Source organism: Lithobates pipiens, unplaced genomic scaffold (genome assembly GCF_037356315.1).
Source record: "Lithobates pipiens isolate NorthernLeopardFrog02 unplaced genomic scaffold, aLitPip1_a1.2 Scaffold_27, whole genome shotgun sequence".
In the NCBI taxonomy this organism is placed as follows: Eukaryota; Metazoa; Chordata; class Amphibia; order Anura; family Ranidae; genus Lithobates; species Lithobates pipiens.
Window position 1 is genome coordinate 119780743 of NW_027507788.1, and position 288358 is coordinate 120069100.

Below are 288358 nucleotides of genomic sequence, written 5' to 3' on the forward strand. Positions count from 1 at the left end.
CGTGTGCACCGGTGTACAGGGATGGGACACGTGTGCAGTGATGGGACATGTGTGCAGGGATGTGCAGTGATGGGACATTTGTGCAGGGATGGGACATGTGTGCAGAGATGTGCAGTGATGGAACATGTGTGCAGGGATGGGACATTTGTGCAGGGATGGGACATGTGTGCAGGGATGGGCAGGGATGTGACATGTGTGCAGAGATGTACAGGGATGGGACATGTGTGCAGTGATGGAACATGTGTGCAGGGATGGGACATTTGTGCAGAGATGTGCAGTGATAGGACATGTGTGCAGGGATGTGCAGAGATGGGACATGTGTGCAGAGATGGGACATGTGTGCAGAGATGTACAGGATTGGGACATGTGTGCAGGGATGGGACATGTGTGCAGAGATGTGCAGGGATGGGACATGTGTGCAGAGATGTACAGGGATGGGACATGTGTGCACAGATGTGCAGGGATGGGACATGTGTGCAGGGATGGGACGTGTGCACAGATGTGCAGGGATGGGACATGTGTGCACAGGTGTGCAGGGATGGGACACGTGTGCACAGGTGTGCAGGGATGGGACACGTGTGCACAGGTGTGCAGGGATGGGACACGTGTGCACAGGTGTGCAGAGATGGGACACGTGTGCACAGGTGTGCAGAGATGGGGCATGTGTGCAGAGATGTGCAGGGATGGGACATGTGTGCAGGGATGGGACATGTGTGCAGAGATGTGCAGGGATTGGGCATGTGTGCAGGGATGTGCAGGGATGGGACGTGTGTGCAGAGATGTGCAGGGATGGAACGTGTGTGCAGAGATGTGCAGGGATGGGACGTGTGTGCAGAGATGTGCAGGGATGGGACATGTGTGCAGAGATGTGCAGGGATGGGACGTGTGTGCAGAGATGTGCAGGGATGGGACGTGTGTGCAGAGATGTGCAGGGATGGGACGTGTGTGCAGAGATGTGACGTGTGTGCAGAGGTGTGCAGGGATGGGACATGTGTGCATCGATGGGACACGTGTGCACAGATGTACATGGATTAGGGTTGGCACCTGTCTGTTTTTGACCTGGACAGTCCGGGTTTTGACATATGTGCCCAGGTTTCCGCTTGCTTCAAACCCAGACACACATTCCACCGTCCTGTGGCCAGTGGCAGCTGGCGTCTTGTCAAATAACGTCCTCCATCGGATAGTGTCCGCTGTGTACTGCGCAGTACACAGCAACACAGATTCCGAAAATTGCCGAGGATGAACGCCGCCTGCGCCGTGAGTCCAGGTTCTATCCCCACCATCCAAGTGGACATAGAGCAGGAATAAAAAAAGAGCAGAGCGCAGTGAGGCCGAGCCCGAAGCGTTGCGAGCAAAGCTTGCCCGCGAGGGGCCCTCTAATATTCACAACCCTATGTCCGCTTGGATGGTGGGGCTCAGCTTCGGAAATTTTCCGAAGCTTCGTCTGCTCCGTACTGCGCAGTACGGTCCGGACACTATTTGATGGCCGGACACTATACGGCAGAACACTGGATCTCTATCCCCGGCCACAACATCTAGAGGGGCTGCACGTATGATCCCATGCCCGCTATCACTGTCACACAGCGGTGCACTCTGAGCCGGTGGGTGCCCTGTGATTGGCCAAACGGGCCATATGTGGGGCGGGCTGGGTGGCAGACATGGGGGTCTGTGAATGGCCCTGCGGAGATGGTGCTGGTCATGTGTGGAGGCGGGGGAGGGGCTGGACTGTGCATTTCATCATCGCGCCTTCTTGCTCCCGGAGTCCTGCCTCACGATGTGTGTTTCCTAATCCTGAGGGCTCATCTGCTCTGTCAGCTCCTCAGTGTCACCCATCCTCAGTGTCACCCCCTACTCTGTGTCAGCCCCCCTCCATAGTTGGCAAGTGTCCCGAATTTCCTGGGACATTCCCGGGATTTAGACCCACTTCCCAAATTTTTTGTGTCCCGGGAAATCCGTTTTTTACCTGTTACCCGCCACTAGAGGTCTGCAGCCAGTGGAGACAATGTCTCTGCAGGCCGCCATTTTTAAGAAGACCAGTCCCTCAGCTTATCTCCCGAGGGTTCCTCTCTCCCCCTCCCCCCTGATACCTCTAGAAGTTTTTAGGGGAGACTCTCAGGTCCAGGCTCTGCAACCACCGGAGCACATCTCTGGGCACGGCGGTTCTTTGTGGGGCTTCGGGGTATGAGGACCTGAGATGGCGGACCTGGACAATCACACTCCAGCTGAGCCGAGCTGCGTTCCCCGCTGCCATAGCAACCGCTGCCACGCTAACAGAGCAGGAAGCGCTAGGACCAATGATAGTGCAGCTCGATCGTTCTGCCCCGCCCCCTTTCACTTGTGGTTTGTAAGGAGCTGATTCCTGGTCATGTGACTGATGATGTCCAGTAATATCCTCCGCCTGTAGTATGAGAGACAACAGGGAGGCGTGGCCTGTGTATGAGCACCCGCTAAGCTCTCAGTGTCCCCTCATACCTGCCAAAAAAACCCTCACTTTATAATACAAATGATAGTGCAGTCACGGGGGCCCATTGCAGACAAAGTGGGCTTCATTTCAATGTCATCCTTCAGAGGAAAGCATGTCTTCCATGGAGCCTGTTCCAAAAATAGCTTTCTGATGGGTGCTACCCTGCCTATAGTATAGGAAGTATGGTAGGTTTTAGTATTGATATCAACGTGTGGCTACAATAGAAATTAAGTATGCTGCTGCGACTGGGGACACCTGATGTTAGGAGTGGCTCCGCTGTTGGCACCTGATGTATGGAGGGGCTCCGCTGGGGGCACCTGATGTAAGGAGGGGCTCCGCTGGGGGCACCTGATGTAAGGAGGGGCTCCGCTGGGGGCACCTGATGTAAGGAGGGGCTCCGCTGGGGGCACCTGATGTATGGAAGTGCTATGCTGGGGGCATCTGATGTATGGAAGTGCTCTGCTGGGGGCACCTGATGTATGGAAGGGCTCCGCTGGGGGCACCTGATGTAAGGAGGGGCTCCGCTGGGGGCACCTGATGTATGCAGGGGCTCCGCTGGGGACACCTGATGTATGGAAGGGCTCCGCTGGGGACACCTGATGTATGGAAGGGCTCCGCTGGGGGCACCTGATGTAAGGAGGGGCTCCGCTGGGGGCACCTGATGTATGGAGGGGCTCCGCTGGGGGCACCTGATGTATGGAGGGGCTCTGCTGGGGGCACCTGATGTATGGAGGGGCTCCGCTGGGGGCACCTGATGTAAGGAGGGGCTCCGCTGGGGGAAACCTGATGTAAGGAGGGGCTCCGCTGGGGGAAACCTGATGTAAGGAGGGGCTCCGCTGGGGGGCACCTGATGTAAGGAGGGGCTCCGCTGGGGGGCACCTGATGTAAGGAGGGGCTCCGCTGGGGGGCACCTGTTGTAAGGAGGGGCTCCGCTGGGGGGCACCTGATGTAAGGAGGGGCTCCGCTGGGGGGCACCTGATGTAAGGAGAGGCTCCGCTGGGGGGCACCTGATGTATGGAGGGGCTCCGCTGGGGGGCACCTGATGTATGGAGGGGCTCCGCTGGGGGGCACCTGATGTATGGAGGGGCTCCGCTGGGGACAACACCTGATGTATGGAGGGGCTCCTCTGGGGACAACACCTGATTTAAGGAGGGGCTCCGCTGGGGGGACCTTATTTAACCGATTCCCGACCAGCGTACACCGGTGTTCGTCGGCAGAATGGCACGGGCAGGCAAATGGGCGTACCTGTATGTCCTTTTAAATTTGCCGCCCTGCCGGCGGTGCTGGTCCGGACCCCCGTGAGACTGGTCGTGAGTCCCGCGGACTCGATCGCCGTGGGTATATCCCACAGACTCGATCGCCGCGGGTATACCTGCAATCGTCTCACGGGGCGACTGAACGAGGAAATGCCATTGTAAACAGCATCTCCCCATTCTGCCTAGCAACTAGTGACGCTGATCTCTGCTCCATGTGATTGGAGCAGAGATCAGTGTTCATTAAATTAAAGCCCAGCCCCCAAGAGTTAGTAACACGCCCCTAGGAACACTTAACCCCTACACTGCCACCCACTGGTTAACCCCTTGACTGCCAGTGTCATTTATACAGGAATCGCTGCATTTATATAGCAGTGATTGCTGTATAAATGACAATGGTCCCAAAAATGTCCGATGTGTCCGCCATAATGTCGCAGTCACAATAAAAATCGCTGATCGCCGCCATCACTAGTAAAAAAAAAATTATTAATAAAAATGCCATAAAACTATCCCCTATTTTGTAAACGCTATAACTTTTGCGCAAGCCAATCAATCACTTATCGCGATTTATTTATTTATTTATTTTTATTTTTTTACCAAAAATATGTAGAAGAATACGTATCGGCCTAAACTGAGGGAAAAAAATGTTTTTTTAATATATTTTTGGGGGATATTTATTATAACAAAAAGTTAAAAATAATGCATTTTTTTTAAAATTGTCGCTCTATTTTTGTGTATAGCACAAAATAAAAACCGCAGGGGTGATCAAATACCACCAAAAGAAAAATGGTCCGGGGCTGAAGTGGTTAAGGAGGGGCTCCGCTGGGGACACCTGATGCAAGAAGGGGCTCTGCTGGGGACATTTAATGTAAGGAGGATCTCCGCTGGGGACACCTAATGTAAGGAGGGGCTCCACTGGGGACACCCGAAGTAAGGAGGGGCTCCGCTGGGAACACCTGATGGCATCTGGTAGCAGACGACATGCTCAGGGCTCCCACTGATTCTGCATTATGGTGAGTTGAATGATTTAATTTTATATTACAATCTAATAACATAAATAATACACTTCAATCATCCTGACACCATAACAACCATGGTGCCGGGATGAATGAAGCGCTAACACCAAGTGTTTGGAGTATCTTTATCTGCTGATTGTTAAACATTCTGGAATACACATATTTCTATTGTGCGCACAATTTTAAAGAAGTGCTGGTTTTACCCCTCCGCAGCGTAGGGATAGACAACACCTCGCTGTCCTCCTTTTTCTTTTATAACGCAAGAATGCGCTATCAGACAGGAGAAATACTTTAGGGCTTATAGCCCAAATTCAGACACACAGCAAACCCACCCTTCCTCACCTTCCCCCCAAATACACACACAGCAAACCCGAACTCCCTCACCTCCCCTCCCCAAATCCACACACATTGACACAGCAAATCCACACCCCACCTTCTCAATTCCAAACACGATTCAAGTATAGATCTGGAAATGTCCTACCTTTCAAAGAGGATCAACTTCTTCCTTGCTTGTGCAGAGAAGATTCTTCTAGCTGTAGCACCCTGGTGTTTAGGCCGGATTGCTCTTAAATTTACCTGCCAGGTATAAGCCTGGCCTTAACTAATTGTTGAGGATCAATTGATTTCACTCTAAGTCTGTAATTGCTGCTCTTCTCTCTTTTGCTGTTAGGTGGGCGGGTACCCGGTGGTAATAGATAGGAGAAGGGCACTGCAAGGTCAGATTATGGGTATATGGGGTATCTCAGCCCATGGGCAGGGATTTTCTTAAATCCCTTGGCCTGCTGGGAGAACCTATATATTTGGGTGGAATCAGGTGATGGGTGTTCTGTGCCACCTGGACAGTTGTCTGGGTGGACATGTGCCCTATCCCGGGCACATCCAGTTGCTTGGATGTCTGATGCAAACCTACCCTCCCCCCCCCCCCAATTCACACACAATGTCACAGCAAATCCACACCCCCACTTTCCCAAATTAAAAAATAACCCAAATATGTATCTGAAAAGGTCCTACCTTTCAAAGAGGATCGCCTTCTTCCTTGCTTGGGCAGAGAAGATTTATCAAGCTCTTCTGAGGGGAAAACCTCACCTTCTCCAGGCTCTGATGAAGGGGTCCGTGCAACACTTCTCTCACTTTCTGTCTTTTTACCTGTGTGTTCACATCAGACGGGACCAATAGTTTACAGTTTAAGGCCCGAGACATTGGTTGCCCAGCTGACACGTTCAGCTGGCCAGTGCTGCGCACAATTATAATGATTTGCTGCACAACACTTCTCTACACCTTTTCTTTTTTTTTTTTTCACTAGCACAAAATTACACACACAGCAACCCCCCCCCCCCCGTATTCCTGAGGTGGAGAGTCCCTCAGTCTGCAGGGCTATGGCAAAGAAGGGGCCCCTGAGAGTATACGGTCTTCCACCCCCATGTTGATGCCTCTCTTTTGTTAGACTTGAAGTCTAAGAGCTCTCATAATGAGTGCTACTGGATGGGGAGGCTTATCCTTTAATTCTCAAAAAGAGGGGCCCCTAACAGTATACAGTGTGGGCAACACTTTACCCTCCAAACCTTTTTGTAGTTTTGGGAAGGGTTAACACCTCTATCAGAAATTTCACTTCCTGTCCCATAGATACAACAGGAAGTGAGAGGAATCCCCCCATTATACAGAGCAGGTGCACCCAGCTCTGAGTCTGCTGGGGCTTCTAACATCATATCCAAGATAAAGTATGCCCCTTTGCTTCTCTCTGGCTGCTACATAAAAGTTTATGCAGGGAGTGAAGGGAATGGCGGAGGAGCTGGGCCACATCAAATTAAAGTGAATAAATAAATGATAAACTCCATTACAGACCTGAAACAACACTAATCGGTTATGAAAAAAGGTTGACAACTATTTTCATAAATCGATTAATCGGCCAGCGATTAATTGGCCTGTGGTTGGGGGGGCAGAATCTGGGCTGCAGCAGGTCAGTACGATTCCGCGAGCCGTCATAGCTATACGACGGCTCTTCTAAGCGGGAAATCAGGCACGCGCACGATGCATTGCAGGGGTGTCAATGCTCGTGACCAGCAGTCGCGATGACCGCCGGCCATGAGCGCCCGCGGGCACGAAAGTCAGAACAGGAACATGTTCTGAGAGGAGATGCACATTGTGAGTTCCTAATAGCTAGGAACCATGAGCTGTCCTCTCTATAGTCAGTCCCCTCCCCCTACAGTTAGAACACACAATCAGGGAACACAGTTAACCCATTGATCGCCCCCTAGTGTTAACCCCTTCCCTGCCAGTGACATTTTTATAGCACTGAATGCCGTATAATTGTCATTCATCCCAAAAATGTGTCAGAAGTGTCCAATGTGTCCGCCAAAATAATAATAATAATGCCATAAATGTATCCCCTATTTTTAGATGCTATAAATTTTGCACAAACCAATCAGTATACACTTGTGATTTTTTTATTACCAAAATATGTATAAGAATACTTATTGGCCTACACTGAGAAAAAAAATTGGCTTAAAAAAAAAAGCTCTATTTGTGGGGGAAAAAAGGACGTCAATTTTGATTGGGTACAGCATCGCACGACTGCGCAATTTTCAGTTAAAGCGTCGCAGTGCCGTATCGCAAAAAATGTCCTGGTCGTTGAGCAGCCAAATCTTCCAGGGCTGAAGTGGTTAAAGTAATCTTATACAAGTATTGTGCATTGTATTCCATGAAAAATGGATATCCCCCCCCCCCCCCCGCCACACTCTATATAGCTTCATGTCTGACTCCTAGTTAATGCCCATATATCCTACTTCTGGGTGTATTTATTATATATAATATAATATATATATATATATATATATATATATATATATATATATATATATATATATATATATATATATATATATTATTAATTTCACTATTTCACATTATAAATGAACCCCTTATAGTAGCGATTATCTTCTCTTATTGTACTATAAAGGGCTCATTTTAGTTTTTTTAACCCCATTATGACAGGTGAAACAAAAAAAAAAAAGCATACTGCCGCTACTAAACATCTTAGGCCTGGTTCAAACCTATGCGTTTTTTGGTGCTTTTTGCAGAAACACACTACAGTTCATTTAACGTGGTTCCTTGTGGGACACGTTCACATCTGTGCTTTTTTCAGCTGCTACGTATTTGGAAATGCTCCTTGGAATTTTCCCATCACTGTGGTCGAAAACGAACGTCGCTTTGACCCCACTAACGATTAGAAAATCGAACGTTTTTGAATTAAAATTTTATTTGAAGGAAGACATTGTTTATGTATGGCCAGCATATAATATATTACAGTTCTGTCTGAAAATTGGCAAAACAGTCTTTAGTCTGATGATATTTACCAGATTCAACCTCTACAGTATATCTCTTCTGTCTGTTATTCTCAGAGTGGATTAGAGATTTTGCTCCCTAACCATATAATTGGTTATTTTAATTAAACTACATAGAGATATTTAAGAATAAATTGCTCTTTTTTTACTTTACATATTAACTAAATTATACACCACACTTTTTTTATTTTTTTATAGGTTATTATCCGATTAATCGAAACAATAATCAGCCAACTAATCGATTATGAAAATAATCGGTAGTTGCAGCCCTAAAATCCAATGCGACAAATCCCAACACCAAAGTTTCTTTCAGCGTCAATTTCCTGTAATCTTCACCAGTTGTGCCCAGAGTGTGGATGTACACTCACCAGAGATGTTTGACCCCTGTTTACAGGTAGGTCAAAAAACACTTTTCCCATCAAAGGATGCAATTCCCCTGGTGTAAGGCTCCGATTTAGTCCTCCGGTTATTAATAATTGTCATATATAGAAAGGGACCCAACAAGACGCAGGATGAAAGATCTCATAGTGTAGTAAAAAAATTATTTAAAATACAAGAAATGGTATTGTAATCGCATGTATAAGACCCCTTTCACACCACACCGCCCATAGCATCGGCGGTAAAACGGCGCTATTTTTTGCGGCGTTTTACCGCCCGGATTTGCGGCGCATTTCGGCCGCTAACGGGGACGCTTTTACCCCCGCTAGCGGCCGAGAAAGGGTTAGGTATTACAGCGCTGCCCCATTGTTTTCAATAGGGAGCAGCGGTGGAGGAGCGGTAAACACACCGCTCCTTCACTGCTCCAAAGAAGCTGCTGGCTGGACTTTTCCTGACGTCCTGCCAGCGCACCGCTGAGGTGTGAAAGCCCTCAGGCTTTCACACTACAGACAATGGTGCAGCAGTTTTAGGGCGGATTGCAGGAGCTATTTTTAACGCTATAGCACCTGCAAAACGCCCTTGGTCTGAAAGGGGTCTAAGTGCCTAAATATGTACAGCGTTGGCATTGACATGGGTTGGCATACGTTCCAATCCTTGCTCTGGATTCCAGCCCAGAAGTAACGAACTCCCCGCTTCAGCTTTTCAGGTGCTTGTATGTTGCTATGCCTCATAACATACATGTGATAGCAGCTTCAACATACTATTAATTATATGCTTGCATGTGTATATATATATATCTGGCACAAGGGTAAGTGTGCCAGGATGGGCCATCTGTGAATGCATGCCTACATCCCGAATATCGGTAAAGAAGAGAGAGGATTGTGGGACTTTAAATGAGATCTATGACATATACGTCAGAGTAACCTCCATCCCTAATTCTGATAACTAAGAGGTTGGGACTTTAAATGAAGCATGCGATTCAAATGAGTCAATTTCTGTAAAGAGTTTATTACATGTATAAATTGATAAAAACAAAAACGCACAACTCTGTGAGTCTGATATTATTTTTATATATATACATACATAGTAAATACATATATGGATAAAACAAACACACACATGAATGCAGGGGCACAATACTACATGGTAGTACAATGTAAGTAGCTAAAATAATAACATAATAATAAAAGATAGGTGTCTAGTCATTCAATCAGGTATAGTTGTTGCACATATCTTGCTGTTGCTATGAATAAGGGACACATTGGTATAGCATCAGTAGCTCAACGCCTTTCATGGTTAATTACCACTCATCAGGAGCAATTGTAACCAGGATGTCTAAAGGGTATAAACAGTAGATCAGACGGGGGTGCAAGAATGTAACATTATTAATAATTTAAGGGGAAGTATTGTAACATCCGCCCATACTCACAAAACCAGACATGGGTCTCGGGTGTGGCAACATAACCAACGTTGGGTGCGGGCCAACATCTAGCATGGGAGATGAGGTGGCACATAAAGGCAAAGCATCAGGGAACAGAGAATAGTGTGCTGGTGAGGTGTGTTTGGACAATCACCAGAGAATCCATGGTGAGGTGGGATCGGTCCCCCCCAACATCTAGGAATAAACATGAAATAGGTATATTAGTATTAAATAGTTGATTTGGAAATCTGATCAGATAGTCCATGGTGTAGTGTGGAGATAGTCGTCACAAACATCATGATATTTAGGTGGTGATATAAAGATAAGTATATCAAAGCCCATTTGGTGAGCGAAGCCAATGGTTTGGCTGGGGTGAAATATTGTACAGTGTGTTAATAGGAAGGTTTGTGCAGTTGCAGCTAATAAGAAGGTGTAAAAAAAGAGGATAGAAAAGTCAGTTCAAAGGCAGGGCAGACCACCAACAAAGATACCTGTAGTCTCGGTATGAAAAACTTTTGTGTGGTTGTTGATCGGTGCCAGACAAGAAAGCAAAATCTGTGCCCATCATGAGGAGTTAAATACTTCACTCCAGCCAATGATATGCCGCCAACGTCACACAGACTAGTGGGAGGGGGAGAGAAGTACGCGCTTCCCGGTGTTGTGTCAAAACTTTTTTTAAAATTTTTTAAAACTACACGGTAAAATGACAAAGTAACTTTACTGTATTTAAAGATTTGTACAATACACATTTAATATACACATTTTCCATACCATATTGAAATCATAGAATACATTGGCAAACCAAAATTTCCATCTACAGTAGTTGAATTATGCCGCTCCTCTGGCTGGCCAGTAAGGATGAGCTCAGGCGTGTTCGCATGGATGCAGAGCTCGCCAGGAAGTCGGTGCAGCGCTGCGCTAATCACAGGCAGTAAGACATTGCCCAATCTCTGCAGCTGCATATCGGGGCAATGTCTCACTGCCTGTGGTTAGTGCAGCAGTGCGCCAACTTCCTGGCGGGCTCTGCACGTGGTCCATACGAACACGCCTAAGTTCATCCCTACTGGTCAGCTACCGAATAAGGTTCCTTTAATGTAACAAGCTCATTTATTATATTTACCCCCATTTATGATGGCCGACTTGGCCTCAGTAATCCCCCCCTATTGCTGTCTCTGCACTGGACACTTTGCTATACAAACATATAAGGGGTGGATCATTTCCATGCAAACTCATCAGCCAATGGATGGGCTTCTCTGGCTGACCAGCATCATACTGCGGCTCTGAGTGACAGTGGCCAGAGCAGGCCCCGCCCCCTCAGGTCTGTGTTTAGCATGTGCAGGCCCCACCCCCTCGGTTTTTTTGCATCCCCATTGGATGTAAAATATATAAGAATAGTTTGTCATGTAATCTCCGTCTGATGTGTAGAATGTGATAACGTGGGGGTCTGTTCTACCAGATTACCACTACCCATCAGATAATCTGATAGAACGCTTCCCAACTGCGGACGCGTTGCTATGGAAACACAGGGTGGGCGTGTCCTGACAGCCTTGAAGCTCCCCCACCCCATCATGTAATATCAGTCGCCCATAGAAGAACACGATTACATGATTGTTGTCTGCATTTCTAGTGTACCTCTCCTACTATCCCATATCTAAAATGGCCGATTTGGCCTCGGTAACGTTCCCGCCCCTTCCGTGACTCACCTCTAGAGTGACGCTGTAAACACTGTGCGTGTTTCTATGTAAGCAGACCATCCAGTGTGCTGAGCTTCTTTCCCTGGCCACCTCCCCGTGGTGCCTTTGAGGGAATGACGCACTTCCATGGTGATCTACAATGCTCTGCCCTAACGTCAGCAGTGGAGGCCACGCCTCCTCCGTCCTATGCTCAGCCTGTCACAGTGCAGGCCACGCTCCCTCCTATGTTCAGCATGTCACCAGAACAGGCCCCGCCCCCCCTCCAATGTTCAGCCCGTCACCAGAGCAGGCCCCGCCCCCGAAGTTTTCCCCATTACTTTGGTATGTACATTCCCAGGGCTTTCCTTCTTTCGGCCACCTCTGGCCGCCCTGTCCTCTCCCTCTTGTCAGTAACACAGAAAAGTAAAGGACTCCCTTCCTCCACCAGCGTCTGTGTAGTAGTGTTTACAGATAGATGTCCTGGGTCTCAATCACCCACATTGATTGTAAATATGGGGCTTGGAGAGGTGGCTTCTTTCTCCACCTGCAGCCTGTTACAACTGTGTGTAGCACAGACAGGGCTGGACTTACCATTGGGCTTGACTGGGCTCAAGCCCATGGGCCCCGCCGAGATACATAGCCGAGTGTAAACGGCTCGGCTCTGCTCACAGTCATGCCCAGTCCTACCCAATGGTAAGTCCAGCCCTGCTGGATGGACATAACACAGGAACTGGGCGTGACTGTGAGCCGAGCTGAGTACACTCGGCATCTCTCAGGTCCGCTCGGGACTTCGAGAGGATCCAAGTGCTGCGAGATACACAGGACTCTGGATCTCAGCGGTGCCATTTTTAAACTTTAAGACTGCAAATGACACTGGGGCAAGGCTGCAAATGACAAGGCTACACTGACAAGGCTGCAAATGACACTGACAAGGCTGCAGATGGACACTGATAAGGCTGCATTGATAGACATTTAAATTAAAGTTTTTTTCTTAAACTTCCCTCCTAAAAGTTATTTTCTTTATAATTCCATCCTAAACTTGGGGTGTGTGTTATACGCTGATAAATACGGTAATGTATAGAAGGTAGGGCCCGAAAGTGACTCAAGCCCAGGGGCCCCCACCACCCTAAGGCTGCTTTCACACTGGGGCGGTATTCAGGCGTTACAGCGCTAAAAATAGCGCCTGTGTAACGCCTGAAAAAAACCAGCCCCTTTAACTCCAGTGTGAAAGCCGGAGGGCTTTCACACTGGAGCGAAGCGCTGGCAGGACGGTGAAAAAAGTCCTGCTAGCCGCATCTTTGCAGCGGTGAAGGAGCGGTGTATTCACCGCTCCTAAACCGCTCCTACCCATTGAAATCAATGGGACACCGCGGCAATACCGCCGGCAAAGCGCCGCTGCAGCGGCGCTTTGCGGGCGGGTTTAACCCCTTTTCGGCCGCTAGCGGGGGTTAAAACCACCCCGCTAGCGCCCGCAAACCGCCGCTAAAACGACGGTAAAGCGCCGCTAAAAATAGCGGCACTTTACCGCCGACGCCGCTCCCGCTGCAGTGTGAAAGCAGCCTAAGTCCTGCCCTGAGCACAGAGAGGAGCAAAGTGTGAAACTCCTCCCCTGCTCTGTGCTGCATTGCTAATAGGCAGAGCTGCAGGGAGGTCACTGCGTAGAAAATAAAGCCCGGGCACAACTAACCGAGCCTTGATGGCTGCATTCTGCAAGAGGTGACAGAGAGCTGTGGGGGAGGGGGGCAATCTGTGACAGGTGAGAGAGTTTTGTGTGTGGGGGTGGGAGGATTTGTGAGAGAGCTGGGAGTAGGGGGAGCTGGAAAAAGGTGAGAGATTTGTGCAAATGGCAGAGCTGGAAAAGGGGGATTTGTGCAGAGGGGAAAGCTGTAGGTGAGGGTGCTGAGGTGAGTTGTGGACTGGGGGTGTAATCTGTGGATGGAGGGGTGCAGATGTGAGATGTTAATGGGGTGCTAAGGTGAACTATGGAAAAAGTGCAGAGTTGAACTGTGGATGGGGCAGAAGAGGTGTGTATGTGTACTGTGGATGGGTAGGTGGGCTGTGGATGGTGGGGTGTGTAGGTGTACTGTGGATGGGGAGGTGTGTAGGTGGGCTGTGGGTGGGTAGGTGTGCTGCGGACAGGGAGGTGTGTGTGGGTGTGCTGCGGACGGGGAGGTGTGTGTGGGTGTGCTGGGGAGGGGTGTGTGGGTGTGCTGGGGAGGGGTGTGTGGGTGTGCTGCGGATGGGGAGGGGTGTGTGGGTGTGCTGCGGATGGGGAGGGGTGTGGGTGTTGCGGAGGTGTATAGGTGTTCTGAGGACGGGGAGGTGTGTAGGTGGGCTGTGAACGGGGAGGTGTGTAGGTGGGCTGTGGAGGTGGGTAGGTGTGCTGTGGACGGGGAGGTGGGTAGGTGTGCTGTGGACGGGGAGGTGGGTAGGTGGGCTGTGGACGGGGAGGTGTGTAGGTGTGCTGTGGACGGGAGTTGGCTGTGGATGTGGAGGTAGAAGTGGGCTGTGGACGGGGAGGTAGGTAGGTGGGTTGTCGACGGGGAGGTGTGTCGGTGGGCTGTGAACGGGGAGGTGTGTAGGTGGGCTGTGGAGGTGGGTAGGTGTGCTGTGGACGGGGAGGTGGGTAGGTGTGCTGTGGACGGGGAGGTGGGTAGGTGGGCTGTGGACGGGGAGGTGTGTAGGTGTGCTGTGGACAGGAGTTGGCTGTGGATGTGGAGGTAGAAGTGGGCTGTGGACGGGGAGGTAGGTAGGTGGGTTGTCGACGGGGAGGTGTGTCGGTGGGCTGTGAACGAGGAGGTGGGTAGGTGGGCTGTGGACGGGGAGGTGTGTAGGTGTGCTGTGGATGGGAGGTGGAAGTGGGTAGGTGTGCTGTGGATGGGGAGGTGGGTAGGTGTGCTGTGGACGGGGAGGTGTGTAGGTGGGCTGTGGACAAGGAGGTGTGTAGGTGGGCTGTGGACGGGGAGATGTGTAGGTGGGCTGTGGATGGGAGGTGGAAGTGGGTAGGTGGGCTGTGGACGGCGAGGTGTGTAGGTGTGCTGTGGACGGGGAGGTGTGTAGGTGGGCTGTGGACAGGGAGGTGTGTAGGTGGGCTGTGGACAGGAGGTGGGCTGTGGACGGGGAGGTGTGTAGGTGGGCTGTGGACGGGAGGTGGGATGTGGATGTGTGTAGGTGTGCTGTGGATGGGGAGGTGGGTAGGTGGGCTGTGGATGGGAAGATGAAAGCAAAGAGGTGTGCAGAGGTAAGTAATTGATGGTTACTTTGAGGGGTGGAGGATTTTTGCCTGGACAGGACAAGTGTAAAGGCTGGCCGGAGTCCTGTATTTGTGGGAGGAGTCAGAGAGGCTATTTAATCCTCCTCCTCTGTCAGGGCCAGTGTTGGTGTTTTCTGGGTCGGAGCGACGGTCGGCCACGGCAATGGCCCCCCCAGTCATCCCTGGCTTTCACCGGCTTGTGGAGGCCGCCCTGCCTTCTGCCCTTGCAGCAAATGTTCCAGCAGCTTGGGGGGGCAACTGCCAGCTTCTCCCAGCGTTCATGCCGGGTGGTGGGGGGCAGTCCATCCATCCTCCACTAAACACAGCTCCCTCTGGATAGCATGCTGCCCGCCCGCGCTCATGTCGGAGGGAGCGGGGGTACGTACGTCATTCCATATTTCACATCATCACCCTCCCTGCCCGCCCACTCCCCATGCTTCTAACTCCACGAGGGAGCCGAGCGCCCGCCAGCTCCTCTCTCCCCAGGCTCTTGTTCGCTCCACGTGGCGGCCGCTGCCCGATTCTCCCAGTGTGTGGGGGGGGGGGGTGATCGACCGCCGCCGGCTCCGCTCCCCATACACATCTATCGCCAGAGGGAGCCGTCCGCCTGGTGATCGGCCACCCGCCAGATCCTCTCTCCCCTTGTTTCATGTGGCGGCGGGAGGGGGGGGAATCGGCTGGTGTTCTGTCCATAAATGTACATATCTATCCCCACGAGGGAGCTGCACGCCTGATGGGTTTCGGTGCTCACGGAGGGCAGTCACACGCCCGTCGCTCCTTTCCTCCCCACAACTGGCATCTCTGCAGCAGTGACAGAGGATATCAGTCCACCCAGGTTGCTGCTTTTATTTGTTATTTTCTTTGGTCAGTGTTTCTATTGCAGCCAGCGTTCTGCCCAGCATTTTCTGTCATAGCGTTCTGCCGGCCTTTTCTGTCATAGCGTTCTGCCGGCCTTTTCTGTCATAGCGTTCTGCCGGCCTTTTCTGTCATAGCGTTCTCCCGGCCTTTTCTGTCATAGCATTCTGCCCAGCATTTTTTGTCATATCGTTCTGCCCATCACTTTCTGTCTTAGCGTTCTGCGATACATTTTCTGTCTTAGCGTTCTGTCCCAGCTTTTTCTGTCTTAGCGTTCGGTCCAGCAGTTCTGTCTTAGCGTTCGGTCCAGCAGTTCTGTCTTAGCGTTCGGTCCAGCAGTTCTGTCTTAGCGTTCGGTCCAGCAGTTCTGTCTTAGCGTTCGGTCCAGCAGTTCTGTCTTAGTGTTCGGTCCAGCAGTTCTGTCTTAGCGTTCGGCCCAGCAGTTCTGTTAGCGTTCGGTCCAGCATTTCAGTCATAGCGTTCTGTCCAGCAGTTCTTTCTTAGGGTTTCTGCCCCTGGATTTCTGTCGTAGCTTTTCTGCCCCTAGATTTCTGTCGTAGCGTTTCTTCCCCTGGATTTCTGTCGTAGCGTTTCTTCCCCTGGATTTCTGTCGTAGCGTTTCTGCCCCTGGATTTCTGTCGTAGCGTTTCTGCCCCTGGATTTCTGTCGTAGTGTTTCTGCCCCTGGATTTCTGTCGTAGCGTTTCTGCCCCTGGATTTCTGTCGTAGCGTTTCTGCCCCTGGATTTCTGTCGTAGCGTTTCTGCCCCTGGATTTCTGTCGTAGCGTTTCTGCCCCTGGATTTCTGTCGTAGCGTTTCTGCCCCTGGATTTCTGTCGTAGCGTTTCTGCCCCTGGATTTCTGTCGTAGCGTTTCTGCCCCTGGATTTCTGTCGTAGCGTTTCTGCCCCTGGATTTCTGACGTAGCGTTTCTGCCCCTGGATTTCTGTCCCTGGATTTCTGTCATTGCATCATGCCCCGGCATTTTGTCATAGCATTTCCTGCCCCAGCGTTTCTGGCTCAGCATTCTGCCCCGGCGTTTCTGGCTCAGCGTTCTGCCCCGGCGTTTCTGGCTCAGCGTTCTGCCCCGGCATTTCTGGCTCAGCGTTCTGCCCCGGCATTTCTGGCTCAGCGTTCTGCCCCGGCATTTCTGGCTCAGCGTTCTGCCCAGCGTTTTTGGCTCAGTGTTCAGTCTCAGCATTTCTGTCATGGCATTGCTGCCTCAGCGTTTCTGCCCCAGGATTTCTGTCATTGCATTTCTGCCTCAATGTTCAGTCTCGGTGTGTTTCTGTCATTTGCGTTTCTGCCCAGGATTTCTGTCATGGCATTTCTGCCTTAGCGTTCTGTCCTAATGTTCTGCCCCAGGATTTCTGTCGTAGCATTTCTACCTCAGTGTTTCTGCCCAGGATTTCTGTCATTGTATTTCTGCCTCAGGGTTCTGTCATTGCGTTTCTGCCCCTGGATTTCTGTTATGTTTCTGCCTCAGCATTCAGTTTCCTTCTCTTTTGTCATGGCGTTTCTGCCCCAGGATTTATGTCATTTTGTTTCTGCCTCAGCATTCAATTTCAGCAGTTCTGTCACAGCGTTGTCATAGTGTTGCTGTCCTTGCATTTCTGTCATAGCATTTTCATCCTCGGTGTTCAGACTCAGCATTTCTCAGAGGGGTGTTGTTGTTCACTCATGGGTACTACGGTACCTGTTTTCATCTTCGTTAGTTGTCATGTCTCATCGTGTCTGTGTTCATGTTTGTACCTGGGGTAGTTAGCTAGGGCTCACATGTCAGAATCTGTCACATCTACAGATCCATACAGGCTGAGGTTTCGTTTGTTATTGATTGTTGACCACAATCTTTTTGCCCGTATACCATACGTCATACGATGCATGTTCATTCACCACACCTGTATGACTATTCACCACGGTATGTGGGTACACTAGCCCTGAGTTTTTCTGTTAATTACCTGTCTCTGTACTGCTGATTACTCAGGCTCACTCACTACTTACACAAGGGGGGGGGGGGGGGGGCGCGTCATCAGGTTTATTTACGTGCAGTGGTCTTGACATTTCTCATTCTTAGGTAGGCAGAGGGACGTTGTTATTCTCATGTCTGGTTGTCTGTCATTTCTCTAGTTGTGTTCTCAGGTTGGGCAGTCTTGGCATCCATGCCTGCACTCACTTCCATTAGCCCTGCCCATTGGGGCTAATTGATTGGTGTAGATGTCGTTTCGCCACTGGGCTCACCTTTGGGTCAGAAGCAGTCGTCAATTTTCTTCAGTTGACGTCCTGTTGCATAGAGGCCCTGGGATTTATACTCTCTCAGGGTGTGTCCTAAGCCACGGTCCTTAGGTGGTAGGTTTGGGCAACATCATCATGATTCTGGATTCCCCTCTCAGCTCTGATCTCTTGTCTAGGAGGTTGCCTGGAGTACTGCTCAGGGACGTCATCTTTGCCAATCCCCAGTCTGTTCCAGGTGGGGGGGGGGGGGGGCTTCAGTCACTTTGCGTATGTCTGTATAATGCCATGGGACTTATTTCCCTGGGATGGAGTCTGACTCTCCTTCCTCGGTTCAGGATTCAGTCTTGTTTGGTAGGTCTCAGGCTGAAGCATGACCTGATCGTATTGGGGGAACCAGTGTTCTGTGTTTGGCATGGTTTCTCCATGTTTGACGATGCTCATTACCATGGCGCCTACTCCATCACATCCACCAGGCATCCAGCATTTTGCACTCCTGCCAGTGGTCTTTTTGCACTCACCCTCTCACTTCCTCATACCAAGTATGGGTAGGCCAGGGGTTGGGGGGCATGTCACTGAGCTACTTCACTGGTGTCCTTCCCTTTTTGACCTAAACTTGTGTCTTTTTGCCCTCTTTTCAGGCATAATGACCAGCTAGGCCATGGCACACCTCAGGTCTTGGTTCTTAGGAATATTGCATTTCCTACTTGAAGACTCTGACTACAAGTATAAAGATTGGCCGGAGGCTATTTAATCCTCCTCCTCGGTCAGGGCCAGTGTTGTTGTTTTCTGGGTTCCCACCCACCCTTTCCCCCAGCCTTTCATACATACTCCTAGTATTTTCTTATTCTTACATTCAGGGTATGCCCTCTTTTCAGGCATACTGACCAGCTAGGCCATGGCACACCTCAGGCCTTGGTTCTTAGGAATATCGCATTTTCCATTTGAAGACTCTGACTACAAGGGAACTTTGCTGGGGGGGCAGCAAAGTATACAGAGTTCAATAACCAAGAGTATGCCATGTATAGTAGGGTATGCAGGGTGCAACAGTGGTCAGAAGTATGTAAAAGCCTAGTATAAAGAGAACAGGGGTCATGATTATGTAATGTATAGCACAGTATACAGTAGTAGTTGTTAGGAGTGTGTATCATTTTCCTCAGATTATGCATGTACAGTGTACATTACATGCTCCTGATCATAGTCTCTATTCTGTGCTGTATGGTACATACTGTACCTTTTCATGTATACGGTACATGTTTATGGCTACTGCACCCTGTATGATATGCACTTCTCTGCACTGTACAATACATACTCCTGAGTCCTGTACTCTGTGTTTCACTTTTCTGAACCTTGCGCCTTCTGCGATACACAGTTCTGAGCCTCCATCACACCCACTATTTGGCAACTGTATAATTTTGTGGGTGTGGTTGGCTGGGGAGGGCAAGTTCCAGCACCTATTTAGTGAGGAAAAAAAGCCCTGTACATTCCAATCTATAAGAATAATGTGTAATGTAATCACTGTGTGATATAAGGTAGCACAATAAGGTGTGTGTTGTTGGCGGGGGTGGACTGACCATACGGCCATATGAGAGGCTCATGGGAGGACAGGGTGGGATGGATGGAGAAGAGAGCCGGGGGAGGAGGAGAACACTTCCCGGAGCAGTGAGAAAACTCAGAGCACGGCTTGTCTTCAGTTCAGCACCACCGATGGCAAGTAGTCTGCATGTGTGACTAGTTCACATTCTACTCATCATATCCCTTGTGTCAGTGAGGAGAACAGCACCGCCCAACTCTCTCCTACACTGCTATCTACATCCCAGCAGGAGGCAGGAGGGCACCCGAATACAGATGGAAGCCGATTGGTCTGCTGCCCTGTCACTCACAGCTGCCACTCCCTCCTGAAGTTCAGCCTGTGTGGGAAATACAATATGTGAAGCCTGGAGATTTAATGTCTGCCTGAGCAAGGCTGATCAGAGCCAGTGGTCCTCTTGTTCTAGTTGTACACTGAACCCTGTTTACCAACATGTGTGCAGAGATGGGACATGTGTGCAGAGATGTACAAGGATGGGACATGTGTGCACAGATGTACAGGGATGCGCAGGGCCGGTGCTCCCACTAGGCGGACTAGGCAACCGCCTAGGGCGCACTGCCGCCTAGGGCGCAGCCAGGACCGCTGGTTTCCCTACTTTGCGCTGGGAGCTTGTCAGTGCCTCGTTCTCCATAGTCCAGCATGCAGAGGGCGCGCACAATGACAGCACACTAGCAAAGCCGGCCGCGTCAGCTCCACTCACACACACAGAGAGCGGCATGTTTGTGGGCGCTCCGCTCCCCCTCCCGTCTGCCTTCTCTTCAGGCCGTTTCTCATTGTTTACTGAATGGGAGGAGCGTGAGAAGTGTGGGAATCCCATCCCAATAACGGGGAAGGCCGTCCAGTCCCGCCCCGGGGCAGGAACCCTTAACAAGTGACAATACATTCGCCGCCACCCTCCTGCCTCTACTCGACGCTGACTTGAGCCCTGGGACAGAAAAGTACACTGGTAGCTATTGGCCACGCCCACCACCACACGGAACGCCTGCCCCTGCTATCCATTGGTCGTGTATCCACAAGCATATGACTCCATGATTGGCTGCTCTGACGGGCTGTTTATTGCTGAGCTAGGATTCCATGCAACGCGACTGCCTCTTGATGTTAAGGAATCCAATGTCAAACTGTGAATTAGGGCAGTTTGAAAGAAGACTTGCGGATGTGGCAGTCTTGCGTCTATGAATGTTCTGCTCGGGAAAGCTTTCCTGAGGGTTTATCTCAAACTGTGAATTAGGGCAGTTTGAAAGAAGGCTAGCTGGAATTTGGCAGTCTTGTGACTCAGGTGAGCTTTTCCCGAGAGCTATCTTTGCAGTTCAAAGAGTGTCAGGTGTCATGTCCTGTGTGTATTTGTCCATTACTGTTTGATATACACGAAGAGGGTTGGAGAGAAGGTGGCTACCTGGAGATTCAGTTGGGCCATAAGCCACTGCTCCACACCACCTCTGACGTGCTAGTTTTGACCCTCGAAGAGATAGAATAGTCAGGAGTGTGCTAGGAGACAGATCTCTCGCAGGGATGCGAGCCCCCACCCTAGGAATTCTTTGATAAGACAGCAGTCAGAGGAGTATTAACCACTTTGTTGCCTGTATTCTCCTCTTAAGCCGTCCGGGAGAGAGAGAGAGAGAGAGAGAGAGAGAGAGAGAGAGAGAGAGAGAGAGAGAATGCTAGAATGTGATATTAGAAGAGGATAGTGCAGATACAAGAAGCTTACTCAGCTGCCTGGAGAGACTTGATCAGCCTATGCCAAATTAAAGAAGGACATGTCTTTTGGCCAGTTATGCAGGCGGCCCTACTATGATGCCTGCCTGGCAAGTGCCACTTCTTATACCTCAGGCTTGGAGTTCTGTGCACAACTCCGCGACTGGGCAAAGGAGAAATTGGCAGATCAGACCACCACAATCCAAGATATTGCCCAAGATAAAGGGGAGTCTGTGGAGAAGTATCATGCTAGACTCATACAGGCCTTTGAACATCTGGGCTTCTCCCTCTATGAAAAGACACACACACACGTGTTATCATCTGCTTTTGTCTCAGGACTCAGAGAGGATATCAGGAAAAAGCCTGATGGTGGCCCGCCCTGAATATCGCTCAATGAAAATGTCCAATTTACTGTTGGTGGCCAGAGGGATAGAAAACCAAAAAAAAAAAAAAAAAAAACAACGCCCCTCATGGTAACACAAGACGAAGATCCTGCCTACACTCGTCCACCACCACTGCCCAATACCAGGGAAAAGATCATCTGTTACAACTGTGGGAAGCGGGGTCACATCAGAAGAGTATGCAGAGCCCCAAGACATCTGAGACATGACAGGGATCCCCGCGAAGGGCAACGTGGACATGGACCTTCACCACCACGCCCCAACTCATGCTAGGAAATGAGAAAACCCGTGTCACCCCTTATGACAGTGTCCTCAAATGAGACTGGGGGACCCCTAGAAAAGGTCACGTTACCTATACAAGGAAAACCTACCACTTTTCTCATTGACATGAGTGCAGCCAGGAGTGTGTTGAGGGCTGAGGACCTGCCTGATAATTCTTTCCTTTCCACTATTGATGTTCCCTGCGTGGGAGTGGATGGGGTGCCCCGCTCCAGTCCACTCACTGAGCCTCTCCAAGTGAGGACATTTCCTGATTTGCTTACCAGATTTGTGGTGTCCTCTACATGTCCCTTGAATCTACAAGGAGCTGATGTGCTGTCCAGACTACAGGCGTCAATCATTTTCACACCTATGGGGGGGGGGGTGAAGTTACATACTCCCCTATCCTTGGAAGACTCATCTGCTTTGTATTCTCTGCCTCTCCTGATGACACTTCATGAAGCAATAACTCCAAGTTCAATACAAAAAGAAGTACTTGACAGAATTCCTGCGTGTCTATGGTCCACAGGCCCGGAAGACATTGGTCACTTAAAAGTGCCACCAGTTTCAGTCAAGCTCAAAGAGGGCGCATCATTGCCCCGGAAACCACAATACCCACTTAAGTTGGCGCAATCAGAAGCTATCTCGAAACATGTAGCTGCCTTGATCCAGAATGGGGCCTTGATCCCCTGTACCTCACCATGTAATACACCTCTTTTTCCTGTCAAGAAGAAAACACCTAAGGGAGAACCTGACAGATACAGGATGGTGCAGGATCTGCGAGCAATTAACGAAGTCACAGTGTTGGACACCCCAATTGTGCCAAATCCACATACCTTATTATCAGCTGTACCTCCAATGGCTGAGTACTTCACTGTGGTGGACCTGGCAAATGCATTCTACAGTGTACCCCTGCATCCTTCCTGCAGGTACCTCTTTGCCTTCTCCCACGAAAAGAAGCAGCAACGTACCCAGACAGTTATGCCAAAAAGGGGCACAGAACTCTCCAAGCTAGTTTGCAAATGCTACGGCTATCATCCTTGACATATAACAAGAGGATCACCTGGAAGTGATTCTCCTCCAATATGTTGATGACCTTCTCCACTGTGCAGCCGACTTACCCACTGTTGAAGTCACCTCAGAAAGCCAGTTGGGCTATCTTGCCACACAGGGTTGCGAAGCCTCAAAGCCCAAATTGCAGTGGTGCTCAACATCTGTAATTGTTCTTGGACACTGTCTTGTCCCATGGGACAAGACACCTCACTGAAGACAGGGTGAAAGCAATCTCTGACATCCCACTGCCACAAGGCCAGAAGCCCCTTCATTCCTTCCTTGGACTAATTTCGTATTGCAGAGCATGGATTCCAGAAGGCTCCCTACTGATGCAAGCTTTGTATGATGCCCTGAAAGCAGACCCCTTCCAGATGTTTCCTGAAGCAATATCCAACTTTGAGGCCTTCAAGCACACCATCTCTGGCGCTAGGGCTCCCAGACTACGACAAAACGTTCAAGCCCTTTGTATCCGAACATCTGGGACATGCTACAGGTGTACTCGCCCAATCACACGGCATCTGCCTACGCCCTATAGGATATTATTCCTGTCGGCTGGATGCGATAGCAAGAGGAGGCCCATCGTGTCTGTGAGCTGTCTTTGCTGCACAAGCCTTGTTTGACAAAACTTTGGACTTGGCTCTCGGACTCTGCCTCGTTCTGCTTGCTCCCATGACATTGCTCCCATACTCCACCAAGATCCAGCCGAAACATCTGTCCATTGCCAGACACTTGAGACTCCTGTGTTTCTACCTTCTAGACAGCATTACTCTATTACGTTGTCAAACACCGAAACCTACCACCCTACTTCCACTTCTCGAGGGGGGAAAGGAGGAGGAGTCGAGTCTTGACTTGTCACCCCATAACTGCATCGAACGAATGCGGCTGGAAACCACGCATCTCCCCACCGTGAGTGAAATACCCCTGCAGGATCCAGGTCACCACTGAAAACTCGGTTCTCCAAACTGAAACCTTACCGCCGGTGATGTCTGCACAGGTGGCAGAGCTGCAAGCACTTACTACAGCATGTAAATTGGCAGAGGGAAAAAGAGCCAACATTCATACGGACTCAAGATATGCTTTCAGCGTTGCCCATGATTTTGGTGTTATCTGGAAGGACAGAGGGTTCCTGATGGCTGCAGGAACACCTGTGAAACATAGCTCAGCCATCAAGGACTTGGACGCCCTGCTTCTCCCAACCCAAGTGACTATTCTAAAGTAAAGCACACGACAAACTAAACTCGAAGGAAGCTCGAGGCAATCTAGCCGATTCAGCTGCCAAACAGACAGGCAGTGTTCCACGGGAAGTGGACAGCAGGGTGGTAGAAGAAGACCACCCTGTGCTTATCCTACAGACTCTCCCAGTGGACAGAGTTTATCTGAAATAATTACAGGAAGTAGCAAGTCCGGATGAGAAGAAAAGCTGGAAAACGGAGAGGAGGAACTCTCAGAGATGGACTATTCGAGTGCAACAAGAAGCCTTGTCTACCCAGGAGTATGTACCCAGCCATGGTGCAATGGGCAAATGGAACTGCCCACTTGACAAAGACTCTTATGAACTTATGAGTTACTTCATTGACCAACAACTTCTGCAGATCATGCACTATCTGCAACAAATGTAACCCAGAATGTACAGAAAAGGCACAGAAGAAGCACCTGGCAAAAGCTCCATACCCCTTACAGAGGATACAAATTGATCACTCCCAAATGCCAAAGGAGTGACAGATTCGAATACGCCCCCTAGTGGAGGTGGACATGACTGCCAGGACCACAGCTAAGGAACTACTGAATGAGATAGTATGTAGATTTGATGTCCCAGAGGTGATAGAGAGCGATCAAGCCCAGCCTTCACAGCAACCCTTACAAAAGATTAGGGCAGCACTGGGGGTTCAGTTGGCTCTACACACCCCTTACCACCCTCAAAGTAGCAGGAAGGTAGAAAGGATGAAAGGGACACTAGAAAAACAGGATGTTAGAAGATGGCCCAAAAGACTAACATGAGTCGGCCAGACAGTTTGCTCATTGCCCTGTTCAGTGTCAGACACACACCCCGGGAGAAATATGCCCTATCCCCTTACGAAATTTAGTTTGGTTCAGCCCCAGACTTGGCTGTCACTTTCCACAACAGTTACAGTTGCAATCTGATGTGTTGACTAATTATGTAACCGCATTATCACGAGAATTAACCCAAATGCATGTCCAGGTGTTTTCTTCCATTCCAGATCCTGAATTAGATACAGGAATACACCAACTACTGCCTGGAGATTGGGGGCTGGTAAAGAAATTTGTGAGAAAACATTCTCTTGAACCCAGATATGATGGTCCATTCCAAGTTTTGCTCACCACAGCCACCTCAGTGGAATTGGCCGGGAAGAATACCTGAATACACGCTTCCCACTGCAAGAAAGCTCCACCCCCGAGGACAAGATCCCGCCCACTTCATGACGACCATGCTGCATATCCTTTTTCTGTTTGGTCTAGAGGGGAGGCCCAGGAGGTGGTCATCACAAAAAATTATAACATAATTACATTTTGGTACAACTCTTCAGGTACACATGTGACCACCTTTACCTTTGATTACTGTGACATAGTACCTTGTCTGTTTGACTCTTTCATGGCAATGCCATTGGTACAGTGACATCCCTGATGGTAAGGATATACATGTGTGTTTTACAGACAGTTACTGGGGCCAGAATTGTGGTTCCTGGGAGGGACAGTGGGTTGGAACATAGGACCAGATTAGAGGGTATCTGGACCGGTGAATGTGCCCTGAAAAGGTGATTACGCCCCTCCATATCCTAGCAGAAGATACCCCTGATACATACACTGACCCAGCACACAGTCAGAGGAGGAAGCGAGCAGCTCTCTCCGGAAGCTTTGACCCTCATGTGTACATAGATGCTATAGGGGTCCCAAGGGGGGTCCCTGATGAATTCAAAGCCAGGGAATTGCTGGCCAGTTACCCCCCACTTCCTACATGACATTCCAGAACCGGATGGCCTTAGACATGCTGTTAGCTGAGAAAGGAAGTGTCTGTAAAAATAGAAAAAACGGGAACCTGTTGCACCTACATTCCTGATAATACCGGCCCAAATGGTAAAGTAACTTTAGCTATAAAGAAATTAGAGGATCTGTCATTGGAGTTGAAGAAGAACTCCAGTATTACAGACCCGTGGGATCAATATTTTAGCTGGATGAGTGGGTGGCAGAAGGTGCTCGCCCAGATAGGGGTAACGGTACTAATAATCCTGGTTCTTTTACCCCCCGATTGTATGCTGTATTCCACCTTTCGTAAAGAAGTTAATGAGCAAGGCTGTAGACAACAGCCCACCTACATTTCTCCACCAAGAAGAAGAGGACCCTCTTATGATGGAGGATGACAAACCCTTCACTCCTCTACAGTCACTCTCTGTCCAAAATCTCACAATCCTCTAGGGTTATAGGGGTAGATAGCACCTGATTGCCCTTCTCCAGCTGTATCGAGGGGGGTAGTGAACTAGTTGCTGCCCAACTCTATATACAGCCTAAAAGAGTTGCTGAGGAGAATGAGCCAGGTGAGTAGGACCTTTTAGATGAGGGACAGAAGAAAATAGCCATTTTAGGGGGGACTGTTAAGGAATCCAATGTACATAATGATAATCAGAAAATGTCTATTTGCTTATGTATATACATGTTCCTTACTTATTATGTAATATACAGATTGACTTTCTGTTCGGAGCCAAGATGGCGTCTACCCCCCACATCCCCCGCGTTAGAGGAATGCATTCGAGATAAGGGAACCAGCTTCAACCAAACTTCAAGCATCAAGTTTCTTCATTTCTCTTGTATTGTAACCAATAAGATGTACCAATTAGACTGACATAGTAATGACGTATCTTTCTGTATAAAATATTAACACCACCCACGAATAAATCAGTATTTAGAAGTAGCCGAGCTGAACATGTCTCAGAGAGTGTTTACTTCTAGTGTGCATGCACATTTATACTTTTTAATTAGGAATAGCAGCAGATAACCAAGAACTAATTTATAGTTCTTATCCATTTCATTGAGAAGCTGACACTAAAATCCAATACAGTGAGTGAAGTTCTTGTACCTGTCACACTGCCCTCCACCATCACCTGTCACACTGCCCTCCACCATCACCTGTCACACTGGCCACCATCACCTGTCACACTGCCCCCCACCATCACCTGTCACACTGCCCTCCACCATCACCTGTCACACTGCCCTCCACCATCACCTGTCACACTGCCCTCCACCATCACCTGTCACACTGCCCTCCACCACCACCTGTCACACTGCCCTCCACCATCACCTGTCACACTGCCCCCCACCATCACCTGTCACACTGCCCCCCACCATCACCTGTCACACTGCCCCCCACCATCACCTGTCACACGAACCCCCCCCCCCCCACCACCTGTCACACGGCCCCCCCCACCACCTGTCACATGAGCCCCCCCCACCACCTGTCACATGAGCCCCCCCCACCACCTGTCACATGAGCCCCCCCCCCACCACCTGTCACACAGGCCCCCCACCATTGGGCTGTCTGAATGAAAAAAAGTAGCAGTTTTATATTTAGATGTTTTAATATTTTCTACTGGAATACTTTTGATGGTTCAGCGTCACACAACACCTAACAAAGATGGCACCACATCCCTGAAAATTTGAAACATTAATCAAAGAACAGGAAGGGAGATTTAGGGATTTTGGCGGTGCTGATTAACAGAGTACAGTTAATTGAAGTACAAATTTTGTAGTACAAGCACACATAGTCCCAATATGTTATAGGGATTATAGGGACTATGTGTGCTTGACGAGAACAACCACTGTATTGTATTATCTTGTACTTTTTAAGCATTTATTGCTACTGATTTTAACTTCAAACTCAATAAATTTTTGTACTACAAAATTTGTACTTCAATTAACTGTACTCTGTTAATCAGCACAGCCAAAATCCCTAAATCTCCCTTCCTGTTCTTTGATTAATGTTTCAATATTTTCTACTGTTTTTAAAATTGTAGTTTTCATTTTTATTTTTTATTTTTGGAGTGTGTGGGGGGGGGACGCAAGTAGCTGGTCTTGCCTAGGGTGCAAAATAGCCCAGCACCGGCCCTGGGGATGCGACCCGTGTACAGGGATGGAACATGTGTGCAGTGACCGAACATGTGTATAGGTTTGGAATGTGTGCAGAGATGGAACATGTGGTGCAGTGATAGTACATGTGTTCAGAGATGTACAGGGATGGAACATGTGTGCAGAGATGTACAGGGCTAGAACATGTATGCAGTGATGGAACAGGGCCGGTGTCTTGCCGAAAAAGGTCCCCCAGCAGATAATGTCCCCCCTGTACTGGGCAGGCGCAGCGCTTGCACAGTACAAACCACTCAAAATAGCTGAAGCTTAACACCTGTGAGTCACCTCTAACACGGCGCCTGCGCACTTACTACATTCTGCCCTGAGTCCAGGTTCAAGCTCCACCATCCAAGTGGACATACAGTTAGAATAAAAAATAGGCGAGCGGCCCTGTTACAAATTGGTGTCTTACTACAATCGTGGAACGCAGGCGCTGTGTAAAGCTGACTCACAGGTGTTCAGCTTTGGCTATTTTTGGCAGTTCGTACTGCTCAATAAATGCGCCTGCGTAGTACAGGGGGGACATTATCCGCCGAGGGGACCTTTCTCTGCAGAACACCGGTGCTCCCACTAAGCAGCTGCCTAGGGCCTACTGCCACCTAGGGGTGCATTGCTGCCTAGTCCAGCCAGGAGGGTGCAGGCCATCCCTGATGGATCAGTTTGCCGCAGATTAGCTGGAATAGTGCTGCCTTAGTGTGTATCCTGTCTGTTTCCTGCTGATGGTCCAAATCTGGAGTGTCACTCGCTGTGTGCTTCTTCCCTGTGTAACATTTCTGCTGTGCAGGGCACGATTCAGATTGGTGCGTGAATCTCCTCCCCAAATTCAAACACATATTAACGCTCATGAATGCGTTATCAGACTGAAGTAAAACTTTGAGGTTTATAGCCCAAAATCAGACACACAGCAAACCCACCCTTCCTCACCTTCCCCCAAATACACACACACAGCAAACCCAAACTCCCTCACCTCCCCTCCCCAAATCCACACACATTGACACAGCAAATCCACACGCCACCTTCTCAATTCCAAACACAACCCAAGTATAGATCTGGAAATGTCCTACCTTTCGAAGAGGATCAACTTCTTCTTTGCTTGTGCAGAGAAGTTTCTTCTAGATCTTCTGAGGGAGCATCTCAACTTCTCATCCATCCTCTGATGAAGGGGTCTGTGCAACACTTTTCTCGTGTTCTTTCTTTTTGCTTGTGTGTGAACACATCTGATGGTCCGGATAGTTCAGAGCTTAATGTCTGAGCCATTGATCAGCCACCACATTCAGTTGGTCAGCGTTGCGCACAATTTTAAGGAAGTGCTGGCTTCACCCCTAAGCAGAGTAGGGGTACACAACACTTCCCTTTCCTCCTTTTTCTTTTATCTCTCATGAATGCGCTATCAGACAGGAGTAAAACTTTCAGGGTTATAGCCCAAAATCAGACACACCACAGCAAACCCACCCTTCCTCACCTTCCTCCCAAATACACACACACACACACACAGCAAACCCAAACTCCCAAACCTCCCCTCCCCAAATCCACACACATTGACACAGCAAATCCACACCCCACCTTCTCAATTCCAAACACAACCCAAGTATAGATCTGGAAATGTCCTACCTTTCGAAGAGGATCAACTTCTTCCTTGCTTGGGCAGAGAAGATTTTTCTAGCTCTTCTGAGGGAAAATCTCAACTTCTCCTCCATGCTCTGATGAAGCGGTCTGTGCAACACTTTTCTCGTTTTCTGTCTTTTTGCTCATGTGTGCACATATGATGGTCCTGATAGTTCAGAGCTTAATGTCTGAGCCATTAGTCAGCCGCCACATTCAGTTGGCCAGCTATGCGCACAATTTTAATGAAGTGCTCGCTTCACCCCTAAGCATATTAGGGGTACATAACACTTCCCTGTCCTCCTTTTTCTTTTAAAGTGCATGAATGTGCTATTAGATAGGAGCAATACTTTGGGGCTTATAGCCCAAAATCAGACACACAGCAAATCCACCCTTCCTTACCTCCCCTCCAAATACAAACACACAGCAAATCCAACCTCCCTCACCTATCCTTCCCCAAATCCGCACATAATGACACAGCAAATCCAAATCTCACATTTTCAAATCCAAACACAACCCAAGTATAGATCTGGAAATGTCCTACCTTTCGAAGAGGATCAACTTCTTCCTTGCTTGTGCAGAGAAGTTTCTTCAAGATCTTCTGAGGGAACATCTCAACTTCTCATGCACGCTCTGATGAAGGGGTTTGTGCAACACTTTTCACATGTTTGTTCTTTTTGCTTGTGTGTGCACATCTGATGGTCCGGAAAGTTCAGAGCTTAATGCCTGAGCCATTGGTCAGCCACCACATTCATTTGGCCAGCGATGCGCACAATTTTAAGGAAGTGCTGGCTTCACCCCTAAGCAGAGAAGGGGTACACAACACTTCCCTTTCCTCCTTTTCTTTTATCGCTCATGAATGCGCTATCAGACAGGAGTAACACTTTGAGGGTTATAGCCCAAAATTAGACACACAGCAAACCCACCCTTCCTCAACTTCCCCCCCAAATGCGCACACACACAACAAGCCCAAACTCCCTAACCTCCCCTCCCCAAATCCACAAACTTTGACACAGCAAATCCACACCCCACCTTCTCAATTCCAAACACAACCCAAGTATAGATCTGGAAATGCCCTACCTTTCCAAGAGGATCAATTTCTTCCTTGCTTGTGCAGAGAAGGTTCTTCTAGATCTTCTGAGAGAACATCTCAACTTCTCCTCCATGCTCTGATGAAAGGGTCTGTGCAACACTTTTCTCATGTTTTTTCTTTTTGCTTGTGTGTGCACGTCTGATGGTCCAGATAGTTCGGAGCTTAATGTCTGAGCCCATTGGTCAGCCACCAGATTCAGTTGGCCAGCGATGCGCACAATTTTAATCAAGTGCTGGCTTCACCCCTAAGCAGAGTAGGGGGTGCACAACACTTCCCTGTCCTCCTTTTTCTTTTCTGTCACATGAACGCACTATTAGATAGGAGCAATACTTTGGGGCTTATAGCCCAAAATCAGACACACAGCAAATCCACTCTTCCTTACCTCCCCTCCAAATACACACACACACACAGCAAACCCAACCTCCCTCACCTAACCTTCCCCAAATCCATACACATTGACACAGCAAATCCACATCTCACATTTTCAAATCCAAACATAACCCAAGTATAGATCTGGAAATGTCCTACCTTTCGAAGAGGATCAACTTCTTCCTTGCTTCTGCAGAGAAGTTTCTTCAAGATCTTCTGAGGGAACATCTCAACTTCTCATCCATGCTCTGATGAAGGGGTCTGTGCAACATTTTTCTCGTTTTCTGTCTTTTTGCTCGTGTGTGCACATATGATGGTCATGATAGTTCAGAGTTTAATGTCTGAGCCATTGGGCAGCCACCACATTCAGTTGGCCAGTGATGCGCACAATTTTAATGAAGTGCTGTCTTTACCCCTAAGCAGAGTAGGGGTACACAACACTTCCATTTCCTCCTTCTTTTTTTTTTTATTGCTCATGAATGCGCTAACAGACAGGAGTAAAACTTTGAGGGTTATAGCCCAAAATCAGACACACAGCAAACCCACCCTTCCTTGCCTTCCCCCCCAAATACACACACACGGCAAACCCAAACTCCCTCACCTCCCCTCCCCAAATCCACACACATTGACACAGCAATCCACATCTCACATTTTGAAATCCAAACACAACCCAAGTATAGATCTGGAAATGTCCTACCATTTGAAGAGGATCAACTTCTTCCTTGCTTGTGCAGAGAAGTTTCTTCTAGCTCTTCTGATGGAACATCTCAACTTCTCCTCCATGCTTCGATGAAGGGGTCTGTGCAACACTTTTTTCTCGTTATCTGTCTTTTTGCTTGTTTGTGCACCTCTGATGGTCTTTATAGTTCAGAGCTTAATGTCTGAGCCTTTGGTCAGCCGCCACATTCAATTTTCCAGTGATGCGCACAATTTTAATAAAGTGCTGGCTTCACCCCTAAGCAGAGTAGGGGTACACAACACTTCCATGTCCTCCTTTTTATTTTATAGCGCATGAATGTACTATCAGACAGGAGCAATACTTTGGGGCTTATAGCCTAAAATCAGACACACAGTAAATCCACCCTTCCTTACCTTCCCCCCCAAATACACACACACAGCAATCCCAACCTCCCTCACCTAACCTTCCCCAAATCCACACACATTGACACAGCAAATTCACACCGCACATTCTCAAATCCAAACACATCCAAAGTATAGATCTGCAAAGGTCCTACCTTTCGAAGAGGATCATCTTCTTCCTTGCTTATGCAGAGAAGTTTCCTCTAGCTCTTCTGAGGGAAATTCTCAACTTCTTCTCCAATCTCTGATGAAGGGGTCTGTGCAACACTTTTCTCGTTCTCTGTCTTTTTGCTCATGTGTGTACATCAGATGACCCCCGATAGTTCAAAGCTTAATATCTGAGGCATTGATCACTCAGCCGTCACATTCAAATGGACAGCGATGTGTACAATTTTAATGAAGTGCTGGCTTTATCCCTTAGCAGAGTAGGGGTACACAACACTTCCCTGTCCTCCTTTTTCTTTTATAGCTCATGAATGCGTTTGTCACGTACCTGGTGGTTGAGCCCACGGATGCTGGGAGCGGCTACTCGTATTCCTCCGGCTCAGGAACTCCTGGTAGAGGAGACAGAGGTTCAAGAGCGCGGAAGGGGCACAAGTGCCAAGCAGGACACAGGTGTCTAGCTCCGGGTACTGGAGAGGAGCAGATGCAGCAGGAACAGCGACCAGCAGGAGGTGAGAGCAGCGGAAGATGCACATGCTGAAGCAGCGGGGAAGGTGTTCTGTAGTACGGCTTCTCACGGCAGACCCGTAGGCAGGTAAGGCAGGATACTGGAAGACTGGCACCGTAGAGGGACAGCAGACTGGACGAAGTCGTGGACAAGCCTGGTCAGGAACAGGCAGGCAGATAGGTACCGAATCAGCAGGCAGAAGAATCGTCAGACAAGCCGAGGTCATGGGCAGGCAGCAACAAGTAGTCGTCAGGGTAAGCCGGGTCACAGGAGTAATAAGTAATCAAGCAGGAGCAGAGGGGTCACAACAGGAACGCTGTAGACCGGACAGCAAGGAGGCAAGGCAAAAGGTCCCTTTAAGTAACCCCTTTGGCGCCAAGAGCCGTCACGGCGCGCTCCCACTCCCACGTGCACGCAAGCGCGCGCGCTCACGCACCTGCGTGCGCTCAACAACACCAGCGCGCACCCGCGTGCGCCCACCTGCGTCAACGCGCACCCGCGTGCGCCCAATAGCGTTAACGCGCACCCGCGTGCGCCCATCAGGACATCTGCGCACCCGCGTGCACCCGGCTACGTTAGCGCGCACCCGCGTGCGCCCACCTGCGTTAGCGCGCACCCACGTGCGCCCACAAACACTCACAACAGGGGCTTTGCGGCCCGAACCTTCAGGAGCAGTCGGATGACTGGGCTGACCTTCTTGACATTGCCCTCCCCCCAAGGGGCAGCCCCCGGATGCCCAACTGGGCCAGCTTAGCTGGGTGCGCTCTCTTGAAGGCCCGAATCAGCATTTCAGCATGAATGTTACTTTCCGGCTCCCAAGAATTATATTCAGGACCGCATCCCTTCCATTTCACCAGGTACTGAACCTGTCCCCGTCTCCTCCTGCAGTCCAGAATCGACTCTACTTCAAATTCGACTTCTCCGTCGATCAGGACAGGTTCAGGCGGACCAACGTCTCTGCCAACGAAGGGATCTGTGACAGCAGGTTTGAGAAGAGCCACATGGAAGACCGGGTGGATCCGGAAAGACTCTGGTAGTTGCAACTCGTACGCCACGCTGTTGATCTTCCTCTTAACCGGAAAAGGACCAATAAATTTTGGACCCAGTTTCCTGGAGGGACATGCCAGTTTTAGATTCAGGGTTGACAGCCAAACTTGATCCCCAGGCTCCAGGCTAAGTTCCCCTCTCCTCTTTCTATCAAAGATCCGTTTATAATATTCCTGAGTTCTGGACATTGTTTCCTGAAGAAGCTTGTTGTTGCTGAAGAAGGTCAAAGTTTCCTGAGCGGCAGGCACTGAACATTCCGGAAGATTATTTGTTAGAAACAGGGGGTGAAATCCGTAATTCACAAAGAAAGGGGTTTGCTTGGTGGCAGAGTGGACAGAATTGTTGTAGGCAAACTCAGCGAGTGGTAAGAGGGAGACCCAATCATCTTGAGAGAAAGATGAGAAGCAACGTAAGTACTGTTCCAGAGTTTGATTTGTTCTTTCCGTCTGGCCATTAGTCTGCGGATGATAAGCAGCGGAAAAGGAAAGGTTGATCTCCAGGGAACCACATAACGCCCTCCAGAACCTTGAAGTAAACTGTACCCCCCGATCAGAGACAATGTCCACAGGAATCCCATGAAGCTTCACAATTTCTCTAACAAATACCTTAGCAGTCTCAGCAGCGGAGGGGGTACCTTTCATGGGAAGGAAGTGCGCCATCTTTGAGAGCCTGTCCACAACTACGAAGATGGTAGAATGGTCTTCAGAAAGAGGCAGCTCAACAATAAAATCCATGGAAATCATCCTCCATGGTCTTTCAGGGACGGGCAGAGGTTTCAGCAGACCCCAGACCTTGGATCTGCTGCCCTTGTTCCTCGAGCAGACCGTGCAGGATTCCACATAATTCTTGCAGTCCTTCGCCAGCTGTGGCCACCAAAAGGTCCGCTGAAGGAGTTCAAGTGATTTGAGCACCCCGAAATGACCGGCCAACTTATGGTCATGGCAGGCACTGAGAACAGCTACCCGTACCCCCTGGGGTACAAAGATCTTGTCCAGATGCCACAAAAGATTGTCTCTTGCCTGCAGAGTGACACCAGGAGGAGGAGAGACATGGAGTGAGGCCCGTTTGATTTGATCCAGCAGGTTTTCCTGGAGTAAAAGGAAATTCCCGGAAGATAGAATGGTATCCGGGGAAGAAGAGGCCTCAGATCCGCAAAACATCCTCGAGAGGGCATCCGGCTTGGTATTCTTCGACCCAGGTCTGTAGGTTATGTGAAAAGAAAATCGAGTAAAAAAGAGTGCCCACCTGGCCTGACGTGGTTTTAGCCTCTTAGCGACCTTCAGATACTCGAGATTCTTGTGATCAGTAAAAATGAGAATGGGGTGTGCTGCTCCCTCCAGAAGGTACCTCCATTCCTCGAGTGCCGATTTGATGGCCAACAGCTCCCGATCTCCCACATCATAATTCCTTTCAGCTTCCGAAAGCTTACGGGAGAAGAACGCCACCGGAAGCAGAAGGGCCTTGGAACCTTGTCTCTGTGAAAGAACAGCCCCAACCGCAATTTTCAGAAGCGTCGACCTCTAAGATGTAAGGCAGAGCTGGATCAGGGTGCTTCAGGATTGATGCCGAGGTGAACAGCTTCTTGAGGGCCACAAAAGCTTCCTGGGCTTCGGAAGTCCAGTGGAAACGACAGCCCTGCTTCGTGAGCTTCGTGATGGGGGAGATGATGGTAGAGAACCCCCTGATGAATTTCCGGTAAAAGTTGGCGAAGCCAACGAAACGCTGAACGCCCTTCTTATCGGAGGGAGCAGGCCAGTCCAGAATGGCGGAAACCTTCTGTGGGTCCATTTGAATGCCTTCCACATTGATGATCAAGCCCAGAAACTGAATACTCTGCTGCTCAAACACACATTTCTCTGGTTTCGCGTACAGGCCATGACAACGTAGTCTGGTAAAAAAAACTTTTTGACGTGCTCACGGTGCTCGGGCAGAGAAGGGGAAAAGATCAAGATGTCATCAAGGTAAATTATAACAAACAGGTCAAGATAGTCCCTGAAGATGTCATTCACGAAGTGCTGGAATTTAGCAGGTGCATTGCATAGTCCAAAGGGCATGACCAGGTACTTGAAATGCCCGAACCGAGTGCGAAAAGCCGTCTTCCACTCGTCGCCGCTTCGGATGCAAACCAAGTTATAGGCCACATGAAGATCCAGCTTAGTAAATACCGCCGCCGTCCCTAGTCTCTGGAACAGTTCGGGTACCAGAGGTAGAGGATACCGGTTCTTGATAGTTATTTTATTCAGTTCCCGGTAGTCAACACAGGGGCGCAGCGAGTGGTCTTTCTTCTCCACAAAAAAGATTCCGGCTCCCACAGGGGAGGTAGAAGGTCGGATGAATCCCCTTTCCAAATTCTCATCAATATACGTCTTCAAGGTGCCCAACTCCAGCTCAGTTAGAGGAAAGATCCTTCCGAAGGGAATTTCGGCTCCAGGAAGGAGCTCAATCGGACAATCGTAAGGCCTATGTGGCGGGAGAGTTTCGGCACCTTTTTTGTTGAAAACGTCCAAGAACTCGTGATAGGCCTCAGGGACAGATTGGTGAATCTCCTCGTCAGCTTCCAAGCACAACAAAGAAGGGGAAATATCGGTAGACTTAATTAAGCAATGCTGGTTACAATAGGAAGAGGAGAAGTTAATCTTCCCGGTGCGCCAGTCCACCTGAGAGTTTTGGGCCTTCAGCCAGGGCATGCCAAGGATGATTGGGAATAAAGGAGAATCAATAATGTCCAGGCATAAAAGTTCTTGATGATTCTCAGAGATGGTGGTCAACAGGGGTCTTGTTTCCTGTGTAACTGGCCCGGACTTAAGAACAGATCCGTCGGCCAAGTGTACTGAGAGTCCCTTCGCTCGAGGTCGCAGGGGAACGTGATTTTTGATGGCAAAGGTCAAGTCCATGAAGCCACTGCAAGCTCCAGAATCAATAATTGCGGTGGCCCGAATACTCCTTCCTGGAAGCTGTAAGGCCGCGTACACACGCGGGGACTGTTCGCTCAACTTTGTTCGTCAAACAGTTTCAGCGGACAGTCCGCTCAAAATTAGCATGGACGGACTTGCCCACACACGACGAACGAACAGTCCGCTGAAACCGTGCGCGATGACGTGAACGGCACGTACGACGGGACTAGAAAACGACGTCCTATACACTGCAATGCAACCTTCGGCGTGTAAATTCTTTCTGAGCATGCGCGAGACTTAGTTTGACGAACAAGCCTACACACGGGCAGACTGTCCGCTCAAACCAAGTTTCAGCGGACAGTTTTTCGGAATTTCCGAAAAACTTTGTTCGTCAGACTGTCCGCTGAAACTGTCCGCTGAAGCCCACACACGAGCGGACTGTCCGCCGAAACACTGTTCAGCGGACAAAGTTGAGCGAACAGTCCACGCGTGTGTACGCGGCCTAAGAGAGCGGAAACAGCCAGATGAGAAGCATAGTCAGGTAAGGTGGATACAGGAACAGTAGTAGCGGCTTGGCACTTACGGAGCTTGGCTGGGCAGGTCCTTACATAGTGTCCGGGTTCCCCGCAGTACAGGCACAGATTATTAGTCCTCCTACGCAGACGTTCTTCTGGTGTGAGAGAGGGCCGCAGGAGACCAAGTTGCATGGGTTCGGAGGAATCGGAGGAGGAAGACACCGGAGCAGAAGAAGCTGGCTGAGGGTAACTGGTGACTCGTGGAAGCATCCAAACTGGACGGGAAGGACCGGCAGAGCGTTCTGATCTCCGTTCTCTTAACCTCCTGTCGATCTGTATGGAGAGGTTAATGAGAGCTTCTAAAGTCTCTGGGATACCCACTCGGGCCAGCTCGTCCTTCAAGTTTTCAGAGAGACCTGCACGAAATTGGTACCGCCTGAACTCAGTTACATAGTCCTCTACAGGTCTGTGGCCCTGCTGTAAGGAGTGCAAGGCCGCCTCCGCGGTAGCTGTCAATTGAGGGTCCTCATAAAGCTGGGACATCGCCTGGAAGGAGTCCAAGTTGTCAAGGGAGGCATGCTTCTGCTCGAGAAGACGGTGGGCCCAAGACTGTGGTTCCCCCAGTAACAGGGAAATGACGAACCCCACCTTAGTGGATTCAAGTGAAAGTCTGAGGTTGCAGGGCAAAGAATAAACTGCAGGCATTACGGAAAGCCCTGAATTTGCTTCGATCCCCTGAGAACCTCTCAGGCGTGGGGACCCTTGGTTCGGGTGGCATCATTACCACGGACGGAGTGGGAGCTGGACCTGATGAAGGAGGTGAAGATGCCGACAAAGCCTGAACTTGACCCTCCAGACGGTTGTACCCTTCTTGTAGGTCCTTCACAGCCTGAGTGAGACCAGCAAGGTGGCGGCAGAGTTCATCCATCGGGGAGGCTCCCGACGTGGGCTCGGACATGGCTGTCCGGTACTGTCACGTACCTGGTGGTTGAGCCCACGGATGCTGGGAGCGTCTACTCGTATTCCTCCGGCTCAGGAACTCCTGGTAGAGGAGACAGAGGTTCAAGAGCGCGGAATGGGCACAAGTGCCAAGCAGGACACAGGTGTCTAGCTCCGGGTACTGGAGAGGAGCAGATGCAGCAGGAACAGCGACCAGCAGGAGGTGAGAGCAGCGGAAGATGCACACGCTGAAGCAGCGGGGAAGGTGTTCTGTAGTACGGCTTCTCACGGCAGACCCGTAGGCAGGTAAGGCAGGATACTGGAAGACTGGCACCGTAGAGGGACAGCAGACTGGACGAAGTCGTGGACAAGCCGGGTCAGGAACAGGCAGGCAGATAGGTACCGAATCAGCAGGCGGAAGAATCGTCAGACAAGCCGAGGTCGTGGGCAGGCAGCAACAAGTAGTCGTCAGGGTAAGCCGGGTCACAGGAGTAATAAGTAATCAAGCAGGAGCAGAGGGGTCACGACAGGAACGCTGTAGACCGGACAGCAAGGAGGCAAGGCAACAGGTCCCTTTAAGTAACCCCTTTGGCGCCAAGAGCCGTCACGGCGCGCTCCCGCATGCATGCGCGCCTGCGTGCGCTCCCGCATGCATGCGCGCCTGCGTGCGCTCAACAACACCAGCGCGCACCCGCGTGCGCCCACCTGCGTCAACTCGCACCCGCGTGCGCCCATCAGGACATCTGCGCACCCGCGTGCACCCGGCTACGTTAGCGCGCACCCGCGTGCGCCCACCTGCGTTAACGCACACCTGCGTTAACGCACACCCGCGTGCGCCCACCTGCGTTAGCGCTCACCCGCGTGCGCCCACAAACACTCACAACAGGGGCTTTGCGGCCCGAACCTTCAGGAGCAGTCGGATGACTGGGCTGACCTTCTTGACAGCGTTATCAGACAAGAGTAATACTTTGGGGCTTATAGCCCAAAATCAGACACACAGCAAATCCACCCTTCCTTACCTTCCCCCCCCCCCCAAATACACAGATTTAGCAAACCCAAACTCCCTCACCTAACCTTCCCCAAATCCACACACATTGACACAGCAAATCCACATCCCACCTTCTCAAATCCAAACACAACCCAAGTATAGATCTGCAAAGGTCCTACCTTTCGAAGAAGATCAACTTCTTCCTTGCTTGTGCAGAGAAGATTCTTCTAGATCTTCTGAGGGAAAATCTCAACTTCTTCTCCATGCTCTGATAAAGGAGTCTGTGCAAATCCCGTTTTCATGTTCTGTCTTTTCGCTTGTGTGTGCACATCTGATGGTCCTGATAGTTCAGAGCTTAATGTCTGAGCCATTGGTCGGCCGCCACATTCAGTTGGCCAGTGATGCGCACAATTTTAATGAAGTACTGGCTTCACCACTAAGCAGAGTAGGGGCACACAACACCTTCCTGTACTCCTTTTTCCTATGAGATAGGAGCAATACTTTGGGGATTATAGCCCAAAATCAGACACACTGCAAATCCACCCTTCCTTACCACCCCCCCCCCCCCCCAAATACACGCACACACACACAGCAACCCAAACTCCCTCACCTAACCTTCCCGAAATCCACACCCCACATTCTCAAATCCAAACACAACCCAAGTATAGATCTGGAAAGATCCTACCTTTCGAAGAGGATCAACTTCTTCCTTGCTTGTGCAGAGAAGTTGCTTCTAGCTCTTCTGAGGGAAATTCTCAACTTCTCCTCCATGCTCTGATGAAGGGGTCTGTGCAGCACTTTTCTCATTTTCTGTCTTTTTGCTCGTGTGTGCACATGTGATGGCGCCGATAGTTCAATGCTTAATGTCTGAGCCATTGGTTACTCAGCTGCCACATTCAGCTGAACAGTGATGCGCACAATTTTAATGAAGTGCTGTCTTTATCCCTTGGCAAAGTAAGGGTACACAACACTTCCCCGTACTCCTTTTTTTTATAGCACATGAATGAGCTATCAGACAGGAGTAATACTTTGAGGCTTATAGCCCAAAATCAGACATATACAAAACCCACCCTTCCTCCCCTTCCCCCTAAATACACAAACACAGCAAACCCAAATTCCCTTATCTCCCCTCCCCAAATTTACACACATTGACACAGCAAATCCACACCCCACCTTCTCAATTCCAAACCCAACCCAAGTATAGATCTGGAAAGGTCCTACCTTTCGAAGAGGATCAACTTCTTCCTTTTGCAGAGAAGATTCTTCTAGCTCTTCTGAGGGAAATTCTCAACTTCTCCTCCTGGCTTCACCCCTAAGCAGAGCTTAGGCTTCACTTTCCTGCCCTTCTTTTTCTTTTATAGCGCATAAATGTGCTATTAGATAGGGGCAATACTTTGGGGCTTATGGCCCAAAAATCAAACACACAGCAAATCCACCCTTCCTTACCTTTCCCGCAAATATACACACACACAGTAAACCCAAACTCCCTCCCCTCCCCAAATCCACACACATTGACACAGCATATCCACACCCCACCTTCTCAAATCCAAACATAACCCAAGTATAGATCTGGAAAGAGGATTTCGAAGATCAACTTCTTCCTTGCTTGTGCAGAGAAGATTCTTCTAGCTCTTCTGAGTGAAAAGCTCCACTTCTCCTCCAACTATGATGAAGGGGTCTGTGCAAAACTTTTCTCATGTTCTGTCTTTTTGCTCGTGTGCGCACATCTGATGGTCCTGATAGTTCAGAGCTTAATGTCTGAGCCATTGGTCAACCGCCACATTTAGCTGACCAGTGATACGCACAATTTTAAATAAGTGCTGGCTTCACCCCTCCGCAGAGTGGGGGTACGCAACACTTCCCTGTCCTCCTCTTTCTTTTATAGTGCAAAAATGCGCTATCATACAGGAGAAATACTTTGGGGCCATCTTACTTGAGAGATTCTATGCAAGTGATCAGTTTATTGGAGGATGTCTAATGGAAAGACACCTTCATATTTGCAACAGCAGATGTTTCATCCCTGTATACCATAATTTCCCACCAGCATGGTATGGAGGCTGTTGATTATTTTTTACAGCAAGATTCCCTTCATTTCTAGCAAAGATCATTTATTATGAGACTTCTTGACTATGCTATGGAACTAAATTATTTTTGGTATAATGGCTCTTACTATGTCCAGAAAAGGGGGGTTGCCATGGGGGCTAAGTTTGCCCCAAGCATGGCAAACCTGTTCATGGCAAAATGGGAGGAGGATGTCATCTATCGGGAGGCCAGACCCGAGCTGGTTTTCTGGAGGCGATATATAGACGACATCCTCCTCCTGTTGGATGGTAGCTTGGAATCGTTGAATGGTTTCATCCAGGACTTGATCACGAATGATAGAGGTATTCTTTTAACACATGAGGCCAGTAGTCAAGAGATTCACTTCCTAGACCTAAGGATTAGGGCTGGGGATGGGAAGGTTGTTACATCAACTTATTTCAAGGAAACCGATCGAAATGGTCTCATTAGTGTTGGGAGTTGTCATCATAAAGCCTGGTTAGAATCTATTCCTAAAAGCCAATTTTTGCGATTGAGGCGCAATTGCACCAATATAGATGACTTTTATAGTGAGTCAGTTATGTTGAGAGTACGTTTCCTTGAAAAAGGATACCATACTGAGACACTATACAATGCTTTTTCTTTGGCTTTGGAAAGGAACAGAGGTGACTTGTTAGTTGTTAAACCTGAAAAGGATGACAATTCCTTTAAGTTTTCCTTTGTTACAGGCTATTCTAGCCAACATTATGATATAAAAAACATAATGGAGAAGCATTGGAAAGTTCTTAGAGGTGACCGTGTTTTAAGTTCCATCTTACCGGAAGGACCGAAAGTCGTATAACGAGGGGTTCCCCCTTTGATATTGAAAGTTGCCCCTAACATAGTTAATCCACCAAAACAAGTATCTTTTTTTCAAAGCATGGGGGGTTTATACTCATGTAGAAGATGCCCAGTTTGTAAATTGAATGCTAACACCAACAGAAGGACTGATTCGTTTCAATCCACTTCCACTCAGGAAACATTTGGAATTAAGCCTTTCATCACATGCTCCACTAAATATGTGGTGTATGTGATAAGATGTCCATGTTTAAAACAATATATTGGTAGGACCAAACGGATGCTTCACGTAAGGCTAGCAGAACATGTAGCTAATATTAGACATAGCCTATCTAAACATTACGCTTTAAAGCACAATCGAAACCCAGAAGGAACAACCTTCCTGAGTATTGACAAATTTTGCGGCCATTGGAGGGACAGCAATATGGTACTCAAGGTTTCACAATTGGAGACCAAATGGATATAACAGGTTCGGAGTAATACCTCCTAATGGGATATTAACGCCTTTATTAATAATAGCTGAGAATATATTGTTATTGACCATTTGGTGCCATTTTTTAGTGATTGGGGAAGTATATGTTGTATAATTTTAAAATGTTTATGATATGTTTTATTATTATTTTGTTGTAAAAAAGTTTTTTTTTGGTGTGATTATTGTGATAGAAAACTTTTTTACTTTTATTTATTTAAAAAAAAAAAAAATGTTTTATTCATATGGTCTGTAGGTGACCATTAGGGAATGCCACTTACGATATCCGGATGCACTCACTGCCCTCTCCCTGATTTTCAATACAAGAAGACCCGTAAGTGGGTTGTATTGTATTATGAAAGGTTGAGCCAGATAAACTTTATTTGGCTTAACCTTATGTAAAATAATTTTTGTTTTTTGTCGATGTTCATGAGTGAGTTTTACTTTCTTTCTTTTCTTTTCATTTATGAGAAGACATTTCTAGTGAACGCTGTATATAATTTATTTGCGTCTCACTGCCCGGAAGTAAGACTAAACCATTAGCTAATACCTGTTTTTGCCTTAGCATATGTAATTTCCGCCAGATGTGAGGTGGTAATACATCCACTTCCGGTTTTTTTTGCGCTCCGGAAATGGGGTTAGCATCATTTCCGATTATTGGAACGAAGGCCAGCCGCGGCGCATACGGAAGCCCTTTCACGACATTTCCGGGTAATGGAGCGCACGCGGGGCACGACGGTTGCGATCCAGGTGGTAGGATGTTTCCTTCACATGGAAAATTTCACTCGTTTTGGTAATTATCGTTCAATACATTCCCTATATAAAGATCTAATTTGCATGTCATAGCCACGCCCCTGAAGATGCACAATGGTGACGAAACGTTGGGTGTATGAGAGATTAGTGACATGCTGAGGAGTTCAGGGGTTACTTCTGCTTTGGTGGTATGAAGTGCTGGTTACTCACTTACCTATATGCTTGCAAACTTTACCTAAAATGTGAGTGTATTTTTATGGGATTTTTTGGAATAAAATGTCTTGTTTTTTTATGGTATTATATTTTCTTCATCCCTGCATATGGCCATTAAATTATCACTTGGGAATATATCTGTTGGAGTGTGGTGGAGCTAAGATCTATACACGTGCCATTTGACGATATATTGTGGATTGGATCTCTGAGTCAGGAGGAGGAGATAGGGGAGTTTGATTGTCCAGGAATGTACCCTATGTGTGTGAATAACATGCACTTATGGTAAGAGTCAGTGTTGGGTGCTGGTGATGGTCTCTTTTTCTCACTTCTTTGGACTGACCCAGATGAACTTTTTCTTCATTTGAAGATTATACCATATAACAACATCTATGAACTCTGTATTTTATAGTGGGTTTAAGTGCTACACTGAAACGTTTTAATACTTTGTATTGTGTCCAGTAATATTGTGTTAGCTGCTGCCTTGTTCTTTTGCTATACAGCGCAACAAATCTTTTCTTTTTTATTTTGCAAATTTTAATGAAGTGCTGGCTTCACCCCTCCGCAGAGTAGGGGTACACAACACTTCCCTGTCCTTCTTTTTCTTTTATAGCACATGAATGAGCTATCAGACAGAGAGTAATGCTTTCAGACTCATAGCCCAAAATCAGACACACAGCAAACCCACCCTTCCTCACCTTCCCCCCAAATACACACACACAGCAAACCCAAACTCCCTCACTTTCCCAAATCATCAACCCAACTTCTCAAATCCAAATACAACCCAAGTATAGATCTGGACAGTTCCTACCTTTTCGAAGAGGATCAACTTCTTCCTTGCTTGTGCTGGGAAGATTCTTCTAGCTCTTTTGAGGGAAAATCTGAACTTCTCCTCCAGGCTCTGAAGAAGGGGCCTGTGGGACACTTTTCCCACTTACTGTCTTTTTGCCTGTGTGTGCACATCAGATGGGACCAATTGTTCACAGTTTAAGGCCTGAGACATTGGTCGCCCAGGTGACACGTTCAGCTGGCCAGTGCTGTGCACAATTATAATGTTATAATTATAAGCTTCCAGGCTTCACAGCTGGTTTCCTACTACACATGCGAGATTCGCGCAGCTCTTTGTAAATAATCCTGCAGTGTGTGTGTGTGTGTATGTATGTATGTGTCCCAGAAGACTGCGGAGGGAATAAGAGGGACAGAAATACTCATAGATCGCTGTGGCAGTAATTCTAGGATACCTTAAAGAGACCCTGTTACCAGACCGTTCATTTCAACAGAAATCTTCCCATAAGATAATACGTGCATTTTACCATATATTATGCAAGTCATTTACCAGTAAAAACCTCCCTGTTGTAGAAAGCCAAAAGCCCTGAGACTAATCCTGGGTGTCCACATCTTGGATCTGATGTTAAAAGCCCCAGCAGACTATCACTCAAATGACACTCTAAAGTAGTGGTGGTCAACTTTTTTGATATAGGGGGCCTCAGGTGTGACCCTCAACATCACCAAAAAGGCTGAGCTCATCCTCTCAGTCTGCTGCAAACAGAGTGTGCCAGCTTGTATTTAAACTGGGCGTTCTGTATGTAGCTTCTGAGAGGCTGCACAAGGAGCCCCGTATCTCTAGAAACATAGATAATCGGGGCCCCAAATTTTGACCAGTGGTTGAGTAGGTCTTCAGCTACCTACCCCCCCCCCCCCCCACCTCCAATTTGGGCTCTATGTGACCCCTGGTCACCGAGCCACGACCATCAAAGTCCATAGATTTTTTTTGGGGGGGGGAGGGGGGGTTGTGTTTTTTAATGGGCCTATCTTAAAGAGGAAGTAAACCCTGATGGGTTTACTTCCTCTTTTTTTCCCTGCAAAGGTAAAGCATAATGGACTACTATGCATCGCATAGTAGCTCATTATGTGTCACTTACCTGACACAGGAGCCAGCGAAGTCGCCGCTGATCCCTGTAGTCCGCCGCATCCATCTTGCTGGTGGCGTCTCGCAGCTCCGACCAATGACAGCGGCGAAGCCGCGATGACGTCACTCCCGCGCATGCGCACGGAAGTCGCGTCTCGCAGCTCCGCCGCTGCCATTCGGCGAAGCCGCGATGACGTCACTCCCGCGCATGCGCACGGGAGTCGACAAATTAGGCAAATCCATTCTTGGACTTGCCGCATTTAGTGCGCCTGCGCGCCGCTGTCTACGGCGCATGCGCCGTAGACAGCGGTGCCCATTTTCGGGCAAATATCTCCTAAACCATATAGGTTTAGGAGATATTGCTTGGACCTACAGGTAAGCCTTAATCTAGGCTTACCTGTAGGTCAAAGTGGTTTGAAGGGGTTTACTTCCTCTTTAAGGTAAGTGGCCTGGAGCTGCAGCTCCAATAGCCCCTATGTTAATCCGACCCTTTGTGTTATCACCATGTGCCATAGAATAACACAATGAGGGATATTTATAAAAAATGGTGCAGCCAGAATCTGGTGCAGCTGTGCATGGTAGCCAATCAGCTTCTAACTTCAGCATATTAGATTAAGCTTTGACCATAAAATCTGGAAGTTGATTGGCCCTACTGGGGACAGTGGCTGCAATGGGGACACAGGCTGCACTACTGGGGTACCATATCCCCAATCTCTGACCATCTCCTGTACCATATCCCCAGTCTCTGACCATCTCCTGTACCATGTCCGCAGTCTCTGACCATCTCCTGTACCATCTCTGCAGTCTCTGACCATCTCCTCAGTCACTGACCATGTCCTCGGTCTCTGCCCATCTCCTGTACCATGTCCCCAGTCTCTGGCCATCTCCTGTACCATGTCCCCAGTCTCTGACCATCTCCTGTACCATGTCCACAGTCTCTGACCATCTCTGCAGTCTCTGACCATCTCCTGTACCATGTCCACAGTCTCTGACCATCTCCTGTAACATTTCCCCAGTCTCTGACCATCTCTGCAGTCTCTGACCATCTCCTGTACCATGTCCCCAGTCGCTGACCATCTCCTGTATAAAAATATATTTTTTTTAAATACGTTTCGGTATTGGTCGTTTTCAGCCTAGTGTATTTTCCATTTTCGGCACCAAAATTTCCATTCCGTGCACCTCTGCCAAAGGAGTGAGTGAGTGAGAGTGATAACACCAAATTTAAAAAAACCTGCTCCCCATTCATACCTGAGACCTTGTAAAACTAATGTGTCATATGACAACAGGGGAGGGAAAATGGCTAATTGGGCCCAATTTGGACATTTTCACTTAGCGGTGTACTCACTTTTGTTGCCAGCGGTTAAGACATTATTGGCTGTGTGTTGAGATATTTTGAGGGTACAGCAAATTTATGCTGTTATAGAAGCTGTAGACTCAATACATTACAATGCAGAAAAGTGTTGATTCTTCAATGTTGTCACATGAACTGATAGAATAAAATATTTCCAAAAATGTGAGGGATGTACTCACTTTTGTGAGATACTGTTTATATATAAATATTTTGCCATACATCAAGGCCTATCACATGTTTCTGCTCCTCACATACTCCTGAAGAAGTAGGAGACCACAAAACATGAGGAGCACAAAGATCTCCCTTTTTGGTTATCACCTTGGCTCCTTATTACAATGGCTGATCTTGTACAGTATATACAAGGGAGTTCTTCCTTCCATAAGTTATGTGAAGTTAAAATTCCTTCAGATTCTGTTTTATTTTTGTGATTGGCATTCAATCAAACCTGTATGTTATTGTGATCCTTGGGGTGCTTATAAAGTCCAGTTATTCTACATATAAATAGCTTCAATAATCAGGATGTGGCACCCCCTATTTTTCATAATATTGGGTCTCTGTTTCCACCCAGTAGGGACGTATTCTGGGTTTTGGTTTGATATCATATATAAAATGAGCGCCACGGCCTTGGCAAGGGGCCGCCCCCTCCTCAGACTCCCATAGCAACCATCTCCGCTCTCCTATGTCCAAGCGGCCGGTGTTTCTCCTTACCCGCCGTTTTCTCAAAACAGCAAACCGTTTGTGTGCCGGAGTGTACACGCTTCCCATGTCAAAACAGGAACTCGTCGCAGTCTCCAATTACTGATGGTTTACAGTAACCGGAAGTGACGTGATTGGAGAGCTCGATGAATTGGCTATTTTTACACAACACCAGATGCATTTCCTGTATAAATACATTTGTAGGAAGCATGATTTAATTCCTTGCAGGCAGAGTAGCTTATTTAAAAAAAAAAAACAACTTTATTTAAACATCAAAATTACATACAAAGTACCATTACTTTATTTAAAGATTTGTACAATACACATTTGATATACACATTTTCCATACCATGCTGAAATCATATAATACATTGGCAAGCCAAAATTTCCATCTACAGTAGTTGAACTATGCCGCTCCTCTGGCTGACCAGCTACCAAATAAGGTTCCTTTAATGTAACAAGCTCATTTATTATATAATCCCCTATTTATAATGGCTGACTTGGCCTCAGCAAGGTTCCCGCCCCTTCCTTGAATCCTCCCTATTACTGTCTCTGCACACTGGACCCTTTGCTATACAAACATATTAGGGGTGGGCGTGGATTATTTCCATTCAAACTCCTCAGCCAATGGGATGCGCTCCTCTGGCTGGCCAGCACCCTACTGCGGCTCGGAGTGACAGTGGGCAGAGCAGGCTCTGCCCGCTCAGTTGTAAGTGTTCAGCTCGTGCGGGCGTGTGGTCCAACCTCTCACCAGAGCAGGCCCCGCCCCCTTGTTTTTTTGTTTCCCATTGGATGTAAAATATATAAGAATAGTTTGTCATGTTATCTCCGTCTGATATGGAGAATGTGATAATGTGGGGGTCTGTTCTATCAGATTACCACTACCCATCAGATAATCCGATGGAACGCTTCCCAGCTGCAGAATACCGGCGGACGTGTTGCTATGGAAAAAAAAAAAATGGGCGTGGCCTGACATCCGTAAAGCCTCTCCCTCCGTCATGCAGGGGCGTCGGGAGGAGGTGGCTAGGGGGGCTTAAGCCCCAAATGTGACCCCCTAAAGCCCCAAGTGTCAGCTCTGCATTGTCTTCATTGTTAGCCCCGAGTGCCGCGGTGAGCGCCGGGACCAATCTGATCCCGAGTGCGGCCAAGTGCCAGAGCAGGTCCCGCCTTCTGGAGGACGTCCCACTGGTCCAATGCTGTGACCATGGGCTGTCCATCATAGGCACTGTTGGCTCCAGAAGGCGGGAATTACAACCAGCTGAGGCTCCACATCCCCGCTTGGCGCTCGGGCGAGCCGCTCTCCTCTCCTCCTCCTCTGAGGACTGGCTGCTGTGACACCACGGCTGAGACAGGTCAGTGTAGGTAGGTCAGTGTGTATTAATGTCAGTGTAGGTAGGTCAGTGTGTATTAATGTCAGTGTAGGTAGGTCAGTGAGTGTTAATGTCAGTGTAGGTAGGTCAGTGAGTGTTAATGTCAGTGTAGGTAGGTCAGTGTGTGTGTTTAATGTCAGTGTAGGTAGGTCAGTGTGTGTGTTTAATGTCAGTGTAGGTAGGTCAGTGTGTGTGTTAATGTCAGTGTAGGTAGGTCAGTGTACGTGTTTAATGTCAGTGTAGGTAGGTCAGTCAGTGTAGGTAGGTAGGTCACTACCGTTAGTGTATGTAGGTCAGTGTATGTATATAAAAAGGGGTGAGGAGAAATAGACTTGGTGCTATACCCTTTTCCCAGGTATAGCGCCAAGTCTATTTCTCCTCACCCCTTTTTAGTATCTCTCCACCTGTCAAGGTGGAAACAAATAGAGGCTGCTCTTACCTATTTTTCCACATTACATGTTTTTTATTTTTCATATTTCTTGTATATTTTTCATATTTATAATTGTCATAACCTACATACTTTCCACATCATAAATTCAATATCTTTTAAAGCAAGTGGTCCATAGCGCAATCTAACCCCCCTCTCCTCAGTGTATGTATATGTCCAGTGTATGTAGGTCAGGCAGGTGAGTGTAGGTAGGTCACTATCGTCAGTGTAGGTAGGTTAGCGTATGTAAGTCACTACCGTCAGTGTCACGGTCCAGCCCAAAAAAAAACATTGCGTACAACACCCCCCCCCCCTTTCAGACCTTGGACTCTGGGCTGAAGCCCCTGGTCCTTTTACCACCTAGAAACGCCCCTGCCGTCATGTACTGTCAGTCTCCCATAGAAGGACACGATGACATGATTGTTGTCTAGATTTCTAGTGTACCTGTCCTACAATCCCTACGATCAATGCGATGAGCTCCTCTCGCTGGCCAGTGCAGGCCACGTCCCCTCCGTCCTCTGTGTTTAGGGCGCACGGCTCAGCCTGTCATTAGAGCAGGCTCCACCCCCTCCCATGTTCAGCCTGTCACCAGAACAGGCCCGCCCCCTCATATGGTCAGCCTGTCACCAGAACAGGCCGCGCCCCCCTCCTATGTTCAGCCTGTCACCAGAACAGCCCCAGCCCCGAAGTTTTCCCCATTACTTTGGCATGTACCGTACATTCCCAGGGCTTTCCTTCTTTCGGCCACCTCTGGCAGCCCTGTCCTCTCCCTCTGGTCAGTAACACAGAAAAGTAAAGGACTCCCTTCCTCCACCAGCGTCTGTGTAGTAGTGTCGGCACTGCATCCAGGGCACATGATGCTGGATGTTTACCGATAGATGTCCCGGGTCTCAATCACCCACATCATAGTTGCTAACATTGTAAAAAAAAATTCGGGACACTTTTTTGGCAGTAGGTCGTGGTATAAATAGGGGGCGGGGCATGCGTTTGTGTGCTGCGTCGAAATATGGGCGTGGTTTACGGGGAATAGTGGGCGTGGCTTACATGGGGCGTGGCTCAAAGGGGTGTGGTTAGAGTCTGAGATGAATGCGGGATGGAGAGGTAAAGGAGGGGGGGTAGAGGGAAAGGAAGGACAACAGCCCCCCGATCCTACACCACAATAGCAATATGTGTTTTCCAGAGTTTGACAATCAGCAGATAAAGATACTCCAAATACATGATTGTTATGGTGTCAGGATGATTGAAGCGCATTATTTCTATTATTACATTGTAATATGAAATGAAATCATTCAACTCCCCATAATGCAGAATCAGTGGGAGCCATGAGCGCGTCACTAGCCACATTGCCTGCCACCAGATGCCATCAGGTGTCCCAAGCGGAGTCTGTCCTTACATCAGGTGCCTCCTCACATCAGGTGCCTCCTTACATCAGGTGCCCCATCAGAGGTACCTTCCTCACATCTGTGCCCCTCCTTACATCTGGTGCCCCTCTGACATCCACAGACCGCCCCCCATACTCCACAGACCGCCCCCCACATCTCCAGACTGGCCCGCGACATACCACTGGCCCCCACATCCACAGACTGGCCCCCAACATACCACTGGCCCCGACATCCACAGACTGGCCCCCGACATCCACAGACTGGCCCCCAACATACCACTGGCCCCCCACATCCACAGACTGGCCCCCGACATACCATTGGCCCCCGACATCCACAGACTGGCCCCCGACATCCACAGACTGGCACCCGACATACCACTGGCCCCCGACATCTATAGACTGGCCCCTGACATACCACTGGCCCCCGACATCCACAGACTGGCCCCCGACATACCACTGGCCCCCACATTCACAGACTGGCCCCCGACATTATCATACCATGACTGGCCCCGCCCCAACATCCACAGTGACAGACTGGCCCCCGACATGCTGCCGTTGCCGCGCGGAGAGTCATTTAACTGTGGCGCCGCCCACTGCACTTTACACACACACACACACACACACACACACACACACACACACACACACACTGGCAACGGGGGTGGGCGGCGCCACAGGTACTCTATTGTAGACCAACTTCTGGTCTTCTTAAAAATGCCGGCCAGCGGAGACATTATCTCCGCCGGCCACGGACCTCTAGCGGCCGGCGGCAAAAAAACGGAAAGTTCAATTTCCCGGGACAAATGTCCTAATCCCGGGAATGTCCCGGGAAATTCGGGACAGTTGGCAACTATGCCACATTGATTGTAAATATGGGGCTTGGAGAGGAGGCTTCTTTCTCCACCTACAGCCTGTTACAACTGTGTGTAGCACAGAGGAGCGAAGTGTGAAACTCCTCCCCTGCTCTGTGCTGCATTGCTAATAGGCAGAGCTGCAGGGAGGTCACTGTGTAGAAAATAAAGCCCGGGCACAACTAACCGAGTGATGGCTGCATTCTGCAAGAGGTGACAGAGAGCTGTGGGGGAGGGGGGGCAATCTGTTAGGCTCGGTTCACACAGGCGCGACTTGTCCAGGCGACTTCGCCGCCTGACAAGTCGCCCCCCGTTCTGTACTACGGAACCGTTCTAATAGGAGTGACTCAAGTCGCTCCGACTTAGAAAAAAGGTTCCTGTACTACTTTTGGCATGACTTCGGGCGACTTGCATTGACTTCTATACAGAAGTCATTTTGCAAGTCACCGCTGAGGTTGCGGCAGGTCGCAGCGCTGCAAGTGTGTGAACCGAGCCTTACACTCACACAGATCCTCTGTGTCTGGGAGCTGTCTGGGGGAGGGGCGCTGATGTTGTCCTAACCAGCAGGTGTCTGGGAGGAAGGACATCTCCCATGCTGTTGACATAAGGTTAGTAAATTTGTTAGGGAGTTGTGTAATTATTGTGCTAGGGAACACACTGCTGCTTCCTCCCATGTAATGTGCTCTCTTGAGCACAGTGCCCCCCATGTAATATGCTCTCTTGTACCCAGTGGCCACCATGTCACATGCTCTCTTGTGCCCCCATGTAATGTGCTCTCTTGTGCCCAGTGCCCATTATGTCATGTGCTGTGCATTGCAGTGCCCATCATGCAATGTGCTATGCCCACCATGTCATGTGCTGTGTAATGCAGTGCCCACTGTGTAATGTGCAGTGCCCACTATGTCGTGCTGTGCCTTGCAGTGTCCACCATGTCATGTGCATTGCAGTGCCCCCATGTAATGTGCTGTGCCCAGTATGTCATTTGCTGTGCATTGCAGTGCTCACTATGTAATGTGCAGTGCCCACCATGTCATGTGCTGTACATTGCAGTGCCCTCTATGTAATGTCCTGTGCATTGCATTGCTCTTCATGTGATGTGCAGTGCCCACTATGTTGGGCTGTACCTTGCAGTACCCACCATGTAATGTGCAGTGCCCACCATGTCATTTGCGGTTCCCACCATGTCATGTGCTGTTCCCACCATGTAATGTGCAGTGCCCACCATGTCATATGATGTGCCATGCAGTGCCTGCCATGTCATGTACTGTGCTATGCAGTGCCTGCCATGTAATGTGCAGTACCCACCATGTCATGTGCAATGCCCACCATGTCATATGCTGTGCCATTCAGTGCCCACCATGTCATATGCTGTGCCTTGGAATGCCCACTATATAATTTGCTGTGTCCACCATGTCATGTGCTGTGCCATGTAGTGATCCCACATGTAATGTGCAGTGCCCAACATGTAATGTGCTGTTCCATGCAGTACCCACCATGTCATGTGCAGTTCCCACCATGTAATGTGCTGATCTGTGCCCACCCTGCCATGTGTTGTGCTCAGTATGTAGTGTGTTGTGTAATTTTGCTTTTGGACTGTTCTAAACACGGGAAACATGTGCCACTTTACAGGCATACTATAGACACCCCCCAGGTATGAAATTTAAAGGAATATTTCACTTGTATCATTTTGCGTTAAGCATTATTAAAATCACTGCTCCTGAAAAAATTGCAATTTTTAAAACTTTTTTTCTTGATCATACATCACGGGACACAGGAGCTTCATTACATAGTGGGTTATATAGGCACCTCTGGTGATTGGACACTGGTTAACCCTCAATTAAGGAGAATTCCTCCCCTATATAACCCCTCCCATATGGGAGGCACCTCAGTTTTTTCGCCAGTGTCTAAGGTGGTTGGTCATGTAAAACATGTGCTATGAAGAAAGCTCTGTGCAGGTCCATGTGGGGGCCTAAGGGCTACAATAACTGGATCCATATCTTGGGCCGATATCCTGACTCCCAAGATGGTATGGTACCCGGGCCTCGTCATCCGAAGATATGAGGTTTTGCCTGTAAGTCCTCTCCTATTGGAAGACTGGGCTCTGGGAAAACCAGACTTGTGTAGGTGTACTATTTACATAGTGGCACGAAAGTTTCTGGCAGAGTCTTTTACAAGGTCCAGGTAAGAGGTTCCTCTGAGAAGGAACCCAAAAAATCCTGAAGGTTGGCACAACTCTGCCCGCCGTGATGGGTGAAGGCTGGAATCTGTCTGTTTTCAGCAATTCCTGCAGCGAGGACAGGTAAGGGAAGTTAATCCTATATAAATTATATATTATGGATTTCTTCATTGAGTAGTTGTATGTCTTACCTGGTTTCCACCACTAGAGGGAGTAGGAGCAGCCTGATGCATACTTACATGCCTTTCAGATGCACACGCTCAGTGAAGCCTGGTTCTTCTAGATGACTCACGTCTCCACTGCAATCTCTGCCACAATGAAGGTAATACAGGGGTCCCACGTAGTCTAGGGGTCCCGCGCAGCTCCGATGGTGATCCCCCTTCCCCCCTGGACGTCCGGCGGTCCTCGTGCACGCGTGCTGAGCGCACTCCCATGCTAATGGAGGGGGGGTGTGGTTGCGAGCCGTGCACGGCGCTGTACTGCACAGGCGCCAGGCGGCAATTTTAAAAAGCCCAGAGCGCCAGGGGGCTGTAAGTGGATAACACAGGAACTGTGGGCAGTAAGCATCCTAAGGGATTGGATCCAGGCAAACCTAAGACACCTACTCAGCATCAGGTTGTGCAGTTTAAGCATATATATTTATTGTGAGACTTTGAGCACAACAGTGATTGCACTTTGTACTAGTACCTCTGCTTTATAGCTTAGGACTATGTCTCCTCGTAAGAGGGTCTCAGGGGGAGGTAACAAAGGCACTGGTAAATCACCACCTAGGTCTAGGGGTTCTAAAAATGCCTGTAGGTTACCACCCCCCGCAAGACTGGAGCCAGCCTCACAGGATGAGTCAGTGCCCCTGTCAGGTTTTGCAGCCTCTCCTAATATTTCAGCCCTGGTATATGTCACTGAAGACTCCGTTAGGGCTACATTGGAGGGTTTTAAAGGGAAAATCATGAATTTTATTTCAGCTTCCCTAAAAGATAGCAGGAAAAGGGGTAGATCCCCTCCCTCTGCTGAGATTCCTCTTTCAGATGACACCTCTGACAATGAGAAGAGATCCCTATCTTGGGACAAGGATCATAATCAGTCGGATGAATCAGAGGAAGAGGAGAGAGTCCCCTCCTCCCAGGCGCTCAGAAAACAGGTGCAATATTATACTGAGTTGGTGCGTACCACATTCAGAATGCCCGCTGCTGAGGTCGCTATGTCCTCTGTTTCTTCCCTGGGGGTCAGGAAAATCCCACAGACTGCCTTTTCCTTTCCAATTCATCCCTTAATAGATAAATTGTTGGAGGATTGGGGACATCTCGATAAACTGTTTGCTCCTCCTAAAAGGTTTTCTATGCTTTATCCTCTGGAGGAAAGTGTCACCAAGAAATGAGGGTCCCATCTGTCGATGCGGCTGTTTCTTGGGTGAATAGAAACCTGACCTGTCCTTTGGATAATGCTCAGGTATTTAAGGATCCAACTGATAAGAAGCTGGAAACCTTATTGAAAGCCTCCTTTTCCATGACTGGCGCTGTAGTGCAACCTACAGTCGCAGCCGTGGGGTTGTGTCAGTTCCTCAAGGATCAAGTTAAGCAGATGCTTGGCCTCCTTCCCAGTGAGGAAGTGGAGAATTATGCAGAAATACCTCAAATTCTGTGTTTTATGATTGATGCGATTTTGGATTCTGTCCAACAAGCATCTCGTTTGTCTCTCCTGTTGGTACACATGCGAAGGGCCCTATGGCTAAAAAATTGGGCAGCTGAGCTATCATGCAAGAAGCATTTGATTGGGTTCCCGTTTAAAGGGGGACGTTTATTTGGAGAAGAATTAGACAAATTCGTCCAAAAAATTTCAGGGGGTAAATCTACTCTCCTTCCACTCAAAACGAGCAAACTTCCATCATTTAAGCGTTCTCTCTCTCCCGGAGCATCAAGCTCTAAGCAGTGGCGATGGCCTTCCCAACCTCCCTCTACAGGAAAGGCTCAAGGCCGGGCCCAGGGGCAGAAGAAGACTTGGGGACGAAAGCCTGCCAAGCAGAGCCCAAAAGCTTCCTTGTGAAGGGGCGCCCCCGCTCGGCCAAGTGGGGGGAAGGCTCCTGCAGTTTGCAGAAACCTGGCGGGAAGAGATTTCCGGGACAAGTGGGTAGTCTCCTCGGTATCTCTGGGCTACAAGGTAGAGTTTCAGGAGATTCCACCTTCTCGCTTCCTAAGGTCAAGGATCCCCAGGGACCCAGTAAAGCAAAGACCGCTATTTCTGGCCTTAGATCACTTACTATCCCAGGGGGTGATAGTGGAAGTGGACCCAAAAGAACAGGGTTCAGGGTTTTACTCGAATCTCTTCACCGTTCCAAAGCCAAATTATGGTGTCAGACCTATCCTGGATCTGAAGGATCTGAACCGGTTTTTACGCATCCGGTCCTTCCGAATGCAGTCAATTCGCGCTGTGGTCTCCTCCCTGCAAGGGGGTGAGTTTATGGCATCAATAGATATCAAGGATGCATATCTTCATGTGCCGATTTTTTCCACACACCAAAAGTATCTAAGGTTCGCGGTAGAGCAGCACCATTTTCAATTTGTGGGCTTGCCGTTCAGGCTCGCTACGGCTCCTCGAGTCTTCACAAAGATTCTAGACCCTCTCTTGGAAAACCTAAGAGCTCAGGGTATAGCCTTCATGGCTTATCTAGACGATTTGCTTCTCATAGAGAAAACAGTAGCGCTCCTGAACCACAGTGTTACCAGAACACTAGAACACCTGGAACGCCTAGGTTGGATTATAAACCTAGAAAAATCGTCCCTACAGCCTGCTACCAGGTTGGAATACCTGGGTATGGTCATCGACACCGCTCAGGGCAAGGTATTTCTACCAAGGCCAAAAGCCTTGGCCATTGGGGGTCTGGTGCGCCTAATTCTGGGCAGAAGATCTTCCCCCGTTCGGTTGTGCATGAGACTATTAGGGAAAATGGTCGCCTCCTTCGAGGCCGTTCCATTCGCCCAGTTCCACTCAAGGCCTCTGCAAAGATGCATCCTTGCGGCTTGGAACAGGAAGCCCCAGGCCTTGGATCTTCCTATTTGTCTATCCCCAGGGACACGCAAGAGTCTCGTTTGGTGGTTACAAACCGAGAATTTGCTGAAAGGCAAAACTTTTCTTCCCCTTCCATGGAAGATTATTACTACAGATGCCAGCCTGACAGGCTGGGGAGCAGTGTTGGAGGAGACGTGCTCGCAGGGGAAATGGTCTGCGATCGAGAAGCTATTGCCCATAAATGTCTTGGAGATCCGGGCAGTCTATATGGCTCTCATAAACTTGTCTTACAGACCACGGGGTCTCCCTGTTCGGGTTCAGTCCGACAATGCCACAGCAGTGGCCTATATCAATCACAAGGGTGGTACCAGGAGTCTGGTCGCACAAAAAGAGGTGAATCGCATACTTGTCTGGGCAGAAAGGCATGTTCCATGCCTTTCTGCAGTCTTCATTACAGGAGTGGAAAATTGGCAGGCGGATTTTCTGAGCCGCCAGCAGTTGTGCCCATGAGAATGGACTCTGCACTCAGACGTGTTTCGGAACATATGTCGCAGGTGGGGTACTCCAGACGTAGATCTGTTTGCGTCCAGGTTCAACAGAAAGCTGGACAAATTCGTGTCAAGGACAAGAGATGCACTCGCTCAGGGGTCGGATGCTCTGACAGTTCCCTGGGATCAGTACAATTTGATTTATGCCTTCCCCCCCATGTCCGCTTCTGTCGCGGTTCCTGGGAAGAGTCAAGAGGGAAACAAAGTCGGTTCTTTTGGTAGCCCCGGCTTGGCCCAGGCGACCGTGGTACGCAGAGATCATGAAATTGGCAGTGGGCAGGCCATGGATCCTCCCTCTCTGGCCAGATCTACTCTCACAAGGTCCAATTTACCATCCTGCTTTACACAGTCTGAATTTGACGGTTTGGCTGCTGAGACCCACATTCTGAGAGATCGTGGGCTTTCAGGGTCAGTCCTTTCTACTCTGGTCAATGCCAGAAAGCCGGCCTCCAGGCTTATTTACTATAAAATCTGGAAGGCATATGTTTCCTGATGTGAACCCAGGGGATGGCATCCTAGAAAGTATGTCACTAGCAGGATCTTGGCCTTCCTCCAGTCAGGCCTAGAAATGAATTTGGCCGTAAGCACTATCAAGGTGCAGATTTCAGCCTTGTCAGTGTTTTTCCAGAAGCCACTTGCATCACATTCCCTGGTGCGGGCTTTCATCCAGGGGGCTATGCGGATAAGGCCGCCAGTCAAACCTCCGGTATGCCCATGGGATCTGAATTTGGTTCTCTCAGCTTTGCAGGGGCAACCATTTGAACCTTTGCATCTGGTTTCATTAGTTCTTTTGACTAAAAAATTGGTCTTCTTGGTAGCCATATCCTCCGCTAGAAGAGTGTCAGAACTAGCAGCTCTCTCCAGCAAGGAACCGTATCTAATTATTCATAAGGACCGGGTGGTAATGCGTCCCAACAGGTCCTTTCTGCCTAAGGTGGTTTCAGGATTCCATTTGAATCAAGATCTAATCCTACCATCCTTTTTTCCGGACCCACAGTCTGCAGAAAAAGAATCTTTGCACACTTTAGATGTGGTTAGAGCAATCAGTATCTATCTTCAGGCAATTGCTCAGATAAGGAAAACTGATTGCTTATTTATTTTGCCGGAAGGCCCTAGGAAGGGCCAGGCGGCATCAAAATCCACTCTCTCAAGGTGGATTAGGCAGGTTATTTCTCAGGCCTATAGTGTAAAGGGGAAGATCCCTCCTTTTCAAGTGAAAGCGCACTCGACGAGGGCTATTACTTCTTGGGCAGTGCATCACAAGGCCTCCCTGGCTCAGATCTGTAAGGCTGCTACTTGGTCATCAGTCCACACATTCACTAGATTTTATCAGGTAGATGTCGGAGGGCAAGAGGATATCGCCTTTGGGCGCAGTGTACTGCAGGCTGCAGTTTAGATCATCCGGTCCATGGCGGTCTATAATTCTGATCTGTGTCTCCCTCCCCTCAAACTGAGCATTGCTTTGGGACATCCCACTATGTAATGAAGCTCCTGTGTCCCGTGATGTATGATCGAGAAAATAGGATTTTTATATACAGCTTACCTGTAAAATCCTTTTCTTGAGAAGTACATCACGGGACACAGGGCTCCCGCCCCTCTTGGGTTTTACGTGGTTTATTATTGCTTTGCTACAAAACTGAGGTGCCTCCCATATGGGAGGAGTTATATAGGGGAGGAATTCTCCTTAATTGAGGGTTAACCAGTGTCCAATCACCAGTGGTGCCTATATAACCCACTATGTAATGAAGCTCCTGTGTCCCGTGATGTACTTCTCAAGAAAAGGATTTTACAGGTAAGCTGTATATAAAAATCCTATTTTTGCATTGACAAATGTCCCCTGGGGCAGGACCCAGGTCCCCAAACACTTTTTTTATGACAATATTATGCATATAAGCCTTTAAAATGATCACATTTGATTTCTCCCATAGACTTTTAAAAGGTGTTCCGCGGCTTTCGAATTTGTCGTGAACACCCCAAATTTTTCACTATTCAGCGAACAGCCAATGTTCGAGTCGAACTCATAGCATTGACTAAATATTATTATATTATTATTATTATACAGGATTTATGTAGCGCCAACAGTTTGCACAGTGCTAACGTGTTTGTATATTGAAACAGTATTGCACATTTTGCTGTTTTTTTTTTTACTTGCCTAAATACATTGGCAGTATAGCGACTCTATCATTAACCACTTGCCGTCTGCCATATAGCAGAAAGAAAGACGTCAGCAAAGTGGTTTCAATATCCTGACTGGGGGTCATATTACGTCCTCAGGATATTAAGCCGTTGCGCGCAACCGGGGGCGTGCATTGCGATTATCGTTGTTGCGGGGTGTCAGTCTTACACCCCGCAACACCGATCTAGGAAAAGAGTCTCTGACGGAGACTCTTTACCACGTGATCAGCTGTGTCCAATCACGGCTGATCACGATGTAAATAGGAAGAGCCAGTGATCGGCTTTGCCTCATTTGCGTCTGACAGATCAGTGGCTCTCCTGATGGGGGGTCTGTGCTGATTGTTTGAGCACAGCCCCCCCTCGGATGGCGCCCAGGACCACCATCATGCCGCCCAGGACCACCAGGATGGCCCCCCTAGACCCCCAGGGAAATGCACATCTGTGCCCAGGCATCTACCAACCAGTGCCCACTGACAATGCCTACCACTGCCAGCTCCACCAGGGATGCCCATCAGTGCCTCATATCGGTGCCATGTATCAGTGCCCCACCAGTGCCACGTATCAATGCCCAGCAGTGCCGCCTATCAGTGCCACACCTAAGTACCCAACTTTTCAGCCTCTCAGTGCCCATCGGTGTCGTCTATCAGTGCCTGCCTGTGCCACCCATGAGTGCCCACCAGTGCTGCCTATCAATGCCCATCAGTGCTGCAAATCAGTGCTACCCATCAGTGCCACCTACCAGTGCTCATCAGTGCTGCATATCAGTGCCCATCATCGGTGGCCGTCAATGCCCGCTCATTGGTGCCACCTCATTGGTGCTGCCTTATCAGTGTCTGTCAGTGCCCTCTTATTAGTGCCCATCAGTGAAAGAGAAAACTTATTTACAAAATTTTATAACAGAAACAAAAGCAAAACTTTTATTTTTTTCTAAATTGTCCTGTGTTTTTTTTATTTGTTTGGCAAAAAATAAAAACTGCCGAGGTGATCAAATACCACCAAAAAAAAAGCTCTGTTTGTGGGAACAAAATGATAAAAATCTTGTTTATGTACAGTGTAGCATGACAATGCAATTGTCATTCAAAGTGCGACAGCACTGAAAGCTCGAAATTGTCCTGGGCAGGAAGGTGTATAAGTGCCCTGTATTGAAGTGGTTATTAAAAAAAGATTTTTTTTTAATCCTACTTGAAGTGGTGTTCCAGCTGCAATTCTTTTTTTAAAAAAAGTCAACAGCTACAAACACTGTAGCTTCTGACTCTTAATAAGGACACTTACCTGCCCAGCGAGCCCGCGATGTCGGCTGCCGGAGGCCGATCCCTCCACCGGATCGGGTGTCGGCACCACCATCTTAACGAAGGGAAACAGGCTTCACTGCCCATTTCCTACTGCGCATGCACGAGTCGTGCTCTGTTTTGTGAATGGCCTCCATTGTTTTCTGGGACACACGTGTCCCAGAAGACAACGGGACATGCTCGCCGAAGAGGAGGAAGCGCCGTGGAATAGGACGAGGCAGATTAGGAAGACTGCCTAGCAACAGGGGTTTCTGGTAAGTAAAAAAACATTTTTTCAAATGTTTTGTTTTTTTGTGAATGTTTATGTAATGCACTTTAAAACACATTGACCCTCAAACTGACACTAACCTTGATTATACACTGATTTCACTATTTTATCTTTATTTGTTGTTAGCTGTATTATTATTTTTTGTTGTTGTTTACATTCTTCTCTGTCTAGGGGAAAAACATACAGGTATGCATGACAACCAAACTTATATCTTCAGCTTGTTCAATTAAAATAGTTGTAAACCTCAGACATTAAATAAGAACAAAGCACATCCCTCTCTAGTGTGGACTTGTCTCAAATAAAAGCACTAAGTGTCATTTCTGTCTGTTGCTTTGTTCCTTTACTATCAACATGAATCACTCATGACAGTTTTTCCTGACACCAAGAGAAAAATGGTGACTGAGGAGGGAGCTCCAGCAGATTGACAGCCTCAGCCCTGTTCCTGTGAGCTGTGTGAAGGGGGGAGGGTGTCTCTTCCCTCCAATCAACTCTCAAAGCTCTCCTCACTGAGCTCTGCAGTGTGTAACTTCAGCTCTCCACTCCCCTTTTTCACTGTGTGGTGAGCTGCATTCTTTGTATGTGTGAGGGGGAGGTCTGTACATTTATTTACTATTGTGGGATGACATCACTCCATTATTTGCATTAGTGTTCCCTGATAAAATCCCTGGGGCTCAGTAAAGTTCTAGTGCCAATTTCATAGGTTTCTTCTGTTGCAGTATATTGATTTGCTAAAGGATATTTAATGTTTGTGAATTCAGATCTATCATCAAATCATGTGTATGAAAATTCCTAAAAGAGGTCCACCATAGTGTAGTAGTGTAGTATTTTAAATTGGGGATAAAAACTTTTATTCACATCTATTAAAAACACTCACATTTTCAAGTGGTTACAGCAGCGTTGTAAAAACGAGCGCCGAGCTCGTGTCACAGTCTGAGCGTTCGTTCCGGTATCTGAATAGCCTCGGGTCCTACGCGTTACGTCACACACGTGACTTCAACAGGGATCCCTGTTGAAGTCACGTGTGTGACGTAACGCGTAGGACTCGAGGCTATTCAGATACCGGAACGAACGCTCAGACTGTGACACGAGCTCGGCGCTCGTTTTTACAACGCTGCTGTAACCACTTGAAAATGTGAGTGTTTTTAATAGATGTGAATAAAAGTTTTTATCCCAATTTAAAATACTACACTATGGTGGACCTCTTTTATCTTTTTAATGTATATTGAGAACCACACCATCTGAAGCACCCAGTGGAAAGAGAGGAAGATAAGGATTACCCCTACCTCCCTCCCCCTCCTCCCCTGTCTGCACTTAAAAGTGAAAACGGACATCCAGGAAAAGATCAAGTTGAAGGGAGCTTCCCCCTCCTCCTTTATCTGCTATACGCTGTTTACCTTACAGCAGTAAAGTAACCATTTACTTTTACCACGGGTGTCAGTGACGCTGAAGATTCTTTCTTGTATTTGCACTTAAAGGCACAGTGTCACCTTAAAAGCCAAAGACAGCGATACACAGTGTTCCAGCGAAACACTTTGCACGTTTGCACTTATATTGCACATTGGACCAAGGATTTTAAAGTCCAATACCGCACTGAACATTGGCTTAGCTAGACGATTTAAATCATTCTTCTGTTAGTTTTCATAATTTTAAATCTTACTGTCAATTTGTTTTATATATTTCCATACCAGTCACCTAGTAATTATTTTACTTATTTTGTTATTTGCACAAGTGTTTTAATCACTACAATTTTATCATATATTTATTAATGAATTTTGTTTTGCACTTTATCTACTATTGCGTTATATACTAGGTGGATAATTTGCACTATTTTGTTGGCAACGTGTTAACACATCACAAAAACATATCAAATAGGAGCGCAACACCACCCCTCTTCTACACTTCACACAAATTTGGACACGAGTTTTGTCCATATGGTGTATGCAGCACCTGTTATTTAAATATATTTACAAACCCATTTTAGCGCAGGAGTACCCACTTTGCACTTATATGCAAGTTATTGTCCTAAAAAGTGTTTGGGGACCTGGGTCCTGCCCTAGGGCACATGTATCAATGCAAAAAAAGTTTTAAAAACTGAAGTTTTTTCGGGAGCAGTGATTTTAATAATGCTTAAAGTGACACAATAAAAGTGTAATATTCCTTTTAAATTTCATACCTGGGGGGTGTGTAAAGTATGCCTGTAAAGGGGCACATGTTTTCCGTGCTTAGAACTGTCCCTGCACAAAGTGTAATTTCTGCAGGAAAAAAGGTCATTTAAAAGCACTCGTGGCTATAATGAATTGTCAGCTCCCTGTAATACAGAGAACAGTCATTGAAAGTCATTGATAAAAAAAAAGCATGGGGTTCCCCCAAATTCAATTACCAGGCCCTTCAGGTCTGGTATGGATATTAAGGGGAACCCCATGTCAAATTTAAAATTAAATGCGGTTCCCCCCAAATATCCATACCAGACCCTTCAGGTCTGATGTGGATTTTAAGGGGAACTGCACGCCAAATTAAAAAAAAAATGGCATTGAGTTCCCCCCAAAAATTAATACCAGACCCTTTATCCGAGCACGCAACCTGGCAGGCTGCAGAAAAAGAGGGGGGGGGGGACGAGAGAGCACCCCCCTCCTGAACCGTACCAGGCCACATGCCCTCAACATTGGCAGGATGCTTTGGGGTCCCCCCCAAAGCACCTTGTCCCCATGTTGATGAGAACAAGGGCCTCATCCCCACAACCCTGGCTGGTGGTTGTGGGGGTCTGCGGGCAGGGGGCTTATCAGAATCTGGAAGCCCTCTTTAACAAGGGGGCCCCCAGATCCCGGCCCCCCCATTTGAAATGGTAAGGGGGTACAAAAGTACCCCTACCATTTCACAAAGAAAGTGTAAAAAAATGTTAAAACACACACACACACACACCTTTGAAAAAAGTCCTTTATTAAAAATAAAAAAAAGATTTCAGCGGTGGTAATCCACTCTTGCTATCCAGCGATGGATGATCATCTCCCTGGGGTCCAGCGATGGGTGATCTGATCCAGCGATGGGGGATATCTCCCTCCAGCGCAGCGCATCTATCCTGTCTCCACCGCAGACACTGCGGGAATCCCGGAAGCCTGACACTTCTTAACTGAGGAGGGCGGGGCCACCCGTCACCTGACCCCACCCCCCTCTGACGCAAGGGGAAACCTGGGCTTCCCCAGTGACGTACGGGTGACCCCGCCCCGTTCTCTTTTATTGTTCAGTGAAATAAATCTTGACAAACAGAGAAAAACGTTGTCAAATCCTCCCCCTTGCTGTGAGTGACAGGTGATTTACATATCTCGTGCACTAGCCTAAGAGACGTGCATTATTGTTTAATTCCCTCCCACTCCTTTCTTCTGCTGCTCTGCAAGGATTGGCTGTTCCACATCTCAGAATGATTTGGAACGCTGAAGTCATGTGGGGACTTTTCTGGGTTTTGACCGAATGTTAGTGATCATAGCAGAAGTTCAGTGTAAGAAATACACAGGAGAAAATGCATGTTGATAAAGGGAGTGTAGAGGTTGGCGGGGAGTCTACTGACATCATGAACAAACAGCAGCATTATCTTATGTGTAGGATTGGTAAGATCTCGTGGTTTTATGATTTGCACCTCTCCTGTATATATTCAATGAATTTACCTCTTGATAATTATATGTCTATTGTCTAATTCTTTTTTAGTTTTGTTTTATAATAATAATAAAAATATTGTTTATTTTTATATGGGTATTCTCTTTGATTCCACTTGGGTACCGTTTAACCACTTACAGACCGGACCATTTTGCTGGTCAAAGACCAGACCACTTTTTGCGATTCGGCACTGCGTCGCTTTAACTGACAATTGCGTGGTCGTGTGACGTGGCTCCCAAACAAAATTGACGTCCTTTTTTTTCCCACAAATAGAGCTTTCTTTTGGTGGTATTTGATCACCCCTGCGGTTTTTATTTTTTGCGCTATAAACAAAAATAGAGCAACAATTTTGAAAAAAATGCATTATTTTTTCCTTTTTGTTATAATAAATATCCCCCAAACATATATAAAAAAACATATTTTTTTCCTCAGTTTAGGCCGATACGTATTCTTCTACATATTTTTGGTTTAAAAAATCGCAATAAGTGATCATTGATTGGTTTGCGCAAAAGTTATAGCGTTTACAAAATAGGGATAGTTTTATGGCATTTTTATTAATAATTTTTTTTTTTTTTACTAGTAATGGCGGCAATCAGCGATTTCTCCATTCAGCCGTCCTGTGAGACAATCGCGGGTATGCGGGTAATCGAGTCTGCGGGACCCGCGACCGGACTCACGGGGGTCCCGACCAGCACGCGAGTGCACAGGCGGCGGCGCGCTCGCGATGGCAGGGTGGCATTGAAGATTGAACGTACCTGTACGCCAATATGCCTGCCCGTGCCATTCTGCCGACGTACATCGGCGTGCGCTGGTTGGGAACCGGTTAAAAGTCCCAGGGGTTGGTTACCCTTCAGTCCCATTCTGCTCCCCCCCCCCCTCTTTTCCTCATTTTTTGTTATATACTGACATCAGGACTTCGCCCATTGAGCCCTGGAAAACAGACCCACCCACAAAATCTGCTGTTTTTCGGGTCTCCTAGCAGACAGAGGGGAGACATTTCACAGATAAGTATACATGCAGGAGGCATGTATATTTTTCTAGATAACCAGTATTGCAGTAGTTTAGAAGGGATGAGAGTGGTTTTACATCCACTTTAACCACTTCCCACCCGGCCAATGCACATATACGGCTGGGTGGGAGCTGCCTCCTTCTGATAGGACGTTGAGGAACGTCCTTCAGAAGGAGCGGGATCGCGCAGCGGCGCGATCCTGATGTGCTTGTGTCACCCGGACACGGCACATCTCAGATCGGCAGGAGGGCTCTGTGATTGGCCCTCCTGATCACATGACGGCCGTGTCCAATCACGGCCGTCATGTGATGTAAACAAACAGCCGGTTGCTAGGCAATCGGCTCCTCCTCTCCTCACACAGAAGTCATCGCTGAGGAGAGGAGAGCAGATCGCTGCAGCCGGCTGATGATCAGTGAGTATGAGCTGTTTTTACAGCTTTTTACTCACTGATCACCAGTCTAGTGTAAACACACAACACACCACACAGTATAAACACAGTCCCCACATATGTCCCCAAAACACACATGTCCCCAAAACATACATGTCCCCAAATAATAAAACACATGTCCCTAATAATAAAAACACATGTCCCCCACATATGTCCCACTAAAATCACATGTCCCAATGATTATCTGCACACATGTAGATGATCACCTGCACACATATGTACATGATCATTTGCGTACATATGTCTGTGATCACACAAACCAATTATTATACACTTAACGGTTTTTTTTTTACCAAAAACATATAGCAGAATAAATTTTGGCTTAAATTTATGACAAAATTCGATTTGATTGGATTTCTTTTAAAATAGAAAAAAGAAAATATTTTTTTTTCCAAATTTCTGCTTTTTTTGCGCTTATATCGCAAAAAATAAAAAACGGAGTCGTGAATAAATACCACCAAAATAAAGCTCTATTTGTGCGAACAAAATAAAAATTTTATTTGGGGTACAGTGTAGCATGACCGCGCAATTGTCACTGAAAGCGCTAGAGCGATGAAAGCTGAAAATTGGGCTGGGAAGGAAGGGGGCGAAAGTGCCCTGTATGAATGAATGAATGAATGAAATACTTGTATAGCGCACAATGCGAACTGAATCGCCTCTAGGCGCTGTGGCGAGCTTTGATCATCTGCTAAAAGAGGAAGGTCTTGAGTTTTTTCCTAAAAGCCAGGTGATTTTCTTCCAGGCGGATGTTGATTGGTAGAGCATTCCATAGCCGAGGCCCTTGGACAGCGAATCTCCGATCACCCTTGGATTTATACCGGGCTTTGGGCACGAGGAGGAGGTTTTTGTTGGCTGATCGAAGACTGCGGTTTGGTGTGTAATGATTTATTTTCTCCATTAGGTATTGCGGAGCTTCTCTATGCACGCATTTGTGGGTGAGGCAAAGGGTCTTGAACGTGATCCGATTTTTTACGGTTAGCCAATGTAAGCTCCTCAGTGAAGGAGAAATGGATTCCCAGGGTTTTTTTCCTGTTATCAGCCTTGCCGCCGTGTTTTGGATCAGTTGTAATCGCGCAAGTTGATATTGTGGTAATCCTATGTAAAGCGAGTTTGCGTAGTCCAGTAGTGAATTAATGATTGTTCCAACTACCACTGCTTTGTCATTCTTTGGGATAAAAGGGATGAGTCTGCGAAGCATGCGCAGCAGATGGTGAGATCGACTGACTACAGATCCTATTTGCGCATCCATTGACATTTGTGCGTCTAAAATAACCCCGAGACTCTTCGCTTTGGTCTTTGGGGAGATAGTCTGCCCAAAGATGGTTGGTGGAGACCAGGAGGTTTTGGTTGCGGGCTTATGATTTGGGTGTAAGATAAGAAGCTCTGTCTTTGATTGGTTCAGCTGGAGGGAGTTGGTGGTCATCCAGTCCTCTATTGATTTGAGGCAGTTTCGTATTGTAGTGGTTAAGCAAGAGAAATTAGTTCTGACACATAAAATAAATGTGATCTTTCAAGTGAAGAGATTAGATTTGAGCACCATTTTGTCAGAGCATATATGAATATAATTTTTTTTTTTTATATTTTATCATTCACTATCATTTTGATCTATGAGACAGATTTAAATTCAAGTGTTACTAAACCCACAAAAGTAAAATCAGCCTGTATACAGTTGCAAAAAAGTATGTGAACCCTTTTGGAATGATATGGATTTCTGCACAAATTGGTCATAAAATGTGATCTGATCTTCATCTAAGTCACAACAATAGACAATCACAGTCTGCTTAAACTAATAACACACAAAGAATTAAATGTTACCATGTTTTTATTGAACACACCATGTAAATATTCACAGTGCAGGTGGAAAAATTATGTGAACCCCTAGAATAATGAAATCTCCAAGAGCTAATTGGAGTGAGGTGTCAGCCAACTGGAGTCCAATCAATGAGATTAGAGTAAAGGTGTTGGTTACAGCTGCCCTGCCCTATAAAAATAAACACACATCAGTGTCTGGAAGCATTGGCTGATGTAAATGATGCCTTGCATAAAAGAGCTCTCAGAAGACCTATGATTCGAGAATCGTTGACTTGCATAAAGCTGGAAAGGGTTATAAAAGTATCTCCAAAAGCCTTGCTGTTCATCAGTCCACAGTAAGACAAATTGTCTATAAATGGAAAAAGTTCAGCACCGCTGCTACTCTCCCTAGGAGTGGGCGTCCTGTAAAGAAGACTGCAAGAGCACAGCGCAGACTGCTCAATGAGGTGAAGAAAAATCCTAGAGTGTCAGCTAAAGACTTACAAAAGTCTCTGGCATATGCTAACATCCGTGTTAGAAAATCTACGATTTGGAAAACACTAAACAAGAATGGATTTTATGGGAGGATACCACAGAGGAAGCCACTGCTGTCCAAAAAAATTGCTGCACGTTTACAGTTTGCACAAGTGCACCTGGATGTTCCACAGCAGTACTGGCAAAATATTCATGAAACCAAAGTTGAGTTGTTTGGAAGAAACACACAACACAATGTGTGGAGAAAAAGAGGTACATCAAAACCTCGTCCCAACTGTGAAGTATGGTGGTGGGGGCATCATGGTTCGGGGTTGCTTTGCTGCATCAGGGCCTGGACAAATTGCTATCATCGAAGGAAAAATTAAGGAAAGGAAAAATGAATTCCCAAGTTTATCAAGACATATTGCAGGAGAACTTAAGGCCATCTGTCCACCAGCTGAAGCTCAACAAAAGATGGTTGTTGCAACAGGACAACGACCCAAAGCATAGAAGTAAATCAACAACAGAATGGCTTAAACAGAAGAAAATATGCCTTCTGGAGTGGCCCAGTCAGAGTCCTGACCTCAACCCGATTGAGATGCTGTGGCATTACCTCAAGAAAGCGATTCACACAAGACATCCCAAGAATATTGCTGAACTGAAACAGTTCTGAAAGAGAAATGGTGAAGAATTACTCCTGACCGTTGTGCATGTCTGATCTGCAACTACAGGAAATGTTTGGTTGAAGTTATTGTTTCCAAAGGAGGTTCAACCAGTTATTAACCTCCCTGGCGGTATGATTCAGTCTGGAATTAGATGCTGAAAGCGGTACAATTATTTTGCATGGAAATTTGGCATTTTATTTTGTAGTCCTGTAATTCTTAGGAATAACTCTCTTAAATCTCTTCAAACCAGAGTCTAGCAGACATCCCGGGTATGATAAAGTTTATAATATAATAAAAAATAATAAAAATTATTCAATAATGTAATCAAATCCTAAAACACTGATAAAGGGACACGTTTTGGTTGCTATGGACAATCTCCAAATTCCAGGCAGAAAAAACTGTATTTATAATATAAAAGTGCATGCAGGGCATTGCACAGACCACTAGGGATAAAGGGGGTGTATATTTTTTAATACAGCACTGTAATCTGTAAGATTACAGTGCTGTGTGTGTTTTGTGTCTTTTTACTTTTTTTGCTGCCATTCTCCGCTCCCGTGTGCCGTAACGCCGCAGGGAACGGAGCTCAGTGGCATTCGGCACTGTGAATCGAGCGGAGGACAGCTCCATCACACAGTGTGGCGGACATCGCTGGATCCAGGGGACAAGGTAAGTAAGTCTCACTACGTCCTCCCCTGCATCCAGCGAAGCGATCCCGAGTCTGGCTCGGGGTTACCGCTCCTGCTAGTAAATTCCCAAACTGAGCCAGACTTGGGATTACCGACAGGGAGGTTAAATCCAAGGGTTCACATAGTTTTTCTGACTGCACTTTCAATAAAAACATGGTAACATTTAATTCTTTGTGTGTTATTAGTTTAAGCAGCCTGTGATTGTCTATTGTTGTGACTTAGATGAAGATCAGATCACAATTTGTGCAGAAATCCATATCATACCAAAAGGGTTCACATACTTTTTTTGCAACTGTATGCAGTAAAACATGCTTATAATACTCACTGTGGAACCTAGGGAGTTAATCCTCTGCATTATGTAAAAAGGCTGCTTTATCCTGTCTTCTCTGATCCCTCCCTTCTTTTACTGTCCTCAATTCATCTGCTGATAGTACAGAGGCTTGCAGGCACTCTGCACATGCTCAGTTTGGTGTGTATTGCTAGAGGCTGCATGTGATTAGCACTGTCCAGATGGGGGTCAGGGGTCATACAGCCTCATAGGACTAGCAGAGGAGAATGAAAACTCCTCTTACAAGCTTTAACCAGTGCTCTGTCAGACACTGAGAGAATTCACAAGACTACTATATACTGCAGATGAGAAAAGATAATTAGCATTTTATATTTACTAAAATAATTGCATTTTCATGTTCTGTGTACTGTGGGAGACGGATATAGTGAATGCAGGCTCCTGGGTTTAGTAACACTTTAAGCACATAGACAAATGTCACATCAACGTATAACGTTCCCAAGAGGAGGAAACTGAATCAATTAGGTCTGCAGACATAGGTTTTCTTGCATATGGAACAAATTGTATGGATAATGTTTTTTTTTCTATCAACAAACACACCTGAAGCCCAGAAGAAAGTCTTCTTATTACCCTAAAAGTGTTTGACAAGCCTTGGACTCAGCAAACATAGACCAACATTCTATGGGGAGATACACAGACTATCCATCTTTCTATTGTACAAATTAACAGGGCAAACAAACCTTCCGTACATAGCTGGCTATTGTTCCTAAAGTTGAGCGGTTTCTGTAAGAACTTTAACCAAAAGTCAATATGGAAAGGCTTCTATATTCCAATGCTATGAGAAAAAAATATATATAATTCAAAACATCAAGGAAGTTAGTACAACTGTTAACTTTAATAACATGTGGACACTTTTCAATGTATATGGATACATACAAGACTCAGTCATGATTATTATGTTTACAGCCCTGTTTCCAGGATGAGGAGGACTGTCATTGGCCACTGCTAAAGCCAATCACAGTTCTGCTAGCCCCGTCCACCATCTGGAGGACGATGACTCGCTTGGTTGCCACTACCAATCTCAGAAAGAAGGGATTTCACTGTGATTGAGAAAACCACAATCAGGTGACAGTTTGTGGAATTACTGTTGAGCTTCTGGGGAATTTTGTTGAAATTATTCCTGAACCTTTGCATCACTTACTACTGAACCCCTGCACTTTGTGCCACAGCCAGTAATCAGCACAATGAAATCACACCCAACTTTTGCTGTGGCGATTCGCACCACACTTTTCCTTAGCTGCAGGGGCCCAACTTATGATCCTGTACACAGGCCCACTGCTTTCAGAAAATGCCCGTGACCTGAGCTCATTATTGCTCGTCCGTTCCAGATGCATGTATGTGACATCACATACATCACACACAAGCACGTGGGCTGGATGCGAGAGGTGGATCAGCAGGATGAGTGTGCCACGAAAGGTATATGTGTCTCATTTCACCACTCTGCATATCATGTATATCATAGGTGAGAAGCGTGTACAGTAGTGGAGCAGATGGGCAGGAGGGTACAGCAGTTGGGGAAATGAGCAGGAGGGGTTCAGAGGTGGGACAGAAGAGCAGGAGGGTACAGTGTTGGGGCAGATGTGCAGGAGGTACAGTGGTGGAAGAGATGAGAAGGGGGTTCAGCAGTGAAACAGAAGAGCAGGGGGATAAAGTGATGGGCAGATGAGAAGAGGTTTAGTGGTGGGATAGAAAAGCAGGGGGTAGAGCAGTGGGGCAGATGTGAAAGAAGATGTATTGGTGGGACAGATGAGCAGGGGGTTAGAGTGGTGGGGAAGATGAGAAAGTGGGTTACAGTGGTGGGGCAGATGAGCAGATGGGTTCAGTGTTAGGGCAGATAAGAAGGTGATTCAGTAGTGAGACAAGAGCAAGAGTAAGTAAGAGTAAGAGTAAGAGCATGGGGATACAGCAGTGGAGTAGATGTGCAGGGTGGTACAGTGGTGGGGCAAAGGATAAGGGGGTTCAGCGGTGGGACGGAAGAGCAAGGGGGTACAGCAGTGGGGCAGATGTGAAAGGAAATGCATTGGTGGGTCAGATGAGCAGGGGGTTACAATGTTTGGGCAGAAGAGCAGGGGGTTACAGCGGTGGGGCAGAGGAGCAGGGAGGTACAAAAGTGGGGCAGATGTGCAGAGGCGTGCAGAGGAGAAAGGAGGTGCATCGGTGAAACACATGAGCAGGGGGTTACAGTGGTGGGGCAGATGAGAAAGGGGGTTACAGTGGTGGGGCAGATGAGCAGATAAGGTCAGTGTTAGGACAGATGAGAAGATGGTTCAGCAGTGAGACAGAAGAACATGGGGGTACATCAGTGGAGCAGATGCGCGGGGAGGTACAGTGGTGGGGCAGATGAGAAAGAGGGAACATTGGTGGGGCAGATGAGCAGGGGCTTACAGTGGTGGGACAGAAAAACAGGGGGGGTACAGTGGTGGGGCAGGTGTACAGGGCGTTACAGTGGTGGGACAGATGAGCAGGGGGCACAGTGATTGGGCAGATGAGCAGGGTAGTACAGTGGTGGGGCAAATGTGCAGGGGTTACAGTGATGGGGAAGATGTGCATGGGGTGACAGTGGTGGGGCAGATGAGAAAGGGGGTACATTGGTGGGGCAGATGAGCAGTGGGTTACAGTGGTGGGGCAGATTAGAAAGGGGGTACATTGGTGGGGCAGATGAGCAGGGGGTTACAGTGGTCGAACAGAAGAGCAGGGTGGTACAGTGGTGTGGCAGATGTACAGGGGGTTACAGTGGTGGGACAGATGAGCAGGGGGTACAGTAGTGGGGCAGATGTGCAGGTTAGTACAGAGGTGGGCAGGGGGTTACAGTCGTGGGGCAGATGTGCAGGGGGGTATAGTTGTGGGACAGATGAGCAGGTGAATTGGGGCTGATCTGAGGTGTGAAGGTGCATGATGTTAATTTCTCACTACTAAAGTAGTTTACAGCATTTACTTTATAAAAAAATCCTTTTCGTGATTGAGAGTGTGAAGTTGACATTTTTTCTTATAAAATCGTCACGCTCAGTTTCTTTGAAAACATTTTTTGGCACACTGTGCTAAAAAAAAGTTGCCTACCTCTAATTTACAGTATATATGATTGCAACCTTTATATTGATTGGATGAAACTTTTGACACTGTTAGGGCTCATTTCATTTTGGTAAAAAGCTACAAAAAGCAACATCACTGTCTCTCTCTCTCTCTCTCTCTCTCTATATATATATATAAAATACTTTACAAAAAGATGTGATTAGGACACAACATATGAGATTATCTCAGATGGGTTCAATCATAATATTATGATATGTTTGATTATTTATAATCATTAGTGTTAGAAATAAATGTGAGTGTTATGACATAACCATATTCAAATAGTTTAAAGTGTACAAATTATTTTTATGTTTTTTAATCACTGTCTGAATTTACTCCTCTGTGTAGTGAAAGTTTCCCAATTAATGTTGCTACACCCAAAGAGTTAAAGCTGCCAGATCCTCAAAGGCATTGTATGTTTTCAGGCCAACTAACATATTTATAGAAAACTATATTAATTTATCGTATAAAAGCTGAGTTAATACAAGGATTAGGTGTTATAGAAAAAAAATTCTCCCTAAAAATCTGAGTACTGTATGGATATTTCTAGTCTTGGAGTGCCACCCGGTGGCCAAGGGAGCTAATACTTATATAAACACATAATTGATCTAATTGTAAAAAAGGTTACACCTTCTGAACTAGGTTTCTGGAGTATTATGAGTGTATTTTTGCCACTCTATAAAAATAGCAAGTCACGTGAGGGGGGCACACATCGGGTTTATCCATCATGATCACATCTCATCATTTGAAGGGTGACACACTTCACTGAAACGAGAACACACAGCTCCAACATAGCTGGACGCCATTTTTGGGAAGATAAACTTCACCCATTAATCAGCAGCCATGTTTGGGTCTGGTCATCAGCCATTTAAAAGTTTACCTCGCATCCTTGGAGGGTAACTATAATATATATTTTCCTGGTGATTGTTGTTTGCTTAAAGGGATAAGCATGATAGCCTTTGTTGCAATACTTCTCTCACGAAAAATATAACCTATATCATTATATTATTATTTTTTTAAAATATATTTTTCTTTGCTTTTTTTTGGGGGCTATATTGGTGCTACTTTTATATATATCGACACTTATTCTTTCTACAGGAGAATAACAGTAGGAAACCATAGAATTCAGATTATTATCTGCCTGGTAGTTATCAATAATTATGCTGTCTATGAGGGGAAATAGATTATTTAAATGTAATCCAACATACATACCAAAATTTTAGCAGAATATTTTAAGCAATTCATTGTGAAAATCATTTAGTGTCTGTGTCAACCTCTTAATCTGACTGTTAATGGTGTTTTAAAGTGAATTATTGTAAATAAATATTAATTTATTTTTCAGTCTCAGTCTGTACTTACACCAATCTTATTGGGTTATTAAAAGAATTTCTGCAAGGCAAATAACTTAGGAATAATTAATTAAGGCCGCTTGATTCATTTTTATAAATAATTTTTGTAGTGAGGGCACTGTTGTCCATTGATCAATTATACAATCGATGTAGCTTACTAAATTAATCATTCAGACATTTCCTGGCAATTTGTTATCATAACTATTCACTAGGAAAAAATAACAGTGACAGAAGCACCTGGTAAAATATTCTGTTGAATGCTATGCAAGTCCAGTCTTAGTTCTGCTGCAAAGCTACAGGCACCACTAGTATTTTGGGTGTATCAGATAGTTTGCCCCTGCTGCATGCTACGGTTACAGATTGCTGCATCACCACAGCACACCTCCCAACTTTTTGAGATGGGAATGAGGGACATCTATCAGCAAAAGTATCCAGGCATAGGACACACCCCTTGCCACACCCCCTTAAAGGAGAATTGTACAAACAATCAAGATTGGTTAAACACATAAGTGCTTTTTTTACCAATACTCTTCCTTTATATTGGCTTTTGGAGTTTACAAATATAGCAATTTAGAAATCAGATGAAAGGTTTAGCACTGGAAACACTTTTTGATATATAAAAAATGCATTTTATATACATCTATATAGATCAGACCAAAATGAGGGACAAATGAGGAGGAGTGAGGGACAGAGGGACATTGCTCCAAATCAGGGACAGTCCCTTGAAATCAGGGACAGTTGTGAGCTTTGCTACTGTGCTCTGTAATGGCATAGCAACCATTGGTAGTTCTCGTAGAGCTACGAGTGCCGCTGGTATCTCCCCAGCAGTAATTTTGAGGCTGTGCAATGGTCCTATGGATCCACTCAATGTCCGTAATGTCACTACATCGCATAATAGGGATGAAGCAGCTTGCAAGTGAAACCACAACATGTAACAGAGGGACACACAAAAGCGTCAGATGTAGTTCTACAAAATGTAGAGAGTGGCCACATAAGCATTCATAGTTTTCTCTTACAGGTGTTCCTATTATAACTTTTGACAATAGGTTCAGTTTAAAATAATTTAATCAGACAAGAAAACATGACCTGGCTTCAGGTAATTATTCTGACATCATCAGTTTGAAAGGCTTGGTAAAATTATTATTAAACACGTTGTGGTTCATATTTTTATTAACAAATTTAAGGTGTACAGTTATCTTATTAAAACATTATGTGATGAATATATGAGCTGCCTTTGGTGTTTTAAGACACATTCGCATTGTCCCTTCAGTACATTATCAGAAGTATATTATAACTAGAGCAAGAAAATATTTTGTATAGTCTCTTAAATCAGTATGAACCCCCAGTTATCCGGGGTTACTATGGCATTTCCAGCATTCACAAGGGGTTTTTTGTCAGCTAAGCGTGTCCTTTCAACTTGAAATGCAAGAAGAATAGCATCTTTGTATTTACTCCACCGGGACTGTTTTCAGTTGTGCATAGCACTAAGTTCACCAATCACCCATTTAACTTACCAGTTGTATGTATACATAATGGTCTCCGTTTAAAGTATAGTGAATGTTATTAAAGGCAAGTTGCAATCTGCATTCATGTTAAACCAACACATTATAGTGATACCAGAGGGGGAGGAAGATGTCCACTTGGTATGAATGTGGGTCAATAGTATTGTAGTCTTCCATGTCTTGCTGTATTGGTCCATGGTCTAGGCAAAGAAGTCATTGACACTCCATGGGCTAACTGTCCTTGTAGCCTTATAGGTGTCCCAGTTGTTGGGCTCTGAAAAGGAGTACTATTGGAAGACTCTCTGTTTCTGTGCTCTTCAGGCGGAAAAGCTCTTTGCCTCATTAGTAACATCGCTGGAGTATCCTTTGTTGTCCACCGTTTGCCCTGCTGGAAAAAATAAAATTCACATATTACCCAAATTGTTGATGAATTTCTACCTTAAAAGCTAATTATCCTATAGGAATATAATATAATGTTCAGGAATGTGGCTGGAAACAATGCTACAACTGCAGTGTTTTCAGTTTGGATATTCATCCACTCACACATCCACTTCACACTCACGCCTTACTCAAAATCTTCACCTTCTACTCATATGTGCACCTACCCCTAAAGACAAGTTTGTCCCTGTGAAATGAGTATTAGGCCCTACTGTACTGACTCCTACTATACCCACCCAGTCTCACTTTCCCTCTAGTCCTCCCACAGCTTCCAAGTTATCGGTCTACCTTCTTCCCCCTAGCCATCTCTACCACCACCAACCCATCCTTACAGCACATTCCATACTTGACCACTTCACCCTTCTAACAACATCCCACCTTTAGCTTACCCACCCCCACTTCCAACAACCTGCATTTACCCCCTGCCCACTCACAGTGCATCTTTCCTAACAATCTGCATTCATCATCCCCACTTGCCAACCTGCATTCATAAGTATGATTGGCTTTTCTTTCATAAATTTAAAGTGTCTGTTACTCCAACATTTCCACCCCATACTTCTGATATGTGCCTGTTGTACCAGGTACTTGTATGAAAATGTATCCTGTTCTCTTTGTGTTGCTTTCTCTTGCTCTCTTCTGTTGCTGGTGTTCCTGCCAGCCCCCTTGATTTCCTTGCATTTCTATTAAAAACTGACCACACTCAGCAGGAGAGCACATCATGGTCAGTTCTCTAGCTATGCTGGGAACTCAGCCTGCTCTCCTCCAATGATCGCATTTGTCCTGACATGCCCCCTCTGCACAGGCTTTTACTGGGAAGCTCAGTGTACTGCTGTTTCCCCCAGCTCTCATGCAGCTGAGTACAGATTGAACAGAGAGAATGTGATTACTGATAAGAAAGGGAAAAAAGGATATTTATGTTTTGTTTTTGTTTTTTTATATCTATACACAAATGTTTTGCCCTCCATTTCTATTTTAAACTAAAAAAGGGTGTTTTACAAGGTGATTGTTTAAAAACACTTTAAGGGCTCATTTACACCTGCTTCGGCTTCAACACACATTAATGGCTAGTTTACACTTGCTTCAAAACAAGGCTTCAGACAGTCATTGTTAAAGCTCTCTGGCACTAAATAAAATGGTTAGCTTACAGTCCTGTTCACACTTTGCTTTTGCTTTGCTTTGGCTGTGCTTCAAAAATGATTCCCCATGTAGCTTTAGTGGTCCTTCAAAGCCTCCATAGAAGTCTATGGGAAAGCTCGCTTGAAGACCAACTAAAGCCCTACCGAAGCCTCATCGAAACCTCATCATAGCCTCACCGAAGCCCCACTGAAGTCTTAACGAAGCCTCACCGAAGCCCCATCGAAGCACCAAGCAAAATCAACGTGTAAGAAGAGCAGGCACTATGCGTTTTTCAAAGTTAAACTTTACCTAAACTGCAGTTTGGCTTTGGGTTTATTCGTCTAAATTGGACTTCAGCATCAGTCTGACTGGACTGTGAAATGTTCAGCCTGGCAACAAGGGGCACTGTCTCTTCTGGCAGGTGTGGAACTATGGGCTGGTCAGGTGCTTAAATGACTCTCTTTCAGAGCCAGGTCAGTGGGAGTGGCCCTCTCGCTGTGCCCTCTGGGAGAGGGTATTTAAGATGCAGACGTCAAATGGTTCGGGGTTCAGGTCCAGTATGAAGTGCTGATTACATGGTCTTGGTTCTCTTGATCAGCCCCCAGGAAGGCTATGGCCTGGGGTGGGGATCCACCCGACTTTAATGTCTCGAAGCTTGCTAGCCCGAGGCAAGGAAGCTAAAGGAGGATTCCGAGGTGGTTGGGTGCTGTCTCCAGTTCGGGAGAGACCCATTTTTTAAAGCATTTGCTTTTATATCATTTCCAGGGATAACAGACACATTTACAAATATATCCCATTTATGTCCGCCTTTTCTCTTTCTGTGCTGTCATCACAGGTCCAGACCAGTATAAATATTGCAAGTGAGAAAAAAGAACATTTATGCTCTATTTACTTGTTGAATTCAAGGTTTTCACTGTCAGGGTCATAGGTGATTTCTATACTGCAATGCACTTATGTAAATACTGGAGATCAGAAGCTGTTAAAAGCAGGCAACAGCTGAAAGCAAATAGACCTTCATAAATTCTATAAGTAATTTGCTTTCCACAATTATCTGTATCAATAGTTATCAGCTATTGCACAGCGGACGGACAGAGCTTGGCTACATTTATACAGTGGCTGTCTTAGCCGCAGTGATTGTGTAAATGCATCTCGGCAAATATGCTTTCTGAAAGTGAAGATATTAAACATGCAGCATTGTGAAGCAGATATCTTCCCTATGTTCACTCCTTGTCTTTAAAGCCATGTCTACATCACCCAGGCCCATGACAATGCTTAAAGATATTTTATTTATATATATATTTATGGTCCAAGCCCTCCGCTGTAAGAGATATGAAAGAACACATAAACACGTCACAAGACTAACAACATAAAATAGACCTGAATTGTGCCCTTGGTCTACTGTAAGGTAAGCCCTGGTCTGCTGGGTGATATGCCAAGAGAAGGCCGCAAAAGATTTGGTTTAGGGAGGTAATTATTAATTTATGTACAACAAGACACTACGGGGCAAAGTTGCTGAAGGCTCAGGACATTTCCACTTGTGGATTGGAGATGTATCGAGTAAAGCAGGTGGATTCTCGCCTGCCCATCTTTGATCGGACTGGGACCCCGTTTCGTGAGGCTGCTGATGCTGCTCCAATGCGAAAGAATGTCCAAGAAAATGACTAAGGTCCTGGCCTAAATTGCTCAAGGAACCTGACGTGACTAATGAACTGGTTGCTGCCTGGGGTACTAATCGGGAACGGTAGTAATGGGCTGTCCTGCGAGGGATCAAACATATGGGCCAAAAATTGATCTAGGATGGACACGGGGCACCAGGCTTTGAGAGTTTGGAAAGGTTTGATGTCAACCCCTGGACCGGACTATTGTGTTTTGGACACCCTGAGGAGCAAGATGAAGTAAGTCTGATGGCGTGTGAGGTGGCGTCTACGTAACACTTTACAACTGAGATGGTGACAGTATTCACTGGGGCGTAAGAAGCTGTAGAAAGCCAGGTAGATGGCTGCTTGAACGACCAGGCTGAATTTAGCCAAAGGGGAATGTGACAGGATGAAAGACACGTCTCGGAATATGGCGCTGGTGACGGGTAGCCGTTTGATACTGATTTGGGGTTATTGCCTGTGAATACCACACAACATGGTCTTGACCGTATGGGCGGCAAACAAGACGGTTTGTTAGGATCTCATAAGGGGATGAAATACTGGATGTCAGCTGAGTGGGGTCTAAGGTATTGTGTGACAATGCCAACCGTGTGTGGTGGCATAATATGAAGACCAGGATGTGATGGAGAACTCTTGGTATTGCTCTGGGGTTTGAGGCTAGTAACCTGACATAGAACCTCTAGGCTGCACGGTAGGCCTTCAGGGTGTTGTGAGATAGTGAAAGATTAATAAGGCAGGTAGCGTCGTGAAAGTGTTGTTTGAATCCGAAGTTAGCTACGACCAGTGTGGGATAAGAGACATGGTTGGGTCGGTTCCAGGTTCCTGCAAAACAACGAAGCAAAGTTGTCTGGGATGTGGACACATAGGACGTTAGATTGGTGCTGTGGGGATAGTGGCACCAGCCTGCGCAGGAAGGCCACGATGGCCAGCTACTAGGACCTCCTTTATTCATAATACTGGCTGTGGCTTGGTTGTCTGTGGCGAACGTCACTGTTTGTCCTGCCCAGTGGTTGCACCAGACTTGAGCTGCTGCGACAATGGGGTAGAGGTCGAACAAAGAGGAGGACTAACTGAACCCAGGAATCAAGAGGATTTCTGACGGCCATGGCCCTATCAACCCAATTTGGCCAAAATTGAGGCGAGGACCTGTGGAGGCTGTGGTGACCATGACTACCTGAGATGAAGAGAGAGATGCTGAGGGAATACACATTGGCATGCCATTCCAATTTGTGAGAAATTCGACTCCCATCGGCAGATCTGCTATAGCTGGCACATCTTAATTTAAGGATTTAGTCAGGGTCTTTACCTGGAAGAGAAACACTAAAAGATGGGAGGTAAAGGATCCCCTTGAGTCTGGCTGCTGCCTTGGCTGAAAATGAGCGGTGATAGTCAAAGGATGGACACACTGCGTACTTGTGACCTGCTGCATGCAGATACGGGTCCAATTCTACCCTCCTGTTGGGGTTGCTCTGCCTAGCATGTCTCTGACTGTCCCCAAGGCCAGCACAAACTCTGTGACAGTGAGCTTGCGATTAAGTAAAGGGTCTCTGGCCTTCAGGATGACGGAGACATCTCCCTGCGAATATGATTTGTTCTAGGCCAAGTTGTGTACTGCTATGAGGAGGGATGCTAAGTTAACGTCGTTGTCATCCAAGATGTCCTCCTAGGACAAGGTGTGCAGGGAAGACGATGGTGCAGAAGTTGGGTGTATCTGTAAGTGAAGGTACGAGAATGACGGTGGTGACTGGAGCTGGTAGGGGCACGGCTGGGCGTACCTCCAGGGCTGTCACTCTGCTTGGACTTCGGCGACTGCTGTTGACAGTGTGGTTACCCAGGAGTGCAGCTGAGTAGACGCAAAGAAGATAGACTGAAGTGGTGCCTGGAAGGGCTGCCACTAGCGGTGGAAACAGTAGCCTAAAGGCTTGGTTTCCTGGCTGCGGCAGGGTAGGATTTACTCCTGCGACACAGTTCTGCTATGAAATTTTTTTTTTTTTTATTGGTCCAAGCTCTTGTGAGACTGTAAACCGCCGCTTGCTGAGCCCGTAAAGGGTGATGGCAGGGCTGAGGCAAAGTCCTCACTGTCTGCCTGCGACATGGCATCAACTAAAAGCAAGGGGGGGGGGGGGGGTGCGTATGTTTGAGGTAAGTTGCAAAGGTAGGAGGGGATAGTTGCATTTGGGTAGATAAGATGAAAGGTGGAAGGAAACAAGAAGAATAGGACAAGGAACGACAGCCATAGTGACAGTTGGTTTGCGTTCGAGCGCTGTTGAGTGTGACTTTAGAAAACTCAAAAGAATGAGTGACAACCGAGGTGAGCCAGGAGGTGACTGGCTAGGTAACCGATAGCTCGGGTGTCAGTCTGTGCTCGGCACAGACTAATGAACCAGAGCGCCCCAGGGTGGACTGGGGTGGGTAGCTGAAGTCTGGTATACTAAGTAGGAATGTTGCGATCTGTAGTTAATTTACGTGGGTTCGGTCTACTAATGCTTGCACTGCCAGCAAGTATGGAGATTAGGCGATCTTGTCTGCGTATTGAAGGCTTGTGCTTCGAAAACAGAGTGAAGTGCACAGAAGTATGTGACAGTTGCTAACGCCTCAGGAGCAGGTCAAATTCTGTATGTGAAGTATACATATGTAGTGAAAGAGTGTTTAAGAGAAAGGGGGAATCCCATTGAACTAAACACCTGACTTTATGCCCTAGTTGTGAAGTCGACTGGTTGGGGGTCGAGAACTGAGTTGACATGAGAATTTTGTTTTGACAAGGGGGATTGCAAAGAGTTGTTTGGGGCAAAGATGGCCCCCTGGTGAAGATGCAAGCCCTCGACAATGGTTTTTTTTTTTTTTTTTTTTGGGAGATACTGTCCAAACCTGGTGCAGGGTGGACTAACTGGTGTTCTAACTGGCCTAAAAAGGGGAAAGCGACAGAGAAAATGATGAGCAGCCATGTTGCTACTGGAGACGATGAGTGGCAGTTTGAGCCACTTGCTGAAATGCTTGCAGCGATTTGAATTATGAGGTGAGGATGAATGAGGTGAGCAGCTGTGTTGGTACTGGAGATGAGTGGCCATATTAAGCTATTGCAGAGATGCTTGCAGCGATTGCAAGAAAGCAGCTTTATTTGAATCTATAAATTAAATTATAAGTGTGTAGGAATGAGGAGAGCAGCCGTGTTGCTACTGGAGATGAGTGGCCGTATTGAGCCATTGCATTGATGCTTGCAGCGATTGCAAGGAGCTTTGTTGAAAGTCGAAAGAAAAGGTTATAGAGGAAATGTGATTATGTAGGAATGACCGTGCACAACACTGAGCAAATTGGTGGAGAAAATTGTGTATGATCATGTATGGATAGACTGAGAAAGTCAAACGTAAGTACTGCTGAATTCGTACTGTTGATGTGACTAGTTTGAACAGGGTTATAGCTATGGAATAGTCTGCAAAGATTTGACTTATTTGAGTCGGTGATGCAACAGGATTCGGCTTGGTTGTTAAAGTTGCGTTTGGCAAGGACTGGAATCGTTGCGCCGATGCTGCGACTTAGACTCGAATCCTCCGTAGATGCGACTGAGAGGCTCGTATATGCGATCCGACCGTGTTGCTGAGGATATGGCTGGGTTCGGATTGATTGAATTGTGATGGTGGTTGAAGGGGCTGGTGATTGCCAATGATCCGAAACATAGAATCGAAATTGCGACTAGATTCGAATCGGCCGTAGATGTGAGGTGACTACAGGGCTCGTATAACAGATCTGCCCTTATTGCCGATGATATGGCTGGGTTCGAATCAACTAAATGGTGATGGTGGTTGAAGGGGCTTTGTGATTGCCGAGGATCCGAAACATAGAAGCAAAGTTGCGACTAGATTCGAATCGGCCATAGGTGTGAGGTGACTACGGGGCTCGTATGACAGATCTGACCGTATTGCCGATGATATGGCTGGGTTCGAATCAACTAAATGGTGATGGCGGTTGAAGGGGCTTTGTGATTGCCGAGGATCTGAAACATAGAAGCGAAAATGCGACTAGATTCGAATCGGCCGTAGACGCAAGGTGAGCAAGGGGCTTGAATGTCGGATTTGACCGCATCGCCGTGAAGTGAACGGCTCGAGTAACCCGCGTTGGGTAGAAAGCATGAAATACATGAAAGATGACATAGAAAGACTTACGGTGGCGTAAGTGCGACTTTTTGCAAAACGAACATGCTAAACGAACATGATAACGTAACTACTAGAGTTTAGAAGAGCGGTAACAACAAAGTCCTACCTGTGACAGCGAGTGTGTAGTGGTCCGAGCGTGGGACAATCGATGAAGATATACGACCGATCTCGAAAGTACAACTACGTGGACACGCAGTGAGTTGGCAGAGTCAGCCTGTGCGATGCATTTGACACGAATCAGCTTAAAAAATGTATGAGATGAATCTGATATAAATTGGCAGTAAGGAGTATCTGATACGAATTGGTTTTAGAGTGTATGCCATTCCTTACTGTGAAACCAAACACCTATCAACCACCCATCCCCCCAGGCTAGTCAAGTGCAGGAAAAACATCAGGTGGGTTTAATTACACCTCAATTAGCCACAGAAACCCATACAAACAATACCTGTTTATCTCAAAAAAGGATGAGAACAGTGAATCTTATAACCAGTGAAGCCTATGGCGAGTGATAACGACCGACAGCGACTTGGAGGCTTGGATCTATGAATGAATCGTATGTTTGGTAGAAGGAATTTACGAATGTACTATGCCTGTGCCGAAAGATGTCGGGACATGAGTGTCAACAACTCAGAGGTAGGTTTTGCGAAAGGGGTGCAGGGTAGTAAGCATGATAAGCCGCAAGTTTGCACATGATATGAAAAGATTCGGATACTACTTATCTGCGACCATGAGCGGGAACCGCCGACGAAGACCACAAATGAAGAAGCCGAAGTGCACCTGCGATTGGACGCACAGATAGTCGACCGAGAGGGAGCTGAGAAGAGTCGGCCCCTTGATGTGCAGTACCTTGCACTGGAACCGACACAGACCGTTGTGGGTGGTCTGATTATATACCCTCCGGGCTCCTCCCATAATTACGGGCCACCATACTGGCCCTCTTATTTATATATATATATATATATATATATATATATATAGTTTGAAAAGTTGATTTGCACAGCTAAATATATTGAAAGAACTAGGGAGTTTAAAAGTACAATTACATACCTTCCAACTTTCTAAAATGGTAAAGAGGGGCATTTTTAAGTACACAGTATGTAGGCAAAGAACACATCCCTACCACGGTTTCAGTTACATGGACCACAAAGGTCTAATATGCAGACAATGATTGGATAAACCACACAATGCTTTTTACATCAATTTTTCTTTTATATTTACTTTGACAAATGCAGTAATATAGAGATTGGTTAAACATTTTAGTGCATCATAATACTTTGGGTAGTAAAAGTACACATTTTGTATAGAGATGTACACATCAGACCAAAAAAAGGGACAACTGAGGCTGCATGAGGAACGGAGGGATTTGGTTTAAAAAAAGGGGGACAGTTCCTATATATGAGGGGGAGTTGGGGGCTATGCAACTATATTAGAACTTTGAACAGATAAATGTTTGGCATAAAATGGTAGCAAGTGTACAAACCAAAACCAGCCCTTCACGGCTGATGATTTGGCTGAAATTTTAGCCATGGATGGGCTTGTCGGCACCACAAAGCTCAACAAAAGTCACTGTTTGGATTTTCGGGCAGCTACAATGCTGCAGCTGTCTGTATGTAGTAACCCGGAATACAGATTCCTCCACCCACTAATATTGGCATGGATGGGGAAATCAATTGAATGTACACTAACCTTTATACATGCACCTACTCAGACACAAGTTTAGATACATGTACCCTTTGCTCTGCTATATACTGTAAAAAAAAAGGATTAGACATTTTGCCAAATTGTCTGTAACTCCTGTAGTTGGTAAATTTCTACTCACTGCCTGTGTATTTTATGGGTGTTAGATCGAACATGATATGTTCGAAAATCTCACCAATGGGGACACAGGCATCAAAAGAAAAATAATACTGAGCACAAACCATTTTCAGGAGTTCTTAGAATTCCTGGCATTTAAGTCTAGCTGAAGTTTGTTGGAACAGTTAAAGATAAAAATGCAGCATGCAACCACAAGAGACATCAGTAAATGGTTGACATATCAGTCATCATGGCACAGCAGGATCTTACTTATGTCTCTGAGCCAAATGCTATTATATACTACTACATTTATTATGCTTGCAGAAGGCAAAGCTCTAGTGTGGATACAGAATTGCCTCAAAATCAGCTGTATTGCTTTATAGTAACTAACCAGCAGGTGGTGCCATTGCACTGCTTGGTCTCTTAATTTCTGGTTCAGTAAAGTTCTGGTAAAAGCACATTTGCTCTGCATTAAAGCGGAATTAACACATAAAAAATACACAACACATAAAAAATAAGAAAGTGTTAGAAAGTGGAGATTTTTTTTGATAGAAGAGATGTGCAAAAATCTGTTCTGACAAACAATTGCTGCTCCTGATATTTTAATTTACATGTACACTATGGGGGTTATTTACTAAAGGAAAATCTACTTTGCACTGCAAGTGCACTTGGAAGTAAAGTCACTGTAGATCCGAGGGGGACATACAAGGAGAATAAAAAACAGCTTGCCATGATTGGATGATAAATTCAGCAGAGCTTCCACTCATTTCAGATCTACCCTTTAGATTTAGAGTGCCTGCACTTCCAAGTGCACTTTCAGTGCAAAGTGGATTTGCCTTTCGTAAATAACGCCGTACACTCTTGCATCTTCCTAGCATCTGTAAAAGTCGGGTTTTGGAGACAATGTAACCTGTGCTCATGCACAGGCGTTACACAGTCAGAGGCCACTCAATGGCCAAGGAGGACTCCGTCAGAGGCTCTTTACCGAGATGGGTGTAGCAGTGTGTCAGACTGACACACCACAGCAATGATCACCACAATGAGTGCCCCCTCAGCAAGAGCGGTCATTATGGAGGGCCGTCATATGACCCAGAACGAGAGCCGTGCCGCCCAGCCGCCATTTGACGGCCAGAGGGCAGGCGGGAAGAGGTTAATGTATCAAAATATCTAATTGCTGGCCAAAATTTTAAGAGCTTTCAAATAAAATTAGTTGACTCAATAATGGCAAGAATGTTCTGACAACCAATTTCTATATGAACATTCCAACGTAATTCTACTCAGGCGTACCTGGCTTAAAGCGGATCTTCACTGTATCTGAGCACCACAAACCATAAACATGATTTAATTCATTTTTAATATTTAAAGCAAACTCATCCATACATCCATCTCTTCATGCTTTATTTTGTTGAGAAATCACTTTGAAAAACACCCCCTACTATTCCTGGTTGTGGCCATCTTGAGTAAGGGCAAATGATTCATGTAGCATTTATGTCCAGTAGTCCATCTGCCCTTAGCTCAAGCATGCATGCAGGAGAGTGTGCTTAGCTGAGAAAAACCCTTCTCTTGAAGAAATCCCTCTCCCGAAGACTCCAGGGATGTATGACATCATTTGCCTAGGCAAGAAGCCAGGAAATAACTAAAGAAATGTGAAAAAGTTTAAAACATGCAAATGTGATATACTTTCCTATCTATTTACTAATGCTGGCAGCATGAGGATAGAACAATTATCAATGTTGATTGGGAGAATGAAGTTAAGCAATATGAAAACCTTAGTTTAACCACTTGCCGACCGGCTCACGCCGATATACTGCAAGTCGACAAAGTGGCACAGGTGCGCAAAACAACGTACCCGTACGTTGCTGCGTCACGGTGAACATCGAGTCCGATGATGTATCGAGTCAAAGTGGCACCTCCAGCAGGTCCCGCAGACTCGATGTTCGCCAGTGGCCCGTGATCGTGGCAAAGAGAGGCAGAACAGGAGAGGCCTATGTAAACAAGGCATTTCCCTGTGCTGCCTAGCAACATGACAGGGATCTACTGCTCCCAGTGATCTCTGTCATGTTCTAGTGAGCCCATCCCCCCTACAGTTAGAACATGCTGTTAACCCCTTGATCGTCCCCTAGTGTTTAACCCCTTCCCTGACAGTGACATTTACACAGTAATCAGTGCATTTTTATAGCACTGATCACTGTATAAATGCCAATAGTGTCAAAAGTGTCCGATCTGACTGTCGCAATCATGATAAAAATCCCAGATCGCTGCCATTACTGTTAAAATTTTTTTATAAAAATACCATAAATCTATCCCCTATTTTGTAGACACAATAACTTTTGCGCAAACAAATCAATATACGCTTATGGCATTTTTGTTTAACCAAAAATATGTAGAAGAATACATATTGGCCTAAATTGTAGAAGAATTTCCTTTTTTATATATATTTTTTGGGGATTTATTATAGTAAAAAATATTGTTTTTTTTTTCAAAACTGTCGCTAAAAAAATAAAAAAATAAAAACTGCAGAGGTGATCAGATACCACCAAAAGAAAGCTCTATTTGTAGGAAAAAAAGGACGTCAATTTTGTTTGGGTACAACGTTGCAAGACCGCGCAATTGTGAGTTAAAGCAACGCCCTGCCATACCGCAAAAAATGGCCTGGTCAGGAAGGGGGTAAATCCTTCTGGGACTGAAGTGGTTAAAAAAAATGACAAACATATTATACTAACTGCTCTGTGCAATGGTTTTGCTTCCCTTTTTCCTTTTCCGTTACTTTGGGGACGGATATCGTTGTTATGGCAGCAGCTAGCTGCCAGAACCCTGGTATCCCCGTGTTCAGCCAGCAGTCCGGTACAAGATAAAAGTGGTCTCTGCATCGGATTAGCCACAAGATCACTTTTATCTATGGCGGAAGAGGGGCCCCCGTTATCTGGTGCCCTCCGCTGCTTACCGGAGCCGTCGGCAGCGGCGGAGGCGATCGCTTCTGTCCCCTGGGCTGACATGGAGACGAGTGAGGGGAAGATGGCACCCACCCGTCTCCATGACGCTGCAGGGCGGAAGCGACGTCATAACGTCACTTCCACCCATAGCTCTTAAAGGGGCATTTTATTTATTTATTTATTTTTAAATGACAATTTTTTTTTATTGCATTTTAGTGTAAATATGAGAGTCTTTTTGACCCCAGATCTCATATTTAAAAGGTCCTGTCATGCTTTTTTTTTATATTACAAGGGATGTTTACATTCTTTGTAATAGGAATAAAAGTGACAGTTTTTTTTTTTTTAAACCGTGCAAAAATAAAAAGGTAAAATAAATAATTAAACGCGCCCCGTCCTGCCAAGCTCGGGTGCAGAAGCGAACGCATATGTGAGTAGCGCCCGCATATAAAAATGGTGTTCAAACCACACATCTGAGGTATCACTGCGAGAGCAATAATTCTAGACCTCTGCAGTGCAAAACATGCAACCGGTGGAATTTTTTAAATGTCGCTTATGGAGATTTTTAAGGGTAAAAGTTTGTCGCCATTCCATGAGCAGGGGCAATTTTGAAGCGTGACATGTTGGGTATCAATTTACTCGGTGTAACATCATCTTTCACAATATAAAAAAAATGGGCTAACTTTATTGCTGTCTTATTTTTTAATTAAAAAAAGTGTATTTTTTTTTTTTTTTAAAGTGCGCTTGTAAGACCGCTGCGCAAATACGGTGTGACAGAAAGTATTGCAACGACCGCCATTTTATTCTCTAGGATGTTAGAAAAAAATGTATAATGTTTGGGGGTTCTAAGCAATTTTATAGCAAAAAAACAGTTTTTAACTTGTAAACACCGAGTCTGAAAAAGAGGCCCGGTCTTAAAGTGGTTAACATAAATCCTTTTCCCTGCTTACATTATTTCAAACCTCAGCCAAATATCAGTAGGTGATTTTAAATAAGGAAAACAAAGCAACATGGTAACAAAATAATCATTAGGGCGTAGCTGGAATGTGGGTCAGATGGATGTGGTGCCATGCCTGGCACTTAGCCTAGATTCTCTATTCAGTCATAACAACAGTAGTAGCCCTTATCATTGGCGTAAATAATACAAGTGTGTACAAAAGCTTATGGCCAACCAGGATTCTGCTATTTGTCAAACAATGGCCACGGAAATGTGGGTGTAACCAACAAGCCAATGGAAATCTTATTATACGGCTGTATAAACTGGCATAAACTACAAGATAGTGGCAGCGTTTGAAAGAAAGGACCTTAACTCTACCACACCCTAAACAACTGTTCACAAATAAAAGGGTACGTCTTCATTTTTAATGTTAGTCTGGTAGCATTTCCCAAGCCTCTTATAAAACAATAGCTCAGAAAATCCATTGTTATGGATTGAAAGCATTGCCATACTTAAAAGATCTTTCCATTGAAGCAGTTACTGTAAATACACAGAGTAAGTACATAAATAGGAACTATGTCACCTGTCGAGTGATTTATAGTTTGGGCAGCCAATTTTATGATCTGGGCTAACCCGGCCAGTCAGCAAAGCATGAAGCAAAGCAAAACACTCTCAGCATGTGATTGGACAATATAGGAGCAGCTGCATGCTGATGCTCTGCTCTCTCCTCCTGCCCGTATATGTGTACTATAGCAGTCTAAACAGCACAGAGTGCTTTCCTTTGTTTTCCCAGCCTAAGTACTAAAGGAGGCTGCTCGTAAGACAGGTTTAGGTACTTACAATGGATGCATTTAATGTGTTATTGAATATATACTGTATAACTGCATTCATTAATGTTTGTTATATATGGCTGTGGATCACCTTTTATACTATAGCTTAAAGCGGGAGTAAACCCAGTTTAAAAAAACACTTACATTCCTGGCATGCTGGAAATGCTAACTTTCACATTGGTTGTGCTCTCAACCAAACTTTCAAACCATCCAATGGCTGGTGTCATAACTGATCACATGTGCAGCATTATGGCACTTGAATTATTATTAGAGGCCAAGATGGCAGCTTCCTTGACTGAAAACGATAGAAGGGTTTACTTCCACTTTAATAAGACTATATAGCAGCCTTTCTCAACCTTTTCAATACAGAGGAACCCTTGACATAATTCTCCGGTCTCGAGGAACCCCAGCTAAAAATTAGAAATCTACCGCTCATGATACATTAGTGTGATGGTCAGTAGGAAGAATGTTCCTTACACTTGTGGTCATTGGGAAAAATTACCTCCTTACAGATAGCTAAAAAGATCAATGGTATCAGTGGGAATTTATCTGAGAGGCAGAAATTGCCCAATGCTGAAGGAACCCCTAGCAAACTCTGGAGGAACGCTGGTTGAGTATCACTGCTATATAGTAAAGCAGTAGTGACCATTGTTAAAGATGGACTCCTGAATCATGTATACATGGGCAACTTAAATATATGTTTAGCCATTTTCTTTAGGATGGAGTAGGGAAAGGTTAAACCCAGTCAGTTTAGAGCAGTGTTTCCCAACTCCAGCCCCCAAGGTGCCCCAACAGGTCATGTTTTCCAGATTTCCCTCAGATGAAACAGCTGTGGTAATTACTAAGGAAGTGAAACTGATCAAATCAGCTGTGCAAAATAATGAAAGGACTGAAAACATGACCTGTTGGGGCACCTTGAGGACCAGAGAAAACCTGGTTTAGAGTATACAGTGCCTTGAAAAAAAATTCATACCCCTTGAAAATGTTCAAATTTTGTCATGTTACAACCAAAAGCCTAAATGTATTTTATTGGAATTTTAAGTGATAGACCAACACAAAGTGGCACATAATTGAAGTGAATGTCTGAAAAATTGTGAATTTGTGAAATTTGTGAATAAATGTCTGAAAAAGTGTGGCGTGCATGTGTATTCAGCCCCTTTACTAAAATCTAGTGGGACCATTTGCCTTTAGAAGTCACTAAATTAGTATAAATACAGCTGTTCTGTGAAGCTCTCAGAGGTTTATGAGAGAACCTTAGTGAACGAACAGCATCATGAAGGCCAAGGAACACACCAGACAGGTCAGGGATAAAGTCGTGGAGAAGTTTAACCCTTTCATGACTAAGCCTATTTTTGACATTTGGTGTTTACAAGTTAAAATCCGTATTTTTTGCTAGAAAATTACTTAGAACCCCCAAACATTATACATATTTTTTTAGCAGAGAATCTAGAGAATAAAATGCCGTTTGTTGCAATGTGTCACGCGGTATTTGTGCAGCGGTGTTTTAAACACAACTTTTTGGCAACAGTGACACTTTCATGAATTTTAAAAAAAGAAAACAAAAAGTTAGCCCAATTTTTTTGTATAATGTGAAAGATGATATTACGCTGAGTAAATAGATATGAAACATGTCACGCTTTATAATTGAACGCACTCGTGGAATGACGGTACCTAAAGATCTCCATAGGCGACGCTTTAAATTTTTTTTACGGTTACCAGGTTAGAGTTACAGAGGAGGTCTAGTGTTAGAATTATTGCTCTCGATCTGAAGATCGTGGCGATACCTCACATGTGTGATTTGAACACCGTCTACATATGCGGGCGCGACTTCCGTATGCGTTTTCTTTGCTGCGCAAGCTCGTGGCGACGAGGGCGCTTTAAAAAATGTTTTTCTTATTTATTTTAAAATTAATAAATTGTTTTAAAAAAAAATATTTTGATCACTTTTATTGCTGTCATAAGGAATGTAAACATCCCTTGTGACAGTAAATAGGTGGTGACAGGTACTCTTTATAGAGGGAAAAGAAAGACTGCTAATAGACCCCCGATCCCTCCTGCACTTCAAAGTATTCAGATTGCCATTTTCAGCGATTCTGAATACTATATACTTTTTTAAAACCGGCGCCATTGGAAGCCAAGTAAACGGGAAGTCACATCATGACGTCGCTTCTGTGTTTATGATCAGGACACTGGAATGAAGCCGCTTACGGCTTCAAGCCAGTCTCTCCCTAGCCGCCAGAAGCGGCCGGTTGTTGATCGAGGCACCCGATGGAATGGGAGCCCCGGTAAGAGCGGCGGGAGGTGCTGGGAGGGGGGTCGTCCCCTTCCACTCCTCCGGTATAACAGCCGAGCAGCTTTTAGCTGCATCGGTTGTTATAGCTGGAAAGCCGATCGCCAGCTCTAAAAAAAAAGTACCAGGATGATGCCTGCAGGTGCGGGGCATCATCCCGGTATGACCCCCGAAAGCCGAGTACGCACATCTGCGTACGCTTGGCAGCAAGGGGTTAAAGCAGGGTTAGGTTATAAAAACATATCCCAAGCTTTGAACATCTGATGGAGCATTATTCAATCCATCATCCGAAAATGGAAATAGTATGACACGATTACAAACCTACCAAGACATGGCCGTTCACCTAAACTGACAGGCCGGGCAAGGAAGCATCCAAGAGGCCCATGGTAACTCTGGAGGAACTGCAAAGATCCACAGCTCAGGTGAGAGAATCTGTCCACAGGACAACTATTAGTTGTGCACTCCACAAATCTGGCCTTTATGGAAGAGTGTCAAGAAGAAAACCATTGTTAAAAGAAAGCCATAAGAAGTCCTGTTTGCAGTTTGTGAAAACCATGTAGGGCACGCAGCAAACACGTGGAAGAAGGTGCTCTGGTCAGATGAGACCAAAATTGAACTTTTTGGCCTAAAAGCAAAACGCTATGTGTGGTGGAAAAACGAACACTGCACATCATCCTGAACACACCATCCCCACCGTGAAACATGGTGGTGGCAGCATCATGTTGTGGGGATGCTTTTCTTCAGCAGGGACAGGGAAGCTGGTCGGAGTTGATGGGAAGATGGATGGAGCCAAATACAGGGCAATCGTATCAGAAAACCTGTTAGAGTCTGCAAAAGTCTTGAGACTGGGGCGGAGGTTCACCTTCCAGCAGGACAACGACCCTAAACATACAGCCAGAGCTACAATAGAGTGGATTAGATCAAAGCATATGCATGTGTTAAAATGGCTCAGTCGAAGTCGAGACCTAAATCCAATTGAGAATCTTTGGCAAGACTTGATTGAAAATTGCTGTTCACAGACGCTCTCCATCCAATCTGACAGAGCTTGAGCTATTTTGCAAAGACGAATGGGCAAAAATTTTACTCTCTAGATGTTTAAAGCAGGGTAGAGACATGCAGCAAAAGGTGGTTCTACAAAGTATTGACTCATTTTGAAAACCATTTATCCTTTTCCTTCCACTTCACAATTATGTGCCACTTTCTGTTGGTCTATCACATAAAATCCCAATAAAATACATTTACGTTTTTGGTTGTAACATGACAAAATGTGGAAAACCTCAATGGGTATGAATACTTTTTCAAGGCACTGTAATTCACTCTATTTCCTGTCCACACTCCTTTTTATTGATATTAACTCTGCAGTGTCACATATTTGGCTCATTAACCTGTGTAAACTATATGTAAGGCTGGGTTCACTTTTTTAACCACATTTTCACGTTTTTTAATGAGACCAGCTTTCAATGGAGCCGATTCACACATGTCCAGGGCGGCCATGGTGCAGTTTTAAAAAAGGTCCTGTGTGTTTTTGGGTCTGGTTCAGGTGCAAATTTAGGTAAAAACTTGCACCTGAATCGCATCTGAACCGGTGAACAGAAACGCAAACCACAGCCACATATGCGTGAACCCAGCCTTAGTATAATCCAGTGGATAAGGCTGAATTAAAATGAATCTGTTGCTTTGCCCTGTATTGGCAAATCACTGTTTCACATTACCCTTTTTTTTTTTTAAGAGGTCCACACTAATATTAAATAATAGTTCATCTTTAAAATTGTCTCTTCATTTCTTTTCTGAGTTTCCAAGCCACCAAGACAGGTACAGGGGAAAAAGGTACAATTTAAACAATATGCTTTTTTCAAATTTTGATTCTTGCCTGGGTTTAGACTTGAGGCCCGGGCATAGCTTTATGTAACTGTGCGAAAAACATAATTTAGAGAATGTATTTTTTTTTAAATCTGCTCAACAGCAGAGCAGTGGATTATGAAGCAATTGTCGGGTGAGTTCCTCAGTTTTAGTGCCTGCGTTGATGGGCCCCAGACTGGTTTGGAATTCCTAAAAAAGTATATGGAAGAGCAAAACCTGCTTGCAGTAGGTCAAAGTTTAGAAAGGGGACAACTTCCTGTCAAAATACACCTATCAATGAATTCTAAATGGTCTTACAAGCTTCTCCAACTGATGTCATACTGATGCCACTGACAAAAAGGCCATCAACACAGTCTCTAATGATACTAAACTTTTCCTATTCCAGCCTGTACATGGTAAACCTCATATCCAAAGACAGTAAAGCGACATTTCTCAAACATTTAAATTGCATGATGCTATAACTGATACCCACTTAAAGTTTATACTTGGTGATGTGGAACTCGATTGAACTATAAGGTTCAGCTTTCTCTGTAAGCTTTAAAGTATAATAGTAACCCGGCCATCCACTGTATCATTGATTTATTCAACTTTGGGTTTTCTTTATAATTGCTTTCAATTACATACTCTAAAGCTCCCATTTTCTACCAGGGATTCAGTGGAATCCTAGGATTCCTCCAGGCTTTGATAGGGGTTCTTTAAACTGTTTACCTAATTAATAAAAAATCCTCAACCGGTCTCTTTTCCTACAAACATAGAAAAATTATATATGACTTTTTTTTAACTTTTTTTTTACTATAGCCACCGGGGGGGGAGTTGTCGTCATATAAACATCAATGAATCACAACAATTGTAGCAACCGGACTTTGACTACCAACTTCTTAATTTCTCCAAGCAAAAATGAAGTTAGAAATTAAATAATTAATTATTAATAATTTCTTTGGCAGAATTTTTTACCTCATGCTTTTTATAATATGTTATTAAAGGTAAATATATTTTAATTTCTAAATGAATTTGTCATATGGACTTTTTTTTCTTTCTTAGAGAAATGAAGGGGTTGGTAGTCAAAGACTGGTTGTTATTATGGTGGGTCTTTGAGCTGTGGCTGGTTGACCTCCCATTTGATGGTGCCTGCACAGTACCGGGCACAAGCAGAGGCATGACGTCAATGATCCTTTTAACTATCTGTGAGGGGGCATTCTTCCCAATGCCAATCAATATAAATTTAATTTTTCTCACTGACCCCCAATTAATTGGTTTTAGCAGGGTTCCCCAAGATCTGAAAGTTATTTTAAGGGTTCCTTAGGTGAAAAAAGGTTGTGTATGGCTGTTCTAAAGTATCTAGCAAAGGGTTGTAGAATTGTTGGTCTGATTCCTGAGGAGTAGACCGGGCAGACAGATCGCTGAACACAAAGATTGCCAAGGTCAAGATTTTGTGCTTGCACTCGGGGCTGAATTATATAGAAGCCAACCATAAGACATTTAATAGTTTTGTTTTTTCTGCAGCTTCAATTTAAACAAATACTTTTACTAAAACTACAATTGGGCTTCAAACAAAACAAAGTTAACAGTGTCAACTAATATCTGACAGCATACAAGTTGGGCAGCTGATGCTCTGCTTTGTGTTAGCCCCCTTGTCTTGATGCATCAAACAGTGGGGGAGAGTTAGGCCGCGTACACACGCGCGGACTGTTCGCCCAACTTTGTCCGTCCAACAGTTTCGGCAAACAGTCCGCTCAAACTTAGCATGGACGGACATGGCCACACACGACGGACGAACAGTTTGCTGAAACCGTGCGCGATGACGTGAACGGCACGTACGACGGGACGAAAAATACGACGTCCTATACACTGCATTATAGCTTTCGGCGTGAAAATCCTTTCTGAGCATGCGCGCAACTTTGTTTGACGAACAAGCCTACACACGAGCGGACTGTTCGCTGAAACAAGGTTTCAGCGGACAGTTTTACGGAATTTCCGAAAAACCTTGTCCGTCCAACTGTCCGCTGAAACTGTCCGCTGAAAGCCCACACACGAGCGGACTGTCCGCCCAAACACTGTTCAGCGGACAAAGTTGGGCGAACAGTCCGCGCGTGTGTACGCGGCCTTACTAAAACTGGGGCACAGAATCTGTTGTAGCTGTGCATAGTAACCAATTGGCTTATAACTTCAGCTTGTTTAATTAAGCTTTAGTATGATCTCTCATAGATTGGTTTATTCTTCCAGTGTTTGTGGGAAATCCTTTCCACAATCCAAAAATATAATGGTGGTTCATCGCCATACACCCAAGCATAGGAACAGAATACTGGAACCTACTTTTAGGGGAAGTGGCCAATGCAAATCAGTCTCTATAATATCTGTGTACCATATAAATATGAGAAGTGCTATCTGCACTTCCTTACTTCCTCATTGCATGCTATACATACAGTTACCTATGAACATCTTTGTTTGCATAAATAATGGTCTTCAACCAAAATGAAAGTAAAGTGCTTGCTGATAGGTAGCCACCGGGCATTGTACTGTGAGTTATGCTGTGTACACACAACCAGACTTTTCGATGGACTAGGTCTGACATTCTTCCCGACGGACTTTCGGTGGAGTTCCGGCAGACTTTCGGAATGAACGGACTTGGACACACACAATCACACCAAAGTCCGATGGATTTGAACTAGAATAAGGAAGTTCATAGCCAGTAGCCAATAGCTGCCCTAGCGTCGTTTTTTGTCCATCGGACTAGCATAACGAATTTCTCGGTCTATGTTCTATTTCTAAAGTCCGCTGGATTTTTGGCAAGCAAAGGTCCGATGGAGCCCACACACGATCAAATTGTCAGATGGACTAGTTCCGTCAGACCTTTGCTGTCAAAAAGTCCGGTCGTGTGTACGCAGCATTAGAGACTGCCAAGGACTGTGTCTAGTCTAAACCAATGGAGAAGGGTTAGGTAGTTCTGCCACAATAAGTATCAGCTTACACTGTCCTCTATATTAATATGGATTTTACATACTACTCTATGGGTTTGCTAATTTTCAATGACGGCAGAGCAATCCTGATGGAAGACATTCCTTGTGCCTGGAGTAGTGTGGGCAAGGGAGTTTAACAAGTGATATTGACCATTTGTATTTCAATGGTACATAATATCCAGTAAGAGGCCACCCAAACGTTGTCACTTGGTGGTGGAAGCACATTCCCTTTCACAAGAAATATAGGTGTGAGGACACCTCTAGCACTCTATAGACTGTGCAAAGGACTTATGGGTGATTTTAATTGTGTTTCACCCTTTTGAATCCTAATGCCTCGTATACACGATCCGACTTTCCGCCAACAAAACCGTGGAATTTTGTCCAAAGGTCGTTGGCTCAAATTTGTCTTGCATACACACGGCCACACAAATGTTAGCCAACAATTCTGAACGTAGTGGCGTACTATACGTACTACGTGTTTTTTCAGCTCTTTAGCGCCACCCTTTGTTCTCCTTCTGCTAATTTCTTGTTAGTAGAAGTTTGGTGAGTGTTGATTCGCGCTTTTCTTTTTTGTGTTTTTCAGTAAGCGATTTTCAGTTTGCGCTTTTCATTTTGTGCTTTTCAGTTTGTTTCTGAATGGCCATTCGTCAACCAGACATGTTGCGGAATCAGAGCAGATAAAGTGTTATTTATTATTGGCCTTGGAGTTATTGCTTTAACATTATTTTTTTGGTTGAATAATGATTTGATTTGGTAAATGTTCTACATTTGGGATGCAGAGAATGCACTTTTTGGTTAAGTTCTATTGGCAGATAGCATGTCTAATTATTTTTTTTTTAATGCACAATAAAAAAATTGTGTAGAACAATACTTGGCTGTGTGGTTTACTTCAAATGACAGTTTGGGAGTAGGCAGTTACAATTTAAAAAATACAATGTAAAATAACAAGGGACACCAACATAGTTGTATCTTTGATCTTAAAAACTACGGGATAGTGGTGTTGTGGTGACGTTTGTCTAACAGACTTGTGTACACACGATTGGAAAATCCAACAACACACATTTGTTGGCGGAAAATTTGAAGACATGCTAGCTAACATTTTTGGCAGAAAGTCTGACAACAATTGTCCGATGGAGCGTACACATGGTTGGATTTTCCACCAACAGTCTGTCATCGAACATTTCCTGTCGGAAAGTCCGATCATGTGTACGGGGCTTTAGAAAACTGTCCTCTATATTCTCTGTGTGAATTTCGGAAGTTTGGAGTTTAGTTGAACAGCCAAACTAATGCAGTGTTCAGCTGAGTGGCCTCCTGGTTATAATGGAGCTGCAGCCACCAGCTTCCTAACATCTATGACTCTTCCTCCCCAACCATTCTGATATTGACCAAAGATGGTCATGTTCACATTTGGTCAGTGACATCAGAAACTATCGTTGCCCCGTTGTTGACATTTCAGCTGTAAGCAGGAACACTGTCACTGGGCGAGTGTAGCATCGAGGAACGGATGGGTCTCATGGGTCACAGCATGTTTTTGTTTTGGCAGATGTTGAGTATTCTTCATGATTGACAAGGATCTGCATCACTGGATGGCTTGGATGGATGTTTTCCCCCTTTTCTAGCTTGCCAGGATGCATGCTTGGAAAAAGGTCTTATATAGATTTTTGAAAAGGTGTGCACACTTTTTTGTTTTTTGCATGGGATTCCCCCTTAAAATCAAATAACAATTGGTAAGGCGCTAGGCTGTTTCTTTGTGTGGGCTCCCCCATAGCAGACCCTCATCAAGGAGAATCTTTTGGTGGAACCCCATGCACTTTTTTTGTGTGATGGTCCTTCATTAACATCTATACCTGACCCTCATCTGGGATAAGGGTCTGGTATGGATGAGGGAAAACCTGGCTGCTTTCTTTTTACAAACAGAATGAAACAGGCGGTAGCTGTTATTTATTTTTGATTTGAACTCCATTTTGTTTCCTTGTAAATTAATTTTTCTGTAGTAGGTTTTATACATTGTAAAGATGCGCCATTTCACAGGCATGTTAAGTGCATCCCTTGGCATGTTATTTAACCGCTTGCCGACTGTCTCACACCGGTATACGTTGGCAGAAGGAACGGTTTGCGGGTGCGTGCGTGCCGACAGCGCCGCAAGCTCCGTGAGTGTAATCGCGGGTGCTGCGGACTCGATGTCCACAGGGATGTCGCTGAGCAAGCGGATATCCACGGGGCGGATCAGCACTGATCTGCCCCGTGTGAAAGGACCCTAAGACTTCTATTATATCCTGCAGGTGTGATGCACTTTCTGAAAGCTCACCACACCTACAGGTAAGAACAGAACTCGATTGCTCAGTGCAGGTAACCCACAGGTGTTCTGCGCTGCACCTGTGGATCAGTTTGAAAGCAGCCCAGTAACCACTGCAGAAAAGATATGCCCATATATACACTGTGATTTTAGTAATAAACTTACCTTTAACAACAGTCTTAAATTCAGGTATTGCCGGCTGTTCATGTCCCAGGCAGAGTGCATTTGGTATCACTACGTTGGTAACAGGAGGCGGCTCTATACAGGAAGCATCTGTTTATGCAGCTCTGTAGCCACTTGCTTTCTCTACCGCCGGCTTCATTAAAAACACTGATTCTCTGGGATGGCGGGGCAGCAACCCACAATCTGGGCTTGCCAACCCGCCATCAGACAGCAAGAGGTTGAGGGCCACATCAGGGGGCTCCGTGGGCCACATGTGGCCCCTGGGCCACTGGTTGGGCACCCCTGCCCTATGGGATAACTGTGTACTGGTGGAAAAAAAGACTACCAGTCAAATTTCTCTATGGAGATAATGTCTGGCTAATTAGGATGGACATGTATTTTGTGTATATTGGAAACTGTGCCAACAATACCATGTTTTACAGAATTGTCCAACTTTTCAGTGCTTCTCCATTTTTGAGAAATGCAGACCTTGGCAGCATTAGCAGGTGAATCGGGAGGGATTTGAAAAGAGAATTTTTAGTTCATTAACTAAGCTAAGGGAATATTTCCTTTTGAACAGCCTACTTGCCTTTAGTATATCAACCTCATTGTCTCTTTAAAGAGGAAGTAAACCCTGATGGGTTTACTTCCTCTTTCATTCCCTGCAAAGGTAAAGCATAATGGACTATGATGCATCACATAGTAGTCCATTATGTGTCAATTACCTGACACAGGAGCCAGCGATGTCACCGCTGTCTCCTGTAGTCCGGCGCATCCATCTTCTTGGTGGGTCTCGCTGCTCCGCCGCTGTCATTCGGCGAAGCCGCGATGATGTCACACCCGCGCATGTGCATGGGAGCCGCCACGCACGGCATATCGCCGTTGACGGGTGCCGCGCTCAGTGCGCCTGCGCGCTGCTGTCTACGGCGCATGCGCCGTAGACAGCGGTGCCTGTCTTTCGGCAAATATCTCCTAAACCGTGTAGGTTTAGGAGATATTTCTTGGACCTACAGGTAAGCCTTAATCTAGGCTTACCTGTAGGTCAAAGTGTGTTGTAAGGGTTTACAACCACTTTAATGCAATAATCGTAATGATAGAAACTTTGCATTGGTAACTATAAAACATTGTAGGACATCTAAGTTATTAAAGTCTAATGACTTGTTTTCAGCTCGTCTTAGATCTTCATTTGGAATTTGCTTTGATGCAATATTTAGAATATGCTAATCTACAAAGTATCCTGACCTACATTAATGATCGGTAAAAGATTCATGACATAAGTCATCTTTTGGAGTCTAATCCAGCGTCACAGAGATGGTTAGTTTATGAAACAGCTTCAGTAGATCAGCTGTGTTTTATATTGTTTTATTGCATGCTGCTGACAGCATGATAAAAGAAAGTTTAACATTCAAAAGTTATATAGTCACACTGACAAATCTACTGGACCTGAAGAGTAAATATTGAAATAAGGTGGAGAAAATATTAGACAAGGGAGGAAACCACATAGCATAAAACACCATGAAAAGTGCGCTGCTGCACAGGACGAAGGAATTGCTGTAGGTCCCGGTCAGACCTGTACCAGGGTTTACTGTAAAATATCATGTTACAGTACATTCTTATTTTTTGAGGGATTCAGACTTTTGACCTCTCCAGGTTGCAACATAGCTGAATCCCCACTACCTGCATTTCCATCATGCCTTCAAACAGATATCAAAATCTAAGCAATACAGTTGCTGTATTTTTAAACACAACTAATATAGGTATAAGTAGGTCTTATCATCAGCTTCCCATAAGCTTCTGCACAGCAGAACTAAGCCTAGGAAAGAAGGAAAAAGTACTAGGAGGCCATCTACCTTTACTGAAATAGACAAGAGTTGACACTGATCATACCCTGTTTCCTCGAAAATAAGACCTAGAGTGATTGTCGGTGATGGCTGCAATATAAGCCCTACCCCCCCAAATAAGCCCTACACTGTTTCCCCAAAAATAAGCCCTACCCTGAAAGTACACAAGAGAATCCCCCTTAATGAGACTTTAAATCAGGGGTGCCCAACCTTTTGAAGAGCGAGGGCCACAATGAGTGGAGCAGAAGGATGACAGTTCCATGTCCACTGTGCATATGCAGAGCGGACACGGATACAACCCACTCTACTCTATGGGCCTTGGATCCCATCTACCCAGATAGAAGGGGACGGAACAGAGTGGAGGTAAGTGGGGTGTAAACGGCCACAAGTCCGTTTACATCTGTGGCTTGATGGAGGTGAATGGAGGGTCAGACCATTGGTGTCAATGGGGCCTAAGGCTGTTTTCACACTGATGCGCTGTTGTTTACCCACACAGATGGTGCAGGCAAGTTCACCTGTGGTTTTCCTGCAGGTTAGCTGTACTTTGCCATAGACTTCTATTATATCCTGCGGGTGTGGTGCACTTTCAGAAAGTGCACTAAACTCGCAGGTAATAACAGAAGTCTATGCCTCAGTGTGGATAAGTCGCAGGTGTTCTGTGCTGCACCTGCGGGTCCGTTTGAAAGCAGCCCAGTAACCACCGCAGAACAGATATGCCCGTATACACTGTGATTTACGTAATAAACTTACCTTTAATATCAATTTTCCATTCAGGTATTGCTGGTTGTTGTCTCAGGCAGATCGCATTTGGTGTCACTCCACCTGTGATAGGAGTTGGTGCCATACAGGAAGTATCGGTCTATGCGGCTCTGCAGCCACTTACTTCCTCTACCAGTGGCTTTTTTTTTTTTAACAGAGGCTGCATCAGTGGATTTGTTCACAACACTGATGCTCTGGGATGGCAGGTTGGCAACCCACAATCTAGACTCACCAACCCGGCATCCCAGAGCAGGAGGTCGCGGGCCACATCAGAGGGCTCCGTGGGCCACTGGTTGGGCACCACTGCTTTAAATGGACCACCAATACCACCAAAATTAAAGATAAAACTTGTATTTTTAATTCATATTACAGAAAATATAAAAAAGACATCCAGACACATAGTATCTCTGATAAAATACAATCAAACAAATATATATGGAAAAAACATGTATACAACAACTCTCATTGGTGTCCCAAACCCGATGCGTTTCTAGTCTCTGCTACTGCAGAACCTTCATCAGGGATAGAGAGCAAAAGAAGAATATCAGGGCAGTTCTTGTTGAAAGTGCTCCTCCATAAGTGTAAGGCAAGAAAACTGAACGACGCCTGAGGCGTATGGCCACATTTTTAAAGAAATTATAATGGGATGGTGCCACCCGATACAAGTCTTCCAAAAATATTCTGAAACGGGAGGTGTACCGCGTGCATTACTTCCCTAGAACCAAGGGGCAATCAATGGGGTTTGTTGTAATAAACAACCCCCTAACAAGTTGTTAGAGGGCCCCAATATGGGGTTTCCCCGATCGCTTAAGGATATGAGTACCTGAGAAGATAAAGATGTATCCAGCAATGTCCGCTTAGACTGAAAGTAAGACCTACAAGGACTTTAACTAGGGCTTATTTCAGGGGTAGGGCTTATATTGCAGCCATCACCGACAATCACACTAGGTCTTTTCGGGGGAAACAAGATACTGATAGGAGGAGAGAGCAGAGAGTCTACCTTATCACTGTGCTGATGCTCCCCCAGTGTCCATTCAGCTGACTTGGATGTGTTCTTAAAAAAAGCCGTGCTGTTATTGCTGCTCTGAATTGTAAAGGATTTGGGGTGCCAGAATCACAAAATTTGCTGCACAAGATTACTCAATAATTGTCTAAAAAATGTGTCAATAACTGCACTAACATGTGTATTAACCCCACTTGTGCCGAAGGGTAAAACAAATATTAATGCCTAAGCCTAACTGTGCCACTTTGACATGTGTTAGTAAAACCGTACATATCATCACAAGTAGTTTGTGTATCCGGGGGATTATACTTTGTTTTTTTCCAGGATGAATTGGGCTTTCATTTGGTGGTAAAGATAATGGATATCTCTTGACTTTTTTTATTATCTAAGGAAAACTGGCCCAAAATAGTAAAAAATATTTTTTTTTGAAATGTAACTGTATATTTCTTGCTACTACCATAATCTACCACCAAAGAACAACCCAAAATAAATTCTCTTGCTCCTGACAATCGCAGCGATACCATGTATGTGTGTTAGTTGTTGTCTGTAACCTTAGTAAGGCCCAGAAACAATAGTGCGCATTTTGCTTTTTTTTTTTTTTTATCCTACCTAAAACACACTGACACTAATTAAAAAAAAAATACTGACCCTGACCTTGACCCAAACACTAGCTCTCAGGCTGACCTAGATCAAACCTTAATCTACGTATTTTTTTATTTTTAATTATTATTATTTGATTTTTTCTACACACGCTTTTTTTTTCTTTCTATCTCTGCAAGGACAGAGAGACATGCAAGGTAGGTTATTTACGAAAGGCAAATCCACTTTGCACTGCAAGTGCACTTGGAAGTATAGTCGCTGTAAATCTGAGGGGTAGATCTGAAATGAGGGGAAGCTCTGCTGATTTTTTATCCAATTATGTGCAAGCTAATATGCTGTTTTTTTATTTTCCTTGCATGTCCCCCTCGAATTTACAGCGACTTTACTTCCAAGTGTGCTTGTAATGCAAAGTGGAGTTTCCTTTCGTAAATAACCCCCAATGCATCTGTTTCTTCCAATCACAGAGGCAGAAAACATGGGGGGGCAGGCTTCACAGTGACTGATCACTGTGATAGCCAATCAGTGGCTATCACAGTGATGAGGTGACCCGGAATCGGATGTTCTAGTTTCTGATCATTAGAACGGGGCCTGGGGATCTTGATGAGCCCCCAATCTCTGTGCTGGGAGCGCACAGTGCCGCAAATATGCGACCCCACGGAAAAAAAGCCCAGTCCAGTAGGGCCACATATTTGCATACGGTTAGCGTGAAGGGGTACGCTGTAATAGCCACATTAGGCAAACTTGCCCCTTAGTTTCAATGGAGAAAGGAGTGCTTTGGTGACACTCCCAAGGAAAAACAGCAATTGGTCTTAAAAATATGATTTGCTCTGTGCCCAAGAAGGTTTTTCCAGCAAGTGCAATAAATACGTCTAGTATTTGTGTGCGACGTCAAATTTGTTTAGTTTCGTTCCGTATTAGAATTAATTCGTAATTTGTGTCCGAAATTTCATACGAAAGACACATTTACGTTAGGTTTGTTAACTTTTTGTAACAATTACGAATGTTCGTTATGATAAATTTATCAATATGAGGGGCTCCCACCATCCCTGTGCTGTGCTGACTTACTGGGTTTTTAACTTTTAGGTTAACTTTTCCTAACAATTATGGATGTTCGTTAGGAATTCGGATCCGAAATTCGTAAACGAAATTTCGTATTTCGTACAGAATTCGGAAGCAAAGCAATTTGTATTTCAGATCCTCCTGAATGTACACATTTACGGAAATTTGTATGAATTTTTGATTCGTACGGAACGAATTGCACATGTCTAATACATACCCAGAAATAACATATTAAAATCATCAAATTTGCTACAGTATAGTTGTGGGGCTGCTTATGCCTGATGTTCTTATTTAAAGCGCTGGGACTTAAAAACGTAAAAACTTCCCAGCTAACTTACCAAATATTGGTAAAAAACGACTAATTACTAAATATACTGCGAACATTATAAACTCACCTTTGAATCTTCTCCAAGATCCAGTGGGTTCTGTCTGACTCCTGGTTCACCACTGCAACCCGACAGCTGGGACAGTTGACTAAGATCCCAAAGGGACTTGCTGGGTCTTCCCCCTGTTGTCTTTGCAGCTGACATTCTATTCCGCTGTACATTCTTTAAAATGTCACTTAAGGCGCTGTGAGACTCTTGTGCATTTCGAAAGTTTAAAGTAGGTCCTTCAAAGTTGCGACAGACTGAAAGTCGATGGCGAATTGAGTAATCAGGGACACTCACTGGATCTTTGGTAACTGAAGGGTCCTGCAATGCCAATGATTTTCTTTTATATCCACTATCTATGGGGGGCTTTCCTGTTACCGGCATTACTGTCCTGCGTTCTGCTATGTTATTAACACTTTTAGTCAACTGTGTGGGTCCTGCTGGAATCATATAAGGTGATAGGAGGCCATCAGTTGGCTGCAGTGCTCCATTGGTGCTAAACCTTTGTGGAGAGGAAAATCCATTTATGTAAGGCTCTGGCACAACAGGTACAACCTGGGCATTGAAACTGACACTTTCTGGCTCTGTAGACACCAATATTGTTGCAGAGGGTATTGAAAGTTTATTGTGAATCTCTTTGGTAGGGTCTTTGGCAAAATGATATCTCTGCAGGGGACGGGAAGCTGCAAACAGTGTTCGAAATTCATTGTCAAACAAGTCTGTAATTTCACCTGTTAGATGTGTGATAAGATTCCTGTCCAGGCGCGAATCACTCCATGTGAAACTGCAAAAGAAAATAATTCATGTATAAAATGGGCATACAATTGGGCTATGTTGATAAACTTTCTAATGCAAAAGTGTCCTAGCTATAGTCCACTTAAAGCTAATGACTCATTTTTGAATGAATATATATATATATATATATATATATATATATATATATATATATATATATATAGTGGATATAAAAAGTCTACACGCCCATTAAAATGTCAGGTTTCTGTGATGTAAAACAAAATGAGACAAAGATAAATAATTTCAGAATTTTTTCCACCTTTAATGTGACCTATAAACTGTACAACTCAGTTGAAAAACAAACTGAAATCTTTTAGGGAGAGAAAGTAAAAATAAAAAACTAAAATAAGGTGGTTGCATAAGTGTGCACACCCTCTTATAACTAGTGATGTAGCTGTGTTGAGAATTAAGCAATCACGTTCAAACTCATGTTAAATAGGAGTCAGTACACACCTGCCATCATTTAGAGTCCCTTCAATTAACCCCAAATAAATTTCAGCTGTTCTAGTAGGTCTTTCCTGACTTTTTCTTAGTCCCATCCTACAGCAAAAGCCATGGTCTGCAGAGAGCTTCCAAAGCATCAGAGGGATCTCATTTTTCAAAGGTATCAGTCAGGAGAAGGGTACAAAAGAATTTCCAAGGCAAATAGATATACCATGGAACACAGTGAAGACAGTCATCATCAAGTGGAGAAAATATGGCACAACAGTGACATTACCAAGAACTGGACGTCCCTCCAAAATCGATGAAAAAATAAGAAGAAAACTGGTCAGGGAGGCTGCCAACAGGCCTACAGCAATGTGAAAGGAGGGGGGTGGTGTTGCGCTACCTCTAGTATATTTTTTGGTATATTACCACAGTATTGCCAAAATATTAGTTGTATATCTAGCAATAAACAATATAGTGCATTAAAGTGCAACAATCAGTGAATAATCTTAAATTAATTAATTCAATAAATTAAATCGGTATGTCTAAAACGCATAATAGTTTTAAAACAACGAGAGGTACAATAAACAATCTCTAAACCACAAAAACAAAAAAATAAATATATATAAAATTATAACTAATAGGTGACTGTATCACTTGTGCAATAAATATGAGGTATAGGTAAATGGTTCAAAAAATGATGATAGATTGCGAACAAATAAAGCAAAATTAACTAAAGATATATATGTGCCATATAAGGTAAAAATATAAGGTAAGCCTCGGGTCCTACACGTTACGTCACGGCACGTGAATTCAACAGGGATGATGTAACGCGTAGGACCCGAGGCTTACGAAGACACCAAAACAGACGCTCAGGCATTGAGATACGAGCTCGGCGCTCGTTTATACAACGCTTGCTTATACTACAGAAATGTGAGTGTTTTTAATATTTAACTAAAAATACCTTTTCCATTCAAAATACTACACTATGGTGGGCCTGTTTATCTCTTTTAAATACATATCGTGAATGATATAATCCGAGGCACCCAGTGAAGGAAAGGAAGAAAAGGAGTACTACCACCCCTCTCTCCCCCCTCATCCCCCTGGCTCCACTTAAAAGTGAATGAAAGTCCAGGATTGAACCGAGCTGAAGGGACTCTCCCCTCCTCTTAAAGATTACTCTGCTATACGCTGTATACCTTACAGCAGTAAGGTAATCACCCATTTTTTCCACGGGTGTCTAGGACACTGAAGATTTGATTTAATTTCTGCACTTAAAGGCACAGTGTCACTATAATACCAAGATAGCTATATATAGTATTCCAGCGAAGCACCTTTGCACGTTTGCACCAATATTTGCACACTGGATTAAGGACTAAAAATTCAATATCGCACTTTATATTTATGTAGCCAGTTGGAATATTTGTATACACGTTACCTATATATCTTGAGTCATTTTTACCTTATATGGCACATATATATCTTTAGTTAATTTTGCTTTATTTGTTCGCAATCTATCATCATTTTTTGAACCATTTACCTATACCTCATATTTATTGCACAAGTGATACAGTCACCTATTAGTTATAATTTTATATATATTTATTTTTTTGTTTTTGTGGTTTAGAGATTGTTTATTGTACCTCTCGTTGTTTTAAAACTATTATGCGTTTTAGACATACCGATTTAATTTATTGAATTAATTAATTTAAGATTATTCACTGATTGTTGCACTTTAATGCACTATATTGTTTATTGCTAGATATACAACTAATATTTTGGCAATACTGTGGTAATATACCAAAAAATATACTAGAGGTAGCGCAACACCACCCCCCTCCTTTCACAAACTACACAAATTTGGACACGAGTTTGGTTCATACGGTGTATGCAGCACCCATTACTTTGTATACATCACAAATTCCTTTTAGCGCAGGAGTACCCACCCTACACAGGCCTACATCAATATTAACCACTTCTGGACCGTCCATCATCGTTATAGGTCGGCATTGAAAGAGGATATCGTTGTTATGGCAACAGCTAGCTGCCATAACCCCGGGATACTCACTTTCAGCGGGTGGTCCGGTTTAAGATAAAAGTGGTCTCTGCAGTGGATTCACCGTGAGATCACTTTTATTGGTAACAGGAGAGGACCCCCCTCCCGCCACGAACCAGTGCCCTCTGCCGCTTACCGGAGCCGTCGGCTGCAGTGGAGGCGATTGCATCTGTCCCCTGCCTGGGTATGGAGATGAGTGAGGGGAAGATGGCCCCCACCTGTCTCCATATTACTGTGGGGTGGAAGCGATGTCAAAACATCACTTCTGCCCATAGCTCTTAAAGGGACATTTTTTTTTTTATGACAAAATGTATTTTTTTATTACATTTTAATGTAAATATGAGATCTGAGGTCTTTTTGACCCCAGATCTCATATTTAAGAGGTCGTATCATGTTTTTTTCTATTACAGGGATGTTTACACATTTTTTTTTGAAAACAGTGTAAAAATGTAAAAAAAAAGATAAAATAAATCTAAAAAAAAAAAATTTAAACTCGCTCCTTCCCGACAAGATCACATGCAGAAGCCAATGCATATGTGACTAGAGCCTGCATATGAAAACGGTGTTCAAGCCAGTGACGACCTGTGAAGCTCTGGTGAACTCCATGCCCAAGAGGGTTGAGGCAGTGCTAGAAAATAATGGTGGCCACACAAAATATTGACACTTTGCACCCAATTTGGACATTTTCACTTGGGGTGTACTCACTTTTGTTGCCAGCGGTTTAGACATTAATGGCTGTGTGTTGTGTTATTTTGAGGGGACAGCAAATTTACACTGTTATACAAGCTGTACACTCACTACTTTACATTGTAGCAAAGTGTCATTTCTTCAGTGTTGTCACATGTACCTATATTTATGTATATATATATATATATATATATATATATACACACAGCCAATGAATAACAAAAAAGCAAAAAAAATTGAAAATGTGAAATAAATGTATTTCTTCTCACGATTTTGACTACTATATAACACAGAAGAATGCATTCTGTATGTTTTACCCTCTAGTTTGTAGACCATTAATATAATAACAGTCCCTTATCCTTTTATGATGTATGGACAGTATTCCAGTTCCACCTGTCTGGAGCTGCTCCACTGCCCTCCAGCTGTTATTCACATCAGCTTTAGCTATGGGTCAAACAATTCGCTATGCAGAATACTATGTGCTCATGGCCTGAAGCATAGGGCTAATGGGATGGTGCAAATCTTTAACATGTCTTAAATATTTGACATTGCATGTACAGAGCACCTTTGCCTGCCAGGCTTGTTTAAAGTATAGATCAATTTACCAGCTTTAGTTAATATCATATTAACAGAAGGATATTGAAAAACAGGATTTTAACTGTTTAAGGCTGAGAGGCATCTGTCTTCCAAAAATGAAATATCAGGGCTGAGTCTAGGCTAGCGTGTCAAAAAACATACTGACTCATCTATGGGTTGCCTAACTTTAACACTATCCCTAACTTTATTGATAATCCTAAATGTAATGCTAACTCTAACATTACTGGCCAGGCTCGGGCTGTGGTTTTCGGTGTGGCCTTCTGGTGTCAAAATGAATGACAGCTTCTTGATTAGAAAGTGATGGCTGTTTATAAGTTGTAATTGTGACCTACCACATCATTGATGATATTCTGCTTCATTTTACACCCCTAAAAAAAAAATCTATTTCTGAAACGCATGCAGTGATTTTTTATTGATTGGTCCAATAGAGGCTACTAACACGAATTGTGGAATACCATCTTATTTGTATATTGCAATCTTGGTGTGAGATGTTACACAATAATTGACACAGACATTATTCTTTTAATACTTAAAGAGGAATTGCAGTCTGCTCACATAATTTGTAGTAAAAACATCTTTGCCATTGTGAAGTTTCCCTCCAACCACTTTGCATATTATTTTATATATACTGTGATTCTGTACTTGCCAAATATGCTGCAGAAATCTCCCTCCACTAAGTCTGGCGGCAGCCATTTTAACTGTGGGCAGCTAAAGCTGCTGCTGTTCAACTTCCTGGATTTACACAGACACACAGAGGCACTCCTCCAGCTCTGCAGCTCTCATTGGCCATCTTATGACTCGTCCCCCCTCCCTTCCTGGCAAATTCTCCCAAGAGTGAGAGACGAGCTGTGTATGATGTTATAAGCCTAGGCTAATGACCAGACAAGAAGCAGGAAGTGGTCTGTATAAGGTATTTACTGGCAGAAAAAATGCTTTACTATTCAAAGTTAAAACAACAAGGGCAGAAGATTTAATAGATGAAAAGTTGAAAAAATGACGGAAGGTCCGCTTTAATTTAAAGTGATGCTAGACACACTGTTTAATTTACACTGTCCCTTCTATTTCTGTATGTAGATGATGGTAGAGTAATTGGCTTAATACGGGAAAAAAAATTGATATACAGTTGTCACATGACCCAGCTCTTTCTCAGCCTGTCTGCAGGGAAACATAAACAGGAGGAACTTCTAGTCCTCTGCTGCTGGTCACATATTTAAAAAACAAACAGCCTTTGGAATACAAAGTAAAAATAAATAATTTATATTAATTAACTATTTTAAATTGTCATTGACAAATATAATGCATATTTGAAATCAAATTTGTAATATTTTTTCACAATAGCATGGTGTGGGCAAATTTCTGCCAGTCACTGGCTGTGTCACGCCCCTCCAGCCTGTGTCTTTAAATAACAGGAAGGTGAAGTCTACATTATTCTACATGTAATATCCAGCCCCCATTGTGTTTAGTTGATTAGTGGGCATGGAGGAGGAGGGAGGGAGTGGACTGTCATTTACCACTGTGTATACGCCCACATGCGTAATTACTAAGGCAGTGAAACTGATCAAATCACCTGTGCCAAATAATGAAAAGCCTGAAAACATGACCTGTTGGTTCGCCATGAGGACTGGAATTGAGAAACACTGCTTTAAAGGATAAGTTCACCCTTCGTAACATGTTACATCTTACACCCATATTAAAGGTGTAACATGTTACTAACGGACCGACCCCCACCCCTTCCCAATCTGACATCAAGCAGGGATCCCCCCCCCCAAAAATGTGGCTGAGCGTGGCTCCAGCCGCCTGGTCATGTCACTCATTCACTCATGTCCTGTGACTAAAAAGTTACAAGGTTCAGCATCCTTTGCGGATTGTAGTTTCCAATGAACTACCGTGGCGCGCTGTGGTAGTTCATTCTCTATTCCTTTGAGATTGTATCTGCTTGTCCGTATGGGATGTACAGGCACACAGATACACTGGCAAATCTGCTGGAGACTTGCATGGCAACAGCAATCTGCTGATCATTGATGCAATGCTTTATATACTCCAAAAAAACGAATGCATAAAATACATTTTTTTTTCACAAGAAGATAAAACAAATTTTTACCTGCAAAAAATTTATATTTAATATTTTTTTTCTACAAAGTGAACTCATCCTTTATTAGTTCGTGAGAAATAAAGTTTGTACGTTTGTCATGCATACTTCTGTGATTTTATGGCCTAAAAAGTCCCATGGGGGTATTACATACTGTGTATATAAATGAATTGGGGATTAGAAAAAAAAATGGATCCTGTTCCTCTAAAGCATGTTATATAGCACAGTGCTTGTGCTGTCTAATTTCGCCCCCTTTATCACCTAAAAAACCTGGCTGAACCTGCCAGTTTCTGCCTTTCCCTCTGTAAACTAACCACGGTTTATCATGGCTGCTGAGCCCTGACATTGTGGTCAGTTTACGTGCCTCCATCATCTGCTGTGTCATCTCTCTCCCCTGATCTCCCTCCCTGCCTGTCAGCTTCATCCACCACATGTTCCTCCCTTCCAGCTTGTAAAATAATACTGTTAAGTCTCTACAATCCCCTCCTGTTAGATAATAACATGTGCCTCACTGTATGTCCTTTATAAAAAGAAAAGCCGATATCTACCTTTTTTCAGAGTGTCTCCTGGCACTCACATGACTCCTCGGCTCTCTCTCCTCCTCCTGACTGACATCAGTGGGAGTTCTCGGCCCCTCCCACTGTATCTGTCAGACGGGGAGTAGAGATCCAAGGAGTCATGTGAGTGCTGGGAGGCGTTCCGATATAGGGTATACATCGTCTTTTTTTTTAATAAAGGACATACAGTAGGGCACATGTTATTATCTAACAGAGGAGATTGGAGAGACTTAACAAGTGGATTTATAACCACTTTAAAGGTAAATAGAATACGGGGGGGGGGGGTTGTTTGCCCCCCCCCCAAGTGGAATTGGCAGAGTTTAGGTTCATGAAATTAAATTTCAACCTTACTTTGCTAAAAATATTTGTAGCTTATCGACTGGTATTGTACCAAAAAGAAACGTTTCCAGCATACCCTCTAATTGGCTCAATGGTGAAAGGCCAATACCTATTTGCTGACCCCCGTATAGCCAGGGCTTATGGTGCCTACAGACGCTAGACATTATTAAAAATGAGGAAAGAAAAAAACAATCCACTTCATCATGGAGACCTACAGACAAGTCAACATTATCATATCTGTCTTAAAACAGCCAAAGAGGAAACATTTTTTTGCATCTTTGGTATGCCCAAAATATTAGTTGTTTTCTTTAAATTATTTGGTAATGTGTGTTGCATTAAATAAGCTAATGTAGAATGGCTTGTCAATACATGACAATAGAAGAAAAAATACACTGCTCTTCTTTGGAACCCAGCATGCCCCGCATGTGGTGGGCTGCATTGAAGGTCCATCGGTACCTACTGTATATGCATATGGAGGTGCCATTCTAAATGAATGGCACCTCACACCATACAGAATCCATACGTTACAGTGCATTAAAATATTTGATGGTGAAATACACATTTTTCTATGAATTATTGCAACACATAAATATAAGGGTAGAATTCACACCTCCCCTGAATTAGCTGTGGGAGGCAGACCCTTTGAAAGCAATGGGAAGCTCTACAGCCTTTGGCAAGTAATCACTTATGCAGATACAAACTCTGTGGGCTTGATTACCTAAAGGCAAATAGACTGTGTACTTTGCAAAGTGCAGTTACTCAAAAGCTTAGTAGATGTGGTAAAGCTTCACTTTGCAAAGAATACCCAATCACATGCAAGGGAAAAAAAAAAATTTTTGCTTGCACATTATTGGATGATAGAATTCAACAGGGCTTCTGCTCATTCACCAAGTTCTGGCGCAACTGCACTTGCAGAGTGCAACTTCACTTTGCAAAGTGCACAATCTATTTGCCTTAATATTGCCTGCTGGATGGGAGATTACATGTGAGTGGCCACGATTATCTGCAGAAGCCAGCCTCTCCTACACTAGCTGCCTCCTTCAGCTAATCGTGGAAACCCTCACCGGGGTTCTCACTAGGGATGAGCCGAAAGCCCCCCCCCCCACCTCGGTTCGTAGCAGAACATGTGAACAGGCAAAAAATTTGTTCGAACACCGTTAAAGTCTATGGGATATGAACATGAATAATCAAAAGTGCTAATTTTAAAGGCTTATATGCAAGTTATGGTCATAAAAAGTGTTTGGGGACCTGGGTCCTGCCCCAGGGGACATGTAACAATGCTAAAAGTATCAAAAATGTATCAATGCAAAGTTTTAAAAATGTCCGCTCGTACCTAGAGGGTGTCTATAGTATGCCTGTAAAGTGGCGCATGTTTCCAGTGTTTACAACAGTCCGAGAGAAAAATTGAATTTCTAAAGGAAAAAAAGTAATTTAAATGTACTCACGGCTATAATGAATTGTCGGTCCAGCAATACACATAAAAGTAATTGAAGAAAACGGCATGGGATTCCCCCACAGTCCATTACCTGGCCCTTTGGGTCTGGTATCTGGTATGAATATTAAGGGGAACCCCCGAACCAAAATTAAAAAAAATAAATTGCATGCGAGTCCATCCAAATTCCATACCAGGCCCTTCAGATCTGGTATGGATATTAAGGGGAACCCCACTGCAATTTTTTTTTAAAAATGGGGTTTGGTCCCCCTCAAAATCCATACCAGACCTGAGTTTAAGGGGAACCCAGTGTCAAATTTTTTTAAATCCTTACCAGACCCTTATCCGAGCAAGCAACCTGGCAGGAAAAGAGAGAGGATGAGAGACCGGTGCCCCCTCCTGAACCGTACCAGGCCACATGCCCTCAACATGGGGAGGGTGCTTTGGGGTAGCCACCCAAAGCACCGTGTCTCCATGTTGATGGGGACAAGGGCCTCATCCCCACAATCCTTGCCCGGTGCTTGTGGGGGTCTGGGTTGCGGGAAGCTTATCAGAATCTGGAAGCCCCCTTTAACAAGTAGACCCCCAGATCCCGCCCCCCATGTGAAATAGTAAAGGGTACAAATGTACCCCTACCATTTCACAAAAAAGTGTGAAATTGGTAAAAATTACATGATGCGGCTTGGGGCAAGTCCTTTATTAAAAAAATTTAAAATAAAAATGTCCCACAGCACGGGAAACATGCGCCACTTTACAGGCATACTATAGACACCCCCCAGGTATGAAATTTAAAATAATGTTTCACTTTAAGCATTATTAAAATCACTGCTCCTAAAAAAAAACACCCATTTTTTTTTTTTTTGCATTGATACATGTCCCCTGGGGCAGGACCCAGGTCCCCAAACACTTTTTATGGCAATACCATGCATATAAGCCTTTAAAATTAGCACTTTTGATCTCTCCCATAGACTTTTAAAGGGTGTCCTGCGGCTTTTGAATTTGCCGCGAACACCCCAAATTGTTCGGTATTTGGCGAACACCCGATGTTCGAGTCGAACTTACGTTCAACTTGAACATCGGGCTCATCCCTAGTTCTCACATCTAAATGAAGTGTGGTTGCATCTGCAGAAGTGAATGCAGAAGTGAATGCACCCTTTCTTATCTAGGCCACAGTATCACCTGTGTTTGGTGTGCAAACATTCCTAGCTTTTCTCTGTGTATAATGGGACACACAAAGTAGAATAATTCATCTCCTATCAGTTAGCATCCACACCCAGGGGATGAAATAGACACCTACTTTGTTTCGGTAACAAAACTCAGAGAGCCTTTAATATACTTTTCCGTTAGCAAATAGCTAAACAGAACTGGAAAAAACAGGTAATAGTTTGTAAAAGCTCAAATCCTAGGTGTATGTTTCCTTTAGATTAGCTTAATATTGTCTATCAAAAGAAAAAAAGCAACAGAGCTGAATCTGGAAGCTTATTGATATACATACCTATAGGATCCTGTGATTACAGAGTTACCATCAATTAGGAGAAATTTCTCTTTTAGCTTTCCTGTTACTTGTTTCAGTTGTCTTGTACTAAAGGTACATCCCGTTATAATCCTTACTCGCATGTTCTGGTAAAATGGAGAGGCAGAAGTTATGGTAAAAACTATATATATTGTATTCTCAGTATAAAATACATGTATTTTCATCTGGGGTTACATGCTATCAGTCTCAGAAGTAAATTCCCTGTACATGTGGTGTATCTAATTCTATATAATGCATGCATAAAGTTCAAGGAGAACTTTGCTTAATACAAATATTTAATATCAGAATCAGAATACTTTATTAATCCCAATGGGGAATTATTATATTATATAATAGGTAAGACCAACTCTGTATTTTTTTGGTTTAAGGGTGAACTACAGGAGTTCTGGTACTGGTATTATAGCATCAATATCTCCAGTTCCGGGCTCCTGTACTGGTTAGCAGTGGCGTCACTAGGGGGTGGCTTCTGGGGCTATAGCCCCGAATCTGGGGCCCATAGCCCCGAGTCTCTTACAGGGGCTGATTCAGGGGGGAGGGGCAACAGGGCAATTGCCCCCCCCCCAGAGAAATTAGCAGGCGGGCAGATAAGTGAGTGGGCCTGGCGGGTGAGCGGATAGGCATAATGGTGAGTGGGCCCAGTTGGTGAGTGGATAGGCAGGATGGTGACAGGCCTGGCGGGTGGTCAATCCAGTGAGCAGGTGAGTATAGACATCATGAGTATTCCCGCCCAAGCATTTGACTTTCTTTACTTCTCTGCTATGGGCTCTAGCACCATATCTTTTGTAGACCTAGCAATGCCCTTGCTGGTTAGTATCATTGAATAAGATGGGTCTGCATTTGATTCAGGTCACATTGTCTGCTCTGGTTAGCATGGACATGCCTACACAGAGAAGACAACGAAAAAAGGTATGTACAATGATTACAGGGTTAAATAGATTAGTCTTAGAATATGGCTGCCAGTAGATTTAGTTAGGCTGAATTTCTACTTTAATTACTTTCAAGGATGTATCTTTGTAAAACAGATACATTTGAGTGACACCTGTTTATTTTCAGCATTGATGGCATTCCAGTACTAAGATTGTTACATTTGTAACTTCCAGTCTCAGGATGTTACAAGGAGGAGGTAGGAGGACAGGACTTCTCAGTACAAGCACATTACATCCTCCCAATTGAATGTAGCACAGAGTTTAAACAGCCATGTACTAGAGCAGTCTTTTCCAACTTTTTTGACACTGAGGAACCCCTTTAAAGGAGAAGTACAGCCAAAGGCCGTTGGCTGTACTTCTTCTGTGGATCACAGGATTGCAGTTCATTCTGCACTCCTGTGACCTGTTTTCAGCAGAGAGCGGCTGATGTTCTGGCACACGGACTGGCACCCAGCTCACCCGGAGAGCCGCTCCTGCCATGGCCCAACGATCCAGTGAGCATGTGTGTGTGTGTGTGTGTGTGTGTGTGTGTGTGAGGGGGGGGGGGGGGGGGCAGAGCAGAGAGCTCTGAGTACTGATCGAATGGCGGTAATTGATCACTCGGGTCTCAGTGTTAGAGCCAGCAGGGGACAAATGCAGCATTGGTTCCCCAGCTAGGCAAGCATGAATCTGAAAAAAAAAAAAAAAACCCATACTTCTCTTTCAAATACATTTCTGGTCTCAGAGAACCCCTGCTAATAACCACTTTAGCTACTGCTCCCACAGTACATTAATGTGATTGTTAGTGGGAAGATTGCTCCTTAACCACTTCCCGACCAGCGCACGACGATGTACGTCGACAGAATGGCACGGGCAGGCATATTGGCGTACATGTACGTCCAATATACAATGCCGCCCTGCCTTTGGGAGCGCGCCGCCGGCGGCGCGCTCCCGCGCTCCCGCGCTGGTCGGGACCCCCGTGAGTCCGGTCGCGGGACCCGCGGACTCGATCGCCGCGGGCATCCCCGCGATCGTCTCACGGAGCGGCCGAATGGAGGAAATGCTGTATAAACAACATTTTTCCATTCTGCCTAGCAACTAGTGACGCTGATCTCTGCTCCATGTGATTGGAGCAGAGATCAGTGTACACTAAATGAAAGCCCAACCCCCCCACAGTTAATAACACACCCCTAGGAACACTTAACCCCTACACTGCCACCCACTGGTTAACCCTTTCACTGCCAGTGTCATTTACACAGGAATCACTGCATTTATATAGCAGTGATTACTGTATAAATGACAATGGTCCCAAAAATGTGTCAAAAATGTCCGATGGGTCCCCGACAATGTCGCAGTCACAATAAAAATCGCAGATCGCCGCCATTACTAGTAAAAAAAAAATAATAAAAAATTATTAATAAAAATGCTATAAAACTATCCCTATTTTGTAAACGCTATAACTTTTGCGCAAACCAATCAATAATCGCTTATTGCGATTTTTTTTACCAAAAATATGTAGAAGAATACGTATCGGCCTAAATTGAGGGAAAAAAATGTTTTTTTATATATTTTTGGGGGATATTTATTATAACAAAAAGTAAAAAATAATGCGTTTTTTTCAAAATTGTCGCTCTATTTTTGTTTATAGCGCAAAAAATAAAAACCGCAGGGGTGATCAAATACCACCAAAAGAAAGCTCTATTTGTGGGAAAAAAAGGACGTCAATTTTGTTTGGGAGCCACGTCGCACGACCACGCAATTGTCAGTTAAATCGACGCAGTGCCGAATCGCAAAAAGTGGTCTGGTCTTTGACCAGCAAATTGGTCCGGTCTGAAAGTGGTTAAACATATCAAAATCACCTATTTTACAGATATCTAAAATAATCATTGTTTTCAGTGGCTATGTTTCTAAACCCCCATACACACTATCAGATTTCTGCTGATTTTTTACTTCAGATTTACCAAAACCAAAAAACATGAGGTCAAACCTTAGGAGTTTCAATGTGTATGCAATCAGGAAGGTCCTTGCACTACATGGTTTTGGTAAATCTGAAGACAAAAATCAGCAGAAACTCTGATAGTGTGTATAGGGCTTAAAAGGCAGGAATTGTTCATGGCTTAATTAACCCCTAGCTCCTGGTCGAGAAAAGCCTACCTACTTTTATAATAAATGAAAGCAGTACACTGCATAAAATGTCAGATGTCCAACTATCACTGCCCCCCTGCTGCCAGTAGGCCCACATGGCCTGGGCACATCCTAATCACCCTGTGCAGCACAGATTTCCCCTGCTGCTGCTTCTTGAGATTTCCCCTGCTGCCCAGCCCTTATCTCCCGCAGGCTGCTCCCCTGCTTGTCCCTTCCCTCCTCTCCCGCTAGCTGCTGAGGGGGATCGTTTCAGGATGGAGAGTGGACCCCTTCCTTTTTTAAATTAACACAGTCAGCGATCAGTACTGATCACTGACTGTGTTCATTGATAACTGAAGCATAGTGTTTTCAGTTTCTAAATTAACAGGAAGCTGCTCAGCAGTTAATTCACCAAATTCAAACGTGAGACATCAAGAGGCAGTTTAGACCCCTGGTATTTCATCAAAGCACCCCCTCCCCCAATGGGGCTCCTAAAAAAAAACTGTAAAATAAATAGTAATAAAATACAATTTTAAAAAATATTTAAAAAAATAATAGAAATAAAAAACTACTGACACAATCCACTGCTATACTGAGACCAATCTCTGTGCCCTACACACACTGTCCACTGCTCTATTAACTGACACCATCCACTGTCCTGCTGACACCAACCTCTGTCTTACTGACATCGTCCCCTGCTCTACTGACACTGTCCACTGTTTTGACACCATCTACTGCTCTACTGACACCATTCACTGCCCAACATACACCGCCCACTGCTCTACTAACTGACACCATCCACTGTCCTGCTGACACCAACCTCTGTCTTACTGACACTGTCCTCTGCTCTACTGATACCATCCACTGCTCTACTGACACCATCCACTGCTTTACTGACACCATCCACTGCTTTACTGACACCACACGGAATACTAGAAAAGCTGGGAAGGAGACTGTGCAAAGTAGTCTTTACTTGTTCCAAGGGTTTTACTGGCCTCAATTACAAGACACTGAAAAATATTGAATCCCTAAAGAAAAACTAATAGGTCTTTCAAGGTACCACACCAGAAAAAAATAAAAAATAAAACATACATTTTACAAACCTTAAAAAAGTTTACAATACATAGTTTAAAACTTTTGGGGACCGATATTCCCCTTTTTACAAATAATCAGTATCGGTCAGAAACTTACCGATAGTGATCAGACTTCCTCCTCCTGTCCCCGCGTGGTGCTCCCTGCAGCCTCTGCCAATCTCGGTGCGGTGGTAGCAGAAAGATGACATCATCCCTCACTGCCTCACCACTGTTCTGCCCGCCCGCATGTGGAAGTTTACCTGCTCATATGCCACTGAGGAGAGGCTGCCAGAAGTGGTGTAAGTAGTGGCAAGCTCCATTTGGGTGGCAGATGATGGTGGCATCTGACACGCTGCATCTGGTGGCAAGTGACATACTGCATTTGGGTGGCAGGTGACAGTAGCAAGTGACACACTGCATCTGGTGGCAGGAGATGGTGGCAAGTGACATACTGCATTTGGGTGGCAGGTGACAGTAGCAAGTGACACACTGCATCTGGTGGCAGGAGATGGTGGCAAGTGACATGCTGCATTTTGGTGGCAGGTGACAGTGGCAAGTGACATGCTGCATCGGGTGGCAGGAGATGGTGGCAAGTGACATGCCGCATTTTGGTGGCAGGTGGCAAGTGACATGCTGCATCTGGGTGTATCAGGTAATAGTGGCAAGTGACATGCTACATCTGGTGGCAGAAGACAGAGGCAAGTTACATGCCGCATCTGGGTGGCAGGTGACAGTGGCATATGACATGCTGCATCTGGCGGCAGGTGAGGGTGATGTACAGAACATTGTTATCCACTATCATCCTAAAAGGCAGCCCAAAATCGGTATCAATATCAGCCCTGAAAAAAGGATATCAGTCAACCCCTAGTTGATAGCCATATCCCCAGATGGTCATAAGAGATATCTCAAATAGACTAACTGATGCATTTCCCAGGACAATGCCCGCTACCTGCTATGAATGCTAAGATTGCATACAACTTGTCCCCAGGATTAAGGAACCATGATCACTGCACATGAAAGGGACCCAGCTATACAGGAGACGGAAGACATACTGTATATTATATTAAAAGGAGCATATACTGTATTAGCTCTATAGAAAATAAATAAAAGGGAAAAAATTATCAATATGTAAAAATAAGTGGGACCTCCAAAACCAGAATCCCTACATGCATCCTAATCCCATAAAAACAAAAAACAAAAAAAAACAAAAAAAAACAGGAACCCATAAGATGTTTCAGAAGAGAAGCTAAATCAAAAATGCATTCACATGGGCTATAAAATGCGAACAAAATAGCATAGACAACCGCCTCTACATATCTAATAATGACCATAACACACACAGATCTCCGATCTACACACCTGCTCCCCATAATATGTAACAGGCAATATCCCTTATGGGCTATATATAACATTTGTAATACTAAACTAATATCCACCAAGGTGCTAAAGTGTAACATGCAAATAGCCAACATATAGCTCCATTAAATATGTAAGTGCTTCCCATACATCCAATGTAAATATACTAGGGCCAAACAACAAAAAAAGCATACCCTCAATAAGCTGTAAAAGGAGAAAGAGGAGTATGTAAAAACAATCACAGAAACTTCTTATGTGCCCTGTCTCAGTCCTTAACAGTCTCCTGGATTCCATAGGTATACTGACAAATCAAATTTCCACTGTATATAGGGCTCTAACAGGGTTTATATAATTGAAAATGGCAACAAAAATTGCATTCTGGATGTATTGGGCATGCGTGTGAGGACATCATCGCGCATGCTGGCAGTCGTGATGCTTCCGCCATCTTAGTACTACATTTAATTCGAGAAAAAATGGAGAAGCATACATCGGACACCGTCGCCATCTTGGTACTTCTCAATAGGGAAGTGAAGGACTCATATTAAATCCTCATAGTTAAACTTTAGTAAGTACACTAAATTAGCCAAAAAGCCTCAAAGGCACGGGTCCCTGCATTACAGCTGCCATGATTCACCAGGGTTAACTCTGTCTAAAACAACCACAAATAGCACCCAGTCTATTATTACATTGTCTATAGAAATACGCAAACATCAATTCATTCATTTTATATCATTAAAGGACAGTCCAAACATACAAAATAATTCCAAAACATAGAATTGGTATGTACAACCTCTCCCACGGTTATGTTAATCATCCAACTAGGTATTGTGTGAATAATGACACTGCTTCCTAACAGATTGCAGAGCACTACGGTGTCACTTAAAGGCAGGGACGTGCAGTGAGGTCAGTGTCTGGTGAGGCACTTGCTATTATCAGATCTAGGGTGTCTGCTAAAATGATATATATAATGTTTGGGGGTTCTGAGTAATTTTCTAGCAAAAAAATTATGATTATTACATATAGGAAAGAGGTGTCAGAATTGGCCTGGGTGGCAAGGGGTTATTTACTATAAGTAATATACAAAAAAAATATTATATATTGTTTTTAAGGTAATTTATTATATTTTCAAAATCTGTCTTCAAGCAGGTGGCTTAACGGACAAATTACTAAAGTTTGAAATTATAACTTCAAATCAGTAATTTCACAGTAAATAGATAATAAATGATCTGATAGCATATAATAATAATATATGATTTAGCTTGATTATAACAGTCCCTTTTCAACAGCAGCAGATTCTCATTCTCCTTCTTAACTGTATGAGAAAAACATGGGATTGTGGGCAATTTTTTTTCCTTGTAGATAAGGGAGGGAAGGGAGCATTTGTCTTTTAGACACATGTCCCTTCTATGACACTGCAGTGAGAGGCATGCCTCAACTGCAGAATTTTTATTTGACAGCTGGGGCTAATGATACTTTACCATTGGTCCAAGACTCCAAGCTGTCCATTGAGCTCAGTGCCTCTGACAAGAAGTGAGGAGAGGCACTGTGATCTCAACCTCTCAGTCTGCTGCAAACAGCGCGTGCCAGCTTGTATTTAAACTGGCCGCTCTATATGTAGCTTCCGACAGGCTGCACAAGGAGTCTAGTATGCCCGGAACCATTGGTCGTAGAAGCCTCAGTGGCGTAGGACTTAGACTATATACCCCCCAAATTTGTAGTCTCTGTGACCCCAGGTCGCCAAGCAAGGACCCTCAAAGCTCGATTTTTAAAGCGGACATTTTGTTACACTCACCGGAGTTTTGCATTTTACACGTATTTATAACAGTAAAGTCAGTTTATATAGTGAAATACAGGACTTAGAACTCCGTCTGATTACTTAGATCTTGAATTTTAAAAGCAGCGGCAACCCTGCTCATCTCACAGGTTTGCTAATCTGACAGAAGTTCGCTGTTTTTAAAATTCAACATCTAAGTAGTAAGACGGAGTTGTGAGTACTGTATTTCACTAAATACTAACTTTAATGTTATAAATACATCTAAAATTCAAAACTCCGGTGGGTGTAACAACATGTCCACTTTACCCCTTCTTAGTGTATCCTTACTGTGGACGAGTGTGGGGTGTAGCAAGATGGTGGTGACGGAATGTCACTTCCATAGCAAACTGCGATGGGGCTCCCAATATGTTATTACAGCGGCTCTCGGGTCCTCTCACAGTCCCGAGCGGAGCCGAGAGTTGCCAAGTGTAGTCGGTTCGGCTCACCGTCACGCCCAGTCCCTGTGTTATGTCCATCATAGGGCGGGACTGGGTGTGACTGTGAGCGGAGCGGAGCCGAGTACACTCGGCTATGTATCTCGGCGGGGCCCCCTTTTGGGTGTGGCCCATGTGCTTGAGCCCAATGGTAAGTACGGCCCTGCCTTTTCTACTGAACTGGCTGTGTACCAACACATCCCTAATTGATCTATTATGGCAATACACAATCTCAGATTTGTCCCTAACACGGGTAGCCAATACAGGGTCAACCCGAAGAAGGTACCAATATTTATTAATGACATGGCAAATTTGTTGTTGTTGCTTGTTATATCACATAATAAGTTTTGTAGTGACACCAGAATCCTGTTTAGGACGTGAGGTCTGCAAAATCAGATTGATATGAGATTGTTGGTTGGCTCGTTATCCGTCTTTATTTATTTTCTATAGGGCTAATATATGCTCCTTTTACTATAATTAGGGATGAGCCGAACATCCCCCGGTTTGGTTCGCACAGAACATGCAAACAGGCAAAAAATTAGTGCGAACGCGCAAACACCGTTAAAGTCTATGGTACACGAACATGAAAAAGTGCTAATTTTAAAGGCTTATATGCAAGTTATTGCCATAAAAAGTGTATGGGGACCTAAGTACTGCCCTAGTGGACATGTATCAATGCAAAAAAAAGTTTAAAAACTGAATTTTTTTCAGGAGCAGTGATTTTAATAATGCTTAAAATTAAACAATAAAAATGAAATATTCCTTTACATATTGTGAAAAATATCCCAGTCCATTAAGGGGAATATTCCATGGATATTAAGGGGAACCCCGTACCAAAATAAAAAAATAGCATAGGGGCCCCCCCCCAAATCCATACCAAGTCTTTAAGGTCTGGTATGGATATTAAGGGGAACCCCATGACAAAATAAAAAAAAGCCGTGGGGGTCCCCCAAAATCCATACCAGACCCTTATCCGAGAACTCAGGCTACAGGAAAATGGAGGGGAAACAAGAGAGCACCCCCTCCTGAACCGTACCAGGCCACATGCCCTCAACATGAGGAAGGTTCTTTGGGATCCCCCCCAAGCACCCTGTCCCCATGTTGATGCGTACAAGGGCATCCCCACAACCCTTGCCCGGTGGTTGTGTGGGTCTGCGGGTGGGGGCTTATCAGAATCTGGAAGCCCCCTTTAACAAGATTCTGGAAGCCCCCTATGTGAATAAGTATGGGGTACCCCTACTCATTCACCCAAAAAACTGTCAAAAAATGTCAGGAGACAGTTTTTGACAATTTCTTTATAAAAAAAAAAAAAGTGTCCCACAAAGTCCATCCATCCTTAATCACAGCGCCGATGGACTGAAAAAAAAAAACAGAAAAACTCAGTGACTACCGTCTTTTTGCTTTGATAGCTCTTATATAGGCAAGTGCGGGGCCACCCGCTGACATAACCGGGTGATCCCGTCCCCTTCTGATATCATGTGATGTCAGAGGGGGCGGGGTCACCCGTTTTCATCACCACGCCCTGTGCTATATAACAGCTGTCACCGCGAAAAGATAGCAGTCGGTGGTACGTCTCCCATGGAGGTGAAGTTTTTCCATTTTTTTTCTTTTTCCGGGCCTTCGCCGCTGTAATTGAAGATGGATGGACATCTCTGAACACTTTTTTTTAAATAAAGGAATTGTCAAAAACTGCTGTAATTTTTCATTTTTTTTACATTTTATTCTGCTGAATGAGTAGGGGTACAATGTACCTGATACCCATTCACATAGGGGGCTTCCATATTCTGATATGCCCCATGCCAGCAGACCCTCACAACCACCGGCCAAGGGTTGTGGGGATGAAGCCCTTGTCCCTCCCCATGTTGAGGGCATGTGGCCTGTTACAGTTCGGGGGGCGCTCTCTCATCCCCCTCATTTTTCTACGGCCTGCCAGGTTGCGTGCTCGGATAAGGGTCTAGTATGGATTTTGGGGGGACCCCCACGCCATTATTTTTTTACATTTTGGTGTGGGGTTCCCCTTAAAATCCATACCAGAGCTGAAGGGCCTGGTATGGATTTTGGGGGGCCCCTATGCCATTTTTTCTTTACATTTTGGAGCGAGGTTCCACTTAATATCCATACCAGACCTGAAGGGCCCTCACGCCTTTTTTTTTGGTGCGGGGCGAACACCGAATATGGGCTCATCCCTAAATATCCCTAAATATGATACACGTCTTCAGTCTCCTGTATGGCTAGGTCTCTTTCACATATAGCGATCATGGTTCCTTAATCCTGGCGACACATTATATGCAATCTGAGTATTCATAGCAAAATATTGGGGAGCCTGCCTTTACACACACAAGAACTTTAATGGCATCCTGTCTTAGTCCATAGTGTTCAGTATTGAGTTGGCTCACCCTTTGCAACTATAACAGCTTCACCTCTTCTGGGAACGCTGTCCACAAGGTTAAGAGTGTGTCTATGGGAATGTTTGACCATTCTTTCAGAAGCACATTTGTGAGGTCAGGCACTGAAGTTGGACAAAAAGGCCTGGCTCGCAGTCTCTGCTCTAATTCATCCCAAAGGTGTTCTATTGGGTTGAGGTCAGGACTCTGTGCAGGCCAGTCAAATTCCTCCACCCCAAACTTGCTCATCTATATTATATTGCCAGAAGTATTCGTCCACCCCTTCAAATCATATGCTGGAGGGGGGATTATGGTGCGGAGTTATTTTTCAGAGGTTGGGCTTGGCCCCTTAGTTCCAGTGAAGGGAACGCTTAAGGTGTCAGCATACCAAGACATTTTGGACAATTTCATGCTCTCAACTTTGTGGTAACTGTTTGGGGATGGCCCCTTCCTGTTCCAACATGACTACGCCCCAGTGCACAAAGCAAGGTCCATAAAGACATGGATGAGCGAGTTTGGGGTGGATGAACTTGACTGGGTTGCACATAGTCCTGACCTCAATCCGATAGAACACCTTTGGGATGAATTAGAATGGAGACTGCGAGCCAGGCTTTCTTGTCCAGCATCAGTTCCTGACCTGACAAATGCACTGAGGAAGCGGGTATTATCCTACGTAACGTGTCAGGATGTCTACGTGACATACCGCTTATGACAATCTGGGGATGTGGCTATCAACTACTGGCAAAATATGTAACTGCAACTTTAACAAATATTACCTCTATATTAGGTTTTGTATTTTAGCCTTTTTAAGGTTTGTAAAATGAAAAAGAATGTTTTAATATTTTTTTTTTCTGGTGTGGTACCTTGAAAGTCCTACACAAATGTGTGTTTGAACTTTGGGGTCCACATCCTAAAGCAATAGGTTGCGCACCCCTGTGGGGGAAAATATGTGGACAATAACTATGCATACAGCCACTGATCTTCTAACCTTCCTCCGACAGCCTCCTATCTACAAACGCCCGACTCCATCCAGAGGAAGCAGGCAGAGCTACATGGAAATCAGTGAGTATGTCCATCAGAACTAAATTAGAGTGGAATGTGGATGATCATAAGATTCTCTACAGCTCAAATAACATAAAATAATATCTTTAGGGGTCCTTTCAGCAAAGGGTTCTGATCAGATGGGCCTGTCAGCTTTTCAGGTCGGATGTAAACAGAAGCTCAGTGTTGGTCTATGTGCAGGTTAATGTAAACGGATGTATGTCTGTTTACATCCGAGTCCATCTAGGTCTGAAAAAAAAAAATAGGTTTGTATCCTTTTCCATTTTTTTGGGATCTAAACAGGGTGGATGGAGGTAAAGGGATATAAACAGATGCACATCCGTTTATATCTGCCTACCCATAGAGTCCATCCCAAACTCCAAGCCACAAAAAAAATATCCCTAACAAAGTTTTAACTCCAGAGGTATACTGTAGGTAGGGGCTAAACGATTCTAAAAGAAATTTTGTTTTAAATAATAGACATGGGGGTTATTTATGAAAGGCAAATCCACTTTGTACTGCAAGTGCACTTGGAAGTGCAGTCACTCTAAATCTAAGAGGTAGATCTGAAATGAGTGGAAGCTCTGCTGATTTTATCATCCAATCATGTGCAAGCTAAAATTCTGTTTTTTATTTTCCTTGCATGTCCTCCTCGGATCTACAGTGACTTTACTTCCAAGTGCACTTGCAGTGCAAATTGGAGTTACCTTTAGTAAATAGGCCCCATTGCATACTTACCTGCTCTGTGCAATGGTTCTTGATCCCCCTATCCATGGACCTCCCCTGGTGCCCCTGACTCCCCCCATTCTGAGTGCCTCATAAGCAAGCCACATGCCATGCTTTAGAACCATGTTAAGGTCTGAGCAAAGAGATTTCGTCTTAATTCACATTAGGTTAATATTACACAAAATACAGTTCTGTAAAACTCAAATGGTCAAATCTAGAAAAACCTATAGAGCTGAATATTTAAAACTAGATAATACAAAATAAAAAAAAAAAATAGAATTTGGAACAAATTCAAATCCTAGTTGAAAGTGCCCATAAAGTAGAAAGATGAAACATGATTGGTTGGCAACAACTCAACTTTTGTAATTTTCTTACATAGGTGAGCACCAAAAAAACTGATTTATTTTAACTAGGAAAGAAAATGCACCTATAGTAGCTAAGACAAACTTATGGAGGTTTTTTGCAAACATTTAGCCATACAATAAATTGAAGAAAGTAAAATGTATATGTACCTCTGTGAATCGGACATTAACTCCCGTGGTTTCCACCATATGAAGGAAAGAGGACAGATGATGAGAACTCAGTATCATGTACACAGGAACCATTCTTCGCGTGGCTGCTTCATGCAAGTCCAGGAAAATATCTGGATCAGTGAAAATGTCCATGACTATTGCGATAACCTGGATGAGACAAATATTTGCTGTGACAGCACCATACAAACAGCAGGTATTATTTTTGTTAAGGTGTGTACAGAGATCAGAAAACAATCGCACATTCTTATTTGCACTTTTATGCTCTTTGACGCTGATGGTCATTTCCTAGCCAAGTCTGCTCAGGGGGTAATGCCTGCCATGCTCTGCCTGCCTGATGCACATTTTTATGCATTTAGAATAATATTTTATTCCAGTAATAACTGTTTTTGTAGATTTAGACCCCTTTCACACTGAGGCAGTGTTCAGGTGTTTAGCTCTAGAAATAGCGACTGTAAAGTGCATGAAAACTGCCTTCCATTCATTGCAATGGGTGCTTTCATGCTGAGGCAGTGCGTGGGGCATTAGAAAAAGTCCTGGGGTGGTTTGGGAGCGCTGTATACAGCCCTTGCTCATTGCAATAAATGGGCAGCGCTTCCGAAGGGCCTGAAAAGAGCTTTGTAAGCACTGCAACGCTGGAATTTTTAAGCCCTTATTTGGGGTTAAAAGTGCCCCGCTAGCGGCCGAAAAGCACATGCTTAAACAGTGGTAAAGCACAGCTAAAACGAGCAGTGCTTTACCACGAGCGCACGGGCGGCCCCAGTGTTAAAGGGGTCTTACTGTAGCAAAGTATTACCAGGTGGGAATGTCTGATCCGGGTTCTGGATGACTATGGCTATTTGGAACAAGGCAAGTATGTACATTATACCAGTCTGCCATACAGGGCACATTACTTTTCTATCACACGGCAGAACACTGAGCACTGAGCATATCCTTCAGTCAAAGTAACAATGTCAATATTTATCTGTTTTATCATCTTTTAAAAAATGTAATTCAGGTTGGCATCAGGGCTGGGACAAGGGGTGGGCAGGAAGGGAAGCTTCCCTGGGCACTGTTGTATCATGTGAGATGGGGTGGAGTGGGGGGGTGGGCGCCACAAGGAGAGTTTAGGGAGAGGGGATTTGTGTTAGGTGGGGGAATATGGGGGGCAGCAGGGGGTAAGAATTGTTTGAGGAGGGAAAATTTGGGGGGATTTGTGTTCGGAGGGGGGATGAGGGAAGAGTATTTGTGCTAGGAAGGGGGATTTGGTGTGTTTATGCTAGAATAGGCGATATGGTAGAGGGGGTATGGGATATGTGCTAGGTGGGGGGAGAGCATGTGTACTCAGAGAGGGGGGATTTGAGGGGTAGAGAATACATGTGCTACATGTGTGTATGTGCTAGGAGGAGTGATTTATTTTTGGAGGTGGGGGAATGTGTGCTGAGGGGACTCGGGGGGAGAGAGAGGTTTTGAGCTGGGGAGGGGGTTGAGGGATCAAAGACTTGTGCTAGGAGGGGGGACTTCATCGGGGGGGCAGATTTGTCCTGGGAGGGGGGCTTTATTCTTAAAGGGTAAGCATGCAGATTAGCGTTCAGTTGTTTTTACTGGAGGGGGGGGGGGGGGGTTGTTCCATAAAGGAGATACTTAGATTGATAGGTAATTTTTATTTTTAGATGATTTACCAAATATACAGTGGTGTGAAAAAGTGTTTGCCCTCATTTCCTGTTCCTTTGCATGTTTGTCACACTTAAGTGTTTCGGAACATCAAACCAATTTAAACAATAGTCAAGGACAACACAAGTAAACACAAAATGCAATTTGTAAATGAAGGTGTTTATTATTAAAGGTGAAAAAAAATCCAAACCATCATGGCCCTGTGTGAAAAAGTGATTGCCCCCCTTGTTAAAACATACTATAACTGTGGTTGTCCACACCTGAGTTCAATTTCTCTAGCCACACCCAGGCCTGATTATTGCCACACCTGTTCACAATCAAGGCATCACTTAAATAGGAGCTGCTTGACACAGTAAGGTCCACCAGAAGATCCTTAAAAGCTACACATCATGCCGAGACCCAAAGAAATTCAGGAACAATTGAGAAAGAAAGTAATTGAGATCCATCAGTCTGGAAAGGGTTATAAAGCCATTTCCAAAGCTTTGGGAATCCAGCGAACCACAGTGAGAGCCATTATCCACAAATGGCGAAGACATGGAACAGTGGTGAACCTTCCCAGGAGTGGCCGGCCGCCCAAATTTACCCCAAGAGCGCAGCGACGACTCATCCAAGAGGTCACAAAAGACCCCACAACAACGTCCAAGGAACTGCAGGCCTCACTTGCCTCAGTTAAGGTCAGCGTTCATGCCTCCACCATCAGGAAAAGACTGGGCAAAAATGGCCTGCATGGCAGAGTTCCAAGGAGAAAACCACTGCTGAGCAAAAAGAACATCAAAGCTCGTCTCAATTTCTCCACAACACATCTTGATGATCCCCAAGACTTTTGGGACAACATTCTGTGGACCGATGAGACAAAAGTGGAACTCTTTGGACGGTGTGTGTCCAAGTATATCTGGCGTAGAAGGAACACTGCATTTCATAAAAAGAACATTATACCAACAGTAAAATATGGTGGTGGTAGTGTGATGGTCTGGGGCTGTTTTGCTGCTTCAGGACCTGGAAGACTTGCCGTGATAAAAGGAACTATGAATTCTGCTGTCTACCAAGAGATCCTGAAGGAGAATGTCCGACCATCTGTTCGTGTACTCAAGCTGAAACGAACTTGGGTTCTGCAGCAGGACAATGATCCTAAACACACCAGCAAGTCCACCACCGAATGGCTGAAGAAAAACAAAATGAAGACTTTGGAGTGGCCTAGCCAAAGTCCTGACCTGAATCCTATTGAGATGTTGTGGTATGACCTTAAAAAGGCTGTTTATGCTCGAAAACCCTCTAATGTAACTGAATTAGGACAATTCTGCAAAGATGAGTGGGCCAAAATTCCTCCAGGATGCTGTAAAAGCCTCATTGCACGTTATTGCAAACGCTTGGTTGCAGTTGTTGCTGCTAAGGGTGGCCCAACCAGTTATTAGGTTTAGGGGGCAATCACTTTTTCACACAGGGCCATGATGGTTTGGATTTTTTTCACCTTTAATAATAAACACCTTCATTTACAAATTGCATTTTGTGTTTACTTGTGTTGTCCTTGACTATTGTTTAAATTGGTTTGATGTTCCGAAACACTTAAGTGTGACAAACATGCAAAGGAACAGGAAATGAGGAAGGGGGCAAACACTTTTTCACACCACTGTAAGCTACACCCTTCATTTTTACACTCTGTTTTTAGTCCCAGGGACTACTACCATGAAGGTAACCTAAAAATGCTGCATAACAATCTGATGACAAACTACAATAACACCAAAAGACACCAAGCAGTCCAGCACTCCTCGCTTTCTCCACTATACAGGTTTAGAGGCAAACAGCATCAATACAAGCCTGGAGCATTTCTAACATATCATATGATTACATGGGAAGTCTTCACACAAGTCCTAATCACATAAACACTGCAAATCATGAGTTGTGGGTGAGGAGAGGTTATCTGTACCTCTCAGCAGAAGTGTGAGGATAATATGGTTATCCAAGGGGTGACAGCGAGTGTGCTGTACTGTTTCTGTGAAGGAGCAGTGTTGTCACCCTAGATCGTAAAGTCCTGGTTTGGACTACAGAACACCCCCTCCTCATCTCTATAACATAGAGGAAAGGTGTTCTGTGTTTACAGAGATAAACTGGGCAGGGCTGACAATTGTTTTGAGATTTCAATGTAACGACAGAATTAAAGACAATTTTTTGTTTTCAATTATAAACAGAGTAATGACGAGTTATAACCCCTGTCTTTTTTTGACAACTGTGACCCATTAGGGAGATTTCTCTTCACTTCATGTCCCATAACTAAAACAAAAAGTGAGAGGAAATCTCTCTGAAATGTTGGAACTGCTGGTTGTCACCAGGGACACCAGAACTAGTGCTCTGATTGGAAGGTTTACCCTTTAGTTCTGTTCTGGTTGACAACCTAAAATAAGGGATTTTTTTTCACTGTCAGGCCGCGTACACACGCGGGGACTGTTCGCCCAACTTTGTCCGTCAAACAGTTTCGGCAAACAGTCCGCTCAAAATTAGCATGGACGGACATGGCCACACACGACGGACGAACAGTTTGCTGAAACCGTGCGCGATGACGTGAACGGCACGTACGACGGGACGAAAAATACGACGTCCTATACACTGCATTATAACTTTCGGCGTGTAAATCCTTTCTGAGCATGCGCGGAACTTAGTTTGACGAACAAGCCTACACACGAGCGGACTGTTCGCTGAAACAAGGTTTCAGCGGACAGTTTTTCGGAAATTCCGAAAAACCTTGTTCCTCAAACTGTCCGCTGAAACTGTCCGCTGAAAGCCCACACACGAGCGGACTGTCCGCCCAAACACTGTTCAGCGGACAAAGTTGGGCGAACAGTCCGCCCGTGTGTACGCGGCCTTACTCTCTGGTAAACAGAACAAATAGAGAGAGTGGGGTTGATTTACTAAAGGCAAATGGACTGTTCACTTTTCAAGTGCAGTTGCTCCAGAGCTTAGTAAGTGAGCAGAAGCTCTACTTACTTCCATCATCCAATCATGTGCAAGTAAAAATGCTGTTTTTGTATTTTCCTTGCACGTGATTGGGTATTCTTTGCAAACTTAAGTTTACCTAATTTCTTAAGCTCTGGAGCAGGGAGGCCGATCCAGGGCTGGAGCATCCCAAAAAGTACACTCCATTGAGTGACATTGGTGAAACCAGTCAGTGACCAGCACTGCTGGAGCTGAGGGACTTTCCTAGCTGCCAGGGGAATAACTCCTCCAGTGAGAGTGGAAGGGAAGCGAAGGGAAAGGATGGACAGATTCTGGTTATAGGGGACTCAATTCTTAGACGGACAGAGAAGGCAATCTGTGAGAAAGACTTGAAGGGGCGAACTGCATGCTGTCTACTGGGCGCTCAGGTTTCGGTACATCATAAATCTGGTGGACAGATTACTGGGATGGGCTGGGGAAGACCTTGCTGTCATGGTGCACGTTGGCACCAATGACAAAGTCAGAGGCTGATGGAGTGTCCTAAATAAAGATTTTAGGGACTCGGGAGCTAAATTCAGGAAAGGGACCTCCAAGGTAGTGTTTTTTTTAGGAACGGAAAGGCAGAGGGAGATTAGGGAAGTAAACAAGTGGCTAAGGAGCTGGTATAGTAAGGAGGAGTTTGGGTTCCTGGAGGACTGGGCCACCTTCTCAGTCGGTCACTAGTACTATAGAAGGGAGGGACTGCACCTAATTGAGGAGGGTGCAGATCTTCTGGGAGTAAAGATGGACAAAAAGTTAGAGGGGTTTTTAAACTAGACGACTGAGGGAGGGTCCAGAGGTAGAGATAGTCAGCACGGAACATATTCCAGAGGGTAGTATTGGAGGCATAAGTGGTAGGTTGACTAAAACACATAAACCCAAGGTAAGTATAGTAACAAATCATAGTTGCAATTTCAGAACACCCAACTACGTGGCATGTTCACCAATCCCAGGAGCCTGGCAGACAAGATGGGTGAACTAGAGATACTGTTGTACAAGGAGAATTTGGATTTTGTGGGAATTTCAGAGACCTGGTTCTACAGCTCTCATGATTGGCTGGCAAACATTCAAGGGTATTCCCTTTATCGTAGGTATAAAGAGGGTAAAAAGGGGGTGGGGGGTATGTCTATATATCAAGAATAATGTACAAGTGAATGTGAGAGATGACATCACTAAGGGAGCTAGGGAGGAGGTGGAAACCTTATGGGTAGAGCTCCAAAGGGATGAAGCTAAGGGGAAAATAATACTGGGAGTATGCTATAGGCCCCCTAACCTGAGGGAGGAGGCTGAGGCGGACCTCCTATCACAATTTGGATTAGCAGCAAGGATGGGAAGTGTCAACATAATGGGGGATTTTAATTATCCAGACATAGACTGGGCAGAGGGAACCACACATTTGTCTAAGGCTCGCCAGTTCCTCAATGTCTTGCAGGACAATTTCATAGGTCACATGGTAGACACAAGAACTAGAAATAAAGCGTTACTAGATCTACTGAATACAAACTTAAGATGGATAATTCACCAGGACTGGATGTGCTGCCTTATGAGTTTATGTAAAATCTGCATTGATAGTTGTAAAATATTGTAATTATGAATATATCTCATTTGGCTTGCATCTATGAAAGCCGGGAAAAAGGGCTTCCCCCAAGCGCTTGTTAACAGCAGACAATGCGGGGCCGCGGCATGTATATACAAACAATGGGGAGCCAATTCCATTGTTTTACACCTACTCACTTATAAGGACCCCATGCTGGGGTATGCAATGAAGGGAACCCAACCCGTAATCCATACCTAAGGTCCTGGGGAAATTCAATTACATCTCCTGCCCAGACTAGTCACAAGGATTTGCATGAAAGGGGCCGACTTAAGTAGTAAGCCCTACAATCATGATCCAAGCTAGGCCAACCTATGGGGCATTAGCATGAAGGCATGTACTCAGAGCAGAGGGGAGGTAACATCTCTTTTTTGGGTAACCAGCCATCAGAGTGGAACGTTGGTAAGGATGGGTAATTATGGGAAAGGTGGGCCCTGTTACTTGTAGATCACTGTCTTAAAGAATATACACGGTATTCCTTCATGTAAATATTTTATTTCAACCTAGTATTTTCTTCCTTGATGTAAGACCATAGATAGAGATTTGTGTATTAGCTAGACTTTCAACTACTTTTAATAAATGTTATTATATTTAAAGCTTTTCCTCCTGGTCAATAGAACTCTGATTTAACCCATGTCATATCTTGTAATTAATAAATCAGAAATATAGATTTTAGAGGTTAACAGGATGGCTTGCACCCAAAGGTACTTAGGGAACTCAGTCACGTAATTGCCAGACCATTGTTCCTAATTTTTACTGACAGTCCACTGACTGAAAAGGTACCAGTGGATTAGATAAAAGCCAATGTTACACCAATATTTAAAATGAGCCTAAAATACATCCCTGGAAATTACAGACCAGTTAGCCTAACATCAATAGTATGTAAGCTCTTGCATACAAGATTTTAGAAATGAAAACGGTGTCATTAGCAGTAATCAGCATGGATTCATGAAGAATCATTCTTGCCAAACCAATCTATTAACCTTCTATGAGGAAGTGAGTTGCCATCTAGATAAAGGAAGGCCCGTAGACGTGGTGTATCTGTATTTTGCAAAAGCATTTGACACAGTTCCCCATAAACGTTTACTGTATAAAATAAAGTCTGTTGGCATGGACCATAGGGAGAGTACATGGATTGAAACCTGGCTACAAGGGTGAGTTCAGAGTGTGGTGATAAATGGGGAATACCCAGAATAGTCAGGGGTGGGCAGAGGGGTCCCACAGGGTTCTGTGCTAGGACCATTCCTATTTACTTTATTCATAAATGACCTGGAGGATGGGGGGAACAGTTCAATCTCTGTATATGCGGACAATACTAAGCTAAGCAGGGCAATAACTTCTCCGCAGGATGTGCAAGATGTGCTCTTGCAAGAAGATCTGAACAAATTAATGAGGTGGGCAACTACATGGCAAATAAGGTTTAATGTAGAAAAATTTAAAATAATGCATGTGGGTGGAAAAAATTAATACAATCTATACACTGGGGGGAGAACCTCTGGGGGAATCTAGGATGGAAAAGGACTCGGGGGTCCTAGTAGATGATAGGCTCAGCAATGGCATGCAATACCAAGCTGCTGCTAACAAAGCAAACAGAATATTGGCATGCATTAAAAAAGGGATTAACTCCAAGGATAAAGCAATAATTCTCCCGCTCTATAAGACTCTTCTCCAGCCGCACCTGGAGTATGCTGTCCAGTTCTGGTTACTAGTCCTTAGGAAGGATGTACTGGAAATGTACAAAGTACAAAGAAGGGCAACAAAGCTAATAAAGGGTCTGGAGCAGGGCTCAAGTCCTGCGGGAACGCATGGGAACGGAGTTCCTGTACTTATTCCACAACAGGGACTCAGTTCCCATTAGTAGCAGCATCCTGCAAGACTTTGAAGTATGCGAACTGTGTGGCAGGTGCTACACCAGCAGCCGCCGACACAGCTCGCAATAGTAAGTGCCGCACACCAGGGGTGGACTGACCATTCATGGATTGCCAGTAGGGGACCCCATGACAGCTTCCTCATCAATCTACCTGTCAATCACAGTAAGCTGATGGGTAGATCAGGTCCCTGCTGCTAAGAGATTGTATTTAGACAGACCTCTCGTGATGCACTCCTCCCCGCCGCCCCCTCCTGATTTTCTGTCTCCTCATCTTCCCCCCAGTCTCCTGCATACTTGCTCTGTGTGTCCCGCTGAATCCCCCCCCTTCCTCTATCTTTAGTGCCATATGATGAGAGAACCCAGAGGAGGAGCACAGCTATTCTGCTCACAGGACATGCAGGGAGAGAGGTGAGCTGAGGGAGAAACATCAGTTTGGGGTGGTAAGCTGAGCACAATACCTGGCAAAGTTTAATGCCAGGAGGGAAGTTTATGTGGAAATATGTGAAGGGTTGGAATAGCAGCGCGTGTGTGTTGGAGCCCTGCAGAGTTTGCAGCCCCACAAGCTAACATACATCTCCTAAGCAGGAACACATTACTATCTCCCTAAGCATTCTGTCCAGATGTGTAGTTAATTTATGACCTTTCCTTTTAAACCCTGTGTTATCCAAACTCTGTTCAATGAAAAGTGTAAACTCACCACATAAACACTCTATATACAAAATAACATTCCCCAATAAAGATCAAAACATGATGTTCATTTGCATGAAAGCACAATTGAATGAATGCTGATTATTCAGAGAATTACCGTATTTATGTTTATTGAGGATTTTTTTTTTATGTACTAATAGTTAAGCTTCATACACACAATACGAAAATTGGATGAAAAATACCACTTTTGAAGCGTTCGTGCATATGACCGTATCATTTTTTTTTTTTGGTGGGGGAGTGGATCTTGGGTGGGAGTTCCCACACTTTCTTCCCCAGGACTTGACCCCTGGTCTGGAGGATATTAGTTATGAAGAAAGGTTGTGAGCACTGAACTTATTCTCTCTGGAGAGGAGACGCTTGACAGGGGATATGATTTCAATTTTCAAATACTGTACTGGTGACCCCACAATAGGGATAAAACTTTTTCACGGAAGAGAATTTAACAAGGCATGTGGCCAATAATATTTAAATTAGAAGAAAAGAGGTTTAACCAAAAACTACGTAGGGGGTTCTTTACTGTAAGAGTGGTCAGGATGTGGAATTCCCTTCCACAGGCGGTGGTCTCAACAGGGGCATTAATAGTTAAAAAAAACTATTAGATAAGCACCTGAACGACCTCAACATACAGGGATATACAATATCATACTGACATATAATCACACACATATGTTGGACTTGATGGACTTGTGTCTTTTTTCAACCTCACCTACTATGTAACTATGGAGAAACTGTACTTGCAGAGTGCTACTGCACTTTACAAAGTGCACAGTCTATTTGCCTTTAGTAAATCAACCCCAATGAATCTTCCTAAGGCAGACCATAGATGGTGCAAATTTGCACGATTCCCCCATCGGCACAGACAGCTCTGACAATGAATCCCTCCTGCTGAGACATTGGGGTTGATTTACTAAAGGCAAATAGACTGTGCACTCTGCAAAGGGCAGTTGCATTTTGTAAGTGCATTTGCTCCAGAGCTTAGTAGACTTTTCAAAGAGTACCCAATCCCATGCAAGGAAAAAAAAAAAAAAAAATGCATTTTTGCTTGCACATTTGGATGATGAAAGTCAGCAGAGCTTCTGCTCATTTACCAAGCTGTGGAGCAACTGCTCTTGCAGAGGTGAAACTGCACTTTGCAATGTCCACAGTGTATTTGCCTTTATTAAATCAACTCCATTGTGTTCTCCTGGCAGGGCGGGGGAAGCCGCCTCCACCGTCCGGGAGAAGACAGTGATTCATGTTAGCGGCTGTAGCAACTACTAGCAATAATCGCAAAGTAAATCCAGCTGGCTGGTTGTACCCAAGTTGATCAATCAATCAACTTGGTACATTCAGCCTGCCCATATACAGTTCAAATCTTGGTCGGTTCTTGCTGAACCGGCTGAGATTCCAACCGTCTATGGCCGGCCTAACAGGGGCACAAACAACAGCAAAAAAACCTGACAGGTGTTCGAATCCTTCTCCACTCCACCCAAAATTAAAATGAAAAGTCTTTCCTTTAGTTATACTTTCATGTAAAAAAATCCTAGTATTTGGTACTTCTTTACAATATTTTAGGGGCAGGGGTAGGCAACCCGTGGCCCTCCAGCTGTTGTGGAACTACATTTCCCATAAAGCATTACAAGGCTGGCAGTTACAATTATTCCCAGAAGCATGATGGGACTCGTAGTTCTGCCACAGCTGGAGGGCCCCAGGTTGCCTACCACTGCTTTAGGGGTTAGGATAAGTGTTAGGGTTTAGTGTTAAAGTGGCTGTAAACCCATTACAATCACTTTAACCTACAGGTAAGCCTAGATTAAAGCTTTCCTGAAGGTACAAGAAATATCTCCCAAACCTAAAAGGTTTAGGAGATATTTTCAGAAGTAGCAGCACCGATGTCTACAGCGCACTGAGTGTCATGCGATCATGCCGTGCCGTTAGTAGTGGCACCAGCGCGCATGCGTGGGATTGACATAATCGCGGCTCTGGCCAGTCACAGCGCCGGAGCCGCGATACCCGGAAATCACTCCAGGATAGATGATGGCGTGGAGGAGTCGAACGAGGGCCGATGTGTGGGCTTTTATCTCAGGGTAAATAATTCATAATGAGCTAGTATACTATGCATACTAGCTCATTATGCCTTTGTCTTGCAGGGTGGATTTTTTTTAAGAGGCTTTACTTCCTCTTTAAGACATAGGTTAAGGGTTAGGTTTGAAGGCTAAGAGCAGTGCTTTACTATTATAAATTCTTTACAATATATTGATAGGAGAGCTGCAGGATGAACACGTGTTCTCAGAGCTGAACTCTGAAACCGTCAGCACCAACAATCAGCACCCATACTTTGCATACCATGAATATTGTGTGAAGACGCACAGGTCCGTTGTAAGAAGAGAAACAACTGAGCCTCATTTATCAGATTTCTCTTGAAAAGATCTGTCTTTTCAGATTCCAACTTGAAAAATGACACTTAGCGGGTTTCTGGTTGCTTAAAGCTTCTTAATAAAGACATACAAGGAGAGCAATGGACACTGATATGTAAAACATGAAATAAAATGTTTTGTGCTGAAATCTGTGCAGCACATAAATAGCAGTAGGGGAGGAGACCACGGGGGTTATTTACAAAAGGCAAATCCTTTTTGCACTGAAAGTGCACTTGGAAGTGCAGTCACTCTCAATCTGAGGGGTAGATCTGAAATGAGGGGAAGTTCTGCTGATTTTATCATCCAATCATGTGCAAGCTAAAATGCTGTGTTTTATTTTCCTTGCATGCCCCCCTCGGATCTACAGCGACTTTACTTCCAAGTGCACTTTCAGTGCAAAGTGGATTTTCCCTTAGTAAATAACCCCCAATACACACTAAAGGCCAGTTCACACCACATGCAGTCCAGTGCATCAAAAACTTATGGAAAGTGGGTTATATGGTTTTCAATGGCATAGTTCACACCAGTGCTTGCAGTTCCAGTGTGTTCCAGTTCCAGAAAAAAAGTAGAACATGCTGCATTTTTCCTGCACTGGACTGTAATGGGAATCTGTAAAACACATCAAAAACACACTGGAACACACGTCCTTAAGGTTAAGAAAAAAAGAGGTGGAAAAAATGCACTGGACTGCATCAAAAACGCACAAAAACGCATCAAATTGCATCTGGAATGCATTAAAAAGGCACATGCAGAAAAGCATCTGGAAGACATCCAGACTGCATTTCTATTGTGTGAACTGGCCTTTAGATTACATGCACAATGATGTAATTAGGCATAAAACATGCCTGGTATAAATATGCATCTTTCTCCTGCAGCTGGGGAGCCAGGGCTGTCTTAATGCATGAGCACTCCTGGGCACTGCCCATGGGCCCCAGGTACATAAGGACCCCATGATAATCTTCTATTACGTATTTGCCAACTGTCCTGGATTTGCCAGAACACTCATGCTTTTTACTTCCCAGGATTGTTGTGTCTCGGGCAGCATCCTGGAACCTGGAATGTGCTTTCCTGATACCAGTATTGTGCCCTCCTGATCCTCCTGTATGGTGCTCTGCTGACCCCCCCCCCCGTACTGTGCACTCCTGATGCCCTGTACTGTGCCCTGCTGCTCCCCCCCCCCGTACTGTGCACTCCTGATGCCTTGTACTGTGCCCTGCTGCTCCCCCCCCCCCCCCCGTACTGTGGCCTTTGCGTTGATTAATCTTTGATTCATGACATGTTTTCTTATTTTTTCAAAGTACTAATGAATATATACGTTTAATTCTATCAACTATTTATACTTTAATTCTTGATAGTAGGTACATAAATTGGGGCAGGCTGGTAGGGGCCCCAGTGCAGTACTTTTCCCAGGGCCCTGTGGGCTCCAGCAGTGAATAGCTGTACTCCCCTGTACTCGTGTAAACACTGATGCTTTTACTGAACATGGAAGTGTCCAAGTATGTTATACACATATGCATGGGAAAACCCTATGTATAGAAGCATCATGTTTACATGGGTGCAGGGACATACAGCGAAACAAGATATATGTGTGGGACGCTCAGGCTGTATGGGAAAGAAGTCCTGTGCCCACCGATGTGAGTCCAGGTTGGGAAGGGATCCCGTCTATGCTCCAAGCAATGGTGGATTGCATAATGATGGTAATGGATACTATAATGAGTAAGCTCTGGTGGGAGGAGTGAAATGCATTGGGACATGGTCTGCTGATCTGGTGGGGGACCAGGCTGAGACTGCCATTCACTATCACACAGCAGGCTTTGACTTGATGTACGGCTCCCGGGACACCTATCACTCTCTACCATTGCAGGGATATACAACCATTCACTTCTAAATTCAGGTTGGTGCCCTGTTTCTGGAAATCATGACACATCTCCCAGGAGTCGGTGCGCCACAGGAAACTACGTACATCACAGTGGCGGGGAGAAAAGGGAAGAGAGACAGAAAGCCTTTGAAACAAAGAGAACAAAAAAAAAAATGCCCAAATGCAGTCATTATGGTCAGTTTAGAAGCTAATGATGAGAAGATTAAAAAGTGGGTGGAATTCTGCTTTAAGTACATAATCAAAGTACTCTACAAGTTTCATATCAGAATCATTTTATAGCTGCTCTTAGACAGAGTGAAAAATTACTATTCTGGTGTTAATCAGTACATCACACATTATATTTAACTATATTATAAAGTATTAGCTATTGGTGTATTATATGGTGTCAGAGCATGAAGGGTTTAAAATGATATGTTAGATACAATGATTGTCCTCTAGCTCTTTAGCTCCTCTATTTTTAGAATGTATATTTGCTGAAAGCAATTAAGTACTGTTTTTGTTTTATATTTAGGACTGACGCCATTTTATATATTTGGCCCTAAATGCTGCCATTGGCCAATGGTAGGGGCAGGTCTTGGCATTTTACTTGCAAAGAGAATGACACAGCCGAATGTCAAGGCAAGCAAGGCCGCAGGTTTGGACAGCTGGGAACTCCTAAGAAGGATACAAGAGATACTGTGACAAAAATGTGGTAAGTAACCAGATGTTAACCAAAGTCCTTTGGTTAACCAATCCGGACTTTTTTAAACCAAGGGTTGTTAGCCAGAGGCAGTAGTCAATCAGTACATGAGTCAGAGCCTGGGCCAATCAGAAACATTATATATATAAGATTTGAACTGACATTGCTTTGATTTACTAAAACTGGAGCACTCATGTGCAGCTGTGCATGGTAGCCAATCAGCTTCTAACTTTAGATTGTTTAATAAAACTTTGACAACAAAACCTGGAAGTTGATTGGTTTCTATGCAGAGCTGCATCAGATTTTGCACTCTCCAGTCTTAGTAAATTTACCCCTGCGAGGAATCGACAGATGAAAGGAAGAGCTTATATTACCAGTGGCCCGTAAAAGGTGCAAAACTTAGGAATGCTTGGTGTGCATGAAAGCTTCAAGTAGAGAAGGTGGAATTAAACAGCAGGGTACACCAAGCTGCAATTCATGAGTTAGATTTGCTCATGATATCTATAAACTAGGCAAGAGCATCAATATTCAAATAGTGACAGTTAGAACAGAATTAAGACTAGAGTGCATAGACAGGGAACATAGATGGTCAACAAGCTGTCTGTCGGCCAGCAGCTGTAGCCTTGTTAATGTCTCTTATAATGTATAAACGGATATGGTCATGAATAATGACTTAAACTCTAGGCTTTACAATTACATTATGACTAATAGAACCTGTAAGCTAGATAGCCGCCCTGAGATTTGTATTTGTCCAATATATCAGTTATTATGCCAAACCCTGATTAGCTCATAGTCATTTCCTGTGCCTGCTACTATTCATTCTAGTTCTACCTATATTTTCAGCATCTGCTTGTGCTAAAAAATGTAGTTAACCACTTTCAGACCGGACCAATTTGCTGGTCAAAGACCAGACCACTTTTTGCGATTCGGCACTGCGTCGCTTTAACTGACAATTGCGCGGTCGTGCGACGTGGCTCCCAAACAAAATTGACGTCCTTTTTTTCCCACAAATAGAGCTTTCTTTTGGTGGTATTTGATCACCCCTGCGGTTTTTATTTTTTGCGCTATAAACAAAAATAGAGCGACAATTTTGAAAAAAACGCATTATTTTTTACTTTTTGTTATAATAAATATCCCCCAAAAATATATAAAAAAACATTTTTTCCCTCAATTTAGGCCGATACGTATTCTTCTACATATTTTTGGTAAAAAAAATCGCAATAAGCGATTATTGATTGACTTGCGCAAAAGTTATAGCGTTTACAAAATAGGGATAGTTTTATAGCATTTTTATTAATAATTTTTTATTATTTTTTTTTTTACTAGTAATGGCAGCGATCTGCGATTTTTATTGTGACTGCGACATTGTCGGGGACCCATCGGACATTTTTGACACATTTTTGGGACCATTGTCATTTATACAGTAATCACTGCTATATAAATGCAGTGATTCCTGTGTAAATGACACTGGCAGTGAAAGGGTTAACCTGTGGGTGGCAGTGTAGGGGTTAAGTGTTCCTAGGGGTGTGTTACTAACTGTGGGGGGTTGGGCTTTCATTTAGTGTACACTGATCTCTGCTCCAATCACATGGAGCAGAGATCAGCGTCACTAGTTGCTAGGCAGAATGGGAAAATGTTGTTTATACAGCATTTCCTCCATTTGGCCGCTCCGTGAGACGATCGCGGGGATGCCCGCGGCGATCGAGTCCGCGGGTCCCGCGACCGGACTCACGGGGGTCCCGACCAGCGCGGGAGCGCGCCGCCGGCGGCGCGCTCCCGATGGCACGGCGGCAACGAATATTGGACGTACATGTACGCCAATATGCCTGCCCGTGCCATTCTGTCGACATACATCGTCGTGCGCTGGTCGGGAAGTGGTTAAAGTAGATTTATACAGTATATTGATAGATAGATAGATAGATAGATAGATATGTTGTATATATATATATATATATATATATATGTAATGCTACTCCCATAGGAGCCACAGGAATGGATGTCACCAATTGATGTCCTCCTGTGATACCAAACATATCTGTGGTGGACAGCTCCCCTCAGTCAGCTTCTTGGAAGCACCGGGGTCTCTGTATTCCTTCAATCAAGTCGCCCACCTGGAGCCTCCTTCAGCAGGCTGGACTCCTCCACTCTGGGACAAGACCCAGAGCTCAGAGTGCTCACTGAATAAATACAGTCACCCAGCCCACCTTCAGAGCCTGCCTCTCCGGGATAGGCCAGGGTTGTATCAATTTTCATGCGGCCATCTGCATACCTTCATACCTACTATCCAGAAACTTCTGCAGTCTCCTGGTTAAAGAGGAAGTTATAGGCCAGACTGACAGCAAAGGCCAGTCCATCACTGGAATGCCTTCAGGAGCTTCACTGAGCAGACCTAACTAGCAGATTTCAGCTTCACTGATTACAGTGAACAGAATATGCTTTTGCCTCTCACACAATTACAGAGACACTACCTGCAGCTAAATTTGCCAAGCACAACTTAACAACAGAACCTAACAGCTATATAACTATCATAGGAGGGGGAAAACAAAGGAGGCGCCACCTGAGTGTAGTATTTAAGTTTAATTACATGGTAAGTAATGCACTTAGAAGATACAAGATAAAAGATGGCTCATCTGTATGTGGGTATGGAGTGTAGAGTCAGAGACAGACATCCACCTGTGTGATGGGATGATAGGGGAACCGTGATCCGTCCTGTGGCCACCAGGAAGTCTTTGTGCCATTAACTATCCTAGCACCTACATAGGAGGGTGCTACATACTGTATATTCACCAGTATGTACACTGGATTGGAAGGGTGATATCTTGGCCATCGCTGAGCTCCGACATAACAGCTGGGCCCCAATGAGCTGGCCAGCAGAAGAGAGTAAATTACACAAACTACTTAACTGTTAGCCCTTGTACACACGGTCGGAGAATCCTTCGGGATGTGTCCTATCGGACCGTGTTGTCGGATAATCCGACTGTGTGTGGTATGCATCGGACTGATTCCGTTGGAATATCCGTCGGACCCAATTTTCCAACATGTTGGAAATATTTCCCGACCAACTGGTTCAATCAGACATACTCCGATCATGTGTAGAGAATTTTGATAGGACCAAATGCCACGCATGCTCAGATCGAATTCCTACATCAAAGCTATTGGCTACTAGCCTGAACGTAGTCCCATCGTAACAAAATTACGTCATCTCGTTCTGAATGATCGGATTTTTCGACAACTTAATCCGACCGTGTGTATGCAACAGTTTCGGACAAGATCCGATGGACAAAATCCGACGGATTTGGTTGTCGAAATCTCCGACCTTGTGTACAGGGGCTTAGATTGTGTGATTCTCCTTGGTTAGGATTACCCTAGTATAGGTTTTAGGAGAAGTTCCTCTGCATACCCATTACTTATTTTACAATATATTTATTTCTACTGTTCATCTATTTACAATATATTCCTTGCTTGTTTAACTGTTTCCTGTACCATTTCTGTTGTTTCATACCTCTTTCACCACCGGGGTACTGCATATACATCTACAATAAATGTTCCCCACCCAGCCAAGTGTGTTAGAGTGCTTTGTGCTGTTTGCAGAGTTGTGGGTACAGGAACAGGGGACCCAATACATCAAGTGGCTCCATCAAGGGTAAGTGCTACACTATGAAGTGTTCATACACAGTAAAGTCAGAATTATTTAAAGGAAATGTACAATATTTTCAATATTTTTAAGATTAGCTTGATGTAAACCATTTTATTATTATGCATTTAAGTGATACGAAAGGAAAAAATTAATAAAAAAAACAGGTATTCTTACCTGCTCTGAGCAATGGACAGAGCAGCCCTGATCCCCCTCTTCTCTGGGTGGTGCTCCTGGCTCCAATGCAACAGGTCCTTTTACTACAAACCCACATGGACACTTTATTCTTATGTTCTTTTTGCTTCCCACTGCTCTGTTTAATCTCCAGAAGCAGGCTAGTGGCTAGGCTTCACAGCTTACAGAGCAAATGGGGGACTGGTTACAGCCCAAAGGGACCTTGCTGGAATGAGGAGCAAGATAAGTATTTACTCCTTAACCACTTCAAGACTGGAACTTTTTGTTTACGGGTTAAAATTACTTAAAACCTCCAATCATTACACATTTTTTTTTAACAGAGACCCTAGAGAATAAAATTGTGATTGTTGTAATATACAATGCCTTGCGAAAGTATTCGGCCCCCTTGAACTTTTCAACCTTTTGCCACATTTCAAGCTTCAAAAATAAAGATATAAAATTTAAATTTTTTGTGAAGAATCACCAACAAGTGGGACACATTTGTGAAGTGGAACGAAATCTATTGGATTTTTGAAACTTTTTTAATTAATAAAAAAATGAAAAGTGGGGCGTGCAAAATTATTCGGCCCCTATACTTTCAGTGCAGCAAACTCACTCCAGAAGTTCTGCGAGGATCTCTGAATGATCAAACACATAAAAAAAATTGACTTTAATTGATTAAACAAAACACAATAGTTACTCCATTTTTTTTTGTATAAAGATGATGTTACACTGAGTAAATAGATACCTAACATGTCATGCTTTAGAACTGCACATGCTAGTGGAGTGGCGACAAACTGCGGTACATTAAAAATCTCAATAGACGCTTTAAACATTTTTACAGGTTATATGTTTAAAGTTACAGAGGAGGTCCTGTGCTAGAATTATTGCTCTTGCTCTGACAAGAGTAGAAATACCTCACGTGTGTGGTTTGAATACCGTTTACATATGTGGGCGTGACTTACATTTGCGTTTGGATCTGTGCACAAAGTTGGAGGGATAGCTCTTTGTTTATTTTTCTTATTTCTTATTCCTATTATTTTATTCCTATTACAAGGAATGTACACATCCCTTGTAATAGAAATAAGGATGACAGGTCCTCTTTATTTAGAAATTTGGGGACGAAAAGACCCCCAGATCTCTTTTTTACCTTTAAAAGCAAAACATTTTAACTATGGGTCGGTCAACCTTTAGCCCCTAGACTATTGATGAGGATTTAACCCTTGCAGTGCAGTGGGCCCCACTGCAAGAGAGAAATGTTTAATTATCTTGGATGTTGGGTTTTAAGTAGGGTTGCAATGATACCACTTTTTTTAAGACTGAGTACAAGTACCAATACTTTTTTTCAAGTACTCGCAGACACCAATTACCGACTTTTTTTTTTTACTTTTTTTTTATGTCAATTGACATTTTCAAAGCACAATACAGATACACAATACAATACAGGCAGTGATGGTTGGCACTGATAGTGGCACTTACTGATGGGCACTGATTTGCAGCACTGATAGGTCGCACCAATATATGGCACTTACTGATGGGCACTGATTTGCAGTACTGATAGGTGCACTGACTGATGGGCACTGATGCCTGGCACTTATGGGCACTTATAGGTGGCATTTATGGGCACTGATAGATGGCACTGGTATGTGGCACTGACTGGTGGGCACTGATAGGTGGCAATTATGGGAAATGATAGGTAGGCAGTGGCACTGATAATTGCTGGCAGCCTGGCATTAAAAAATGTAATTGACGCTATAAAGAGAGTAACTATACATGAGCCCATCTTGATACACCCTGCACTCGGCCTCAGTAAGCCTAGTCAGAATGCAGCAGCGGCCATCTTGTTACACCCAGCCCATATAATTAGTGAACTATATGAGCTGGGTGTAACAAGATGTCCGCTGCCACCTTGTGATTGCAGGCTACTGAGGCCGAGTTCAGGATGTACCAAGATGGGCGTTGTCGTGTACAGCCTCTGACAGAGACTCGGGCCGCCACTTCCGATAACAATTCTGAGGGCCCGGTCACCAATGTACACGGCTGCACATGGCTGCGAGTGACCCACACCTCTACCCACAGGCTTACCTTTGAAGCTCCTCTGCACTGCAAGGACTCTGACTGTGCCACGCTCTGTTCCGCCTTCTCCCACCCACTCCGCCCGCCCACTGACTTCCAGTATTGGGTGGAGCATCAGGAGCATTTGCCCGAGTACAAGTACTTGGGCAAATACTTGGTATCGGTGCCGATACCAATACTAGTATCAGTGTCGGTGCAACCGTAGTTTTAAGGCAATCAGTGCAAAAGGTGTAATATATTTACTCTCCCGATAATGATGACTGACAGTGGTGGGCTTCAGTCAAATTTCTCAAGATTTCTTGTGTGCTATCATACACACTGTTGTTACAACAATATAATGTCAAATTTCTCCACCCATTCTAGATGAACTACCTGGAATGCAGGTAGAGGATATTTGTGTACATTTATTTAACACAGCAAACACACAAAGATAGTTTTCACTGTAACATACTAACTAATATGGAGCCAAGAAGGTGAGGCTATTTGCATTTTCTTGCTGTGGCAAGACGAGTCAATAATGTTTCTTGTACAAATATACACACATGAAACACATGGAAAGGTCAGGTGTTTGCTGTTTTCTTTACTACAAGTCATCTATGAACATATGATAATCAAACAAAATATACCTCCTTCCCCTGCAAAAACATCATGGTGGAATGTTGTATTACTGCTGTGTTCAACCTGTTTTTCTGGAACCCCGAAAAGACCCAGCAATGATTAAAGGAATGGGCTAGGCTGCAATGATGTACAAGGCTGCAGATGGACACTGATAAGGCTGCAGATGGACACTGATAAGGCTGCATTGATGGGCATTTTAATGTAAGTTTTTTTTGCTTAAACTTCCCTCCTAAAAGTTTTTTTTCCTTAAAACTCCCTCCTAAACTTGGGGTGCGTGTTATACCCCAGCGCGTGTTATACACCGACAAATACGGTATTTATCAAAAAGAGTTTTAGAGTGCTAAACGTTTAATTCAAATTAAATTAAGTTAAATTGCTGCATTTGTAAATTCCAAAAGCCAATATAAAGGAATAGTAGTGGTAAAAAAAAGACCTTGTGGGTTTAATCAATCTTTTATTTGTATAATTCTTCTTTAACCAGTTCCCTGCTGCCGTATTGTAAAATGACTGTGGCAGAAACTGTTCCTCCCTCCGGGTGGGCATCATATGATGTCCTCTGCTTCCCGGCATTGTGGAGAGCGTGCGCCCGCTGTATCGCTGTGGGCCTGATGTGTGTGCCCGGTGCCCACGATGTCCACCGGGCACCCGCAATTGCCCGGTAACACAGTCGGGATGTGGATCTGTGTGTGTAAAGATCCACATCCTGTCGGGAGAGGAGAACTGATGAGATGTTCCTTGTACAGAGAAACACCAATCGGTCTCCTCCCCTCATCAGTCCCCTCCCCCACAGTTAGATTCACTCCCTAGGACACACATTTAACCCCTGCAGCACCCCCTAGTGTCCACCAGGCACCTGCGACTGCCCGGTAACAGAGTCGAGACGTGGATCTGTGTGTGTAAAGATCCACATCCTGTCGGGAGAGGAGAACTGATCAGATGTTCCTTGTACAGAGGAACACCGATCAGTCTCCTCTCCTCATCAGTCCCCTCCCCCCACAGTTGGATGCACTCCCTAGGACACACATTAACCCCTTCAGCGCCCCCTAGTGTTAACCCCTTCCCTGCCAGTCACATTTATACAGTAATTGGTGCATTTTTATAGCACCGCTTTATAAATGTGAATGGTCCCAAATGAGTGTCAAAAGTGTCTGATCTGTCCGCCTCAATGTCACAGTCACGGTAAAAATCGCAGATCGCCACCATTAATAGTTAAAAAAAAAGAAAATGATAAAAATGACAAATCTATCCCCCATTTTGTAGACGTTATAACTTTTGCGCAAACCAAACAATATACACTTATTGGGATTTTTTTTACCAAAAATATGTAGAAGAATACATATTGGCCTAAACTGAGTAAAAAAATTGTTTTTTTTTTTAAAAATGGGATAAAAAAGTAATAAATATTGTGTTTTTTTTTTTAAATTTATGCTTTTTTATGTTCATAGCCCAAAAAATAAGCAGAGGTGAACAAATACCACCAAAAGAAAGCTCTATTTGTGGGGAAAAAAATGATCAAAATTTAATTTGGCTAGAACGTTGCCTGACCGTGCAAATGTCATTCAAACTTTGACAGCGCTGAAAGCTGAAAATTGCCCAGGACAGGAAGGGGCTAAAAAAATGCCCTGTATGGAAGTGGTTGAGGGAGCGTGACAGGGGGTGCGTCCAATGCCGATATACTTTTGCTTATAGGTCCCTCATTCCCATCTCAGAACGTTGGCAGGAATGAAAATATATTCACTTCTTTTGTAAACTGTTTATCACATTTATCATGCTCAGTACTAATGTTTCCAATATTATGTATTAATATTTCATGTTTGTCCAAACTTTTTGAGATGAGAACGAGGACACCTATTAGCAAAAGTTTGTAGGGAAAGGACACCCATCCATGTCATGCCCCCTTAAAGGAGAATTTTACAAAATTAATATTAGTTAAACCAACAAGTGCTTTTTTGGACCACTACTATTCCTTCATACTAGATTTAGAAATTTACAAATCCAGCAATTTAGAAACTGGAGGAAACACTTTTTGAAAAAGAAAAAGTGCATTTTATTTACAACTGTTAGGGATGAGCCGAACACCTCCCCGGTTCTGTTCGCACCAGAACATTCGAACGGACTGAAAATTCATAGGAACTTTAGAACCCTATTAAAGTCTATGGGACTCGAATGTTCAAAATCAAAAGTGCTAATTTTAAAGGCTAATATGCAAGCTATGCAACAGACAACACCAGCAATAAGAGGTATCTTCAGGTGTATACTGTGCTGGAGGCACACAACACCCACTTTAACTCCTGCAGATGCTTGTATTAGAGAACACCAGCAATAAAGGGTAGATACAGGTGTATACTGCGCTGGAGGAACACAACACCCACTAACTCCTGCAGATGGCTGAGAAAAGAACACACTGTCTCTGCCTATCTAGATCTTTCCCTGCACGCCAACACACTACACAAGGCCGCCACTCTGGTGTCATTATATAGTGTGGGGCGTGCACTAAACCCCCTGAGCTATATCCTGTGGCCAATTATAGCTCTCCTCGCTGCAGGCGCTGTGATTGGCTAAGCATGCGGGGGTCACAGTGCAGGCTTGGCCAATCATGAGCCAGCAATGCACTGCGATGGTGTAGTGCATTGTGGGCCATTCGTGCCACAATAATTTGGTGCGAACGGTCCACAAAGTTCTGAATTCGCCAAACAGATGAACGCCCGATGTTCGGGTCGAACATGCATTCGAATCGAACACCGATCTCCCCCCTAACAACTATATAGATCAGACCAAAATGAGGGACAAATGAGGAGGAAAAGGGACTTTGTTCCAAATTAGGGAAAGTCACTTGAAATCAGTGACAGTTGGGGTCTATGCATACTGCTGAATGATTCAGAGGCATGCCCCCCCAGCTAAGATACTACTGCCAGCATTAGACTTGAATTGTCACAATTGTCCCACAAACTGTGCATGATTGCAAGAGATCTTTGGGCAGAATGGTCTTTTGGCAGTTGGGTCTTTTCACAACAATCTCATCTCTGTAGTTTGCCTTACTCAACTCCATTATGCATTGACATTATGCATATTGTACATTGTCATAAAGGTAGTTACATGATCTGAAATCGCTCTCAGCATTGTTTCTGTTTACATTGCAGTTTTTCTTGGAATGAGATTCATAATGAAATCATGATGTCTGCTTTTGTTTTGTTTTTTAAGACATCGGTCACAGAAAGCACAAAGGAAATTTAATTAAAGATATGATCTAATAAATCATGCAGGACTTGTTTAATAATAGGGAGATCTGGGAGTCATGCCATTATTAATGTGTTGCTGTTTTTATAGTTATCCAGTGTTTGTTTAAAGTTTTCTTGAGACATCACCAAATATGACTCAAGGGGCAAACTGATGGCATGGCTATCTTTACCAATAAGTAGGGCAGCAGAACAAAGTGTAATGTTCACAATGTATAGTTTTACTTTTATTTTCTAGCCACTTCTAGGAATATATAATTAAAGAAGATATTATGAAGCATGCATTATTTTAGTTTATATATTAATGATAATAATCAGAGACAGACAGAACAAAGAGGAACTTAATGCTTTCTTTTGAAAAATTATGTCAGCAGCTACAAACACTGCAGCTCTTAACTTTGAGAAATCAGGTACCTACCAGTCCAAGGAGTCTAACGCTGTCTTCTCCTCACTGAGGGTCCCCATCACCACCACTTTCAATTTGGGAGTCAGCTGTGACCTTTAATGAATTATGAAACCCACTGAGCATGCTTGAGAACGTGTGATGCTGTGCGACGGGTCCTGCGGATTTCTGGGAGTCTGGGATATCTCACATGTCCCAGCAGACTGAGGATGGGGGACAGGCCCAAGCACACATCATTCTTGCCTAGTGAGAATTGAAGAAGTGGGAGCAGCCCTCAACTGTCCCTGATTTCGAGGAACTGTCTCTCATTTGGAACAAGGTCCCTCTGTCCCTCATTTTGAACCCTGTGCATAACAGACTCCTGAACCCTGCACCCTGTGTATAACACATTCCTGAACCCTGTGCATAACACACTCCTGAACCCTGCACACTGTGCATAACACATTCCTGAACCCTGTGCATAACACACTCCTGAACCCTGCACACTGTGCATAACACATTCCTGAACCCTGAACCCTGTGCATAACACACTCCTGAACCCTGCACCCTGTGCATAACACACTCCTGAACCCTACACCCTTTGCATAACACACTCCTGAACCCTGCACCCTGTGCATAGCACACTCCTGAACCCTGCACCCTGTGCATAACACACTCCTGAACCCTGCACCCTGTGTGTAACACACTCCTCAACCCTGCACACTGTGTAATGCAGTCCTAGTTTAATTTAAATATGCCAGGCAGGGGAATTATCAAGGTTTATGAGTTCCTGCACCTGCTCTATGACAAATAAAAGACCTGCCTCAAAATCTACTGTATCTAAACCTAGGAAGTAAAATGTTACACACCAGTGTTTAGATGTTGGGTCTACATTGTTTTGTTTGTTTTAGTTTTTTTTTTCTGCTTCGTTTTCACTTGGTGAGCCAACTGGTAACACACTTTTTAACTTAGGCTAAGTTGCATTAAAAGCAGATGCCTATGCAATTGATACAATGGGCAGCGCATAGTGCTGTTTGCACTATCAAAACATGAAGCATTAGTATTGTGTTGCTTCAAAATTAAAGCTTTATGTCGAGTCAGGAGGCATTTGAAGCCGTTCAATGTTTATGGTAATGCTTTGCAAACGCTCTGGCAGGCAGTTGCGGTGCGGTTATGGGGAGTTAAGATTAGTTTATTTCCCATAATGGAATAGGCATTTGTGGAACGGTTTAACACTCATTAAACGCTTCAAAACTGCCCATAGGGTGCTTGGAGAGCATTTTTAACTACTCGTCATTAACACTTATAAAACACCAGTCTAATGCCCATACTGAAGCTCATTAACGCGAGCCTAACGTCCATACTAACGCTATAGGAGCGTCTATTATTACTCACTGTACACTGCACACTGTCACCCATGGCTGTTCTCCAGCTTTAGACCTCCCCCTCTGCTCTTCCCCATAACATAGAGGGGATAGGTTTTCTAGTCCTCATAGATAGCTGGGAACAATATAAATGATAAAGAGTGGTACATGCAAACTTCACAGGGAGTTAGCAGAGGACACGATTTGTGGCAGGATCAAAAGGTATTTATTTGCACTTATGAAACAGATATAACAAAATGCTTTCAATGGTACATATAACAGACCAAAAGAAACTAAAAAAGAGACATATGTTAAGATTTATATATCCTTTAAATTTGTCACTACATAGCATCATTAAGAGAGATCGCCTACAATACTGGAAAATCTGTGTACCGCACAGAACAATAAATGCAATTTCCACCTACATATTTTGAGGGTAAAAACAGATCTTTCGTCTCTTGCCAAAACAGAAGAGAGATCTAAGGCCAACCTTACACATATTACTTACAGTGCCTGTAATTAAGAACTACTAAGGAAATATTTTAGTATAAACAGTATGGTAATCTTGTATGCCTTTACTGGAATTCCTTTGAAGATCTTCATAAGGGAAATCTTTTACCAAAAATAACTGCACACGGAAAGTGCTGTGCGCTGCTCCCTACTAGTTACTATAAATCATTGTTTGTATGAACATGTCTATAACAAATCCACATGAACCTACTCCGTGCTTAAATTACAATGTATTCTGTGCAATTCACATTTGTCAGGCATGCTGATATTCCCCTTGTTAAGGTTGCTAATCTTTATTTAACAAAAACCTGAGAGAGATTTTAACTCTTTTGCCCACAATATCTATTATTATTATTTTTTTTGATCCTAGCATCATTACAAATGAAATACAAAAACAATTATACAATGATTATGATCGATTTTGCTAAAATATACATTTCTTACTTGAATAATTCTGCCTCCATTTTTGGCTGTTGCCATCATGATTGTGGGCATGTGAAGCCCAATCGAGATCTCTTCCTGGATTCATTTTGGAGAGGTGCATGCTGGGTAACCAGCATGCAGCTCTCGATCTCGCGCATGCGCAATTTACTGGCCTTAGCACCGATTGTTTCTAAGCCCATGTACACACGGTCGGAGATTTTGCCAATCAAATCCGTCAGATTTTGTCCGTCGGATTTAGTCCGACGGATTGTGTCCGAAACTGTTGCATACACACGGTTGGGCCAAGTTGGCGAAAAATCCGATCTTTCAGAACGTGATGACGTAATTTCGTTACGATGGGACTACATTCAGACTAGTAGCCAATAGCTTTGATGTAGGAATTTGATCTGAGCATGCGTGGCACTTGGTCCGATCAAAATGCTCTACACATGATCGGATTAGGTCCGACCGGCCCAGTTGGTCGGGAAATATTTCCAACATGTTGGAAAATTGGGTCGGACGGAGATTCGGACGGAGTCAGTGCGATGCATACCCCACACAGTCAGATTATCTGACGACACGGTCCGATAAGACGCATTCCGACGGATTCCCCGATCGTGTGTACAGGGCATTAACGGGCAGCGACGGAGGAAGGTCCCACCCTTATCATTATGGCAACATCACAATACTGCCCACAGACGCCTGGTAAATGATGACACATCGCTTCCCTGGAGCACAGGCGAGGGAGGAAGTGACGAGGAGCTATGCGGACCAGGAAGTCCGCGGAGCTTAGTGAATGAAGTGAAGCTCCTCTGACTTCAACCATCCAATCATGTGTGATCAAAATGCTGTTTGCTTTTTTTTTTCCATGCATAAAATTTGGTACTTTTTACCAAGCAAAACATTACCACATTTACTAAGCTCTGGGGCAAATTCTGTTGCAAAATTTCCCTTGTAAAAATGGACAGCCTATTTGTCTTTAGTTAATCAACCCCAATATCTCTTCTGCAATTAAGAGTTTTGTACTTGCCCAGTCACAATCTTTTTTGACAATGTACACTGGGCTGTGCATGTCCACATTTGTCACCTGTTACAAATGACATTGCCTCTATTGCCTCTACAGAGTGCACCCCCCACCATACTTATATAGCCTTTGATCTTTTTCTGCTTCTTCCCCCTCCAAAGCTGACACTGAAATGACTGGTGTCAGAAAGGATCAGTGACATCACTCGCCTGGTCATGTGACACTGCTTGGACTGCTAGACCCCAGCAATGTCAATGGAATGGAGGTCTCATCCTCTTTTATACCCATTCAGAGGATGTGTATCGGGATGCTATTATGTGGACCATGGGCGTAGCATAAGGGGTTGCAGGGGTCACAATCGCAACCCTGCCCCTAGCTCCAGGGGGCCTCTGCAGCCTCCCTGTCATATTATTATAACCTCCACAAAGTCCAGCTCCGATCTGCCCTAAGGCCCCACAGCCACGCTCCAATACTGGGCTTCCACTTTGCCTTCCACAGTCCACACCCCTCTGTTTTAATTGGCTGGGGAGAAGCTGTGAGCCATTTCCTGAATGGAGAGGAGCATGGGGTGAGAACAGCCCAGGATGGGGAAGTGTCTGTGCTGTGTGCTGGAAACATGGAATGGTAACCAAGCTCAGTGAGTTAAGAGGAGAAGAGTGCCATCCTGTAGCTATGATGGGACGGATGTTACTGGTGAGGTATGCCACTGCTCAGTGTCTCCTAGTCACCAGCTGGGATTTTTTGTACCTCCAACTTGGAGATGTCTGCTTACCTCACTTCCCTGACAACGGGGGAAAAGACACACACCTCTGGGAGCTGACCCTCCCCCAACATCTGCCAATACTGACAAAGAAACCTTCAGAAATTGCTAAAACAAATCCCTTAACATCTCCTGAGGGGCTACAGGCTCCAGATTTTGTGTCACATGGCTTTGCCCCACTCCCAGATCTAAGTTGCACCCCCCCAAAGTCCCTTGACCACCCCCAAAGCCCTGGATGCTATGCCCCGCTGCTGAGCTCCTTTCCCATTACAGCATTCTATACTTCTCCTCCTCTGCAGGGGGTGAAATCACATTCCTTTACAACACAACCAGTCAGCCAAAATCTCGTTGGGTGTTTCTGTCTACTGCGACTACACTGCCATTCCGACCAGAGAATTTGACAGGAAATAACAACAACATGAAAGACAGATACACCCTGTGGAGGCTGACAGTCTGTGTGTAAGGAATGTGATGGCAGTCCTATGTAGTGGGGGGGGGGGGGCTGTATACAGTGCTGGGATGGGAAAGGAGCTCTGCCAAGTGACCTGCCAGGGGCCCCTGTCCTCTGATTCTCCAGCGGCTATCCCTGTCCTCTGATTCTTCAGCTGTGATTCCTGTCCTCTGATGTAAGAGGGAACTCTGGGGACTCAAAACTCTTAAGCCACTCTTTTAAAAACTGTACTGCAAAGAATTGAGTAAATTCTTAATGGCACTGCCATGCGTCTGCTGAAGAGCAGCACATTTTGCCTGAGGATCCGGAACGTGCATGATTTTTCTAGCGTTCCCGACCTGCACAAGTGTGAACCTAACCTACAACAGAGATCTATAGATTGGCTACTACAGTAAGTGCTGTATTTCACTGGACTCTTTCTGTCTCACTTCTTATAGCCTAATGCCCCATACACGAGACCTGACTTTTTGACGGACTAGGTCTGACGGTCTTCCCAACAGACTTTCGGCAGAGTTCCAACGGACTTTCCGAACAAATGGACTTTTCCACACACAAGCACACCAAAGTTCGATGGATTGGAACGTGATGACGTACGACTGGGCTAGAATAAGGAAGTTCATAGCCATTAGCCAATAGCTGCCCTAGCGTCGGTTTTCGTCCGTCGGATTAGCATACAGACGAACAAATTTTTCGACCAGACTCTAGTCCATCGGAAAGATTTGAAACATGTATTATTTCTAGGTCTGTCAGACTTTTGGGGAAAAAAGTCCACTGGAGCTCACACACAATCGTAATATCTGACGGATTCATTCCGTCGGACCTAGTCCATCGAAAAGTCCGGTTGTGTATACGCAGCACAAGTGTAACTGAAATAAAAAATGGAAAAATCAGCACAAGGGACATAACTTACAGTTAGAAGGATGTGTAATTCTGCTGATGCCTCTGCTTTTAGTTTAAATTCTCCTCCATCCATGGCTCCCAACAACACCACCGCAGTAATCTTCTGGTGCAGCAGGGGTTATTGGAACTAAGGGTTTGTCACAGGCTCTTATCAAGAGAGCCCAACTATGCCCATTTTCGCCAAGCTCCACCATTCATAGCAGGTGTACACAGTTTCTATGAATTAAATTGGGTCTTTGAATGGAGGATGGACAGATGATTGAGAGGTCTACCCCTCTATTTAAAGTCCCCCCATTAATTTCTTGTACAGGTGTCACAGAGTCAGGAAATGAGGGGAAATATTCCCAATTAGGTCACATACAGAATAAAGAACCATACATAAATGTAACTTTTTACCACTCTGCCCAAAAAAAATGAAAAAAAGAAATCCTGCAGTTAGGCTTAAACAACTGTTCAGGTAATGTATACACCATTAGTGTTGGGCGAACGGTTCGGCCTGAGCATGAATGCTGGCTGCCTAATGCAGGCTCTGCCACTTGGCATTTATTATATAAATAAGGAGCAGGGCCACCTGGCTACATCACCTGGTGGCACCGCCCCCCTGTGACGTTGCTGACCCAGCATGTACCAGTCTGTGATCTCTGAGGCGGTGCCACCAGGTGACGTAGCCAGGTGGCCTACCCCTTACTTATATAAGAAATGGAAAACGGCGGAGCCTGTAGTAGGCAGCTAGTCTTCATGTCAGCGGGAGTGATTTTTTTATTTTTTGGCTGTGACATGATTGACGATTGACAATGGAGTTACATCAGGATCACTATTTGAAAAATTTTTAATAAAGGAATTGTCAAAAACTGTGTCTGTGGTTTTATTACTTTTTGACACTTTTTTTGTGAATGGGTAGGAGTACTATGTACCTGATACTCATTCACATACAGTGGGGCAAAAAAGTATTTAGTCAGCCACCAATTGTGCAAGTTCTCCCACTTAAAAAGATGAGAGAGGCCTGTAATTGTCATCATAGGTATATCTCAACTATGAGAGACAAAATGTGAAAACAAATCCAGACAATCACATTGTCTCATTTTTTAAGGAATGTATTTGCAAATTATGGTGGAAAATAAGTATTTTGTCAATATCAAAAGTTCATCTCAATACTTTGTTACCGTATATACTCGAGTATAAGCCGAGATTTTCAGCCCCTTTTTTTAGGCTGAAAGTGCCCCCCTCGGCTTATACTCGAGTCACCGCCGTCTGTCTACCCGATCAGCGTGTCGTGCAGACAGACGGTGGCCATTCCACTATTCAAAAGCCGCGCCTCCCTGTCTGTGATAGGCGGAACACTCAATTTCCCTGCAGTCAGTGGTCCGCCTATCACGGACATCCGCTCATCCTCATACTACGGACGAGGATGAGAGGATGTCCGTGATAGGCGGAACACTGACTGCTGGGAAATTGAGTGTTCCGCCTATCACAGACGGAGGCGCGGCTTTTGAACAGTGGAATGGCCACCATCTGTCACAGACGAGGAGAAGAGGTGCGGCGATCCTGGCATGGCCGCCATATGTTTTTACATGCAGATCGCTGCAGAAGGACAAAGAGGCACAGGACACAGGTAGGCTGGACACACAGGGATGGACACACAGGGATGGGCGGGACACAGGGATGGACAGGCATGTCTCACCCTCGGCTTATACACGAGTCAATAAGTTTTCCCATTTTTTTTGTGGTAAATTAGGGGCCTCGGCTTATATTCGGATCGACCTATACTCGAGTATATATGGTATATATCCTTTGTTGGCAATGACAGAAGTCAAACGTTTTCTGTAAGTCTTCACAAGGTTGTCACACACTGTTGCTGGTATGTTGGCCCATTCCTCCATCCAGATCTCCTCTGGAGCAGTGATGTTTTGGGGCTGTCACTGGGCAAAACGGACTTTCAACTCCCTCCAAAGGTTTTTAGATCTGGAGACTGGCTAGGCCACTCCAGGACCATGAAATGCTTCTTACGAAGCCACTCCTTCTTTGCCCGGGCAGTGTGTTTGGGATCATTGTCATGTTGAAAGACCCAGCCACCTTCCATTTTCAATGCCCTTGCTGATAGGAGGAGGTTTGCACTCAATACATGGCCCCATTCATTCTTTCATGTACATGGATCAGTCGTCCTGTTCCCTTTGCAAAGAAACAGCCCCAAAGCATGATGTTGCCACCCCCATGCTTCACAGTAGGTATGGTGTTCTTTGATTGCAACTTGTATCATGTGCCCAGTCTCTAACCATCTGATACAGGAGATGGTCAGAGACAGCAGACATGCTACAGGAGATGGTCAGAGACTGCAGACATGCTACAGGAGATGTTCAGAGACTGAATGGCATAGTACAGGAGATGATCAGAGACTGCAGACATAGTACAGGAGATGATCAGAGACTGCAGACATGATGCAAGAGATCAATGCAGCCTCACCATTGCCCATCAGATGCAGCCTGCCTGTTCCCCTCATGCAGCCTGCCACTTCTGGCCCTATTGTGTGCTGTGATTCAATCTTCCAGCCCCTACATTACTACTGTTACTTCAATGGCAACTTGAGAAATTACCAACAAACCATGTATTTCTATTGCATTACTCAACAAAGAACTCTACTACAAAGTGACACATCCACAGGCACATCACATAACACTGGCCTTGTGGCAGCCAATGATGAGTTTTCTATATACTACACAAATAATGTAATTGCCTTAGATACTTTGAATAACAGTTCCCATCTGCCCTAAATTGTGGATGAACAATATAAACAGAGAATAAGGAGAGATATAAGTTTCTGACTTGCTGCGTTCTGAGTAAATATACTAGGTATAAGGACCTTGGTATACATCACACGTGGACGCGGTATGAAGAGACAGAGTCAGCAAAGGAATAAAACAAGTGCAAGCAATGGAAAGAAATCTAGAGGCAGAAAAGGCAATTACATTTTGAATGAGATAGGTATATGGCTATTTATAGCCATGTTCTGGTAGTACGTTTATTGGATTTTTGCTGTTAATCTGTCTGCACATATTAAAGGCTATACACTTATTACTCCAACACCAACCCATGCATGAAATTTTAGATACAGACAGCACAATCCTTCGGGTTAATTTGTGTCTGAAAAGCATTCGCATGAGGTACTGAAAGGTACTGAAAGCTTCATATTCAAACTCATGCAGCCTACCAGTGCTCGTTATATGCAGCTTGCCAGTGTCTGGATGCAGCCTCACCCGTGCCCGGAGTGGCGATTACCATGTGTCCTGGAGCTGTGAATTGAGTTGCCTGGCGGCTGCAGTAACATTGTCCCGCCTCCTGTAATCACGCCATGCCTTGTTACTGCAGCCACCCAAACAATTAAGCTTCGTGACACACGGAGATTGCTGCTCTGTGGGGAGGGAGGAGAGGAAGAGAGAAGGAGGGAGGACTGGGGCGAGCCAGAAAGATGCCTCTGCAATGGGCAGCACCAGGGGGCGGGAGTCCGCCCAGGCCCAGCCACCATTTTCGGCCTCATTATTGGCAAGATTTTCCTTTCGGCATTGTGCCAAAAAACACCCTTTTTGGCCAATATGTTTCGGTGGCCAAAATTTCGGTGCATCCCTATCCAAGACTGATTCATTTTTAGGAATGTGAGCCTATTAACTGGGTCTGTGGACAGGCACACTCTTTGATCCATTACAAACCCTCCAGCAGCACTGAATGTGTGTTTAGAAAGCACGCTGGATGCAAGACAGGCCAGTAGCTCAATTGCATATTAAGCATGTTCTGGCCAGTGGTCCATCCTCAAGACCCAGTAACCCAGTAGATGTTCTGTTGGAAAGGTCTCCAAGTCTGCTCTTGTCTCTAGATATTCCTGTACCATGTAATGCAGAAGCTGGTGATGGTTGCTTGAACTGATCAGACCTTGGTGCTGAGGACTGAAAAATTGTCGGTCAGCCAGCCACGTTCTCCACCGCTCTTTCTGTGACCAAAGCCTCAGCAACACGTTGTCCAGCACCAAGAAATTGTAACCTCCCAGGGTCTGGAAATGCGTTGCACAAACCTTTCTTCTCCTGAAGATAGTTCATCCTCTGCTCCCTCTGCGAAGGCAGGATGAGTTCTGCAACCTTACCCTTGTAATGTGGATCAAGAAGGTCTGTCAGCCAGAATGATCCCTCTCCTTGATACCGCCAATCCTAGAGTCCTTTCGCAGGCTTTGCAGAATCAGGGAGATCATGCAGCTCCTCTTCTTCCTGTGTGTTTGGTAGGCCTGCAGGAATTCTATTTGGATAAAGGGGGCCTTGAGAGGTAAGGAAGTCCTCTGCTTCCTCCCGCTGTTCTGCCCCAAGTGCCCTGTCCATGATTCCACAAAGCATGTGCTCCAACAGGAAGACTAGAGGGACAGTGTTACTGATGCATGCATTGTCGTTGCTCACCATCCTTGTGGCCTCCTCAAATGGTGACAGGACAGTGCATGCATCCTTGATCAGTAGCCACTGGCTTGACAAAAGGAAGCCAAGCTCCCTGACCCTGTCCTGGTGGCACACTCACACAGGTACTCATTGATGGCCCTCTACTGTGTGTGCATCTGCTGCAGCATTGCCAATGTTGAGTTCCACCTGGTCACAAATGAGGCGGTTGTTGGGCAGATTGCATTACCTTTGAATGTCAGCCAGCTGAGCACTGGCATTGTGTGACCACAGACTTTTCTGGCCTGCCTCAGGAAATCCTGTAAGCCAGGGTACCTGCTCAAGAATCGCTGCATCACCAAATTCAGGACATGTGCCAAACATGGAACATGAGTCAAGTGTCCCTGTCAGAGGGCGGAAAGAAGGTTGGTGCCATCGGCGCATACAACCATTTCTGGCTGAAGCTGGAGTGGCATCAACCACCTCTGAGCCTGCCTCTGCAGAGCTGACAGAATCTCTGCCCCAGTGTCCCCTAGGCAAACAAACTCAAGCACCGCATGGCATATTTTAGCCTGACTGCTTGCATAGCCGCTTGAACCCTTACGGGGCACCGCTGGTTCAGAGGACAAATATGCAGAATAGGCCATAGGGGAAGAAGAAGAGGAGGGGGTAGAGGAGAGAGCTGTAGCAGAATCACCACTAGCCTTTTGGAGGTGTGGTGGTGGAACAAGCTCCAACAACACTGAACCCTGTCCTGCAGAGTTACCCAGTACGCTGTGAAGGAAAGGTAACTTCCCTGCCCATGCCTGCTGGACCATGAGTCAGCGGTAATATGAACCTTACTGCTGACCGCCCTGTCCAACGAGGCAAAAACATTGCCTTCCACATGCCAGTAAAGAGCCAGAATGGCCTTCCGCGAAAAAAGAAATGGCATTTTGGAACCTGGCACTGAGGTACAGCACATTCCACAAATTCACAAAAGCAGACAGATTCTATCAGCTGAAAAGGCAGCAGTTGCAGTGCGAGCAATTTGGCCAAGCTAGTATATAGACGCTGAGCATGTGGATGACTGGGGCCAAATTTCTTTTTACAGTTCAGCAACTGGTGTAGGGGAATTTGCCTGCTAAAATCAAATGGTGGTGTACTGCTAGCATATTGGCTGCAAGTACTTGGGACACCTATTGCTATATCTTCATTCCTCTCAGTGCAGGTTTTTGAGAGGACTGGGGGTATAGTAGGGTTGGAGATCCCAAATGAGGAGCAAGGAGAAGTCTGCCTTTTTCTTTGATGTGGGTCTTTCAGGTGCTGTTGCCAATGGACTGCATGGTGGGTCGTCATATGTTTGGTCAAGCATGTGATGCCCAAGCAGCTGCTGTTCTGGCCACACTTGATCTGCTTCGGACATAGGTTGCAAACAGCAACGGTGTGATCTGCTGCACATGTGTCGAAAAAGGCCCACACCAAGAAACTTTTAAAAGTCAGAGGGGAGTCAGCAGTGTCCTGTACCTGCAGAGTTCTGCGTTGCAATAGGGTGGATGCCCTTAAGCTGCACCCTAGAGAACATCCTGCGTCGTATACATAAATATATACACGAGACTGAATATATATATATATATATATATATATATATATATATATATATATATATATATATATATTAATACACTGCACTGACTGAATATTGAGTAAACACTGAATATATAGTCTATTCTAAATGCCTGCCTGCTTAATTTAACTCAAGCTATCTGCACACCAGCAACACTACACACGGCCGTCGTGTAGGCAGCCTTATATAGTGTGGGGCGTGGACTTAGTCTCCCTGAGCCATGATTGGCCAAAGGTACCCTGCTTTTAGCCAATTATGGCTCTCTAAGTAGAGACTTTTTATATGTATATATATATATATATATATATTAACACACCGCCTGAAGTGTATTAGAAACAGTACACCAAGGACTTCCGTTTTTCCGGGGGATGTGTGCTGAGCAGGAGTAAGGCTCGTGTGAGCGGTGATCGCGTGAGCAGCAGCGTGCCTCACACAGCGTTGACCGGAGAAACCTGCTGTTCATGCCGGACCGTGGGCGGAAGACAAAGCCACCGAATACTCCCGTCCGCTCGTACATCATGAGATATCTGGTAAAGAGCGGAGGGGGTACAGCGCAGAAGGTGGAGGAAAAGCTGAGGGATAAGATGACGGAGAGCGGGGGGAGAGAGAGGAGAGCGGTGTAATAGCTGACATTATCAAACCCCCACAAAACGCCACACATAGCGCTGCATACCACGCTTCAAATATTGTTTTGCATACTGCCTCTAAGCAGTGTCGGGATACAGAGGAGACAGAGACGGTTAAAGCTATCCATGCACAGAAGGTGAGGTGCATAGGAGGAGGATGGCCGGATCAAAACGTAAGTGAAAGGTCAGTTTCAATACCACTTTCAGATACTTTCCCTGCCTCATCCTAAAAAATGTCAGAGATAGACCGGCAGATATATCATGCACCAGTAACAGGACCGGATTTAAGAGAAATGGGAGGAGAGCAGGGTCTTAGACAGCTGATTCAAGCTCTCCCCACAAAGGACGATATACAGATATTAATGTGTAATCTGCTGGGTCCATTGAAGGAGGAAGTGGGTGAGGTAAGGAAGAAAATAGAGGCAATAGACTATAAGTTGCATAATTGTGAATTGTCCCAAAATAAAACAGAAATGCGGATAGAGAAAAAATGTAAAGAGCATTTTCACAGAATGACTACTCTGCAGCTACAATTTGAGGAATCTGAAAACAGAAGCAGAAGAAACAATTTGCGAATAAAAGGTATTACAGAAATGGTGACAGCTGCAGAGCTAAGAGGAGTACTATTGAGTATTTTCAATGAATTATTGGATAATCCCCCTGATACGCAGATTGAGCTTGATCATGTGCATAGGATCCCGGCATTTCAGAAAAATGCTCTGAAAACTCCCAGAGATGTTCTCTGTAGAGTACATTTTTATAAAATTAAGGAGGAGATAATAAGAGCTACATGGCGAAAGAGTCCAGTGGAGTTTGATAAACACGAGATACAAATTTATTCAGATCTTTGCCGACAGACAAAAGATAGACGACGATTGTTAAAGCCATTATTGGATCACCTGCTACTGAAGGGGGCAACATATCGGTGGGGATACCCAATTTCATTGATAATTAAAGCGGTAGTAAACCCGCACATTTTTATTTATTTTTTTAAACCTGCAAAGAAAAAGGCATAATGAGCTAGTATGCACCGCATACTAGCTCATTATGAAATACTTACCTTAGAACGAGGCCCCGACATCTGGCCCGATCCACGCCGAGGGAGCTGACATGCTCCCTCTGCGTTTCTTCCGGGTATCGCGGCTCTGGCGCTGTGAGTGGCCGGAGCCGCGATATCGTCACTCCTGCGCATGCGCGCGGGAGATTTCATTCCGGCCGGCCGACCACTGCCGGATTTTCAGGCCGAGAATCCCCTTGTGCGCATGCGCCGCTGCAGTCAGCGGCGCATAACGAGGGGAATATCTCCTAAACCGTACAGGTTTAGGAGATATTTTTTTTTACCTACAGGTAAGCCTTATTATAGGCTTTCCTGTAGGTAAAAGTTAAAAAATTTAGTATACAACCACTTTAAAAAGGAAGGACTTATTTTTCCTCTATATGACCATAAGCAGCTACCTGACCTGTTTCAATTCTTAGGGTCAGAAATTATTGAGATACCTAACTGGAAAGATCCCTTGATAATAGGAGAAGAGAAAGATTTTTCTAACAAAAGGAAGGATAGAATGGTAGAAAGGAGGGATCAATCAGAGGGATCAAGCTGTGGACCATCAAGGTGAAGTTGAAGCAGAAGAAAAGACTTACCGCGCATTAAGAGGCAAAGGACCTCCTTCGTCTATTAACTTTTTGCAACCCCTTTTTTTGAGGGGCTTAATGTTTTTTTTTTCTTTTTTCTTTTATTTTTCTCTACGGGGACGAACTATGCATGAATGAGGGACATAAATACCCTAGACACTATCCCTGTGACTTCTGTTGTTTTTTTTTGTTTATTTATTTTTCCCCCTCCCTCTCTTTTCTCTAGTGGGGTAAAGGTTTGAGGTGTATATTTTGTGATGTGGAAATGTAGATCACTTTTTTTTTTTATTTTTTTTTATTATTTAATATTTTTGCATATACATGTGTGTACAAACAAGGTTAAAGTCTCAGGCCGCGTACACACGGGCGGACTGTTCGTCCAACTTTGTCCGCTGAACAGTGTTTGGGCGGACAGTCCGCTCGTGTGTGGGCTTTCAGCGGACAGTTTCAGCGGACAGTTTGACGGACAAGGTTTTTCGGAAATTCCGTAAAACTGTCCGCTGAAACCTTGTTTCAGCGAACAGTCCGCTCGTGTGTAGGCTTGTTCGTCAAACAAAGTTGCGCGCATGCTCAGAAAGGATTTTCACGCCGAAAGCTATAATGCAGTGTATAGGACGTCGTATTTTTCGTCCCGTCGTACGTGCCGTTCACGTCATCGCGCACGGTTTCAGCAAACTGTTCGTCCGTCGTGTGTGGCCATGTCCGTCCATGCTAAGTTTGAGCGGACTGTTTGCCGAAACTGTTGGACGGACAAAGTTGGGCGAACAGTCCGCGCGTGTGTACGCGGCCTCAGAGTATTAATAAGGGATATGAAATATAGATCAAGGGTGATAGTATGATAGACTAGGAGGTAAAAGGTTCCTTTTTTTTTTTTTGTCCTATAGAAACACAAAAGTTAAGGCCTAGGGAAGGCCTCACGAAAGAGATGGTCAAAGGGTGAAAGATGTTGTTAAGGGGTGGGTTATTTTTTTTTTCCTGACACACATATAAAATATAGGCTGCTTTAATTGGAAATACAAAGGTGGTGGAATTGAGTAAAATAATATTTTTTTCCTTTCCCCTGCGTGTATTGGGAGGTGCAAGTGTGTGCAAATGTGAGACAATGTGAGACAATGTGAGACAATGTGTGCACATTGAAATGTATGTTTCTGGGCTTATGTAAGGGTATGTGGTGGAGGGGGGGGGGGGGGGGCAGGGGGGGAGAGAGGGGGAAAAATATCTCCTTTTTTTTTCTCTCTTGCTTCCTCCTCTCTCCTTCTTTCTCTCCCTTTCTCTCTATCCCTCCCCTCCTCTCTCTATACTGGGAGTGGGGGTGGAATAAATAATTCGACAAAATAAAACGATTTATATATAATAGTGAAGTGAGAGGTGGGGGGAGGGAGAGGGGGAGTGAAGAGAGGAAAGATTTGTAATTTGTTTAAAATAAGAAGGGCAGCAGCAGAGGAATTGGGAATAACGAGGGGAGGGAAGGAGAGAGAGGAGAGAGGATGGGGAGGAGGAGAGGAAAAGAGGAAAGAAAGGTGGAAAATGGGGATAATATGTGAAAATGCTATGATTAAGTAAAAACTGTGATAATATGTCTATGTTAAAGAGGAAGTAAACCCTGATGAGTTTACTTCCTCTTTCATTCCCTGCAAAGGCAAAGCATAATGGACTACTATGCATCGCATAGTAGTCCATTATGTGTCACTTAGCTGACACAGGAGCCAGCGAAGTCACCGCTGTCCCCTATAGTCCGCCGCATCCATCTTCTTGGTGGGGTCTCGCAGCTCCGCCGCTGTCATTCGGCGAAGCTGCGATGACGTCACTCCCGCGCATGCGCACGGGAGCCGACACGCGCGGCAGCTCCGTCGTTGAGAATGCCGCGCTCAGTGCGCCTGCTCGCCGCTGTCTACGGCGCCTGCGCCGTAGACAGCAGTGCCTGTTTTCGGGCAAATATCTCCTAAACCATATAGGTTTAGGAGATATTTCTTGGACCTACAGGTAAGCCTTAATCTAGGCTTACCTGTAGCTCAAAGTGGTTTGTAAGGGTTTACAACCACTTTAATAAGAATAAGATGAATGCGGTAGAAAAATAATTATGATATGTGTGGAGAGCGTTGAATGTGGGCATGGTTCACTGACTCCTTTAAAAGAAGGGGTTGTTTTGGGGTGTGTTTTTTTTTCTCTTTTCTTCCCCCTCTCCCTCCCTCCTATTTTTTTGATCTGACCGGCAACAAAAATGACTAAAATTAATTTTACATCATACAATGTTAAGGGACTAAATACCCCAGAGAAACGTACACAATTAACAATGGAGTTGAGGAGACTTAAATCTAAAAAAATTTTTTTGCAGGAAACTCATTTTAAAAAGGATAGGATCCCATGGAGTAAAAATTACTATTATCCTTTGGTATAATATAGCACTTCACAGAATTCGAAATATCTTAATAACAAGACAGATACCATGGAAGGAACAAGGGGTATACACCGATGAGGAAGGTCGCCTCCTGATAGTAAAGGGAACTTGGTACATCTGACACTGGTAAATCTATATTTGCCAAATGAAGATCAAGTAACCTCTTTAGAAATCTATTTACAGATTGTACAACAACATGAAGGAATATTAGTGATGGGAGGTGACCTAAAAATGGCTCTGGATCCAATGAAAGATACATCAAAAGGCTTGTCTCATCTATCATATGTCAAATTAAGGAAAGTAAAGAGAATGATGCAAGAATTGCAGCTGATTGATAGCTGGATGGCTGTCCATACAAAGAGCAGAGATTATACATTCTTCTCGGCAAAATATAAGACTTACTCTAGAATTGACTACATTATAATCTCCCAGAATGTGATTACATCTCTAGTGGAAGCCTCAATTGGCCTATTTACATTATCAGATCACGCCCCGACGAGCTGTGTGTTAGAGTTAGGGGAGGCGGAATCAAGGGAATGGCAGTGGAAATTAAATGAAACATTGTTGAAGGAAAATGAATACAAGGAGAAATTAGAACACGAACTGGATGCTTTTTTTCTCAACAAATAAAATAGGAGAAACAACACCTTTCTGTATATGGGAGACACACAAATATGTCATGAGAGGAATATTTATTTCTCTGGGAGCACATAGAAAACGTATATTGAATGAAAAGATCGATAATTTGCTTAAAGATATTAGGGAACTAGAAATAGTACATAAAAAATCACACGCACAAGCAGTAGAACAGAAATTAGACGGTTTGCGTGAAAAATGAAATCTCCAACTAATAGAAAAAGTGAAAGCAAAGCTAACTCGAGGGAAGCGGATATTTTATGAGTTTGGGAATAAACCAGGGAGATTGCTGGCAAATTCCCTTAGAGAAAGTACTACCCGGAATTCAATTACACAAATTAAAACACAGAGAGATGAAATGGTCAACACCTCACAGAAAATTGCTCAGGTATTTAAAGAATACTATGAGAGGCTATATCAGCTGGAAAAGAAACCTACCCTGGCAGAGGACAAAAAGGAGAAATAGCTAGAGAATATATTGAAAGGACAGAAATGCCAAAAATAACAGAGGAGATGGCCAGAGAAATTGATGTACCAATCACCCTAGAGGAATTTGCAAAAGCAATAAAAATATTGAAACTGGGTACGGCACCAGGTGCAGATGGGTTTACTTTGTCATACTATAGAATGTTTGTGGAGAAACTGGCTCAGAGATTTATGGAAGCCTACAATTCAATACGTGAAGGGAAGCAAATTCCAACAGAAACATTACTGCCGCATATAACAGTAATCTCAAAAGAAGGAAAGGATCCCTCCCAATGCCCCAGCTACCGACCTATCTCACTGTTGAACGTGGACCTTAAAGTGTTCACAAAGATATTAGCCATGAGATTGATAAATTTGATTCCGGAATTAATACACCCAGATCAAGTGGGGTTTATCCCAGGGAGAGAAGGAAGAGAAAACACACAATGGGTGGTGAACACAATTTACCTGGTACAAAAACTGCATAAGTCAATGGTGATAGTATCCGCGGATGCGGAAAAAGCATTTTATCGGATAGATTGGATATTTTTAATTACAGCATATAGGCCTGGGGCAGGGGATGTTGAGATGGATCCTTAACATATATTCAAAACCAAGTGCCAGGGTGAAAGTAAATGATAGATTATCTGAGCCTTTCTCTATCTTAAATGGAACACGCCAGGGATGTCCCCTCTCACCCCTGATATTCATTTTGACAATAGAACCTTTTTTAAGGAAAATATGTGCCAATGTGAATATTAAGGGGCAGCTTATGCAGACAATTTGATTTTTTTTGTAACCGCCCCAATTACATCTCTCCCATCTTTATTAATGGAGCTACGAGAATATGGGAAAATATCTAACTTCAAAGTAAATTATGGAAAATCAGAAGCAATGGGGATAGAAATAAATCCATCCCATCTACAAACGATATCTACACAATTTGATTTTAGATGGACGAATTCACATATAAGTTATTTAGGAACAAATATGTCAAAAAATCTAAATAAGCTGTTTGAACTTAACTATATCCCATTGGTAAGACAGATCAAAAGGAATCTTCAAAAATGGGACAAAGAGATTTTCACGTGGTTTGGGAGAACTAATATTATTAAGATGAATGTGATGCCAAGACTCCTATACTTAATACAGACTATACCAATTAAGATCCCCCCAAGCTTTTTTAAGGATCTTAGATTAAGATTTATGAAGTTTATTTGGGCTGGGAAACCAGCAAGTGTACGTCGAAATATCTTTGTACTCCCCAAAGGAAAAGGAGGGATAGGACTCCCAGATCCAATAAAATATCATGAAGCCTCACATTTAGCTAGAGTAGTGGAATGGTGTAGGCTTAAAAAAGAAAAATCTTGGATACAGACAGAACAAGCAGCGACAGATATCCCATTGGAAGGACTAGTGTGGATCCCAGATACAGAAGTGCCAGTAGGAGTGAGAAAACATCCAACAATGGGCAAGACAATACGAACGATTAAAAAAGTATTTAGAAAAACATCTATCTCGAGAAATCCTAGTGTGCTCCTTCCTATCCTGGGTATCCCGGCATTTCAACCGGGAATAACGGATCTAAAATTCAAAACAATACGAAATAGAGGTATGAGCAGAATTTGTCATTTCTCTGTAGAAAATCGGTTAATGACAAAAAAAGACATTGAAAAAGAAATAACATCAGAGTTAGATCCCTTCAGAATGAGGCAATTAGAAGCTTTTATTAGATCTAAATCAAAAGTATATTTAGAAATAAGGGCACTGACTGAGTTTGAAGAGATCTGTTTGAAAGGAGATGTATTGAGACATTTGATGTCTTATTTTTATAGTATGTTAATAGAACAGGAGACTCCACAAGAACTTCCTGTTCTTCAGCCCTGGGAAAGAGATTTAGGGACTACATTCTCCCCAGAACAAAAGGATAAGATATTGCTGTTTAATCAAAAGGCCTCGATGGCAAGCAGATATCAAGAAGGTGGATATAAGATCCTTACTAGGTGGTATAGAACACCAAAAGTGTTACATCAAATTTACCCCCAGATATTGGAGACATGTTGGAGATGTCATAGAGCAGAGGGAACATTATTACATATTTTTAGGGAATGTCCAAAAATTAGAGCATTCTGGGAGATGGTAGCTGATACTATTGAAATGATAACAGGAATGGCCACTGGAAATAATCCGGCAACTTTTTTGCTGCTGGATATTCCAATGGCAATAGAAAGATTCAAAAATTCTCTGCTGACACACTTGTTGATAGCAGCAAGGGCATGTATTACGGTTCTGTGGAAAAAAGTAACCCTCCAGCTAGAGCACAATGGTTTTTGAGAATTGCAGAAATTCAACAAATGGAAAATTTGACAATGACAATGAAAGATCAAGATGAGAAATATCACAAGATATGGGCTCCCTATCTAAATTATAGAGAAAATATGATGTAAATCATTTTAAATATGGATAATTAGAGCTGGCGGATTGTGGGGGGGAGCAAAGGGGGGATTATTATACTTATTTTTATTTTTTTTCTTCTCTTTGGGAGGGAGGGGTAAGGGATAAAGAAAGTTATATGGAATTAAGGTATAAATTGGAAATATTGTAAGATATAGCTGTTAAAGATATTGTAGGTATATAATGAACTGCAATGTGAAATTTATGGAAAGAAAAGAGGGAAAAATAAAGAATTTATAAAAAAGAAACAGTACACCGATGAATGCACTGTAGATATACGCTACACTGGATGCAGAATATCTATATATACACACACAGGCGATACTCAAAAAATTACAATATCGTGCAAAAGTTCATTTATATCACTAATGCAACTTAAAAAGTGAAAATAATATATGAGATAGACTCATTACATGCAAAGCAAGATAGTTCAAGCCGTGATTTGTCATAATTGTGAAGATTATGGCTTACAGCTCAAGAAAACCCAAATCCGTAATCTCAGAAAATTAGAATATTGTGAAAAAGGTGCAATATTCTAGGCTCAGTATCCCACTCTAATCAGCTAATTAAGCCAAAACACCTGCAAAGAGTTCCTGAGCCTTTAAATGGTCTCTCAGTCTGGTTCAGTAGGAATCACAATCATGGGAAAGACTGCTGACCTGACAGTTGTGCAGAAAACCATCATTGACACCCTACATAAGGAGGGAAAGCCTCAAAAGGTAATTGCAAAAGAAGTTGGATGTTTCCAAAGTGCTATATCAAAGCACATTAACCACTTGCCGACCGCCGCACGACGATATACGTCGGCAGAATGGCACGGGCAGGCATATGGGCGTATATATAAGTCCCTGCCTGCCCGCGGGTGGGGGGCCCGATCGGGCCCCCCCCCGGTGCCTGCGGCGGTCGGCATTCCTTCGAGAGCGATCCGGGATGAGGGGGCGGCCATTCATTCATGGCCACCCCCTCGCGATCACTCTCGACGAATGGAAATCCCCCGTGACATCACTTCCTCTCCTGTAATGTAAACACAGGAGAGGAAGTGATGTATTCTCTCCTCTGTGTCGGTATTTTTCGTTCCGACACGGAGGAGAGCAGATCGGTGAGTTGCACCAACACTCTACACACACAGTAGAACATGCCAGGCACACTCACACCCCCCCTTTACCCCCCGATCACCCCCCCAATTACCCCTGCCCCCCAGTCACAGTGACACCAATGTCATTTTTTTTATTTTTTTTTTGCATTGGTGTCATTTGTGACTGTAATAACTGTTAGGGCAGTTAGAGTTAGCCCCCTTTAGTTCTAATGTACCCCCCTAACCCCCCCAATAAAGGTTTAACCCCGTGATCACCCCCCGTCGCCAGTGTCACTAAGGCTGGGTTCACATTGCAGCGGTTTATGAGAACGGATGTGATTCGCACCGCACTGCAGTGCAAATCACATCCGATCTCTGTGCGATTCGAGTTCAGCCATACAGATAGTATGGCTGAATTCGCGCCGCACCCGCCGCACCCGCCGCAAATTCGCACGGGACCCTTTTTTTGGTCCGCAGCAGAATCGGATCGCATGGGTGTTCACACCATGCGATCCGAGTTTGCAGATCGCACTGCGATATGCGAACTGATCTGGGGGTGTCAGTAACATTTCACTGACACTCCCAGCAGTTCGCATAGGGTAGTGTGAACTGCCGCCGGGAGGCATGCGATGCGGGAACCCGCCGCGGATTCGCGGCGTTTCCGCATCGCTCCAGTGTGAACCCAGCCTAATAAGCGATCATTTTTCTGATCGCCGTATTAGTGTCACAGGTGACGCTAGTTAGGCAGGTAGGTATTTAGGTTCGCCGCAGCTTTTTATAGCGCCAGGGACCCCCATATACTACCGCATAAAGCCCCCTGATTGCCCCCTAGTTAACCCTTTCACCTGTGATCACCATATAACTGTTACAGGTGACGCTGGTTGGTTAGTTATTTTTTTATAGTTTCAGGGCACCCGCCATTTATTACCTAATAAAGGTTTAACCCCCTGATCACCCGGCGGGTGTCATTTGTGACTAATAACTGTTAGGGCAGTTAGGGTTAGCCCCCTTTAGTTCTAAGGTACTCCCCTAACCCCCCCAATAAAGGTTTAACCCCGTGATCACCCCCCGTCGCCAGTGTCACTAAGGCTGGGTTCACATTGCAGCGGTTTATGAGAACGAATGTGATTCGCACCGCACTGCAGTGCAAATCACATCCGATCTCTGTGCGATTCGAGTTCAGCCATTCGCCGCACCCGCCGCACCCGCCACACCCGCCGCACCCGCCGCAAATTCGCACGGGACCCTTTTTTTGGCCCGCAGCAGAATCGGATCGCATGGGTGTTCACACCATGCGATCCGAGTTTGCAGATCGCACTGCGATATGCGAACTGATCTGGGGGTGTCAGTAACATTTCACTGACACTCCCAGCAGTTCGCATAGGGCAGTGTGAACTGCCGCCGGGAGGCATGCGATGCGGGAACCCGCCGCGGATTCGCGGCGTTTCCGCATCGCTCCAGTGTGAACCCAGCCTAATAAGCGATCATTTTTCTGATCGCCGTATTAGTGTCACAGGTGACGCTAGTTAGGCAGGTAGGTATTTAGGTTCGCCGCAGCTTTTTATAGCGCCAGGGACCCCCATATACTACCGCATAAAGCCCCCTGATTGCCCCCTAGTTAACCCTTTCACCTGTGATCACCATATAACTGTTACAGGTGACGCTGGTTGGTTAGTTATTTTTTTATAGTTTCAGGGCACCCGCCATTTATTACCTAATAAAGGTTTAACCCCCTGATCACCCGGCGGGTGTCATTTGTGACTAATAACTGTTAGGGCAGTTAGGGTTAGCCCCCTTTAGTTCTAAGGTACTCCCCTAACCCCCCCAATAAAGGTTTAACCCCGTGATCACCCCCCGTCGCCAGTGTCACTAAGGCTGGGTTCACATTGCAGCGGTTTGAGAACGGATGTGATTCGCACCGCACTGCAGTGCAAATCACATCCGATCTCTGTGCGATTCGAGTTCAGCCATTCGCCGCACCCGCCGCACCCGCCACACCCGCCGCACCCGCCGCAAATTCGCACGGGACCCTTTTTTTGGCCCGCAGCAGAATCGGATCGCATGGGTGTTCACACCATGCGATCCGAGTTTGCAGATCGCACTGCGATATGCGAACTGATCTGGGGGTGTCAGTAACATTTCACTGACACTCCCAGCAGTTCGCATAGGGCAGTGTGAACTGCCGCCGGGAGGCATGCGATGCGGGAACCCGCCGCGCATTCGTGGCGTTCCCGCATCGCTCCAGTGTGAACCCAGCCTAATAAGCGATCGTTTTTCTGATCGCTGTATTAGTGTCACAGGTGACGCTAGTTAGGCAGGTAGGTATTTAGGTTCGCCGCAGCTTTTTATAGCGCCAGGGACCCCCATATACTACCGCATAAAGCCCCCTGATTGCCCCCTAGTTAACCCTTTCACCAGTGATCACCATATAACTGTTACAGGTGACGCTGGTTGGTTAGTTATTTTTTTATAGTTTCAGGGCACCCGCCATTTATTACCTAGTCTCACTAGTGTACCCCTAAATTTAGGGGTGTCTACTTTCCAAAATGGGGTCATTTGGGGGGGGTTTGTGCCATCTTGGCATTTTATGGCCTTCAAAACTGTAACGCCCTTAGAAAGCCTGAAGGCGGTGCTTGGTTTTCGGGGCCCCGTACGCGGCTAGGCTCCCAAAAAGTCCCACATATGTGGTATCCCCGTACTCAGGAGAAGCAGCAGAATTTATTTTGGGGTGTCATTTCACATATGCCCATGGCATGCGTCAGCAATATATCATTTAGTGACAACTTTGTGAAAAAAAAAAAAAAAAAAAAAAGTTTGTAATTTTCCCGCAACTTGTGGCAAAATATAAAATATTCCATGGACTCAACATGCCTCTCAGCAAATAGCTTGGGGTGTCTACTTTCTAAAATGGGGTCATTTGTGGGGGTTTTGTGCCATCTTGGCATTTTATGGCCTTCAAAACTGTAATAGGTAGTGAGAAGTGAACTCAAAAATTTACGCCCTTAGAAAGCCTGAAGGCGGTGCTTGGTTTTCGGGGCCCCGTACGCGGCTAGGCTCCCAAAAAGTCCCACATATGTGGTATCCCCGTACTCAGGAGAAGCAGCAGAATTTATTTTGGGGTGTCATTTCACATATGCCCATGGCATGTGTGAGCAATATATCATTTAGTGACAACTTTGTGAAAAAAAAAAAAAAGTTTGTAATTTTCCCGCAACTTGTGGCAAAATATAAAATATTCCATGAACTCAACATGCCTCTCAGCAAATAGCTTGGGGTGTCTACTTTCTAAAATGGGGTCATTTGTGGGGGTTTTGTGCCATCTTGGCATTTTATGGCCTTCAAAACTGTAATAGGTAGTGAGAAGTGAACTCAAAAATTTACGCCCTTAGAAAGCCTGAAGGCGGTGCTTGGTTTTCGGGGGCCCCGTACGCGGCTAGGCTCCCAAAAAGTCCCACATATGTGGTATCCCCGTACTCAGGAGAAGCAGCAGAATTTATTTTGGGGTGTCATTTCACATACGCCCATAGCATGTGTGAGCAATATATCATTTAGTGACAACTTTGTGTAAAAAAAAAAAAAAAAATTTTTTTTTGTCATTATTCAATCGCTTGAGGCAAAAAAATAAAATATTCAATGGGCTCAACATGCCTCTTATCAATTTCCTTAGGGGGTCTACTTTCCAAAATGGGGTCATTTGGGGGGGTTTTGTACTGCCCTGCCATTTTAGCACCTCAAGAAATGAGATAGGCAGTCGTAAACTAAAAGCTGCGTAAATTCCAGAAAACGTACCTTAGTTTGTAGATGTGACAACTTTTGCGCAAACCAATAAATATACAATTATTGACTTTTTTTTTACCAAAGACATGTGGCTGAATACATTTTGGCCTAAATGTATGACTAAAATTGAGTTTATTGGATTTTTCTAATAACAAAAAGTAGAAAATATCATTTTTTTTCAACATTTGCGGTCTTTTTACGTTTATATCGCAAAAAATAAAAATCGCAGAGGCAATCAAATACCATCAAAAGAAAGCTCTATTTGTGGGAAGAAAAGGACGCAAATTTTGTTTGGGTACAACATTGCATGACCGCGCAATTACCAGTTAAAGCAGCGCAGTGCCAAATTGTAAAAAGACCTCTGGTCATTTACCAGCAAAATGGTCCGGTCTGAAAGTGGTTAATAGAAAGTTTTGTGTGTATATGAAAAGTGTGGAAGAAAAAGGTGCACAAGCAGCAGGGATGACCGCAGCCTGGAGAGGATTGTCAGGAAAAGGCCATTCAAAAGTATTGGGGACTTTCACAAGGACTGGACTGAGCCTAGAGTCAGTGCATCGAGAGCCACCACACACAGGCGGATCCTGGACATGGGCTTCAAATGTTGTATTCCTCTTGTCAAGCCACTCCTGAACAACAAACAACGTCAGAAGCGTCTTACCTGGGCTAAAGAAAGACAGACCTGGTCTGTTGCTCAGTAGTCCAAAGTCCTCTTTTCTGATGAGAGCAAATTTTGCATCTCATTTGGAAACCAAGGACCCAGAGTATGGAAGAAGAATGGAGAGGCACACACTGCAAGATGCTTGAAGACCAGTGTGAAGTTTCCACAGTCTGTGTTGATTTGGGGAGCCATGTCATCTGCTGGTGTTGGTCCACTGTGTTTCATTAAGTCCAGGGTCAACACAGCCATCTACCAGGAGATTTTGGAGCCCTTCATGCTTCCTTCCGCAGACGACCTCTATAGGGATGCTGACTTCATTTTCCAGCAGGACTTGGCACCTGCCCACATTGCCAAAAGCACCAAAACCTGGTTCAATGACAGTGGGATTACTGTGCTTGATTGGTCAGCAAACTCGTCTGACCTGAACCCCATAGAGACTCTATGGGGCATTGCAAAGAGAAAGATGAGAAACATGAGACCAAAAAATGCAAAAGAGCTGAGGGCCGCTATTGAAGAATCCTGGTCTTCCATAATACCTCAGCAGTGTCACAGGCTGATAGCTTCCATGCCACGCCGCAATGAGGCAGTAATTGCTGCAAAAGGAGCCCAAACCAAGTACTGAGTACATATACATGCTTATACTTTTCAGAGGTCTGATATTGCTCTATGTACAATCCTTGTTTTATTGATTGCATGTAATATTCTAATTTTTTGAGATTGTAGATTTGGGGTTTTGATGAGCTGTAAGCCATAGTCATCACAATTATGACAAATCACGGCTTGAACTATCTTGCTTTGCATGTAATGAGTCTATCTCATATATTAGTTTCACCTTTTAAGTTGCATTAGTGAAATAAATGAACTTTTGTGCAATATTCAAATTTTTTGAGTGCCACCTGTTATATATATATATATATATATATATATATATATATATATATATATATATATATATATATATATATATATATATATATATATATATATAAAAGGAAGCTATCTCCCCCTGAGCCATGATTGGCTCTCTAAGCAGAGCGCACTGTGATTGGCCAAAGCATGCAGGTCAGGTACATGCTTTGGCCAATCATCATACAGCAATGCGCTACGATCTCGCAGTGCATTATGGGGTGTTTTTGCAGGGGGACGAATTTTCCACGAACGCCCCTTAATGATCGCTCTTCGGCGAACGGGCGAACACCCGATGTTCAAGTCGAACTTATGTTTGACCCAAACATCGAGCTCATCCCTAGTGCCTGCTAGGGATGAGCTTCGAGTTCGCGTTCGAACGTCAGTTCGACTCGAACATTGCCTGTTCGGTGAACAGTGAACAATTTGGGGTGTTCGAGGCAAATTTGAAAAGCCGCGGAACACCCCGTACAAGTCTATGAGAGAAATCTAAAGTGCTAATTTTAAAGGCTAATATGCAAGTTATTGCCCCAGGGGACATGTATCAATGCAAAAAAAGTTTTAAAAACTGAAGTTTTTTCGGGAACAGTGATTTTAATAATGCTTAAAGTGAAACAATAAAATTGTAATATTCCTTTAAATTAACCTGGGGGGTGTCTTTATTATGCCTGTGAAGGGGCGTATGTTTCCCATACTTAGAACTGTCCCTGCACAAAGTGTAATTTCTGTAGGAAAAAAAGTAATTTAAAATCACTCTCGCCTATAATGAATTTTCGTCTCCCCGTAAGGGTCCTTTCACACGGGGCGGATCAGTTCTGATCCGCCCCGTGGATGTCCGTTTGCTCAGCGGGGATCACTCCGCCGATCCCCGCTGAGCAGGGAGATGACAGCTCCGTCTCTGCACACTGCGCAGGGACGGACCTGTCACAGCGCCGCTCTCCCCTATGAGAGATCGGATGACGACGGACTGCAGTGCCCGTCGTCACCCGATCCGATCCGCAGACGGATGGAAAAATAGCTTTTTCCTCCGTTACACTTTTTCGGATCGGAGCGGGTCGGATGTCAGCGGACATGTCACCGCTGACATCCGACGCTCCATAGACCTCTATGGAGCACCCGTTCAGGTCCGCCTGAAAAACTGACAGGCGGGCCTGAACGGGACGTCAGTGTGAAAGAGGCCTAATACAGAGAACAGTCATTGAAAGTCATTGATAAAAAAAAAAAAAAAAAGGTTCTGATCTATTTGAACTATTTATAAAAGAATATTAACTACAATACATTCTGTTCAAGAAAGAAATGGGATAACTGAATTAAAGAAGAGCAGTCTGTTGTCCTTAGTCTCCCCAAGTTGAACCCATGTGTATTTTCTACATGTCAGTGTATGATAATCGGTAAAGCCAAAAATACACGCATTTCATTTACCATGAACAAGCTTCTGGCAGCCACTATAGAAATTGACAACAAAAGCACTTCCTTGAGGAAACCTACGCTAAGCTTACTTTGGATGGACATGCTGGACCTTGTGTAGCCCAGAGCCTACAGAATAAGATCTCAGATATATGAAACTACATAGAATTCATAAACTGAATGATTCTAGAGGAAATGAACTTTACAATGTCATATCTGTTGATTGATTTATTTATATGTGTACTTATTATCCATATCATATGACTCTAACATATGTAAGAAAAGGAGGAAACAGCAGAAGACTGTGAAATAGCCAGAGGTAGCATCTATTGTTGGAAACCTGTTATAGGTAGCTCTATATCAAATCCTCTAACATTGAAAAAAGCCCTACTGAACTTTTGACTTAAATCACCTAAATACATTCCCTGGGCACCAAAAAAGGTGTTTAAAGTCTTACATTCCATTTTCCATGGAAAGAAGCCATAACCTGAGTAGAAACGCCTGTCCCTTGCAAGCATGCTGCAGAGAAGAACCCTTGATCTCTGTGTGGTGGCAGTGGTCTCTCTGCAGAGATCCGATACACTTTACACCTATAGCTGTGCAATCAGCAAATCTATTGCTCCGTTCTGGTTTGAGACCTCTGCTCTGACTCAACAGGTGACACATAAAACCTCTGCAGAGAGTTCACTGCCTCCACACAGAGGGCAGGGGGTTCTGCAGCATTGTGGCAGGACATACGAATTTTCTCAGGCTGTATATGTTTTCCAAAGAAAGCAAACTGTAAGACTATGCATTCCTTTAGCTCCCAACTGAGCGTTTTGTGGTCCAAAATGCTCAACATCCAAAATCTCATGTATTACACTGGTGGGTGGCTGTAAACATATAGGGGTTTATTTACTAAAGGCAAATCGATTGTGCACAGTCTATTTGTCTTTAGTAAGTCAACCCCATAGTATCAGTGCTAAAATGTCTGTAGCTCAAAGCCTGAAGCTCCAAAAGCTACGTCAGCTAGTTTTGAGACAGATTTGGGTAATTGTGGCCCCATGGACTTCAATGGGAAAAACTTGAAAAAGCTTGAACTGCACATTTTCTAGTGTTTTTCCAGATATTTTTTTCAGGCGCATGTCAAGTAGGGACTGGCGAATGGTTTGGCCCGAGCATAAGTTCGGGCCGACCTTTGGTTGTTCGGATGTTCTAGCGAACACTGAACAATATGCGGTGTTCGGGGAAAATTCAAAGGCCACCAGAACACCATTAAAGTCTATGGGGCATTAAAGGCTTATACAGGCACACCCCACTTTTAAGTACACAATGGGGTTTATTTACTAATGCTGGAAAGTGAAAAATCTGGCTCACTTCTGCATCAAAACCAATGAGCTTCCAGGTTTTATTACCAAAGCTTAATTGAACAATCTGGGTTAGAAGCTCATTGGTTTCTATGCAGAAGGGAGCCTGATTTTGCACATTCCAGCTTTAGTAAATAAACCCCATTGTGTACTTAAAAGTGGGGTATGCCTGTATGCAAGTTATTGTCATAAAAAGTGTTTGGAGACCCGGGTCCTGCCCCAGGGGACATCTGTCAATGCAAAAAAAAAAGTTTTAAAAACAGCCGTTTTTTTGGGAGCAGTGATTTTAATAATGCTTAAAGTGAAACAATAAAAGTGAAATATTCCTTTAAATTTTGTACCTGGGGGGTGTCTACAGTATGCCTGTAAAGTGGAGCATTTTTCCCATGTTTAAAACAGTCCCTGCACAAAATGACATTTCTAAAGGAAAAAAGTAATTTAAAAGTAATAGCGGCCATAGTGAATTGTCTATGGGAGAAATCAAAAGGGCTAATTTTAAGGGTTAATATGCAAGTTATTGCCATAAAAAGTGTTTGGGGGCCTGTTCCCATGTTCTGCTGTGAACCAAATGGGGAGGTGTTTGGTCCATCCTTAATGTCAAGCATTATTGATTCTGTAGTTTCTCCCAATGTTTACCATTGGCTAAAACAAAAGCATTTGAAGCTTAAAGGGACAATAAAGGTTTGTATTTTTTCACCTTAATGCATCCTATGCATTAAGGTGAAAAAATACCTGTCTGTGACCGGCCCCCCAGCCCCCCGTTTTACTTACCTGAACCCTTGAACTTGTCCCACGGGGATGTTCTATCTCTCTGAAGGGGGTTCTTGGGTCGTGATTGGATAGAATGATAGCAGTGCAGCCATTGGCTCCTGCTGCTGTCAATCAAATCTAATGACATGGGGCAGAGTCCTGCATTCGGTGTCCCTTTAACTACACATGTAACACTTGAAATACACTTAAAAAAACACTTCTATATGCATGTAAAATGCTCAAAAAAGCTAAAAAAAAACACCAAAAAATTGCTCTGCTCAGGTGTGAATGCAGCCTTAGTTTTCATGAGCCTAGAATATAGTTAGCTAAATGTAAACTGAATGTTTAGTTGGGCTTTAAACAATCATCAAAGGAAGGATAATTTCAGTTAAAGAGCTGGGCAGTTGAAACATATGCTGAGAGGTTTGTAAAATAATCCCTTTTCTCTAACCAAACCTTCCTGTATGATATCATAAGAAGTATGACACCATCTTCCAGAGCCTTCAGTCCAGCCCACTTCCCAATCTGATTGGAATTACAGAACATCAGTCATGAGTCATGGCCAACCTAAGCATACCAGCTCTTTTCAAGTAAAATTGAAATTTGCCTTAAAGGGGAAGTTATTGGTTTGTACCGCAATCTGTGGGAAGGATGGTGTATATAGGTGGGCTGCACAGTCAACTTCTGCCTAATTTTTTTTCAATTAAAAAATGCCCTCCGGGTGCTGTAAACCAAAAATCTATTTAAGCTGCAATATTCATCTGGAGCTGTTTTTATCACCACAAAATTAACGCCGAAAACTGAGGACATTCTGTGAGTTCAGGGAGTCATGGACCCGCCTCTTAAAGGGGAATAAAAATGGAACTCTGCATTCATTAATTGTGTAATATCGCAGAAAGCTTTGTGGATGTCATCATGCCAATGCTGCTCACTACATCATGGAACACCCAATCCGGACAAGGGGCAATGAGAAAGAGGATCATGCATGTCAGCCTAAAGACTTCTATAAAAGGTAAGTATACAAAAATTACAACAAAAAATACAGCCTGGGTGACGTTACATGGTGAAAAAGGGAAGAACTGGGAGGGGTTCAGAGTCCAGGGTTAGGCTCTAGGCTCCTTTCACATGATAAGCCTGCTTGGATCTGCATGTCCGTTTTTCAGGCAGGCCTGAGCGGGCCCCACATTGACTCCTATGGGCAGGCGGATGTCAGAGGCTGACACCCGCCTACCATCCGATCCGCTAAAAACAAACATATGACGATATATTCGTCTGACAGATCGGATGAGATCTGATGAAAACAGGCACGCTGTCTGGTTTCGTCCAATCTCCCCATAGAAATCAACTGGGCTCTGACAGGTCCCTCCCTGCTCAGTGAGCAGAGGCGGACCTGTTATCCGCCTGCTGAGCGGATCCGCACCGCGTGGAAAGGGCCTTACTTTCAAAATATTTATTGGAAGTTTTACAAAAAAAGAACAAACATCAATACAAAAGTATAATAGTCAGCAAAACAAATAAGCAAAACAAATGGGTTGAAAGGAATAACAACACCCACAATACAATACCCAAAATAGTAAATTCAACAACTATTTGTTCGGGGATCAATGTCCTTCCCCCTGATACATTGATGAGAGGTGCATATACTGTATATTAGAGACCACCCCTCCACCCCTCTGCCAAGAGACCGAGTATTTAAAACGCAATACCACCATGCTTTGAGGTAGTCAAACACACAAGAGAACAAAATTAAAAGAGAAGAAAAAAAAGAAAAGAGAAGAAGAAAAAAACAATAGGAGGTCCTGACCTGGGTCAAAGGAGGCATACGAACCCTCAGAACCAGTGAATACTATGTTAACATACAATAGAGACATGCATATAGTTAGCCCACGGTTCCAGGTCTGTTCAATTTTTTTAAGTGTGTCCTTTAGAATGCTAACAATATTTTTATGCAGCATAAACTGTGTGACCTTATTCTTAGCCTGCACTAAGGATACAGTAGGCTGTTTCCAGGACTTGGCAAGAGTCATAAAATTAAAAATATCAAACATTGTAAACAGTTAGGTATACCAGGCACTGGGGTGTTAAGAAGTGCTAAATTAGGAGTCTGGGGAACTGACTATCCCATAACCCTAAGAAACAGGGTGAAAATGCTGTTCCATAAGCCACAAATCCTTGGGCATTCCTACTAGATATGGCACACTGTCCTCAGCATTTGATAGCCCCGAAAACCTAAGGGCGGCACAGAGGGGTACATCCAGGGTTGGACTTTATTGGAAACCTGAGCCTTGCCAGTGCAGTCCAAAGCAGCATGACTCATGAAGAATAGATAAGTGAACTAACTAAATAGTTTTTTATTATATACAGTATGCAGATGTGTTTGTTAAATTGACCTCCTCCTAAATTGAGTTCCTAATGCCGCATACACACGACCGGACTTTCCTGCAGACTAGGTCCGATGGTCTTCCCGACGCACTTTCGGCAGATTTCCGAGGAACCTTCCAAGCGAACGGACTTGCCCACACACGAACGGACTAAGTCCGTTAGTTTTGAACGTGATGATGTAAGACGGGACTAGAAAAGGAAGATCAATAGCCAGTAGCCAATAGCTTCCCTTGCTTGGTCCGTTGGACCTGCATACAAACGATTTTCCCGATAGGAATTGAGTCAGTCGGACAGAATTGAAACATGTTCTATTTCTAGGTCCGTCTGATTTTTTATGTGAAAAACAATCTGATTAGCCCGCACACAATCGGATTGTCCGACAGAGTGACTCCGTCGGACCTAGTCTGCCGGACTGATTCCATCGGACCTGCCAGAAAGTCCGGTTGTGTGTACGCGGCATAAGTGTTTAATAGGTAAGCAGAGAGGGAAAGCATGTACCTACCAATAAATGTTTAGTAATTTGTTCCTATACCTTATACAGGACCCCAAAATCATCAGTATGCATTGTTGTTAGATGAACACTGAGATTGTGATTAATTATCTACTTTAGATAACAGTTTAAAATGTTCCAGTTTAGTCAATTATTGTCTCATACAATCCTGTCCAAACTTGGTGAAGAAGGTGTATCATATGTGAGCCCATGCACATTTAGATTTCTGTACAATACCTTATGAGACTGTGATTGATATATACATAATAATGCATTGTGTTTCTGACAACTTTTGTAGGATCATCACCTCCTGATGCATTTTTAGCAATATAGAAACAAAAATGTAATAAAAAAAAAAAGTAGTATAACAGATAATCTCACTAATAGACCGCCCCCATAAAATAAATACACTACCAAGTGGTTTAATTCTCCAGGTTCACCAAAACCTGAAATATCAGTTTTTAGTTTCTGAAGCTTTAAATAATATTGAATCAGCAAGCATTGTAAAAGTAAAAAAGAAAAATAAGGATGAAAGAGTACCTTTGTGGCGCTTTGTATGGCTCTTCTGATAACCACCTTTATGTGTGGAGCATTATTTGAAGGAGGGTGAGTGTAGACCTCTGCCCGTGTAATGCCTTTCCAGGTATCTCCTTCTGGCCATCCCAGATCCAGCATGGGTGTCGGGACATCAGTTTTTCCAGGCCAGTAACTCATACTTAGATCATCATCCAGCTCCGAGTCTTCCTCATACTCTATTTTTCCCAACTGTGAATCCACTGCAGAACTTGCTATGGAAATGGCTTCCTCTCTGGAAAGAAAGTTCCGCATTTCTTCATTTTTTAGGTAGCTTTGAAAGTCATTTTCTCCAGAGGATAAAAGTTTTTCCAAGGCAGTCCTTTGCTTTTCAGAGTAATAAAATTGGGGACTTGCCTCAGTAATGTCCACAAATTCCAGGTCGTCCTCAAGGCACTTGAGCTGAGAGTTTGCCATCTTCAAAAAAATTGTTTTCCCCAATCCTTATCAACAAACTATTTAGGAATAATGGCTGGCTTGTCTATTTCCTAGGACTGAGACAACCTTGAAGTTGTAACAAAAATGTCCTCTACATTGATTGCAATGTGACAGCTGCAATTGGATAAACAGTATTAGAATGCTGATAAAAGAGCACATTGTCATTTACACAAACTGTTTTAAGGTTTTAATTATTTAATGCTTAGCCAAAAATGATTACAAAAAAAAAACAAAAAAAAAAAAACAACAACTATTGCACCAGGTATGCATTTACCAAGATTTAGTTTTTCAAACACAACTAGTATGTAACAGACTGAATTGCTAAAAGCCACTTGCACTGTTCTGTACAGTTAAAGCTGAACTCTATACTGCTCCTCCTCTGCAGGGCTGAAATCACATTCCTTTACAACACAGCCAGTCAGCCATGATCTGCACAGGCTGTATCTGACTACTGCAACTACACTGCCATTCCGACCAAAGAATTTCACAGGTCAGAATGGCAACATAAAAGGCTGTGAAGGCTGACAGGCTGTGTGTAAAGGAATGTGACTGCAGTCCTGTGTAGTGTGGGGGAGGGGGGAGCTCTATACAGTGCTGGGATGGGAATGGAGCTCTGCCAAGTGACCTGCCAGGGGTCCTCTGATTCTCCAGCAGTGATCCCTGTCCTCTGATTCTTCAGCTGTGATCCCTGTCCTCTGATGTAAGGAGGAACTCTGGGGACTCAAAACTCTTAAGCCACTTTAAGTATCTTGGCGTGTGGTGGGTGTTTCTGAACGCACATTGGAAGTGGTGGGTGGTAGTGGGAGGGGGGGGGGGCATGTCAACTTTTGCATCGGGCCCACAAGCTTCAAGCTAGGCCTCTGAATATATAGTTAGTCAGGCTGAAAAAAAGACACAAGTCCATCTAATTCAACCAATAGAAAAAAAAAACAGATAACTCCCACATACAGAGTCTTATACCCACAGCTGATCCAGAAAAGGGCAAAGAAAAAAAAACTATAAAGCATGGTCCAATTTTCTCCAGTCTTTGTCTATGGGTACCTTTAATATACTGTATTCAGACCAAATAATTAAAAATGCAGTAGCCTATAGCAGATATTATATTTTATTGTTCTGACTGATCTAAAATAATTAATAGGTCAAAGTTAGTTTGGTTGCTGATCTGGTTTCACATCTTCACTTTAAAATACCTTAATAAATAAACTCCACCATGACAGTAATTGGAACAGAACTGAAGTTGATCCCAATTATTATACATTTTTATGGAAAAAATGACATCATATCAGATAAATAGTGATCTGCACATTTCAGTAGAAGATTATTATTAGCACGTAGTAGCTATTAAATACTTGATTGTGTTCCATTTCTAATTTTCTGCCTTGTCTGTCTTTACCGTCACACTTAGATGTGCCCTGGGGCAAATATAATGATTGTTTATCTGATCTGCTTTTTCGGAAAACACATTCTGGTAAGAATGTACCCAGGACTATTGGGTTTCTAACTTATTTTTATACTGTTTGAAGTGTCTATTTGGCCATACACACACCATACACAAGTTAACTTTTTTTTTTGTAGTTCAGCCAGTGGACTGAATGGAATAAAACAAACAGGCCCCTCCATCAACCAGAGTAATCCCTCCCTCTGGGACAATGTATTTTCACAGCGGGAATTGCCACTATAGGAATACACTAATCAATGGCTGCAGCTGCTGATCGTGACATTTTTTCAAACGCGTTCAAACAGAAGTCAATCAATCTCACTCTATCTCACTTCCATAAGATTCACCTCATTTATCACAGGGCCTACAGAACCCCAGTTTTCTCACATGGCATTGGGTGTAGAAATGTAGGGCCACCCAGGTGACCTGGTTCATCTCCTTTGGCAGTGTTCAAAATTACTGGGACAACTTAATCCTCATAATTAATGTAGTATTTGGTACTTCCATTCACAACCATGCACTTACTCGTATATTCAGTCGCTTGGATTCTCTCAACCTTAATGTTCACACCACCATTTTGGGTATAATGTCGTTATTTGCAACACGTAGTGTTATTATACTTAGGTGGGTTGTTAATGCCACTCTTACTAAATGTCACTGGACCTCTAAACTGAACAAACTAATAACAATGGCACAAGTCTGTGGTGGTCCTGTCAGTTGTAAATGGTTTTCCTCTTCCCTGGAACTGCAAGAGAGCTTTTCTTTTGAAAAACAACATACTTACTGGCTGGATCACTAGATGAAAATAGAAGAAGAAAGCCTAAAAAAGGAAACTAATACAGCAATTAAATCTAAGATTGGTATGCTGCAATATAATAAATGTGTGCTTTTGAGTTTATTACCTCTGTAACCTCCACATATGGACAGGGATAGTCACAATAAGAGCTATGACAATATTTAATAGACTATGTCAAAAAAATAGTTCTGGCCAGCTCACTAGATTGATTTAAAAAAGAGCTGGATGCATTCCTAAACATCACTGTCGGGGGTGCTTAGAATGGTCAGCTTTTATTTCTAGGGCTTGAAAAAAAAACTTAAATAGGTACTACAGTCTTTTTGAAAAATGCTCTAGCTCCTGAATTTTATGAGCAGACACTTGCCAGCCCAGTTATCTAGTGCTGTCTTTACCCAGGCCAGTTCTTCACCGGCCTTCAGATCTCTGGTGCTGCCATCTTGGCTTTGGAAGTGCGCTGTGACTTCTTACTCCCCATTCTGAACACATGAGATCATGCTGTGCTTTCAGACCAGGACCTGGAGCCATATGACGTGTCCCAGGAGGTTGCAAGTAGAAGGGGAAGGGAATATCCAGCGTTCTCGTCTAGGCAAGAGTTGCGTAAGTGGGGGGTGGGGGTGGTACTCTGCTCTCCTCCCTCCTCTCTCACTGGAGTGCTAAGCTGTGTAGGGGCGGGGAGTGGCCGTCTCAGTCTCTCAGCAGCTCGCTCAGAGGCTGAGACGGGTGTCAGTCCAGGGACTCCCTGGTAGATCCAGACTCCCATTGTTGGGATGACACGGTGCCTGGACTGATATCCATGATGTCAGCAGAGAGAAGACTTCAGTGTAAAAATAAAAAGTAAAATAAATAATAATAAAAAAAGATTTTCAAGCGCCCAAGCGCAGAAGTGAACACATATGTAATTCGCGCGGGCATAGGAAAATGGTGTTCAACTTCAAACCACACATGTGAGTTATCACTGCGATCGTTAGAGCAAGAGCAATAATTCTAGCTCAACCTCCTCTGCAACTCAAAACTGGTAACCTGTAGAAATTTTTAAACGTCGCCAATGAAGATTTTTAAGTGCCAAAGTTTGTTGTCATTCCAAGAGCGGGCGCAATTTTGAAGCGTGACATGTTGGGCATCATATTACTCGGCGCAACATTATCTTTCACAATATAGAAAAAAATTGGGCTAACTTTACTTTTGTATTATTTTTTAACGCAATAAAATTGTGCTTGTAAGACCGCTGTGCAAATACAGTGTGACATAAAGTATTGCAATGACTGCCATTTTATTCTCCAGGGTGTCTGAAAAAAAGATATATATAATGTTTGGGTGTTCTAAGTAATTTTCTAGCAAAAAAAAAAAAATGATTTTAACTCAAAACAAGGCTCGGGGCTGAAGTGGTTAAAATCTTCAACATTTATTGATTCTCCATAAAAGACACAGTAACAGACAGCAGATGTGAATGCGTTTCAGCCTTGTGGGCCTTGTTTACTACCATTATCTGTCGTTTATGGAGACTCAATACATTTTGAATATTTTAAAGAGCAAGCAAGGAGTTGCGGATCATCTTTTCTCTTAAAGGATAAGTTCACCTTTGGGAACATGTAACTCTCCTGATTGGCTGACTGACTTTGATTGACAGCAGCAGGAGCCAATTGAGCCATGCTGCTGTCTTAGCGAATGAGGGGGGAAGTCTTAGACAATCCTGCAACATTGCTGGATAAAGATTGGCTCAGGTAAGAATTAGGGGGACAGAGGGGGCTGCTACACATAGGTTTTTTATCCTAATAGCATTAGGATAAAAAAAAACCTTCTACCTTTACAACGCCTTTAAAGCTGAGTTCCACCCATTTTTTTAGTTTATTGAAAGTCAGCAGCTACAAAAAGTGTAGCTGCTGACTTTTAATAAACAGACATTTACCTATCCAATGGTCCAGCGATGCGGGCACCCGGAGCCTCGCTCCTCTCCTCCTCCTCTACATGGCATCATCATAGCAACTGTGGGCACTTGGTCGTGACAGCTTACGGCTTCACGGCCGGGCACGCACTGCGCATGCTCGAGTCGCAATCGGCTAGGCAATCTTCTGGGACTTGTGACATGTCCCAGAAGTTTACTTGCAGAGGGGGGCCACCTAGGGTGAGAGGAGGAGTCACCCAGGAAGCCAAGAAGAGGAAGTGGGAGAGTAAGTCCCACTAAAAAGAAGGTACCCACTCCCCCCCCCCCCCAAAAAAAAATGACATGCCAAATGTGGCATTTAAAGTGGTTGTAAACCCTTACAAACCACTTTGACCTACAGGTAAGCCTAGATTAAGGCTTACCTGTAGGTCCAAAAATATCTCCTAAACCTATACGGTTTAGGAGATATTTGCCCGAAGAGAGGCACTGCTGTCTACGGCGCATGCGCCGTAGACAGCGGCGCACAGGCGCACTGAGCGCGGCATTTCCAACAATGGAGCTGCCGCGCGTGTCGGCTCCCATGCGCATGCCCTGGAGTGACGTCATCGCGGCTCCGCCGAATGACAGCGGCGGAGCTGCGAGACCCCACCGAAAAGATGGATGCGCCGGACTACAGGGGACAGCGGTGACATCGCTGGCTCCTGTGTCAGGTAAGTGACACATAATGGACTACTATGCAATGCATAGTAGTCCATTATGCTTTGCCTTTGCAGGGAATGAAAGAGGAAGTAAACCCATCAGGGTTTACTTCCTCTTTAAGGGGGTGAGGAGTGCTTAAAGCAGAAGTTCCACTTTTGGGTGGTACTCCAATTTAAGGCTATCGTTTTCACAGGGGACAATGCTGTAGCCCTACCCCCGAATGAGCCAGATTCCTTTTCCAAGTAATTACCCCTCAGCCAGGCACAAATGATCACAGTCACTCTTCGGCTCAATAACACGTCTAGTTGTTCTTTTTAGTGTTTTTGTTTTTAGAGTAAATGGGATAGGGTTGACGGAATAGAGTGGGATACTCCAAAAATGAACCATGCACAGACTGAGGACAGTAAACTTTCTTCTGTAGAGCTTGGTTGCCTCCTTCCAACATCAATGCAACACCTTTCTCCTGTGCTACCAGACTTCAGACGACAGCTCCTCAGCCAGCTCTCTGTAGTTTCAGCATCTAGACCCTCAGGTGGCCCACCTGAGACCTCACGAACAGCAAGCACATGGCAGCGCTGCCCAGAGGGCAGCAAGCCCTCCAGGTTGTGTTCTTCTCCTGATTGAAAAGACCCAGAAGCTCTGTGTCTCCGAGTATTTATACATTCTCCCAGCAGCCTTCAGAGCCACCCTCCCTGGGATGCTGCTATTTGCAGCACTCCACACCTACATTCCAGAGAGTTCTACTGTTCTCTGCAAAGCATAGGAACCAGTCAAACCAACAGCTGCAATACTGAGCAGACCTAACTAATCAAATGCAGCTGCACTGATTACTGGGTGCACAACTAAATGTACATAATACAGCAATTGCAGCCACACCGATTACAGTCAGACAAAGCTAAATTTACCTAACAACAACAATGCAGCTCCACTGAACACATTACGCCCAAACTAAATCTACCTAATCCTAGCACCTATCTAGGAGGATGCTGCATACTGCAAAACAAACATAGTATCACCCTTTTTTAACCACTTGAGATCCGCGCTATTGCCAAATGACGGCATTAGCGCGGACCTACATTTCCAGGACTACGTCTATTGACGTCGTCCTGGTTACGAGCGGCCTGCGCGCCCCCTGAGGGGCGCGCGCGGCGCGCTCTGTGATCGGCGAGTCCATGAGACTCGCCTGATCACCGATCCGTGTAAGGGGTCGATCCCGACCCCTTATCACGTGATCAGCTGTCAGCCAATGACAGCTGATCATGTGACAGAACGGAGCCGGTAATCGGCTATTATTCCTCCTCGCGCTGACAGCGCGAGGAGAGAAAAAAAAAGCCGATCACCGGCGGCCGTGATCGGGACATCAGTCCCGATCACGGCCAGCAATACAGCTGACCACCTGCCCCCTGCCAGTGCCCACCTGCCCACCGCAGTGCCATCCTGAATGAAAGTAAGTGCCCCCCATCAGTGCCACCCAGCAGTGCCCATAGTGCCCCCAGCGCCACCCACAGTGCCACCCACAATGCCACCCACAGTGCCATCCAGCAGTGCCACCAACAGTGCCACCCACAGTGCCCACAATCTGCCGCAAAGGTGCTGCACCCCAGTGCCGCCCATCAGTGCCCAGCAGTGCCGCCCATCAGTGCCCAGCAGTGCCGCCCATCAGTGCCCAGCAGTGCCACCTATCAGAGCCACCTATCAGTGCCACCTATCAGTGCCCATCAGTCCCATCTATCAGTGGTACCTATCAGTGCCCATCCGTGCCACTTATCCGTGCCACCCATCCATGCCATCTTATCTGTGCCCATCTTTGCCCATCAGTGCCGCCTTATCTGTGCCGATCGGTGCCGCCTTATCTGTGCCTATTAGTGCCGCCTTAACTATGCCTATCAGTGCCCACCAGTGCAGCCTATCAGTGCCCACCAATGCAGCCTATCAGTGCCCACCAATGCAGCCCATCAGTGCCCACCAATGCAGCCCATCAGTGCCCACCAATGCAGCCATCAGTGCCGCCTAATCAGCGCACTTCAATGAAGGAGAAAAATGACCCGTTTGCAAAATTGTATAACAAACTATTAAAACATGATTTTTTATTTTTATTTTTTTGCATCTTTTTTTGTTTGTTTAGCAAAAAATAAAACTCCGAGCTGTAACTAAATACCACCAAAAGAAAGCTCTATTTGTGGGAAAAAAATGATAAAAATTTCATTTGGGTACAGTGTTGTATGACCGCGCAATTGTCATTCAAAGTGCATCAGCGCTGAAAGCTGAAAATTGGTCTGGGACTGAGGGGGGTTTAAGTGCCCAGTAAGCAAGTGGTTAAGAAAGGCTAAAAACAACAGACCCACTGACAGGATCAACAGATAATAATGTTACAGAGGCAATTCAGAAAAAACAAAACTGGTGTGTTAATGCTAGTGGCAGACTGCAGCATACTGTATTTATTGTTTTTAGCTTGCCCGTAGTTTCACTTTAGCTAATGTATATATTTTATTGGCTCATTACAAGGGAGTGGCATGAAAAAGGGAAAATATATAGCTTTATTGAGAACAATAAATGTTTAGTGAAGGTACAGTGACAAACCTAAAGATAACCAGCTCAGTATTGTTACTAGCACTATGCATAGGAATGCTAACATTGCTTATAATCATTAACAGGAACAAGTGAAGGGTGGAGAGCAGTTAGACGTCTAGCATATAATTGATATTTAATAATTGTTATTACAGACTGTGAGCACTCTCATAACCGACAATATAAATACCACTACATACAATGAGCATAATGGACGTTCCTATGTACGCATATATAAAAATGCACTGTAATTAAAAAAATACACACTGGGTAGCATTGCATATTCGTTTTAAATGCATGTCACCTTTGTGAACTGAATCATTTAAAAGACAATTGAGTTGTTATGCACTGCCTCATTTCAAGAGGATTCCACTCTCCCTATTACATTTTACATAACTCCCAACTGTCCCTGATTTGGAGGGAGTGTCCCTGATTTGGAGGGAATGTCCCTGATTTGGAGGGACTGTCCCTGATTTGGAGAGAGTGTCCCTGATTTGGAGGGAATGTCCCTGATTTGGAGGGAATGTCCCTGCTTTGGAGGGAATGTCCCTGATTTGGAGGGACTGTCCCTGATTTGGAGCAATGTCCCTCTGTCCCTCATTCCACCTCATTTGTCCCTCATTTTTCTCCGATCTGTATAGTTGTATATAAAATGCACTTTTTAGCTTTCAAAAAGTTCCTCGGTACTAAAACCTTTCATCCAATTTCTAAATTGCTGCATTTGTACATTTTAAATGCCAGTATAAAGGAATAGGAGTGGTGATAAAAAGTCCTTGTGGATTTAATTAACCGTTTTTTTCGGTTAATTCTCTTGTAACCCCCCTGGCGATATTCCCGAGTTTGGCTCGGTGTGGATTTTCAGTACCAAAAGCGGTAACCCCGAACCAGACTCGGGATCGCATCACAGGATCCAGGTACATATTACTTACCTTGTCCCCAGGATCCTGCGATGTCCCCCCGCTGTGTGAGCGAGCCATCCTCCGCTCAATCTATCACGTAGCCGAGCTCTGTTGCCTGCCAGCGTTGTGACGCATGGGGATGGAGAACGGCGCCAAATTCAAAAAGTAAAACACACAATACATATACAGTACACTGTAATCTTACAGATTACATTACTTTATCAATTTATTTCACCTCCCTTTTGCCCCTAGTGGTTTGTCCCGTGTCCTGCATGCAGTTTTCTATCATAAATAATGTTCTTTTTGCCTGGAAATTGTCCATAGCAACCAAAACCTTCCCTTTACATCAAAAGTGGTTTTAGACCAGCTAGAAAACAGCGATAATAAATTAGAATCACTCGCAGAATTGAGCGATAGTGATTTGTGGGGAGATCCGTCATCAAACACTAAAAGTAATGACAGTGACAATTCTGCAACTGAGCAAATTTCAGTATTTTGATTCGATTACATTATTGAATAATTTGTATTATTATTATTTATTATATTATAATTTATGATTTAGTTTTCATACCTGAGATGTCTACTAGACTCTGGTTTGGAAAGATTTAAGTGAGTTATTCCTAAGAATTAATGGCCTACAATATAAAACGCCAAATTTCCATGCAAAATAATTGTACTGCTTTCAGCATCAAAAATCGGAAATAATCGTACCGCCAGGGAGGTTAAGGGGGTGTGGCAGGGGGCGTGTCCTATGTCTACATATATTTGTTAGTAGGTGTCCCTCATTCCCATCTCAGAATGTTGGGCGGGATGCATTTTATAATGATACTAAAGACTGTGATTCCATACGTGGGGCAGATTCATCTCACCACAATGTATTCCAAAGCATCTTTTTTTGGGTTTAAGTATATCAAAAGTCAAAACTTTTCATTTTAAATTTGGAAAGAGCGAGAGAAGGATTAGAACATCGGTTTCTTTGCTGTTTGAGGTCCACCTTTAGGAATTTATCTTCTCTGCTTGTCCTGGTGACCATTTTCACTTGGGCAGAAGGTAATGAGCAATTCTAAGTTTTACATCTGTCACCTGAATAGGAACAGAGGGAACAAATCTTCCACTCGTAATTTGTCCTCATTGTAGGGAAATTTTCTTTCATACGATGTTATGTCTGTGGGGCAGAAAGGGGTTGATTTACTAAAGGCAAATAGACTGTGCACTCTGCAAGTGCAATTGCTCCAGAGCTTAGGAAATGAGCTCTGCTGACTTCCATCATCCAATCATGTGCATGCAAAATTGCTGTTTTTTTTTTCTTTTATTTTCCTTGCATGTGATTGGGTAAAGTGAGCCTTACCTTATTTACTACGCTCTTGAGCAACTGCACTTGTACACAAAGTACACAGTCATTTTGCCTTTATTTAATCAGCCCCAAACCCCGTGAACAATCTTCACAGTCTTCCTAAAATCGTTTTCCTCTTCTGTTCTACAATGATCATTTACCGTACCTCCCAACTTTTTGAGATGGGAATGAGGGAGACCTATCAGCAAAAGAATACAGGCATAGGACACACCCCTGGCCACGCCCCCTTAAAGGAGAATTGTACAAAAAAAAATTCAAGATTAGTTAAACCCACAAGGTGTTTTTTTACCACTACTATTCCTTTATATTGGCTTTTGTAATTTACAAATGTAACAATTTAGAAATCAGATGAAAGGTTTAGTCCCGGAAAACACTTTTTGATAGATAAAAAGTGCATTTTATATACATCTATATAGATCAGACCAAAATGAGGGACAAATTAGGAAGAAAGAGGGACATTGCTCCAAATCAGGGACAGTCCCTCAAAATCAGGGACAGTTGGGAGCTATGTCATTTTCTAATCTATCCAAAACTAGAAAAAAAATGGTCTTTGGATATTTTTTTGAAAGACTAACATTTACAGTGAATATTGGAATGTGCTTGAATCAGGTTACATGTTAATTATATGTAATGGTCATATGTAAAACATTTAAAATATGTGTTCAGTTAAGGTGCTTAAAGTAGAACTTCCGTCATTGTTTCATCTTTTCATCTGTTAAATATTTTGCCCTTGTTGTTTTAACTTTGGATAATAAAACATTTTTTTTCTGCCAGTAAATACCTTATACAGACCACTTCCTGTTTCTTGTCTGGTGAAAAGTCTAGGCTTATGACATCATACTCAGTTCTCTCTCTCACTCTCTGAGAGTTTGCCAGGAAGGGAGGGGGGATGAGTCATAAGAGGGCCAATGAAAGCTGGGGGGCTGCAAAGCTGGAGGTGTGCCTCTGTAAATCCAGGAAGTAAACAGGCAGCAGCTTCACAGTTAAACTGGATGCAGCCAGACTCAGTGGAGGTAGATTTCTGCAGCATATTTGGCAAGTACATAATCACAGTATTTATAAATAATATGCAAAGTGGTTGAAGGGAAGCTTCAGAATGGCAAAGATGTTTTTATTACAAATTATGTGAGCAGACTGCTGTTCCTCTTTAAATGTAAATTAAATAATCAAGTACAAAAATAACAGTAACATAATTACCTGCCTGGTCTGTTTATGGCTTGCATTGGGCCTCTTCAATGTCTGAAATCGGACCCATGTTGCCCCATAACAATGAATCATATGCAAGCTTGCCCTAACTTGATGCTGTGGGCAGCAGGCAATTCTTACTTCAGAAGCTGTCACAGATGGGGCCACCATGTTTAGCATTGCAGTGAATACTCTACATGTGCACATCTGCTTGTCCAGTTCGGTTGATTTCCAGATTTTGTCAAGAAAAATAAAAATTGAAAAAGAAGTATAAAGGGGGCCATATACCATGCAATATGATTGTAAAATCTCCTTTAGATCTATCATCAACCATGCAGTGCAAGGGACTGCCTGATTTTATAGAAACTCAATGGATTGTTCAAGGGGGTCCTTCTATTACATAGCTTTGGTAAATTTTAAGGAAACTGTACAGAGATTTTACAATCAGATTGCATAGTATATGGCCAGCTTTAGCGGTTAGGCTGGAGTCACACCTATGCATTTTTAGTGCTTTTTGCATTTTGCAGATTTGCACTGCAGAACGTGTTCCATAGGAAACCATGGTAAATGGACTGTAGTGCAAATCTGCAAAACGCAAAAAGCACTAAAAATGCATAGGTGTGACTCCAGCCTTGCTGGCAGACACTGAGCGCCAGTTCACACCAGATGCAGCTCAGTGCACTTTTTTCTGCACTAAAAATGCATGCACAGTGTTTTTCATGTATTCCAATGGCTCTAGCCTAGTTCACACCAATGCAGTCAGTTCCAGTCAGTTTTAGGCTGGATTCACACCTATGCATTTTTAGCGCTTTTTGCATTTTGCAGATTTGCACTACATCCTATTTAACATGGTTTCCTATGGAACACGTTCTGTAGCGGAAAACTGCAAAAAGCACAAAAAATGCATAGGTGTGAATCCATCCTCAGTTTCCAGTGCAGAACTTGATTGGAACTGACTGCACGGATGTGAACTAGAGTTCCAGTGCGGTTTTGATACAATTTGCTATGTTCCAGTACAGTTCTGTGCAGAAAAAATGCAGCACGCTCTACTTTTTCTTCTATATGAGAAAAAGACCGGAAACTGACTGGACTGATGTGAACTGGAGCCATTGGAATACATGGAAAACACTGTGCATGCATTTTTAGTGCAGAAAAAAGCACAGGGAACTGCATCTGGTGTGAACTAGCACTAAATTAATACTGTATAATCCAGTAAGGGGCAGATGATTAGCTAGAACAGGGGTCAGCTACCTTTTGTAAGTAAGTGTTAATTTACAAGCAGTAGACAACAAGTGTGCCAACGAACAGTGTGGTGTAGTTGTATAGTTTGTTTCCAGTTTTTGCTCTCATACTTATGGCTAATGGCAATTCAAACTCATAAAATCAGCCACATTTCATAATCTCAGATCATCCCCAATTTCTCCACATTCAGACTTCAAATCATCCCCAGTTCCAGGAATCTGAGACTTCAGATAATCTCTTAGGCTGGATTCACACCTGTGCATTTTTTAGTGCTTTTTGCATTTCGAAGATTTGCCTGCAGTCCGTTTGACATGGTTTCCTATGGAACATATTCTGCAGTGCAAATCTACAAAATGCAAAAAGCGCTAAAAATGTATAGGTGTGAATCCAGCCTAACGCGCTTTTTGATGCATTTTGCAGAAATGCAGGGAATTTTTTTAACATGGGTTCCTATAGAACATGTTCACATCAATGCATTTTTGTGCCTCTGCGTTTTTGGAAAGGGTCGGGGACTTTTTTTAATGCAAAATGCAGCGTTTTGCATGTAATAGAAGTCAATGGACCTGCATCAAAAACAGAAGTACCGCATTTTTAACAGCGTTTTGCCGCGATTTGCGTTTTACGTTTATTTTTCATTTTATTTTCACTGTATATAGCTGGTTGCTAAGCAACCACAGTGTAAAAGAAAAACGCAAAACGCGGAAAAATCGCAGTAAAAACACGTGTCCAAAAACGTGACAAGCACCGCAAAAACGCTCAAAAGCAACATACATAGATGTGAATCGAGACTAAATCCTGAACCTTCAGACCTCATAATCCCCAATTGCAGAACCTTCAGACCCCATATAATCCTCAATTCCAGCACCTTCAGACCTCACATAATCCTCAATTCCAGCACCTTCAGACCTCACATAATCCTCAATTCCAGCACCTTCAGACCTCACATAATCCTCAATTCCGGGACCTTAAGACCTCACACAAATCCCCAATTTCAGCACCTTCAGACCTCACATAATCCTCAATTCCAGCACCTTCAGACCTAACATAATCCTCAATTCCAGCACCTTCAGACCTCACATAATCCTCAATTCCAGCACCTTCAGACCTAACATAATCCTCAATTCCAGCACCTTCAGACCTCACATAATCCTCAATTCCAGGACCTTAAGACCTCACATAAATCCCCAATTCCAGCACCTTTAAACCTCACATAATCCTCAATTCCAGCACCTTCAGACCTCACATGATCCTCAATTTCAGCACCTTCAGACCTCCCATAATCCTCAATTCCAGCACCTTCAGACCCCACATAATCTTCAATTCCAGCACTTTCAGATCTCACAGAATCCTCAATTCCAGCACCTTCAGACCTCACATAATCCTCAATTCCAGCACCTTCAGACCTCACATAATCCTCAATTCCAGCACCTTCAGACCTCACATAATCCTCAATTCCAGCACCTCCAAATCTCACATAATCCTCAATTTCAGCACGTTCAGATCTCACAGAATCCTCAATTCCAGCACCTTCAGACCTCCCATAATCCTCAATTCCAGCACCTTCAGACCTCACATAATCCTCAATTCCAGCACCTTCGGACCTCACATAATCCTCAATTCCAGCACCTTCAGACCTCACATAATCCTCAATTCCAGCACCTTCAGACCTCACATAATCCTCAATTCCAGCACCTTCAAATCTCACATAATCCTCAATTTCAGCACGTTCAAATCTCACACAATCCTCAATTCCAGCACCTTCAGACCTCACATAATCCTCAATTCTAGCACCTTCAGACCTCACATAATCCTCAATTCCAGCACCTTCGGACCTCACATAATCCTCAATTCCAGCACCTTCAGACCTCACATAATCCTCAATTCCAGCACCTTCAGACCTCACATAATCCTCAATTCCAGCACCTTCAAATCTCACATAATCCTCAATTTCAGCACGTTCAAATCTCACACAATCCTCAATTCCAGCACCTTCAGACCTCACATAATCCACAATTCTAGCACCTTCAGACCTCACATAATCCTCAATTCTAGCACCTTCAGACCTCACATGATCCTCAATTCCAGCACCTTCAGACCCCACATAATCCTCAATTCCAGCACCTTCAGACCTCACATAATCCTCAATTCCCGCACCTTCAGACCTCACATAATCCTCAATTCCAGCACCTTCAGACCTCACATGATCCTCAATTCCAGCACCTTCAGACCTCACATAATCCTCAATTCCTGCACCTTCGGACCTCACATAATCCTCAATTCCAGCACCTTCAGACCTCACATGATCCTCAATTCCAGCACCTTCAGACCTCACATAATCCTCAATTCCAGCACCTTCGGACCTCACATAATCCTCAATTCCAGCACCTTCAGGCCTCACATAATCCTCAATTCCAGCACCTTCAGACCTCACATAATCCTCAATTCCAGCACTTTCAAATCTCACACAATCCTCAATTTCAGCACGTTCAGATCTCACACAATCCTCAATTCCAGCACCTTCAGACCCCACATAATCCTCAATTCCAGCACCTTCAGACCTCACATGATCCTCAATTCCAGCACCTTCAGACCTCACATAATCCTCAATTCCAGCACCTTCAGACCCCACATAATCCTCAATTCCAGCACCTTCGGACCTCACATAATCCTCAATTCCAGCACCTTCAGGCCTCACATAATCCTCAATTCTAGCACCTTCAGACCTCACATAATCCTCAATTCCAGCACTTTCAAATCTCACACAATCCTCAATTTCAGCACGTTCAGATCTCACACAATCCTCAATTCCAGCACCTTCAGACCCCACATAATCCTCAATTCCAGCACCTTCAGACCTCACATAATCCTCAATTCTAGCACCTTCAGACCTCACATGATCCTCAATTCCAGCACCTTCAGACCCCACATAATCCTCAATTCCAGCACCTTCAGACCTCACATAATCCTCAATTCCCGCACCTTCAGACCTCACATAATCCTCAATTCCAGCACCTTCAGACCTCACATGATCCTCAATTCCAGCACCTTCAGACCTCACATAATCCTCAATTCCTGCACCTTCGGACTTCACATAATCCTCAATTCCAGCACCTTCAGACCTCACATAATCCTCAATTCCAGCACCTTCAGACCTCACATAATCCCCAATTCCAGCATCTTCGGACCTCACATAATCCTCAATTTCAGCACCTTCGGACCTCACATAATCCTCAATTCCAGCACCTTCAGGCCTCACATAATCCTCAATTCTAGCACCTTCAGACCTCACATAATCCTCAATTCCAGCACTTTCAAATCTCACACAATCCTCAATTTCAGCACGTTCAGATCTCACACAATCCTCAATTCCAGCACCTTCAGACCCCACATAATCCTCAATTCCTGCACCTTCAGGCCTCACATAATCCTCAATTCTAGCACCCTCAGACCTCACATAATCCTCAATTCCAGCACCATCAAATCTCACACAATCCTCAATTTCAGCACGTTCAGATCTCACATAATCCTCAATTCTAGCACCTTCAGACCTCACATAATCCTCAATTCCAGCACCTTCAGACCTCAAATAATCCTCAATTCCAGCACCTTCAGACCTCAAATAATCCTCAATTCCAGCACCTTCAGACCTCACATAATCCTCAATTCCAGCACCTTCAGACCCCACATAATCCTCAATTCCTGCACCTTCAGGCCTCACATAATCCTCAATTCCAGCACCTTCAAATCTCACACAATCCTCAATTTCGGCACGTTCAGATCTCACATAATCCTCAATTCTAGCACCTTCAGACCTCACATAATGCTCAATTCCAGTACCTTCAGACCTCAAATAATCCTCAATTCCAGCACCTTCAGACCTCACATAATCCTCAATTCCAGCACCTTCAGACCTCACATAATCCTCAATTCCAGCACCTTCAGACCTCACATAATCCTCAATTCCAGCACCTTCAGACCTCACATAATCCTCAATTCCAGCCACTTCAGACCTCACATAATAGATAGATAGATAGATAGATAGATAGATAGATAGATAGATAGATAGATAGATAGATAGATAGATAGATAGATAGATAGATAGACAGATCAATTTTCTTTTGCTATTTTCTTCCCACAAAAGTGGAGTTACCCTTTAAAGTGGCAATAAAGGTTTGTCTTAGGAAAAAAAAAAAACATGTTATACTTACCTGCTCTGTGCAGTGGTTTTGCACAGAGCAGCCCTGATCCTTCTCTTCTCAGGTCCCTCGCCAGCACTCCTGGCTCATCTCCCTTGAGCTGTTAGCTATGGGAGGCGCTTGGGCGTGCTCGCTCCTGGGCCCTGCTCTATGCATCCATAGGACACGTAGAGCCACAGCTCTCTCCTCATACACACTGTCGGACAAAGTTGTCGGAAAATCTGATCGTTTGTAATGTGATGACGTTATTTCGTTACGACGGGACTACGTTCAGGCTAATAGCCAATAGCTTTGGTCTAGGAATTTGATCAGAGCATGCGTGGCACTTTGTCCGATCGGAATCCTCTATAAACGATCGAACAAAGTCCGATTGGATCATGTTGTCGGAAAATTTTATAGCCCAGCTCTAAAACTTTGTCGGCCGGATATTCAGACGGAAACAGTCCGATGTAGCCCACACACTGTCGGATTATCCGACAACACGGATAATCGGACATTTTCTGTCAGAATGTCTGACTGTGTGTAAAAGGGCTTAGGGAGTGATGGCATAGCCAAGGTTATCTTGCACATCACTGGATCGAGAGGGGTCTCAGGGGAATATTAGGTGGCTGTGGGAGGAGCAGCACCCAGAAGGTTTTTTACCTTCATGCGTAGAATACATGAAAAACCTTCAGCCTTTGCAAACACTTTAATGTAAAAAACAGTTTGACTTTAGAACCACTTTGATGTCTTTTCAAGAGTTATTTCAATGTTTTCAGCTTTCTTTAAAATAATATCTGGTGATCCTGCCAAGATTGTCCTCGTTCAGGCACTTCCTTTACTTCATGTCATAAGGTGACAACTCTCTGCCTCAATCTCCCAATTACATGCCCTCATAAGGGAGATTACATGTGTTCTTCCTGAAGCACACTGCACAGGCACGTTCCACTGTTGTCACCATCAGGCAACCCGCCGAGAGAAATGCCAAGTGTTAATTGCTAGAGTGCATGCATGAACTCAAGTGGCAGCAAAAAAAAGCTTTGTTAGATCAACAATGCAAAAACAGAGTAAAGAAAGGTAAAAACAGTATTTTATTTTTAAAAGCATTTTTTTTCAGTAAGGGTTTACATGTATGCACTTTAACTACAATGAAAAGACCAAATGTTATGCGTGACAAATTCAAATCATCTTTTACTCATCTGTCTGCAGCAAATAGTAATCTGATTGGTTCCTGCATGCACTTTTCACACCACTAATGCTCTTTGCAATGTTTTAGTAAATAAAGTTTTAAAAATTGTTGTTAAGTATGACAATGTGATAAAAGCTGAAGAACACCTTTTCCTATTACCCACAACAATGGATCTTGTATGCTGTTATATGTATCGATCTGGAGTAGGGCTCTACTTCTCGTTTAACATGGGTGGCTGTTTTTGTATACAAGGAACTTTATTTCTCGTCATTGTGTCTCATTTGTGTGTTCAAGGATCAGTCCGGGGGAAATTTACACTGAACAGCAGCTTAGACGCTCATTGTAAAACCTGAAATAACTGACAGTGACACAGAACTAAAACAGTACGTAAACATGAGATAGCAAATAGATAACAGAAGATTATCTCACTATCGGAAGATGATCTCATTATTGGAAAAATTATTTAACTAAAAGTTTAATTATTTCATTATTAATTAAAAGTTAATTTACACATAATACACGCTGGATGGTAGCCTATAAATAAACACAGCTATGTGATTAACACACAGCTTCTGTGCTGAGCACAATAGTCTATCGGACAAAAAATTCCTGCTTGGATGAATACCTTTTACCTCTACAAAGATCTTCCACGACGTCCTGCTGCAGTCGTGATATACCATGAACAGATAGACATTTTCTGTTTCTGTTTTCATGGCAGTCTACAAAGTAATTTTTCACATGTACTTTTGTATCACAAAAAGGAGACATTAGTGGAAAATGTCTTAAACTATATTCCAAGTCCACCCAAAATGTATATTTCAGATGACCCTTTAAATACATTAAAGGGGTTGTAAAGGTAAATGTTTTTTCACCTTAAAGCGGGAGTTCGGACGTTTTTTTTTTTAAAAGTCAGCGGCTACAAATACTGCAGCTGCTGACTTTTAAAATAAGGACACTTACCCGCCCAGCGCGCCCGTGATGTCGGCACCCGAAGCCGATCTCTCGATCGTCTCTCGGGTGCTGCCGCCGCCATCTTGGGTATGGGAATCAGGAAGTGGAGCCTTGCGGCTTCACTTCCCGGTTCCCTACTGCGCATGCGCGAATCGCGCTGCACAATAAGGATGGTCCCCGCTGTCCCTGGGATACGTGTGTTTCCCAGCAGACAGCGGGGGACCCGCAGGAAGTGGTGTAAATATCCGCAGATTCTGCAGATATTTATGCCGGAAGTGGGTGCAAATACCTGTACTGTACAGGTATCTGCACCCCCCTCCCCCCTGAAAGGTGCCAATTGAGGCGCCGTAGGGGAGGAGGGTTCCGATGAGCGGAAGTTCCACTTTAGGGTGGAGCCCCGCTTTAATGCATTCTCACACTGCCAGCGCCCCCAGTCCCCACGTTTTACTTACCTGACCCCTCGAAAGTCTCGCGCTCGCCCCCGCCGTCCTCTTCACCGCTCAGCCTGGCCGCTGATTGGCTGGAGTGGATGGATTGAAAGCAGCGCAGCCATTGACTCGCACTGCTGTCAATCACATCCAATGACGCAGCGCGTCGGGGGGCGGGGCCGTGTCATACAGCGAGTAGATATAGCCGCCGGCTGTATCACGGGAGTGCGCCCGCAGGTGCTTCTCACCACGCAGGGAGCTCGCATGAACGTGAGAAGCACCTGCAGGAGGAAGCCGAGACAGCCGCCGAGGGACCCCAGAAGAGCAGGTTCAGGGCCACTCTGTGCAAAACGAGCCGCACAGTCGAGGTAAGTATAACGTGTTTGTTATTTAAAAAAAAATAATAATTTTACTTTACAATCCCTTTAAGGGGGTGAATAAGGCTCAGGAGGGCAGTTTTTTCAATATGAAACAAAATTCAATAACATGGGGACATGGTCTCAAACTAACTGGAGGAAAGTTCATAAATAATACTAGGAAGTATTATTTTACTGAAAGGGTAGTTGATGCTTCAAATAAACTTCCAGCAGAGGTAGTGAGACAGTCAACAGTAAATGGCTTCAAACATCGGATAAACAAAGATCTATACTCAGACAAAAAAGTTAAAGTTGTTGTAAACCCAAGGAAAAAATAACAAAAAAATCTGCACGACAAAGGCATTAATGAGCTAGTATGCATACCATACCTACCTTAGATGGAAGCCCCCGGAGCGGTCCCGGCACACCGCTGTGACCGGCGACATGTCTCCCGGAGTTATTTCCAGGTTCGCAGGCTATGGTGCTGTGATTGGCTGGAGCTGCGATGACGTCCCGGCAGCTGAAGAGACAGCACAAGCGAGCCGTTTCTTCAGTACGCAAGTGCCGATGACATGGGCACATGCTGATACAGTGATTATCTCCTAAGCGGTGCAAGATATTCACGGTACCTACAGGTAAGCCTTATTATAAGCTTACCTGTAGGTAAAAGCGGTGTGTAAGGGTTTACTAAAAAAGAAAAACAGAACAAAAAAACAAACAAAAGACAAAAACAGGCAAACTCGATGGACTTACAGGGGTGCTCAACCTGTGGCTCTCCAGCTGTTGCAAAACTACAAGTCCCATCATGCCTCTGCCTCTGGGTGTCATGCTTGTGGCTGTCGGAGTCTTGCTATGCCTCATGGGACTTGTAGTTCCGCAACAGGTTGAGCACCCCTGCTTCAGTCTTTTTTTTTCTGCTGTTGCTTTTCTATGTTTCTATGAAATATCCACAGACCTCTTCCATCTCTTGGGGGCTTCATCAGTGGGATCTGCTCTTCAGATCATCCAGCTCTGCTCCCCCCAGCCCCACCATGGCTATTACAAGCTATATGAGGATGTCTTATGTATTCCTCCTGCTGTATTATCAGCTTTGTAAAATGAATCAAAAGCAGCCAGAGTGAGAAGACCTGCCCATAAAGACCTTTTCATAATGGCCGGGCAGATAGGCAGATCTAATCTTTTAGGCGCACTAAACTCGGAGCCCCTGAAACATGTAAGAAGCCGCTAGTCCTCACCCACCCAAAAAAAAAAAAAAAAGAACCAAACGGTAACAATTTGAAGTTGATATATCCACCTATACACACTATAACGAATAAAAAAATAGGATTACATAAGGCAAATAAAACACACATTAACAGCGCACAATCAAATAATGTACCTGTATGGAGTCGTCGTCATTATTTCTCTAGCAGTGTAGAAGCACTTTCATGCTCAGTTCATGGCCATAAATCTTCAAGGCTTTTTCCTTTTCATGTTGATCTTTTGCCATGGCTTTCATCATTGTACAATACAAGTCGCTGTCTGCTGCTGTCTTCTGTAGAGTTTTCAGCAACAGAAATTCACAAGCAAAGAAGAGCCTTTCTCAGCCCCCAGAATGCGCCGGCTGAATCCAGGTACCTGAAATGCTTTGGATGGTTCCTCTAATGATTTTTTTGGGGAGAGTCTCTGGGAAAGCTAGCAGCATAGTTCGCAGTAACAGGTTTTGCCTTTGTCGCTCTCCACCTGCTCTCTCCCTGCCTTTGTTCTTCCTGTCATAATGCCAGACACATAAGACACACCAGCAGGTCAGGCGGTGTACCTGTAGCAACCAGGAAGCATTCTCACCTTAAACAGATCAGTTGACTTATTTGCAAGATAAAGATGATAACGCACTAGGAACTAGACAGGATGGTTCTTCTCTGGAAAACAAGCGAGCTGTGCGCTCTTGTTTTTACAATTATGTTTCCGTTTATTTTTGGCCAGTATTTCCTTACACTTTCTGGTGCTTTTTCTGTCCTGGGGAATTTACAGGACCCATAAAACCAAAATACGGGCTAGCTTATATAAAAGAGCTATTAATAGTGTTTACTGATATGTATGGAAGGGTCTCAGGAGCTCCTCACAGCCTAGGGTTGCCACCTCATTCCTTTCAACCCAAACACATATTAATTACACAGGTTCTGTGGCTCATTAACCACTTAAGCCCCCTGACCATTTTGCTGGCCAAAGACCAGAGCACTTTTTTTTGCGATTTGGCACTGCGTCGCTTTAACTTACAATTGCGTGGTTGTGCGATGTGGCTCCCAAACAAAATTGACGTCCTTTTTTCTCACAAATAGAGATTTCTTTTGGTGGTATTTGATCACCCCTGCAGTTTTTATTTTATAAACAAAAAAAGAGCGACAATTTTGAAAAAAAAAAAAAGCATTTTTTACATTTTGCTAAAATAAATATCCCCCAAAAATATATAAAAAAAAAACATTTTTTCCCTCAGTTTAGGCCGATACGTATTCTTCTACATATTTTTGGTAAACAAAAATCGCAATAATCGATTATTGATTGGTTTGCACAAAAGGTATGGTGTTTACAAAAAAGAGGATTGTTTTATGGCATTTTTATTAATAATTTTTTTTTTTACTAGTAATGGCAGCGATCAGCGATTTTTATCATGACTGTGACATTATGGCGGACACATTGGACATTTTTGACACATTTTTGGGACCATTGTCATTTATACAGCAATCAGTGCTATACAAATGCACTGATTCCTGTGTAAACGACACTGGCACTGAAGGGGTTAACCATTAGGTGGCAGTGTAGGGGTTAAGTGTGTCCTGGGGCATGTTTCTAACTGTGGGGGGGGGGGGGCGTGGCTGTGTGTGACACATCACTGATCTCTCCCGATGACAGGGAGCTGAGATCAGTGAGACTGTCTCTAGGCAGAACGGGGAGATGCGTGTTTACATTAGCATCTCCCCGTTCTTCCTCTCCATGAGACGATCGCGGGTATCCCCATGGTGATCGAGTCCGCGGGACCCGAGTTCTGACTCACGGAGGTCCCGACCAGTGCACGTGTGTGCCGCAGCCAGCGTGCACGTAATGGCACGGCTGCAAATTTAAAGGGAAGTACAGGTACGCCCATTTGCCTGTCGGTGCCATTCTGCCGACGTATATCGGCGTGCGCCGTTCGGGAAGTGATTAAAGCGGGAGTCTGCCGGGACTCCGCGTTTTTTTTTTTTTAAAAGCCAGCAGCTACAAATACTGCAGCTGCTGACTTTTAAAATAGTGACACTTACCTGTCCAGCGCGCCCGCGATGTCGGCACCCGAAGCCGATCTGTAGATCGTTTCTCGGGTGCTGCTGCCGCTGCCATCTTGGGTATGGGAATCAGGAAATGGAGCCTTTCGGCTTCATTTCCCGGTTCCCTACTGCGCATGCGCGAGCCGCACTGCGCAATAAGGACGGTCCCCGCTGCCTCTGGGATCTGTGTGTTTTCCCAGCAGGCAGCGGGGCACTTGCGGAAAGGGGCGGGTAATCTACGCCCCTTTCCGCAGAGAGCTATCCCGGAAGTGGGTGCAGTTACCTGGATTATCCAGGTAACTGCACCCCCCTCCCCCCTGAAAGGTGCCAATTGTGGCGCCGGAGGGGGGGAGGATTCCGATGAGCGGAAGGTCCATTTTAGGGTGGACCTCCGCTTTAAGGTGGTAAATAAACGTACTTAGTGCCTTACCTGCAATTAATTACCCATAGAGCCTGTGTAATTAATATGTATTTGGGTTTAAAGGGATGAGGCGGCAACGCTATCACAGCCCGATATATCTGAAATAAAGCAGTGCAGGTTTGGCTACACCAGTCATATTAGGCAATTTGCTAGCTGTAAATGTATACAAGCCTATACTGTAGATGATTTGGCTCATTTTGACTTTTTTTAACAAATATTTTTTTATTGGATTTTTCAGCATTACATCGGTAACAAGAAGGGGAAATAAGAGTAAACAGGAAGTACATGTCCTAACACTGTTACAATGAATACACATGGTTTCATATAACCATGAAATAGTTATTTTAACACAAATATTGTGAGTACCACCATCGGGCAAATTCAATATGAAGATACCATGTGAGTAACTTAAAAATCTAACCAAACATAACACTGGGGTGCTAGTAAGTATGGTATTGTATAAGAACATAGGTGAAGCACTCAAGGCTACCTCAAGAATTGCGTCTACTCGTCACCTTATCAGACTGTGAGGTTGATTTACTAAAACTGGAGAGTGCAAAACCTGGTGGAACTGTGCATAGTAGCCAATTAGCTACCAGGTTTTATTCTCAAAGCTTAATTAACCCTTTCACATGATTGGCCCGCTCGGAATCCACCTGTCCGTTTTCCAGGTGGATCCAAGCTTACTGCCAATTGACTTTTATGGGCAGGCATATGTCACCGGAGATGTGTCTGCTGACGCCCGCCTGCCATCTGATCCGACAAGATCCGCTCAAAACAGACAGATAGGGATACATCCATTTTGGCATGTTGACATGTGTTAGTAAAACTGTACATATCCTCACAACTACTTTCTGCATCCAGGTGAATTATACTTTTTTTTTGTTTTTCGGCACAAATTGGGTTTTCATTTGGTGGTTAAATGGATTTTTCCTGTTTTTTTTTTCATTATCAAAATGAGTCCAAAATAGTAAAAAAATTTTTTTTTAATTCAACTGTATATTTCTTGCTACTACCATAACCTACCACCACATAACAACCCACAATATATTCCCCTGCTCCTGAAAATCGCAATGATACCACATATGTGTATGTTAGTTGTTGTTTGTACCCATAGTACAGTCCAGAATCGATAGAGCGCATTTTGCTTTTTTTAAATCCTACCTAAAATAAACTGACACTAACTGGCACTGATACCAATAAAAAAAAAGAAATACTGACCCTGATCTTGACCCAAACACTATCTCTGGCACTGACCAAGATCAAACGTTGATCTAGGTATTTTTTTTAATTATGTAACTTTTTAAATTATTATTATTATTATTTTATTTTTTTCACACTTTTTTTCTATCTCCGCAAGCACATCTATCTCGTCTATTCATAGAGACAGAAAACACGGGGGGCGGACTTCATAGTTACTAATTACTGTGATAGCCAATCAGAGGCTATCACAACGATCAGGTGACCCGAAATCGGGCATTGTGGGTCCCAATCGTTAGAAAGGGGCCCGGGGATCTCGGTGAGACCCCGGTCTTTGTGCTGGGAGTGCACCATGCGGGCACGCTCCCAGCACAATGGGAGGTATGTAAATATGCCCAGTCCAGTGGGGCTGAAAATTTGTCTACTGTCTGTGTGAAGGTTTAAAACAATTTGTGGTTAGAAGCTGATTGGTTTCTGTGCAGAGCTGCACCAGATTTTGCACGCTCCAGTTTTAGTAAATCAGCCCCATAGTTAACATCTGAATCTAATGAGTGGAATGCAGTTGATAATAACAGAAGACTGAAAGAGATCGAGAAACACAGTCTTCTAGCATTTAGGTGTACAGGCTATTGTTTAGAGAGTGCCAAAGACGCCAGCGAGTCTCAGATTGTGAAGTCCTACCATCTTTGTACCCTTGCACAAGATTTTTTTTCTTTTAAATAATTAAAGTAAATGAAATCAAAGCAAACATCATACATGCAAAAACAATTACCGATGCCACCTAACGTGGGCAATATCTGTGAAAATGATTTTACAACTTTTTGGAACTCTGAAGGTGATCCTTTCGAGAAATGGTTTCAATGGGGAAGATTTACTAAAACTGCAGAGTGCAGCTCTGCATAGAAAACAATGAGCTTTCAGGTTTTATTGTCATAGCTTAAAGCGTTTGGTAACCTTTAAAAAAAAAATGGATCCTTTAAAGCATGAATAACAGCACAGTGCTTGTGCTGTGTCATTTGGGCCTCTGTTAGCCCACGTACACACGGTCGGAGATTTTGGCAACCAAATTCGTCGGATTTTGCCCGCCGGATTTAGTCCGACAGATTGTGTCCGAAACTGTTGCATACATACGGTCGGGCCAAGTTGTCTGATTTTGCAGTTTCCAAGAACGCGGGGACGTAAGCCGTGTACGGCGGGACTAGAAAAAGGAAGTTCAGCACCACGTCCGGCACCCTTTGGGCTCCTTCTGCTGATCTCGTGTTTTATGTTTTAGTAGAAGTTTGGTGAAAGACGATTCGCGCTTTTCAGATTAGTGATTCAGATCGCTACTGCTCTTCAGTTTCTGCTTGTCTTTGCGTATCTGATAATCAGTGCGTGCAGTCATTAAGTATTTGCTTCTCATTGTGGACTCTATCTTGTTATAGTACGCTTTGAAAGGCATTTTTTATTGTCTGCTTGCTTCTGCTATTCAGGTCGTCCTTTCAGGCCTTGCTGTTTAGCGTTGCTTTCTGGTGTCCGTTCTGACCACCCGACCGTTTTCCAAACATGTTTCATCTACGTACTCATCGTACAGTTTGTGCTGTGCAGGGGTTCTTACTTTGACTTTGACACAAGCCAAAGGGCTTGTGTCAAAGTCAAAGTAAGAACCCCTGCACAGCACAAACTGTACGATGAGTATGTAGACGAACCTTCAGGACCTCAAGTTCTCTACAGGCATCTCCCCCCAGGCTCTGGGGATCATTATTCCAGAGACCTGTTCTGCCATCATTCAGCTCCTGCTGAAGGACTATATTATGCTAATTTGTAACCTTAACCTCCCTGGCGGTACGATTATTTCGGATTTTAGGTGCTAAAAGCGGTACCATTATTTTGCATGAAAATTTGGCGTTTTATATTGTAGTCCTGCAATTCTTAGGAATAACTCTCTTAAATCTGTCCAAACCAGAGTCTAGCAGACATCCCGGGTATGATAAAGTTTGAAAAATTAAATCATAAATTATAATATAATAAATAATTATAAATAATTGTACCAAATAATAATATAACAATAATAAAAATTATTCAATAATGTAATCAAATCAAAAACACTGAAATTTGCTCAGTTGCAGAATTGTCACTGTCATTACTTTTCAGTATTTGATGACGGATCTCCCCACAAATCGCTATCGCTCAATTCTGCGAGTGATTATAATTTATTATCGCTGTTTTCTAGCTGGTCTAAAATCATTTTTGATGTACAGTGACAGTTTTGGTTGCTATAGACAATCTCCAGTTTCCAGGCATAAAGAACAGTTTTTATTATATAAAACTGCATGCAGGACACTGGGCAGACCACTAGGGACAACGGGGATGTGAAATATTTACATACAGCAATGTAATCTGTAAGATTACATTATACTGTATGTTTACTGTTTGTTTCACTTTTTGAATTTGGCGCCGATCTCCGTGCCCGTGCGTCGCAACGCTTGCAGGGCACGGAGATCGGCGATGTAATGCATCGAGCGAGACACGGCTCGCTCGTACAGCGGGGAGACAACGCTGGATCAGAGGGAGAAGGTAAGTAAACCTCCTCCTGGATCCAGCGATGCAGTCCCGAGTCTGGCTCGGGGATACCGCTTTTGGTATGAAAATTCCACCCCGAGCCAGACTCGGGAATACCGTCAGGGGGGTTAAACATCACATTCTATGTATTTCATGATTGCTAATGTCTTGCATTTCTTTCCTCATTCCCTAATTACCATCATTGCAATATGCTCTAATTCATATGCTCTGCCCCTTTGTCCTCATGCGTATTTGCCTCACTAACTTCCCCACCATGCTCTTCTTGGCCCCTAAAACTATAGTCTAGTCACTTGACAATGTCTTTTGGCAGCTCCATAGTATTGCTTTCCCCTAAACACCCCCTAAAATCTCTACAAATGTGATGTGTGTGCTTCAATTCATGCAAAGTGACCTTTTTAGTGTTTTTTGGAGTTGTGCCAAACTCATTAGGAACCCCCCTCTCCCCAACTGTTACCTCAGCTGATAGCAATCTTCTATCTGATGACTTGACCCAACCCAATACACACTCTAAATACCTTTTTCATGATCACATTTATGGAACAATTCACCAAAGCATGTAGTGTAAGGGCCTCAATACTTTCAAATGCTAGTTTTATTTTTTTAACACATAAATTTTCTTGCTATGTAATAGCAGAATGTCAAAATGTCCTTCCATTTTGTTATTATGACACTTCTTACCTGTCCGGTGGGCTGCCAATAGTGTAACTAAGGAGGGGCTTCCCAAAGTATCACACATTATTTAGGCATTCAGCTCTCAATCAAGTGGAGAGGGTTACCTCTCCTAAACATCCCCCCTCATTTTTTATCAAGGGCCCATCAGATGGGGGGGATAGGACTCTCATAAGGGGACCTTATACTTTAGGCTTTAAATACTCATTTAAAAAAATGTTATACTAATTTTGTCAAAAAATGTGGGTGTCTAATCTGCATGCAATGTTGATTTGTAAAATCCCACTTTTCCAGTTTTTGTCAAGTTGTGCCTTTTTCAGCAACAGTGCAAACCCAAGTTCAGAGCGAGATGAGGGGACAGTCTCTTCTTCAGATAATCTTATTATGTTGTGGGTCTGCTACACACACACCTTCTTTTTGTTAACTAATGTGTAGTGCATTACTGATCTAAATCATGCTCATTTTCAGCACCATGGCAGGAAAATGGCATGATTGTCCAAATTGACACCTCACTGTGGGTGCTTTTTACTAAAGGCACATCCACTATGCACTACAAGTGCACTGCAAAAGTACACCTGAAACTGCACTTGGAGCAAAGTGGAGTTGCCTTTAGTAAATCACACTCCTTCTCAGCACAAACTAAAATTTCACTACAAATACATTTTAAGCCCAATGAAAAAGGAAGCCACACATTGTTGAGAATTCAACTTTTTAATACAAGCACATTCATATGTGCGTTTAGTAAAGGTTTTTACAACAAACCAAGATATTTTGGGTATCCAAAACCCAGTTTAATCATATTTATTTTTTACTTGTTTTTTGTGTAAACAGGCATGTATCAAACCGTAAAATACAGAACACAGGAACTTACAAAGTTCAACTTGGAAAAGTGAAGACAATATCAGACATGAGTATGTACAAACTGGGCTGATATTGCCTTCATCACAATGAAAAATACAAATTTGGAAGATGCACACAGTGTGTCAACATGTGCTATCTCCCATCATGGGGGATCAATGTACATGCTTTGGGGCTGCAACCTCAGACACTTTCCACAAAACATGTACATTGATCCCCCATGATGTGAGATAGCGCATGTTTACACACTCTGTGCATCTTCCAAATTTGGAATTATGCAAAATACACCTTTTTTTTTTTTTAAAAACAACAATAAAACCCTATCTAGTTTTTTTCGTTTTCACACTCTCCCCAAAACATCAATGATGTTCTTCATTTTATTTTTAACATCATTTATGTTTTGTTGTACAATTTCCAAATCCCGATTGCACCCCATTATCTCCCCGATCAAGATCTGGGCACTTTCACTGGTAAAACGGGAATCTTCCTCCACATTACCTAGAAAAAAAACAAATAAACACACCATGTAATCCAAATATGGTGATATACATTGATGAGCTTACCGGAAGCTGTGTTCTCTGACACTCACCTGTTGTGGTGACAATTTGGCCAACCTCCACGATCTCTCCTTCTTCCTCCTCCTCCTGCTCATGCTCCTGCTCCTGCTCCTGCTCCTCTGTTTCTTCTTTTGGAAGTTGCCCTTCTTTGGGAGGGGTGTGGTCCCTGGTGTCCTCATGGTCCTTGGTGTCCTCATACTTGCCGAGTCTTCTCTCCCCTATGAGAATGTAAACAAAGATTAATTAGCACACAGAGGGCATAAATATGAATATGAAACATTGCTTGGAAGTGTTGTACAATTGTGAATTGTTTTTTTGGGCCGAGTTACAAGGTGCAAACATTATTGGGGCCACTTTGTTAAGCTGGAATACTTCCCTGCAGAACGATGTTTCATACGAACGAACGAAACCATGACCTTGAAAGTGGCCATTTTAAAATGCACAACATGAAATCAAAGCACATGGAGCATGTATGCAAGCTAGAATAATGATATGAACACACGACAACTACTTACTTTTTTTAAGAACACGCTTGATCCTTAGGTACTGCTCGTGCTCCCCCTTAGTTTCAGGTCTGACCAGCGTTTTCTCAGTTGATCCTTGGATCGGCGTACCCCAAAATTCTTCAGAAGACTCTTCACAACTTTATTCATGATCTTGGCCTTTCTGATATTTGGGTAAGGTCCATACTTCCCATCATAGTCGGTCCTGTTCAATATGTCGACCATCTCCAACATCTCTCCAAAAGACATATTTGAGGCCTTAAATCTTGTCTTCCTGGATCGGGACGTTTCAGTCTCCGGGCTTTCCTCACCCTCCTCCTCGTTAGTGGAACTATTATTGCGCACCTTCGTTCTCTCCGCCATGTGCTCTCCCCACTGCGCGGGAAGTGAAAGGGCGGGGAATAGTCTGGAAAGAACATCAGGGGCGGGCAGAGTTTCACGCATGCGCACTGTATATAAACCGCCACACGTGTGTATCGTCCGTACGATCTGGGAGGAGAGTGTGAGTCACGGACGCGGCGAACGTCGAAACGAAGGTAACATTTTTAAATTTGTGCTTCACTAGACTAGACTGCTTGTATCTAGGCTGCTGTTGGGACAAGATTAGGAGGGATTTTAATTGCATTATTAGTATTTGAGAGTTTGTCTTGTGTTGTGTCTTGCAGACAAAATGGACCCATTCAACAATCCCAACTTTATGTGGCTCTTCCTCGAGCTCTACATGGAGATGCCCTGATCATTATGACAGATCAAAGAGAAACGCAGCACTGGAGAAACTGCTTGCTTTGGTGCAGATCAGGGTGCCCACGGCAGACATGACATATCTGAATCGCAAAATTGTGGCCATGAAGCTTACATATTTCAGGGAGAGAAAGAAGCACCTGGAGTCCTTGAGAGCAGGAGATCCAGATGCTGTTTACTACCCCAGGATGGTGCTTTTGACAGGCTGCATTTTCTGGTAGACCAAGGGGTACCCAGGCCACCACTCAGGCCACCACTCTCCATGCTTCCTCCAAGGCATCCTTCACCCCCAGCTGAGGCTTCTGATGTACAACCTGGGCCTTCCAGCACCATGTGGTGGGGCCCAGCTTGAGACAGGTATGGCATTGTTGAACATATTTCTTGTGTTACATTTAATGATGTTAACTAGATGTTCTTATTGATCAGTAAGTTGAGATTTCTCCAAGTGGTTTAAAACTCAATAGACAGTAGTGACCAAAAATGATTGGGACGGGAAAGAAAAATGCTGGTGTCAGAATGATAGTCTGTTCTATTTGGTAACAGTCAAATAGCAAAAGCCAGGAGCACAAAATGTTGTGATTGATGATCAAAAAACTAAAACTATGTCCCCTTTTCATACACAGGAAGACCTCAGTCGGGGGGAGGCTGTGGCAAGTGGCAGCCAGGAGGTCCAACAATGCCCTCCTCCTCCTGCCCCAGCTACAGGAGCCCAGCCACAGCCTGGAAGGATGCCTGGTGGGAAGTCACAAAGGAAGACCAGAGAGCGATGGCCTGGGATGAGTCTGGTGTGCCAGAAGATGCAGCCTGTTCAAGATCACCATCCTGGGGACAGAAATGGCATCTTAATTTCCTGCTCTCTAGGACTTCAGGAGCAGACTTCTCTCCCTGAGATATCTACTCCTCAGGCCACCAATTTTTTTATATCTCATTTAGTCATGTCTGCCCTGGGGGCCAAAGGCTGCACCAAAGTTAAGAAGTTTCTCCAGTGCTGCGTTCCTAGTTTTATTTTCGAGCAAAAAAAAAAATTTTGATTTTTGTTTGATGAAATACTTGTGTAATGTGTTTTCCTTCAAAAAGTGGAGTTTATTTGTGAGCAGGCAGGTACATTTCCAAAATACAAAGTGAAATAGATAACAAGGGGTGTTAACACTAAACAACCTCCTGTAGATTAAAAAAGCAAAAGAAAATCTAAAAAATACAATAATGTTGTTGTTGTAAGTTTACACACAAAAAAAAAAGTAAAAAAAAAGGAGAAATGAGCAGTGTCTTTAAAGGAGGTTTTTAGGGAATCCCTCCCCCCCCCCAAAAAACATCCAAAAAATAAAAAAATAAAAAAAACATTGTGTAGATGTGACTTAAACTAAAATTGTATTGCTGAAATGGTTAAAAAAGAGTAATGAAATCCGTTCGGGAGAAGTGTGTGTGACTATGAGCATCAAAAGAAGTTGGTTCTTGCAGCATTGTAAAGAACAAGAGAATGTGCTTGATGAATGATTTTTTAACATTGCAGCGTGACGAATGTGCTATATCGCTTACGAGCAGTAGTTTTACCTGGGCGAGCGCTTCTGTGTCGGAATTTGAATGTGAGCATGCGTGGCACTTAGTCCGATGAAAATGCTCTACACATGATCGGATTAGGTCCGTCCGGCCCAGTCGGTCGGGAAATCTTTGCAACATGTTGGAAAATTGGGTCGGATGGAGATTCGGACGGAATCAGTCCGATGCATACCACACACAGTCGGATTATCTGACGACACGGTCCGATAAGACTCATTCTGACAGATTCTCCGACCGTGTGTACAAGGGCTAACACCTGGCTGATCCTGCCTGGTTCTGCCCTCCCCTATGTAAACTGACCATGGTGTATTATTCCTGCTGAACCCTGACACCATGGTCAGTTTACATGCCTCCGTCATCTGTAGCCCTCCTCTCTGCTCCCCCCTGCCTTTCAGATAGTGACAGTGCCCCCCCCCCCCCCCCCCCCCGCTGCGAGAATAACTTGTACATTTGTATACTATCTGCTCTCTCTTAACCTCCCTGGCGGTAATCCCGAGTCTGGCTTGGGTTAAGATTTTACTATCATAAGCGGTAACCCCGAGCCAGACTCGGGATCGCATCGCTGGATACAGGGAGAGTTACTTACCTTGTCTCCTGGATCCAGCGATGTCCTCCACGCTGTGTGATCGAGCTGTCCTCTGCAATTTTATATTATAAATACTGTTTTTTCTGCCTGGAATTTGAAGATTGTCCATAGCAACCAAAAAGTGTCCCTTTATGTCAAAAGTGACTAGAAAACAGCAATAATAAATTAGAATCACTTGCAGAATTGAGCGATAGCGATTTGTGGGGAAATTCGTCATCAAACACTAAATCTAGTGACAATTCTGCAAATGAGCAAATTTCAGTGTTTTTGGATTTGATTACATTATGGAATAATTTTTATTATTATTTATTATATTATAAACTTTATCATACCAGGGATGTCTGCTAGACTCTGTTTTGAACAGATTTAAGAGCGTTATTCCTAAGAATTACAGGACTACAATATAAAACGCCAAATTTCCATGCAAAATAATTGTACCGCTTTCAGCACCTAAAACCAGAATGAATCATACCGCCAGGGACAGGGCAGGACTTAGGGTGGTGAGGGCCCCTGGGCTTGAGTCACTTGCGGGCCCTACCTTCTATACATTACTGTATTTATTGGCGTATAACATGCACCCAAAGTTTAGGAGGGAAGTTTAAGGAAGAAACTTTTAAATGCCCATCAATGCAGCCTTATCAGTGTCCATCTGCAGCCTTGCCCATCCATCTGCAGTCTTGTTCAATGTCATTGCAGCCTTGTCAGTGTAGCCTTGTCATTTGCAGCCTTTCCGTTTAAAAATGGCGCCGCCAAGAGGCTCCCGGGTCCTATCGGCGGCTCTCGGGTCCTCTCGGCGGCTCTCGGGTCCTCTAGCAGTCCAGAGCGGAGCCGAGAGTAGCCGAGTGTACTCGGCTCGGCTCACAGTCACACCCAGTCCCTGTGTAATGTCCATCATAGGGCAGGACTGGGCGTGACTGTAAGCGGAGCCAAGCCGAGTACACTCCGCTATGTATCTCAGCAGGGCCCACGGGGGCCCCCTACTGGACGGGGCCCATGGGCTTGAGCCCAGTCAAGCCCAATGGTAAGTCCAGCCCTGGCCAGGGAGGTTAATGATGCAGTGTCCCCCTGTGTGCGTGTTTTATAAAAAAAAAAAATGCCTTCTTTATCTCATTTCAAAGCGGCTTCTGGTGATCACGTGACCGGCCGGCTCTCTCCTCCTGTCCCCCCTGACATCAGTGGGGGAATCTCGGCTCCTCCCACTGCATCTGTCAGATGGGGAGAGGAGAGAGTCAACCAAAATGTTTTTTTGTGCGTTGCGCTGCTGGATTATATATGTCCAGGATGGGGGGAGGGGGGGAGGAAAGGGGGGGGGGGTTTGGGGAAAAAACCCGGAAAAAATGGAGGGGAGAGAAATGGGATGGGGAAATGGGGGTATCTGCTAAAGTTTATGTGTATAACTGATTTAGGGTTTCAAGTCTGCTGCTCCGCAGAGTTTTGCAGTCCTTAGTGAATATGGCAGTAAATATGGCAGATGATAGTCAATAGGTAGCTGACAGGATCATAGGTTATAGTCAATAGTTAATAGTTGTAAGGATAGCCATGGAAAAGGGAGAAGCACAAGCAGGTAGGCAGCATGTTCAAGGGTAGAAGGCACCTTTAGAAGATATACAAACAGAAGAAAAACAGCGCCAACCTAAGTGCAGTATTTTTAGATCACAGGTATTTATTTGTAAAGTAATACACTCACTCTCTACCAGAATGTTTCAGGCACATCACGTTTTACGTGTGAGGAAAGGTTTCTGGGGGACATCGCAGGGCTCCCGAGGAGAAGCGGTTTCTCTTTTAGCTGTTTCTTTCATCCGGTGGCGCCGGTGGTTCCCAGCGTCTCACGGCCCGGTGTAGCAGCGTCAGGGAAATCCGTTCGTTGGTCGTGCGGGGTCGCGCTGTGATGACGTTCGTTACGTTGCACGCGTTCGGAGCATGCGTGCTCCTTCATCAGGCATCCGTTGTGCTCCCACAGAGAATTGGGGGGGTTTGATGTGACACAGGCTGCATTTAATGTGACACAAGCTGCATTTTATGTGACACAGGCTGCATTTGATGAGACACAGACTGCATTTGATGGGATACAGACAGCATGTAAGGATGGACTCTGCTGGGGACACCTGATCTAAGGACGGACTCCGCTGGAAACACCTGATGGCATCTGGTGGCAGGCAATGTGGCTAGTGACACGCTCAGGGCTCCCACTGATCTTGCATTATGGTGAGTTGAATGATTTAATTTTATATTACAATGTAATAATAGAAATAATGCGCTTCAATCATCCTGACACCATAACAACCATGGTGGTGGGATGATTGAAGTGCTAACACCAGGTGTTTGGAGTATCTTTATCTGCTGATTAGGGATGAGTTTCGAGTTCGAGTCGAACTCATGTTCGACTCGAACATTGCCTGTTCGCCTGTTCGGCGAACAGTGAACAATTTGGGGTGTTTGCGGCAAATTCGAAAAGCCGCGGAACACCCTGTATAAGTCTATGAGAGAAATCTAAAGTGCTAATTTCAAAGGCTAATATGCAAGTTATTGTCCTAAAAAGTGTTTGGGGACCTGGGTCCTGCCCCAGGGGACATGTATCAATGCAAAAAAAAATAAGTTTTAAAAACGGCCGTTTTTTCGGGAGCAGTGATTTTAATAATGCTTAAAGTGAAACAATAAAAGTGTAATATTCCTTTCAATTTCGTACCTGGGGGGTGTATATAGTATGCCTGTAAAGGGGCGCATGTTTCCTGTGCTTAGAACTGTCCCTGCACAGACAGAGAACTTCTTCCTTCCTTGCTTCTTCATACTGGCAACAGCTAACATTGCCCACTGTATTGTGGGAGATGGAAGGGGAGTTTTGGGACCCAGCAGTGTACAGATTTGACTGCAAATGAGAGACTCTACAGCTGTACCCGCTGCTCCAAAATCTGGACAAAGCCAGCATGGGACAACTTGCTAAATACAGGGACAGTTGGCAAGTATGTAGAACAGATTCCCCAGAAAGCAGCCAGAGGGAGGAAACTGCTGGGGCATCCACAAGAGTAACAAGGCAATACAGCTGGCCGTCTGCTCGGCAGGCTCCTGGGCCCCTTTTTGAACTGGTGGGGACTGGGCCCAGTACAGGGGGGCTAGCGGCACTGCCTTATCAGCCCTGTTTGCAGACATCAGCTTTATGAAAAATCCTCTGTACAGAAAGTTGCCCAGTACAGGACAGATCTTTTCATGGGCATCATTAGACTTGCACTGCCAACATAGATTCAAATTTTGATCCTTCAAGTCAACAAATAATTTTAAGAGTTTTTGTTATGGCATGTAAGGATATCTGTCAGATCTGAAAGATTACTACTGTAAATGTGAGGATCAGATAGAAATGGATTACCACTTGAGCCCGAAAGGTTTAACCCCCTTCATGACCAGACCAATTTTTTTTGTATTATTTAGAACTGCGCTACTTTAACCGGTAATTGCATGGTTTTATAATGCTGTACGCAAATTAACTTTATATCACTTTTTCACAGAAATATAACTTTCTTTTAGTTGTGTTTAATTACCACTGAGTTTTTTATTTTTTATTGTATCAATGAAACATTTTGAAAAACAAAACAAAAAACGATGTTTTATTTTCTGCTATAAAACATATCCAATAAAAAAAATATATATATTTTTTTAAATCTTCATAACTTTAGGCCAAAATGTATTATGCAACATGTCTTTAGTAAATGGAAAATATAAAGTGTATATTGATTTGTTTGTGTGAAAGTTATAGTGTGTACAAACTATGGTATATATACATTGGATTTTTTTTTTATAGTTGTAATGGGTGTGACTAGCAACTTATAGTGGGACTGTGAAATCTGACACTAAATGATGCTGGGTGGGAACTGGCTAAGGCTGGCCATGCATTATACAATTTTCTTGTACAATTTTCCTTTAGATTTACCAAAACCATATAATATGAGGTCAAACCTAAACACTTTCAATGTGTATACAATCAGGCAGCCCCTTGCACTACACAGTTGAAGGTAAATCTAAAGGAAATTGAAAAAAAAAAAATGTATAATGTATGGCCAGCTTAACCTCCCTGGCGGTAAGATTATTTCGGATTTTAGGTGCTAAAAGCGGTACCATTATTTTGCATGAAAGTTTGGCGTTTTATATTGTAGTCCTGCAATTCTTAGGAATAACTCACTTAAATCTGTCCAAACCAGAGTCTAGCAAACATCCCGGGTATAATAAAGTTTGAAAAATGAAATCATAAATTATAATATAATAAATAATTATAAAAAATTGTACCAAATAATAATATAACAATAATAAAAATTATTCAATAATGTAATCACATCAAAAACACTGAAATTTGCTCAGTTGCAGAATTGTCACTGTCATTACTTTTCAGTATTTGATGACGGATCTCCCCACAAATCGCTATCCCTCAATTCTGCGAGTGATTATAATTTATTATCGCTGTTTTCTAGCTGGTCTAAAACCATTTTTGACGTAAAGGGACAGTTTTGGTTGCTATGGACAATCTCCAGTTTCCAGGCATAAAGAACAGTTTTTATTACATAAAACTGCATGCAGGACACTGGACAGACCACTAGGGACAACGGGGATGTGAAATATTTACATACAGCAATGTAATCTGTAAGATTACATTATACTGTATGTTTACTGTTTGTTTCACTTTTTGAATTTGGCGCCGATCTCCGTCCCCGTGCGTTGCAACGCTCGCAGGGCACGGAGATCGGCGATGTGATGCATCGAGCGAGACACGGCTCGCTCGTACAGCGGGGAGACAACGCTGGATCCGAGGGAGAAGGTGAGTAAACCTCCTCCTGGATCCAGCGATACAGTCCCGAGTCTGACTCGGGGATACCGCTTTTGGTATGAAAATTCCACCCCGAGCCAGACTCGGGAATACCGTCAGGGGGGTTAACTGACATCACCAGTGACACTAATACAGTGATTAGTGATAATACTGTGCACTGTCACTGTGCTAATGACACTGGCTGGGAACAGTTAACACTTCAGGATAATCAAGGCGTTAATTTTAATGTGTATGTTACATGCTGCTTTTTACTAAAAGTCTGTTCCTTCTTCCTGCTTAGTGCTCACCCTTGACCCGAAAGCACGGAGCAATATACAGGTACGTTGCTGGCAGGGGAAAAGAAGCTCCCACAGGGGCCCAGAAGAGGAGGATCGTGTATGCTCTGTGCAAAACCCAGTGGCGGCTGGTGGTAATTATTTTGGGAGGGGCAGCAGTGCATCCATAGCCACCCACCCTCCCGGTCCAGTTGGTCATGTCCGAAGCTGAGCACGTACCCCTATCTATGGAAATCTATCTATTTCCTCTGCGCGCATCATGGGCGGCGGGCATCACAGGCGGCTTCTTCCTCAGGCCAGCTTCCTGATTAGCGGGAAGGAGATTCAGTGTGTAAATAGGGAATATTCATTCGCTATTGTCACATAACTGGGTGGCCTCGGTTCACAGTGCTCTGCGCTCCGAGCCCACCCTATTTTGAAGCCTATTAGAGCTTCTAGCTCTAATCCCCTGCTTCAAACCCCCCCCCCCCAATTTGAATTCATGAATCTGGCGTCCTGCATGGGGGGCGGGCGCATGGATAGGGCTGGCCCTGGCAAAATGATTGCACAGAGCAGGTAAATATAATTAATATGTCTGTTATTTTAAAATGTATTCTTTAGAATCACTTTAAAGGGAATTACTGAAAGTTTACATTCATTAGTAAGATAATAAAAGATCCACTCCGGTAATTTTACCTGGGTGACTGTAAAGAAAGCTGAAGAGCATAGACTGCTGAGAAACTGTATGGCTCCATACTTCATTTTATTAATCACTAGAATATCGGCTTGGTGTTTACACTTGTTGTTAGGTGCTGATGTAGTCTAGCAATTACATACACATTGAATTTGCTCCATTCTTCTACAATAGTAATCTAAGGCTACGTGTTCTAAAATACTATTTTGTGTCAAATTACAAATAACAATGTTGGCTTCTGTTTAAATTCAAAAGTCAAGGGCTTGGAGACAAACAGCATTTATTGAAAACAGTAAGAATAGTAGAGCAGGTTAAACCAGTGTAGTGCTTACCCCAGAAGGAGCCACTGATGGATGAGTTCCAGTGGCGGCCCGCCCATAGGGGGCGCCCGGGCGCCGCCCCCCCTCCCCCTAGGTGTAAAAAAAAAAAGTAAAAAAATAAAAAAATAAAAAAAAGTTTAAAAAAATAAAAAAAAGGGCCCTTTAAGACATTTAAAAAAAAATGTCATTTAACAATTTAACATAGTGTACTGTGGCGCCGGTCACAGTGCACTATGAGAAGCGCCACGTCGATGCAATCACAAGATTGCATCCATGGCGCTTCATTTGCGGGTTAAAAACCCGCCTTGCGGCACACTGCAGAACGCCGACTAGCTTCCGCCCGTAAAATCACTGTGATTCTACGGGCGGGAGCATTGTCATTCTTAGACAGGCAGGTCACTTCCGGCTGCTTCACGAAACCCGGAAGTGACGTCGGCAGCTCCGTTCCTCAGCCCCAGCGGAGCTGCAAGACAGTGAGGCAGGAGGTGAGTCACCGCATAAAGGCTTTCTAGTTTCTACTTTGTTGAGAATGTTCATGCATTTAGCTGAATGAATGGAAAAAAAGCTTTCACAGCCAGAAAGGTTTCCCCAGGCCAGGCGACTTTTGCCGTGGCCAATCAGAGAATGAGCTCTGAAGGGGGAACTCCACGCCAAATTTCTGAAAAAAAAATTGACGTGGGTTCCCCCTCCGAGAGCATACCAGGCCCTTAGGTCTGGTATGGATTCCAAGGGGAACCCCCTACGCCGAAAAAACGGCGTGGGGGTCCCCCCCAGATCCACACCAGACCCTTATCCGAGCACGCTACCCGGCCGGCCAGGAAAGGGGGTGGGGACGAGCGGGCGCCCCCCCCCCTCCTGAGCTGTACCAGGCCGCGTGCCCTCAACATGGGGGGGTGCCTTGGGGGAGGGGGGGCGTGCAGCCCCCCCACCCCAAAGCACCTTGTCCCCATGTTGATGAGGACAAGGGCCTCTTCCCGACAACCCTGGCCGTTGGTTGTCGGGGTCTGCGGGCGGGGGACTTATCGGAATCCGGGAGCCCCCTTTAATAAGGGGGCCCCGGATACCGGCCCCCCACCCTATGTGAATGAGTATGGGGTACAATGTACCCCTACCCATTCACCTGTGAAAGAAAGTACAATAAAAACACAACACAGGGTTAAAATATTTTATTGCACAGCTCCCGGGGTCTTCCGTCTTCGGGGGTCTTCTCGCCGGACTCCTCCGCTATCTTCTTGTAGCTCTTTTGCTAGCGGAGGAGCCCGGCTTTCTTCCTCGCCGCCGGCCTCTTCTTCCGACTTCGGGGGTCTTGTCCCCCTCTTCGGTTCTTCTGCCGGGCCACCGCGCCTTCTTATAGCTCTTTTACAGGCGGTGGCCCGGTCTTCTGTCGCCGCCGCCGCCCGTTCTTCTTCTTCTTCTTCTCCAGGAGATGTTGACTCGACGATCTCTCCGGCCGCAATGCCAGGGACTCGCTGCGCTGCCACTTATATAGGGACAATGGGGCGGTGTCACATGGGTTGATGTCACATGGGTTGTTCACATGGGTTGATGTCACATGGCGACCCCACCCCCTTACGATGTCACAGTCCCGGATGATGCTGGGACTGTCGCCATGTGACATCAACCCATGTGACCAACCCATGTGACATCAACCCATGTGACACTGCCCCATTGTCCCTATATAAGTGGCAGCGCAGCGAGTCCCTGGCATTGCGGCCGGAGAGATCGTCGAGTCAACATCTCCTGGAGAAGAAGAAGAAGAAGAAGAACGGGCGGCGGCGACAGAAGACCGGGCCACCGCCTGTAAAAGAGCTATAAGAAGGCGCGGTGGCTCGGCAGAAGAACCGAAGAGGGGGACAAGACCCCCGAAGTCGGAAGAAGAGGCCGGCGGCGAGGAAGAAAGCCGGGCTCCTCCGCTAGCAAAAGAGCTACAAGAAGATAGCGGAGGAGTCCGGCGAGAAGACCCCCGAAGACGGAAGACCCCCGGAGCTGTGCAATAAAATATTTTAACCCTGTGTTTTTTTTGTACTTTTTTTCACAGGTGAATGGGTAGGGGTACATTGTACCCCATACTCATTCACATAGGGTGGGGGGCCGGTATCCGGGGCCCCCTTATTAAAGGGGGCTCCCGGATTCCGATAAGCCCCCGCCCGCAGACCCCGACAACCAACGGCCAGGGTTGTCGGGAAGAGGCCCTTGTCCTCATCAACATGGGGACAAGGTGCTTTGGGGTGGGGGGGCCGCACGCCCCCCCTCCCCCAAGGCACCCCCCCATGTTGAGGGCACGCGGCCTGGTACGGCTCAGGAGGGGGGGGGGCGCCCGCTCGTCCCCACCCCCTTTCCTGGCCGGCCAGGTAGCGTGCTCGGATAAGGGTCTGGTGTGGATCTGGGGGGACCCCCACGCCGTTTTTTCGGCGTAGGGGGTTCCCCTTGGAATCCATACCAGACCTAAGGGCCTGGTATGCTCTCGGAGGGGGGAACCCACGCCAATTTTTTTTTCAGATTACATAAGGGGCGTGGTTTATGAGAAGTGGGAGGGGCCAAAATGATGGGCGGGGTTATGATGGGCGGGGTCTGGCGCCCCCCATCCAAAAATTTCACCATCCGCCACTGATGAGTTCCCTAATTACAGATGACAATGACCTTATCTAGTGAGGTCCTAATTAAAAGGGTGACACTAAAAGCTAAAAGGTCCTTCAATCTCTCAAAACCTCTACTACTGACCAGTATGCTATTAAACATTATGGCCCATAGTTCCTACATTGGAGTGCTCAGATTTAAGTGGATCCAATGGTACAGGACATAAATACCAAAACCATATCCTAGGGAAAGTTAACACTGTTTAAGAAGTGTGTAGGTGGGGTGCGGGGTGTGCGACAGAAATAATTCACACAAACAAGTGCAGGGCAGAACTTGTATTGAAATAATTCAGCAACAGTTACAACAGGGCTGGCTACTCGGCCGGGTACACTCACACATTCCAGTAACATGAAAGGTGCAGATCCCAGCCGCACTGACAGCATCTGTTGAGAGATGCCGAATGTGGCCTGGCCATCTAGTACCCAATTGAGAAGGTGCCCAAAGGAGTTGCAACCCTACACTTTTCCTCCTCATCTGGAAAATTTCCCTAACACTAGTATTGTCCCTAACAGGTGGTGTACCTGTCCCCACTCTACCAACCCTCAACATTGACACTAAACCTGGGGAGTCAAGGCCTTAAATAGGCTCTGCCTGATCCAAGATGGTTGCTAGAGTCTCATGGGGCAGCAAGTTCCAGCAGAATAGCTTTCCCAGTGGCCCAGGAAATCAGAGATGAACCCTGTTCCTCTTGAGTTCCTCTCCAACAACAGTGCCACTGCAGAAGAAAAGAGCAGTGGAGAATGTAGATTACACCTGCCTACAAGTGGGTAAGGCCACTTTCACACATGCGGACCGTTCAGGTCTGCCTGTCGGTTTTTTCAGGCAGACCTTAACAGACGCTCCATGTATCTCTATGGAGCGACAGATGTCAGTGGTGACATGTCCGATTATATCCGATCCGCTCTGCTCCACTAAATCTAGACGGATGGTGGTCCTATTTTCCATCCATCTCGTGGATTGGATCGAAAGAAAATGGACAGTCGGTCCATTTTCATCCGATCTCCCTATAGAGGAGAGCAGAGATCTGACAGGTCCATCTCTGCACAGTGAGCGGAGACAGACCTGCCATCTGCCGGCTCAGCGGGTATCAACGGGTTGATCCCTACTGAGCAAGTGGAATCCATATAAAGGATCCACATGTGTGAAAAGGGCCTAAGAAAGTTGTGGTAGGCAGACTCTCACCACCATGCAGTCCAAACTTAGCTGGATAACAAAGTTGTGGCCCCCTGGCATCTCATCACTTTGCAGTCTGAAATTACGATTCCTCCCACTCTTGGGCTTCAGGAACCAGAGGCATTGGCAGAGACTCGGAACCCTGTAGTGACAATCCAAACACCTTTCCTCCAGATCATTGGATTTCTCTGACAGCTATGCCATCTGCACAGATGTTGCAGCCCAGATGCTGTCTCTGATACCGTGGTGAACACTTAGGCCCTTTTCACACGGGGGTGGTGGGTGCATCGGCTGTAAAGCATCGCTATTTTTAGCGGAGCTTTACCATCAATTTCGCAGCGCTATTTGGCTGCTAGCGGGGAGCATTTACCCCCCCACTAGCGCCCAAGAAAGGGTTAAAACCACCTGCAAAGCGCTGCTGCAGCAGGTGGTTTGCTGCCGGCGGTATAGCTGCGCTGCCCATTGATTTCAAAGATGCTGCTAGCAGGACTTTTTATAGCGTCCTGTCAGCGCACCGCTCCAGTGTAAAAGCCCTCAGACTTTCACATTGGAGACAGGAGCGGCTCTTTCAGGATGCTTTGCAGGCGCTATTTTTAGCGCTATAGCGCCTGCAAAGCGCCCCAGTATGAAAGGGTTCTTACAACAGGCAACTCTCAAGCTCAGCAGCTCAGTGTCTATTTACTTGAGAGTGCCTTAAGCCTTGGACTTCTCCTTCCTTTTCCTTCTCTTTCTAGAACTCCGATTCTAGGTCTTGTAGTCCAGACTACAGTCTCCATACTCTCTGGAGACTCCCTCCCTCCCTCCCCAAAAAATCTTTGCTCCCCCCAGCAGTACTCGGGCAAGGGATTATTCCCCCCCCCCCCCCCCCACTGCATTGCAGACAATCTGTCAGGAACCATGAAACAGACAGAGACAGACGTACAATCAAATCACACTTGTTTATTAATAAAAATAAAAAGGTAAATAGAAAAAAGCGTAGTCAAGCATAGCCAGAATCCAGTAGCCAGATCGGGTAGTCAGCCAGTCCAAAATTCATAAACCAGATTGGGTAATCAGCCAGTCCAGACGTCAGGGATCCAAGGAGAGCAACTGCAAGCAGGATAGAAGCCAGGAGGGATGTCAGCAAGCCAGTCTTCAAACAAACAGCAGGAGATGGTTCCTAGTGATGTGACCAAAGCATAGGCAAAGGAAAGAGTGAGCTGGAAGGCTTTAAATAGGCAGGTCAGACGAGCATCATCGGGAACAGCTGGTAATTGTGGAAAGAGAAGAGAGCTGGCAATTAGCCGACAGCTGAGCGGCCAGCCCAGAGGAGGAAGGGCTAAGCCAGCCCTGACAGTACCCCCCCCCCTCAATGACCCCTCTCCCTCGGAGGGCCACCGGGCTTGAGGGGAAACTGCCTATGGAACTCGTGGAGGAGGACAGGGGCATGTACGTCAGAGGATGAAACCCAGGAGCGTTCCTCCGGACCGTACTCCTTCCAATGCACCAGGTACTGTATGCGCCCACGGAACCTACGGGAGTCAACAATGGATTGTACCTCATACTCCTCATGGTTCTCAACCTGAATAGGGTGAGGACGTGGCACCAAGGTGGTAAATCGGTTACAGACCAACGGTTTCAACAAGGAGACATGAAATACATTTGAGATGCGCATACTAGGAGGAAGCTCCAACGCGTAAGCTACTGGGTTAATCCTGTGAAGGATACGAAAAGGCCCAATAAACCGAGGTGCAAACTTCAGTGAGGGAACCTGGTAGGAAGGCGCAGGCAAGCGTCTGCGGTCAGCATGGAGTCTGTACCTATCATTAGCATGACGCAAAGCCTCCTGGACTTGTACCCAAGTGGAACGAAGACCACGGAGATGCTCCTCTAAGGCAGGAATACTCTGCGGAACAAACGAGTCAGGCAACATGGAAGGTTGGAAACCATAATTCGCCATAAATGGAGACAATCGGGAGGCAGAATTCAAGGCACTGTTGTGAGCAAACTCTGCCCAAAGGTAATAGGTCAGACCAGTTGTTATGATGGTCAGAAATATAGCAACGTAGGAATTGCTCCAAGGACTGATTGGCTCGTTCTGCGGCCCCATTAGACTGCAGGCGATACGCAGAAGAGAACGCAAGCTGAATTCCCAACTGTGCACAAAAGGCTCGCCAGAATTGGGAGACAAACTGACTGCCCCTATCCGAGACAATCACCTTGGGTAGCCCATGTAAGCAAAAGATCTCCCGAGCAAAAATGGAAGCCAGTTCCTTAGAGGTGGGCAACTTCTTAAGTGGAATACAATGACACATCTTTGAGAACCGGTCAACCACCATAAGGATAACAGTGTTGCCTTGGGAGTTGAGCAATTCCACAATGAAATCCATAGACAGGTGAGTCCAGGGCTTCTCTCCATTGGGTATGGGTTGTAGGAGGCCCACTGAAAGGTGTCGTGGAGTCTTACTCTGAGCACACATGGGACAGGCAGCTACGAAGGCAGTAACCTCAGCCCGTAGACTAGGCCACCAGAATTGTTGGGAGATGGCCCAAATGAGTTGATTCTTCCCAGGATGGCCAGCTGCCTTGGGAGAATGGTAAGTCTGGAGCACTGCAGTACGGAGACTCTCTGGGACAAAGCAGCGGTCACAAGCTTTATCAGGAGGAGCATGGACCTGAGCAGCAAGAATTTTGTCACCCAAAGGAGAAGTAAGACTGGTGTGAACCGTAGCCAAGATACGATCAGGAGGAATCATAGGAACTGACTCCGACTTGGAAGTGGAGGAAAATTGTCGTGACAAGGCATCAGCCCTTACATTCTTAGTACCGGGTAAGAATGAGACAATCTAATTAAAGCTCGACAAGAAAAGAGCCCATCGCGCCCTTCTGGGAGAGAGTCGCTTAGCCTCAGACAAGAATGTAAGATTCTTATGGTCAGTAAGAATAAGAACGGGCACAGTGGTACCTTCAAGGAGATGTCTCCATTCTTTCAGAGTTAAAATGATTGCCAACAGCTCTTTGTCACCAATCTCATAATTGCATTCAGCAGGTCACAATTTCTTGGAAAAGTAACCACACGGATGCATAGCACTCTCAGAGTTAGGACGTTGAGACAGAAGGGCGCCAACTCCAGTTTCAGAAGCATCAACTTCTAGGATAAAAGGCAACGTAGGATCAGATTATGCCAACACAGGAGCAGAAACAAAGGCAGCCTTGAGAGTCTCAAAGGCCTTAAAGGACTCCGGAGACCAACTCTGTGGGTTACCGTCCTTTCTGGTCATATCAGTCAGAGGCTTGACCAGAGATGAGAAGTTACGAATAAACTTCCGATAGTAGTTGGCTAAGCCCAGGAAACGCTGCAGAGGATGTAAACCCATGGGTCGAGGCCACTGTAGGACTGCCGACAGTTTCTCTGGGTCCATCGAAAAACAAGCAATGGAAATGACATAGCTCAGGAATGTAACCTGTTCACGATGGAACTCGCACTTCTCCAGTTTACAATAGAGATTGTTCTCCCTTAGTTTCTGAATTACACGACAGACAATTGTGTGGTGGCTCTCCAGAGACTTGGAAAATATGAGGATATCATTGATATAAACCACCACACACAATTGCAACAAATCTCGGAGGACATCGTTAATAAATTCCTGGAAAACTGCCGGGGCGTTACAAAGGCCAAAAGGCATTACCAGGTATTCATAATGGCCTGTTCTGGTATTAAACGCAGTTTTACACTCGACGCCCTCCTTAATGCGCACAAGATTGTATGCCCCTCTCAGGTCAAGCTTTGTGAAAATCGTTGCTCCCTTGAGGCGGTCAAATAATTCTGTAATCAATGGAATCGGGTAGGCATTCTTATTCGTGACACGATTGAGACCCCTATAATTTATATAAGGTCTCAGTTCACCGCTCCTCTTTTTTTTTTTACAAAGAAGAACCAGCACCAGCAGGAGACGAGGACTTGCGTATGAAACCTCAAGAAAGTGCGTCAGCAACATACTCTTCCATGGCCTTATCCTCCAAGACTGACAAAGGGTAAACCCGGTCACGAGGAGGTATGGCACCAGGTTGAAGGTCAATTGCGCAATCATAAGGCCGGTGTGGAGGCAAACTACCGGCTTGACCTTTATCAAAGACATCGCCAAAATCATGGTACTCCTGCGGCAGGGAGGGGAGTGAAGTGGTGCACAGGACCTTGGATACCTTCAGGAAGCATGTCTCACTGCATTGTGGTGACCAGGAGAGAACCTCAGCACGGAGCCAATCAAAAGAGGGGTTGTGCCTCTGTAACCAAGGATAACCAATAACCAGCGGAAATCTGGGTGAGGAAATAACTTGGAATTGGATTATCTCATGGTGAAGAGCCCCTACGGCCATGGACAATGGAACCGTCTCATGAGTCACATGGGCAGGCTGTAAAGGTCTCCCGTCAAGAGCCTCAATGGCAAGTGGAATGTCCCGCAGCTGCAGTGGAATCGAGTGCTGCGAAACAAATGCAGCATCAATGAACAGGCCTGCAGCCCCAGAGTCGATTAGCGCCTGTATCTCGATGGACGACTCACCCAAGAAAGGGTGACCAAAACCAGGGGCTTATCCTTCTAGGTAACTGGGGACTAAACAACGCCACTTAAGGTCTGTCCATGACAGGATCTCAAGGTTCGGGCATTCCCTGGAAGGGTAGGACAAGACTTCAAAAAGTGACCTGCCTGGCCACAATAAAGGCACAATCTCTCCCTCCTCCTAAAGGCTCTCTCATCCGCAGAGAGACACGTGAAGCCCAGGTGCATGGGTTCACTGACCAACTCGGTACCAGAAGGCATGGGAGGTGAGGGAGGCATGGGTGGGACTACAAAGCTCGAAGGCAAATGTACAGGAGGCTTCCGCAAGTGCTCCTTAAGAGAAAGTCTTTCTCTGAGTCTGGAGTCAATGAGGATGGCAAACGAGATTAAGCTCTCCAACTCAGTGGGTATATCTCGGGCTGCTATCTCATCCTTGATGGAATCCGAGAGACCATGAGAAAAAGCAGCCAAGAGGGCCTCATTGTTCCAAGCAACCTCTGCTGCCAGAGTACGGAATTTAATGGCATAGTCGGCAACACTTCTCCTACTCTGTTTGATGGACATGAGGCACTTGGCAGCAGAAGCGGAGCGTGCGGGAACGTCAAAAACCGTTTTAAAGGAGGCCACAAACTGAGGGTAACTCAAGACAACGGGTTTTTACATCTCCCATAGAGGGTTAGCCCAGGCCAAGGCTCTCTCAGAAAGCAAAGATATCACGAAACCTACTTTGCTTCTGTCCGTGGGAAGTGCCTGGGGCAGCATTTCGAAGTATATCTCAACCTGATTGAGAAATCCTCTGCATTGAACTGGATCGCCCCCAAATCGCTGGGGAAGCAGAGCAGAACCAGACATACCTCTTATAGAGGTAATACTCAAGGCGGGTGCCTGCACAGAGACTGGCGCAGCAGCAGGGATGACCTGCGACTCAGGTTGTACTGGATCAGCCACCGTGGGGGATTCCAGGTGAGCCATGCGATTCAGGAGCGTTTGTAATGCCAAGGCAAACTGATCCATGCGGTAATCTTGCTCATCCAATCTGGAAAAAATATTACCAACAAGTGGATTGACTGTATCTTCTGAATTCATGGCCTTCGTGTACTGTCAGAAACCATGAAACAGACAGTGACAGAAGTACAATCAAATCACACTTGTTTATTAATAAAAATAAAAAGGTAAATAGAAAAAAAGCATAGTCAAGCATAGCCAGAGTCCAGTAGCCAGATCGAGTAGCCAGCCAGTCCAAAAATCATAAACCAGATCGGGTAATCAGCCAGTCCAGACATCAGGGATTCAAGGAGAGCAACTGCAAGCAGGATAGAAGCCAGGAGGGATGCCAGCAAGCCAGTCTTGAAACAAACAGCAGGAGATGGTTCCTAGTGATGTGACCAACGCGAAGGCAAAGGAAAGCGTGAGCTGGAAGGCTTTAAATAGGCAGGTTAGACGAACATCATCGGGAACAGCTGGTAATTGTGGAAAGAGAAGAGAGCTGGCAATTAGCCGACAGTTGAGCGGCCAGCCCAGAGGAGGAAGAGCTAAGCCAGCCCTGACACAATCACAGTGAACTCTGGGCAGGCTCTTCTCCAGGAGCTGTGGCTGCAAATGCAGCTTTTTCATAATGTTATGCGCCTGCTTTCTCTCTTTCTTATTCCGGTGTCCTGTCGAGAAATGTCCCCCATCGGATAGTGTCCGTCCTATACTGAGCTTGCGCAGTACGGAGGACAAAGGAAACGCTGAAAGTCTCCGAAAATGAACGGCGCCTGTACATTCTGCTCTGAATCCAAGTTCAAGCCCCACCATCCAAGTGGACACAGTGTTAGAATAAAAATATATGGCGAGCAAAGCGAGGCCGTGCCTGAAGCATGGCGAGCGAAGCGAGCCCACGATGGGTCCTGTTACAAAGTGCTGTTTTACAACATCGGCAACTTGTGACAGAATGTACTATTAAGTGCACAGGCGCTGTTAATCTTTGGAGACTTTCGGAGTCTTCTTTGTCCTCCATACTGTGCAAGCTCTGCACCGATGGGGGGACACTTCTCGTCAGAATACCGGACAACATATTCAGCAACCATTACAGGCATACCCCAATTTTAAGTACACAACGGGGTTTATTTACTAAAGCTGGAAAGTGAAAAATCAGGCTCACTTCTGCATCAAAGCCAATGAGCTTCCAGGGTTTATTACCAAAGCTTAATTGAACAAGCTGGGTTATAAGCTCATTGGTTTCTATTAGGGATGAGCTTCGTGTTCGAGTCGAACGTACGTTCGACTCGAACATTGGTCGTTCGAGCGTTCGCCAAATTCCGAACGTTTGGGCCGTTCGCGGCAAAATTCGTGTGGCCCACAATGCACTGCGGTGGCGCAGTGCATTGCTGGCTCATGATTGGCCAAGCATGCACTGTGACCCCGCATGCTTGGCCAATCGCAGCGCCAGCAGCGAGGAGAGCCATGATTGGCCACGGGCGTCCTGCCTGTGGCCAATCATAGCTCAGGCTGTGTAGTGCACGCCCCACACTATATAAGGCCGCCTTTGAGGCGGCCTCGTGTAGTGTGTTGGCATCTGAAGCAGTGGGTGTTCTGGGTACCTTCAACACAGTTACACACCAATCGTTTTTGGCTGATTTCCTATCTTGCTCTTGTGTAGTGGTTACTGTCTGTGCCCTGACCGCAGTATACACCACTATATTCACCTCACCTATATAGCTAGTGATCTAGCTTTAATAATAGAGCTTGCAGTCAGTAGTGTTAGGAGATAGTGCGTGCTGTCTGCGTGCTCTGTACCCAGTACATACCACTATAATCCACCTACATAGCTGTTCTCTATTTGAGCCCAATTGCCATCTGCAGGAGTTATTGGAATTTGTGTGTGCTTCTAGCACAGCACAGCACAGTATACATCTGTATATACCCCTTTAACTCTGCTGTTTTCTGGTTATTGTCTGCGTGCCCTGACCGCAGTATACACCGTGATATTCACCTCACCTATATAGCTAGTGGTCCATCTTTAATAATAGCGCTTGCAGTCAGTAGTGTCAGGAGATAGTGCGTGCTGTCTGCGTGCTCTGTACCCAGTACATACCGCTATAATCCACCTACATAGCTGTTCTCTATTTGGGCCCAATTGTCATCTGCAGGAGTTATTGGAAGTTGTGTGTGCTTCCAGCACAGCACAGTATACATCTGTATATACCCCTTTAACTCTGCTGTTTTCTGGTTATTGTCTGCGTGCCCTGACCGCAGTATACACCGTGATATTCACCTCACCTATATAGCTAGTGGTCCATCTTTAATAATAGCGCTTGCAGTCAGTAGTGTCAGGAGATAGTGCGTGCTGTCTGCGTGCTCTGTACCCAGTACATACAGCTATAATCCACCTACATAGCTGTTCTCTATTTGGGCCCAATTGTCATCTGCAGGAGTTATTGGAAGTTGTGTGTGCTTCCAGCACAGCACAGTATACATCTGTATATACCCCTTTAACTCTGCTGTTTTCTGGTTATTGTCTGCGTGCCCTGACCGCAGTATACACCGTGATATTCACCTCACCTATATAGCTAGTGATCTAGCTTTAATAATAGAGCTTGCAGTCAGTAGTGTTAGGAGATAGTGCGTGCTGTCTGCGTGCTCTGTACCCAGTACATACCGCTATAATCCACCTACATAGCTGTTCTCTATTTGGGCCCAATTGTCATCTGCAGGAGTTATTGGAAGTTGTGTGTGCTTCCAGCACAGCACAGTATACATCTGTATATAGCCCTTTAACTCTGCTGTTTTCTGGTTATTGTCTGCGTGCCCTGACCGCAGTATACACCACTATATTCACCTCACCTATATAGCTAGTGATCTAGCTTTAATAATAGAGCTTGCAGTCAGTAGTGTTAGGAGATAGTGCGTGCTGTCTGCGTGCTCTGTACCCAGTACATACCGCTATAATCCACCTACATAGCTGTTCTCTATTTGGGCCCAATTGTCATCTGCAGGAGTTATTGGAAGTTGTGTGTGCTTCCAGCACAGCACAGTATACATCTGTATATAGCCCTTTAACTCTGCTGTTTTCTGGTTATTGTCTGCGTGCCCTGACCGCAGTATACACCACTATATTCACCTCACCTATATAGCTAGTGATCTATCTTTAATAATAGAGCTTGCAGTCAGTAGTGTTAGGAGATAGTGCGTGCTGTCTGCGTGCTCTGTACCCAGTACATACCGCTATAATCCACCTACATAGCTGTTCTCTATTTGGGCCCAATTGTCATCTGCAGGAGTTATTGGAAGTTGTGTGTGCTTCCAGCACAGCACAGTATACATCTGTATATACCCCTTTAACTCTGCTGTTTTCTGGTTATTGTCTGCGTGCCCTGACCGCAGTATACACCGTGATATTCACCTCACCTATATAGCTAGTGGTCCATCTTTAATAATAGCGCTTGCAGTCAGTAGTGTCAGGAGATAGTGCGTGCTGTCTGCGTGCTCTGTACCCAGTACATACCGCTATAATCCACCTACATAGCTGTTCTCTATTTGGGCCCAATTGTCATCTGCAGGAGTTATTGGAAGTTGTGTGTGCTTCCAGCACAGCACAGTATACATCTGTATATAGCCCTTTAACTCTGCTGTTTTCTGGTTATTGTCTGCGTGCCCTGACCGCAGTATACACCACTATATTCACCTCACCTATATAGCTAGTGATCTATCTTTAATAATAGAGCTTGCAGTCAGTAGTGTTAGGAGATAGTGCGTGCTGTCTGCGTGCTCTGTACCCAGTACATACCGCTATAATCCACCTACATAGCTGTTCTCTATTTGGGCCCAATTGTCATCTGCAGGAGTTATTGGAAGTTGTGTGTGCTTCCAGCACAGCACAGTATACATCTGTATATACCCCTTTAACTCTGCTGTTTTCTGGTTATTGTCTGCGTGCCCTGACCGCAGTATACACCGTGATATTCACCTCACCTATATAGCTAGTGGTCCATCTTTAATAATAGAGCTTGCAGTCAGTAGTGTCAGGAGATAGTGCGTGCTGTCTGCGTGCTCTGTACCCAGTACATACCGCTATAATCCACCTACATAGCTGTTCTCTATTTGGGCCCAATTGTCATCTGCAGGAGTTATTGGAAGTTGTGTGTGCTTCCAGCACAGCACAGTATACATCTGTATATAGCCCTTTAACTCTGCTGTTTTCTGGTTATTGTCTGCGTGCCCTGACCGCAGTATACACCACTATATTCACCTCACCTATATAGCTAGTGATCTATCTTTAATAATAGAGCTTGCAGTCAGTAGTGTTAGGAGATAGTGCGTGCTGTCTGCGTGCTCTGTACCCAGTACATACCGCTATAATCCACCTACATAGCTGTTCTCTATTTGGGCCCAATTGTCATCTGCAGGAGTTATTGGAAGTTGTGTGTGCTTCCAGCACAGCACAGTATACATCTGTATATACCCCTTTATCTCTGCTGTTTTCTGGTTATTGTCTGCGTGCCCTGAACGCAGTATACACCGTGATATTCACCTCACCTATATAGCTAGTGGTCCATCTTTAATAATAGAGCTTGCAGTCAGTAGTGTTAGGAGATAGTGCGTGCTGTCTGCGTGCTCTGTACCCAGTACATACCGCTATAATCCACCTACATAGCTGTTCTCTATTTGGGCCCAATTGTCATCTGCAGGAGTTATTGGAAGTTGTGTGTGCTTCCAGCACAGCACAGTATACATCTGTATATACCCCTTTATCCCTGCTGTTCTATAAAAAAGGCATCTGCAGGAGTTAGTGGGTGTTGTGTGCCTCCAGCACAATATAAACTACCCAACTACTGTTTTACCCAACTCCCTTCAGGCCATTACCATGTCTGGAAGGCCAGCAAGGAGAGGCAGACAGGCGCGAGCCAATAAAAGAGGGCAAGCAGGCTCTGTGTCTAGAGACAACAGTGCTGGCCGTGGACGCGGTGCATTGTCATCAGCACGTGGCCATGGGACATGCTTGTCCTTCTTTTCTGCAGCTGGACATGTTGAACCGCAACATGCCAACGACTTGGTAGAGTGGATGACCAAGCCCTCTTCATCCTCCTCATCCTCTCTCACCCAGTCTCAGGGTAGTAGCAAAGCAGCTGCCAACACATCGTCTTCCCTCGTCTCAATGTCATCATCAGTGACTCCTTCCCTAGACCCACCACGTCCTCCTGAGGAGTCTCCTGAACTCTTTGAGCACAGTGTTGGGTACATGCTCCAGGAGGATGCCCAGTGTTTGGTGGGCTCTGATGATGACACTCAGCTAGAGGAAGGCAGTAGCGTGAGCGCAGAGAGAGGGGATGCTCAAGAAGGACAGCAATCTGGCAGTCATGTTCCACAAGCTGCAGCATACTGCCAGGTTTGCTACAGCGATGAAGAGGGAGGGGATGATGAGGGCACTGACTCCATGTGGGTGCCTGGAAGGAGGGAGGAGGAGGAGGAGGAGGAGGCACATGTCCAACGAGGCAGGATGCCCTCCGGGGGTCAGCTTAGGGGCAGCACACCAACTGAATCACACCGCAGAGCTCCGCCTGCGCAGAGCGCTTCCTCTGCGCGTTATTCTAAAAGTTCTTTGGTGTGGGCCTTTTTTGAGACGAGTGCATCAGATCGCACCGCTGCTATTTGCAACATATGTCTCAAGCGTATCTCACGTGGCCAAAACATCAGCCGCTTGGGCACCACATGCTTGACCAGACATATGTTGACCTGCCATGCAGCTCGTTGGCAAGCGTACCTCAAAGACCCACACCAAAGAACAAAGCGGACCTCTCCTTGCTCCTCATCAGCTGGCATCTCCAACCCCACTAGACCTTCAGTCCTCTCTGAAACCTGCTCTGAGAGGAATGAAGGTGTAGAATTAGGTGTGTCACAGCCAAGTGCTTCCGGGAACTCTGCTAGTGGTACATCCACATCCGATTATAGCAGGCAAATGTCCCTGCCCCAGCTGCTGGACCGGCGGAAGAAGTTTACTCCCAGCCATCCACATGCCCAGCGATTGAATGCTAGCTTGGCTAAATTGCTAGCACTTCAACTGCTGCCTTTTCAGTTGGTAGACTCGGCCCCCTTCCGTGAGTTTGTACAATGTGCGGTTCCTCAGTGGCAGGTCCCCAAACGCCACTTTTTCTCACGGAAGGCGATTCCGGCTCTCTACCGGCATGTGGAAGGCAATGTCCTTGCCTCGCTGGACAGGGCGGTCAGCGGTAAGGTGCATATTACCGCTGACTCATGGTCCAGCAGGCATGGACAGGGACGTTACCTGTCTTTCACGGCCCATTGGGTCACTCTTCTGGCTGCTGGGAAGGATGCAGGACAAGGTGCAGTAGTGTTGGAGGTTGTTCCGCCACCACGCCTCCAAAATGCTACTATTGGTTGTGACACACCTCTCTCCTCCACCCCCTCCTCTTCTTCTTCCTCCATGGCCTCTTCCAGTGCTCTGTCCTCAGAACCAGCGGTGCTCCATAGGCGTTCCAGGGGCTACGCAAGTACGCAGGCAAAACGATGCCATGCCGTGCTTGCGCTGGTTTGTTTGGGGGACAGGAGCCACACTGGGGCGGATGTTTTGTCAGCTCTGCAGGGGCAGGCCGAGAGGTGGTTGACGCCATGCCAGCTTAAGCCAGGAATGGTGGTTTGCGACAATGGCACCAACCTCCTCTCCGCCCTCCGACAGGGACAACTGACCCATGTGCCCTGTGTAGCTCACGTCCTTAACCTGGTGGTGCAGCGGTTCTTGGGCAGGTACCCCCGCTTACATGATGTCCTGAAGCAGGCCAGGAAAGTCTGTGTGCATTTCCGCCGATCATTTAATGCCTGTGCTCGGCTGGCTGAGCTCCAAAAGGAGTTGAACCTACCCAAGAACCGCCTTATATGTGACATGCCCACCAGATGGAACTCAACATTGGCCATGCTGCAGCGGCTGCACACGCAGCAGAGGGCCATCAATGAGTACCTGTGCGACTACAGCACCAGGACAGGATCAGGGGAGCTTGGTTTTTTCTCACCACGCCAGTGGGGCATGATCAGGGATGCATGCACTGTCCTGTCACCGTTTGAGGAGGCCACAAGGATGGTGAGCAGTGACAGTGCATGCATCAGTGACACTGTACCTCTTGTCCACCTCTTGGAGCATACGCTGCGTGGAATAATGGACAGGGCACTTGAGGCAGAACAGAGGCAGGAAGAGGAGGACTTCCTTGCCTCTCAAGGCCCCCTTTATCCAGACAGTGTTCCTGCTGTGCCACCCATCACACAGGAAGAGGGTGAGGAGGAGGAAGAGGAGGAGGAGGATGATTGTGTCAGCATGGAGGTGGAGGCTGGCACTCAGCATCAGCATCAGCAGCAGCAGTCTTATAGGGATGATTTACAGTCCCAAGAAACACGTGGACTTGTACGTGGCTGGGAGGAGGTAGCTGCGGATCATGTTGTCCTTAGTGACCCAGAGGACTCCGGACCGAATGCCTCAGCTAACCTACGCTGCATGGCCTCCCTGATCCTGCAAAGCCTGCGGAAGGATTCTCGTATTCTTCGGATCAAGGAGAGGGACCATTACTGGCTGGCCACTCTCCTTGATCCACGGTACAAGGGTAAGGTTGCCGACCTTATCTTGCCATCGCAGAGGGAGCAGAGGATGAGACATCTCCGGGAGGCCTTGCAGAAAGCTCTGTGCAATGCGTTCCCAGAGACTGGGAGGTCGCAAACTCCTGGTCCTGGACAACGTGTTGCTGAGGCATCAGTCAGAAGGAGCGGTGGAGAAGGTGGCCGTCTGACTGATGCTTTCAGACAATTTTTTAGTCCACAGCCCCAAGGTATGATTGGTTCCAGCACCCATCGCCAGCGTCTAATTTACATGGTGCAGGAATACCTAGGGGCAAGGTCAGACTTGGACACCTTTCCCACTGAAAATCCTCTGGCTTACTGGGTCTTGAGGATGGATCACTGGCCAGAGCTTGCACAGTATGCAATTGAGCTACTGGCCTGTCCTGCATCCAGCGTTCTTTCGGAACGCACCTTCAGTGCTGCTGGTGGCTTTGTTACCAATCACAGGGTGCGCCTGTCCACCGAATCAGTTGATCGACTGACCTTCATCAAGATGAATCAGTCTTGGATCACCCACAGCTACCAAGCACCTGAAGCTGATGTAACCGAATAATTTTTTTTGAAATACCACATCCCTTCAAGACTGCCTATGCTGATGCTGAGTGACTGTCCTGTTATGTTGATTGTCTATCCTCTTCCTCCTCCGCTGATATGTTGGAAGAACATTTTTGGTTCTGGGTGATGCCAGCAGCCCAATTTTTCAGCCCCTGTTTAACAGGGGCGTTTAATTACAATTTTTGATGCAATGCTTTGCAGCAGGGCTAATTCCTGCAATAAAACTAGAGTATATGGCAGAGGTTGGAGTGTGGTGGCACCAGCACCAGTGCCTAAGGCCCAATTTTTCTGCCCCTGTTTAACAGGGGCGTTTAATTACAATTTTTGATGCAATGCTTTGCAGCAGGGCTAATTCCTGCAATAAAACTAGAGTATATGGCAGAGGTTGCAGTGTGATGGCACCAGCACCAGTGCCTAAGGCCCAATTTTTCTGCCCCTGTTTAACAGGGGCGTTTAAGTACAATTTTTGATGCAATGCTTTGCAGCAGGGCTAATTCCTGCAATAAAACTAGAGTATATGGCAGAGGTTGCAGTGTGATGGCACCAGTGCCTAAGGCCCAATTTTTCTGCCCCTGTTTAACAGGGACATGTAATTACAATTCTTGATATAATATTTCACAGGAGGGCCCCTTCCTGTGCCCACCGAGAGTAACGGTGAGGACTTATAGTGTTGTGGCACCAGCACCACAACCACCAAAGGTCAATTTTTCTACCACTGTTCAACAATGGCATGTAATTACAATTCTTGATATAATCGTTCACAGCAGGGCGCTCCAGCGCCCACCAAGAGTCACTTTGAGGGCTTACAATGTTGTGGCAAAACCAACACCTTGTTCCGCCATTTCTGCAGAGCATATAGGGCAGGCCCCTACTTACTAACATCCAACTTACAAACATCAGACAGCAGCAAGTGAGATGAAAAAAGATGGACGACAAAACAAATTATACAGGGGTGATAACCCTTCCCTATGTTTTCCAAAAGGCCGTTTTTAAAACCTTTTTTTGCATTGACCCATGTCCCCTGAGGCAGGAGTCAGGTCCCCAAACCCTTTTTAGGATAGTATCTTGCATATTAGCCGTTAAAATGAGCACTTTCCATTTCGAACGTTCGAGTCCCATAGACTTCAATGGGGTTCTAACGTTCATTTCGAACGCGGGGTCCGTTCGAAAGTTCTGGTGCGAACCGAACCGGGGGGTGTTCGGCTCATCCCTAGTTTCTATGCAGAAGGGAGCCTGATTTTGCACTTTCCAGCTTTAGTAAATAAACCCCATTGTGTACTTCAAAGTGGGGTATGCCTGTACTAATTATTTGGCCTCAATAAATGAGTTCTGACTCCAAATCAAAAATTGTCTCCACTCTGCATAAAACTGTTTATTTCTTTAATTATTTATTTTTCTTTTACATTAGATCACAATTTCAGTCCCAATTGGATGTGTTTTATTTTGGTGGTGCTACACACATTTGCTGGCTGTGAAAACAGCAATGGATAGCTGCAGCTGCCATCGGCCTGTTATTGCATTGGATGGGCTGAATAGCCACAGCTCCTTGCATGCACCTGTTACCCTACCCACAGGAATCCACAGATTCTTCCCAATGGAATTTACAGGGTGTGTTGATCACCCGTGTGAATTTATACAAACTCCTGACCTCTGAACTGTGTGTGTTACTCCTGAACCACACACTGCATCATTTTCTCCTGTCCTCTGAACACTGTGCCTCATGTACTCCTGACCTTTGAACTCTGCTCCACTTACTCCTGACCTCTGTAATCTGTGCATCACTTCTGAGTGTTTCACTCCATGCATCACTTACTCCTGTCCTCTACTCTCTGTGCATCACTTACTCCTGACCTCTACTCTCTGTGCATCACTTACTCCTGAGTTCTGCTCTCTGTGCATCACTTACTCCTGAGTTCTGCTCTCTGTGCATCAGTTACTCCTGACCTCTACACTCTGCGCATCACTTACTCTTGACCTCTGCTCTCTGTGCATCACATACTCATGACCTCTGCTCTCTGTGCATCACTTACTCCTGAGTTCTGCTCTCTGTGCATCACTTACTCCTGACCTCTGCTCTCTGTGCATCACATACTCCTGACCTCTGCGCTCTGTGCATCACATACTCCTGAGTTCTGCTCTCTGTGCATCACTTACTCCTGAACTTTGCACTCCGTGGTTTGCTTACTCCCATGCTTTTCATGCATTAGATTACTTCTGCAAACAGAAAAGATAAACCAAAGGTGTAAATAGAAGCTTCAGATGGAACACACTGCGGTATAAGTACAAGAAACTTTAATTGATGCAAAAAAAGCACAAGATGTTTAACAGTCTGATGACAGTAAATGCTGGGGAGCATAAAGTTCAGAACAAAAATGTCACAAGCTCAGAACCCGAGATGCCACTCTTGAAAAACAGCCACAGTAAACCAACAGTATGGTAAGAGCTGAGATATACTGTCCAAAAATCATTCATGTAGATGTATCCATATAGATCCCAGATGGAAATGGTGCAGACATGGAGACTATCAATGAAGGAGAATACAGGTGGAGATAGATTATCTCAAATGTGTGAAGCTTCAGCAGTATATTGGTGTGAGAATCTGTATAATCAAGGCATAGTGTGAAGATATAGAGCTGGTGTTCTGCCAAGAAAGTTCCCCCGGCGGATAATGACCCCCCTGTACTGCGCAGGTGCATCACTTGCGCAGTAGGAACCACAATGGAGCCACCGAAAATAGCCGAAGCTGATTACCTATGAGTCATCTGTAGATGGCGCCTGCGTGCCAACACTATTGTAAAAAAAAACACTTTGTAACAGGGCCGCTCGCCCCGCATCGGGCAAGGCCTCGCTTCACTCAGAATATTAATATTCTAACACTTTGTCCACTTGGATGGTGGGACTTGAACTTGGACTTAGGGCAGAATGTAGTGCGCAGGCGCCATGTAGAGCTGATGATCAGCTGTTTATCTTCTGAGACTTTCGGTGGGCTCTGTAGTCGTTCGTACTGCGCAACATTCGCAGTACAGGGGGGTCCTTATCCGCCGGGGGAACTTTCTCGGCAAGGCACCAGACACACTATCCTATAGAAACATCTCACCCGTAACTGCTCCAGTGGTCCGTCTGTGACCATGAAATGTAACCACCAAAAGGCTCACAAGGTCTGTCAATTAGTCTGTCTTATGTTCCATAACACTGTTGGAATGAACTTCATCCAGGTATGTATTGCTTAGAGCTCTTCCACACTGGGACTGTGCAATGGGGCTATATAGAAGCTCAGAAAAGATCGGCATGTGTGCGGCAGGAGAGCCGGGCTGTAGGAAATCGTTTAACTCTGTGAGCTTCGTCAGAACAATGCAGTGGGCTTCTTGGCATGCTTATAAAGGGAATACTCCTACCCTTCATGATTTTTCACTTTTAAAGGGCCACTGCCTTACAACTATAGTGTCCAAAATTAAAAATCAAATCCGTTTAAAAAAGGGTTTTTTTGTATTTCAAATCTGTAATAATACTGGTATCACTGCTACACATTTTAATCAGTTAAGCAATTCATCTACAGCATTCATACCAGGCGATCATACAGTCTAAAGAGATGAAGCAGATTTCACAATTGGAAATCAATTTACTTCTGACCACTCTGTAGGACGCTTACTCCTAAACTCTGCTTTTTGTGCATCACTTCTGACCACTGCTTTCTGTGCCTCACTTACTCAACTTACTTACAAATCAAATACTCCTGATCTCTGCACTCCATGAGTGACTTACTACTGACCTCTGCTGTCTGTGCATCGGGTACTTCTGACCTCTACTTTCTGTGTGTCCCTTACTCCTGACCTTTGATCTCCCTGTGTTATTTACTCCGAACCTCTAACCTCACTTTGTCATTTACTCCTGACTGCTGATCTCACTGCATCATTTACTCCTGACCTCTGCTCTCTGTGTGTTACTTTCTTCTGACATTTGCAGCAATGCCATGTGCATTATACATGCCTGACATCTGTACTGTGTGCATTATGCACTCCTTATCCCTTTACTTTGTGTGTTACACACACCTAACACCTGCACACTGTACTTAATGTATTCCTAACCACTTCTGCACTCTGTGCATTATATACTTTTGAGCTATAACAGACTAGGCTCAGGTTTTATATAACCATCCATACCTTTTTAAGCATCTCTCTTATTACAATTCTGCCAATTGTTTCAGGGTGGGGTAAAAGCCTGGTCTTGTTTTTATAGGTGTGAATACAAATGAAGCATGTTTTTTGGGTGTAGTTATAGTGGGGGTAATCAGGTGGGTGTCATCAGATTTCATTTTGAAAAACTGGTAGCTTTAGTACAGGGAGAAGTAGACTGCCCTAATTTAATTTTTAAAATGTTTTGGGTCTGGTATGGATTTTAAGGGGAACCTCACACCAAAATGTAAAAAAAAAACGGCATGGGGTCCCCCCCAGAATCCATACCAAACCCTTATCCGAACATACAGCCTGGCAGGTCAGGAAAGGGGGGGAAAAGTGAGCTCCCTTCCCCTCCTGAACCATCTGCCTCCACCCCAAAGCAACTTGTCCCCATGGGGACATGGGCCTCTTCTCAACAACCCTGGGCAGTGGCTGTGGGGGTCTGCGGGCTTATCGCCCCAGATTCCGCCCCCCATGTAAATGAGTATGGGATGCATATTACACCTACCCATTCACCAAAAAAGTGTAAAAATAGATAAAAACGGGAGGCAGTTTTTGAAAATGTCTTTATTAAAAATAACGATGCTGACGAAAAATTAAAAATAAAATGCTCTATCATCAACGCAGACCGCGGAATTCATGGCTTACAGTTTGACAGTTCTAACATAGATAAAGGTGGGGCCACCTGGTGACATCAAAGTTTTTTTATGCTTTAATAAAGGAATTTTTAAAAACTGTCTCTGTGTTTTTATTACTTTTCAACACTTTTTTGGTGAATGGGTAGGGATACTATGTACCCCATACTCATTCACATAGGGGGGGGAAGGATCTGGGGACCACCTGTTAAAGGGGCTTCCAGATTCCGATAAGCCCCCCACCCGCAGACCCCCACAACCACCGCCCAGTGTTGTAGGTAAGAGGCCCTTGTCCCCATCAACATGGGGACAAGGTGCTTCGGGGTGGCCCCCTACCCCAAAGCACCCCCCATGTTGAGGGCATGTGGCCTAGTATTGTTCGGGAGGGGGGACACTTGCTAGCCCCCCCTTTCCTGGCTTGCTGGGCTGCATGCTTGGATAAGGGTCTGGTATAGATTTTGGGGCGGCCCCACGCCATTAAAAAAAATGTTTTTGTTATTTAGCTGTCAGTGGGGAAACCCATTGACAGCTGATGACTCATTGGTTGTTAAGCATGCCGCAGCCAGCTTCCTGGCCCCGCTCCTTAACAACCAGCTATTCACTGCGCACTGATTGGGCAAAGCATTGCCTAATCAGGGAATCAGAGCTTAGAACACACTGTGCAGCGCATTGCTGGCTTTACAGTGGGGTCAACACCCACCAAATGTCCAGCAAATTCAGGTGTTTGCGGAAGGGGCGATGTTTGCTCAATTCTAGTACCAATATGTCCACCAATAGTCTTCAGTAAAATGCAGCCTGAAGAAGCAGTACGCATGCTCCGAACACGTGCCTGCTGGCCCTGTACCCCACATCCAGTCATAGCCAATGGGGAGACAACTGATAGCTTGACTCAGAGCCTTGGAAACCCCTGCAGCTAGCGAGACAGCAGCATCACCCCACACCGCTGGCTATCTGGATCAGGACTACTTGGCAGGAACATAAGATTTTCATTTTATTTTAACGAGAGCTGCAGATTTTAAAATATTGAACATTACTTTTGAGATGACAATAACATGTTACGGGTTGTATGAGTTAGAGTGACTGGACTTATATGGACTTATATAGATGTAAGAACCTGTACACACTATGTGCTGCAATAACATGCACACTTTACCACAACACAAGTTAAATTTACCAATACACATCTGTTGGCAAGGTATGTTGGGGTTCCATCTGAATGAATCGCACCATACAGCACCAACTCACCTAAGGTGTGTTGCAAAAGTACGTGGTAAGGCATGCTTTGCTAGTGTGAGCTAACCACAAGATTACAATATAATTATACAATTTTTTACCAACAGGTATGTAGCACAAGGACCTGCCTGATTAGGTAGAAATTAAATTGATGTTTAGGTAAGCCCCCATATTACATAGTTTTGATAGATTTAAAGTTGATTGTACAGAGATTGCATGATCATATTGTAACTTGCGTGGTTAACTTTTATTGCTTTCTGTACAGATCATGTCTTCCTGAAAGTAGAAGTTATTATGCTAATATCAAAGCTCTCTGTATATGACTGAAAGCAAAATATCTAGTACATTCTGAATGTCAAGACAAAGAAAACTATGTGCGTCTTTGGTATTTTATGCTTCATTTTTTATAATGCCGAAAAGCAACAGAGTAATGTATCCTGGAGCAGAGACATGTCATGCCTTTTCAGTAACTGCTTTGTCTAACTATACATTTTTTCCTCAGAAATACCAAAGAAATTGTGTATGCTTTATGAATCCCTTTCCACCTGCTTTTCAGGTGACACAGATGGGGAGGTGGAGAAAATGATGTTAAACCTGTCAGCTTAGTACAATAATTCTGGTATTAGCTCAACCACGCAGCATTGTAAACTAGCTGCTTGGCTGTGTGCAGCTTCTATTCTACTGGCATGGAACATGCAATATACAATTCAGAGTTATGCCAGTTACACACGATTGGACATTCCGACAACAAAATCCTTGGATTTTTCCAATGGATGTTGGCTTAAACTTGTCTTGCATATACACGGTCACACAAAATTGGTCGGAAATTGTGAACATCAAGAACACAGTGACGTACAAGTACGATGAGCTGAGAAAAATGAAATTCAATAGCCAGTGCGCCTCTTCTGCTTGATTCAGAGCATGCGTGGAACTTTGTGCGTTGGAATTGTCTACACACGATTGGAATTTCAGACAAATGATTTTGTTGTCGGAAAATTTGAGACCCAGATTTCAAATTTTGTGTGTCGGACGTTCTGGTGGAGCCTAGACATGGTCGGAATTTCTGACAAAAAGCTCCCAACGAACATTTTCAGTCTGAAAATCCGACCGTGTGTACGGGGCATAAGAAAAAAAGATGGAACTCTTGGCAGTCAGAAAACCGTGAAGCCAGGCATTTTCAGAAGGAGAGGACAACACTGGCAACCTACATGAAAGTACTGACAAGTAGTCAGCATACTAGACAAGCTACTAGGATTTTCCAAAGGTGGAAGCCCCATCATTTATTTATAGGTCTATTTTTAGGTTATTAAAGCCAAAACTTTTTTTAGCCTGGTATATAGCCGTCATGGGTTCTAACCCCATTCAGGCTTTTATTGTTCAGAATAGAACACCGGACAAAAAACAGGCAGAACAGTTCAAGATAATTTGAATTGTTGATAAAAAAAATTCACATGAAAACAGCCAATGCGTTTTGGCGGCAGCACCAGGGGAAGTAATGGTGCCCCCAAAATATGTTGTCTATTTTTATATGTAGCACCCTCTAGGTAGGTAGGTGTTGGAGGTAGGATTTTTGTAGGACAGGCAAATTTAGGTAGACCTGGCTGACAGCCAGGCCTCTTTGTTTTGAAAGTTGACCTTTATTTGTAAACTCCAGACACCCCCTTGTACCAGCTCAAATTCATTCTAACCCTGGAACCTCAGATAAGATCCCCTACATTCTCTGAATCTGATGCACCTGTGTATAGTAACCAATCAGTTTTCAGGAAAGCAGCCTAAACCTGAATTCACGTGTTACGAAACCAGCAAACCCAACTTACTATACGTAAATGTTTTAGCAGAATAAAATGTTACTAAACACATGTGGGAGATCACTGATTCCCTTAAAATGGATGTAAACCTGATTCATGAAATTTGAGCTGGGTACATATATCTGTAGTGTTTTCTTTCTTGTTCAAGTATTTTATTTAAGATTATCAGAAAACAGTTAGAGCCGGTTCACACAGGGGCGACTCAGATCCGACTTCAAGTCGCCCCAAGTCACCTCAGGTCGCACAACATGTAGAAATCAATGTAAGTGAATGAGAGCTGTCTTAATGCACACTACTGAAGTCGCTCCGACTTCAGAAAAGGTTCCTGTACTACTTCAATCCGACTTGTAGGTGACTGGTACCCATTGATTTCAATGGAGGTCGCCTCCAAGTCGGATCTCCGTCTATACGGAGGCGACTCTCAGAGAATTATCAGCTCTCAAAAGGAGTTCCCCCCTGAGAGCTCATTCTCTGATTGGCCACGGCAAGTCGCCTGGCCTGGGGCGACTTAAAGTAGTGTTGTAAGTCGTGTCCAAGTCTGTCCAAGTCACGTCCAAGTCGTGTCCAAGTTGCCTCCAAAAGTCATGTTGAAAGTTGTGTTGCCCCTGTGTGAACCGAGCCTTAGTGTAATGTACAGAAAGAAAAATTCTTATTACATTCTTTTTAGAATCTTATTATCTTACTACAGAAAAGTATGATACTAGTCAAATATGAAATTTCAATTCATAAAACTGTTTAGTCAAAAATTAAATCAAAACAAATCAATGCAGTAAATTAATACTTTTCTGTCTAAACTAGAGTCTATTATATATATATATATATATATATATATATATAGTATGTCTGGTACACTTTCAATAGTAGAACATTGTGTTTAATCTACTGCTGATGTGGTGCCTATCAACAACATAGTATTATGGTATGTCGACCAAATATTGTGGAGGTTACCTGAATTAAAAAGGTAACATAGATAAAAGAGGAGGGGGAGGGTTTTACAGAAATGAAGGGAAAGAAAGAAAGTAGAAAGAAGGGATAGAGGGTTCTCGAAGGTAAGGTTACTCCCAGAGGGTAATGGTATGTCTACACATTAAATCATCATCTCCCATAGTAAAAGTACTTGGTCTTTGAAGTCTGGTGGTAGGCAGTGTTTAATCCATGGTTTCCATAGATTATTAAACTTGTTTAAGTTGTTTTTATCTAAAGCTTCCATCTTTGCATGTAACAGAGTTTGATTTAATCTATGTTTGGTTTTGGGTAAATTAAAAGTAGGTGCTTTCCAAGCTTTAGCTATAGTCTGTTTAGCGTCTGTTAAGAGCTGTATTAATAATTTAAACAGTTTTTGTTGTAGAAATTCTGGTCTTACATTTAGAAGGGCCAATGCCGGCTCTGGCATAATAATGCTTTCAAACATCACTGAGACAATTGTGAAAATAGATTTCTAAAATTCTTGTACCACTGGACATCTCCACCAAGTAACCAGCTCTGAACAGCCACGAAAGCAAGAAGCCGAGTGACCCACAACATATTTAGAGATTCTAGCTGGAACTAAGTACCAGCGTGTGAGTAGTTTGTATAGTTTGTTACATTCTGTGAAAAAGATTTTCTTATTGACCATATCCAGACCGTTCTGCTGTATCAATAGTGTGACCCAAATCATTTCCCCATGTGGCCATATATGAGGGTGGGGATACATCTGGTTTAGTGAGAAATTGGGAATAGAGTGTTGAAATCCTTCCCCTACTATGTGGATCTTTCAAACAGATTTTTTCGAACAATGGAAGTGTTTAGAAAGGGGGTGTCAAAATTTTTAATTTGTAAATAATGAAATAATTCAGACTGGGGGAGCCCATCGGACTTACATAAATCCGGAAAGGATAAAATTGATGTATGCAAAACCATATTGTGTAGGCATGAAATACCAGCCTTTGACCAGGGTTGGAAGGTCATGGGGGAAGTACATGCTGGATAAAAGGCTGAATTTTTGTGAAATGAAAGGAATGGATTATGTAAAGATTGTAAGCCGTATATAGTTCTACAGTATGTCTATCCCAGATTGATAAATAATGTTTAGTGATGGGATTTAAAAGGATCTTGCGATCCATTGGACGTAACGAAAAATATTTGATATTGGGAAAAGGGTCACAGTCCACTGCTTCTATTGCAACCCAAAGAGGGGTTTCTGTAGTATCTTGATATTTTGACATTTGTGCCATTTGAGCAGCCTTATAATATGTCATGAAATTAGGAAAACCCAAATCACCCTGCAGTTTGGGGAGATATAATGTTTCTTTAGGCAATCTTGGTTTAATCTGTCCCTAAGTGAATTGTATTGCTCCCTCCTGTATAATCCTTAAGAAATGAGCCGGGATGGATATTGGGGGAACTCTAAATAGATATATGTGTGTGTGTGAATATATATATATATATATATATATATATATACAAAAGAATTGTCATTGTAATTAAATTCATTTTCCCAAACTATCTTGACAATAAACTCGTGGATTGTTTCAATAAGGCTGGATAATTGGCAGGAAATAGATCTGTGGAATTTGCAGTGAGCGGATACCTAAGTAAGGGAAACTGTGTGTAGCCCATTTGAAAGAAAATGCCTCCTTAACAGTACAAATTTCCTTATCAGATAACAAAATGTTCAATGCTGTTGATTTCTGAATATTGATTTTAAGACCTGAAATAGCTGAAAACCTGTTTAGAATATTCATAAGATTAGGGATAGAGATCTGTGGGGAAGATAAGAATAGAAGAGTATTATTCACAAATAAACATAGCTTGTGATAATACCCACCTAGTTCCATACCTGTAATAGGTCAATGGTTCAATAAGCAGGGCAAATAGAAGGGGAGAAAGTGGACACCATTGTCTTGTGCTCCTTCCTATACTGAATGTATCTGATTTATAGCTTGCATATTTAATATATGCCTTAGGTTGATTGTATAATGCAGTGATCCACTGTAGGAAGTGAGGGCCGAAGCCCCATTTCTGCAAAGTAAAATGCATATAAGACAATGATATGGAATCAATTGCTTTTTTAATGCCTAAAGAGAGAAAACAGGAGGGGATGCAATGTTTTAAGAATGTGAAATAAAAGGACTACTCGAATATTATCATTGGCTTTCCGAATAGGCATGAAACCCACTTGGACATTTTAACCACTTAAGGACCGCCGTATTGCCATTGTACGTCATCACAATGGCACAGGCAGGCACAAGCACGTACATGTACGTGCCTGCCTTCCAGCGGGTGGGGGGTCCGATTGGCCACCCCCTCTCGATCGCTCCTGGCCAATGACGAACTTCCTCCCACTGTGTATTGTTTACACAGAAAGGAGGAAGTGATGTCATTCTCCTCGGGGCAGTCTTTTTGACCGGACTACGAGGAGAAGACACAAAGTAAGTGCACCAAAACACTACACTGACACATAGGTACACATAGGTACACAAACCCCCCCCCGATCCTGATTGCCCCTAGTTAACCCTTTCACCCCCTTTTGCCACTGTCACTAAGCGATCATTTTTCTGATCGCTGCATTAGTGTCGCTACTGTCGCTAGGTAGCTAGTTTTTTTTTAGGTTCACCGCCAGGTTTTTATATCGCTAGGTACCCCGATATACTACCCAATAATGGTTTTAACATCCTGATTGCCCCTAGTTAACCCTTTCACCCCCTTTTGCCAGTGTCACTAAGCGATAATTTTTCTGATCGCTGCATCAGTGTCGCTACTGTCGCTAGGTAGCTAGTTATTTTTTTAGGTTCACCGGCAGGTTTTTATAGCGCTAGGTACCCCGATATACTACCCAATAATGGTTTTAACCCCCTGATTGCCGCTAGTTAACCCTTTCACCCCCTTTTGCCACTGTCACTAAGCGATCATTTTTCTGATCGCTGCATTAGTGTCGCTACTGTCGCTAGGTAGCTAGTTATTTTTTTAGGTTCACCGCCAGGTTTTTATATCGCTAGGTACCCCGATATACTACCCAATAATGGTTTTAACATCCTGATTGCCCCTAGTTAACCCTTTCACCCCCTTTTGCCAGTGTCACTAAGCGATAATTTTTCTGATCGCTGCATCAGTGTCGCTACTGTCGCTAGGTAGCTAGTTATTTTTTTAGGTTCACCGCCAGGTTTTTATAGCGCTAGGTACCCCGATATACTACCCAATAATGGTTTTAACCCCCTGATTGCCGCTAGTTAACCCTTTCACCCCCTTTTGCCACTGTCACTAAGCGATCATTTTTCTGATCGCTGCATTAGTGTCGCTACTGTCGCTAGGTAGCTAGTTATTTTTTTAGGTTCACCGCCAGGTTTTTATATCGCTAGGTACCCCGATATACTACCCAATAATGGTTTTAACATCCTGATTGACCCTAGTTAACTCTTTCACCCCCTTTTGCCAGTGTCACTAAGCGATAATTTTTCTGATCGCTGCATCAGTGTCGCTACTGTCGCTAGGTAGCTAGTTATTTTTTTAGGTTCACCGCCAGGTTTTTATAGCGCTAGGTACCCCGATATACTACCCAATAATGGTTTTAACCCCCTGATTGCCCCTAGTTAACCCTTTCACCAGCGATCACAGTATAAGTGTCACTGGTGACGCTGGTTAGCCAGTTAGTTATTTAGGTTCCCCGTCAGGTTTTTATATAGCGCCAGGGACCCCCATATACTACCTAATAAAAATTTGAACCCCCTGATTGCCCCTAGTTAACCCTTTCACCACTGATCACCGTATAAGTGTTACGGGTGACTCTGGTTAGTTTGCTTTTTATAGCATCAGGGCACCCACCATTTATTACCCAATAAAGGTTTAACCCCCTGATCACCCGGCGGGTGATATCAATTAGGTTTTAGGGTCAGGGTCTGCGTCACCCCAGGCAGCGCTAGGTTAGTGCCAGTACCGCTAACACCCACGCGCAAAGCATACACCTCCCGTAGTGGTATAGAATCTGAACAGATCAATATCTGATCTGATCAGATCTATACTAGCGTCCCCAGCAGTTCAGGGTTCCAAAAAAACGCATTGTTAGCGGGATCAGCCCAGATACCTGCTAGCACCTGCGTTTTGCCCCTCTGCCCAGCCCACCCAAGTGCAGTATCGATCGATCACTGTCACTTACAAAACACTAAACACATAACTGCAGCGATCGCAGAGTCAGGCCTGATCCCTGCGATCGCTAACAGTTTTTTTGGTAGCATTTTATATTTAAATCCGGAAGGCAGTGCTTGGTTTTCGGGGTCCCGTACGTGGCTAGGCTCCCAAAAAGTCCCCCACATGTGGTATCCCCGTACTCGGGAGAAGCAGCAGAATTTATTTTGGGGTGTAATTTGACTTCTACCCATAGCATGTGTGAGCAATATATCATTTAGTGACAACTTTGTGCAAAAAAAAAAGTTTGTAATATTCCCGCAACTTGTGGCAAAATATAAAATATTCCATGGACTCAACATGCCTCTCAGTAAATAGCTTGGGGTGTCTACTTTCCAAAATGGGGTCATTTTGGGGGGTTTTGTGCTATTTTGGCATTTTATGGCCTTCGAAACTGTGATAAGTAGTGAGGAGTTAAATCAAAAATTTGCACCCTTAGAAATCCTGAAGGTGGTGATTGGTTTTCGGGGTGCCGTGCGCGACTAGACTCCCAAAAAGTCCCACACATGTGGTATCCCCATACTCGGGAGAAGTAGGGGAATATATTTTGGGGTGCAATTCCACATATAACCATGGCATGTGTGAGCAATATATCATTTAGTTTTTTTTTTTTGTCATTATTCAATCCCTTAGGACAAAAAAAATAAATATTCAATGGGCTCAACATACCCATCAGCAATTTCCTTGCGGTGTCTACTTTCCAAAATGGGGTCATTTGGTGGGGGTTTGTACTGCCCTGCCATTTTAGCACCTCAAGAAATGAGATAGGCAGTCATAAATTAAAAGCTGTGTAAATTCCAGAAAATGTGCTCTTTGTAGACGCTATAACTTTTGCGCAAACCAAAAAATATACGCTTATTGACATTTTTTTTACTAAAGACATGTGGCTGAATAAATTTTGCCCTCAATGTATGACTAAAATTTAGTTTATTCGATTTTTCTTATAACAAAAAGAAGAAAATATCTTTTTTTTTCAAAATTTTCGCTCTTTTTCCATTTATATCGCAAAAAAAAAAATCGCAGAGGCAATCAAATACCATCAAAAGAAAGCTCTATTTGTGGGAAGAAAAGGACGCAAATTTCGTTTGGGTGCAATATTGCATGACCGCGCAATTACCAGTTAAAGCAGCGCAGTGCGAAATTGGAAAAAGACCTCTGGTCCTTAACCACTTGGGATCCGCGCTATTGCAAAATGACGGCAACAGCGCGGACCCACATTTCCGGGACTACGTCTATTGACGTGGTCCCGGTTACGAGCGGCCTGCGCGCCACCTGAGGGGCGCGCGCGGCGCGCTCTGTGATCGGCGAGTCCGTGAGACTCGCCTGATCACCGATCCGTGTAAGGGGTCGATCCCGACCCCTTATCACGTGATCAGCTGTCAGCCAATGACAGCTGATCATGTGATAAAACGGAGCCGGTAATCGGCTAGTATTCCTCCTCGCGCTGACAGCGCGAGGAGAAAAAAAAAAAGCCGATCGCCGGCGGCCGTGTTCGGGACATCAGTCCCGATCACGGCCAGCAATTCAAACGGACACCTGCCCCCTGCCAGTGCCCACCTGCCACCCGCAGTGCCATCCTGAAATAAAGTAAGTGCCCCCCTGTCAGTGCCACCCAGCAGTGCCCATAGTGCCCACAGTGCCACCCAGCAGTGCCCACAGTGCCACCCAGCAGTGCCCACAGTGCCACCCAGCAATGCCCACAGTGCCACCCACAGTGCCACCCAAAATCTGCCTCAAAGGTGCTGCACCCCAGTGCCGCCCATCAGTGCCCAGCAGTGCCGCCCATCAGTGCCCAGCAGTGCCGCCCATCAGTGCCCAGCAGTGCCACCTATCAGAGCCACCTATCAGTGCCACCTATCAGTGCCCATCAGTCCCATCTATCTGTGGTACCTATCAGTGCCCATCCGTGCCACCCATCCGTGCCACTTATCCGTGCCACCCATCCGTGCCATCTTATCTGTGCCCATCTTTGCCCATCAGTGCCGCCTTATCTGTGCCCATCGGTGCCGCCTTATCTGTGCCTATTAGTGCCGCCTTAACTATGCCTATCAGTGCCCACCAGTGCAGCCTATCAGTGCCCACCAATGCAGCCCATCAGTGCCCACCAATGCAGCCCATCAGTGCCCACCAATGCAGCCCATCAGTGCCCACCAATGCAGCCTATCAGTGCCGCCTAATCAGCGCACTTCAATGAAGGAGAAAAATGACCCGTTTGCAAAATTTTATAACAAACTATTAAAACATGATTTTTTTTTTTTTTTTTTTTGCATCTTTTTTTGTTTGTTTAGCAAAAAATAAAACTCCGAGCTGTAACTAAATACCACCAAAAGAAAGCTCTATTTGTGGGAAAAAAATGATAAAAATTTCATTTGGGTACAGTGTTGTATGCCCGCGTAATTGTCACTCAAAGTGCATCAGCGCTGAAAGCTGAAAATTGGTCTGGGACTGAGGGGGGTTTAAGTGCCCAGTAAGCAAGTGGTTAAGGTGTTTATTGGTAAGGGGCTGAAGTGGTTAACATAAGATTTCCTATAAATCTGTTCAATCAAGTAGCAAAAACCTTAGCTAAAATCTTGATGTCTAGGTTCAACAATCAAGACGATAAATTGTATCATTGATGTGGGGTTTGGGAAGCATACATATAATCGCTGTCAAGGTTTCCTATCTAAAAGAGTGTATTTTGAGAATGGAATTGAAGGCATTGGCTAAAACAGGAGATAAAGTTTCCATGAAAGTACAAAAGTATAGAGCAGATAACCCATCAGGTCCGGGTCTTTTATTAAGTCTCAACGTTTTTATAGTATTGAGTAGTGATGGACGAACTTCCGACGGGACGTTTCGCGAACGCGAAACGCGAACGGACACAAACGTTCGCGAAAACGACCGTTCGCCGCGGGCTCCATTGACTTCAATGGGAGGCGAATTTCGCAAACCTTTAGGTCGAATTTGCGGCCACGGGGTAATTATTAGGGGGTAGCACGTAGTCCCACCACCTGGACAATAGCATAATACATGTATGAGGTGAATTTGGGATCGATAACTACAAGCATTTTTTTTTTATTTGGGAAATTGTTCTGACAATTCAGGACTATGGAGCTAATGAAGGCAATGGAGGAGAGGGAAGGTCAGGGACCAGGGTAGGCAAACAAGAGGGTGCAGGAGATACAGAGCACTGACAGCAGCACCGTAATACAGAGCACTGACATCAGCACCGTGACATACAGCGCTGACAGCAGCTCCGTGACATACAGCGCTGACAGCAGCTCCGTGACATACAGCGCTGACAGCAGCTCCGTGACATACAGCGCTGACAGCAGCTCCGTGACATACAGCGCTGACAGCAGCTCCGTGACATACAGCGCTGACAGCAGCACCGTGACATACAGCGCTGACAGCAGCTCCGTGACATACAGCGCTGACAGCAGCTCCGTGACATACAGCACTGACAGCAGCTCCGTGACATACAGCGCTGACAGCAGCTCCGTGACATACAGCGCTGACAGCAGCTCCGTGACATACAGCGCTGACAGCAGCTCCGTGACATACAGCACTGACAGCAGCTCCGTGACATACAGCGCTGACAGCAGCTCCGTGACATACAGCGCTGACAGCAGCACCGTGACATACAGCGCTGACAGCAGCTCCGTGACATACAGCGCTGACAGCAGCTCCGTGACATACAGCGCTGACAGCAGCTCCGTGACATACAGCGCTGACAGCAGCTCCGTGACATACAGCGCTGACAGCAGCTCCGTGACATACAGCGCTGACAGCAGCTCCGTGACATACAGCGCTGACAGCAGCTCCGTGACATACAGCGCTGACAGCAGCTCCGTGACATACAGCGCTGACAGCAGCACCGTAAGCAGCCCCAGGAGGAAGTCAGCACAGCACAGGGATGGTGTGATCCCCTCATAATAAGAACCCCCAGGAGGAAGTCAGCACAGCACAGGGATGGTGGGAGCCCCTCATAATAAGAACCCCCAGGAGGAAGTCAGCACAGCACAGGGATGGTGGGAACCCCTCATAATAAGCAGCCCCAGTAGAAATATGACACCGCTCAACCTCTTCAAAGAGGAGGGTAGGGGCATATAGTACGGTGTGCTTTTTTGGGTCAGGGAAGTGAGCCAAATGAATTAAGAAGGTCTGTGTGCTTGATTCCAAAAATTGTTTATAGACATATACATGGTCTACTGATCACATGTGTTGAATTCCTCCGAGATCCATGCCTCATTCATTTTTAGAAATGTGAGGTAGTTAACACTGTCGTGAGCTAGGCGAGTACGCTTATCGGTCACAATCCCCCCTGCTGCGCTGAACGTCCTTTCGGACAGGACACTGGATGAGGGGCAAGCCAACAGTTCGATTGCAAATTGGGCAAGCTCTGGCCAGAGGTCAAGCCTGCCCACCCAGTAGTCTAGGGGTTCATCACTCCTCAGAGCGTCCACATCGGCCGTTAACCCAATGTAGTCGGACACCTGACGGTCTAGGCGTTCCCTGATGCTGGATCCGGATGACACCTGTCGATGGGTCGGCTGAAAGAATGACCTCATATCCGAAGTCACCAACACATCTTCAAACCGGCCTCTTCTTGCAGGCGCTGTTGGATTGGTACCCGCAACTCCTTCTCTGGGAGTGGGAATTGCTCCTCTGCCAGCGCACGCAAAAGCAGAATGCAGCATTTCTCGAAGCAAGGCCTGGAAGTGCTGCATTCTGACAGCCCTCTGCGACGGCGGTAACATTTCCGCCATTTTGTGTTTGTACCGGGGATCTAAGTACGTTGCCACCCAGTACTGGTCCTTGACCCTCATGCTTTTTATACGGGGGTCCCTATTAAAACACTGGAGCATGAAGGCCCCCATTTGCACTCAAGCGGAAGGTATGTGGTGGTGGTGGTGTTGTTGGTGGTAGTGTCTTTGGGGGTGCACATAGCAGAGAGTGAAGAAGAGGGTGCAGATCGAGAGGATGAGGAGGGTGCAGAAGAATAAGGCTGAGTGAGCCACTCAACCAAGTCTGGTGCGTCCTTTAAAGTAATTGAACGCACCTTCTGCAACTTCCCACTTTGGCTCAAGGCTGTTGCTCCTGCCCTACCCCTACCACCCCTGCGGAAGGGCCTGCCTCTTCCTCTGCCTGTCATTTTTTAAATCACCCTGTGACAAAACTCTTAGTCCCTATACCGCTGAAGGACTGCTGCAGTATAGGGCAGCGGTCAGCAGTAGTGCACGGCAACCCTATGTATTGTGGACCGATAGCGGTCCTTACAGAACAGCAGACTGTACTGCACTCAGGCCTATGTACCGTAGCACCCTATACCAAGTTACCAGTCCTTATAAAAACTTTTGTGGACCAAGCAGGTTGTGTGTTAGTGTTTAGCAGACTGTGCGTCAGTCCCTATACCGCTGAAGGACTGCTGCAGTATAGGGCAGCGGTCAGCAGTAGTGCACGTCAACCCTATGTATTGTGGACCGATAGCGGTCCTTACAGAACAGCAGACTGTAACGCACTCAGGCCTATGTACCGTAGCACCCTATACCAAGTTACCAGTCCTTATAAGAACTTTTGTGGACCAAGCAGGTTGTGTATTAGTGTTTAGCAGACTGTGCGTCAGTCCCTATACCGCTGAAGGACTGCTGCAGTATAGGGCAGCGGTCAGCAGTAGTGCACGGCAACCCTATGTATTGTGGACCGATAGCAGTCCTTACAGAACAGCAGACTGTACTGCACTCAGGCCTATGTACCGTAGCACCCTATACCAAGTTACCAGTCCTTATAAAAACTTTTGTGGACCAAGCAGGTTGTGTGTTAGTGTTTAGCAGACTGTGCGTCAGTCCCTATACCGCTGAAGGACTGCTGCAGTATAGGGCAGCGGTCAGCAGTAGTGCACGTCAACCCTATGTATTGTGGACCGATAGCGGTCCTTACAGAACAGCAGACTGTAACGCACTCAGGCCTATGTACCGTAGCACCCTATACCAAGTTACCAGTCCTTATAAGAACTTTTGTGGACCAAGCAGGTTGTGTATTAGTGTTTAGCAGACTGTGCGTCAGTCCCTATACCGCTGAAGGACTGCTGCAGTATAGGGCAGCGGTCAGCAGTAGTGCACGGCAACCCTATGTATTGTGGACCGATAGCGGTCCTTACAGAACAGCAGACTGTACTGCACTCAGGCCTATGTACCGTAGCACCCTATACCAAGTTACCAGTCCTTATAAAAACTTTTGTGGACCAAGCAGGTTGTGTGTTAGTGTTTAGCAGACTGTGCGTCAGTCCCTATACCGCTGAAGGACTGCTGCAGTATAGGGCAGCGGTCAGCAGTAGTGCACGTCAACCCTATGTATTGTGGACCGATAGCGGTCCTTACAGAACAGCAGACTGTAACGCACTCAGGCCTATGTACCGTAGCACCCTATACCAAGTTACCAGTCCTTATAAGAACTTTTGTGGACCAAGCAGGTTGTGTATTAGTGTTTAGCAGACTGTGCGTCAGTCCCTATACCGCTGAAGGACTGCTGCAGTATAGGGCAGCGGTCAGCAGTAGTGCACGGCAACCCTATGTATTGTGGACCGATAGCAGTCCTTACAGAACAGCAGACTGTACTGCACTCAGGCCTATGTACCGTAGCACCCTATACCAAGTTACCAGTCCTTATAAAAACTTTTGTGGACCAAGCAGGTTGTGTGTTAGTGTTTAGCAGACTGTGCGTCAGTCCCTATACCGCTGAAGGACTGCTGCAGTATAGGGCAGCGGTCAGCAGTAGTGCACGTCAACCCTATGTATTGTGGACCGATAGCGGTCCTTACAGAACAGCAGACTGTAACGCACTCAGGCCTATGTACCGTAGCACCCTATACCAAGTTACCAGTCCTTATAAGAACTTTTGTGGACCAAGCAGGTTGTGTATTAGTGTTTAGCAGACTGTGCGTCAGTCCCTATACCGCTGAAGGACTGCTGCAGTATAGGGCAGCGGTCAGCAGTAGTGCACGGCAACCCTATGTATTGTGGACCGATAGCGGTCCTTACAGAACAGCAGACTGTACCGCACCCAAGCCTATGTACCGTAGCACCCTAGACAGACCAAGTTACCAGTCCTGATAAAGAGCTTTGTGGAACAAGTGAGTTGTGAATGATTAGCAGACTGCAGCAGAAGGGCAGCAGTCAAGTATAATATTCTTTCTATATTTGGAAGAAAGAATATTATACGTGTACAAGCCTATTACCGTACCACTGATACCAGTCCTGAAAAGAACCTTTGTGGAACTAATAGTAACAGCAAGTCTTTAAAATTATCCTCACTGCCTGACACACTGCTTCCTGCCTGTCCCTATACAAATTGGCAAAAAAGAGTAGGCTGGAACGATTAGCTGGAATAGCTCTTTTGTGGACCTGATAGTAACAGCTAATGATGATGATGATGATGATGATGAAGAAAGACTAATCTGGCTGAGCTGTCCCTAAAATAGCAGCATACAGCGCTCTGTCCCTTTATCTAAACTGACAAAAGAAACTCAGGCTGCTGACCTAACACCTATACCAGTCCTGAAAAGAACTTTTGTGTACCAAATAGCTAGCGTTTTCTCTGTCCCTACTCCACACAGGATCCTTTCCCTACAGTGACAGAAGAAAGAATGTAAAATGGCCACCGGATCGGGTGTATTTATAGGTTAGGGGGAATGTCCAAGTGTCCATGAGCTGTCATGTCTCAATTGGTTGTCCTGTAACACATGATAAACGTGTCACGAAAGGTTAAAGTTCTTGTATACATTAAACACGTAAGTCCGCCGGGGCGAACGACGGAAAAAGGCGTTCGAACCCGCGGACGGCGAAAGTCGGAAATTCGCCGCGAAACGACCGCCGGGCGAAACGTTCGTCCATCACTAGTATTGAGGACTTCATTAGCTGAGATCTGATCTTCAAGCAAGTATGCTTGTATTTGAGATAATGAGGAAAGAGAGATAAGGGAGAAAAAAATCATCTGCTTAGAGGTATCCAGCTCACTTTCAGGTGAATATAATGTAGCTAAGTATGATTTAAACTTTTGTAGTATTTCACAGGGTCATTAGAATATATATCTCTGGATATCTTAAGGCGTATTGGTTTAGAGGGTTTTTGGTGTGATTGCAGTGTATGGGACGAAAGAGTTCCAGGTTTATTTGCCTTAATGTAGTAATTATGGTGTGATCTTTTAAGTGTTTTGTCAGCTGATTCTGTAGGAAATAAATCAAACTCCAGTTTGGCCTTGCTCAATTTAAGTTTTCATTTTGGAGAAAGGCTATTTTGAAATGCCATTGTCAGGAAAGGTTTCACCTGCTGGTGGCACTGTCAGATCTTTGGGCCGCAGTACTGCTGTCTACCAGCAGGTGTCTCCTGGCAGTCTGGAGCTGACATCATCTCCTGCAATCAGGCGTCACCTGAGACTGATTGCAGGAGGTGTAGTTATACAAGACAGATGCTTGTACCCATTGTATTCATTCATTCATTCATTAATTCATCGCTCTGGTATTGTTCCTTGAGCCCTGACCTGTGTTTGCTATCCTGAAACCTGTATTCCTGTATCCTTTAACCTGTACCTTGTATCCTGTGTTCCTGAACCCTGGACCCCTCTCTTGCAGACTGATCCCTTCCTCCTGTTGTCCTCTCCCAGTAAATACTGTACTTGTGGATATAGTGCACTAAAGAATTTAGGAGTGGATTGAGTTGTAAAATGTGTTTCTTGAAGGCATAAAATGTGTGCCTTCCCTGATGGGGTAGACAACTTGCGTGTAGAAGATGAAAAAGGTTTACTATGTGAATTTTCTGGGTTCTGTAATGGATTCATTAGCTATATGTCTTAAAAGGTGTTTTGTAATTCACTTGCAGATTGACAAGTATAGTTGGAACCATGATATGAGAATCATACTGAAAAGGGAAAGCCCCATTGGTAGTTTATTTGGTTTTGTTGTAGTACTTGAAGCAGAGGTTTCAAGGCCCATGTTTTGTAGATGATTAAGTGAGACAGGTCAGCAAAGAGTTGATAATTATGTCCTTGGAAGATCAGAGACTCTTTTCCTCTTGCTGCAATCAGAGGAGGGCCCTCAGTTTTTTTAGAGTGAAAGCTCTATGGACTCTGTCCATTTCAAGGCATCTAACTGCAATGGCCGGTTGTAATTCCTGGAATAGTGCTAACATTGTGGCCTGTAAATCTATCACAGATTCAAGAATACCTCTTATACGTAAATTTAACCATCTTGCACGATTTTCATAGTCCTCCAAACGGGCCTGCAGCATTAAATTTTCTTCTTTGAGATTTTCAATCTTCGCTGTATAGTTCAAAGTATAGTTTTTTACTTGTCATCAACACGTGTTTCAAGGTCTGACAATCAATGGCCCAGCTCCCTAATTTCTTTTGTGAGGCTAGAGGTTATGTGGTCAGATGTGCACTTTATGGTCTTTTGAAACATTTTTTCAATTAGTTTTAACATTGCTGGGGATATATGTTCCCTCTGGAATCTTCTCCACACACAGAATCCAAATCTTCTTCTTCTGAGTTAGTCAGTTGCCAGTTTTCATCTTCATATCCCACGAGCATTATTTATGGACTCTCTGCTGGCTCCCAGAACTCTATGGGCACAGGCAAGTGTTATTTAGGTGACGGTGTCTCATGGACAGCCGCTATTATATGACTTTTACCTCCCTCTGAGGCAGGCATGTCCACTCTGCTCGGCTCCGCGCATGCGCCCCTGTGTAGTTTTTCTTTTTAAATCTCTCTCCAAAGCACTATGTCCTGTAGCTCTGTTATCAGCCTAATGACTTCTCACATGTTCTCCGAGACGGGAGACAGAAGCGTGTGTCAGGGGAGGTTGCTATAAATAGATTAGCAGTCAGCTTGCCATCTCAGAGCAGAGCTCTGCACATTCCTCTCTCCCTTTGCCTATGAGGAGAGGGGGTGTGTGCGTTTCCTCCAATCAGCTGTCTTGGCTGTATGCCAATAATCCACTGCCCCTGTGCTAACTAGGAAAAGAAAAACTTTAACATGAAGAGCACTTTCTAAAGGATATTTACAGAAGAAGACAGCAGATATACATGTAAAACCTATATAGGGAAATTTGTTTCATCTCTGTGTATCATCTGAGGCTGTTCACTTTACTGGGTATATGTGAGGGTTTACATCCACTTTAAGGGTGCTGATGAAAGTTTCTCTACTACATGGTTTTCTCTGCTAAATTTGGCCACTGTGGAGGAACAGATACTATATTGGAACTTTGGAAGAAGTCCAAAAACTCTTTTAACCACTACAATACAGGGCACTTTCACCCCCTTCCTTCCCAGCCCAATTTTCAGCTTTCAGCGCTCTAGCGCTTTCAGTGACAATTGCACGGTCATGCTACACTGTACCCAAATGAAATTGTTATCATTTTGTTCGCACAAATAGAGCTTTATTTTGGTGTTTTTTATTCACGACTCCGTTTTTTTTTTTTGCGATATAAGCGCAAAAATAGCGGAAATTTGGAAAAAAAACAATATTTTCTTTTTTCTATTTGAAAAGAAATCCAATAAAATCAAATTTTGTCATAAATTTAAGCCAAAATGTATTCTGCTACATGTTTTTGGTAAAAAAAATTCCGTTAAGTGTATAATAATTGGTTTGTGTGATCACGGACATATGTACGCAAATGATCATGTACATATGTGTGCAGGTGATCACGTACATATGTGTGCAGATAATCATTGGGACATGTGATTTTAGTGGGACATATGTGGGGGACATGTTTTTATTATTAGGGACATGTGTTTTTATTATTTGGGGACATGTATGTTTTGGGGACATGTGTGTTTTGGGGACATATGTGGGGACTGTGTTTGTACTGTGTGGTGTGTTGTGTGTTTACACTACACTGATGATCAGTGAGTAAAAAGCTGTAAAAAGCAGCCCATACTCACGGATCATCAGCCGGCTGCAGCGTTCTGCTCTCCTCTCCTCAGCGGTGACTTCCGTGTGAGGAGAGGAGAGCCGATTGCCTAGCAACCGGCTGTTTGTTTACATCACATGACGGCCCTGATTGGACACTGCCGTCATGTGATCAGGAGGGCCAATCACAGAGCCCTCCTGCCGATCTGAGATGTGCCGTGTCCGGGTGACACGAGCACATCGGGATCGCGCCGCTGCGCGGGCACGCGCGCGCGCGATCCCGCTACTCCTGAAGGACGTTCCTGAACGTCCTATCAGGAGTAGACGGCTCCCACCCGGCCGTATATATGCATTGGCCGGGTGGGAAGTGGTTAAGTATGGGCTCCCAAGTTTTCTAGTGCACATATCAGAGTTCACATCTTTACTGTTTATTTACCACCTATCATAGCCCACCCTGTGCCCCTTCCCCCGGGCCCTCTTTTGCCCTTCCCCTGAAATACCCTGTGCTTGCTTTACCCCATATCTCATAATTTCCTGATTTCCTCAAAGTGATGCAAATTCACCATTACCAAACAACCATTCTACCATCCACACCCACCCTCCCTGAGACATTTGGTCCAGGTGTAGCATCACACGCCATGGCCCACTCAATACAAACTTGGTTGTCTGTAGATATTACTGTTCTTTATCTTGTTTTGTCATGTGGAATCCTTTTATCCTTCGGGAAGCACTGTGTTAATTCATGTTTTTCCCTAAGGCATGAGCTGTGACTAATCTGAGGTGTACCTTATTCATGTCTTCCTGTCCTAAGTACTGAAATGCAATAAGAAAATACCAGGAAAAGGCATTAATTAAAAAATAAAAGTAAAACATTCAGAGGATATGAAGCATCATGATTTGTACTAAATATGGGAAGTAGCAGTGATATCAGGATGATTGAAGGAACTGATTATTATTTATATAGCATTTTGCATTGTAAGTACCTTTTTTCATCTCTCCTCACAATTGAATTTATGCTCCTGAGACCAAGCCAAGCACACGTGCACAGAGCATTTAGCAATCTCAAACCAGCTGCAGCATTGGCAAAGTGCACAATAGATGCTGAAAGGAAAACAGGGATATATATATACATGTGTCGTGTATGTTGTAATCTTTGATGCACATGTCACTTACATGAAATATCACTTGGGAGGGATACAAAACAATGCTTAGTTTTAAATAATCTATACATTCTGCAGGTGATGCCCACACATGCAGCTAAATAGTGATTGCCCCTGTTCTTGTTTGTTGTATATGGTACATAGACCTATATAATATATGAATCTGAGCTTTTGTATTGCACAGAAGGAAGAAGCTTAAAAATTATCAACATCTAGGTTATTTCCCCAAATTGCTAAGAAGGATCAAAGTAGGTTATACATGTATGGAGATCCACTGGGTAGAATGTTACTCTACTTCCCTTGACCTCACCTCATGGATAAGCAAGTACAGTGTTGTACTGGTCCAAAGTATAGAGCTTACCCCATGTGTAGTAGAAAAGCATGTTGAAAAAAAGACTATCCAAATGTCTAGTGAATAATAAATGATCAGTTCCTCTGTGTAAGGCAAGTTCTAGATTTTTATATAATACAAAAACTGTAAAATTATACTAATCTATTTGTGCAGCTTGGGGTGCACACCTACAATATATGGGGTGGACATACTGATTCTGCTACCTGTGATACAACATCAATTATGCTTCCATTCTGGCCACTTTCTCACTCCTATTTACCAGGACAATTCAGGATTTATCAAATATTATAGACACAGCCTAACAAAACATTGATAATGTCACAAGAAGTGATGTCAGAAAAACTGTGCCCTTTACTAATGTGTCAAAGTAGTAATACATGACAGGGGCTGAAACCAAGTTGAGGGGCACTTATGTAGCACCCTTGTCTCAAACCAGGGCTACAGGTAAATTTAGCTATGCTGGGTGGTAGCTAGCCTGGCTAATTTGTAGTCTTTATGGATCAAATGGGCTTCCTCCTAATCCTGTCTCAGCTGTAGCTTCTCCCTTTTGTCAGTAGGTGGCACTGTTGCCTTTGACATTAGTATGATGAGCTACAGTGAATTCAAGTTATGAATAAACATACCTTTCTCAGACAATAAGACTGGCCGCTATAAAAGGTATTTATTTGGAGAAGGTCAGGTGATCTAGTTCTTCTCCGCCCAGACTGCAGTTTGGGTGGGTGCGTGATTACAGCTTTTGTGCTCTCCTGGCTGCTAGATCTGTTTGATGCATATGCAGGTGTTCAGGATTTTGCAGAAGAAATATCTGGAAACAATGCTGAGAGGGATGGAGTTCTAGGGAAGTACCAGTGGGGGCTCTTCATGAAACGGGGACCCAAGAGGTGGCTGTGAGAGGTTCAAGAGAGAACTTATCTACAGAATACTGTATGATGCTGAGAGTAAAGTTCAGTTACTATAGGAGACAGCCTATTCTACAAAGTACAGATGTGCTGGTTCAGTTTAGAGGCTCTTTTCCTGTACTGCTGTCTGCCGTATCTCACCTTTTTGTCTAAGGAGTCTGCCTGTCTGCTCATCGTTACTATTTTTGACTAAGGGTGTGACTAAGGGTGTCCTGTGCCTTATCCCCTCCCATATTTTTCCTGTTGTGAGAAATAAACTTCTCTTTGTTCAAGCATAAAAGTGCCAGGCGCCCATCTTTCTGCCATGTACATCACCCACCATGCCTAGTAACCATCACCCAGAGGAGGAATTTTGGCCTTCCCTGTTTCTCGGGGTCACCAACAGGGCCCTGGAAATAGGGGGGGGGGGCTACAACTGTGAAAGGCTTTGGGTCAGACTGGCCACATGTCTGAAAGGCACAAATTAATTGAATATGCAGTCTTTGGTATGATAGGGGGCTCAAATCTTTTTGTGGTGAAGCTCTCTGTTCATAACCACCATTGCAGAGGAAATCAAAAAGTACAGAATTACCATATGCAACCACCTGACATAAGTTCAAAAATTATTTGACAGATAAAAATGATCATAAACAACATAATTATTTAAACATATAAAATTCTTCTAGAAACATGCCCACCAAAAGCTCCATTCTCCACATCGTAGGGGATATTACTCCCCTGGATATGAGAACCTAATCTGAAGGCATTTTCATTTTATTACAAAACATAATGGAATATTTTCCAATTGTCTGTTCAACTCTGGGTAATAAAACAGGAGACCTGTAATGCTGCGTACACACGACTGGACTTTCCAGCAGAAAAGGTCCAACGGTCTTCCCGACGGACTTTCAACTGAGTTATGATGGACTTCCGAATGAACGGACTTGCCACACACGAACGTCCTAAAGTCCATTTGAAAGTCCATTCGTTTTGAACGTGATGACATACGACAGGACTAGAAAAGGAAGTTCAATAGCCAGCAGCCAATAGCTGTCCTTGCATCGTATTTGGTCCGTTGGACCAGCATACAGACAAACGGTTTTCCCGATAGGAATTGAGTTCGTTGGACAGATTTGAAACGTTCTATTTATAAGTCCGTCTGAAGAAAAACTAACGGATTATCCCCACACGATCGGAATATCCAACGGAATGATTCCGTCTGCTCTATTCTGCCGGAAAGTCCAGCCGTGTGTACGCAGCATTAGAAGTAATAAAAAAATGGTTTGGGGTCTGTAGAGGGATTCGGTGTATCTCAGGACACAGGAAACCATCTCCCATTTACAGTATCTTGTTTGGTGGTTTGCAAACATGAATTGTAACAGTCCATTTAAATAAGACAGCATGCTGCTTATAATAGTACATTCTCATTATTCCAAAAATAATTGTTTGACTAAAGGAATGGAGAGTGAACCACAAAGTATCACCATTCATACCCAGACCTGTGATGGCACTGTAGGCCTTGGTTTGGGCATGGCTTTTGATTTTGGCATGTGCCAACAGCTGGAGGTTTATCTGCTGTAAAGTAGATCCCCAAGCATATATTTCAGTTATCAGGTGATATCTTTACGCACCATCTCCAGACTTGTCAAACTTTTCAAGGACAAGTTTATAGCCGTGGAATATACTTGTTATAAAGCATAATAGTAAGGTATTTCTAAATGTGGTATTAGGCTATAAATTTCACATGGGCTGTGCACTGTGTAAATATGTATGCAACTATATAACACAGATATCAAATCTTATCCCTGCCCAGATTAGTCTGAAATAGAAAAGAGCAAAGTGCTCAGTCACAGAAAGCCATGGGAGGACTCTGTTTATCTGAGGAGTTAGCATTATACAACAGAAGAAGGCAAATATTATCCTATATCATGTACAAATAACTCAGGTAAATGCTGACACACACATTGCAAGTCACCAGATGGGTGCAACCTAAATGCATTCTATTTATGCTATTGGTAGTCAGTCATTTGCTTCCTTTATTTATTCATGTTACAGTTCCTTTTTTTCTATGAATGAAATTGTTCCCCGTACTTAGCAAAGAAAATCAGAAAGAAGAATTTTCCTCAAAATGATCTTCTAACAGTTCTGATACAATCACTAAACCTATAACATTACAGAAAGCGTGAGGATCACTTGCTAGCTCTGGCATCTAGTAGTATTGTATTCTGTATGTGCTCAGTTCCCACAATAGCACATAATCCTCTATTAATTCCCATTATGGCATTATAATTGGCATCTAGGGGCTGCAAGATTTTATTGGGCTCCCTAGGGTCATTGACCTCTGCCACAGGCTCTCAGGTCAGCCTAGGGTTTCCATGTCTCCCAAAAATCCAGTCCCCCCTCCCCGGTTCTTTTGGGCTTTACCTACCGCAGGACCCCCTAGCTGCGCTGTCATTGTATCATTGTTAATTGCTAGGACTGACGGTTTCCTAACAACCAATCATATGCTTACCCGAGTATTGACAGGAGAACGGTGCTTCCTCTATCCAGACCTGTGAGGTAAGTGTGAATTCTGATGAGGACTGTGATGTAAGGGGAGACTAATGGGTAATCTCATGTTTGTGGGGACTCTTATAGGAAAGCTAATAAAGGAGGGACTCTGATGGGGAATTTCATGAAAGGGTGGCTCTGATGTAGAACCGTCGGACCTAGTCTGCCATGTGTACATGGCATAAGCCTGGGTTCACACTGCAGCAGGGTTTGGGTGCGTCCCTGTTCACCGTTTCAGGTCTGATTTCAGTCCAAATTTTGGGCTGAATTCGGACCTAAAATGGGTGAGAAGAGTCACAGGACTACTGTGCAATTCGCACCGGAGCAGCTCCAGAGATGTGTGAACCAGCTCCATAGAGAACCAGTCACAATCTCCTTACATGCAAATTGGATGTGGGGAAACACACATCCAATTTGCAATAGAGTGAACCCAGCCTAGAACTTCTACATGCAGTTGTGCTCAGAGGTTAAAAAAATGCGAAATACCAGTGAAAGCGTTGATTTAGCATCCGTGTGCTTATATACTTATACTTTTTATAGAAGAAGAAGAAAAGAAGAAGAAGTCAGCGGAGACAAGGGACAAGACTGGGCCAGCGCTAGTAAAAGAGCTGTAAGAAGATAGTGGAGGCCCGACAGAAGCAGCGAAGAGCGGGACAAGACCCCCGAAGTCGGAAAAAGACCCCCGGACGGCGGCGGTGACGAAGGAGAAAGCCGGGCTCCTCCGCTAGTAAAAGAGCTATATTAAAGAGCCTCTATAATATATAAACCGTAAAAAGTACTTTTATGTCTGTCTGAACTATGCCATGTGTATGTCACAGACAAAGCATAGAACACACAGCAAGTTTCTCCTAATTTACTAGACATGTGCATTCGTTTTTGTCCGAATTTCAGCTATTTTCGTTTTCGTTTTGACAAACGATAACGAAAGCTCAAAATCCGAAAAACGAAAGACCCGACATAAATAAATGCTTTATTTTCGTTTTCATTGTTACAACAGTTCGATATAGAATAGGAGATTCGACATGACTCTGACAATAACAATCTGTCTATAGAACCTGTGGTCGAATGTGCCTAACCTTACTTCTATTAGTCCAAGATTATATAGAGAAAATATTCCACAGAGAAAAAAGATTTGACAGAGAGAAAAAATTCTGCAAGTTACTGTCCTAAAAAGTGTTTGGGGACCCGGGTCCTGCCCCAGGGGACATGGATCAATGCAAAAAAAAGTTTTAAAAACGGCCGTTTTTTCAGGAGCAGTGATTTTAATAATGATTAAAGTGAAACAATAAAAGTGTAATATTCCTTTAAATTTCGTAGGGGGGGGGGGGGTTATCTATAGTATGCCTGTGAAGGGGCTCATGTTTCTGGTGCTTAGAACTGTCCCTGCACAAAGTGTCATTTATGCAGGAAAAAAAGTCCTTTAAAATCACTCGCAGCTATTATGAATTGTCGGCTCCCGTAATACAGAGAACACTCATTGAAAGTCATTGATAAAAAAATAAATAAATAAATAAATAAAAAAGCGTGGGGGTCCCCCAAATTCAATTAACAGGCCCTTCAGGTCTGGTATGGATATTAAGGGGAACCCTGCCTCAAATTTAAGAAAAAATTTGACGTGGGGTTCCCCCTAAATATCCATAACCAGACCCTTCAGGTCTGGTATGGATATTAAGGGGAACCCCGCATCAAATTAAAAAAAAAATTGACGTGGGGGTCCCCCTAAAAATCCATACCAGACCCTTTATCAGAGCACGCAACCTGGCAGGCTGCAGGAAAAGAGGGGGGGACGAGAGAGCGGCCCCCCCTCCCTCCTGAACCGTACCAGGCTACATGCCCTCAACATTGGGAGGATGCTTTGGGGGTCTGTGACCCCTCAAAGCACCTTGTCCCCATGTTGATGAGGACAAGGGCCTCATCCCCACAACTGTGGCCGGTGGTTGTGGAGGTCTGCGGGCGGGGGGCTTATCAGAATCTGGAAGCCCCATTTAACAAGGGGACCCCCAGATCCCGGCCCCCCCCTGTTTGAAATGGTAAGGGGGTACAAAAGTACCCCTACCATTTCACAAAGAAAGTGTAAAAAATAGTTAAATAAGACAAACACACTTTTGAAAAATATCTTTATTAAAAATAAAAAAAATAAAAAATAAAGATTCCAGCGGTGGTAATCCACTCTTGCTATCCAGCGACGGACGGTCATCTCTCCAGCGATGTCTCATCTCATCCAGCGCAGCGAATACATCCTTCTTCTGTCTCCGCTGTGGAGACACTGCAAGGATTCCGGCGGCCTGACGTTTCTTATATACGGAGGGCGGGGCCACCCGTCACCTGACCCCGCCCCCCTCTGACGCAAGGGGAAACCCGGGGTTCCCTGTGACGTATGGGTGACCCCGCACCCCTTTGATGTAACACAGGCAGGTTTCCGTTACATCAGAGGGGGGCGGGGTCACCCATACATCACGGGGAACCCCGGGTTTCCCCTTGCGTCAGAGGGGGGCGGGGTCAGGTGACGGGTGGCCCCGCCCTCCGTATATAAGAAACGTCAGGCCGCCGGAATCCTTGCAGTGTCTCCACAGCGGAGACAGAAGAAGGATGTATTCGCTGCGCTGGATGAGATGAGACATCGCTGGAGAGATGACCGTCCGTCGCTGGATAGCAAGAGTGGATTACCACCGCTGGAATCTTTATTTTTTATTTTTTTTATTTTTAATAAAGATATTTTTCAAAAGTGTGTTTGTCTTATTTAACTATTTTTTACACTTTCTTTGTGAAATGGTAGGGGTACTTTTGTACCCCCTTACCATTTCAAACAGGGGGGGGGGCCGGGATCTGGGGGTCCCCTTGTTAAAGGGGGCTTCCAGATTCTGATAAGCCCCCCGCCCGCAGACCTCCACAACCACTGGCCACGGTTGTGGGGATGAGGCCCTTGTCCTCATCAACATGGGGACAAGGTGCTTTGAGGGGTCACAGACCCCCAAAGCATCCTCCCAATGTTGAGGGCATGTGGCCTGGTACGGTTCAGGAGGGAGGGGGGGCCGCTCTCTCGTCCCCCCTCTTTTCCTGCGGCCTGCCAGGTTGCGTGCTCGGATAAAGGGTCTGGTATGGATTTTTAGGGGGACCCCCACGTCAATTTTTTTTTTAATTTGACGCGGGGTTCCCCTTAATATCCATACCAGACCTGAAGGGTCTGGTTATGGATATTTAGGGGGAACCCCACGTCAAATTTTTTCTTAAATTTGAGGCAGGGTTCCCCTTAATATCCATACCAGACCTGAAGGGCCTGGTAATTGAATTTGGGGGACCCCCACGCTTTTTTTAAAAAAAATTTTTTTTTTTTTTTATCAATGACTTTCAATGAGTGTTCTCTGTATTACGGAGCCGACAATTCATAATAGCTGCGAGTGATTTTAAAGGACTTTTTTTCCTGCATAAATGACACTTTGTGCAGGGACAGTTTTAAGCACCAGAAACATGAGCCCCTTCACAGGCATACTATAGACAACCCCCCCCCCCCCCTACGAAATTTAAAGGAATATTACACTTTTATTGTTTCACTTTAATCATTATTAAAATCACTGCTCCTGAAAAAACGGCCGTTTTTAAAACTTTTTTTTGCATTGATACATGTCCCCTGGGGCAGGACCCGGGTCCCCAAACATTTTTTAGGACAGTAACTTGCAAATTAGTCTTTAAAATTAGCACTTTAGATTTTGAACGTTGGAGTCCCATAGACTTTAACAGGGGTTCTAAAGTATGCTATATACTAGCTCCGTCGAATCTTCTTTATACATTCGACAGACACCATAAGCCTTCAAAGACAGATTCGACCGTAATTCATGTGGATTTTCGGACGAATGCAATTTTTGAACGAAAAACGAAATAAATAAAAACGAATTTCGGGAGTAACTAAATAAATTAAGTTTTCGGACGAAAACGAAATTCCGAAACGAAATATTTTACTCTGCACATGTCTATAATTTACACCAGTTTTGTTTATTAAAAGGCAACTCCACTTCCTTGAGGGAAAAAAAAATAGCAAATGAAGAAAAAATAATATAGCCTATACAACTGCGACACAAGTCATATTGTAATTGAATGTTATTAAAAATAACCTTTCCTTTTCAGTCTGCAGACGCTGTAATTTTCTGAAAATGCAATGCAATATGGCTACCTGAAGGTGTTCTGTACACAGAATGTGTGCAGAGTGCCCCCAGAAACATAATGTCCCGCTTGTGTGATTGGCTCACTGATTTTCCTAGAAGTCTGCCACACTGGCGTGATGTCAGAGATTGGATGTGATTTGCACCACACTGCAGTGAAATTCACATGCGATCTCTGTGTGATGCGATTTCAGCCATAAAGATTGTACGGCTGAATTTGCATCAAACTCGCACAGGACCCTTTTTTTTGTCCGCAGCAGAATTCGGATCGCATGGGTGATACAACCGATTCCTGTCCGAGTTTGCAGATCGCACTGCGATATACAAACTGATTTGGGGGTGTCATTAAATTTTACCTGATGCAGGCCCAGCAGCTTTCCTCATTAGTGCCCTGCAGGTGCAGCAGCTGGCTGATAATTATGAAATCACTCCCATTAGATTCACTTTCACACATGGACACAGTCAAACACACATGGATTTCTTCATAATAAGCAAAGGTAGGAATCTGCAACAAAGTTTGTTACAATCCTTGCAATGTACATAGATCACCCAAAGGGAAATGTTTTTGCCTTAACCACTTGCCTACACTTAAACCCCCCTCCTGCCCAGACCAATTTTCAGCTTTTGGTGCTCTCACAGTTTGAATGACAATTACTCAGTCATGCAACACTGTACCCAAATGAATTTTTTGTCCTTTTTTTCCCACAAATAGAGCTTTCTTTTGGTGGTATTTGATCACCTCTGGGTTTTTTATTTTTTGCGCTATAAATGAAAAAAGACCGAAAATTTTGAAAAAAAACAAACGCATTTTTCTTTGTTTCTGTGATAAAATGTTGCTAATTATTAATTTTTCTTCATAAATTTTGGCCACAATTTATACTGCTACATATCTTTGGTAAAAATAACCCAAATTAGTGGATATTATTTGGTCTTTGTGAAAGTTAGAGAGTCTACAAGCTGTGGTGCAAATCATAAAAAATTGATCACACCTGATGTACTGGAGGCTCAATTTTTGCGACCCGAACAAGCCAGGAAAGTACAAATACCCCCCAAATGACCCCTTTTTTGAAAGTAGACATTCCAAGGTATTTAGTAAGAGGCATGGTGAGGTTTTTGATGTTTTAATTTTTTCCCACAATTCCTTGCAAAATTAAGATTTTTTTTTCCCACAAAATTATCATTGTAATAGGTTATTTCTCTCACATGGCATGTGTATACCACAAATGACACCCCAAAATACATTCTACTACTCCTCCTGAGTATTACGATACCACATGTGTGAGACTTTTCTACAGCCTGGCCACATAGAGAGGCCCAACATGCAAGGAGCACCATCACGTGTTCTAGGAGCATAAATTATACATCTAACTTGTTGACTACCTATTACACTTTTGGAGGCCCTGGAGCACCAGCACAATGACATGTGACACTGATGTGGCACTGATGACAGATGAAACTAATACATGGCACTGATGACACATGACACTGATGACAGATGGCACTAATATGTGGCACTGATGACACGTGACACTGATATGGCACTGATGACAGATGGCACTATGTGGCATTGATGACACGTGGCACTGATGTGGTACTGATGATGGCACTGACAGGTGGCACTGGGGACAGGTGGCAATGATGACAGGTGGCAGTGGGGACAGGTGGCAGTGGAGACAGATGGCATTGGGGACAGGTGGCAGTGGGGACAGATGGCACTGGGGACAGATGGCACTGGGGACAGATGGCACTAACAGTTACTGTGGGCACTGTATTTTCTTTTTTTTTTTTTTTTACACTCACAGACTGCAGTGGTTCATCTCTCCCTCTTCACACACTGTCTCTGTGTGAGGAGGGAGAGCCGGCGATGAGAGATGATCTCATATGTTTACATATGAGATCATCTCCCATTGGACATGCCGATTGCGTTGTAAACGGCCGATGTGATTGGCCATTTACAGCGATCTGTGACTGGCTGTGTCCAAGGGACACGACCAGCACAGAACTTCTCCGATGCACGCTCACGGGAGCCCACTATTGCGGAAGTAAATAGGAGGACGTCCAGGGACTCCCTCCCCGCAATTGGCGTCCATGCTATAGCCATCTCTCGGCTATAGCACGGGCTCGAAGTGGTTAAAGCGGTGTTGCAGCCGCAATTTTTTTTTTTAAGTCAGCAGCTACAAACACTGTAGCTGCTGACTTTTAATAAGGACACTTACCTGTCCAGGGAGCCCGCAATGTCAGCCGATCTGTCCATCGGATCGGGTGCCAGCGCCGCCATCTTAATGAAGGGCAACAAGCAATGGAGCCTTGCCGCTTTCCGCGTTTCCTACTGCGCATGCGCGAGACACGCGGCACTTTGTGAATGGCCCTGTTGATTTCTGGGACACACACATGTCCCGGAAGACAACTGGGCAGCACGCCAAAGAGGAGGAAGTGAAGGAACAGTGCAGCGGAATAGGAAGAGGCAGATTAGGAATATTGCCTAGCAATAGGGGTTTCTGGTAAGTAAAAAAATATTTTTTTTTCAAATGTTTTAGATTTTTTTTGAGCATAGGAATGTAATTTTTTATTTTAGGGTGGACCTCCGCTTTAATAAAAGTGGAGTCACTCTTTAAGCTTGGGATCTGCTCAGTTTTGTGTATGTAAACCCCGGGGGGGGGGGGGGGGGGCGTAGGAAAACCAACAAACCTGTTCTCCATACATATAGTGACAGAGCCACACCGTCAGGAGCTCACAGTTGGTATCAATCAATTTCCATTATGGCACCACAATAGACTTCAATCTGATCCTACTATGGCTTTTATTATCTGCTTCTATTATCTGCTTCTATTCCCACTGTAAACTTCTATTAATTCCTACTATTGCACCACAATTGGATGCCATCAATTCCCACCACTGCACCACAATCGACTTCTACTAATTCTAATTACATTACCACAATTGGTTTCCATTAGTTCCAACTGTGGCACCACAATCTGTCTCTATTTAGGTCCTACGATGGCACTACAATAGCTTCTATTAGCTATTGTGACACATATGCACCTAACCCTACCTCACCTCACCTAAATCCTGCCACTTAAAATATTTGTTGTTCTACTTCCATATGTATTTCTGTATGCTCAAGATAATATTTATTACATCCTCCTTAGATGTCATCCTTTTATTACAAATCAATGAATCAATATGCAAACAAACACCATATGATCAACACATTCACTAACTCAAAAACATACCAAGCGGAATGATTTACTGTACATTAGGTCATGGATTACACGTAGCTTTATATTTAAACAAATTGTGTATTTCCTGTTTATTATCCATTGTATCTGTAAACTTTAAAAATCACAGAAAATGTAACAATTACTTATATATGTCAAGCCAGCATTGAATTCCTAAACATTACAAATTTAAAGTGTTGCTAAACCCAGGACCCTGCATTCTGCTACAGTACACAGAACATGGAAATGCAATTATTTTAGTAAATATAAACTGCTAAATACATTTTCTCATCAGCAGTATATAGAAGTCTTGGGATTTCAATCAGTGTCCAGCCGACCACGGGTTAAAGCTTGTAGGAAAAGTTTACATTACTCTCTGACTGTCCTTCTGTGATAGTGCTCCATGAGTTAAACTGACAGCACTGTACAATGCAGCATGGAATGATTGGCTCCTAGAGCGGCCTCATCCTCACCTAGTCTGATTGCTGCTTTACAGGAATCTAATGTAAGTAATCCTATCCTGGAGTCCTTACACTGCCTACCCGTAAGGTCTTCTCATAGACTTTCAAATCCTCTTGCTCACCTAATACCACATACACACAACCGGACTTTCTGGCAGACTAGGTCGGATGGAATCAGTCCGTTGGACAATCCAATTGTGTGTGGGCTAATCCGATAATTTTTCATTTAAAAAAATCTGACAGACCTAGAAATAGAACATGTTTCAAATCTGTCGACGGACTCAATTCCTATCGGGAAAACCGTTCGTCTGTATGCTGGTCCGACGGACCAAATACGACGCAAGGGAAGCTATTAGCTACTGGCTATTGAACTTCCTTCTTTAGTCCCATCTTACGTCATCACGTTCAAAAGAAATGGACTAAGGGCGCGTACACACGCGGGGACTGTTCGCTCAACTTTGTCCGTCAAACAGTTTCAGCAAACAGTCCGCTCAAAATTAGCATGGACGGACTTGCCCACACACGACGAATGAACAGTTTGCTGAAACCGTGCGCGATGACGTGAACGGCACGTACGACGGGACGGAAAATACAACGTCCTATACACTGCATTACAACTTTCGGCGTGTAAATCCTTTCTGAGCATGCGCGGAACTTAGTTTGACGAACAAGCCTACACACGAGGGGACTGTTCGCTGAAACCAAGTTTCAGCGGACAGTTTTTCGGAAATTCCGAAAAACCTTGTTCAGCAAACTGTTCGCTGAAACTGTCCGCTGAAAGCCCACACACGGGCGGACTGTCCGCCGAAACACTGTTCAGCGGACAAAGTTGGGCGAACAGTCCCCGCGTGTGTATGCGGCCTTAGTCCGTTCGTGTGTAGCCAAGTCCATTCGTTCGGAAAGTCCGTCGGAACTCCGCCGAATGTCAGTCGGGAAGAGAAAGTCCGGTCGTGTGTACGCGGCATTAAAAGGCTCTTCATGGCTAGACACCCCACTGTCTGTCTAAACTTTTACCAACTTACTCCCCCCCTTGTAACCTCTGCTTATCAAATTCTGGTCTTCTGTGCCCCCCCCCCCCCCCCCACACCCCTTTAAACCCGAACACAATAATTACACAGGTTCTGTGGCTGATTAAAGTGGTAATTAAACTTATCTGAATTTAATTAGCCTCAGAACCTGTGTAATTCAAAGCTGTTTGGCTTTAAAGGGATGAGGTGGCAACCCTAACCTACACTTGATGGGAGACAGAACCTTCTCCTGCTATGCCCCAAAACTTGTGAATTCACTTCCAAAGAACATCAGAAAGTCATCTTATCTAAACTCACTCAAATCAAATCTAAAAACCTTTTTTCTTTAGACAAGATTGTCCCTTTTTTTCTTTGTTTTATCTTATGTATTTCTTGTGTTTTCCTGTCTCCCCTCATCTTCATCATGCCATGGATAGATCTCATCAAATCAGCAGGCAACCTAGAGCAAGAGTCATCACCTACACTGGGCAGCACTCACATATTCCACTCAGCTAATGAGCTGTGCAGTACTGCATCAGTTTTCTCCTTGCCCACTGGGCATTTAAGCCTCCTTCCTAACCAGACCAGTTTTCAGCTTTCGGTGCTCTCACATTTTGAATGACAATTACTCAGTCATGCAACACTCCATCCAACTCTGTTTTTTTTTTATTTATTTTTTTCCCCTGAAATTTTGTAAAAATATGCATTGATTCTGTTATAAAATTTTGCAAATTAGTAATTTTTCACATAAATGTTGGCCAAAATATGTACTGCTACATATCTTTGGTAAAAAAATAACCCACATCCGTGTATATTATTTGATCTTTGTGAAAGTTATAGAGTCTACAATCTATGGTGCCTATCATTTAAAATTAATAACACCTAATGCACTGACAGCCTATCTCATTTCTTGAGACCCTAACAAGCCAGGAAAGTAAAAATACCTTCAAAATAACCCCTTTTTGGAAAGTAGATATTCCAAAGTATTTAGTAAGAGATATAGTTTTTTGAAGTTGTATTTTTTTCCATAATTCTTTGCAAAATGAAGATGTTTTCTTTTTTCTACCACAAAATTCGAAAGTCTTTAATCCCTTTCCTGCCAGTGACATTTGTACAGTAATCAGTGGCTATTTGTAGCTCTGATCGCTGTATAGATGTCAATGGTCCCAAAATAGTGTCAAAAGTTTCCGATCTGTCCACCGCAATGTCACAGTCATGATAAGAATCGCAGAACACCACCAATACTAGTAAAAAAAATAATAATAATAATAAAAATGACTTACATCTATCCCCTATTTTGTAGATTCTATAACTTTTGCGCAAACCAATCAATATACACTGATTAATTTTTTTACCAAAAATATGTAGAAGAATGCATATCGGCCTAAACTGTGGAAAAAATATGTGTTTCTTTATACATTTTTAGTATAGCAAAATATTAAAAAATATTGCTTTTTTTTCAAAATTGTCGCTCTTGTGTTCAGGGGAGAGGGGGCCTACCCTCTTCACTGAACACAAGGGGATTAGTCATCAGGGCGGTGGCCACCTTTTTGTAGCCCGCTGAAAGTGACTTTGTTCTCACACTGAGAACAAAGCACCCGGCTGTAGTGGACACGATGGGCGCCTGGTGGAAGCTGTTCGGCGCGATGGATTGTGCCACAAATCAGCTCCAAACCCCAATATTGAAGTGCAGCATCAGCACTCTCATGATTGCATAGACATGGCGCTTCCCAAAGTGCACTGTGTCCAGCGCCCGAACACAGTGCACTTAAGGACTTTTTTTTTCTTGTGACTGCCGGGGGTCGCCACTGGTGGCCACCCCATCCCCGTATATGTGCATGGGGCAGTGTGCAAGTGGTTAGAGCATAAAAAAAAAATTTGTATCAATTAATCACAAGGGACAAATATTATGTCATGAAAGAATGTGTTTGTGTTTTTGAGACATGACTATGTAAACCTTTACATGAATGTTAATTTGCTGTTTAACTGGTTCCATGAAGTATATAAAGAGTAGGGATGAGCCGAACACCCCCCGGTTCGGTTCGCACCAGAACTTTCGAACGGACCCCAAATTCGTACGAACGTTAGAACCCCATTGAAGTCTATGGGACTCGAACGTTTGAAATTAAAAGTGCTAATTTTAACTGCTAATATGCAAGATACTGTCCTAAAAAGGGTTTGGGGACCTGGCTCCTGCCCCAGGGGACATGGGTCAATGCAAAAAAAAGTTTTAAAAACGGCCGTTTTGGCAGGAGCACTGATTTTAATGACGATTAAAGTGAAAAAAAAGTGAAATATTCATTTAAATATCATGCCTGGGGGGTGTCTATAGTATACCTGTGAAGTGCCACGTGTTTCCCGTGTTTAGAACAGTCCCTGCACAAAATGACATTTAACGGAAATAACGTCATTTAAAACTACTTGCGGTTTTAATGTTATATCTGGTTCCTGCAATATGGTTGAAAATCATTGATAAAAATGGCATGGGTAGCCCTCCCTGCCCATTACCAGCCCCTTTGGGTCTTGTACGGATATTAAGGGGAACCCCGTACCCATATTAAAAAAAGGAAATACGTGTGGCCCCCAGGCCCTATATACTCAGAACAGCAGTATACAGGTGGTGCAAACAAGACAGGGACTGTGTAGGTTTGTTGTGTTAAGTAGAATCTGTTTGTAATTTTCAACTGGTACATTTTTAAAGAGTAGCTCCAGTCAAAAAATCTATTTTTAAGCTTTTTGGAAAACATAGGGAAGGGTTATCACCCCTGTATAATTTGTTTTGCCGTCCGTCTTTTTTCATCTCACTTGCTGTCTCCTTCCGTTTGCAAGTAGGAGATGTTTGTAAGTTGGATGTTTGAAAGTAGGGGCCTGCCCTATATGCTCTGCAGAAATGGCGGAACAAGGTGTTGGTTTTGCCACAACATTGTAAGCCCTCAAAGTGACTCTTGGTGGGCGCTGGAGCACCCTGCTGTGAACGATTATATCAAGAATTGTAATTACATGCCATTGTTGAACAGTGGAAGAAAAATTGACCTTTGGTGGTTGTGGTGCTGGTGCCACAACACTATAAGTCCTCACAGTTACTCTGGGTGGGCACAGGAATGGGCCCTCCTGTGAAATATTATATCAAGAATTGTAATTACATGCCCCTGTTAAACAGGGGCTGAAAAATTGGGCTGCTGGCACTGGTGCTGGTACCACAACACTGCAACCTCTCCCATATACTCTAGTTGTAGTGCAGGAATGAGCCCTGCTGCAAAGCATTGCATCAAAAATTGTAATTAAACGCCCATGTTAAACAGGGGCAGAAAAATTGGGCCTTAGGCACTGGTGCTGGTGCCACGACACTGCAACCTCTCCCATATACGCTAGTTGTAGTGCAGGAATGAGCCCTGCTGCAAAGCATTGCATCAAAAATTGTAATTAAACGCCCCTGTTAAACAGGGGCAGAAAAAATTGGGCCTTAGGCACTGGTGCTGGTGCCACGACACTGCAACCTCTCCCATATACTCTAGTTATAGTGCAGGAATGAGCCCTGCTGCAAAGCATTGCATCAAAAATTGTAATTAAAATGCCCCTGTTAAACAGGGGCAGAAAAATTGGGCTGGTGGCATCACCCAGAACCAAAAATGTTCTTCCAATATATCAGCAGAGGAGGAATAGGATAGACAATCAACATAACAGGACAGTCACTCAGCATCAGCATAGGCAGTCTTGAAGGGATGTGATATTTCTAAAAAAATTATTCGGTTACATCAGCTTCAGGTGCTTGGTAGCTGTGGGTGATCCAAGACTGATTCATCTTGATGAAGGTCAGTCGATCAACTGATTCGGTGGACAGGCTCACCCTGTGATCGGTAACAAAGCCACCAGCAGCACTGAAGGTGCGTTCCGAAAGAAAGCTGGATGCAGGACAGGCCAGTAGCTCAATTTCATACTGTACAAGCTCTGTCCAGTGATCCATACTCAAGATCCAGTAAGCCAGAGGATTTTCGGTGGGAGAGGTGTCCAAGTCTGACCTTGCCCCTAGGTATTCCTGCACCATGTAAATCAGACGCTGGCGATGGTTGCTGGAACCAATCATACCTTGGGGCTGTGGACTAAAAAATTGTCTGAAAGCATCGGTCAGACGGCCACCTTCTCCACCGCTGCTTCTGACCGATGCCTCAGCAACACGTTGTCCAGGACCAGGAGTTTGTAACCTCCCAGTCTCTGGGAACGCGTTGCACAGACCTTTCTGCAAGGCCTCCTGGAGATGTCTCATCCTCTGCTCCCTCTGCGATGGCAAGATAAGGTCGGCAACCTTACCCTTGTACCGTGGATCAAGGAGAGTGGCCAGCCAGTAATGGTCCCTCTCCTTGATCCGAAGAATACGAGGACCCTTCCGCAGGCTTTGCAGAAACCGGGAGGCCATGCAGCGTAGGTTAGCTGAGGCATTCGGTCCGGGGTCCTCTGGGTCACTAAGGACAACATGATCCGCAGCTACCTCCTCCCAGCCATGTACAAGTCCACGGGTTTCTTGGGACTGTAAATCATCCCTACAAGACTGCTGCTGCTGCTGATGCTGAGTGCCAGCCTCCACCTCCATGCTGACACAATCATCCTCCTCCTCCTCCTCCTCATCCTCTTCCTGTGTGATGGGTGGCACAGCAGGAACATTGTCTGGATAATGGGGGCCTTGAGAGGCAAGGAAGTCCTCCTCTTCCTGCCTCTGTTCTGCCTCAAGTGCCCTGTCCATTATTCCACGCAGCGTATGCTCCAAGAGGTGGACAAGAGGTACAGTGTCACTGATGCATGCACTGTCACTGCTCACCATGCTTGTGGTCTCCTCAAACGGTGACAGGACAGTGCATGCATCCCTGATCAGGCCCCACTGGCGTGGTGAGAAAAAACTGAGCTCCCCTGACCCTGTCCTGGTGCCGTAGTCACACAGGTACTCATTGATGGCCCTCTGCTGCGTGTGCAGCCGCTGCAGCATGGCCAATGTTGAGTTCCACCTGGTGGGCATGTCACATATAAGGCGGTTCTTGGGCAGGTTCAACTCCTTTTGGAGCTCAGCCAGCCGAGCACAGGCATTAAATGATCGGCGGAAATGCACACAGACTTTCCTGGCCTGCTTCAGGACATCCTGTAAGCCTGGGTACCTGACCAAGAACCGCTGCACCACCAGGTTAAGGACCTGAGCCACACAGGGCACATGGGTCAGTTGTCCCTGTCGGAGGGCGGAGAGGAGGTTGGTGCCATTGTCGCAAACCACCATTCCTGGCTTAAGCTGGCGTGGCATCAACCACCTCTCGGCCTGCCCCTGCAGAGCTGACAAAACATCCGCCCCAGTGTGGCTCCTGTCCCCTAAACAAACCAGCGCAAGCACGGCATGGCATCGTTTTGCCTGCGTACTTGCGTAGCCCCTGGAACGCCTATGGAGCACCGCTGGTTCTGAGGACAGAGCACTGGAAGAGGCCATGGAGGAAGAAGAAGAGGAGGGGGTGGAGGAGAGAGGTGTGGCACAACCAATAGTAGCATTTTGGATGCGTGGTGGCGGAACAACCTCCAAGCTGCCAGAAGAGTGACCCAATGGGCTGTGAAAGACAGGTAACGTCCCTGTCCATGCCTGCTGGACCATGAGTCAGCGGTAATATGCACCTTACCGCTGACCGCCCTGTCCAGCGAGGCAAGGACATTGCCTTCCACATGCCGGTAGAGAGCCGGAATCGCCTTCCGTGAGAAAAAGTGGCGCTTGGGGACCTGCCACTGAGGAACCGCACATTGTACAAACTCACGGAAGGGGGCCGAGTCTACCAACTGAAAAGGCAGCAGTTGAAGTGCTAGCAATTTAGCCAAGCTAGCATTCAACCGCTGGGCATGTGGATGGCTGGGAGTGAACTTCTTTCGCCAGTCCAGCAGCTGGGGCAGGGACATTTGCCTGCTATAATCGGACGTGGGTGTACTGCTAGCAGAGTGCCCGGAAGCACTTGGCTGTGACACACCTAATTCTACACCTTCATTCCTCTCAAAGCAGGTTTCAGAGAGGACTGAAGGTCTAGTGGGGTTGGAGATCCCAGCTGATGAGGAGCAAGGAGAGGTACGCTTTGTTCTTTGGTGTGGGTCTTTGAGGTACGCTTGCCAACGAGCTGCATGGCAGGTCAACATATGTCTGGTCAAGCATGTGGTGCCCAAGCGGCTGATGTTTGGCCACGCGAGATACGCTTGAGACATATGTTGCAAATAGCAGTGGTGCGATCTGATGCACTCGTCTCAAAAAAGGCTTTTAGAATAACGCGCAGAGGCAGCACTCTGCACAGGCGGAGCTCTGCGGTGTGATTCAGTTGGTGTGCTGCCCCTAAGCTGACCCCCGGAGGGCATCCTGCCTCGTTGGACATGTGCCTCCTCCTCCTCTCTCCTACCAGGCACCCACGTGGAGTCAGTGCCCTCATCATCCCCTCCCTCTTCATCGCTGGAGCAAACCTGGCAGTATGCTGCAGCTTGTGGAACATAACTGCCAGATTGCTGTCCTTCTTGAGCATCCCCTCTCTCTGCATTTACGCTACTGCCTTCCTCCAGCTGAGTATCATCATCAGAGCCTACAAAACACTGGGCATCCTCCTGGAGCATGTACCCAACACTGTGCTCAAAGAGTTCAGGAGACTCCTCAGGAGGACGTCGTGGGTCTAGGGAAGGAGTCACTGATGATGACATTGAGAGGAGGGAAGACGATGAGTTGACAGCTGCTTTGCTAGTACCCTGAGCCTGGGTGAGAGAGGATGAGGAGGATGAAGAGGGCTTGGTCATCCACTCTACCAAGTCGTTGGCATGTTGCGGCTCAACATGTCCAGCTGCCGAAAAGAAGAACAAGTGTGTCCCATGGCCACATGATGATGATGACGATGCACCGCGTCCACGACTAGCACTGTTGTCTCTAGACACAGAGCCTGCTTGCCCTCTTTTATCGTCTCGCGCCTGTCTGCCTCTCCTTGCTGGCCTTCCAGACATTGTAATGGCCTAAAGGGAGTTGGGAAAACCAGCAATTGGGTGGTGTATATTGTGCTGGAGGCACGCACAACACCCACTAACTCCTGCAGATGGCAGATGGCTCAATTAGAGAAGAGCTATATAGGTGGATATAGCAGTGTATACTGGTTTCAGAGCACGTAGACAGCATGCACAATCTCCTACAACTGACTGTAAGCTCTATTTAAAACGAGCAAGATAGCTAGCTATATAGGTGGATATAGCGGTGTATACTGGGTTCAGAGCACGCAGACAGCACGCACAATCTCCTACAACTGACTGCAAGCTCTATTTAAAAAGAGCAAGATAGTTAGCTATATAGGTGGATATAGCGATGTATACTGGGTTCAGAGCACGCAGACAGCACGCACGATCTCCTACAACTGACTGCAAGCTCTATTAAAAAAGAGAAATATAGCTAGCTATATAGGTGGATATAGCGGTGTATACTGCGGTCAGGGCACGCAAACAACAACCACTACAGAAGAGCAAGAACGAAAAATCGGCCTATATCGATCGGTGTATACTGTGTTGAAGGTACACAGAACACCCACTAACTCCTACAGACACCAACACACTACACAAGGCTGCCGCGCTGGCGGCCTTATATAGTGTGGGGCATGTACTACACAGCCTGAGCTATGATTGGCCACAGGCATCCTGCCTGTGGCCAATCATGGCTCTCCTCGCTGCCGGCGCTGTGATTGGCCAAGTATGCGGGGTCACAGTGCATGCTTGGCCAATCATGAGCCAGCAATGCACTGCGATGGCGCAGTGCATTGTGGGCCGTGAGCAGGGCTGGACTGGGACAAAAATTTGGCCCTGGACTTAATCCAGACCGGCCCACTTTAATTTTGCAAACCCACACAAAAACAGTATATAAACTATACGCAATTGTACAAAAAAATAAATTATTAACCGGTTCCCGACCAGTGCACGCCGATGCACGTCGGCAGAATGGCACGGGCAGGCATATTGGCGTACAGGTACGTCCAATGTTCAATGCCGCCCTGCCATCGGTGCGCTCTCGTGCCGGTCAGGACCCCCGTGAGTCCGGTTGCGGGTCCCGCAGACTCGATCGCCGCGGGCATACCCGCGATCGTCTCACGGGACGGCTGAATGGAGGAAATGCTGTGTAAACAGCATTTCTCCATTCTGCCTAGCAACTAGTGACGCTGATCTCTGCTCCATGTGATTGGAGCAGAGATCAGTGTTCACTAAATGAAAGCCCAACCCCCCCAGTTAGTAACACACCCCTAGGAACACTTAACCCCTACACTGCCACCCACTGGTTAACCCCTTCACTACCAGTGTCATTTACACAGGAATCACTGCATTTATATAGCAGCGATTACTGTAGGAATGACAATGGTTCCAAAAATGTCCGATGTGTCCACCACAATGTCGCAGTCACAATAAAAAAATCGCTGATCACTGCCATTACTAGTAAAAAAAAAAAATAATAAAAAATTATTAATAAAAATGCCATAAAACTATCCCTATTTTGTAAACGCTATAACTTTTGCGCAAACCAATCAATAATCGCTTATTGCGATTTTTTTATCAAAAATATGTAGAAGGATACGTATCGGCCTAAACTGAGGGAAAAAAATGTTTATATATATTTTTTGGGGGATATTTATTATAACAAAAAGTAAAAAATAATGCGTTTTTTTCAAAATTGTCGCTCTATTTTTGTTTATAGCGCAAAAAATAAAAACCGCAGAGGTGATCGAATACCACCAAAAGAAAGCTCTATTTGTGGGAAAAAAAATGACGTCAATTTTGTTTTGGAGCCACATCGCACGACCGCGCAATTGTCAGTTAAAGCGACGCAGTGCCGAATCGCAAAAAGGGGTCTGGTCTTTGACCAGCAAAATGGTCTGGTCTGTAAGTGGTTAATCAATTACCATGGACAGTGGCAGTACATTTACCCCTACCCCCTCCCCCCACCCTGCTGCATATTACAGATATCACAGACATGCCATGCAGCCTGCAGTTGATTATATTATTTAGTGCTTACTTGATGACACTGGTGAGGTGATGGATTTCTTTGTCCCTGGACCCTGACCCTGTTTGTGCTGCTGTCTGGAGTGGAGTCCTGGAGCTGTGGAGCAATGTTCTTGTTCTGGTTCCTCGTTCCTCCTCGGCGGCGCTTTCTCTTCACTCCCAGGCCAGGCGGCTAAGCTCGGGCTCCTCCCATATCCCCGGGCCACCTCCGGCCGCGTGTGACGTCACGGCGCTGGGAGAAGGAGGCTGCCAGTAATGTTAGGGGAGTGAGTGGCAGCGTCACCAGGGGGGTACTTGTGTGCCGGCCCAGTTACTGTAGCGGAGCAGCAGCCGCGGCCGCCGCCGGCGTTAAATATAAAAAGCACAATATAACTCAAACTGACAACCGGCCCAGCGGCCCACTGAGCCAATCGGCCCACCGGGAATCTCCCGGTAGTCCCGATGGCCAGTACAGGCCTGGCCGTGAGCGCCACACGAATTTGGCGCGAATGGCCCACAACGTTCGGAATTCACCGAACGGGCGAACAGCCGATGTTCGAGTCGAATGTATGTTCGACTCGAACACGAAGCTCATCCCTAATAAAGAGCTAATGTGTTTATAGTCTTAAAGATATCAAATTTTATTCTCTATTCTAAACGTAACCAGGAAGATGTACTACAGCAGAAAAGTATTATTGCAAAACTTATTCCAAAGAAATGTTAAGAAAACGAAAGGGAAACATATAAATTACATGGGGTTGCACTATTGATTTGCTATTGCAAAAAT

The 288358-nt window shown here is 44.8% G+C and overlaps 1 protein-coding gene and 1 long non-coding RNA gene across 3 annotated transcripts; both read right to left on the reverse strand.

Moving 5' to 3' along the window:
• Positions 1-9440: 9440 nt before the first annotated feature.
• On the reverse strand, positions 9441-11737 carry LOC143934098 (uncharacterized). Its single transcript, XR_013263212.1, has 3 exons — positions 11576-11737; positions 9882-10067; positions 9441-9787 (listed from the first exon to the last, which is right to left on the reverse strand). It is a non-coding gene; the product is annotated as an uncharacterized LOC143934098 (long non-coding RNA).
• Positions 11738-75597: 63860 nt separating this feature from the next.
• On the reverse strand, positions 75598-206248 carry FAM83E (family with sequence similarity 83 member E). 2 transcript variants are annotated; one of them, XM_077457414.1, is made up of 6 exons: positions 205761-206248; positions 184750-185334; positions 127880-128047; positions 115473-115597; positions 105024-105783; positions 75598-76332 (listed from the first exon to the last, which is right to left on the reverse strand). In XM_077457414.1, exons 2-6 carry the CDS (start codon positions 185197-185199, stop codon positions 76102-76104), a joined length of 1734 nt encoding a protein of 577 aa, XP_077313540.1. In that variant the 5' UTR covers positions 185200-185334; positions 205761-206248; the 3' UTR covers positions 75598-76101. The 2 variants fall into 2 exon arrangements, with proteins under 2 accessions (XP_077313540.1, XP_077313538.1); XM_077457412.1 differs by having other exon boundaries at positions 75598-76335; positions 205761-206243.
• Positions 206249-288358: the final 82110 nt, after the last annotated feature.

What these genes read in the sequence shown, in the direction of transcription:
- FAM83E (XM_077457412.1), bottom strand. Translation starts at nt 185,199, where the DNA reads ATGGCAAACTCTCAGCTCAAGTGCCTTGAGGACGACCTGGAATTTGTG. An exon ending in CCATACAAAGCGCCACAAAG is followed by an intron (nt 128,048 to 184,749) that starts GTACTCTTTCAT and finishes TGTCTCATCCAG; the next exon opens with GTTATCGCAATAGTCATGGA. An exon ending in TTAATGTCCGATTCACAGAG is followed by an intron (nt 115,598 to 127,879) that starts GTACATATACAT and finishes CCATTTTACCAG; the next exon opens with AACATGCGAGTAAGGATTAT.